General features: G+C 44.5%; 2 protein-coding genes and 1 long non-coding RNA gene across 6 annotated transcripts; 1 reads left to right on the forward strand and 2 right to left on the reverse strand.

Annotated features, from left to right (window-relative positions):
* The first annotated feature begins 71,621 nt into the window (after positions 1 to 71,621).
* Positions 71,622 to 220,682, forward strand: GNG12 (G protein subunit gamma 12). Of its 4 annotated transcripts, XR_005583726.1 has the most exons (7): positions 71,622 to 71,941; positions 98,436 to 98,494; positions 100,849 to 100,966; positions 136,743 to 136,860; positions 138,043 to 138,175; positions 158,740 to 158,886; positions 219,948 to 220,665. XR_005583726.1 is itself a non-coding variant. In XM_039485008.1 (6 exons), the coding sequence occupies exons 4-5, from the start codon at positions 136,765 to 136,767 to the stop codon at positions 138,166 to 138,168; spliced, it is 222 nt and encodes a 73-aa protein (XP_039340942.1). In that variant the 5' UTR covers positions 71,624 to 71,941; positions 98,436 to 98,494; positions 100,849 to 100,966; positions 136,743 to 136,764; the 3' UTR covers positions 138,169 to 138,175; positions 139,345 to 141,104. The 4 variants fall into 4 exon arrangements, 3 of the variants coding, with proteins under 3 accessions (XP_039340942.1, XP_039340943.1, XP_039340941.1); XM_039485008.1 differs by lacking the exons at positions 158,740 to 158,886; positions 219,948 to 220,665 and adding an exon at positions 139,345 to 141,104 and having other exon boundaries at positions 71,624 to 71,941; XM_039485009.1 differs by lacking the exons at positions 158,740 to 158,886; positions 219,948 to 220,665 and having other exon boundaries at positions 71,625 to 71,941; positions 138,043 to 138,176.
* On the reverse strand, positions 90,710 to 127,927 carry LOC120370398. The gene is made up of 4 exons (XR_005583727.1): positions 127,874 to 127,927; positions 114,992 to 115,166; positions 93,842 to 93,993; positions 90,710 to 90,846 (listed from the first exon to the last, which is right to left on the reverse strand). It is a non-coding gene; the product is annotated as an uncharacterized LOC120370398 (long non-coding RNA).
* GADD45A (growth arrest and DNA damage inducible alpha) lies at positions 153,683 to 157,204 on the reverse strand. The gene is made up of 4 exons (XM_039485006.1): positions 157,042 to 157,204; positions 156,774 to 156,875; positions 155,879 to 156,098; positions 153,683 to 154,441 (listed from the first exon to the last, which is right to left on the reverse strand). Exons 1-4 carry the CDS (start codon positions 157,083 to 157,085, stop codon positions 154,328 to 154,330), a joined length of 480 nt encoding a protein of 159 aa, XP_039340940.1. The 5' UTR covers positions 157,086 to 157,204; the 3' UTR covers positions 153,683 to 154,327.
* Positions 220,683 to 221,441: the final 759 nt, after the last annotated feature.

Consider the following 221,441-nt stretch of genomic DNA (forward strand, 5'->3'; position numbering starts at 1 on the left):
TTACTAGCATATAATACAGATACAACCAAAAAGTGACATGTTGATATTAGTTTAAGGTCCCAAATTCATGAATGGACAGCCTAATATGAATTGAAGTGTCTTCATGAGTTTGGGGGAAAATAGCAATTAACAGCTGTAATCTTGTGGTCCCATGACAAAGCCCACTATTTTTTTCTTTGTGCATTTGTGGAGCATCTGGGCTGAGATACTCTATTGTTGATAATTGGCAAGTTATTTCATTCTGGTTTGTAAGGGCTCTATTACTGAAAAAAAAAATGGAATTCAACATAGCTTATAATATATTTCCCCTCTTTAAAGCAAAGTCTCGCATTTGAACAACTTGTAGTTAGACGCTAACACAAGAGGCAGTATATTAAATGTAAGGATAGATATCATGATATTAATGTGTGTGTGGCTATAATGCTGTGTTAATTCTCTGCGCAGCCTCAATGCAAAGTACAGGTCAGGTTTGTGCTGCACCTAGCCAAAGGCACAGTATAGAATTCACAGTCCAGGCTACGTCCTCTTTTGCAAAATTCTGATCCTTGCCTGCTCTGACACAGCGTCCAGCATAATTTAGACAGGCCCATAGGCTGCTTGGAATCTGGTAAGCACTGTCTGTTATGTCTCTCCTGGCCCTGACACACCCCCTACATAGGGCTTATAAGGGTTCCTTGGAAGGCTGCATTTCATTTGTCTTTGCCTTCATTCCCAGCCAGAATTGGAACTATTAGGTTGCCTTTATGCCCTTTTACGCAGCATAAAGTGGCTGGAGCAGATATGAGGATGTCTCCCAGAAATCTGAGCAGACTTAGTCGGCACTGAGCACTCATGCAGTTAATAAACGTGCTGAATCTTCTCTCGCCATCTTGTCTGTCTCCAGAGAGCTTACTAAACCCTGAAAGCTACCCGCCAAATTCGTTATTTGTTAAATCTGTACCGGTCCGGTATGGGACAATAGGGAGTGCGTGCTGAAAAACTACGACCGTAAATGGTCAGACTTACATTTGATCTTGGAAGAACTAGTACTGGTTGTGTTTGTAAATAACCTTCCTTTACATCCAGAACTTTGATCTCTTTCTTCAGCATTTCTGAACAGTTACACGGTGCTTACACGATGGAGCGTTTGCCGGTAATGTTGCCAGGGACCACATTTAAATTCCATCTGAACCTGCTGTATTCCAGTCTGCGAAATCCTGATATGACATTTTACATGTAAACCTTGAGGAAAAATAGTCATACAGCCTAAAAATGTCTCCATAAACACAATGCCCTCTGACTTGTGGAGACGTCAGTGCATATCCAAGAGTGGAGTTATCTATTCACATTTACAATTCTGGAACGTGTTATCACTGCACTATTTTTCCTGCTTCTGAAATAGCAATGATACCTAAACCAGGGGTTGGCAGTGTACAAGGAACAAGTACTATTTATGGTGAAAGGGCTCAATCCATCCTGCACCCTCTGAAGTCAAGGGCAAAACTCCTATTGATTTCAATAGAGGCAGGATCACATGTGACAGATGCATGGCCAGAAGGTGCTTCAATCTTGCAGCGATGAGGATGGTATAAGAACCTATACAGAACAGCAGTAATACCAGCATCCAAAGCTTCCCTGTTTAAACGTATATGTGCTGTTTCAATCATAACAGCAGGGACATTCTCCTGCATCAGGAGAGTCTTGAATCTATAACATTTTAACAGTCCTATTACAAGCTGATTTTTCAGTACTGAGAATATGTACCAGAGACGTAGTCTACTGCCAAACTATCTGCCTCAGGGTAGCTGGTCTCTGTGACTAGCTTAGGCCCAGCTAGCCTATATCAGAGCAGGTGAGTCCAATCCAGCCAATTCAAGGGAGCTGGGCCTATAAAGAGCTTCTGGTAGGTAGGAAGAAATGGGGTTTGACTGAGACAGGTTGACCCAACCTGACACTGTTGTGGGCCCCCTAGAGCAAGGAGGCTAGGTGCTCAGGTAAACAGCCCTGAGGCTACTGCCCCAGAGAGGGAGCAGACCTGCGAAGCTGGCAAGGCCCTGAAGAGGGGTGGAACTGAAACCTGAAAGTAAGGACTGAATTAAAATACAGTTTTGCTGTTTGTTTACTTGCTTCCATTAAGAAAATAAGCCTCCTTGAAAGAGACTGACTGGTAGTGTATATTTTGGAGCTGGAGAGAAGCCTTGCTTGGTGACGTCTCATAAAAACCATTGGGGATGTACAAACCCAATTATAAAGCTTACTAGACCTGAAGAAGAGCTTTGTGTGGCTTGAAAGCGGGGCGGCTCCAGGCCCTAGCACACCAAGCGCGTGCTTGGGGCGGCATGCCTCGGGGGGGTGCTCTGCCGGTCGCCGGGAGGGCGGCAGGCGGCTCTAGTGGAGGGTCCACCAGTCCTGTGGCTTCGGTGGAGCCGCAGAACCAGCAGACCCTACACAGGCACGTCTGCAGGAGGTCCACCGGAGCCGCGGGACCGGCGACTGGCAGAGCACCCCCCGCGGCGTGCCGCTGTGCTTGGGGCGGCGAAATGGCTAGAGCCGCCCCTGCTTGAAAGCTTCTCTTTTGCCAACAAAAGTTGGTACAACACAAGATATTAGCTCCCCCACTTTGTGTCTATAATATCCTGGGACCAACAAGGCTATAACAACACTGCAAATAATTATAAAGCTTGATATTTGACCCAGTCTGGATATAGACAGCCAGTCTCTCTCTCTCTCTCTCTCTCTCTCTCACACACACACACGTGTGCACACACACACACAATTCTTATGAAAGGTCACTTTTATGGAACTGTTTTTTGTTAAGGTTGTGACTATTAAAATGTCATTACAAATATAAACTACACGATAACTCCTTAGCCTTCTACTATGAATTATTACAGCTACTACTATCTAAAGAATTGTTATTGTAGTTGCTGTATTGCTTTGTGAGAAGTGGTAATACCATTATTAAAAGGCTTCTGAGAACCTTCAGCCCCCTTTTTAATTCTGCCCTTCTCAGGATCACACTGAAGGTCTTGTCTACACAGGGAAATTTACTGGCATAATTCTGGAATAAGTTATACAAGTACACAGGACCCTTGCTAGAACGCGTGTCTATATAGTGCGAATTCTCTATAATGGGGTCATGGGCATGGATCCAAAATTTAAGTACTTTAATTGCAATTTATTTTAACGTGGTACCATACATGGATCACAAATCCCGCCTTTTAGCGAGGGTCTGGTGTATAACTATAGATGTATAACTATGCCAGTAAATTTCCCCATGCAGACAAACTTTGGCTGCCTTTCAGAAGACACTTTAAGGTAGACGTTGTTGGACTGATTGTCAAATGCTTTGTTAAGACCATAGTTTGAATAATACTACTTGTTTTGGACGCACCCACTCAGGAAAGTGCTTAGACACATAATGTGAGTCTATCCCTATTCAGGACAATAGTTAAGCAAGAAACTTAAGCATATGCTTAAGTGCTGTCCGAAATAGCTATGCTTTCTAAAATCAGCAAAGTATCTTACAATGTACTGGGGCCTCAGTTCACATGCTTGAAGTCAATACTTAAGTATTTTGCTGAATTGGGATATAAATTATGATTACAGGGCAACAGAGTTGGGAAAAGAATTGTTGTAAAGAATCTTTGCTTTTTACCAAATTTTGAGACAATTCCGCAAGCTTTGCATCTCCTTGCATGCTAGATTCGTGTGTGCCTGGATCCTAGAATGTCAATGGTGCATTAGGGCTGTCAGAAGCAGATGGTCTTTGTGAGGTAACAGTGACACATTCTCTGTGGAGATATTTATATGTTCCATTAATTCCCACACTTTTCTAAAACGTGCACTCTCTGCCTATACCATGTCACTTCTCTTCATTCTTATGAGCTGACAACAATGGCATTTGTTGTTTCTCAAGTTGATGCACTTTCTCAAGTATTTGCCTAGCCTGTCCCAAAACTCATACTCTGGGGAGATGGGGTTCGGGAAGAAGATATGACAGGTTGGGGAATTGCTATTTACTTGTCCAGCACACTTCTTTCCAGGACCAAGAGGTGAGCACATTCAACTATATTTTCCAGGTGTAGCTAAATATACTGGCTGAAGTAACATTTGTGGCAAGGGCTGGATGAAGGCAGCCTCATTGCGGCATTCCTGTCAATAAAATCATAGCTTGCACTTACCCAGCCTCTTCTATGTTTCTCAAAGAACTTCATGAAGGTTTGCTTCTCAACACCCTTGTGAGCAAGATAAATATTATTACCTCCCCCTCCCACCCCCCCACCCCCCCAGAATCCTAGGAAGATTAGGAAGAGACCTCAGGAGGTCATCTAGTCCAACCCCCTCGGTAAACCCCATCAGTAAAGTGGCATGCCCGAGCTCACTCAGCTCTTAGCAGAGCCGGAGCTACAACCCCGATCCCATGTCTGCTAGTTTCTGCAGTGTCATCAGGGAAAGGAACTTGGTGCTGGTTGGTGTCATCCATTATGCTGTTCATCTATTTCCATCCAAACTGGCTGCAACATCCAGAATGAGGATAGGAGCAGCAGCAGCAGCTCTGGTCAAAGCACCATTCCTGTCATGGAAGCGAATTATAATTTTTAAAAAGTTACTCCAGTATGTGGTGTAACTGTAGTGGAACTTGGAGCCTCCTCCCAAAATCTGGTTAGCAGCAAACTAAAAAGCATAAGAGAAGCTAGCACTGATGCAGTGTAGCTGTCTCTACGTGGGATGCGGGCGACCGCCCTGCAGAACCTTCCAGAGGCCGGTCATGCTCTGACAGAGGAAACTAGAACTGGGGGAGGCCAGATCGGCTGTTGGAGTAGATCCCCCCCCACCCCCATCAAGGAGAACTCAGTGTGGGGACCTTCAATTGCTTTGCTGCCACTTACACTGGTAGCACTGGCATCAAGTCGCTGCAGCATGGGCGTGTGTATTGTCTCCCTCATATATGATATGGTGAAAGAAAGCAGCAAGAGTGCATGGCAGATTTCTGAGGAGGAGAGAAAGCAAAGGAGAGTTTCAGACTTTGTTAAAACGCACCACAAATGTTACTCTTAATAACCTAAAATAACTTTCTACTGCTTCAGCACCCTTACAACTATTTAAAAAATGTATAGAAAACACTTGGCAGCTTAACCATATAAAACAGGTTGAAAAATAATCATACTAAACTAGAGACTGTCAGATCAAAAGTGTTTTCAGGGGCAAAGATAATTGCACTAGAGGTTTTTTGTTTGTTTGGGGGGAAAAGTGGGTGCTTTAAAAAGCTCTCATTTTAAAGCATTTCCCACAATCCAGATATTCAAACATTTATCAATTAACAATATTTATTTTCTTGCTACACTTAGAGACTGGCTTAATGCAGCTTCCTTCCTGCATCTGGCCAATAAAATTACCCTCAGAAATGACAATAATGGTAATCATAAAACAGCTGAGTGGCAATCTGTAATAGAAAATGTAAGCAGCAAACTCAGAGTCCACCCACACAAGTGCTTAAAGAACAAGTAGCCAGGGAGATTTGCTGCTATAGTCTAATTCCCTTTATCAGAGTAGGGCATGCCCATGATTAGTATAATTAGCACTTTTAAATAGGTGACGTGGGTTTTCATGTCTAATGTTTCACAGCTAAAGGGTACTCAGAGGAGGAAATGGAAAGGGGGCTAGTGGAGTAGGCATATGTCTGATTTAATCATAGTCTGTCATTTTCTGCAGTTTGTTTTGTGACATAGGTAAATTGAGTACTCAGAAAGCATCTACAAGCTAAGGAAACCTATAAAGACCATGTAAAACCTACTCCAGCATGATGACCTGTTAGATAATTGATCTTAGTTGATACCAGGATAGCATGCTAAGTTGAATTATGTTCCTACGATTTCTGCTTTCACCTGGATAGAATGGTAGAAAAGAACAATTTGAACAACCAGAGAACAAGAATATTAGCTCTGATTTCTTTGTCACTTATCCATTCTGTGTCATGTCAAAGTGCACCACATTGACCAGGTCAAGCCAGCACTGGTTTTAGCCTAAATAGCACAGCTGGTCTCTTTTGGTACAGTATAAGGAGGCATGCTACATATTTGGTCAGATCTTATTCACAATAGCTGTTGCAGAAAGATTGTTACATTTTTCTAGCACTTGTCAGCTCGAAGGCTCTCAAGTATCCCCGGGGATCATTTTTCCATCACTTTTGAGTCACCAGTTCCATCCCCACTGTTCTTCAGATATTAGAGGCTAATTCTCTACTGATGTAAATGGACCCAGCCTCCATTTACAGCCGCAGAGAATTTCTGCATTCCTGTTTTCATCTGAGAGAGAGAGTGTTTTATGCCTGGGTCTGGCTTCCAGATTGATGTATAGCATGGAAAGAAGTTAGGTTGGAATATTTCCCTTTTGTAAACTCTCTTCTTGTTGATATTTAGAAGGGATACATGGACAAATTAGAAAAAAAAGAGGGGAAAGGATCTTAGCTTTGGCAGACTAGAACTATTCACCATGAAAGCACAGCAATTATTTATTCACAACTTTCTCTGCTTACATTCGATTGCAGCAATTCTCAGCCTTTTCATACTGAAACACCCTTCCTTTGCATGGCTCCTCTCAATCTAACAGAAATGTCCCTTGCATTTAGCAATCAGGGAAAAACAGGGTGGTGGTCATGACTGCAACGCACCCTTCTGCGCCCGCTCCCCCCCCCCGGTTGAGAACCCATGTTCTTTTCCAAGAGCAAAAGATAAAGGCTCAGTTAGGTAATGCAAACATAGGCATCGTGGTCAATTTTCATGTCCAGTAGTAGTAGTTCCTTCAGGTCTGGATTTGAGCACATTGGCAAGGCAGTGTGGGGAAGTTTGCACAACTGCTTCTTATGTTATACCTGCTCTGCCCATGGACAACGTCACTTTAGAGCAGAGGTCCCCAAACTGTGGGGCATGCCCCTCCGAGCGGGGCATGGAGGAATGTTCTGAGGGGCATTGTGAGGCCTGGGCCAGCCCTCATGGTGGGCAGGGAGTGAGCGCGAGTGAGCTCTGCCCCGCTCCCAGCTCCGCTCTAGCCCAGCACTGGCCCTGGCCTCAGCTCCTGGCTGCAGCAATGTTCATAGCCCTGGCCCCACTCCAGGTTCAAGACCCAGCCTCAGCCCTCTTACCCCTGTCTGTGGTACTCCCCCAGCTCCACAAGGGGTAAGGGGGGTGACTCTGAAAAGTTTGGGGACTTTAAGGTAAGTTCTACTATGTGTTTGAATTTAACATTGGTTGAATATTAACACTTAGAAGAAAAATTATGGTAGAAATATATAACGTATGTTAAAAGCATTCTGTAAGCTTTTTAATGCATTTACCAGCAGGTTATGAATTAGCTAGCAGGGCCAGCCTGCCTCTTGGCTATTGTGTAAATATGTGTGTAAATATTTTAGTAAATATTCTTAAGCAAACTTGGGTATAGATTAGCATGAATCACAGCTCCTCACTCCTGGAAAAATTCAGGATGACCTTTCAGCACTCTTGTGTTCCAAAGGAAAAGGGAACAGTTTGAAAAATTAAATATGGCAACCAAGAGATCCCAAAAGTCACTGAGTGACATCCTGGCCCCATTACAGTCAGTGAGAATTTTGCCACTGATTTCAACAGTAGCAGGTTTCATCGCACTTGTGTGGGCTATTGGCAAATTGCCTCCCTTTCACCCCTCCTCCTCCTTAGTGAAGTACAGTGGTGGATGTTTCAGAGTGAAGCCTGTCATCATACCTGGCACTGGTGGATCATTATTATAAAAAATTTGGTTCCAAGTGTAGGTGGTTTGTTTGCTACTTTTATTAAACAGGGCTGATTTTATCACTAATTTCCTTTAGAAACAGCCCCTTTCTGGTTTTACAGCAGCTATATCCTAGTCTAAACACTGGGGAAAACCTGGGTATCTCAGATTCCACTGTGGGGACTGTCAGCAAACTCTGACTTTGTACTGGCAACCACAGGGACAGGGGTTTCTGCACAGTACCAAATTGCAGTGGCTCTGGCTTCAGTACATCACCAATGAAAGTCTCATTTCAGCAAAACACTGAAGCACATACTTAAGTCTCATTGTCACCAATGGAAATTGAGCACATGCTTAAGTGCTTAGCTTAATAGAGATGGTTTGCAGCATCTGAGCCTAAGGGTGCTCCCGTGCTCTCACTGAAGTTGATGGGAGTTTTGCTCTAATGGGCTCCCATTTCATATTGTGAGCAAAATGTTCAAAATTGCCTGAATGACTTAGGCTCCTAAATCTCTTTGGCTATTTTAGGGCCCAGTGTACAATACGTAGCAGCAGCATGCACATTTGGCCTTCCAGGGAAGAGCTCATTCTATCTTTCTTAGTAAACAGGCTGACTACAGAGTAGGTGGATATCCAGGATCCTAGCACCCTGAAAGTGACTATATCCTTCTAAATTGCAGAAGCATGACAATTTAGCTAGAATACCTATATAAAAAGGAATCACAATTGTGCAGCTTTGCTCATGTAAACTATAAACCCTTTTAGACAGTAATAGTAGCTGATTTCCCCTGTTCAATCTTTATATGCTTTTACAAGTAGACAAAAGTGGGCAAATTCACTGCCAATGTAAGCAGGTGCAATTCTAACTCTATAGTAAAGTGCTTGCTTACTTCAATGGAGAATTTGGCCCCATCAACGAAATATTGTGTGTGTTTTTAGCAGCTGTATTTTTTTTATTTTATTGATAAAATATACTATTACAAATCAGAGATAAAACCCTTACAATTCATCATCTGAGGCCAACATACTTCCTTCAACAAGAGAAGTGTTTTATATGCCTGTAAATTTTTCCCAGGGCCCTAAAACAATTGACAAACACAGCTGACAGCAAGGTTTATTTGTAGAGGACAATCTAAAAGAAAATGAGTCAACATCAGAACAATGGTCAAGGTTAAACAACTGGAGTTTACAGTGGTATTGAGCATTATCTAGGATAGATGAGAGGTTGCCTTTTATAGTTCATCAACCTGTTCTAAGTGAGCAGAATTTAACAAGCAAATATTAGCTGTCCAGAAACTGCTTTGGATTAGTTTTATCCAGTTTGCACAATACAGGCTTGATTCTGCAACAGAGTAAATGGTACAGGATTAGGCTAAAGACATCTAAAAATATCTCACTGCAGCAGTGCAGTAAGTTTAGGGACTTGAGAATTTGATCAAATCAGGTTTGAACTAAAGGTGTGTCAGACAACTGTACATTGATCTGTCATGCTGCCTGTGTTGGCATCAAGAGGCAATGTGGGACAATGGATAAGGCATCAGATTGGGTGTTAGGAGATCTGCATTTTCTTTTCTCCCTGGGTAACATAGGGCTTTGTGCATCAGTTTTTCCATGTGTAAATGGGAATAATATGGATGAAAATGCTAAATATGTATTACTTATTAAATGAGCAGAGAAGCGCCTCTTTAAAAAATGTGTCCTGTATTTCGACCAGTTCTACTGTAGGGTCAGGTTCTCCTGAATTACTCCACTGGGACAACGCCACTGACTTCCGTGGAGCTGCTCTTGATTCTTGCTATGTAAATGAGAAGAGAACCATGGCCATTTGTGTTTGGCCAAGGGTTTCCTAGGATAAGTCCACATGGACTCCTCCTGAGGGTCGAAATGACAGTCTGGACCTATACATTGAATGCTTCCACCGACGTGCACAGGCAGAAATTGTGGAAAAACAACATCGCTTGCCTCACAACCTAAGTCGTGCAGAACACAATGCCATCCACAGCCTCAGAAACCATCCTGACATTATAATCAAAGAGGCTGATAAAGGAGGTGCTGTTGTCATCATGAACAGGTCTGACTACCAAAAGGAGGCCGCCAGACAACTCTCCAATACCAAATTTTACAGGCTACTTCCCTCAGATCCCACTGAGGAATACACTAAGAAACTGCACCATCTACTCAGGACACTCCCTACACTAACACCAGAACTAATCAACATACCCTTAGAACCCCGACCAGGGTTATTCTATCTACTACCCAAGATCCACAAACCCGGAAATCCTGGACGCCCCATCATCTCTGGCATTGGAACTCTCACTGAAGGACTGTCTGGATATGTGGACTCTCTACTCAGACCCTATGTTACCAGCACTCCCAGCTATCTCCGTGACACCACTGATTTCCTGAGGAAACTACAATGCATTGGTGACCTTCCAGAAAACACCATCCTAGCCACCATGGATGTAGAGGCTCTCTACTGTGGCAAAGTCCCGTCTCAGTCTCCCCAGCCTCTGCTGTTCTTAGCGCTGGTGAGACCGGCTTGGGTAATGCAGTCCCCCTTAGAACTCAGGGGAAGTCTGTCCCCTGTCTTCCCATCAGTCTTAGTTAAAGTATTTTTACCCTGCCTTGTAGGAGAGCGTCCTGCCGCTCCTCCTGGGGAGGCTTGCTGCTTCACCACTCCTGGCAGCCGGGCTCCTTCTCTCTCTGCTTTTCCCCCCTTCCTTCCTCCCAGGAAGGGGTTTAAAAAGGTCTCAGGCAGCTCCAAGTTAGAATCAGCTGGTCCTAATTACCCTCAGGTAGCTCACCTCAGCTGATTCTAATTTGCTACCTTGGTAACCCTTTCTCAGCTGAACCTGGTTGACCTGTGGTTGCCTCTCAGTTGATAAGGAGGAGGGCCTTTTAACACTCTGGGACTGACTCCTCCCCCCCCTCTTGCAACTGTCTGTCCTGAGTTTATCACACATCCCCTGCAACACTACAGGGTTGGGCTACTTGGTCGGCAAACAGTGTACCCTCGAAAGGCCATCCGCGTTGCCATGCTTGATTCCAGACCTATGTTGTACTCTGAAGTGGAAGGGTTGTAGCGACAGGAACCACCTGGTCACTCTCGCATTTTTCTCTTTGTTTTGGTGCATCCACTTCAGAGGAGCATGGTCCGTGACAAGGGTAAACTTCCGTCCGAGTAGGTAATAGCGAAGACTTTCAATGGCCCACTTTACGGCCAGGCATTCCTTCTCTACTACGGCATATTTACGTTCCCTGGGCAGGAGTTTCCTACTGAGGAACAGGACGGGGTGTTCTTCCGCTCCAACCAGTTGTGAAAGCACCGCTCCCAACCCAACCTCCGAGGCATCCGTTTGCAAGATAAACTCCTTCTCCCAGTCTGGAGCTACCAACACTGGGTCGGTGCAGAGCGCGGTTCGCAAATCTGCAAACGCCTCCTCAGCCGCACTAGACCATCTCACTATATCCGGGCCACGGGCTTTCGTTAGGTCAGTTAGCGGGCATGCCCTGGTGGCGAAGTGGGGGATGAACCACCTGTAGTACCCCACCAGCCCCAGGAAGGCTCTGACCTGTTTCTTCCGGACAGGTCGGGGCCAATTCTGTATTGCCTCTAACTTGTTGAGTTGGGGCTTCACCACTCCTCTCCCCACTATATATCCAAGGTATTTGGCTTCTGCTAGCCCAATGGCGCATTTGGAGGGATTTGCAGTCAGCCCTGCCTTCCTCAAGGTGTCCAGGACTGCTTCCACCTTCCCCAAGTGCGTCTCCCAATCCGGACTATGTATAATGACGTCATCAAGATAGGCGGCCGCATACCTGCCATGTGGGCGCAACAGTTTGTCCATGAGCCGTTGGAAGGTTGCAGGAGCCCCATGTAAACCGAAAGGGAGGACAGTGTATTGATATAGTCCCTCTGGAGTTGAAAAGGCCGTCTTCTCTTTGTCAGCCCTGGCCAAGGGAATTTGCCAATAACCCTTAGTCAGGTCAAGGGTGGACAAGAATCGTGCTTTCCCCAGTCGGTCAATTAGCTCATCTACCCGGGGTATAGGATACGCATCAAATTGGGACACCTCATTCAGTTTCCGGAAGTCATTGCAAAATCTCATACTGCCATCCGGTTTAGGTACTAGGACCACGGGGCTTGACCATTGGCTATGAGACTCTTCAATGACCCCTAACTTCAACATTTTCCTGACTTCTGACTTGATCTCTTCCCTTTTTGCCTCCGGGATCCGGTATGGCTTTACATTCACCTTCACTCCAGGCTCTGTGAGAATGTGATGGTGAACCTCAGTAGTCCGGCCTGGCTTTTCTGAGAACACGTCCTGGTTGCGTTCGATCATGTTGATCACCTCCGCTCGTTGGTCAGAGGTCAATTCTGGGGATATTCCCACTTGGCCAGGCAGGTTGCTCTCGGGAGGAGGTGACCCTATAGTGACCACATGAGCTTCTCTGTCTTGCCAAGGTTTCAACAGGTTCACATGATAAATTTGTTCCAGCTTCCGGCGTCCGGGCTGTCGGACTTTGTAATCGACCTCTCCAACGGCTTCTATTATCTCGTACGGCCCCTGCCATCTGGCCAGGAGCTTGCTCTCTGCTGTGGGTACGAGTACCATCACCCGATCTCCCACCTGGAATTTTCGGATCGTCGCCTGGCGATTGTAATATGTTTGTTGGGCCCCTTGTGCCCTCTCCATGTGTTCCCGCACTATGGGAGTGACTTGGGCTATCCTGTCTTTCATCTGCAACACATGCTCGATGACGTTTCTCCCTGGGTTTGGCTGTTCCTCCCAACTTTCTTTGGCAATGTCCAGTATGCCACGGGGGTGGCGACCATATAACAGTTTGAACGGGGAAAACCCAGTCGAAGTCTGAGGCACCTCCCTGATCGCAAACATTAGGTACGGTAGCAGGGTGTCCCAGTTCCTCCCATCCCGGCTCACCACCTTTCGTATCATGTTCTTCAACGTCCTATTAAAACGCTCGACGAGGCCATCGGTCTGCGGATGATAGACTGATGTCCTTAGGGTCTGTATGTGGAGCATTGCACATAGATCCTTCATTAATTTAGACACAAAGGGAGTTCCTTGATCTGTCAGGATCTCTTTGGGTATTCCCACTCTAGCGAAAATTTGGAATAATTCTTTAGCTATGGTCTTGGACGTAGTGTTCCGTAGGGGAATGGCCTCGGGGTATCGGGTGGCATAATCTAGCACCACCAGTATGTGCTGATGGCCTTGGGCTGATCTTTCTAACGGCCCTACTAGGTCCATAGCTATCCGCTCAAAGGGGACTTCAATAATCGGAAGAGGTACCAAAGGTGCCCTTAAGCGTGGTCGGGGCCCGTGTAACTGGCATTCTGGACAGGAGGCACAATATCGTCGGACCGCCGCATATATTCCAGGCCAAAAAAACCTCTGCAGAATTCGGTCCAGGGTTTTATCTACCCCTAGATGTCCCCCGAACAGATGGCTGTGGGCTAGCTCCATCACGCCCCTCTGATGTTTCTGTGGTACTAGGAGCTGTTCCACGACTTGCTCTTGGATACGGACGACTCGGTACAGCAGATCCTTCTTGATCATATAATATGGCCCTGGGCCCTTGGCTCTCCCTTCCACAGGGACCCCATTCACCTCCACTACTTCTTTGCGAATGTTCTGGTATACTGGATCATTGGCCTGATCCTGTCCAAAATTTTCTAGTGAAGGTCCAATTTGCCCAAACTCAGGGGGTTCTATTTCCCCCCGCCCTTCAAGGGAGGTCCCTGGGGAACTGGGCCCGGCTATTGGCTCCCCAACCTCCTGCCTAGTCCCCTTGTCAGTTGGGCCAACCCTCTCCCCTACGAGTATAGGCTTCTGGTTCCGGGCCAAGATGCTCGTTCCTCTCCTCTTATCTGCCCTCCTTTCTCACCGAGTCTTCCTGGTTTTCCCAGGGGGCGAGAATAAATCCTGAGCAAATTCTTGGAAGGCTGGGGGGTTGCTAACTATTGAGGCCACCCCATTGCTTTCTGGGGTGTTATCTTCGTCTGGCTCCTCCCCAGGAAGTAGACTGCCAAACCCTGGGAAATCTCGTCCTATGAGGACTGGGTAGGGGAGTTTCGGGACCACCCCCGCCATCACCTTAGTGGGGTTTCCTTGGACCTCTATTTTCACTCGGATGGTCGGGTAGTAATTGACATCCCCGTGGACACAGGATATTCCTGTGCGCTTGGCCCGGGATAGTTGATCATACCCGACCAGCTTTCCCGAGACCAGCGTGACCGCACTTCCTGAGTCTACTAACGCGGTGGTCCTTATACCATTCATTTTAACTTGCCTAGTATATCTATGAGGGACCATCGCTACTCCTACTAGACTTATCAGGTCACATGGCTCTTCTAGGTTTCCCAGGTCGCATTGCATGGGCTCCTCTAGGTTTGGGCATTGGGCAGCTATATGCCCTATCTCTCCACATGCATAGCATCGGTACCCTCCTCGGGGCAGCCCCTTAATTTTTGGGCTGTGAGGCTTTACCCCCCGAGTCTCTCTCTCCCAGTCCCCAGGTCCCTCTGAGTACTTTGGCCGCTCTTCGTCCTCCTTCTTCCCTGCCATAGTTCGGCCTGGAGCTATGGCAACTCGGGCTCTTGGTAGATAGACTTGTCTCCTATCCGGGCGCTTCCCTTCCCCAGTGGTCCGAGAGAGTTCCTGTGCTGCTAGGCGTCTCTCTACGAGGGCAACTAGCTCATCATAGGAGGAGGGATCGTTCTGACTGACCCATCCTCGTATGTCGGGCGGTAGCCCTCTCATGTACCTGTCCACAACTATGGTCTCCACGACTTCCTCCGGCCGGCGGGTCTCGGGGCATAGCCACTTCCGGGCCAGATGGATTAGGTCGAACAGCTGGGACCTTGGGGCTTTGTTGGCTCGGTATTTCCACTCATGGAACCTCTGCGCCCTTATAGCTGTCGTCACGCCAGACCTCGCCAGGATCTCCGCCTTTAGCTGGGAGTAATCTGAAGCTGCTTCTGTTGTCATATCAAAATATGCTTTCTGTGCCTCCCCACACAGAAAAGGTGCCAGGATACTGGCCCACTGGTCTTGGGGCCAGGCCTCCCGCCGGGCCGTCCTCTCAAACGCGAGGAGATATGCCTCCACGTCATCATCCCTCGTCATCTTCTGTAAGTAGCGGCTTGCGTGCAGGGGCCGAGTCCCATGGGGGCCGTGCGTTAGGGTGGTCAGGGCCTTTAGCTGGTTCACAACCTCATGCAAGGTGGCTCGATCCTGAGCTGCCTGGCTCATCAGGAGTTGATTTGTCTCCTGCTGCATTCGCACCGCCTCCTGCTGGGCAGCCATCTGCACCCTGGTAGCTTCTTGTTGGGCCGCAGTAGCCTGCACCAATGCCTTCACTAGATCTTCCTTTTTTTTTTTTTTGGGGGGGGGGGGGTGTTCTACCCTGCCCCGAGACGGTTTGCCGCAAAGTCTCACTCACATCCCACTCCTGACACCACGTGTGGCAAAGTCCCGTCTCAGTCTCCCCAGCCTCTGCTGTTCTTAGCGCTGGTGAGACCGGCTTGGGTAATGCAGTCCCCCTTAGAACTCAGGGGAAGTCTGTCCCCTGTCTTCCCATCAGTCTTAGTTAAAGTATTTTTACCTTGCCTTGTAGGAGAGCGTCCTGCCGCTCCTCCTGGGGAGGCTTGCTGCTTCACCACTCCTGGCAGCCGGGCTCCTTCTCTCTCTGCTTTTCCCCCCTTCCTTCCTCCCAGGAAGGGGTTTAAAAAGGTCTCAGGCAGCTCCAAGTTAGAATCAGCTGGTCCTAATTACCCTCAGGTAGCTCACCTCAGCTGATTCTAATTTGCTACCTTGGTAACCCTTTCTCAGCTGAACCTGGTTGACCTGTAGTTGCCTCTCAGTTGATAAGGAGGAGGGCCTTTTAACACTCTGGGACTGACTCCTCCCCCCCTCTTGCAACTGTCTGTCCTGAGTTTATCACACTACACAAACATCCCACACACTGATGGAATACAAGCTGTCAGGAACAGTATCCCTGATGATGCCACAGCACAACTGGTTGCTGAGCTCTGTGCCTTTATCCTCACACACAACTATTTCAAATTTAATGACAATATATATCTCCAGATCAGTGGCACTGCTATGGGCACCCGCATGGCCCCACAATATGCCAATATTTTTATGGCCGACCTGGAACAATGCTTCCTCAGCTCCCATCCACTCACGCCCCTTCTCTACCTACGCTACATTGATGACATCTTCATCATCTGGACCCATGGGAAGGAGACTCTGGAAAAATTCCACCATGATTTCAACAGCTTCCACCCCTCCATCAACCTCAGCCTGGACCTATCTACACGGGAGGTCCACTTCCTAGACACCACGGTGCAAATAAGTGGTGGTCACATTAACACCACCCTATACCGAAAACCTACCGACTGCTATGCCTACCTTCATGCCTCCAGCTTCCATCCCAGGCACACCACAAGATCCATTGTCTACAGCCAAGCACTGAGGTACAACCGTATCTGCTCTAACCCCGCAGACAGAGACCAACACCTAGAAAATCTCCACCAAGCATTCTCAAGACTACAGTACCCACACGAGGAAATAAGGAAACAGATCAACAGAGCCAAATGTGTACCCAGAAGCCTCCTACTGCAAGACAAACCCAAGAAAGAAACCAACAGGACTCCACTGGCCATCACATACAGTCCCCAGCTCAAACCCCTCCAACGCATCATCAGGGATCTACAACCCATCCTGGACAATGATCCCACACTTTCACAGGCCTTGGGTGGCAGGCCAGTCCTCGCCCACAGACAACCTGCCAACCTGAAGCATATTCTCACCAGCAACTGCACACCGCACCATAGTAACTCTAGCTCAGGAACCAACCCATGCAACAAACCTCGATGCCAACTCTGCTCACATATCTACACCAGCAACACCATCACAGGACCTAACCAGATCAGCCACACCATCGCCGGTTCATTCACCTGCACGTCCACCAATGTAATATATGCCATCATATGCCAGCAATGCCCCTCTGCTATGTACATCAGCCAAACTGGACAGTCTCTAAGGAAAAGGATAAATGGACACAAATCAGACATTAGGAATGGCAATATACAAAAACCTGTAGGAGAACACTTCAACCTCCCTGGCCACACAATAGCAGATTTTAAGGTGGCCATCCTACAGCAAAAAAACTTTAGGACCAGACTTCAAAGAGAAACTGCTGAGCTCCAGTTCATCTGCAAATTTAACACCATCAGCTCAGGACTAAACAAAGACTGTGAATGGCTTGCCAATTACAGAACCAGTTTCTCCTCCCTTGGTTTTCACACCTCAGCTGCTGGAACAGGGCCTCATCCTCCCTGATTGATCTAACCTCGTTATCTCTAGCTTGCTTCTTGCTTGCTTATATATACACCTGCCCCTGGAAATTTCCACTGCTTGCATCCAAAGAAGTGGGTATTCACCCACGAAAGCTCATGCTGCAAAACGTCTGTTAGTCTATAAGGTGCCACAGGATTCTTTGTTGCTTCTAGGATAAGTGAATACATTCATGTACTTATTAAATTCCCCACTATGTTCTCATTTTTCACAGGCAGGGCTTTGATCTCATGAGGTGCCTGAGCAAACAGCGGGAGGTGAATAGTTCACTATAGCAAACTAAGGGTATGTCTTCACTACCGGCCGGATAGAAGGGCAGTGATCGATCCAGTGGGGATCGATTTATCGTGTCTAGTCTAGACGCAATAAATCAATCCCGAGCACTCTCCCGTTGACTCCTGTACTCCAGCTTGGTGAGAGGCACAGGCAGAGTCAACGGGGGAGCAGCAGCAGTGAAGACACCATGGTAAATAGATCTAAGTACGTTGACTTTAGCTACGTTATTCACGTAGCTGAAGTTGCATAACTTAGATCAATCCCCCCCTCCCCCAGTGTAGACCAGGACTAAGGCCATTTTACTTCTGAGTGAAGGAGTCCACACAGGGGTTTAAAGAGCTTTAAAACTTCACACCTTGAGTTAATTTTCCTGGGCATCCCCATGTAGACAAGCCCTAACGGTTTTTCCCCAGACAAAGAAGAGTAAACTTTCAGTTGTCACTGTTCTTCAGTTCTTTTTTCCCAGAGCCTTATGCGTAAACTTGGTATTGTGCCCATGTTTAAACACATGGCTTATACTGCCTGAGAGAGAGGGATTATTAAATATGCTGTTGTCTACACTAGCAGGCAGTGGGTGGGAAAGACTCCCACTGCAATTTTTCTCCAGAATGATGTCAGACATTTCTTGTAAGTGGAGGTCGCCGAGGGTGTTTCCATGTGTGCAGAGAGGCAGCCTGCTCTTTTCCTAAATTGGTTCCATTTCACCCCACCAGAGTCCCCCACTCCTACTTTGCAGAGCAGGAAAGTGAAAAGGAGGCTGATAGTGAAGTGAGATGTGGGCAAAGCCTTTATAACAGAATTCTACAAAAGTCCCCAAACGAGAGGGGGAAGGAGGCCTTTTTTAGTGATGCATTTATGCTTTTCAGAATAAAAATACACCTTTCTCCATGTAATATTGCACTGACAGAACTCAGAGGGCGCCCAGCAAATGCAAACTGTTCCATTTGTTCCCAGACATCAGCACCACTATAACATTGCTGTGCATTGTAAGAACATGCTGCTTATTGATTCACAAATGATCATGCTAAGCTGCTAATGTATCCACCTTTGAAATTAAAAAAAACACTCAGCACCTCCCCACATGGCAAGCCCAGCGCAACCTCAACCCCCAACCACAAGACAACTCCGCAACCCCCATCTTCAACAGCCACTTATAGTGTCTGGAAAGATAATACATATAGACAAGATTGATAACATTGATAACTCTCATGTGACTCAAACCCTCTCTCACACTCATGAGGTACACTTGCATGTTTGTGGGCAGACAGCTGCTGCATTTTCAACAGTTTTGATCTGTTATCACTTACACTGCAGAAGTGGGAATGCTGCAGCATCTTTAGCTGGACACAGAAACTTTTAACATTAGATATCCCAGTGTATTGTGACAATAATGCAAATTTTAGACCCACATAAAAAAAACCAAACATGGCAGATTAAATTTTTTTTCTGGCAACTGACAAACCCATAAAAAAAAAAAAAAAAAAAAAAGGCCAGGCCAGGCCAGTCAAACACCTCCCAGGTGGTAACCCTATAAGCAGCCTATTCTCCCCAAGAATTCCTGTATTCATTACTACCTGTGGAGAGGTGTGGCCCCCCCACAGACCCTGAAAGGGTTAATGAGGGCCTGAGAGGCCAATTAGGTTACCTGGTAGCACCTGGGGTGTAGGGCATTAATTAGAGATTAAGCCCAACTGGGTAGTGATTATAAAGAAAGAAGTTAAAAACATGGGGCTGTAGGTCGAGTTTGAGGAATGTTGTAGTTAGCTTTTGGGACCTCAGATGTTGTGAGGAGACAGTCTAGGGGACAGAGTTGGCCTTGCAATCTATTCTTGAGGGGAGAAGTCTAGCAAGAAGCCGGGACAGCAAGACAACAGCTACTGGGAGTGAAGCATGTCTTACTGGTGAGCCCTGATAGAAGGGCAGGATTTGGACCACCAGGGAGACACCACTGAGGTTCCTTGGGGAGGTGCTCAATGGAGGAACAGAGCAACACAGAGGTATGTGAGGTCAAGCTCAAGCCTGAGGAAGGCAGTAATGGGATTGTTTGTATGCTTTTCATTTTGTAATTCCTGTTGTGTGGGGGAGCCCTGGCCCCTGAGAAGGGGATAAGGACAGTGGAAAGCTCTAAGAGAAGGATGTGAAGATCATAGGGCTCAGAGGTGGGGCTGAAGACTCTTTTGTGAGGATATTAGACTGATTTATGTTTGACTTCCTGTTATCCTGAAAGGGGTAAACTAAAGTGTGCTCTGACTGGAGGACTGAGTCCCAGGAAGAGAGACTGTTAGCAAGGGATGCCAGGTAGGGAGACAGCCCCATGAAATGCCTGACCAGAAGGAGGGACTTTAGTGGTGAGTCAACCCTTGCAAGCTGTCACAGATAACTCTGGCTCTGTGCCTGCAGTGGCTTATCACTGCATGTGAGCACAGCAACTCTGAAATGAAGTGGGGTGTAAATTTCTTAGTATATCAGTACCCAGAAGATTCTTCTAGGCTGCATCCATTTCATATCCATGCTGGTCTCCGGGCTCTGAACACACTGAGGGATTTAGGGCTTGTCCACATGGCCCTGTAGAGACTACACTAATGCCAACTAGGTACCTTTTAGTTAGCCCTAGCAAAGTATACACAGAGCGATTATTGTATGACACTTCTGTGCACTGTAACTTACACCACTAGACCCTAGTCTGGGCTTGGGATTTCACTGAGTACTCAGCAAACTAAACCAATGGGTGGTTTTTCTAGTACTTAGTCTTCGTAACTTTCCACTTCCAAAGTGAGAAACATTTCACTCTAATATTTGGGAGTGGGAGGCTAGGGGTGGAAGATAAGATGTATTGTCTTTTATCAAACCTGATTAGATCTTATTCACTCTGTTAGAGGTTTCAAGCTTTGAATTTGTGTATGGGTCACTAAACAAGTAGCTGGTATCAGATTATTTGTATGAAAGGTACATTTAGAGGCCCCAGTCTGCTCTCTAGTGACACCATGAGGGAAAACCTGAAAAACCTGTGTAAGCTTAAAAGGTTGTTTCTCGCACTAACAGAAGTTGGTCCAATAAAAGTTATAACCTCACCCTTTTTGTCCCTCTAATGGAAATAACTAATCCAGTTTCATCTAACTTCAACCACAAACACAACTGTGATGAATGCCTTGTGGTATGAGTATTGTGACTCTTGGATAGAAATAAAGTTTTCAAGTTGATGTCCCTTAAAAAACGTTGAGTTCCATTTTTACCATGACCATGAAGAATTTTCTGTGCAACACAAGCATGAAAGGGATAAACTTCAGTATGACTTAATCCACTCCTCTATCCTCAACTGAAATATTACACTGTCTAAATAGCATGGAGAAAAGCATAATAAGGTGCAGAGTTTCGGATTACTAGTTTTTTTTTGACATTTGAGGGCCTCAGTTGAACATTTGCTGAGATGCAGCGCAGCGCTTACAACAGAGCTAATGAAATGCCAGAAATGTCTAATCTTATAACCTTGGAGGACATCCAGTTCCTCCTGCGAGATGGTTGAGCTCAAGGTGATAGAAAAAGCAGCTGTATCACAAACGATGCTGTGTAAAATCTGATCTGCATCACCCAATCTTTTCCAGGAAAGGAGCCTGACCTCATGCTTGGTTAGGATAACTGAGGGTAGAACTGAACCTGGTAAAAGATTCAAATCTGTTACCTTTCTCCATAATGGATGGAATCTGAACTCTTTTTGCTTGAAGTCTAAAGCAGGGCCACCCAGAGGGGGTGGGGGGGGTAAGTGGGGCAATTTGCCCCAGGCCCCTCCCCACGAGAGTTTTTCAGGCCCCCAGAGCGGGGTCCTTCACTTGCTCCGGGGGCCCCGGAAAACTCTCACGGGGCTGGGCCCCTGGAGCTTCTTCCGCCCCGGGGCAGAAGGACCCCCCACTGCCGAATTACTGTCGAAGCGGGGGCCCCCAGCCACCGAAGACCCTAGGCCCCCTGAATCCTCTGGGTGGCCCTGGTCTAAAGCACATGAAGTCTTTATACACTACTGCCAGACTTCTGCACATAAGGACTTGTGTGATGAAATTTTCAAGGCCTATAAATTGCTTTCCATTTACCCAAATTCCTGATTCAGAGTAAATTTCATTTCTCTCATTATATTTGGATAATTGAGCTTCAGCTGTACCAGTATGTGTAGTAAAGTGCTTTCAGCAGTCCTATCCAAACAGAATACAATATTAGTCGGCTTATCCAAAGCCAGGGGTGACTGGGCATGTGACACCAAGAACAGGGTCCTGTGAATAGTCCAGTCACACGTTACTTCTGAAGAGGGCCCCGCCCCTGTGCCTAAGGGAGCCCCGCTCTGGGGGTCTTCGGTGACATTTCGGTGGTGGGGGTCCACTCTGGGGGTCTTCGGTGGCATTTTGGCAGCAGGGGGTCCTTCGGTGCCACAGAAAACCCAGAGTGGACCTCCCGCTGCCAAAGCCCTGGACCGCCACTGAATATTCCAATCAGGCCCCACGGGTCATAAAGCCGGCCCTGTATTCCCCTGTACTGAGTTGTGGGGGATGGAAGCTGGCAGGCACCAGCGTGGCATGTTCAGGAGAGCCAGCTTGCTTGACTGAATGAAAGCCAACATTCCATGGTGGTAGGAAGGGGAATAACTTGTCCTTCACATGGCGCTTCTGGGCCTGGGTGAAGGCCTCAGGTGAGCAGTGGCTCTCAAATGGGGTTCTTCATGGTTGTCTTGCTGCTTTGTGGCCTGCAGTCCCACTGTTGAACAGAGGTGGCTCTCTGCTGTATTGCTTCTGTCGCTGCTCATGACAGCTCCAGATTGTCCCACTCTAGGAGGTAACGTGAAGGATTTGGGAGCTAGGCTGTTGCCGGGTTTGAAAAACTCTAGATTTAGGAATTCCACTTCTGGTTCTTTACAAAATCCCCTGTCCTTGAGTTCACTGTTACCAATGTTTTCATTAGATCATTTATTTATCACTTTTAATAATCCTGGAGGGTTTGGAAGGACGTGCTCCAGCGAGGAGGCAGTGGCTAGTCCACATATTAGCTGAACCCAGCAGAGTGTGTGTCACACACATACTTCCTGGGTGTGGTGCTCTGTCCCTTCTAGACCACATAGAGAGAAATTAATGAGTCAGCTCTACAGCCTTAGCTAAGGGCAATGTGGCTTTTAGCTCATGTAGTAGAGACTCATGCATTCAGCTCTAGAGGTCCCAGGTTCAATCCCACCCACCGATAACCGGGGTCTGTCGGTGTTACATATGCACAACATTTTACACCTCTGCTATACCAATGTCCTCCAAATAAAATGTACTGGGTGGGTGAGACACATGCCCTGCAATGGGCCACTACAATGATCAGAGAATGGAAAGGGTTAGTCAGTGACTCACCAGCCAATGCCAGATGCAGCTATTCAGAGTGATCCAGCAATGAAGCCCAGAAATAAAAAAAAATAAAATGGTATTTAACAGTATAAGTCAGACATGGTTCTATGGTGTCTTTTTGCAGGGAATCACTTTGCCATGCTGCAGCCCAGAACTAGTTCTCTCCTAGAAATGTCACTGTGAGGATAAGTGAGAAGGGAAGACAAATAGCAGACAGGATGCTATAGATTCAATATTTAGGATTTAAATGGAAGCCAGGGAAGCAGAGAGTTGAATTATCCTTTCTCTCCAACTGACTATTACAATATAGTTATGAGTCATTAGCCTGTGCTTATACATTCATAACATTTCATTACTAGGAAGGACAGCCAGCAAAAGGGGAGGAGGAAAACCAGAAGGAGAATGCGTTTATTCTCAGGCCACTTCAGCCATTTCTGCTGTGAGATGCTTTTTCAACGATTTTAAGGCCAGAACGGACTTTGTGATCATCTAGTCTAACCTCTTGTAGAGCGTAGGCTTAAGAACTTCCCCAAAATAATTCCTAGAGCATATTTTTTAGAAAACATGCAATCTTGATTTTTATTTTTTATTTTTTGTAATTGTCAGTGATGGAGAACCCCCACTACCCTTGGTAAACTGATTGACTGCCAGCTGTGCTGAACAAGTATTAACTAGGCTGATTTATTAATTAACTGGAAGTTATCCAGAACATGAAACACAAATGGAAAACATTTAGTATAGATTATAAAATACGCTTTTTACAAACATAATTCTTGCCATGGATTCACCAGAGATTTTTTTTATCAATTGCTCTTCAGAATCAAAAAGTGTTTCAATTGTATCCTCATAAAAATGAGTAGTGCTTAGAGAAGGATAGCTTATGTGGCCATTAACATAGCAAAGGATACTCATTACCCTAGCAACAGCATTTCTGGGCTGGCCCTCTCTGTAGAGGGAAAGAATGGTCTTGTGGTTAAGGCACTAAATGGGGATTCAGGAGATATATTCCAGTCCCAGATCTGCCATGGACTTCCTGGGTGGTCTTGGGTAAGACACTGAATCGCTGTGCCTCCCTTCCCTCATCTGCAAAATGGGGGCAGTACTTCCTCTGTCTCCTTAGATTGCAAAGCCTCAGGGGCATGAACTGTCTCCTATGGTGTTTGTACATTGCCTATCAAATGGTGCTTGAACTTGCTTGCTAATGTAATATAATGCACCCAGGGACCATCCCTCCTGTCTATTCACAGTAGATATGGATTTAATTTGTCTGCTTTTGAAGCTACTAACATGCCCAGTTTAGAAGCAAAACAGAGGAAGGGAAATTTCACATGCAGTATGTAAATCAGAATAGTCAAATACTGCACTGGCCATCTCATGCAAGCATATGTATATAAAATTAAATATAATTTATTTGATTTTTTTTTTTAGTGGACGGGAATCCATTTAGGTCAGTTTTTCTATTTATATGCACTATTTGACGTAACATTTCAGTTTGGTTGCATGTTTTGAGTTAAATGATACATATGAAAGGTGGAGTTTGAGAGTCACTTTTAGCTTGTGCATATTATGCTATTGCACAGTGCATAGATGCCTTTCTAATGTACACTACATAAGATAAGGCTTTTTTATGGGACACCTTGTGACATATTACACGTGTCCTTTTTCTGTACAGTATTTTCCAATAAAGGCTGATCCCACCAGCCCAGCACTATGGGCTTATCTTGGACACTGCTCTGCAAGAGAAAGAGACTGTGAAAGCAAATAGGGATGTAACCAATCCTCTGGACCTAATTCACCAGAGACCTGGGGCTGATATTTCCCCAGAGACCTGGGTGAGCAAGGAGGTATCAAAGCCAGAAGAGAACACGTCTGTGGCTTATTTTCCTCCTAACCTCCCATCCCTACATTGTAACTGGGCAGGAGGCTGCACCTCCCTGGCATGCTCTTCCCCTCCCCTAGAGCTTGTGGAAGCTCCCCTGTCCCATTCCATGAGGTCAGGCAGGGCCATAGCTGTGGTGGGATGGGTCAGGGCTGGGAGAGCATAGTGCCATCAGAACTATATAGCTATCCGCATGGGAGTTAATACTGCTCCTGTCACCCTTAACGTGTCCTCCATGACTGCTCTGTCACTGAAGATACTTGAATAAAGACTGGGAGTGGATGGGTCATTACACAAAGTAAAACTATTTCCCCATGTTTATTTCCCCCCATACTGTTCCTCACACCTTCTTGTCAACTGCTGCAAATGAACCATTTTGATTACCACTACAAAATTTTTTTCTCTCCTGCTGATAATAGCTCACCTTAACTGATAACTCTCATTAGAGTGTGTATGGTAACACCCATTGTTTCATGGTGTGTGTGTGTGTGTGTATATGTGTGTATATATATATATAATATATACACACACCTTCCTACTGTATTTTCCACTGCATGCATCCAATCAAGTGGGCTGTAGCCCACGAAAGCGCATGCTCAAATAAATTTGTTAGTCTCTAAGGTGCCACAAGTACTCCTGTTCTTTTTGCAAATACAGACTAACAGGGCTGCTACTCTGAAACCTGAAGATACTGTGAAGACCAGGTGCCAGCTCATGTCAAGGTCCCTGTGTCTCATAATACTGACAAATACATGGCTGAAATCTTTCTGGCTCACTTGTTGGTCTTCTTAAAATAAGTACTAGAATTATAAGAATGTGTAAGGGGGTTAGATTTATTGAATGTTTGTGAGTAGCTGTCTGCATTAATCTCACTTACAACATGGGATACAGATGTTGCAATACAATCACTCAGATATTACCTTATAAGTTGCTGACTGTGTCAATCACCAGACAGGAGGGAGCCATTAACTAGTGGGAATTGCTATTCTCCAACAGAACATGTTATGTCCTGCCCAACAGGAAAGCTCTGTGGACACTAGTCTCTCTATTGCGGAACACTAAAGAGGACAGAATACATTTCCCACCCCCATCCTCCCCATGGAGAGGCAAGGTTTTCTAGGCATAAGTAGAGCACTGTGAGGATACAAATGTATACCCACAGATGCAGATATCCGCAGCTATAAATCAGTATCCGTGGAGCTGCAGGGTTCTCCTGGGAACCGCATTGGCAAAAGGAGCAGAATGTGGGGCCGCTGCTCCCAGGAGCCAATGCCCCATGCTGGCAGCTCTTCTGACTGCTGCTAGCCCCACCCACTGGGGAGGGTACCAGGCTCACCAGCAGCTGTCCCTGGTTGCACTAGTGTGTGCAAGCGGCGTACACCTGCCCCAGACGGGAGACGGACAGCTGTGTGGAGGGGCTGGGGACAGGGCTGGAGGCAGTGCATCCATGCTGGAGGAGCTGCAACGCAGGGTGCTGACTCCTGGGAGTGGAGGTCCCACATTCTGTTCCTTTCACTGCTGTGGTTCCCAGGAAAGCCCTGCGGTTCTGGAGATACCAATTTATATCCACTGATATCTGCATCTGCAGATATACATTTGTATCCATGCAGGGCTCTAGGCATAAGCAAGAGGTCCCCAGCTGCTTAGCCTGGGTTAACCCTACAGCACATGTACAGCTTGCTTATTGTAGAAGCTTCTATTACTTTTTGAAACTTAATGTAAGGGGACTGTTATCACCTTACTAACATTCAGTGGAGTGTTTGGTTGGCTAGCTCCCAGTACCAAAAGGGGAAGGGTTGATGGGGAAATCAGGACCATGAGACTGACAGTCCCCAGGGGCAATGGGGAAGAGGCCAATGCTCCTGATCAGCCTGATTGACAGGGCAGGCAGGCTAATCAAGGAGTCAGGAGGCCAGGGGAGTCCCATCCTCCTCCATGTGAGCTGGAATTGCCTGGGTCAGACAGAGTGGGGCCGAGCTAAGGAGAGAGCAGGGGCCCAAGCTAAGCTTCTGGGAGCAGAGCACAGCCCAGAGAGAGCAGACCTGCAGCAACCAGAGCCTTTCCCATTTTTCCTTATTCCTTTTTAAACTAATTGTTAATTAAATAAACTGTATTGCTTTAAATCATATGTAATAATCAGTGGGTCAGGAAAGCATCCAGTGCAGAGAGAGTACCCTGGAGTGGGGACACCCTAGTCCCTGACCTAGGTGACCACAGCAGGATTGGGGGTCGAACCCCCCAGGAATCCTGGGTCCAGTCTTGTTGGGGTTACGAGGACTCTGCCAGACAGGAGGGTGCAAGGGGAGTCGTCAAGGGCAGGGAGGCCTCTGGGTAAGGGAAATGGGAGCGAGGACTCAAATCCTTCCACTAGACTATTTCACCAGGGTAGTGCAGAAGTTAGGAAAGTTCCCCACAATAGCGGGACCATTCCCACATTAACAAAATGTTTGTAACTCATTTGTGTGTGTATATTTACCTGCTTTAACCTTGTAAATCTCAGTTTGTTATAGGACTGGCTGCAAGCTTTGTCTTTGGTGTGAGAGCTAAAGTGCGATTTGACCTGGGGAAAGTGAGCAGTTCTTTGACAGGGAATAACCTGAATATTGCTGTGATCCTTGGTGTGAGCCAGCATGGATCACAAAGATGATCTTACCTGGGTGGCAACATAGATCAGAGTACCCAAGTCTGTGACTCCTTCATTAAGCTGTTAATGCCTAACACTTGATGATTGATTGGTGAAATCCAAGTATAGAACTTACCCCATTTTGAAGTTTGTGCCCTGGTTCCTAACAGTGTGCTTTGAATTTGGTACTTATGCTCTTAAGTCACTGCAGGTACCTTGACAGGTACTATTACCGATCACAGCCCCTGCCGTTTGCTGTGCTTGGATTGGAGAGGTGATCTACTGGAGAAGAAATGAACAGATTTAAGAAGCACCACTTCCCTCATCCTCTCCATTTCTATGTTGGCATCCTTTCCTTTAGCAGAGTCTATTCAGCATCCAACAGAATGGGTAAGATGCTCATTTTGGGGTCATTAATTCATGTTCTGAACAACCCCCTGTTGTCTTTGGGTAACAGGCAGGCCAAGATACCCTCTGACCCAAGAGGGAAGCTGTTGAGAGCGGCCATTTCAAATTCTATCTTTCACTTCACTCTTGAAAAATCCACAGAATTCTTTTCTGACTTAAACAGAGACAAGGTGGGTGAGGGAATATCTTTTATTGCACCAACATTTGTTGGTTCAAATGAATGTTTTCAAGCTTCACTGAGCTCTAGGTACAATACAATATATTACCTCACCCACTTTCTCTCTCATCTCCTGGGACCAACATGGCTGCCACACTACAAATGTCAAATGAACAGTTCCTTTTAGAGGTCAGATTCAATAAGTTGTTAATTCTAACAGCTGCTAATGGGGAAGCACTTAGAAATAGGGGGCTAATAGCAAAGGTGAGGGAAATTGCTGCCAGGCAGGGAGAATCACACAGTCAGAGTGACCCAGAGTTGGGGATGGTGTGGGAGAGCAGTAGCTCTGTTTTAGGCACCTACTGAGAAGGATTCGTGCTAGTGGCCTTAGTAAAATAACTGTGGGGTTCCTCTGTTAGCTGTCTAGAAAATGCAAAAGTTAAATGCTTGTGTGTCCACTACAGGCTGCTGTATGTAATGTCACTGCTGACCCATTGGCAGTATGTGCCCCATGTATATGAGGGTCGCAGCACAAGAAAGAATGGGCCAAAGCCTCTGCTGGGGTAAAGCAGTGTAGCACCATTTTCTTCAAAAGAGTTGCTGGCTTACATCAGATGAGGCTCTGGATGACCAAATGTACCACATTTCTCTCTCCCTCCTCCCCCATCCTTTTATCTCCTTCTCATTTTTGCATTTTCTGCTACAGCATGGAGAAGAAGTGGTGCTGCATGCTGATGAGATGATAGCTAATAACACCATTTAGTCATTCCCAAGCATTAGGGCACAGTTCTCCTCTCAGAGTCACATAGTAGATCTTGACTATGATAGTTTGTTCTCTATATATGCACACATCTTCCGACGCAGACAAGGCAATCTAAGTAGACTTTGCTAGGAGATAATCCTATAGCAGCCAGCATCAGAAGAACTGTAATGGATCTAAGCCATGTGAAATAGTTGAAAAGTCATGTATCATAGATGCATAGTGAAGGTGTGTTAATGGTATTTGTGCTCCTAAATCCTTTAGGTGCTTTAGAAAATCTGACCCTAAATACCCACACTTGTGACTTAGCCCATCAGTCCCACAAGAAACTGACTTTGCAATTTGTTGTAACAGTGACCCCAATCTGGATTAGGAACCATTTTGCTAGGCACTGTATAAACTCACATGAGCCCCAGTTTTGTGCTCCACTGCATCCCCTTTACAGCAATTGAGTGTAGGGGTACGTCTACACTACGGGATTATTCCGAATTTACATAAACCGGTTTAGCAAAACAGATTGTATAAAATCGAGTGCGCGCAGCCACACTAAACACATTAAATCGGTGGTGTGCGTCCACGGTCCGAGGCTAGCATCGATTTCTGGAGCGTTGCACTGTGGATAGCTATTCCGTAGCTATCCCATAGTTCCCGCAGCCTCCCCCGCTCCTTGGAATTTCCAGGTTGAGATCCCAGTGCCTGATGGGGCAAAAATCATTGTCGTGGGTGGTTCTGGGTAATGTCGTCAGTCACGCCTTCCTCTGGGAAAGCAACAGCAGACAAACGTTTCGCGGCTTTTTTCCCTGGATTGCCCTGGCAGATGCCATAGCATGGCAATCATGGAGCCTGTTTTGTCTTTTGTGACTGTCACAGTATGTGTACTAGATGCCGCTGACAGAGGCGATTCAGCAGCGCTACACAGCAGCATGCATTTGCTTTTGCATGACAGCAGAGATGGTTATCAGCCATACTGTACCATCTACCATGCCATAAATTGGCAATAAGATGATCATGGTTACCAGTCCTTTTGCACTGCACCTTCTGCTGCTGTCATAAGTGCCCCTGGCTGAGATCAGCCGGGGGCGCAAAAGCCAAAATTGGGAATGACTCCCTGAGTCAATCCCTCCTTTTTGGTATCTAAAAATAGAATCAGTCCTGCCAAGAATATGGGGAAAGTGTACTAGAGAACCAGTGTATCATAGAACCAGAGAGCACAGCCGCTCCGTGTCAGATCCCGCAGAAATTATGAGCTGTATGCTATTCACAGGGGGTGCTCCTGCAACAACCCCACCAGTTGATTCCGTTCTTCCCCCAGCCTTCCTGGGCTACTGTAGCAGTGTCCCCCCACTTGTGTGATGAAGTAATAAAGAATGCAGGAATAAGACACAGTGACTTGTTAGTGAGAAATGAGTGGAAGGCAGCCTCCAGCTGCTATGATAGTCCAGACAGGACATTAAGCAGTGTGGGGAAGAGGAGCCCAGCATCCCGCTGCTAGTCCAGGGACAACTGAATCTTTTCTTAACACATGAAGGGCGGGGGCTGATGGAGCTCAGCCCCCTGTTGCTATGATGAAGACGGTTACCAGCCGTTCTGTACCATCTACCAGGAATAATCAGGAGTTTTTTACACATGCGCCCATGGTCGACCTCACTGGATGCTAGTCAGCATGGTTACCAGTCCTTTTGCACTGCACCATGTGCCAAAAGGCTGATGATGACGGTGGATATCAGCCATATTGCACCATCAGCCACCCATGGCGGGGGGGGGAACGAGGATGTTGGTGTTGACTACTGCAGCATCGCGTCTATCTGCAGCATTCAGTAAAGATAGGGTGACATGTAAAAGAGTCAAGAGAGGATTGTTTTCCCTTTCACTTCTGGGGGGGCGGGTAAATTGCCAAGCTATGCCCTGAACCACTGTGGACACTGTGTTTGACCCTAGAAGCATTTGGAGCTCAGCCAAGAATGCAAATGCTTTTCGGAGACTGCAGGAACTGTGGGATTGCTTGAGTCCTCAGTCCCCGCTCCCTCCCTCCATGAGCGTCCATTTGATTCTTTGGCTTTCCGTTACGCTTGTCACACAGCAGTGCGCTGAGTCCCTGCTATGGCATCTGTCCGGGGATTTTTTTAAAAATGATTTTGAATTTCGTCTTCTGTAACGGAGCACTGATAGAACAGATTTGCCTGCCCTTACAGCGATCACATCTGCATGGTCCATGCTGGAGCTCTTTTTTTATTTTTATTATTAACTGCATCGCCACACATGCTGATCGGAGCTCCACGCTGGGCAAACAGGAAATATTCAAAAGTTCGCGGGGCTTTTCCTGTCTACCTGGCCACTGCATCCGAGTTCAGATCGCTGTCCAGAGCGGTCAGTGGTGCACTGTGGGATACCACCCAGAGGCCAATACCATCGATCTGCGGCCACACTAACCCTAATCGGATATGGTAATTCCGATACTAGCGCTACTCCTCTCGTTAGGGAGGAGTACAGAAATCGATTTAAAGAGCCCTTTATATCGATATAAAGGGCCTCTTAGTGTGGATGGGTGTGGCATTAAATTGGTTTTACGCTCCTAAAACCGGTTTAAACGTGTAGTGTAGACCAGGCCTAGGACTGGCTTAATAGTCATATGCCATCCATTATGTGGCCCTGTGATGGGCTGTTTATCCTACAGGAGGCTTCTGTAAGTAAAAAGGGCCAATTAACCTTGTGACAGGCTGCACCCGGAAGAGAATCCGGGCTGAAAAGGTCTAATTGATGAAGCCCAGCTGTGCAGGGGTAAGCTTAGCTGGCACAACACCAGGAAGTGGAGCACAAGAAGGGGGCTGTAGAAAGAAGCTCTGCAGTCACTGCCCTGAGAGGAGGGGTGTTGGCAAGAGAGGAGGAGATCTAGGGAGACACTAGGCCCTGGGATCCTGTCATGCACTACAGACTCTTGCAAGAGCTCAAGAAGGGTGAAATAACCAGAGAGCGCTCCAGTGGTAAGCAGGGGGTGGGGCTGAAGTAGAGAAGAAAGGTAGGCAGCAGTCCAGAGAAACAGCAATGGAGTCTGGGGTGGTGCACAGTGTTTGTCATAGGGCCCCTGCACTTGGTTCTGCTACCAGCCACTGGGGAGATGGCACAGTCTGGGTGGTGAATTGGAAGACTGCCTGAGATACTTAATCCAGCAAGACTTTGCTCCCTCTTTGTGGCATAGCCTTCTGACAACATCACTGTAGTTTTCCCCTTCAAGGGACTCAATCTAGTGGAGAGAGATGAGGAGAGCACCACTTGCCTGGCCCCCGCAGTCAAGGACGTGAGGGATGAGGTGTAGCCAGGGCACAATGCATTCTAGCTATTCTGGGCCAGTGTAGCAAACCATAGTTAAGTGTGGGAAGCTGCTGAGTGGGCACCCCACTCTGGTCCATGATTTGGGAGGTGCCAAAGAAGCATTAAGCCACCTTTGCCTCCTCCCACCATTCTGAGTGACTTCAATTAGATGTCTAAGTACTTAGCAACTCTCAACATCTGACTATAGTTGGGCACCCAAAATGAGAGGCCAGTTCTGTAAATCTAGGCTTAAATGACATGCCCAAGGTCAGAGCAAGTACTGCAAGGCTGGAAACAGAACCAGAACTCTTGCCTCCTGCTACCCTGGTTAAGCCCTACAACACCACTGTGTAGCTAGAGCCCACTGAGCCAGTTTATAGCGAATAGCTTGGTGCCATGAAATCTGTGACTGTACAGCACTATGGTTCTCCATTGTACAATACGCCTTGTCCTGACTTAGAATGCAATCACCCACCCCAACCTGAAGCTTCATGGGGTTTCACAGATCTAAGAAATATAAATATGAGGGTTCAGTTTGTGGTGATCTAAAATTGTGCCTTCAGCACATTTTCAACAGCACCAGGCTGTTGCTTTCGCCATGTTTTACAGGTACACTATGCAGTTTGTTCTCCCTTTCTAGCTGTCTGTTTTCCCACATTGAAAGCTATTCTATTTTCTGAGATGTGGACTATGGCTCTCCCCAAAGCTCACTGCTGTAACTCTTCATTTACTTTCAATTACCACTGTAATTGCCTGCCTTGTGCTTGATTGTCTCTTCCTGCTATTCGATGGTGGTTATACAGATGTCACATTTCCCTTTCATCTACCTCTGAAATCCATTCAGCCATTTATTACCTATTTGTCAAGAATAATCAGTCACTAAATTCATACTGGGCCACAAGATTTCAGCTGCTTTGAAATAATATGGGAAGCAGGATTATGTATATGAAACATCATTTGTTTTTCTTTAAATGTCAATTATATGACCATGCTGTTTTTTTTACATGACAAAATGCAAGGGGAAGAAAGATCGCCTACAAACAGTGGATCATGTTGCAATACAGGCTATCAGTAGCAGAAATTACTGGGTATGTCTGGGCAGTCAAGCCCCTGTGACAAAGCAATTTTCTATTGCAAAACATCAGCATTGTGTGAATGCTACATTCAGAGCCATTTTTTACACAGTATGGAGTAGCAGCATTGCAGAAGAGCTACAGGAAATGAGTCTCAAGAACAGAGCTTTAAACATGGTGACCTTTTAATTACACAGCTGAGTCCTCTTTAATCAAGACACCAGTAAAGTCCCTTCCCTTTTCTGCTCACAGAAATCTTTCTAGATATATTAGCTGAATACAATCAAAAGGATTCACTGAAGATGTACATAGCTGTAGCAGGAGGGAAATAAATATGATGCCTCTGTTTACCTTAACCTGGACTAGACAGTACTACTTGGAAGGGTCAATAATAAAGGTAGTGGCAAGTGTTATCCCTTCATTTAGAACAATGGCTGTAGTCGGGTCTGTAATGCTGCTGAGGCCTTATGTTGGTGAAAGCCTCTGAGCCTAATAACCAAATTAGTTATGTTAAATGGCCACAGAGCCTTACATTTTCATTGAAAATTAACTTATTTTCTAATCAGCAGCCTTCTCTGAATGACTTGTATTACATTACACTCAAGGAGTAGGACTCCACTGTGCTAGGACCTGTACACAAACAGACCAGGAAGTCAGTCACTGCGCAAAAGAGCTTAGTATCTATAGCCACATACATGAAGAAAATGAAACAAACACCCAATATGACTCAGTCCGTGACTGGCAACATTCCCGTAAGTCCATTGGCCTTTTTCCAGGATGGGAAGGGCAGAATGACACTGCGTATATATATTTTAATTATTTCAAGTATACATGCTCCATGGGGATTCTACCTGCACAGGTATGCATGAGGCAGACTGGAAAAGAAGTAGGTCTAAGTCACTAGCTCCTCACTAAGAAAACAAGCCCTGTGAGCCAAAAGTACATTAACTGATTGAACACTCCACTCAATTCTATGATACAACAGTTATGGCATGTGTCATTAGTGGCTGTGTTTTGAGACTCTAATTTTTCACCATCTCATCTTGGTCTGCATCATATACAAAGTCGTGGGGTCAGGATCTTATTCAAGACATTTACATATGTGCTAAGCTTTATTACTATGAATAGGCCCATTGATTTCAATGCCAGTGCATGACTTTGCAGGATCAGGGTATAAATCCTGTAAGAAAGATTTGACGTCAGCTGAAAAGACTTCACGAAGCCTTACTTGTCAATTCTATTTCATTGTTTCTTCTACCTCTGGTTCACCTTCTAGATGCTATGAGCAGAATTTATTATTGTCTTCAAGCTCAGAGAAGAAAATGTCCTTGCTTAGCTGCTGGCTATGGACACCTATTTATTTTATTTACAAAGCATCTGTCTCTAACTAGCAGCCTGGACCCTGTGCAATAAATAAAAATTAAAGGAGACTGGGCTCAATCCCTGGGTGGGGGGGAAGCCATAAAAATACCTGGGCAAAAAAGAAATCCTCTAAACAAAGGGAAGGAAAGGGAGGGGGAAATGGTCATTTTGTACAGACCTGCCTGGAACAGTTGTGAAGGAAGCCCCGTAGGGACTCCAGGGATATCTGCAGGTTGGGAGCTTTGTGAACTGAGTAGGCTGAGCTCCCCTGAAGCAGTTCTGATAGAAACTTAGGGTACATCTATACTAGCCACCGGCTCGGCAGGTAGTGTTCGATGTATCAGGGATTGATTTATCGCATCTCGTCTGGATGCAATAAATCGATCCCCGAATCAACGCCCATACTCCACCTCAGCAGGAGGAATAAGTGGAGTCGATGGGGGAGCTGCGGCAGTCAAGGTAAGCCAGGTAAGTCGCACTAAGATACTTCAGCTACGTGAATAGCATAGCTGAAATTGCATATTTTACTTCGAACCCCCCTGCTAGTGTAGCCCAGCCCTAGCAGGGTTAGCCCAGACAATCTCAATTAACTATAAGGACATGAAGGAAGAATGGTTGCCAAAGTACCTCATGCCTAGCTTACCATGGGTGCAACCCTGAGAGGTGCTGAGTACCCTAAACTCCCAGCATAGCCAATAGAAGGGGAGAGCAGTAGGCAGCTTGCAGAGCTGAACCTAAGTTGTTTATATGCAACTGGCAAATTCTTGAACTGAATCCCTTGCTTTAATTCAGTGCAGATTATGGTAAATGAGATTTGCCAGTTCTCTTGTCCCTATAGTACAATATGTCTAACATTATGGGTGAGAAAATATGTTGCATATGTGTCAGCCAAGTGAAGGATTTAGATCTTGCATCTCAAATCAGTTGATGTGGAAAGCAGACTTTGACAAGTTTCACCACTGTTTTACGTCTATTACAAGGACTGAGAATAATGAGGAACATGTCAGGAACATAATGTGTATTTCAAAAGTAACTTTTGTAAAGTTTTTGGCCCAGCAAAGTGAGTTCAGCAATTGCCTATCAGCATGGAATGGCAGGACTTGTGTTAGAATGAGCTCTGACAGGGAGGATCAGCTGGCATGATGCTGGCCTTGACTTGGTGGTTAGTGTAGATTAGAGCACATTGGATTCACCATCATGTCAGCGGCCTGTGACTAAACTCTGTTACCCACCCCCGATACTTCAGGAGGTTGGGCGGGGGGGAAGGGAGGAAGCCCATCTGAAACTACAAGGCTGTTGTGTCTCTAAGGGTAGCATGGGGTCTTGTCCTACTCTGATGATGTGATGAGTATCTCAGGGACAACGTTTCCATGAAGTCTTCTCCATCAGTATTACACAGGATCTGATTCATATGTCAGCCGCTGATGGAAATCCAGTTTAACTCCACTCAGGTCAACTGGCCTGATTTTTTCCCCTTGCTTTGTTCCTTGTGTAATCACTTATAAGTTTGCAAAATGGATGTGAAATGCTTCCCAAATAAGAGTGGCAGCATTTTGCACAAGTGTGAAATGCTGGAACAAAGTATTTGAGAATCAGACCCAGTAGAGTCTTTACACATTGGTGTAAAACTGCCATGGGGTCAGAATCAGGACCTCAGCCACTGTCCTTCAGACATAAATGCAACTCTTACTTCAGATTTCAAATTACCTTGATCTTGGTCATGTCACAAAATAATAAATTCCAGTCAGCAGGCATTTGATTCAGCAATATAGATCCCCTGGCCACATCTATGGTCTTAACTGAATTTAGGCAATCCACTTTTGTGCTCTCCTCCTTGAGGGTTTTATTTGTGCTTCAAAACAAATAACAAAGAGTGGGAACTTATCATTTGCACAGTGTGTAGCCTGTTATTTACACACTTAAACTGAATGGCAATGATAGGCTGAGAGCATGTTTTCCCTAGGTGTTCTCCCATTTTATTCACATCCCACCTCCTCTAGGCTTCTACACTTTAGAAAAGGTCAATAAGAGAATGTTATGGAGGCTCTCAAAATATCACTAAAACCCCATTCCCTTTCCTGTGAAAACCACTCTTCGCTGAACAGGTCTGAAGGGTGGACAGATTCCATCCAGTGGTGGGCAAGAAGACTATTACTACTCTTTGTGAGTGTAGAATACCACCGTTGTTTGCTGTCGGTGCCTGGCTTGGCTTAGGCCAATAGAAACTTTACCTAGAAGCCAAAGGGCCTTATCTGGTATATTGGACTTGGGCAATACTTTTTTGTTACTGAGAGAAACCTGGACTGAAGGAAGTCCTCCCCGTGTTGTTCTGAGTTTAGTCTGTGGTGTCCTGAATCTCTCTGATGAATTTAATTAGAACATGGCTGTGAAAAATCTTTTCTTGATACTTTGGATTGACTGAGAGCAGAAGCCTGCATCCAATAGACATTAGGCCTGAGTGTCCATTGCTCTGTGTCCATTCCCACCAATGGAGAGTAGTGTAAAAACACTACAAGATCAGAATGTTGGCCTTTAACCCACCTTTCATTGGTATAACTGGCTGCAAAAGGCAGAGGGCAATGGAGCATCAGCCATATTATATTCTTCAAATGTTGTGGGGCTGATCCCTTGTCTCACCCTTCTTACGCCCACTCACTGCAACTGGCTGCTACTCACCTGACATGTCACTGAAGGCCAGATATAAACAGTCACAAAGATTTTTTTGAAGGAGACTGTCAAGGCTGAATCCCCACTCTGTCAATTTAAGTACAGAAGGTGGGGGCCTGCAAAGATTTTAAAATTAATACTTGCCACTCCAGGCTTGTATTAAACAGCTTTTCTCTGACCTTGACTTGGTAAATACTGTCACCAGCCAAATGCAAAAACAAAACAGAAAAAAAAAAACCCACAACCCTTGGACCCAGGAAGGAGCACTTGGGAATTCCTCCCTGTGGGGTGTACACACACACACACACACACAAAATCAGCTATTGCTACCAGATAATCAAACATGCGTAAATCACTTAGGACACCAAAACTCCAATCCTGTTCTTAAAAAAGATAAATTTTATTTAAAAACAAAAAGGAGGAAAATACATCTGGAACATAGGTTTTTGCTAGATTTTAAAAGAGCAATTCCAAAAATTAAGCACCCAAAATAGCTTTCTTGGGGGTTTAGCTTAAAGGTTACAAGCAAACAGAAGCATCTGGAGTTAGCACAGAGGAGTCCACAAGCCTTAAAAAGTAAACAGAAATAAACCTAATCACATCTTTTTAGACATTCCCTAATTTTACTTACATATCTGAGGCTTCAGATAAGTAGGTTTGAGGTATGAATTGATAATCTATAATCATACCTGGCTTAAAGCTGCTTAGAACATTGCTGCTCCATGTCCCTCCAGCCCAGAGAGAGCAACAGACAAAGGGAAAGTTTCTTTCCCAATTTTAAAAAGTGCTACCTTCCAATTGGCTCTTTTGGTCAGGTGCCCACTTCCTTTTCTTTACTTAGGGGACTTTTAACCCTTTACAGGTAAAGCAAGCAGAGAACAGCTACCAAGGGGGATTTTACAGCTAACTGGCTGGCTGGGTGTCCTTCAAAGGGAGCTACTTCCCCCCACCCCACACACACACACTTCATTTATTACAGAGACTGTGTTGGATACAAGGCAATTGGTATTGTTGTCTGGTGTGTTTGGGTACACCATGCCTCACACTCTGATAAATTAAAGGTAATGTTTCCATAGAAATCCATGGTAGACCAAGAAAGCAATTGCATTTGTCTTGTGACAAATAAATGTAAACAGAAAAAGCTGGTTTGCAAGATTAAGATCTAGTGGCAAAATGATTCCCATGTCTGGTAGCTGCGACCTTTACATTATATCTATATGTGCTTGTAGTGAGTCGGTCTGGCTCCCCTCCTGCCCAGCGGAGGGAGCACCTAGCCAGAAGCCTGAGGGGGCAGGGCCAAGGAGCATTGAGCCCGCCCCTTCAAGGGTCAGGTGGCGACCCGGAAGGATAAAAGCTGGCCGTCAGAGCTCAGTCAGGGGCCAGCCGCTGCAGGGAGCAGATGTGCCGCAGGGAGCTCGAGACTGGGAAACCTCCAGGACCCAGGGCAGCCGCCCAGATTGGCTGGAGCTTCCCCGCACCCGTTACCTGGAGGAGCCCCCGGAGCTTCCCTGTGCCGTCTACCCAGAGACGCTGGAGCCTTCCCATCCCTGCTGCTACCCGGAGGAGCCGCCGGAGTACACCTGGCCGGACTTCCCTGAGGAACTGCTGGACCTGCCACCCAGCCCTGGCCACAAGGAGCCCATGCTGGTGGACTGGCTGGGGGCCGATGCCACAGACCAAGTAAGCCCTGAGGGGGAGACTGGAAGTAGCTCGGGGGCAGCTGACCCCAGTCAGGCTGTGGACATAACCAAACCTATGTCAGTGTTTCGGTCAGGATCCCCACTGACCGCTCAGCAGTGATAGCCGCTGCTAGGGCCCTGGGTTGTGACACAGTGGAGAGGGTGGGCCTGCGTCCCCCCTTGCCACCCACTCGCCGGTGGCAGTCTCCCCTTCACCCCAACGCTCAGGCGTAGGAGCCGGGCATATGTACTGAACTGATTGTTTGTTTGCTCAGCTCTGAACCAAAAGGGTCTGAGCCTTGTGACTCTGCATTTGGTGCCCCGCCCAAACCTAGAGCTGGGCCCCTTTCGACTGTGCTGCGGCTCAGCCCTGAACCAGAGGGCCTGAGCCCCTTTAACTCTGTAGTGTTGCGCAGCCCCGAGCCAGAGGGCCCGTGCCTTGGGATTTTGTGTTTGTTGCCCCAGGACCACCAGGGACCTGCCCAGACCAGATGCTGTGTAGTGAGTCGGTGTGGCTCCCCTCCGCCCCTCGGAGAGGGTCGAGCCCCGGTCGCACACGATTACAGTGCTAAACCTTATTTTTGCCAATGTGGCCCCAGAGAGCGACTGGAAAAAGTACATTCAGGACTGTCTTATCCAGTGGTGATTATTACAATGTGTACTTGAATTTTCAATACACTTTTATCTGAATCAAACTATGGTTTGCTCTACATGTGTCTCCTTAGTTCCCTGAGCCAGCACTCTCACTATGCAATTAAACTCTTTCGGGCAGGGACTGTCTTCTTGTTCTGTCTTTCTACAATGACCTGGTCCATGAGTGGGACTCTTGATGTGGCCGCAATACAAATAATCATTTCAATTTGTGAGTTTAAAAATTTTCCATGCACTGAAAAAAGTATAATTTATCCTTAGAATTATCACAGGATCTTTTAATTTGGTTGCTGATGTGAAGCCTGTCAAATGTAAGTTTATATAGCATTGAAAAATCAGGGCAAATAGTAGCCAGTCTTTTCCTCTCATATCTAATTTTTCCTAAAGTTGGGCCTGCGCCACAGAAAGAGCTGCCTTTGACCTCTCTCAAAACTTTGGGAGGGTGTCCAGCTGTGGGATTTTGTTTTGAGTCCTTGAGTCCAGAATGTTTTTGGGAGGGATGATCAGGTTCAGATTTAAGATCTTACAAAATAAAATGGCTTATAGCTAAAACAAATAGAAGAACCAGGTCACACTGACATCGCACTCCATGTTTTATGGAAATATGCTTATGAATATGACTGTGATGTAACTGGAATATGCTTTATACAAAAGGTCTCTTGTAAGGTATAACAAAGGTTATAAACTACTGAATATATTCCTCCTATTTGTATGCATGTATCATTCTTGTATCTGAAGTTAGAGATATGAAATATAACTCTGAGCTCCTATTATAATTACGCAAAGTGTCGGCATTAATGGTGACTTTAAAATCTTGATGGCTCCCATTGACTAGGACAATTGGTTGTAAATGGTTTATTTACCTGCAAGCCTTCCTGTATATGTGTGGGCCAACCCAGGAAGAATGGAGACGAGGGGTCTTACTGTGACATGTGACCATGTCACATGCTACTGGAATCCATCTTAATCCTTGTACTTTTCCATTGATGAGGCAGGGGTGGGGACCAGCACAGACAAAAGATTCCTGCCTTGTGCCAAAGCTATAAAAGGGGGTGGAGCAGGACTAAAGAGACGGACAGTCACGAGAACCCCTGCTTACCACCGCTGGATCCAACAAAGACTGTACCAGAGGAAAGGATTGGGCCCAGACTAGGAAGGCGTCTAGTCTATGAAAGAAGCTTATTGGAACATCTTTGAGGGTGAGATATTACCTGTAATCAGTTTTTTAATGTATTAAGCTTAGACTTGTGTGGTTTTTGCTTTATTTTTGCTTGGTAACTTACTTTGTTCTGTCTGTTATTACTTGAAACCACTTAAATACTACTTTTTATACTTAATAAAATCACTTTTGTTTGTTTGTTAAGCCCAGAGTAAGTCATTAATACTGGGGGAGGGGTGGGCAAACAACTGTGCTTATCTTTCTATCAGTGTTATAGAGGATGGACAATTTATGAATTTGCCCTGTATAAGCTTTATACAGAGTAAAATGGATTTATTTGGGGTTTGGATCCCATTGGGGAACCGGGTGTCTGGGTGCTGGAGACAGGTACCCTGCTGAGCTGTTTTCAGTTAAGTCTGCAGCTTTGGAGGCGTGAACCAGACCCTGGGTCTGTGTTGCAGCATGCTAGCATATCTGGCCCAACAAGACAGGGTTCTGGAAGTCCCAAGCTGGCAGGTAAAATGGGCTCAGAGGTAATTTCAGCACATCAGGTGACAGTGCCAAGGGGGTCTCTGTGACCGAACCCATCAATCACACGTCACAAGGTAGTGAAATTATGTACATTGTGTACAAGAAACAGTGGCTTTGAATGACTTGTGATGGAGACAACATACATGTGATTATATAGACAGTAGCTTTGCAGAATTTTCCTCAGCCACCGACCTGTGATGAGTAACTTATTTGACAGGTAAGTTAAAATATCTCTTGGGTTTTTTTTCACCAGAGAAAGATGGTTAATAGACTTTGGCCTGCAGTAGGAACCCCCTGAGCTGGATAATATTTGATGCACATTGAGAACAGAGCTGACACCTTTCACTTTACTCCCAGTAAATATAAAGTGCAACCAGTTAAAAAAAAATACAGATCTCCATATTTAGCCCTGATTCAGGGAAGCACCTAAGCACATGCTTATATCCATTCATGTGTAGAATAGCTCTTAAGAACATGCTTAGTCTATGTGCTTAAATCTCATTGACTTCAATGGGACTTTAACACGTGCTTGGAATTAAGCACCTGTTCAGGTGCTGTCCTGAACAGGGATGTTTTTCTAAATCAGGGCCTCCAAAGTGTACTGCACATGCTAGAGACACCCAGCAGAGGTCACAATGAAAATATACTGCATGAATTCACCACTTGTAAGATGGCAGCATTGTTTCTATGATAACATGATGCTGAAATAGATATTAAATAATCACTATTGCAGATGGGCCCCAGCTGCAAATGTTGAATCTGGATCCAAACTCCAATAAAGACTGTTTTTGGTTCAGGTCCATCTCTAATAATTGTTCTGGAGTAACAATTTAGGAAAGTGCAAACTATGCGTTGCTGGAATTGAAGTCAAGGTTTCAGCCTGTGGCTCTCATAAGTATCCTAGTTGTCTCTGGGGAGATAACATCTGTACTGCTTTGTTGTCCTTATGAGGTAGCTGGAGAACAAGAACTGGAAGAGCATTTCTAACCCTAGGGCTAAGGTGCCAAAATAGTTGCTTCACTTCTCACCTCCTCTCAGAGGGCAATTTTCAGGGATGAGTAATAAATCAAAGCCCCCTGAAAATGAATGCGACTCCTTGGGAAAATTAGTGCTTAGATATGTTAATCTGTCAGCAAGACTTAGGGTGACCAGATGTCCCGATTTTATAGGGACAGTCACGATATTCGGAGCTTGGTCTTATATAGGTGCCTATTACCCCACCCGCCCCCATCCTGATTTTTCACACTTGCTAGCTGGTAACCTTAGCAAGACTCGAACTCTTTCTTAATGTACCTTCCTGAAAGTATGACACAGGGGCATGGGATAAGGGGATTGGTGAGAGCCAGGCATAGGTCCGGTGAGTACTATGTAAGCTTCTGCACACCGCTCTACTTGAATTCTGACCTGCAGCAGCCTTGTGTGGCTCAAGTAGAGACTAAACTGTCCTCAGCTGCATGGTAGCTTTCAAAATGCCACAAGGGGCTCTGTAGAGGGACTAGGTGAGAGTGACAAATTGTTATTGGCTGTCCAGATAGCAGAGCCCTGCTGGTGGTAGCTTTCGAGTTTAAGGCTGTGTCCTTGTCTGAGAGACAGTGGAAGGTCACTTAAGTTCCCTCTGTGCAATCCTTTCCTCTAGGACAGCACATTCAAGCAGTGACCTTCTTTCATGGCTCATTGAGAACCAAGATGATGATGCTAATGTTAATTTAGTCATGTTAATGTTATTGTGGTTGTGATTTTTCCCACCTGATTGCAGCAACGCTGGAAGCGCTTTCCAGTGCTATAGAACTGATTAGCTAGAGCTACCGCACTCCACTTTTCATTTCAAGGTCTATTGCTTCTGTATTGTATAAAGTGCTGTCTCATTCTCTGATGGAGAAAAAGCAATATGCTCATCCAAGAAATGTAATTATTTGAAAGTCACGCACTCATTGGCCGCCTCAGATTTTGGCTGCTCCTCATCTAACAGTTCTCTTAACAGAGTTAATGGGAGATTTAAGCAATCATTCATATTTCTCTCATTTAGATAGTTGCAGATGGCTTGCTCTAAATGCATTTTTTTTTCTTAAAGACTTAGGCCTGCATGGTAGTGGTAGCTACTTAGCACCTCTTAATATTGGGGTCCTGTGACGGAGAAGGTAGTTGGCAAATATTACTTCTCCTTAGCATAGGTACTCTGAACAGTGCAATGAACCTCATTCTGGGAAGAACCTTCTGAACAGAATGGTTGATGCTTTGATGGCCTTCCCAGAAGCCACACAAACCTATCTTTGTTTCCAGTACTTTCCTGGAAATTCCTCTTCCTTGGAAGGAGAGGAAGGGAGGCTGGACAGGAAGCTGAAAGGATATGACCTTGGTGCTCAATACTCTTACGTTTTCTCATGTACCCAGAGTGGTGAATTTCATTTCTCTAGCCATTTCAGAAAGTAAACAATTGGCCTTGTTATACAGATGCCCCAGTTAGCTTACAAAGCCAGATCTTAATTAGTTTTCAGTCCAAAAGCATAATCTCTTGAAGAAATTTGTCTCTAATATCTGAGATCTCAGTAAGAAAGATTTAAAAGGCTCTTACTGCAGCTCCTTTAATGAAATTTATTTAATCTCCTTATTAGGGCACTGCAGAGATGTCTAACTGTTTATGAATTAGATCGTCTACACTTTACAACAGATTTACTCTTCTGATGCATTGTATCTGATTCAGTCAAAACAAAACAAAACCCCCATAGCATTAGCATGACCAAACTGCATTGCTGAGACTAGAGCTTTTTATTTTCATGGTTTGTTACTGCAGCATGTCCCTTGGCTGAACTCTAAACTTTGTTACATGTGAAGTAATAAGGACTCAGCAAATGTGACTGAACACACTAAAGAGGAAAAGATCAAATTATGGATGAGCACTGAATCCTAGAGGCGCTGCGGGTGCTAATGATTCACATTCAAAACAGATTTCATGCATTTCACTATGGGCTAAAGAGGGCAAAGTTGGAGAAAAATCAAATAGTAATAAAAGGGCTTCACAATTACCTAAGTTAAAACACAGCCACTTGTTAGAGGCAAGTTGGGAGAATAAAGGATTTTTTGCTTTGTTTGCTTTTCCTTAAACAGGTTTTAAGTCATAGCAAGTATTTAGAAATTTCACTTAAGAAAGGCAGAAGACTGAAGTTAGGATTTTTTCTATATTAAGGAAATGTCAAGTAATAAGTAATGGACCGTGGTTCTGTGGTAATGAATCTCTAGTTGCTTGTTTGTTTTTCACCTAAATCAGTCCCTGCTGGAGAAATTTACTTAGTATTAAACTATCCGGAGACCATGTAGGCTAGTGGATAAGGCACTGTGATAAGAATCAGGTGTCCTGGGTTCTCTATATAGCTCTGCTACTGACCTGTTGTATGACCTTTGAGCAGGAAGTCACTTCACCTCTGTTTCTCCTCCCATCCTTTATCTATTTAGACTGCAGGATCTTTGGGACAGGGTCTCTCTCTGTGTGTGTTTGTGTCTGTGTGTATTGCTTAGCACAATGAACTTGAGTGGTGCTATTGTATATACACATAAATAATGAACGTTAGCATTTGTTTTTAGAGGTAAAAGGGAAGTTGCAGTCACATAACTCTAGGGAGAGTTGGGCCGTGTGTCTCTCTCTAGGATAGCTGGCAAAGTTGCAATGTACTATGTTTAAGTAATAAGATTGTGATACCAAAAACCTATCAAAATCCAAGAAATACAAAATTAAGACTGATGCCTCACATTGAATCTTGACTGGGATCCTTGTGAAAGAAAACTCCAACAGTGGGAGTATAAAATGGAGCATCAGCCTTATAGTTAACTTTTCTCACTTCTGTTGCCTGGAGTCAGAACTATAAAGTTATTGACTATGAATTGTAGTTTTATGCGGTTTTCTTGTTCTTTGTTTTCAAAAGATATTTAAATTTATATAAGAATCCTTTTGAGACATTATGGTCTTATATAAACATATAAGTCTCATTGCATTTATTTACTACCCCAGAGGAATTTAATCTTCTGGACCCACTGTTGACTGTCCTATAACTAAGATCTATAAAACAAACAAATCTAGATTTAGCGTTTTCCATCATTGGAGAAGCGTATCCTCGATTTCTCTATAGAAAAGGTAAGGCAGTAGGACAAGCTTTCCCATACTTCCCTGACTTTGTGCTTTAGTCCTGATGTGAAGGGACCCATCCTGTTTTGTGAGAAGGGAACTCCTTAGATGGCTGAATCTCTGGCCTCTTCTGAGAGTGCAAAATAGTGTTAATGGTTATTATGATTGTCATAGTCAACAGAACGTATGCTTCTAAGGCCTGAGCTATGCAGTTTTGTACAGATTTAACTATTTAGTTTAGATGTATGATTTTTTTTTAAAGAAATTTTTTTCTGACAGACCTGTACACTCCATACCACAAATGCATTTGTACTGGTATAAAAATGCCTCATACCAGTATATCTTATTCTCCTTCCCTGAAGGGAATAAGCTACATTTGATATAAGAACCGTTCTACTGGTATGAACTGTCAACACTAGGAGAGTTGTATCACTTTAGCTAGACTGGTCTAATTAAAAGCAGTACAACTTTTATGTGTAGATAAGACTTAAATCACTTAGGCACTTTCAAAAACTTTAATGGTGGGCACCTGTCCAGTAGGGATTGCACTAAGGCCACCAGCCAAGCTTGCAGTCAATTGTCTGCTTCCACTTTGTGGAGAAGTGGGACCGAGGGATGCATAACTGTACGTCTCACTGCAGAGGCCACAAACGGTCTTAGGAATAAGGATTCCATTTTTATTTTTATTTTTTAAATCCTGAATACTAGTGATCACCCTGCCTGTTTGCTACCCTCCTTCCTGAAGTTCCAGCCAGCCTCCAAAGGAAACCTATGTGGGTTTTGTGTCTGAGGCTAACACCTGAGTAAGAGTTTGGGTTGCCCCAACCCAGGTTCCAGCCACACACGCAAACCTCTGACCAGAGTTGAGTGGTGCTTTCAACCTGGGCAAGCTGGCTGGCCTGGGGCTATAGACTAGAGCTGGGTTCCACTTTAATTCAGGCAGGTAACCCACCCGCTTTGCAGTGAGGATGCAGGTTAAACCACTCAAGTGCTGATAGCCCTCCCAGGCCTTCCCACAAATCCCCCTGTGTGCCCAGAAAAAGAGACAGGTTCTCCCACCACTTACTGTGAGAGAATCATGGAGCGGCTCAGCTTACTGCAGCACAAAGAGCATATAGGCTATGCCCCCACAGGTTTTAGTGACACATACATGGGAATGCAGTGCTGCTCACACTGTGGCTAGGCTAATGTGGGTGCTGTAACCCAGGAATCTCTAGGAACCAGCTAGAAGAGGGAATGGGGTGCATAAAGTTTACCAGGGATCCCGTGGGTCAATATATGCATAATAATTCACTATAGGGTGGCAGGTGAGGTCTTTACCAAGAGCCCACTGTGAATGTATGTCTGGATAATATGTAAGGAGTTATTTCTATATTATAAATTATGTTCTTAAATGCAGGTAACCAGGAGGGGACATGTCTCATACAGGTTCCTTTCACTCAGGAGGTAACAGATGCTTCTCTCTGTGTCTGGTCATGTGCATATTGGGCATTGTGTATGTCTCACAACGGATGCCTGTTTACATACTGAGTTGAATGCTAATCAAGAGATTGTGAAATCTTTTTAAGAGGAAATTTACAGGAAGAAACAAACACAGGAAGGGATCCGCTTTATGAATAAAGATAATGGCTGGGGTATATCGGGGGCGTTCAGAGGTATACCCTGGATCCTTCATTGAGGAGGCATGCTAACAGTGTGTTTTTTGTCTTATGGATGGAGAGTCACAGCCATACCTGGCTGTAAAACACTAGAATAAGGCTGGGTTAGCATAGCTCTATAAGACATGAAAGTATCTAGTTAAGTAAGTCTAGGTTCTAGAATGCATGTTATAATTTTATTTTATGTGTAGCCATTTGTTTCCAATACTTCTACATGAGGTCATTTGAATCGCTATACTTTGTTTAAAAACTTTTTTTTTAACTACTTTTCACTATAAACCGATCTACATGCTATGTGTAAAGCAGAGTGGTTGATCTGAGGTGGAACTGGTAAACTTGGGTGTACTGCTTCTTTGGAAGCAGTGAATCTGTGAATTCTGTGAGTGTCCAGTGGAACAGGGGTTGGATGCTTAGGTGAGATGCTTAGGAGTTGGCACGTGCCTATAGCTAACCTTCAGAGAGAGAGTGTGACTAGGGCCTGTGTAGGCCTAGAAGGGAGAGCTTGTGTTGCCCATGGCAGGTGGAGTCAGGGAGCTGACCCCTGACAAGACAAGGCTTCTTCACACTAAGGGCAGATGGTAGCAAGGTGTCTCACAACCCTGGGTACCCCTGGAAGTGTCATAGGTGCCAATCACCCACATTAACTTTGCAGTGAAGATCTACCTTGAATATGGGACTAGGGGGCCAGGAATCCCTGCACTCACTCACTTTGGTCTTGAGCAAATTGCTTATTCGCTTCATTTCCCCATCTGTATAATAGAGGTGATAAATACCACTCTCCCAGGCATGTTGTAAGGATGACTAATTGTTAATGTAGGCAAAGCCCAGGTGCTGTTAAGCATTTCTAACTATTCTTTAATAGCAAATCTGTGGGAAAACTCCACATTCAGAAATCCCCTGTTTTGCACTTGTTTCTTGTACTCATTGTCCCCAGAAATCTTCTGTAGGGGAATCTGTGAGCCCTGCTTATTTTATAAGTGATTTTTTTCCCCCTGCCCCTGTCTCCTCTCTCCCATGGCCTCCTGCACTGTCTGCCTGGGATACTTCAGCAGGGCTGCGCAAACAGTTCAGCAATCAAACCCCAACCCCACTGAGGAGGTGGAGCAGGAGTGGTCATTTGTCCTCAACTTGTCTGAAACCTTTATATAGACCAGATTCAGATTAATTTGCTGAGCACTGCTCTATTTCACTGACTGAACTACTGTAAATTATAGGTGTAACTGTGGTAATGAATAACACAAGCAAAGCTGTTACTGTCAGGCCAAACTGAATGGAAGACCAGACATGGATTTCCAATGCAGTAGCAGCAGCAAACCCATAATTAAATAAAGCAACAGGTGGTGTATTTTTTAATTTTTACTTTTTCATGGCTATTGGTTATGTCAGAAGGAAACCTCCCTTGTTCTCTTTCCAGACTTGTCTGAATTCTTTGTGCCAGAGCAGTTTCATTTCCCCAGACACTCCACCTACGCCAGTTTTATTTCATTTCTGACTTGCAGAGAATGTTAAAGACTACATCCTGCAGTAAAACAAAGTATCTGATTAACATGCCAAGATGTACAATCCAGGAAAGAACTTTCACAAGTCTCCAGTAAGAGGCAGTGATGCTTGGGGAGAGGACACAAGGACTTCCATTCAGTGTGGGCATCCCCAATTTGCCCAACTGATGGCAGCACTGGTAACTTGGCAGGAGCTCAAGGGCTCTTCATAACTTAAAATTGAGTAGATTGTGGCTGTTCTCACCTTTCTAATAAGGAGCAGGCTGCTTGGATTAAAATGGACCTCACTGTAGGCTGAGGGTCTATTGTCTCTGCAGCCAGGCTATCCATTTTAAAAAATGAGTGATTGCTCTTGACCAAACATTTCTACACTTGAGCCATCTCACTGAGGGATGTCATGACTAGAAATGGGTGTAGCTGGATCTGAAACTCTCACACAATCTGAATCCTATTTAGGGTTCAAAAGTTTGATTAGCTTTAAAATAATTGTACAGCTGAGAGGTCTTTTTCTTGTGTTAGTTCTGAACCTGTTAAAACCGTGACCTTCTGGGACTCTCCTCAATGGGGCTGATTTTTACATTGGTAACTAAGAGCCTGATGCAGCCTTCTCAACTCCTCTTGAATTCAGTGGGAGACTAAGGGCACTTAACATCCTATGGAATTGGATCCTAATGCAGTTCAGATATGTTCAAATAAGGATCTTAACCTGGGAATGTCCTAACTAAACTGAACCAGCAAATCTTTTCAGGCTCATTGACTGAATGCACTGTTGCACTGGAATTCATTATAATGACTATGAAAGGTGACTTAATAGGAAGGGAAGGGGTGAGAATATTGTTTTTTCTGGTGCCCCTCCAACCTGTAAGGCTGGCTTCAAAATAACATTTTGAAAAACTATTTGTATTACGGTAGCTCCTGGTCCCAATCCTAGCTGAGATTCTTGTTCCATTATGCTAAGTACTGTAACAAAATGTAGGAGACAGTGCCTGTCCCAAAGTGCTTACCGTCTAAATAGACAAGACCAACGACAGGTGGGGAAAAAGGTATAGTAGTGTCCCCATCACTCAGCTAATCCAATCAATCTGTGCTGCTAATCAAAGGACATAGTGTTTTGCAGTGTGGTCATTCTCATGCAAGCTAGTCGAGTTCTAGTAGAGTATTTCCAGTGTAGTGGAAGAGACTAACTCTGCCCCAGAAAAGTCACTAGGGTGGTGGCTAGGTATTCATTGTGGGGACCTAGGTTCAAATCCCCACTCTGGAGCATGGACTTTACTCCCCTTCCAGGTGAGTGCCCTAACCACTGGCTGTTGGGCAGGGCACCACCACTCCTTTATGAATCTAGCCTTTATTTTTCAAGTTAAAAATGCCTAACGCTGAAACAGACTCTTATATTGAGTAGAATGAAACACCTTGTTTAACCTGATACTTTGTCTGAAAAAGTTATTTTGTAACTTTTTTCAGTTGCTGGAATATTCCCCCCCTTCCCCAAATTATTTTCAGGTTGACCCAAAATGATTTTTTTTTTATTTTTTGGAATTGCCAGAGAAGTAAAAAAAAAAAAACAATCAACTATTAGCATTATATTAGAATTGTATGATCTTTGTATTTCTATTTTCAGGGTGAGAATACACTTAAAATTAATTCTGCTGTTTATTTTTAAAACTTTGAATCACCTTATTTGTTTAGTTTTCTGCCCAAGGCTGACAGTGAAATCAAATGAAACTATTACCTCCTTCATTAAATAAGAACATAAGAATGGCCATACTGGATCAGACCAAAGCTCCATCTAGCCCAGTATCCTTTCTTCTGCCAGTGGCCAATGCCAGGTGCCCCAGAGGGAATGAACAGAACAAGTAATCATGAAGTGATCCATTCCCTGTCACTCATTCCCAGCTTCTGGCAAACAGAGGCTAAGGACACCATCCCTGCCCATCCTGGCTAATAGCCATTGATGGACCTATCCTCCATGAATGTATCTAGTTCTTTTCTGAACCCTGTTATAATCTTGGCCTTCACAACATCCTCTGGTAAAGACTTCCACACATTTACACTGTGTTGTGTGAAGAAATGCATCCTTTTGTTTGGTTTTTTTTAAACCTGCTGCCTATTAATTTCATTTGGTGACCCCTAGTTCTTGTGTTATGATGAGTAAATAATGCTTCCTTATTTACTTTCTCCACACCAGTCATGATTTTATAGACCTCAATCATATCCCCCCTTAGCTGTCTCTTTCCCAAGCTGAAAAGTCCCAGTCTTATTAATCTCTCCTCATACAGAAGCAGTTCTGTACCTCTAATAATTTTTGTTGCCCTTTTCTGAACCTTTTCCAATTCTAATATCTTTTTTGAAACGGGACAACCATATCTGCATGCAATATTCAAGATGTTATATATATATTCAATATATATATTTATATAGAGGCAATATAATATTTTCTGTCTTATCTATCCCTTTCTTAATGATGTGCTGAGAAAGGCAGGCTGGAGGACAACATATTGGGTGGGATAGAGGTAGCCGATTAAACTGACTTCAGTAGTAAGGTAGCTTGGTGCTGCAATATTTGGAGAAGACGGTCTAGAAGTGGCTGCACATCTTCCCAAGCCACAGTCCCACTTATGGTAATGTTGCCGGCACAGAGGGCCGAGGACAGCAACAGTGAGGGTTCGTTGCCCGGTGTGCGCCGCACTAATTAACACACCAGGGTGGAGAAGCAAACCAGGTTTATTTGAGCCCAAAAAGGTGCCAGGGAGAAAAAGCATTCTCAAATCCTGCACACCGATACAAGCGGTTTTTCTCTCTTTATACATAACTTCAGCTAAGCATTCCCTATTACCCCCCCACACTCCTCCCCCTTACCCCCCCTGCTTCCCCCTCCCGTCTATTCCCATGTAGCAAATACACTTTGCAATAGCAATTACATTAAGCAGGTTAAATCATACTTGGCAAAAACCACTTTAGCTCGTTAGTAACTCTTCTGTGAACAGTTATCTTGTTTTACTCCCTCTTTGCTGGTACAGGTGTTGTAACTGATAACCATTCTTTGTTGCCGGCCTGTTAGGTCAATTAAAGTTCAAACATAAACATGGAAGCGCTTTGGTCAGACATGGAGTGACTTTAGTTCATTCAGGCCTACTACAAAAAGGCTTCATTGACACTGTGGTTTTCCACCCTCCTGAGTTACCTAGAGTCATGCCTAATGACACCAACAGTAAGATCTGTGGAGTACTTTTTTCACTGGCTATGGACAATACTGCAATACTCCCTCCTCTGCTGGAGTGAGTGTCACTGTGACTAAGAGGCTGACTTTACTTGATACACAAAGAATACAGTATCAGTTGCATGTCTCAAGAATAGTAATCTTGGAACACATTTGTGTTCTCCTTACTACTAAAGGGGACTATTGCTTATGAGTCCCAGCCAACTACACAGAAAGCCAGCCATGTTTTTCTGTAGTACCTCAAAGTTTTTAGGTGCATATCTTCTTCAAAAAAAAAGTAACAGAGACAAATGTGTCAGCAAAAAATCCTATGAACCTGTTCCAAAAAGAGAGATACAGATTCTCAGATGGTGTCAATGGAGCTAAGCTGATCTACATTAATAGGGTTCAGTTTGGGATGATTGTAATTTATGGACTCCCAAATTTAATATTGGGTTTTCTCTAATTTTGTATCTGCGGGTGTGGTGAAGAAGTCAAACTTGAACCTTAAATATATACATACAGCTTATTACATTTTAACATTAAGGAGTAAATCTTGTCTTCTGCAAACAACTTAAGTAACAGAGGAGGGAGGAATCTTTCCCTCATGTTACTGAGCAGTACTAGCAGAGCTGCTTCAAAGCCACTAATCCAGCCTAATGGATGCAATCACTTCAGTAGATGGTCTGCCTCTGCAGGATGTAATAGCTAGTATGTCCACACCGTCAATGTAAGCAATCTGTAGCAGGGGTTGTATGTTTGTGGAGTGCCTACCTGCCTAGTAGAATGGGACACCAACCTGGCTGACACCTCTAGGAGCTTATAACAATTTGAATGTTTTTAATAATGATTGATCCTCAGCCTTCCACCCACCTCCCGAAGCCAGGAGAGCATTGGGACCAAATGCCTGTGATTCACAAGGTAGAGCACAGACCTGGAAATCTACTCTCCCCTACTTTCTCATGGACAGTGGAACTGTACAATATCTTCTGGATCCAAAGTCCTCTAGATTTGAGGATTTGGCCCTAAATTGCATCTGGAATGTTTAGGATGTAATTATATTTTCAGTCTCAGAATAATAATGCATTATTATTTAAATAGCACTATTTAGTTTTGATTAAAAAATTCAGGAATGACATTTTCTGGAAATTGTATTTATTAGCTTTGAAAAACATTCAAGGCAGACAAAAAGACATTGACGGTCTGCCTACAAAAACTATCAACCACAGTCTAAACCAGACATAAGTAAAACAATTGATCAGTTTCATTATTTTTACATGAACCTGAAGAGCTGATGAAACTACATTTTACCATTCACATTTCCCACAAAACTTTCATGGCAACATTTATAATGCAAGGATATGAAATGGAGCATTTTATGCAGAATGTAAAATAGGAGTGAAATCTGGTTTGCATATAACCACAAATGTAGAGATATTGATATCCCTGAAGGAGAGAAACAAACTATACAGTACAGAATCACACTGTAAGCATTGTCTGCTTGTGGACAGAATAACAGATTTCATGTAAGATCTTGTACTGAGGCTTCCTCATATTTGGGCTTATGTATTTGTATTACATAATAAAGCCATAATCAGCCCCCAATGTGCTAGGTTCTGTAAAGACACACAGGAGGAATTTACAGTCTAAAAAGGTGAGTATGGCTGGGTGACAGGAAATATTAATATTCCCATTTTGCAGCTAGAGAGCTGAGGTACAGAGAGATGAAGTGACCACCCTCCCCTCTCAACCTTGTGTAATGGGATTGCTAACACATGTAATTACCAATGTTCATGTTTGCAGGATTAGGGCCTGTGTGCTGATCCTGAACTGACTGAGTAGGTGAAATCCTGGCCTACTCAAGCCAACAGCAAAATTCCCATTGGCTTCACCGTCACTTTATTTTCAGACATTCTCTTCAAAATTATATTATGTTGAGAGATTTAGTGACACAGAATGCATGTCATAATAAATCAGTCACCCAAGTATCTATTTATATTTATTATCTGTTTTGTCCACTAGAGAGCAATGCTCCTTTCAACCCAAATGACTAGTTGCTTGAGCTGGTTGGAAAAATGTCAGTTTTTGCGGGAAATTTCAAGGGTGGCGGGGGAGGGGAAGGGAATTCTTCAGAAGGTTAAGATTTTTGATTAAACAGCTAAGCTAAAAATAAGTGTCACCGACTGAAAACCATTTTTTGGCTTAAAAAAAAAATTCAGTTTGTGTAAAACCAAACCCTGAAAAATTTTACTGAAAATATTTCACTTTCTGTTTTTCGTTAAAATCTGAGAAATCTGACCCAAATGAAAGTTTTGTGTGTAAACTTTAATGGAGGTTGAAAGCTATGTTTTTGTTGTTTTCTGATGGAAAAAATTTCAACCAGCTCCACTAGTTACCCAGTTAGGCTCTAACGTCACAATACTTGAGCATTTGCTTAATTTTAAGCATGGGGAATAATCCCATGGAAGGCAGGATTAATGTTATGGCCATTTAAGTGTAGCTCAAGCTATTGTGACAAAGAGATAATCAAATCTTTACATTTTTCAATTATTTCCACACACACATCTCTCTCTCTCTCCTCCACCTCCCCCCCCACCCCAAATCTTGATACTTTCCATCTGATAAGTATTGCCTCCTGTATTTTAAAGGCGTAAAAAGTAATGTGGCTGGCTTTTAGCAATAACTGCTTTTAACTGTTCAAAAGATCCTTGTTTGTACATTCGCTAAACTAACCTCCCTTAGGAACAAGCCCTTAGAGATATGGGGACTAAAATGTACTGAAGTTGGTCAAGCTGTGGGTGCTCACAACCTGTGAAAGTTAGGCCAACAGTGTCTGGCATTAACCTTCCAAGGGGTATACAGGTCCTGTCTAGACTAGGAAAAGAGGTTGGGGGTAGAGAGCCCAGCAGCTAAAATCTGAGAGGGGCCTGAAAGGGATTGTCTGGAGCACACAATAGCAGCCCTCAAAACGTCTTAAGGGGGCAACTAGAGTTGCCAATTTTGGTTGGATGTATTCCTGGAGATTTCATCACATGACATCTTTAATTAAAGGTGAATCTTTAATTCCTGAAGACTCCAGGCCAGGGCCGGCGCTTCCATTTAGGCGACCCTAGGCGGTCGCCTAGGACGCCAGGATTCGGAGGGCGGCGTTTTGTGCGCTCCCCACGGGGCGGACAGGAGCTTCCGGTTCCGCTTCCCTTGCGCCGCCGAAGAAGGACCTTCTGCCAACGTGCCGCAGAAAACAGCAGCAGGCAATTGAGCAGCTCAGTGACTGCCACTGTCGCCTGCGGCATTTCGGCAGAGGGTCCTTCTTCGGCGGCGCGATGGGAGTGGAACCGGAAGCTCCCGCGCACCCTGTGGGGGAGCGTACAAAATGCTGCCCCCCGAATTCTGCCTAGTGTGCCAGAAACCCTGGCACCGCTCCTGCTCCAGGCCAATCGTGGAGGGTTGGCAACCCTAACCTAGACTTAATTGCTATCAGAAGGATGAACTAGAAGAGGCATCACAGTACTAGGCCTAAGAACCCCATAAGGTAAATTTGCCCTTGTACCCCTCTATGGGACTGCTCAGTAGGGGGCTGAGTTAGAAATTACAGGGTTTGTCTTTACTTGTTGTTGGCTGAGACTGTACCAAGCATGTTGGTATCCTGTCTTTTCTGCTACCCCTAGCAAATCCTTTCATCTGAGAGGTGTGTAAGAGTGCTCCATTGGGAATCCACCAGCTTCCAGAGCCCTATGGTCTATAGTTGAAATGTCAAAAGAGAGACTTTGCAGATACTTGGTTACATGCCAAGGTCTGTTCTAGGGATCTACCCAAGGGCTGGCTGGAGTGTCCATCACAGAATAAATTGAATGCCACCTGTATAAAATGGCAATGTCACCTTGGGGCTAGAGAAAGGGACTGGTAGGCAAGAGATCTGGTTTCTACTCACAACTGTCACAGATCTCCAGTGTGGCCTTGGGCAAGAAACTTCATTGCTCTGGGCCTCAATGTACCCTTCTACAAAATGAGGATAATATCCACCTTTCTAAAGTGCTTTGATTTTCTTGGATAAAAATCTCTATGTGCCTAGCATTAGTTTAATAAAATATGATTGCTTACCTAGACTTTCTCAATGATTTATAACATTTTTATGTGAGCTTGGTGCTTGTGAAAGTGCTAGGTTGGCAGCCCTACAGAATGAAGTTCTCTATCCCTGGAAAAATCTCAGCATGGGCCATATGAACTATGTAGTGTGCTTCAACTTGGACTTGATAGAATCATCCTAAGTGTAATAAAAGGTCAATCTTCATGTCCAGCCAATTTTTGGCCTCTCTAAAGAGACTGTTAACAAGCTTCCAACTGTAGTGACACCTATTACTAGAAAATGGACTGGACTGAAACAAGCAACATCCACTCCCTACCCCAAGCTCAATCCTGCTTGCCTTACTTATGTGAGTAGTCCCATAGGCCTCAAGGCAAGCAGAATCTGTGCCTTGTTTTGTTTAAACAATGAACTAGTGAACATGATATTCCCAATGCAATATTGTGTGGGCCAGCAGTTTTCAAACTGTGGATCAGGATCCCAAAGTGGGTCATGACTCCATTTTAATGGGGTTGCCAGGGCTGGCATTAGACTTGCTGGGGCTCAGGGGCTGAAGCCAAGGTCCAAGCCCCACCAGCCAGGGATGAAGCCTTCAAGCTTTGGTGCCCAGCAGGGCATCAGGTGTTGGGCTTTGGCTTTGGCCACCCTGCCCTGGGTGGTTGGGGTCAGGCTTCGGGCCTCCTTTCCAGGCTTGTGTAGTAATTTTTGCCCTCAGAAGAGGGTCGTGGTGCAATGAAGTTTGAGAAACCCTGCTATGGGCAATCTTATGAATGGCCAGTAAAACACTTTCTTTTATAGAACTGAAGTGTTCTGGCGTATAAATTAGTAAACTATAACTGTCATAGTTTTCACCTCCACTCTGAACTTTAGGGTATAGATGTGGGGACCTGCATGAACACCTCTAAGCTTAACTACCAGCTTAGATCTGGTCTCGCTGCCACCACTCTCAAATACTAGCTCCCTTTTCTGGATAGTCTTGAGAGACTTCTTCACCAAGTCCCTGGTGAACACCGATCCAACCGTTTGGATCTTAATACAAGGAGAATTTAACCATCCTACCTCTTTCCCCCCACCAGTTCCTGGTAAGTCCAGATCCAATCCCCTTGGAACTTAAAACAAGGAAAAATCAATCAGCTTCTTAAAGAAAAGAAAGGTAAAAGAAAAAAACCTCTGGAAGACAGCATACAAGCTGATCTCACAGACAACAGATTTAAAACACAAGATGTTTGTGGGAACTTGGCAGATAAGTATGTGAGAGCTGAAGTGTTTAGACTTCAAGGTCGAGGCTAGTTTTTATCTGCTGGTAGGCAGTAAATAGGATGATAAGTCAAACAGGTGTTAGGATGATAATTACCCTATGGGGTTACAGCTGCGGCTGTGTAAATTTTGTTAACCAATTAGCAACTGCTTGCTTGCCTGCTTCAAGAGTATAAAGATGTATGCTGGAGAGAAATAAATGACTTTGCTGCCAATCAAACTGACTGAAGAGCTTTGTTCACATACGCCGATGCAACAAATGGTGACCCGACGTGATTGAATGAGGATAGTGTTGGTGGCCTGAACTGAAAGGAGGAAAAGGAGGCGCACCTGAGTCTCAGTGTCGAGCAGCTAGGAGCCGAGGCGCACCTGAGCTCAGTGTCGGCTGCAGGGCGTCCGAGAAGGCGCACCTGAGTTCAGTGTCGCGCACCTGAGCTCAGTGTCGAGTGGCAAGCGCAGGGCGTCTGAAAAGGAGGCACACCCCAGCCCAGAGGTGAGCAGCTAACATGGGAACCGCTGCATCAGCGGAAGAAAGGACGGTGCATGAATATCTGATGCGCAAGCTCCTCTGATACGTTATCCCGTCTGCTGCGGTGGGGACGGAGAAGGGGACTTTCTGTTCAACCAAGTACAATTTTTGATAAAACTGTTTGGGAGCGGCTAGGCTCTGAGCTTTGGAAGTCGGTGGCTCAGGGCGATAAGGAGGCCTTCTCCCTGAGTCCAGTATGGAATAAGGCGAAGGAGATAATAGAAACTCTCGTGGCCGAGGCAGGAGTGCAGGTGGCCCTTTCTGAGCTCTGCAATGCCTTCTGTGTTGCCGGTTGGAGCCAGAGAGTTTTTCGAGGACACGGTGATACCTTTGGCTTCCAACTCCTACCCTATGGATGATGTTGCCCCTGCTACGGCCCCACTACCCTCCAATGTGGCTATCGGCCCCGACATGATTGATCCTGCTATGGTCCGCCCGAGCCTATGGAGACAGCCTTGCCGTATGCACCTCCAAAGCCATGCGTGTCCACGGGGCCTGGGGGGGACAGAGGAGGCTCGGGTGGAACATGTGCCATCGAACCCATATCCCGATTTGACTACGTTTACTCAGTTTACTCAGTCTGATGCCTTCTATAAGGAGATGGAGCGCCAGGGTCGACAGCTGCAGCATATATGTGACAAGTTGGACCAATTGGAAGGTCTTCCACCTGGATCATCGCGATCGCATCTTCACAAGTGCTTGGGACCCTCCATCTGGGGACCCTCCGGATCCGGTACAGCGCTGGCATGGAGTTTTAAGAGAAGCCATCCTTGAAGGTCTAACACCTGAGGCCTTTCCGGTGATTACGCCAGACCCTCAACACCCTAATCATAGACGGTGGGCCCCTTTGGACTGGAAGTTGATCCGTGAGGCACAGAAATCGATCATGGCTTATGGACTAGATAATCCGTATGTACAGTCTATCATTGAACAGGTATTTGCTGGCCAAGCAATGTGTCCGTATGATGCGATTAAGCTAGCTGACATGCTTCTTACACCTACACAGAAATTGTTGTGGAAAGATGATTGGGCTAAGAGAGTTGACTTGGCTCTTGTCCGCAATTTGGATTTACCGGATGATGATCGGCCACTGCTGATATGTTTTTGGGAGCCGGTCGCTTTGTTGACCCGCATTTGCAAGCCCGCCTCGATCCCGGATCCTGCAGCAGTCGCAGGAACTGGCTTTGGCTGCCTTTAAAGCGGTGCCCCAGATGGGAAAGCCGAGCCCTCCCTACGCTAAAATTATGCAAGGCCCATCGGAACCGTATTCCACCTTTTTGGATCGCCGAGAGGCTATTGATAGATCTCTAATCTGACGCCAGAGGCCAGAACTGCAGTTGGACTTGATCTTGCAACCCAGAATGCAAATCCCACTTGCCGCGTATATTAGCCACCTTGCCCAAGACTGCGACCCTGATGGAAATGATTGAGGCATGTGGTAGATGCTTGAGGAGACGGATAAGGCAGCAATTCATGCTAAGGCACAGGCCTCTGCACTGGCGCGGAAAACCCGGGCATTTCGGCGGGACTGCCCTATGCAAAATGGGCAGCGGGCCTCTGATGTGTTACCTGAAGCTGCAACTGGCGCTTGCACGATGTGATAAGTTTGGACATCGCGCCACCGACTGTTGGGCGTTACAAGAAGGATGGAACACCGCTGCCGGAAGCGGATCACGGAGCGCCCCTCGGAGGCGCGACGACACAAGTGCCTCCACCCGCCAACCCGGCTGCCTGGAACACCTCACCGGAGCAACCCGTGGCAGTGCTGGAGTGGATTTGGCCACAGCGACAGATGTAGTTTTAGAGACTGACGAGGTTCAAGTTCTTCCTTCCAACACCGATGGCCCATTAGGATTTGGCCTGAGTGCCCTTTTGATTGGCGTCAACATCAAAACAAGGTATTTTTGTTTTGCCTGGCCTTATTGATGCCGACTATACGGGAATATTGGGATAATTTTGTCCCCTGTGACTATAACTGCTGGTACACGTCTTGCTCAGTTAATACCTTTCAAGGGATGTGTGCCCGATCGACCCGATTGACCGCGGGTCTCGAGGGTTTGGATCCACTGGCCCTCCCCACACTGCCTTTGCTATGGACATCACTAAGCCCACCCGAACTGCTCGGCTTCAGGGATCCGATGAGCGGCAGATCACTCAGGGAGCTTTTATTGGGGATGCAATGCAGAGTGGGGTAACTGAGGCACCTGTGACGACAGAGGTAGAAGATCCTGTGTTTACCTTGGAATCAGAGCCCACTGAAGCGATTGCAGCTGAGGCCCCCATGCAGAATGATGTAGGAGATGCGCCATCTAACCTAGTATCAGAATGCCCAGGGGCAGTTGTAAATGGGGCCCCTCTACAGAGCGACATGTGTCCTCAAGAACTGCCTGTGTGTAGAAAGGGAGACGAAGAGGAGCAAGAGAATTTAGCTGTGCAGCTGGCAGATACTGGCTCACCCATTTTTAGTACTGAAAGCTCTGGGGCTCAAAAAACATTTGTGCCTGTTACAGCTGCAGCAATTGAAGAACAAATCATTGCAGAAACTGTAACATCTATGGAAACCTCAGCTGAAACTTTAAAGCCTTTAGAAGCAGTGCCTGGAAAACTATTTCCTGAACTAGTCCAAGATATTACCACTGCTCATTCGGGATTTGAGGCTGCAAACAGTAGGACTGAAGAAACTGCAACAGTGTCAGTATCGGAGATGACTGCTGCAATGGTGGATGGAATGACTGAGAAAGCAACAAGATTTACACAACCTGAGCCCCTGGAGAACAACTGCTTGTTAGCTGTGCCAGGATCCCGTTTGTTTGATCCTCCCTGAATGATTTAATTGATTGAAATAATTTTTGCTTTGCCTGAATGTATAGGATGATATCCTGATAATTTTCCCCGTAAAACTTGAACCACGATGGTGGTGGAACAGAAGAAAAAACACTCACATCATTGATATTGCCAATGTCTAGAAATTCCTGACTAAAAGGGCATTGAGAACTGACCCTGGTAAAGAAGCAAAGAATTGCACACTGGCAGGAAAAAATTTGGGCTCCTGCTAAAAAATGTGGTATTGATTGGATTTTGGGGTTTATTTTACAGGCTGCGCCCTGTGTTGTGGAATTTTTTTTTTTAGCATGTATTGCCCTCCCTAATTGGATTGTAAATGATATTACCCGCCCCCCCCATTACTAGCCCTGTTTTTTAGAGCCTAATTGTTTTTTGTTTTTAAAGTTTGAGAAAACTCAGCCAAAAGGTTTGTTGAGTATTCTCAAAGGGGGGGGAGTTTATGGTGTTATTTAGGCATAAATTTAGGTAATTTGGGAGAATGGCTTTGAATTTATGTGACCCAAAATACCTTTACATAAAGTGCTTTGGATCGGGCCTAGGCAGGTAGGCAATAGACAGAGGCTTGGAAAGGAAAAAAGGATCGGGCCCAAGCGGGCAGGCAACAGACAACAAGCTTGGAAAACTGGTTGATAACCTTGAGGGTGTAGTTGATAGAAAAGGTAATTAACTACAAGCGAGTAATGTTAGGCAGAGTACAAAGTTAACTCTGTGGTTGCTGGAGGGAATAGCAGTTGAATTTTGTAAGGATGCTAAAGAGAAAAGTTTTTGGTGTTTTTGAAATGTTTGTAAACAAATTTAGGCAAATAAATTAGTTTGCAATTGTTTGGCCATAAATAATTTTGTTGCATTAATTGAAGATTGTATATTGTGCTATGTAATTGTATTAGGCTACGGGCATATAAGTGGTGATTTTTTTTTTGTGTTTAAAAGTAGAAGTTAATAGTAAGAATCCTTAAGCTGTGAATAGCTTTGAATTTACAAGTAAGCCAGGATGCAATTGTATTACTGTAAATGATTTAATTGATGATGTAATTTTCCTTTTTTGCCTGATGGTACTAAGGGTATTTGTATATTGTATGTAATGATTGCTTGCCCAGTAGGGGTAGTTTTGTTTTGTTTTTTAGATATTAAGAAAATTGGTGTTAGCTGCATAGCATTTTATGTACCATGCATTTATTTATGGAGTTCAATTTATGTTATGTGTTTTATGTTTTGTTTTGTGGTGTTTGTTTGTTTTTCTGGCCAGAATTGTCTTTTGCGTTTTATGTGGTTTATGTTGTGTTTTTTCTAGGACCCCCCCTCCCTCAGTGTCAGTTTGATCGCCTGACATCTGAGGGATGATTTGGTAATAGAAGTTTGCCACAAGTTGGTGTGCTATAGAGAAGGGGGGAATCCTGTAGAATTTACACCATTTATTTGTTGTGCTTTGTTTTTGTTTGGTGTTGTTGGGGTTATGTTAAGAATTGCATGATTATATAGGTTGGTTTTATAAAGTTTTAATTTTGGTTTGTGATAGATTGTAGTGTTATGATGTTATGAGTTGGGAATGTTTTGCTTATGCCTTTTTTCTTTTTTTTTTTCTTTTTTTATTTTGAGAAAAGGCGGGAGATGTGGGAACTTGGCAGATAAGTATGTGAGAGCTGAAGTGTTTAGACTTCAAGGTCGAGGCTAGTTTTTATCTGCTGGTAGGCAGTAAATAGGATGATAAGTCAAACAGGTGTTAGGATGATAATTACCCTATGGGGTTACAGCTGCGGCTGTGTAAATTTTGTTAACCAATTAGCAACTGCTTGCTTGCCTGCTTCAAGAGTATAAAGATGTATGCTGGAGAGAAATAAATGACTTTGCTGCCAATCAAACTGACTGAAGAGCTTTGTTCATATACGCCTGCGATGCAACAGATGTTCCCCTGGGCAAAACCTTAATACACATAAGAATACCCAATTTGATAATTCCCCTAATTGCACAAAGACATTTTACAAAAGAAAATAAACATAAACCTATTTATTCCTTTCTAAAACTTACTACTCTGATAAGAGGCTGGTTCCTTGATCTTTTCCACTCCGCTGAAACTGAAACTGACTCTAAACAAAGGAAACTTCCCTCCTTTCTTTTGAAACATCTTATCCCCCCTATTGGTTCCTCTGGTCAGGTGTCAGCTAGGCTAGGTGAACTTCTTAACCCTTTACAGGTAAAAGAGGCATTAACCCTTAACTATCTGTTTATGACAATAACATATAATAGAAATGGCAACAAATAAAATGTAGAAGCCTAGCCAGCAAACCTACTATAAATATTCCCTGATTGATGAATCAACATCAATTATTAAGAGCTGATTATGCTGAGAAGAGTTATAATTCAGCTGAATTAGTGTCATGGAGATGTCAAATGTAATTGGGGCGGAGGGAGGGGAAAGACAGGAGGGTGGTGGTGGGGGTTAATTTTTTTTTTTTTTAATTTTAATTATTTAAAGAATGTGCCCTGGACACTGAATTAGAAATGAATGTGATGGCAGAGTAACCAAAACAAAACAGCAGTAACTAAAACTAGTAACTTGGTCTGATATTTTTTTTTATCAATTAAGTCTACATTGTATTTATACAGTACATTTTGTCTTATTATAGAATGCAACTGCTGACTAAATTGCTTCAATATTTGCTGTCAATGTATCTAAAAGCACAAGTGAAGACCAAACTTGACAAATATTTGGCACAGACAATAGAGCCTCATTTACTCTAGGGTTTTGGTTTTGATCTTTGTTTTTAAATCTCCCAGTGGCACAGTTTTCAGGGGGGTGGTAACAGTAGGAGTGGTAGTGTTGAAAGGCACAGGCAATTTTAAACCATCATGACATACAGATCTGCTCTGAGCAGGGTTAGATGGCATGATAGTAATAATGCTTGTGCCCTCTCTATGCTGGCAATATTATCCATGGAGCTGCACTGATGGTAGTGCAATGGTGAGAGATTTCCTGAGAAATGCTTATATAGACATAGGATTAAGGGCTTGATCCTGCAAATCCTTCATGCATAGAACGCCCTTCATCTTTAACTGGACTTCTGAACAAGAGTCCACAGGACAGGGCTCTAAGCAGGAAATTGCCAAAATTACCTGGTGACAGCTATTAAATGGTTAATACTGTTGATCTTGGTCAAAAGGTTCAGAAGAAAAGATCACCTCAGGCCTAGATTCAGCATTCAGGTTTGAGGTAATCCTCTAATCTAAGGGCTTGTCTACACTGGAAATTTACAGCACTGCTACTTTCTCGCTCATGGGTGTGAAAAACACCCCTCTGAGCGCAGCAAGCTTCAGCGCTGTAAATTGCCAGTGTAGACAGGGCACCAGTGCTGGGTGCCTCGTGGAAGTGGTGCCACAACCACACAAGCCACATTAAAGTGCTGCCACGGCAGCGCTTTAGTGTTGCCAGTGTAGACCAGCCCTAACTCTCTAAAATCTAAATAATCAATTTTCAGTGTCTACTGAGCCATTCCCTTAAAGCTCATCACTGCACTCTGACACTTGATCCTATGTTGTTTCACAACTGTCAAACAAATGTTCCCAAGGGTGATTTTTCATGAAGACAGTGCCTTCTGGTGGCCAGATGTGTTTATTCCTGATAGCTCTAATCCAGAGAGAAATCTGGGGCCTCTGGGATTCTATTCTTTTCAGAACAGAATAATATCAGAGTGCCTTCCAGTAGTGCAACATGTCTAGCATCTGTCACATATGGTTCATTCTCTCCCTCTCAAATTCTCCCCAGAAGGAGAATTATGGGTTTTGTAGGGTTTTCTTTAGTTTTGTTTTTTTAATATACACATTGCTGTGGCCTGGTCTACACTACGCATTTAAACCGATTTTAGCAGTGTTAAACCGATTTAACGCCGCACCCGTCCACACTACGAGGCCCTTTATATCGATATAAAGGCCTCTTTAAACCGGTTTCTGTACTCCTCCCCGACGAGAGGAGTAGCACTAATATCGGTATTACCATATCGGATTAGGGTTAGTGTGGCCGCAAATCGACAGTATTGGCCTCCGGACGGTATCCCACAGTGCACCACTGACCACTCTGGACAGCAATCTGAACTCGGATGCAGTGGCCAGGTACACAGGAAAAGCCCCGCGAAGTTTTGAATTTCATTTCCTGCTTGCCCAGCGTGGAGAGCTCATCAGCACAGGTGACCACGCAGAGCAGTTCATCAGCACAGGTAACAATGCAGTCTCCTGAGAATCGAAAAAGAGCCCCAGCATGGACCGCTCGGGAGGTAATGGATCTGATCGCTATATGGGGAGAGGATTCAGTGCTAACAGAACTGCATTCCAAAAGACGAAATGAAAAAGTATTTGAAAGGATTTCCAAGGCTATGATGGAAAAAGGCCACAGCAGGGACTCAGTGCAGTGCAGAGTGAAAGTTAAGGAGCTCAGACAAGCCTACCAGAAAACCAAAGAAGCAAATGGAAGGTCCGGTGCAGGGCCAAAAACATGCCGCTTCTACGTTGAGCTGCATGCAATTTTAGGGGGCTGTGCCACAACTACCCCACCCCTATCCGTGGATTCCAAGGTGGGGGTTGTAATCTCAGCCATGGCTGAGGATTATGCGGATGGGGAAGATGACGATGAAGAAGGTGAGGAGGACGACCTTGCAGAGAGCACACAGCACTCCGTTAGCCCCAACAGCCAGGAGCTTTTTCTGACCCAGACGGAATTATCCTCCCAGCCCTCCCAAGCCACTATCCCAGACAATGAAGCCATGGAAGGGACCTCTGGTGAGTGTACCTTTGTAAATATACAACATGGTTTAAAAGCAAGCGTTTTTTAATGATTGATTTGCCCTGAGGACTTGGGATGCATTCGCGGCCAGTAAAGTTACTTAGAAAAGTTTAACATGTCTGGGGATTGAGCGAAAATCCTCCAGGGACATCTCCATGAAGCGCTCCTGGAGGTACTCCAGAAGCCTTTGCAGAAGGTTTCTGGGCAAGGCAACCTTGTTCCATCCACCATGGTAGGACACTTTACCATGCCATGCATGTAGCAAGTAATCGGGTATCACTGCATGACAAAGCATAGCTGCGTATGGTCCCGGTGATTGCTGGCATTCAAGAAACATCTGTTCTTTATCTCGCTGTGTTATCCTCAGCAGAGTGATATCATTCAGGGTAACCTGGTTGAAAATCATGAATTTAATTAAGGGGACAGAGATGCCCATTTTCCTACTGGGTTCGTGGCCTGTTGCTTAAAAAAAATCCTTCCTTGCACGTAGCCAAGCAGGGGGAGGGGAGGAGTGAAATAGCGATGAGCTTTTTCGCGTTTGGCTAGCAGGGATCCAGCTACTAGCCACGCGGTGGGGAGGGGCGAAGGGGGGCGATTAGCAGTGAGCTTTCATGATACCAGCCATGCAGTGGGGGGAGGGGTAAAGCACTGTATATATGAAGGCTGCAGAAGCCGAAAGACAGTGGCTTACCATGGCTGCATGCAAGCTGAATTCTGATGCCCGGACCTGCGTCTGTGAGATCTGTAACACCAGAGCCGCAGGCACTCAATATTAAGATGCAAAATGCGACCTTGTAGTGAAATCACATGTGCTATGTAAGGTGAATAGTGCTGTTCACTGTGAAAGAGTATGACCATTGTTCTGTAAAATGTTTCTTTTTAAATACTTCACTCCCTTTTTTCCCTCCCTCATGCAGCTGCAAATTTTTCAAGCATCCCTACTCCGTCCCGAAGGCTAGCTCAGATAAGGTGGCGGGAAAAAAAGATGCGAGAAGAAATGTTTTCGGAAATCATGGAAGTGACCCGCAATGAAAGAGCGCATCTGAATGAGTGGAAGGACATAGTAGCAAAGCACAGGAAAGATGCCAGTGAACGTGAGGACAGGAGGGACGCTCAAGATGAGAGGTGTAGGCAGGAAGATCAGCGGTGGCGGGATGCAACTCTGGGGCTGCTGCATGATCAAACTGACATGCTCCGGCGTCTGGTGGAGCTTCATGAACGGCAGCAGGATCACAGAGTGCCGCTGCAGCCCCTGTATAACCACCCTCCCCCCTCACCATGTTCCTTAGCCTCCTCACCAAGATGTGTAAGAAAGCGTGGTGCAAAGAAGCAAATGGAAGGTCTCCATGCACCCGCCCACTCCACCCCCGTGGACAGCCCAACCAAAAGGCTGTCATTAATGTGAAATTTTTTAAGTGGCCTTTTCCTTCCCTCCTATCCTCCTCCCAAACCACACCTGGGCTACCTTCTCAGTTCTCTCCCTCTTTCTATAATGAATTAATAAAGAATACATGATTTTTAAACGATTGTGACTTTATTTCCTTAAGCAAGCTGTAATCGAAGGGGGAGGGTGGATTGCTTACAGGGAATGAGTCAATCAAGGAGGGTGGTGGTTCATCAAGGGGAAACAAACACAGCAGTCACACCCTACCCTGGCCAGTGATGAAGCTCATTTTCAAAGCTTCTCTGATGTGCACTGCTTCCTGGTGTGCTCTTCTAATCTCCCTGGTGTCTGGCTTCATGTAATCAGTGGCCGGGTGATTTGCCTCAGCCTCCCACCCCGCCATAAAGGTCTCCCCCTTACTCTCACAGAGATTGTGGAGAACACAGCAAGCAGCAATAACAAAGGGGACATTGGTTTGGCTGAGGTCTGAGTGAGTCAGTAATGTGCGCCACCGTGCCTTTAAACGGCCAAAGGCACATTCTACCACCCTTCTGCACTTGCTCAGCCTGTAGTTGAACAGCTCCTGACCACTGTCCAGGCTGCCTGTGTATGGCTTCATGAGCCATGGCATCAAGGGGTAGGCTGGGTCCCCCAGGATAACGACAGGCATTTCAACATCCCCAACTGTTGTTTTATGGTCTGGGAAGTAATTCCCTTGCTGCAGCCGTTTAAACAGAGTAGTGCTTCTGAAGGCACGAGCGTCATGAACCCTTCCCGGCCATCCTACGTGGATGTTGGTGAAATGTTCCTTGTGATTCACCAGTGCTTGCAGCACCATTGAAAAGTACCCCTTGCGGTTTACTGGGTGCCCTGGTGCTCCGGTGCCAAGATAGGGATATGGGTTCCATCTACCGCCCCCCCACAGTTAGGGAATCCCATTGTAGCAAAGCCATCCACTATGGCCTGCACGTTTCCCAGAGTCACAACCTTTCGTAGCAGCAACTTAATGATTGCTTTGGCTACTTGCATCACAGCAGCCCCCACAGTTGATTTGTCCACTCCAAATTGATTCCTGACTGACTGGTAGCTGTCTGGCGTTGCAAGCTTCCAGAGGGCTATTGCCACTCGCTTCTCCACTGTGAGGGCTGCTCTCATCTTGGTATTATGGCATTTCAGGGCAGGGAAAAGCAAGTCACAAAGTTCCACGAAAGTGCCCTTACGCATGCGAAAGTTTCGCAGCCACTGCAAATCGTCCCACACCTGCAAAAACTATGTGGTCCCACCAGTCTGTGCTTGTTTCCCGGGCCCAAAATCAGCGTTCAATGGCTAGAACCTGCCCCATTACCATCAGGATCTCCAAAGCACAGGGATTCTGTGTCCATGTCCTCATCACTGTCATCAATGATTTTTGCCCCATCAGGCACTGGTACCTCAACCCAGCATTCCAAGGGGTGGGGGAGACTACAGGAACTATGGGATAGCTACGGGATAGCTACCCACAGTGCAACGCTCTGGAAATCGACGCTAGCCTCGGACCATGGACGCACACCACCGAATTAATGTGCGTTGTGTGGCCGCGTGCACTCGACTTTATACAATCTGTTTTACAAAACCGGTTTCTGTAAAATCGGAATAATTCCATAGTGTAGATGTACCTGTGTGTTTGTTAGACAAGGCAGATCAATTAAGTTTGCCTTGCACTTGAAGTTGAAGGTGGTGAAGTTTATGATGGTCCTTACTTCATGTGGGAGTTCACTCCACAGTCGTGGACCAGTCCCCAAGAAAACTGTCTCTCGCACAATTGAGCTTTATCCTTATGGTAGAATTTTCCATTGTGTCTGAAAAGTGGAGTTGTAGCATTCATCCCGGAGCTTTAGGCAATCTTTTAGTTATATTGGGCATTCGGCACCTTGAAGATAAGGCCCAAGATCTTGAATTTGATTCACTGTTCTACGGGAAGTGTGGAGAGCAGAGCATGGGTTTGATGTAGTGACTGAGGAAAATTCTAGCTGGAGTTTCCTAAGAGCTGATGACTTCATGTCCAAATGCACTGCACTGTTTGTGACACGCAGGCCCACCTGTGGTTCACTACTCCATGTTAGCAACTCTTGTCAAGCCTGACATACTCATTACACCTCACGCACTGGTGTCATGATATTTAGTTAAAAGGTGACATGTAATATAATATGTCTGGCTAATGAAATCTAATAGCGCACTGACCATTAATGTCACTGTAAAATGTTTGTAACACCTCGGTAGGTGAAATCATGGACACTCTCTGATGATATGTCCAGGAGACTATAAACAGACAAAGGTGACAAACAGGTTTTTTTCTATATAAAGGGGAAAGAAACTATTGTGGCAGATGCCCTGTCTAGGAAAGAGGCTCTGACCTACTGCCTCAAAGTCAGCGGATGGCTCCTAGATTGGGAGCTACAATGGCAAAGCATTGTGGGATACTCAGGGTTACAGGGTAAGAAGTAACACAACCCCTCACTGGTCTGGATTGCACCCCGAACTCTCTGACACTGCTGTAGTCCAGACTGGACATGACAAAAGTATGAATAACCAAGATCAGGATGTGATGGTGTCTCCTAGCCAGCTGAAAATGATAGCATCTATGAGTAATACTTTCTATTACATGAGATCTTAGCATCAGTGAGGAATCCAAGAACACTCCTAAACTACAAACTGAATTGACAAATTGTAGGGTGTTTACCTTCAAGCTAAGTGTACTGCACCATAGCTGCAAACTCAAAGTGCTTTCTTCTGCCCACCACAACTGAGGAGTCTATTGATGGATTCATTCTCAGGCAGGTTAGGGATACATTCTGCATTAATTTCATATTCGCCTTTTGGCTAAAATATCTGTTTCACAACTGATATGTTCTCTAGTGGCAGAGTCTGTCCTGCACATGATGTTGTTTGGTAACTACAGGAGCCATTTGTAGTAAAACAAGCTTTTTCTCCTTCACAAGTTGTCTGTTCTTTCATCTTACCAATAGTGCCAAATTCCTCCCAGTGAAGCTGCATGGGTGCAAATCAGGGCAGAATTTGGCCTATGATACTGAATTTGTGACATCACAATACATTTTGTATGTGGCAATTTCAACTTTAACGTTAGGGACTGTGACTTCCCTGCAGGACCTAACAAAAGGCTTAGTTAGGCCATGAGAGAGAAGCCCTCTTTCAAAACATAAATATCTTTACTAATAGCAAAGTGTAAAAATCAAACTATACATCTTTGGGTGTTCTTTTCAAACTTTTTTTTTTTTTTCAATTTTGATAGTATTAAGGAAGGTCCACCTTTAAATACAAAGTTGAATGTGATGTGTTATAACGTGCCTGCTTCTGGCTTGCATGTGATAACTTTTTAGAAAACTTTAATCAGATGCTCTTTGCTTCTGGAAACAAATGTATTTTTGAGTAACTCATAGCGTCGAAGTAGCTAATCACAAGTAAAGGCAAGTTTTACCAGTTTGGGCATAGACAAGTCCTTGCATATTTCAGGCCTAATCTTTAAGGTGCTGAGCACTTCCTGTAGGGTGCTGAATTCCATCATCTTTCCTTTAAATTAGTGGGAGTCGGGAGTGCTCAGCATCTCCTCAGAATTAGGTCCTTCCAGAGCAGAGACAAAGACTTATTTGGGCTGTGGTTAGTGATTTGGTCGAAAGCTAAATTAAAAGCAGCAACTGGATATTTTCCCTTCTGTATTGCTCAACCCTAAATTTGTTTGAACATATGGGGGGAAATAATCCTTGTTCTAACTGCATTGAAAACAACTGAGTTACAGCTCCAATTAATTTGGCTTCATTGAGTGACAGGATTTAGGAAAAGTGTGCGTGCTCTCTCTCTCTCTCACACACACACACACACACACACACACACACACACACACACACTCTGGTGGGCAGTGTGACACCCTGGCACCAGGGTGGTATGAGTGCATGGAGGGGGGTAGAGTGACACCCTGGCATAGGGGTGGTGTGTGTGGGGTGGAGTGACACCCTGGCACTATTATTATTTGGTGTATGTAATCTGGTCAAGCCAAGCCACAGCATTCTTATGAACTATGTTCAAGGCACAAAGACCTCCAGTAAGTTGAGTCATTTTGTAGTCCTCAACAATGTGTGTCATGGTTTGGGGCTGCCCACATTGACATAGTTGTCTGTCTCTGAAACACCGCTGAAATTCTGCTGCAGCACAAATTCCATGTCCAGTATGAAACTGGCTCAGAAGGCTCCATTGCCTTAGTGGTAAATCAACCCTGGGTTGACGTTGAGTGGGGTCTCAGAAAAGATAATTGTCGTTTTCTCTGTGGACCAGGAAGCTCACCACTCATCCTCTATTATAAATCCCTCGCCCGGTAAACTTATCCACAATGGGCAACGTGAGGGCAGACGCCCAGTTGGTGGATTAAACAAGTCTTTATTTAACAGTAGATGTGGCATATCCTGCAATTTCATCACAAGCTTTGCTATGCTTTCCTCTCTGCGAACACTGAGCAGAGCAATATTGCAGAGAACCAGTAACCATGGAAGAGGAGTAATGCCCCTGGCACTGGAGCAGTGTGAGGGTATAGGGGAGTGGGATGCATACTGGCACCGGGGTGGTATGATGGCGTTGGGTGGGACACGCCATCATGCCTTGGCATTGGGGCAGTGTGAGGGCATGGTGGTGGGGGTGGTATGACCCCCCTGACACTGGGGCAGGGCGTGGGGTGTTGTGGGAGCGGTGGGATGCCCTGGCACAAGAGTGGTCTAAGGGTGTGGAGGAGTGGTATGAATCCTAGCACTGAGGCAGTGTGATGGTGCAGTGGGGTTGGTGTGAGGGCATGGTGGAGGGTGGTGGGATGCCCTAGCATTGGGGTGGCATGAGAGCACTGCTGGGGGCAGTGTGACCCACTGGCGCAGTGTATGGGCGTAATGTGCTGCCCTGACACTGGGGTTGTGAGACCATGTCGGGGGTGTGCGTGGAGTGATGCTCTAGCACTGGGGCAGTATGAGGGTGTGATGTGGGGCAGTGTGTAGGGGTGGTGGGGGTCAGAGCGATGCTGTGGCACTGCGGCTGTGTGGGGGCGTGGGAGGGTATGCCCTGGCAGGGGCGTACGAGACTTTGGGGCGGGGGCGCAATATGAGGGCGGGGAAGGGGATGACGCCATGGGGGGGAAAGGGCCGCGTGATGCTGGGGGTTATGACGCCGAGGTAGGTGGGTGGGGATTCCCTGGCACGGGGGCAGTGCGAGGCTGTGGTGGGGAGCGGAGGGATCCCTGGTACTGGGGCGGTGTGAGGGCGGGGGGCAGCGCCCCGTCACTCGGTGAAGCTCCCCCCCCCCGAGGGGGCAGCAGGCAGCGCCCCGCCCCCTGGGGCGCGGGGCACAGAGAGGGCGTCTCCCTGCCTAGCAAACCCTGGGTCCTGTGGCGGGCGGGACCGCTCCGGGCCCGGCCAGCGCCACCGCCGCCGCCTCCCCCGCCCGGGGCCAGGCGGAGCCAGCAGCCGGAGGAGGAGCGGGTGAGAGGTCGGCCAGCTCCGGTCGCCCACAGAGGCTGAGTCCCGGGCAGAGAGGGCGGCGGCGGCTCGCGGCGCCCGGCGGTGAGTGCGGCGGCCCACCGAGGGGCAGGGAAAGGGCTCGGGGCAGCCCCCCCCCCCACCGGCCCGCACGCGCTGCGGGGGGGAATCGCGGCTGACGGCGCCCAGCAGAGCAGTGGCCCGCGCTGTGCCCGTGCAGCCGCTCTCCGCTGTGGCCCTCCCCGGGCGTGTCCGGCTCGGCGGGTGTGGTGGGTGACTGAGACCCCCAACGCTCCTCTGCTGAGGCTGGCCCTGGGAGAAGGTGACTCCTGAGACACCCAGCGTGGCCGGCTTTGGGGGAGAGCCGAGGTGATGACTCCTGAGCACCCCTCCCACACCCACGCGAGAGCGAGGGGTGATATTCACATGCTCCTCCAGTGTGGTTAGTACAGGGCAAATGGTTACTGAACTCCTTTCCCTGTATGGAGTCTGCGCCTGCTTATAGGAGTGCTAGAGTTGGAAGTGCTGGCAGGGTACTGGGAGTGACTTATTACAGGACCTTCCCAGCAGGTGTGGAAATAGTACCTACCCTGGCTGGCTAGTCTAGTTTTCCACTTGCTGTTGACTCTTCAGCCACTTCCTTAGATTTGAATCAACCCTGCTCAAACACTTTCTGCCCCATCTTTGTGATTTATCTACATTTATCAGGTAATGGTCCTTGTATCAAAGGGGGGTATCTGTGTTAGTCTGTATCCACAAAAACAACTAGGAGTCCGGTGGCACCTTATGTTGCCTCCGAGCTCCTCGTTGTTTTTGTAATAGTCCTTGATGCTGTTACAGGTAGGAAAAGGAAATAATTGTTCCCATTGACGACCAAGATATTACAGGACTTAAAACTATGGTAGAACACATTGTCTAGGGATTGTCTGGTGATAGTTGCCACTTTATTACTGAATATTTACTATATTTTTTCCCCAGGTGAATAGACTGGCAAAACTAGTCTTAAGAGAAATGTGATAACAGAAAGAAGGGAGTTAATTAACGTGTCCTGTCATGTTTAGTGTTTGCCTGTTTGCCGTGTTTGGCTTGTTTGCTGCTGGGAAGGAAACATGTAACTTGTTGAAAATTCCATCTGGCTCTAAACTCTATTATCTTACTTCTCATCCTTATTACCTCTTTATCCCCTATGCCCTGTGCTGCTTTTGAGGACAGAATGTTTACAGTCACTAGTGTAATGACAGTTGTTTCAGAGGCTGGTATACTGCCTATAGAGAATCTTCTAGCTGATGTCAAAAAGTGTATTTGTTTTAAGAAAAAGTTTGGCTCTGCCTTTAAAGTGTATTAAACCTTTGAAATATTGCACATGTCTTATGCTTGTGGGTAGCAGTCTCTGGTGTTTCAGCTGCAGAAGTGAATGGATAAATCGGATAATGACAGATCTAAATCAGCAAACATTTCAGTTAGCAAGTTTGTGGGTTTTTTTAACTTCGCCCACAAATTCATTAAAACAATTTTGCATTAAAGCCAACATATATTTAGACTGATTTTATTTAATTTCGGTTAGTTACATATCCCTACTAAAACCCCCACTCATTTATTAAAAAAATACACTGAGTATGTAGCTATAAAAATTCTTATTAAACAAAAACATATTTGGAATAAGTATCCTTGTCCATCCATTGTGATTAATTTTTATTCAGTATGTCTTTATAGTGATTGTTAGTGATCTGAGCATGAGGCTGGGGTCAGAAACTGCTGCAATCTAATCCTGGCATTGACACTGATTTGCTGTATGGCCATGAACAAATCACTTAAAGCTGTGTCTCATTTTCCACATCTGTAAAGTGGGAATCACAAAATTCCACAAAGGAAAGTTGTGTTGATTAAGGCCACAGTCCTGCAGCTATTTGTGTGGGCAGACAAGGACTTAATTGGGGCTCTATGCTGGCCCAGTAGTCAGTCTTCATGCAACAAGTTGCAGATTGGGTCTAATTAGTTCATTGAAGTAGAAACATGTTATATTAACATTATTAATCAAAATGTGCCTCACCAAAACTTGTGACTTGTGTTATGACTAAAATGAATTTATATATATTCTTAAACTGCAATATCATATGCCAGGCTAATATTTGTGATGTTTTTAATGAGATAAATTCTTTAACATCCATCTAGATGATGTTTGAATTGTATTTTTAGCATTATGTATAGAATAATATTTAAAGTGATTTATCACATTTCCCCCGATATTGCAATTAATTTAGAGCTAATCATAATAGGCTTTTAGTTTGTATTTACGCTAATTGCAGATCAGCTTGAAAATAAAACTCCATGAGTAAGTGATCAGTACAGTATAGTAGTAGTATTTTGTGCTGGTCCATCACAAACTAAATGAGATTAAAGGATTAGTATACAGTTAATGACTTCTAAATCCCCTATTTCGTCTCTTTCTCCCCCCTCTCCCTCCCATTGTATATATTAGAACAATTTGGGAGCTCTTTAATCAAGTGCTAAAGTGTCAGAATACATTTCATGAATTTCTTTCCCTTAGAAATTAAGTAGTGCAATAAAGCAATCTTATCTGGACAATTATAAAGCTAATCAAGGTACGTGCATTTAGTAATGAAGCACTTCAAAATTGTTTTGAGACTTCTAACTTCAACTCTTTTTAGGATACATTTCTGTCTCAAAGTATACATACTTTAATTCTATTTTAATCTTTTAGCACAGATACTGAGTTATACAAACATACATTTTCAGCTATTTGTTTCATTTTAAATAATATATATAATTCAGATCTGTAATTATGTAGTAACTAATTCTGTGGGTACTAAAGGTCTGAATTCTTGGGCCCTGATCCTGCAAAAGCTCAGGACCTTGGAGCCTAACTCATAACAATGTGTCTGTGGCTCTAAGAGTACATACAACCTGTGGAATATCTTGGGTGCTGGCTCCACAGCAGGTTTATGTGTTCTTGGGATATTGGGTCTGTCTTGGAAGATATTAAACAACATAGGTTTTATAGAAGGCGGTAGCTCAGTTGCTGTACAGGCAAAGCTCCCCAACTCCTGATGCTTGGTCTGTTGGTTAGGCCCTTCAGTGGAAGCAAACCAATAGGAATTATTCCAGCAGCCTGGTTCTAATGAACTGACCTACCCTATCTCATAATACAAGAACAAACAGAGACTAAATGAAATTGACAAATTTTAAAATGAATAAAAAGTACTTTTTATGCAATATAAAATTAACTTGTGAAACTTGCTGCCACAGAAATAAGTAAGTAACTTAGCAAGGTTCATAAAAGGATTAGAGCCATCTAGAAAGGAAATTAGCATCTGCATTTATAAAATAAAGGATAAAAATGACAATCAGCCCTCTTGCTTTAGTGTATAAAGGACCAATGGCCTGAACCTGCTTAAATTGAAATCAATAATAAAATGTATTAACTTCCATGAGAGCAAGGAGCAGGGTCTTTCCTCAAATCCTGAGTTGGGCTGAGGACTTGCAATTCCCAGTGAAACCAAACCGGCAGGTGGTTTGGTGTCTCTCTGGATTTGGTCCAGTTTTATTACTGCTGGACTCGGGCAGCTTTTTTCCCTCAGTGTGGTGATATTGCATGGACTAAACCTAATCTCTCTAAGGACTTGTCTACACATGAAAATTAATCCAGAATAATTTAGGAATTTAAAGTGGATTATCTATCCATGTGGGGACTTTATTCTAGAATAAATCAGAAATAGCTATACTGGAATAACTCCCAGAGAAGTCGTAGCCCGAGTTCATAATGGTATTTCAGATGGACCATAGGATAATTCTGTAACTGATGTGGCAATTCCTCTGTTCCTAACTATAAACCAATATGTACAAGTGACTGGATGTGTAAATGAGTGTGGGGGGGGGGGAAGGTTTGCTTGATAAGTGAACATTTTTCAGTGTCTGGCTTCCAAGGATTAATAAGAACGATCAGTGAGTTTAAAAGAGGATTAATGAAAATTACCGTGAGTGACTTTCAATAGTAGTAGTGTTTTGTGTGTGTATCTATATAACGAATGAGGGTTTCAGGATTTATTTTTTCCCCACAGAAGAGCAACTAAGTTAGTTGGAGGGGACAGTGTAGTTTCTTTCCTAAGTGTGAACAAATTGCTTTGTTTCATGATGACAGTTGGCAACAAAATGGCAAATTTAGGAGCCCATTTACAAACTTTGGGATATAAAATTCTCACTGGAAAAACAATATAGAGGATATCAAGAAAGTGGTGAAGGGAGGCAATGCTTATAGACTGCTGTTATGGTCTGTCTTTCCATGTCTGCCTCTGCTTTCCTCTATAATAGGCAGATTTCCCCCCTACATTCTGGATGTGCAGAAGATCCAGAATGCAGTGGAACCCTGTGCAGTCTGCAGCGCCTACCTGTTGCACTTACAGCTCTTTGGGGCTCTATGCTTTCTTGTGCAGGGGTAGGTTTTGAAGATGGGAGAGACAGGTGGACTCATAACGGTTTGGATCCACGTGTAAAACCTGCTAGTAGGGATGCTTCATCTTTGAGGCTGCTAAGTCTTGGCTGTGGAGCATTTTGACCCTGTGGAGGGACTACTGTTCCTGATCAGTGTGGACATGCCCAGTTTGGCGTGCACACCCATTGGCTGAGCAGTGCCGTATGTACTGACTAAAAATGGCAAACTGTGAGAGAGGAAATGTTGCAGGTTCCTGTGCCTCTTCACTCCATTGTTTACCAAAGAGCTCACCTTTCACATATATTGTACTAAATCCAGTGTGCAACTAATATAATTATGTAAATCACTGAATTTTCTTTGTGGATTAGCAGATTTCTCCATCTTGTTTTGTCTTCCAAATGTATAGTCACCACCAACCTGTACCTGTTGAATGTCTTGCTGAACCAGTGGTGCTGGAACAGTGGGGGTGCTGAAAGCCAGTGGTCCCCAAACTTTTTACTTTGCACCTCCCTTACCCCGTCCGTGCCCCCTCTCCCCAGAGCTGGGGCCAGGACTGGGCTGTGGCTCCAGGAGGGTGGGGGGATGTGGATGGGGTAAGGGGCCTGAGGCTGGGACCACAGCTGGGGCTGGGGCCCTGCACAAAACCTTGGGGTGCTGCAGCATCCCCCGCCTTAGTTCCCTGAAGTGGCCTCTTGCTGGGTTTGGTAATCTGTGAATGGTTTCATTATCCACATAAAAAGGGAGTATGGTAGGATCATCCACAATCACAGTGGGAAAGGAAACACAGTGACAGTTATTGTTTGGTGGGAATAGAGTCTCTCTAGATCTGCTATTGAAAAGTCCAGTCTCCAGAGTTCTTAAAAATGTAAAGTGACCTAACATTTCAGTGTACATGTGCACAGCTGCTAATTTCACATGATATGCACATATGACCTAATTAATTACTTTTTCACCATCATGATAATTATTTGTATTATAGTAGTGTCTAGGGGCCCCAATTGAAATCAGTGCTCCATGGTGCTAGGTGCTGTACGTACACCTAATAAGAGATTGCATTTAGGGCTGGGTGAACATTTTTGGCAAATGGTAAATTTGCTAAAAACTGCAGTTTCAGCGAATAAAAAATTGAGGATTTTTTTTTTAAAGTCAAATTGATAGGTTTGTTTGTTTGTTTTACGTTGAGTTAAATTGACCTGAATGATTTCTCCCTTCCCTTCCCCCACTCATTTTGGTGAGGGGAAAAAATGAAAACAAATCAGCTTAGTTTGGAAACTAACAGCATTATTTTAGATTTTTCAGTTCAGCCATTGAACCAAAAATTGATTATTTAGTCTGCTCTAATCATGTTCTAATGTAATGGATATTTGCTTAGGCTATGTCTACACTACACAGCTTTTAGTGACATGTCTGTGTCGCTACAGCTGTGCTGCTAAAAGTCGTGCAGTGTAGCCACTGTTCATTGGCAGGAGAGAGCTCTCCTGCTGATTTAAAAAAACTTCCACCCCCAACAAGTGGCGTTTGTGTTTTTGGCAGGAGAGTGCTCCTGCTGACAATGCACTGTTCCCACTGGCACTTGTTGCAGCAAAACTTCTGTCTCTTTTTGGGATGAGGGGATGGTGTTTTAACCCTCTGAAAGACACAAGTTTTGTTGTTCAATTGCCAGTGTAGACATAGCCTTAGTAACATTACACTAATAGGTGATGATATTGTGTCCCTTGGACACACCACCACATATTGCTGCATGTTCCTGGCAGGAATAATAAGTTTAGAAAGGGGGCTGTGGAGGGCTGCTGGTAGTCAAAACACAATTGTGCTACTTTGGTACTGTATACTAGTATGAGGCGTATGTGTAGGTCAATAATTTTGTCCCTGCTATTTAGATGTCAGCTGGGCTGCTGTGCAATAGAAAGCAAATTTGTTCTGTTTACACCATCTTTCTGTCCATCCCTTTTCCATATTTTTTAAAACTTGCAGTACAAACATTTCACTTTGACATGATTTACTTTCAGTTTTAGTCATAAACTTGTTCTTGTACATTAAGCAGAGTGAAAAAATAATGCTAACTGTTCTGTCATACAACATCTGGTAACAGTTGACAGTTAGAGTGAAGGGTGAGATCCTTGGATGTTTGGAGAATGTAAAACTGAATTTTATCTTGGTGGGTAATGTATATAGAAAACCCGTTCTTTCATATGGGCTGGTATTTAAACATTGACTTTACAGATGCAGAGACTGGTATTTTCAGTTCCTTGCTGAATCGGCCTCTTGCTGTTTGTGACCCACCCTTGTTAAACAGGGAGTTGTAACATGTTAAATGAAGTCCTGCTGGATCTTGCATTCTTAATAGATAGTTATCTGCGAATGCTCATGCAGGTAGGCGTTCTTAGGAAAACAATGTCTGGAACAACTTTTCTCACATGGGTGGAGATTGGGCAGTTTGTATTGAGGCTCAAAGGCAACTGTACATTTCATTTAACTATTGGAGATTAAATACTCAATGTAATGCAAAATAGCAAAGGTGAGTTATACTATTCCTAGTGTTGATATAGGATTAACTACAAACAATAAACCTTAATTAGCCTTTCACTGCTAGAAACTCGGGGGGGGGGGCAATTATTATGGTTCTAGAGGAATTGATTTCCTCCGAGCCAGATTCTGATACCTTCACTCCCGCTGAGTAGCACCTTGCTCTGCAAGTAGTGGGGTTGAATTGGACTGCTTGCAGAGTAAATTACTACTCAACATAAATGAGAGTGTCAGAATCAGGCGTGAATGAGGAAATACTAAAAAGGCAAGTATTTGAAGGATGTCAATACCAAGGAGGGAAAAGAATTGTTTATCATTCAAGGGGCTATAATTGGAGTAATTGGGTATCATTTGGAAAATGCAGGCTGAATATCAGGTGGAATTTTATGACCAGGAGACTTGTTGCTATGTAGAATAGTCATCCCAGTGGAAGTGGTAGAAAGCCCGCTTTACAATTTAAACAAAACCAGAAGAAAATGTACTGTGCAATGCATAAGTGTTCTTGTGTGGAAGTATCAAAGTTATATCATCTAGTCTTACTCAATTACTCTTTCTAATTTGATCCAGGTTGGCATTCATCTTTGTGCTTTAATAAAATGGTGGGAGCTAATTGCTTATAAATGAACACTAGTCCACTTCCACCATCCTGCATCAATTACATATTCATCTGAGAAGCCAAAACTGCTTTTCTGGTAGGGTGTGTCATTTTAGGAGTATTTTTGTGTGTGGTTAAGGCACAGAACTGTGCACCTCTTTGCATCTCAGTTTCCTCTCCTGGAAATGAGACCTCCCTAACTCAAAGGAGTGTAGTGCAGCTTGGTTCACTGATACTCATAGTGCGTTGTGTTTCTGGGTGGAAGTCTCTCTAAAAGTGTAAAGAGTATCCTCTCTATTTCTTCTGGAGGTAAGTTTTTTTTTTTCTTTTTTTAAAGGAACATTGTCAATATCTATAGATATTTCATAAATATCTAGCAATTTAAAAACATTCACTCCCATCAGAACCTCCTGATGTCTTACATATAATTACATTTCTTTTGAAAGGTATAAAAATTATTTGGGTCCACAGCAGCCAGTACAGCCCCCATGTTTTGCTGTGCCCAGTGTTCCCTGCATGAAATAATATAAGACTTGTATGTTATCCTTCATCAAAAGATCTCAACATGCGCTAAATTTGTGAGGTGTATAAGTTTTATTTTGTCTGATTTAAAGGTGGAGAAGCTGAGAGATGGAGAAGTTTTGATTTGGCTACCAGGTCACCCAGTGAGTTGCAGAGCCAAGGTTAGAATCCAAAATTACTCTGTCCTCTGCCAAAACAGGCAATGCTCCCTTCCTACACAGCACACCACTGCTACATATTTAGATTTAAAGGGTTGGATCATCTTAAAGTGTTGGTTGGCCTGCAACATCTAGATAAATAGTAGGTGGGTGGGAGGCGAGCAATGGTGCAGGGATTGGTTTCCGAAGTACTGTGTACTGTAGCTAATAGCTGAGTCTGGGGAGAGAAGGTGACTTGGCGGATAGTTGGTAGGCATTGGTTGAAGAAAAAACACTGCAAGCCATATCCTGTGAGCAAGTTAAATGGAGGTACTATTACTTGGCAGTTAATATTTACAGGATCTTATCCTAATGTGGAACAAACTCATATATTTATTTCACGTTCATGACATCTTGCCTTGCAATCCTAGGCTGGAGACCGTCAATTGAATTAGATGTTAGAAATTTTCTTTTTTCTTTTTTGTCAAATGCCTATTTGTTTTTAAATTGTTTGTACATAGCAGACAGGAATCCAGTCATTTAAATCAATTGTAACATTTTTATTTAAAAATTAAATGCACTGTAGGAAGTCTCCAGAAATGTTTTCCGTAAACTGCCTATCCCTAATAGGATATGTTTAGATTTCAGTTCTGTGTAGTTACATTTTCATGCTTAAATTTTCTTAACAGTTGGTTGAATAGACAGTTACACGCTATTTGAACTGTCTGTGTTTATGAATTTAAATCCTTAAAACTGGCTCGTTGCTTTAAGTCATTAATCATTTCAATAAGTAATGAAGCTTTTCAGGAAGAAAATTTCCATTCTATATTTTTTTAAGTCAAGTTTACATAAACAGGAATTCACAATTTATTAGACTTCAGTGTCTCAGTGGAATAAATGAAATTCTATTGCAGAGCAGTCCATATCAGCTTAAATTGAAAGAATAAGCATTTGTGGAAGATAATCTTTTGCAATGATACTGTGTATGTTTTTAGGATGTTTGCAAAGAAACTTTAGCTGTAGTTAAGTGTGGCAGGTATTTTACCCTGATATATGCTATCAGTTTGTATGTCTCTTAACTTCTAAAACATAACTTTAAGGGAGCAGGAGTTTAGTTAGAGAATTTTGCATAACGCAAAATGGAAGTTTTACACTTGTCAAATATTTATTTGCTCTATTGTTTTCACATTTGATTAATATGAATCTATGTAAAAGTAGATGGAAATGTTGACCATATTATTTCATCTGGAATGTATAGTAAGTCTAGAAAACATATGGAGATTCATCTGTGGCTGTCATAATTCATTTCTGCTTTGAGTTATTAATACACAACAGAAATAATGGTGCAATCTTTACTCAGGTTAATAAGCCTTTCATGAGCAGTCCCGTTGGCCACACTTGGCCTACTCTCTTATGTAAATGGTGCAGAAGAGTAAATATTTTGTGTTGCATTGCAGCTGCTTTGTTTTCCTTTTTCTCTCAAGAAAAGGGAAGACTACAGAGGGATCTGCCCAAAGCGGCATATGCCGTGTTAATAGCATAAGCCTGCTGAGCTGGATTTACATAGTTAAAAGAAAAAAAATGACTAATAATGGACTATTGAGTTTACACAGGCATAGTTAAAATAGACTAATGTGGCAGTAGTTTAGCATAACTTGGAAAACTCTGGATGCACAGTTTTTAAAGAATCTTTGACATGTCTTTCACAAAATAACTCTGCTTTCATATTTAAAAGTATTGCACTTGTATAAACTTGCAAAAATAATTGAATGGGTTTTAGTAAGTATATAACTTAAAAATGTAAATATTAGGGCTGTCAAGCAATTAAAAAGATTAATCGCGATAAAGTGTGCAATGAAAAAGATTAAGTGTGCAATGTTAAACAATAATGGAATGCCATTTATTTAAATATTTTGGGTGTTTTCTACATTTTCAAGTATATTGATTTCAATTACAACACAGAATACAAAGTATATAGTGCTAATTTTATATTTTTTTATTACAAATATTTGCACTGTAAAAAATAAGGTAGTATTTTTCAATTCACCTCATATTTTTGTTTATCATTTTTACAGTGCAAATATCTGTAATAAAAATAATATGAAGTGAGCACTGTATACTTTGTATTCTGTTGTAATAGAAATCAATATATTTGAAAATGTAGAAAAACAACCAAAAACATTTAATAAATTGGTATTCTATTGTTTAACAGTGCAATTAATCATGATTAATTTTTTAATCATGATTTTTTGAGTTAATCACATGAGTTAACTGCGATTGACAGCCCTAATAAATATATAGACATGAGTTCGTATGTGTAAACTTACCTCATGTGTATGTATATGAACTCTTGTTATAAAATTTCACACATAGGACAACAGTTCAATAATTTGCATTAATGATTGGGGAGACCATTGAAAATCCCTGAATTTTATGAATCAGGAAAGGAACAAATGATATAAAGGAAGGCTAATGCTAAAGACACAATGTGCTTTATTCATTTATTTTGACAATTATAGTTATTTATAATACTTTAAGGTACATCTACAAAGAAAAATAAATAAAACACTGCAGCAAGTCTCAGAGCCCTAGCATGAATATCTACACGGCTATTTTTAGCCCTGTGACCCTGAGTCAGTTGACTCGAACTCTGAGGATAGTTCTGACCACAGCTAGACACCTGTGGCTGGCCTGTGCCAGCTGGTTCACACTCGTGAGGCTTGGGCTCAGGGGCTGTTTAATTGTGGTGTAGATGTTCAGGCTTGGGCTTCCAAGCTTTGCAAGGTCCTAGAGCTCAGCCTGAGCCAGAATGTCTACACCACAATTAAACAGCTTTTTAGCCTGAGCCCCATGCACCTAAGTCAGCTGGCATAGGCCAGCCATGGGTTTTTAATTGCAGTGTAGACATATCCTGAGACTTGACACCACAGATATTTTGCAGCATAGACATACCTCTAACGTACCATTTTAAAATGGTAGTGCAGTATAGTTCTTAAAGATAATAAAGATTTAGCAAAATAAGAATTCACTTAACCTCTTTATTATAGAGCTTGAAAATTTAACCTTTAAGCTAGTAGATATTAGGTAAGTCTAGCTAGGGTGAAAAATACTTATGCTGCTATACACCCTGCAACTAATATATCAGTCAACTCTCTATTTAAAACATTAAAAAAAAAACCCAACTTGCTCTCTCCCTCTTGCTTTTGTTACACCTGCTTTCCTTTCCTGTCTTGATGGCACATTTTCTTTCTTTAAGTTGGTCTCTTCCTTAAAACTTCCAACAAGGTTGATATGAGCTTGTCTTCACTGGAATATTTGGTTGTACCGGGATACAACCTTTAGGTGCCTAGGCACGATTTTGCTGTCAGTGTAGATGAGGACAAGTAGTGTTTAACACTTGACTCACAATCAAGTGACAATTTAAGCATTGTTTGCCCCCATTGTTAATGAATGCAAAGTAAAGTTTACCATTGCAGTGTTGCCTGCTCTATTGACTTTATCCGAGTCTTGTGATATTTGGTGTTTTTCTTAAAGCTACAGCTGTTTCAACTAAGAGTATGTCTACTCTGGCAGAGTTACATCGCTGGCCGTTACAGTGCTGCTCAGAGAGCACTAAATGGGAAACTGCTGTTGTGTGTTCACACTGTCAGCTGCCTGCGCAATAGCATGTTCACACTTGCGGCACTTGCAGTGGTATTCAGAGCAGTGCACTCCGGGCAGCTGTCCTGCATAGCATCTCTTCCTCTTCTGCCGCTAAGAGTTGTGGGAAGGTGGAAGGAGTCGCGGGGCATCCTCGGTCCTGTCCCAGGACCCCGTGATGCATTGCTTCACATTCCAGCAATCTCTGTGCTTTTGTCCGCATGTGGCGCCATCTTTCAATGGTTTGTGTACTGTGCGCTCTGCCTCTTTGGTCTGCAAGAATGGATCCGACTGTGATGTTACGGTCTATATGGTTTTATAAAAATATGCTAATGAGTGAATACAATGTAACTGGAATATGCTTCATGCGAAAGCTTTCTTGTAAGGTATCATTACAAAGCTTATAATCTACTGAGTGTGATCATCCTATTTGTATAAATGTACCACTCTTGTATCTGAAACTAGAAATATGAAATGTAACTGTGTGGGCCTATTGTAATTATGCAAAGTGTGGGCCATTAATGGTGGTTTGAAATCTTGATGACTCCCATCAACCAGGACAGTTGTCTGCAGATGGGTGTGTTTTACCTGTAAGTCTTCCTGTATACATGTGTGCTGGCAAGTGGGCAATGAAGTCTTGCAGTGACATGTGATCATCTTTAACTTGGTGTCTTTCCATTGAGAAAGAGGGGGTGGGAACCCAGAGAGGGACAAAGGATTCCCGCCTTATGCAAAAGATATATAAAGGGGTGGAACAGAACAAAGGAGGGAGGAGCCATCATGAAGAATCCCCTAGCTACCACCTGAGCTGGAACAAGAGCTGTACCAGGGGAAAGAATTGTGCCCAGGCCTGGAAGGTGTTCCAGTCTGAGGAAAAAACTTACTGAAGCATCTCTGAGGGTGAGTTGATCTGTATTCAGTTTGATTAGACATAGATTTGCACATTTTATTTTGCTTGATGAGTTACTTTGTTCTGTCTGTTACTACTTGGAACCACTTAAATCCTACTTTCTGTATTTAATAAAACCACTTTTTATGTATTAATTCAGTGTATGTATTAATACCTGGGGGAGCAAACAACTGTGCATATCTCTCTATCAGTGTTATAGAAGGTGAACAATTTAATTTATGAGTTTACCCTGTATACGCTTTATACAGGGTAAAAGGGATTTATTTGGGTTTAGACCCTATTGGGGAATTGGGCATCTGAGTGTTAAAGACAGGAACACTTCTGTTAGCTGCTTTCAGGTAAACCTGCAGCCCTGGGTCTGGCTCAGCAAGACAGGGTGCTGGAGTCCCAAGCTGGCAGGGAAGGCAAGGGTAGAAGTAGTCTTGACACATCAGGTGGCAGCTCCCAAGAGAGTTTCTGTGATCCAACCCATCACACCCACACTCTTGACCAATATGCTGTTCGCTTTCATTAACGCGTCATGAGTGGCAGTGGAGTTATTCCTTAAACTACAAAGGCAAGAGGAGTTCGACATTGATCTCGCCACATGTAGTAGCTATGACACGAGATTGCTGGTGGTATTCACAAAGGAGCTGACTGCAGTGGAACACCGCTTTTGAGCTCGGGAAACAAGCACTGAGTGGTGGGATCACATCGTTATGCACATCTGGGATGATGAGCAGTGGCTGCAGAACTTTCGGATGAGGAAAGCCACATTCATGGGACTGTGTGATGAGCTTGCTACAGTCCTGTGGCACAAGGACACGAGAATGAGCTGCTCTGCCATTGGAGAAGCATGTGAAGATTTCAGTGTAGAAGCTGGCTACTCCAGACTGCTTTCAATTGGTCGCTAACCAGTTCAGAGTGGGAAAGTCGACCGATGGACTCGTGTTGACGGAAGTGTGCAGGGCCATTAATCACATCCTGCTCTGAAAGACCGTGACTCTGGGCAACATGTGTGACATTGTGGATGCCTTTGCACAAATGGTCTTCCCTAACTGCAGAGGGGTGATAGATAGCGCACACATTCCAATTCTGGCACCAGACCACCTAGCCACAGAGTACATTAATCGGAAGGGGTATTTCTCTATGGTTCTCCAGGCGCTTGTGGATCACCGTGAGCGTTTCATGGACATTAATGCAGGGTGATCCGGAGAGGTGCATAACGCACACATCTTTTGGAACACTGACCTGTTCAGGAAGCTTCAAGCAGGGCCTTTCTTCCTGGATCAAAAGATCACCATAGGGGAAGTCAAAATGCCCATTGTGATCCTGGGAGACCCCGCCTGCCACTTAATGCCATGGCTTATGAGGCCGGGCACGGGGAACCTTGACAGCGGCAAGGAGAGGTTCAACAACAGGCTGAGCAAGTGCAGAATGAATGAGTGTGCTTTTGGACGTTTAAAGGCCCGCTGGCGCTGTCTATGATGATACTCCTATGCTTATAGCTGTGTGCTATATGCTCCATAATATTTGTGAATGGAAGGGTAAAAGCTTCACTCAGGGCTGGACCGTGGAGGCTCAGTGCCTGGAGCCTGAATTTGAACAGCCAGAGACCAGGGCTACTGGAGGGATTCCTTGAGGCAGCAATTTTAAGCTGAAAGCCACTAATATTTGTTGCTGTGCTTGGGATGCTAGGAGGTGATTATGATTGGTGCAGACAATGAACTATGAAGGTTTAAGAAAATTGCCTGTTTCTTTGCAGGGCTCTTTTTGCTTTCAGTTAATGGAATAAAGATTGTTTTCCAACCAAAATAATTATTTTATTTTAAAAACAACCTGAGGAGAGAGAGAGAGAGAGACAAACACATCAGCACTGTGGATGATATTGAGGGGGAGGGAGGGTCCCAGGAGGAGGTGAGGTCCTGGGACGGTTAAAGATTTGTGTATGTCTAGGGATCATATGCAGCCTTGTCCTTTGGAGTTCAGTGTGGCAGGTACTGTACTTCATCAGGGCCAAACTGTAGAAGGACGGGTGTTCAGTGTAGTGGATAGTGGGAGTGAGGCAGTACTTTGACTCAAAGGCCACCCCAACCACATCTCGGGGGCTAGACTGGATTGCTTTTATGCTGTAAAGTCCAGTATGATTGTTTCAGTTCTGCTTGTCTCCCACTCACTTGGCTGACCATCACTATGTCTCTGTCAGTGTTTCTCTCCCCTATCCTGCCTGTGCTTCCCACTGGTGTTTTTATCACCAAATTATTTCAGGACCTGAATTTCACCCAGGCGTTAGCTGTGTTTTGGGAGCATTGGCGGCAGCAGCAGAAGTCCTTATAGGAGTCCTTGAGACAGTGGCAGAACATGAGAGGTCCAAATCCAATTGTTTTGCCAATACTACACCCAGGCTGCTGTAAGGGCCTTGTGTCATGCTGCGGGCCCTGGAATGGGACATCGTGGATCTTCATGGCAGCCTTGATGTTGGGAACCTGATATTCAAAATACGAGCCTCCAGAGCGCTTGCTGGAGAACATTGCAGGGAGCTCTGGTTTGGGCCCATTTCCCTCAGCTGCATGACATGAGAAATTTCTTTGGTTTGGAGAGGAATATTGCGGACTGTCAGCAGATTCACTGTCTCCAGCTGCACAGGGCATGTCTGACATCTGATTCTGTGGAAATCCAGAAAGCATCTGTATCCTTCTGTGGTGCTTTGTACTCACTTGAGTCTTGTGACCATGCTGGCAGTGGTGGAGCTGCACCACGGGTTGCCCTGTCTTGCTAGTGAGGAACAACATCTGGAGCCCTTCTGTCCTTGCAGGAGCTCTGTGGTCCAGCAGCTCTCTACAGGCAAAGCCTCAGGAATAGATGGGCTGTTGTCTACATTTTATAAATATTTCTAGGATCTTATTGGTCCTGATATTTTCCTGAGTGGTTTCTGGAGTGCTTCCAGGGGAAGGAGCTGTCCCTCAGTTGTCATGGGGTAGTAATTACCCTGCTGCCCAAGAAATGGGACCTTCATGATGTGCGGAACTGGAGACCTATTTCCCTTCTCTTTTCCAATTACAAGATCCTGTTCTATCCTATTTGGATGCAGTTTCATTTTTTCCTCAATTGTTCCCATTTGATTAATCTCTTTTTGTTTTTTTTGCGGTAGCTTTTCAATGGCTGGGAACTGTTTTTCTCCAAACTTGAGTTTATTCTGGGAGTGCAATACACAGCCTGTTTTTGGTTTTTGTTTGTTTGTTTGGGGTTTTTTGTTTTTTTTTAATTATAATTATTATTATTATTATTTTATTATTATTATTTTGGTGTGTGCTGGTGTTACTGTATCAGGCCAAACTGGTCATTCTGAACTTTCCCAAGGACAAAGTGATGGGGGTAAAGGGGTGTGATGTGCTGGAGTTGTTCTGCATGCTGATCGTTGCCTGGGCTGTGGGTTTGCTACCTTTTATAAGCTCACTTTGAAGTCTGGATATGTTTTGATTGACCTGGCATATTAATAATGTCTTGAGCAAACTTGATTCTGGTGACACCATAGTGATCCATGTGTAATGTTTGTTTGGGGTGCGTTTATTGCTATTTATTCCTTTCTTTATGTATATTTAACATATTTAATGACATTTTGAATATATTTAAATGTGATTTATTTTACAGTGAATAAAGGTGTTGTTCACATCTCTCCTCCCCCTCTCCCCTACCCTTCTCCTGCCCCAGACCTAAAGACCTTCCGGAATCCTGACAAACATTTCTTGGAAACGGATTGATTTATTTCAGAGTAGCAGCCATGTTAGTCTGTATCTGCAAAAAGAACAGGAGTACTTGTGGCACCTTAGAGACTAACAAATTTATTTCAGCGTGAGCTTTCATGAGCTACAGCTCACTTCTTCAGATGCATAGAATGGAACACACAGACAGGAGATATTTATACATACAGAGAACATGAAAAGGTGGAAGTATGCATACCAACAGGAAGAGTCTAATCAATTGAGATGAGCTATCATCAGCAGGAGAAAGAAAACTTTTGAAGTGATAATTAAGATGACCCATAGAAGGTGTGAGGAGAACTTAACATAGGGAAATAGATTCAATTAGTGTAATGACCCAACCATTCCCAGTCTCTGTTTATTCCTATGTTTAGTTCTCCGCACACCTTCTATCACTTCAAAAGTTTTTTTTTCTCCTGCTGATGATAGCTCATCTCAATTGATTAGACTCTTCCTGTTGGTATGCATACTTCCACCTTTTCATGTTCTCCGTATGTATAAATATCTTCTGTCTGTGTGTTCCATTCTGTGCATCCGAAGAAGTGAGCTGTAGCTCACGAAAGCTCACGCTGAAATAAATTTTAGTCTCTAAGGTGCCACAAGCACTCCTGTTCTTTTTGATTGGTTTATGGAGATTAAACTGATACATCTGCACAAAACATTCTGGTTTAAATGAAAACCTATTTTGCTGAAATGACAATGTTCTGACTGGCTCTAAGTTCTGAATAGGCACAGAACCTGCCCAGAGGTCTTTCTCAGTGGTGCAGTTTATATGCAGATTTGGCAAAAAAAACAATGCATTGGTTCACACTCACTCCACATTTGGAAGGTTTTGTTCTTTGCCATAAGTGCTAGAAATTTAATTAAAAAACAATATAATTTTTCATTTTTTATTAATTGACACTAGGAGTTCATGGGAGAGGTCCTAAACTAGCCATTGTTTCTCTTGGAAGTACAGCAAGTCTTCTTGGCAGAGTGAAAAGGACCAGTCGTCACCTACATAACTGAGTGGCACAGAGCACATTTTCTTCCTTTTGGCCATTTCTTAAAACATATTAAAGACGACTAGGGGGAAAACCTCTAACCAATCAAAAGGACATAAATATAGTGGTTTGAATGTGTCCTTCAACCCATGTAAATTTGTTGTATCAACTATTTGATGCCACATCACAGTGAAAATTAGGGTGGCTGCATGAGCTAGAAACGCAGAGCAGAAATGCCAAAAATCTTCTCATACAGATTTCTAATGTTATGTACCATGTTATCTATGCACCATTCACTTTTGTTGGTCACGCCTATCAGTTAATAGTGCTAAGAAACAAATCCATTAGTATCAGGTTGATGTTGCCCAAGGGTGCAGAAATAATGGCAAAGGAGAACAACAAGTGGTTACTTGGAGATCATAGCAAATGGGCTCCATTCATGAGATATAAATACTGTGCTTTTGTACTCTGTGCACATGGACTAACAAAATAAAAAAGCAAATTATATGGAATAGCTCAGAGAGAGACTTCAGTGTGTAAAGTCTCTTATTACTTCAGCCTTTGCTACACAGTTTCTCAGTGTTCTCTAGTATTTTCTGTAACAACAGCTGAACTGTGTGATGACTTCTAAGTTATGGCACAATGAGAATTAAAGATGGCTCCAAACTCCAGATCTGAACATCTTTGAATTTTGCGAAATTTCAGATCCAAGTCAAAACTTTGAAGCTTAGATTCCTCTTTAACTGGAACTTTTAAGAATCACAGGCACATTCAGGTAAAATTTACCTGAATGTGCCTGTGGTTCTTAAAAGGAATCTAAGCTTCAAAGTTTTGACATGGATCTGAAATTTCCCAAAATTCACTTGCTTAGTAGCATACTGTACTTCCCAGGTGAGTGCCATCTACTTCTGCACAAAAATTGATATTATTTATTACATAGGTATTTAAATACGTGTCCGAAATGTATGAGAGACTCTGCGGGAGGAAAGAGTGATGTTTCAGATTTTTGTGGAGGGCAGTGGAAAGTATGAGACAAGCATTCTATTGGTTCCTAGTCTAATGGAAATACTTGATACCTAAATTGCTTTTTGAATGTTCACAGCAGTGTTCAGACTTTCCTATCTCACTGGGATATTGTAAAGACTGGTGAAAGTATATATCATTTTATAGATGCGGAAACTGGGAAATAGAAGTATTACGTGAATTGGTTATAGTACACCAATGGCAGGCCATGATTTGTTTGAGTTCCTGGGTCCCAACCCTGTGCTCATTCCTGTAGATTATATTCTCACCTAATAAAGAAGAGTCAGGGTTTTTTTTTGTTTTTTTTTTAAGTTTTTAGGTTTAAGTCTCCAGTATTATTCAAATATTAAAGAAGCAAGCTGCTTTTTTGACAGTGTGACAGAGAGCCAAAGTTCAAAATTTCCTCCATCATTTTCAAGCACTGGAATCAGCCTTTCATAAATGTTGTTAGGTAAATTCTGTTCCTTTAAAAAAAAAAATAAAGGCTTTGGTTAATTTCACAGTTAAATGAACAACTAGGAAATTAATCAAAATATTTTTTAAAACTAGAAGCTCTACTTCACAATTGTTTTGAAAGGCTTAGATTTTCAGTGCTTGCAAATGGTTAAGTAGATTCTCTGACTATATGCTGCATCAACAGATTTGAGCCACCTTTTGGGATTGGTACTGAAATGGCAGCCCCCAGTGAGTAGAAAAGCAGCGCCCATACTGAAGTAGCATTGGGTATTTATAAAAGCTTTTGGAACATGTTTTTAAAAATACCTTCATGACTTACTAAATATTTATTTAAGTATCTGTTGTGTTATGACTAAATCGTTCAAGATTTCCTGTTAGTTGTCACTGTTTTGGAAGTGGTTTAAACTAAACTGGAAAAAGGCACTCTAATTGTGAAATAAGAGAATCCGCCCATGGAGTTATTCTGGAATAGTTATCTTGTGTTAAATTCACACCCTCCTTTACTCCAGATTTAGCTTTCATGTGTAGACATGCCCTTACTACCTATATTGATGTATATCTGTAATTTTGCCTCAAGTAGTTTTTATGCAGCTGTACTGTAACTTGCATATTTGCTTTTTAAAGTTACTCTGGACTACAATCATTCCCTTTGTTTCTGTAAGTGAAGGGAACCTCAGTCAGATGGATCTGTCATGAAGGGCAGAAAAGGGGAGAGAAACTTCAGGATTCTTCTTGAAATAGTTCTGTTGACAGTGGGGCTACATATGGATCTTCATAGATACACTAAGCCCCTCAGTTTATGCACAGCTGCTCCGCTGGCTCATCCTCCTATAACCATGTTGCCATGTGCCATCAGGTAACTTCCCCCACCAGCTGCTCAGTAGCAGCCACAGAGAGGCCTGGAAAGAGTTAACGTGGTTTCAAGCAACATGTACTCCTATTCATACAGTCACAGGGTCAGCAGAAGTGGAGGATGTGGAAAGTAGGTGCTTCCTTTCTCTGTCCTCCCCCTAAAACCTAAAAACTTTTAAAAAAAAAATCTGGAGTACCAAGTCTCAGAACTGTAGGGGAGAGCTTCTACTATGCCAGTGGAAGAGATGGAGTAGTGGTGTCAATCTTACAGCACCATTGCCTCATTTCCTGCCCCCCATGTGTGGGTTTACTCTGAAAGCTTCACAAGAAAATCTTTTGGGGAGGGGAGCTTTATTAGGGGAGTTCTGCCCTGCTTTCTATATCACAGTTATACTAGTAGTGGTTTTTAATCACTGGTTGATTTGATAAGAACTTTGAATTATTACATTTTTGGAGTGGAAAATGGCCATTAATTTATGGCAGTATTTATTTGTATATTTATTTAAACTGAAAATTCCCTAGCATGCTCATTATTCAAAATATATATGGCAACTTGTGTAGCTAAACTCTCTGTACATACTACCGGTTATGTGATTTGGTAATGCCAGATTAATTCCTGAAGTATCTGTTTCTTTGTCATTACATTAGTGATTTCCTTTGTTTTTCCTCAGCTGTCAGAAAGCAGATAAAGATTGCTTGCTAAAGATTTGAAGCCGAAGCCCAGGAGAGAGAAAGTACAAGTGACTTGTTGCAATTCAGCAATCTTTGGGTTTTTTGTTTTTTGTTTTTGGTTTTTATTTATTTATTTATTTTACTGCAAACAATAATTTTGAGTTTTGCTAGTCAACGTTTTTTGCCTTCGATACTGAATTAATGGCATTTTTATTGTTCTTTGTTAATTATATTGGGCTATATTGTACCCGGTCACCCCGGGAGATGGAACCCCTAGGGTGGGAACACCAAGAGCCCAGGAAACTCAGCAAGGTTTTGTGTACACATAGCTTTGGGTGATTATTCCCTCTTCAGTAAGGTGGTTTTGGGGGCTATGAGGCGGGAGTATTCCAAACATCACGTCTCTGCCCAGAGGTTCAGCCTCTCTGCATTTTTCCAGGCTCCCTTTTAGGGGATTTTCTGACTCATTTTACACTTCTTAGCTCTTCTGCTCACTTCTTCAGAGAGAATGAGTAGCAGGGCCATTCGTTTTTACAGTTGAGTATGTAAGGCTGTGTCTGCATTACAGACCTTACAACGGGGACAGCTGTACCACTGTAAGGTCTGTAATGTAGCCGCTCTATGACAGCGGGAGAGAGCTCACCCATAGGCATAATTAAGCCACCACCACCGAGTAGTAGTAGCTATATCGGTGGCAGATGCTGTCCATAGCCAGCACTTTTTATCGACAAAAGTTTTATCAGTCAGGTGTGTGTTTTTGTTTTTAGTTTTTGTTTTTTCCTCCACACCCTGGCCGACAAAAGTTTTGCTGACAAAAGTGCTGGTGTAGACAAAGCCTAAGTCTTTAAAAGTTTGCTTTAAAATGTATCATGCTCTCAAAGTATACACAATTAAGTGTCAGTTTATTGAGTAAAAAGGATTCAAGCAAGAGAAACAGTTGGTCTACTACATTCTAAACCTTTTCATCCTTAACATGTTAGCATTATATTTAACATTTTTTTTAAATGCTAGCTGGAGGAGAGAGTTATGTATCTGTTTTTAGTTTAATAGTCAGTACTTATGCATCATTCTACTTCTGATGTGCTGGAAACTTGTTTTACATTTCATGCACAGCAATAAGTGTAAATCTTTAGCTAATTATATTAAGCTGTCAGTCACCAGACTGAGCCATGGCTCTGCTCCAGCTCTCCAATGGCACTGGCACAGGCTTCTTGTTTTAATTGCAAAAAATTCAGACAGTTCCCCAGATCCTATGGCTTCTTTCAGTTCTGGTAATGAATAATCTGTTGCTCATCTACATTTTCAATGTAATAGTCACCAAGTGTGTGTAGTATACATCCTGTGTTTTTTGATTGAGGGCATCTACACTGGGCTATAAAGGGTTATATATGAAAAAGCTCTTTTTTTACACTTTGTACACGCTTAAGTGAAGACGTTTCTATGCCGACAGGAGATCTTCTATCGGCATATTTAATTCACCTCGCTATGTCAATGGGAGGAGCTCTCCTGATGACATAACACCGTCTGCACTGGGGGTTAGGTCGGCATAACTGCGTCACTCAGGGTTCTGGATTTTTCACACTTCTGAACGACGTAGTTATAGTGATCCAAGTCTGTAGTGCAGACCTGGCCTAAGAAGAGAATAACATATCAGTACTGATAATAAATACATACATAAAATTACATACATAACTTGCAGTATATGACTGGTACTGAAAGATATCTTGAAGCAGATTATAATTAACTCTGGAAAAAATAACATTCTCATTCTTTTACAGAACTATTTCAATATATGTTACTGAAAAAGTACTAATTATGCCTGGCTCTACATGCATAACTTCTGAGATCAAATCAATATGAGCGTAAAGAATTAATGAAAATGTTATTTGTAACCTTTTGTAATATAGTCCTCGTGAGTAAAAGTTTCATTACTTTTTGTATTTGACCACGCTCTGTTATCCAAAGCATTATCGACAAGGTATGAAAGTGCCACATTAGTCTTCAGTTAATTTGACACCCAGGTTTGTTTACCCAAATAAAGAAAAGATCTAGTCATTCATGTGGTGGCGCACAACTTTTTCTTTTATTTTCGATTGAGGCCTCAGCTAAATTATACTTCTGAATCATACCTGCTCCCATTACCTTTCTTTCAAGAACAATGACTTTATTAAATCACGATCTCCTAGCAGCTGTGATTAAGTCTTAGTTTTAAGTTTAAATTAATCTTCAATGAAGCAAACATTTGAGATTGATGTTAAATACAATATCAGGTAATCATACCCAAAATTCACCGTTCTTGCAGTAGTGAACATTGGTTGCAATGAAATCCAATGGATCTTAGATCTCCAAGACTCTCTGAGAGCTCTTTTCTGGGATCATGGGACTTTAGAGGAAACTGGGACTGCAAGGGCATGTCTATGCTGCAATAAAACACCCGTGGCTGGCCTATGTCAGCAGGCTCACAGGGCCTCTGGCTGCGAGGCTATATAATTGCAGTACACATTAACTCATTTAAATTCGTCCCAGTTAACATTGTTTCATTGTTACTTGCTGATCAGTTAGAGGACATATTTGTTTAAAGTTGCGCAATGCTCCCTTATAATGTCGTTTGGCAGCTGCCTGCTTTGTCCACAGCTTGCAGAAACAGCAGCCCATTGGAGCTAGCTGGTGGGGGCTTGGAACCAGGGTGGACAGGCAGCCCCCCTGTCAGCTCCCTGCTCCCCTAAGTTCCCTGTGTGGCAGCCGCCCAGCAGGCTATCAATTGATGGCAGTTCAGCTGTCCCTCCCCCCACTGGCCTGTGCTGCTCCTGCCCTCTGCTGCTCCCCGGAGCCTCCTGCTTGCTGTGCGGGGGGGGGGGGGGCGGAGGCGGGAAGAGGGGGGCTAATATCAGAGTGTCCCCCTCCCCCTGCTCTTGCACCCTGCTTACCCCTTCTCCATAGAGCAGGGTGGGGACATGACAGGGCTCAGAATGGAGGGAGCTTGCTGGCAGCAGCTGCTGTCTCAACTTCCTGATCTACTTAAAAAGACAATGTACTTAGAGTGGTGTCAGGGTACCTAAAGGGGCAATGTGCATTTCTCTCTCACAGGGTGTGTGTCTCTGTCTGCCGTGCTGTCTCCCCTCCCTCCATTCGTACTGCCTTGTAGAGTGTGGGGCTACATTAAGAACGTGTTAACTCTTGAAGACTCAGCCGAATGCTAGTTCATCATTTAGCAGTGAGGCATTCCCTGGGAAATATCCCACCCTCTGACTTCACCACCTCAACCAAGCTTCACAATCATCATTGTTGTGCACAGTTTAAAACTTTGTGTGTCTGTGTGTGTGTGTGTGTGGGGGGGGGTTATATATATATATAAAAAAACCGAAACACGCCCCCCCCCTTACATTAATTCTTAGGGGGAAATTGGATTCGCTTAACATAGTTTTGTTTAAAGTTGCATTTTTCAGGAACATAACTACAATGTTAAGCAAGGAGTTACTGTGTAAATTTCTGGACTTGGACTGGAGCTTGAGCTCTGGGATTCTCCCACCTCACAGGGTCCCACTACCTGAGCGTGGCTGGAGCCCAGATTTCTACACTGCAATTTTATAGCCCCTCAGCCTTGTGAGCTTGCTGATACAGGCCAGCTGCAGGTGTTTTATTGCAGTATAGTCATACCCTAAGGCTTTGTCTACAGTCTAGCATTTCTCAAATATGACTGCATGTGGCCACGACGGGCTTTTTGTGCGGCCACAGATTCCTAGGCAATGATGGGGAGGGAGGCAAAGCAGTGTTAACAAGCATACAGATATCACTTTTCACAGAAACAGACTTGCTAGCTAGCAAGTCTTAAAAAAAAAAAAAAAGTGTAAGCAACAACAACAAAAAACCAAGGATGTCCAAATCACATTTGTTTCTATTCTGTTTAGGTCCAGTAAAGAGTCGAGACGACTGTACATTATTATTGAGTCTGCAATAAAAATCTACATAAATTAATTATGATTTGGACTTGTATATGTGCATTTTTTTCTTTAAAGTTAATTATTTTAGGAAAAATTGTCAGAATGGCACCACCAAAAAATTTCTTGTGAGACCTCCTGGTCTAGACGAGGATTTAAGGGAATGTTAGATGTTAGCCAGTACCTTTTAATTAATGTATTTGAAAATCTCTAGCGTAGACAAAACATTGCGTACTCCTAATATGGGTTAAAATGGCATTAAAACTTAGGTTCCCCACTTCAACCTGACCAGTTTAGTGTGTGTTACAGGCAGTGTGCCTTGTTTACACTAGGCAGCTAGAATGGGTTCGCTAACACCGGCTAGCAATGTACTTTTAAATCTTAGGTTAGACAAAGCCAGTAAACCTTCCACCTCCTCTAGGAACTCAGCTTTGGGAGCAGTGAGCTTCAGAAAGCGCAAATTTTTATGCATCTAAAAATTTTGATTTCCTTAAAACGTTGATAGAGGGTTATTACAACTACTACTACTCCTTTAAAAAACAAACAAACAAACAAAAAAACACGATAGTGAGTGCAGCAACTTGCCAAGAACATTACACCAAAAGCAAAGGGGGAAGAATTATACCCATGATCCTTAGTTATGATGTGAGAAAACAAAAAATATGTAAAACACTCTAAAAAGGTTTCTCTCCCAATTATTTAAATCATGATTTTTCTCACTGATGATGCCTGAAACCAACCTTTCTCTCTTCTCCAGGATGCCTGAAACTGACCTTTCACTCTTCCATTGCTTGTGCACTGAGGTTTATTGGCTCTGCTCTGACAGTGCAGAAAAATTATTTCTAGGTTTCTAGCTAGAAGTGTTTCTACTTTGTTCTAGCATACACTTTTATTGTGCACTTACGCATTTTTCTTTGATTTAAAAATAATCTCTCCCAAAATGAAAAATTAATATAATTTTTTTGTTCTACACATTAAACCATATGAAAATCTTGTAGCCAAAAGCTTAATTTTTTTGCTCATTTTTATCATATTTAAAGTGAGACTGAATATGTAATAAAAAGAATATGTGGTAGGGGAGTGAGTAGCTTGATTGTTGCTAAAGGCCTGATGCTGGGAGGGGCTGAGATTCTCTTTACAATTATGTTCAATAGTCAATAAACAGGAGCAGGAAAAGGGATGAAATCCTGACCCTGTTGTAGTGAATGGGAGTTCAGCTATTGACTTCAATGGGTGCCAGAGTTTCAGACACTGAGGCTACGTGTACAACGCAGAGCCTATGCTTGCATAGCTGTGTTGGCTAATATCCTAATATAGATTCAGTGAACACCCAAAGAAGGACTATTTCTACTAGTGCAGGAACACCACTGCCTCAAACAATGTTAGCTACCTTGACAGAAGCACTCTTCTGTCAACAGAGCTGTCTCTACACTGGGTGTTTTCTGAGCATAGCTGTCAAACAGCGGCGTGACTTTTTTCACAACCTTGACTGATGTAGCTATGCCAAAAAGTAGACCAAGCTCCAGTTGACTTTTCAAAGAGGTCTGGGTTCAGATCATTTTTCAGAATTATAGAAGTACTATTATTTTTTATGATTGCTTTAGTGTCACCTATATGCTAGGCACTTCCCAAACACAAGATGCCGTTCCTGCCCCATAGGGCGCTCAGTTGGAAAAGACAAGAAAAGTCTGAAGAGTTGGGAGATAAATAATCCTTCCTATGTTTTATCTGTTAAGTAGATACCATGTATGCTTACTGGCCTTCTTCTAGCCATTATCTGTTGGCTAGATAAATCTGTTTTGGTTTCTTGTAGACATAACAGTAGAAGTTGGTCTGGAGCAGAGATGTAAAACTGTTCTTCTTGGCGGCTTCTTTGGGACTTCCTGATTTTTTTCACTCATCTTTGGGAAAACTTCCTGTGCTGTGGCCATAGCCGCTACTGGGTTTATGCTTTGGGAGGTGAATACAGCGTGTGTGGGGTGTTTTTTTTTTTAATTTGTTTTTTATTTTGCCTGTTTATAAGGAAACTTTCAAAATATTGTAGTCTTTGTAATAAGAAATGTTGGTGTTCGATTCTAATCTTTGGCTTTCTTATACTATGGGTTTATCTATATTTTAATTTTACTGTGTTACAGATTTACTACTCTGATTAAACCTGAACAAGCTGGGACAAGTGGAAAGACTGCTCGTCTAGGTAAGTTTTCAACACACACCCTTTTCTGTCTTTGATTGCAAAATATACAAAGGCATGATATTCAATTTCTCAAACCAAGTTGCCTTAATTTTACTCTGGAGTAAAATAAATAAAATCAGCATTTATATTTGGCTCTGAATTTGAACGTTCTTGTTGCTCTGGAATAAATTGCGTATCCTACTTGGTTGGGAGGCAATAGTAGCGACTGAATCTCTTTTTATTATGAAGAACCTACTAAACAAATTAAATGTATTGGATGTTCATTCTTTCCTCATATTTTTCCATGCTTTTATCTTCTCTAATTTCTCCATTTTCTTCTGTTCCTTTCTCATCTGTCTTTTCCCTTGCTTCAGCCTTTTTCATCTTCCTTCCTTAGTTATTCCCTCATGTCTTTCCTCTGCAAAATATCCTCTCACACATCCACTCTCAATCCTTTTTCTCCCTTTTGCTCTGCCACAATCATCCCTAATGCCCAGCAACAGTCCAGTGCTTACAATGTGTAGGGGAGGTGAACAGAAGCATGGATGGCACTTCCAAGTCTAGGTCAGTAACTGCCTGCATGACAGCCAAGCTTCCTGTAGACTTGCCATTTGCAGCAGTGCTCAGAGTCTCAGACTCTGCTCACATCTGATTGTACAGCCTTGTTTGTGCTATGCAAACTTTCTAAAAACTTTCCACGATAATTAACACTTGTTTAGCTTCACTGGCGTTAGCATATTAGGAAACTTGGTATAGGTGGGCTGCTGGCATCTTTAACATGGTGTCATAACTCTTCTCAGAGCAGCTCTAATCATCACTTGTTTGTTAATAATAATTAATCATAAAAGAATCAGCAGCAGCTGGTATCCCATCCATACTAAGACTTCCAGTGATGCTAACACTAGTGGAGCTGAACAGATGTCAGCAATGATGGGAAACTTTAGGAAGATTTCCATAGAATAGGCAAGGGCCTATGTCTGAGGAAGAGCTGGCTCATAGGGTTGCTGATTGTGAGACTTAATTGAGTAATATGATCACGCAATAAATCTGTGGATGGTCCCTGAAGTGCGCACATGTTTCCCAGCTCACTGTCAGTTCCAAAAATTCAGTTATCTATCCAGTCTACTGGGGTTTACAAAAATCAAGACTAAACAATATCTTCTCTAAAACCGACAGGGACTTTGTCAGTTTTCAGGGATACTTGGTTGCCCATTTATTTATAAAACCCTGAAACTGTGTGTTGTTAATTCACATAAGTACAGGGTAGGTGTGATCATGGAGGACGAGAGTCAGTTTGTCTGATTTTCCTAAGGGGAAGTGGGTAGGCAGAAGTTGGCAAATGATTTTTATTAGGGTACTATCTCGTGTGAAATGAAGCACTCAGATAATACAGTGATGGAGACCATATAAAAACCTAGATACATTATGCACCGTACCTCCAAAACCAGCAGTGATGGCTGTTCGGGGGAGGCGGATGAGAGAGAGTGAGAGAGCATGCGCAGAAGCAGGCATGTCAGACATCTGATCAATACCAGTCCAGCCTGAATAAAAATGTAGTGACCTGGATTGTACTTCATTTTTCTGTGTGCTGCTCTGATGCCTGAATTTCAGGAGATAACGTCCCTGCTCCAGTATTTTTAATGGTAATTTCTGAGTGTCATCTGCTACTTTGGATGGGGTTCTTCTCCCAAGCTGAGAAATGATGCTCCTTCTGGTCATAGGTGCCAACTTCTCCTGGTGCTGGTGGGTGCTTGTGTCCCGACTCCACACCTGCCCGGCCCTCTTCTGCCTGTGCCCCGCCCCCATTCCAACCCCTTCCCCAAAGTCCCCAACCCAACTCCGCCCCTTCCCCAAATCCCTGCCTCCTCCCCTGAGTGTGCCATGTTCCCGCTCCTCCCCCATCCCTCCCACAGCTTGTTACAGGTGGCAAGCCTGGGAGGAGAAGCGGGGCCACGGCACGCTCAGGGGAGGAGTCGGAGGTGAACTAGGGAGGAGGGGAAGGGTGGGGAGCATGACTGCTGGTCCACCAATTTTTCCCGTGGGTGCTCCAGCCACAGAGCACCCACGGAGTCGGCGCCTATGCTTCTGGTTTGCTCATTCAGTTTACTGGCAGTCCGTCAGTTGCAGATGACTTCCTGATTTGTGTCTGCTAAAATAAATTAATTTTGTTTGACAGTCTTGAAATATAACACTTCTTTCTATATGGGTTTCTCTTCCTTGTCACAGAACCAATAAAATGGTCAAAAATAAAAGCTTTGATAAATTCATAACACCTCGACTTTGCAGTTATATAGTGCCTTCCAAACAAGGACCTTGAATACTCGACAAATAGCCCCCATCAGCCCTTTCAAGTGGATGTTATCCCTGTTTTACAGGTTAAAGAATTTGCCCAACACACCCACTGTGTGGCGGAGCTAGAAACCGAACACAGATCTCCTGACTCCTACTCCGGTGTTTTGACCACGGGATCATCTCTGCCCTACATGCTGTAAGGTAAGCTATTTTTGATGGAGAGAGAGACTTCTTTTTAGATGATCGGAAAACTTTCCAATTGTAGATTAGGCTGACAGCACCATCTGGAGGATAATTGGTAAGTTCCTTAGAGAAAGATTTAAAGAAATCTCACTATAATTTGAGGAGTACGAATTGTTCTTATAAATGACATTTTGTTGATATTACCTGAATGAGATAATTTACAGTGGTTTCAGAGTAACTAGGTATAGGGGTCAATTTTCATTCTTATACTTTTATTTACTGTAATGGTCTGAGTTTTCGGAATGTGATCAGTAAAAATGGAGGGGGGGGAAGACCTATTTTCTCCACTATTTGCATCTCCACCAAACAGTTGTGCTTGACAGAATTGCACATGCCATTCATCCCCCAGACATGCTAAAGGAGAGCTTGACCTTAAAAAGCCTAAATCACAGAAGTAGCTCCATTAGTCAGTGGGACTACTTGCATAAGAGCTACTCTTGGGAGTAGGGCTTTGAAGAATCAGTCCTTAACTGAGTATCCAGTATGCTGAATCCTGTTGAGAAAATTGGAAGTAAATGCCTTATGCTTTCCTTCACTTCCTTACACCTTAGTAGGGTTTTTTATGCTGTTCAGGAATATAGCCAAACTAAAAGATAAGTGAAAATGGTGCTTAATTTTTTTTTAAATGTACTCACTCTGAATAAAAACAGGAGTACTTGTGGCACCTTAAAGACTAACAAATTTAGGTGCCACAAGTACTCCTGTTTTTTTTGCGGATACAGACTAACACGGCTGCTACTCTGAAACCTGTCACTCTGAATAATCTCTTGAAAGCAAGAATCTGAAAACTGTTTCCTTCTAAAAAGGGATCTCTCTCACTGTGCACATGCACTGAACTGATTGACTTTGGAAAAGGTACTGTACCTCTGTGTGCCTCAGATTTTTCAATCTGTAATATGGGGACCATGATACTTTTCCTTCATAAGTGTTTTGACATCCACAAATGAAAAATGCGATACAAGAGTTAAATGTTGTTGTACTATTTATTATGGAAGTGGTTGTGAAATGTATTAATATACATCAGAATCTAAGCAAGATGTAAACGGGTATTCCAGTCCTATGCTTAAACCACTGACTTCAACTCTCTCTTGTATAAAACCATATCTCAGTTCATTTATTTCTGTTTCACTTTGCATACTGAAATTTACAGTCTTTTATACTGTACCGTACATATTATATTAGAGTGGAAATCCTTTTGGGATAATAGGACATATGAAAAATAATTTGTGCATGTAAAATTTTTCTATTAAACAGAAAATGGAAAAATCTTTAAAAGGTGCAAAACAACAGGGATTTTCTAGAGCTTTTTTATTTAGCTATAAAAGCTTTATGTTGAAAAGCGTGCATTCAAAAAACATCGGTCTACTCAATCCCCACTAGTAACCATTGGCATTATTGTTAATAATCCATTGTATTGGTGTAGCACCAAGAGTCCAGAAGGAGGGGTGAGGTCCTCAGCCCTGCTCTCACCCCATTATATGGGGTAAAACAGCTGGAGTGACATAAAGGGGCTGTAGAAGTCCTGGCACAGGCAATGCAGAAGACAGCCAGAAGGCTACCTTCTGAAGACTCCACTGCAAGCCCTAGCGTAGTCGGTGTGTCAGGGTGGGATCACAGCATGCAGCATGGTAGATTCTAGGCAGCACTGTGGCCCTTAAGACAACCAGAGAGGCTTCTGAAAAATAGGCCTCAAGGGCTGTCTTAAATTACTCTCTAGGACCTCTGTCCCCCAAAACAATGCAGGATCAGGAGGGCAGAAAGGTGACTCAAGGCCATGTTAACTATTCCCTTCCCCAGGGCTGCGTGTTCTGACACAGCACAGAATCTCACCCTTAAGCTCTATTGTGCTAGGAGCTGTACTTTCATATAACAGACAATCCCATCTCAAATAGCTCATAATCCAAGTGATTGTAAGGCATCTTGTTTCTTAATCCATGTTTTATTTTAGCATCATGTCCTGTATTTCTCGACGAGGACAAAACTTTAAGGTTTCTTCTCAACACACAGTTTTTCTATTACACTAATCTCTTTAATGTAACTCAAAATAAAAATATAAAATAAAGGACTACGAATTCCAGGTATCAACTTTGTTGATAGTCTGATACATCTGACTTATTTGCTGTCCACTAGGTGTCACTCTTGTTCTAATATTAGGAAGGCAGTGAAAACCCTTGAGTTTACAAGGAAGTGAAAGAAGTAGAAGCCTATGTAAGAGAGAAACTAACTATGTTTTAAGATTTTCTGTTTGCATTTATAATTAGAAATGAGGCTAGCTATGTGACAGCTCAGCAAGCCTGAATCTGATGTCCAGCTTTGAAATAACAGAGGTTTCTTTGAGAGGATGCAAGAGGTCTGTTAGCTTGGGCGGGGGAGTCATTATCAAACGTCCATAGCCTACTAAAGACTGTTACACTAATGACAGCGACTATGGTGGATGATACCATATCAGGTGTGTGGTGAAGTTGCCAGATAGGAGTCAATCCTGTGAATCCATGAATCTCTGGGGAGGCCCCATGGGTGGCACCAGGAAGTGTCAGGGCATGCACCACTTCACGTGTTGATGGAGAGTGTGAAAGCATGATATGCTGGGGTATTTTTGTCCAACCTGGCAATGTGGCTGAAGAGCAAGTAACGCTGATTTTGGATATAACGAGGGCTTGAAGGAAGGCCAGATATTTGCAAAACTATGACATTTCACACTAAGTCAAACTACTTTATGCTCAGGATTTGGTGCTGACAGCACATATGGAATGCCTCTAGCCGCTCCAAGTGTGCTTGTAGGAAGTATGACATTCCCTGGCCAGATCCAGAGACATGAGGTGGTCATGTGTGGTGCACAGTGGTTTTCATGATTTCAGGTGTTTTGCGGGCATGTTATCCATAACCAGTTGGATCGGAAGTTCTGGGATGTCTTTGGCACGTTTAAGTTCTCATGCTGTGGCTATATCTCGGCTGATAGCTGGATGTTCAGTGTTTGCTAATACAGAAAGTCACAGTAGAGGTGTTGATTTTCAAGTTCCCATGATGATTTGCATGGTCTGATTCAGCTGCTCATCCACAAGTTGGGTATGGCAACTTCTTGTCTACACTTGTGCACAGTACTCTGCGACTCTGCCGAGACCAGTGTTCATAGCACTGAGGCAGTTGTTTCCCAGCTTGTTCCCACTAACTTCTGAATAATATTGATGCACATCTTACCTTTAGAGGCTACTTTCTTGAGGTGGTCATGAAAAGTCAGTGAGCAGTCAAGAATGACACGGAGATATGTTAGTTTTGGGTCATAACAGTTTCATGACAAAACTCAACAGTTAATGTTTTGTGTGATTGTATTGTCAAGTGGGGAAATAGAAACTATTGATTTGCTTGGATTTGATCTCATCTTCCACCTTTGGAAGTACTCCATGATCTTATGGTCAGATGTTAAGGTCATTTCAAGCTCTTTAAAGCTATGGGCCTAAGTTGCAAGTGCCAAATCATCAGCATACTCAAACTTCTGAGCTATCGTTTCAGGTATATCGCTCATGTATACATTAAAGAGTGTCGGAGCATGAACAGAGCCTTTTGGTAAATGCATATGCTAGTTGGTGTATCTTCAATAAATGCAGCATACTGCCTTTTTCCCTTTAAAAAAAATAATAAATCCGGTGTGCTTCTTATAAGCATAGCGCAGGACTTGGTTGCAGCTATTTCTGTGCAGTCAAAAATCAGCTTACTTCTTGGGTAGGCTGGCATCCACAGTGGGCCCAATTCATTTCAGAATTATACACTCCATCAGCTTGTAGGTGGTGGTGGTCAAGAAGGAGATTGGCCTATTAACTAGAAGAGTGATCTGCAGGTTTTCCAGGCTTTAGGATTGCAATGACCTTTACTTCTCTCCACATGTGAGGAATTTCACTGGTCTCCAAGATGTTGGTGAAAAGCTGCATCATCCATTTCCATGTGTGTGGACCTAAGTTATATAGGAACTCAGGTTAGATACCATCTTTTCCCACTGCTTTTCCCAATTCTATGGCTGCAATGGCTGTGTCAATTTTCTTACTTGTGGATGATCCAGACCATTGGGACGACAGAGCACATGTGGACATCACCTGCTGAAATTGACGCTGGACTTGTATAGGGCATTGGACTGTCTTTAATAAGGCTGGATAATAAGATGGATAATTTTGACATTTTTGACTAAACTGGGTATGACCAGTAGGGAGACCTGACCAGATACAGTAACTCCTCACTTAACATTGTAGTTATGTTCCTGAAAAATGCTACTTTAAGTGAAATGATGTTAAGCGAATCCAATTTCCCCGTAAGAATTAATGTAAAAGGCAGGGTTAGGTTCCAGGGAAAAAATTTTCCACCAGATAAAAAACTATATTATATAATGTACAGTAAGTTTTTGAACAGTTTAATACTGTACACAGCAATGATGATTGTGAAGCTTGGTTGAGGTGGTAGAGTCAGAGGGTGGGATACTGCTAAATGATGAACTAGAACTCGGCTGAGCCTTCAAGAGTTAACACGTTGTTGTTAATGGTAGCCTCACACTCTACAAGGCAGCACAAATGGAGGGAGGGGAGACAGCATGGCAGAGAGAGACAGAGAAACATACTGTGTGTCAGACAGACGTGCATTGCCCCTTTAAGTACGCTGACACCACTCTAAATACATTGCCTTTTCAGCAAGTTGAGACAGCAGTGCAGCCAGCAAGCTCCTTCCATCCTGAACCCTGTCGTGTCCCCCCCGTTCTGTGGAGATAGGGTTGTGACGGGTTAGATCACAGAACCCACCTTGGGAGCTGCCACCTGATGTGCCAAGACTACTTCTGCCCCTGATTTCCTGCCCCATCAGCTTAGGACTTCAGTGCCCTGCCTGGTTTAAGCCAGACCCAGGTCTGAATCATGTCCCCTAACAGCTGTAGGCTTACCTGAAAGGAGCGTACAGAAGTGTTCCTGCCTTTAACACTCAGATGCCCAACTCCCAATGGGGTCCAAACCCTAAATAACTTAGTTTTACTCTGTATAAAGCTTATACAGAGTAAACTCAGAAATTGTTCGCCCTCTATAACACTGATAGAGAGATATGCACGGCTGTTTGCTCACCCAGGTATTAACACATACTCTGAGTTAATTAATAAGTAAAAAGTGATTTTATTAAATACAGAAAGTATGATATAAGTAGTTCCAAGTAGTAACAGACAGAACAAAGTAAGTCACCAAGCAAAATAAAATAAAATGCGCAAATCTATGTCTAATCAAACTGAATACATATAATCTCACCATTAGAGATGCTTCAGTAAGTTTCCCCCCGCCCTTCAGACTGGACACCTTCCAGGCCTGGGCACAATTCTTTCCCCTCATACAGCTCTCGTTCCAGCTCAGGTGGTAGCTAGGGAATTCCTAATGATGGCTTCCCCTTTGTTCTGACCTACCCATTTATATATCTTTTGCATAAGGCGGGAATTCTTTGTCCCTCTCTGGGTTCCCACCCCCTCCTTCTCAATGGAAAGACACCAAGTTAAAGATGGATTCCAGTTCAGGTGACATGATCACATGTCACTGCAAGGCTTCAAGCCTTCATTCCTCCCAGCCTGACTCACAGGAAGGCGTGTCTGCAAACAGAGCCATCCACAGTCAATTGTCCTGGTTGACGGGAGTCATCAAGATTCCAAACCACCATTAATGGCCCACGCTTTGCATAATTACAATAGGCCCTCAGAGTTTTATTTCATATTTCTAGTTTCAGATACAAGAGTGATACATTTATACAAATAGGATGACCACACCCAGTAGATTATAAACTTTGTAATACCTTACAAGAGACCTTTTGCATGAAGCATATTCCAGTTACATTATATTCACTCATTAGCATATATTTATAAAACCATATAGAGTGCAACGTCACAGGGGTAAAGTAGTGGGGGGCAGCAGCGGGGAGGAGGGGGACACTCTGACATTAGCACCTCTCTTCCCCCTCCCCCCCGCACAGCAAGCAAGAGGCTCCCGGGAGCAGCTCCAAGGCAGAGGGCAGGAGCAGCACACGGCAGTAGGGGGAGGGACAGCTGAACTGCCGGGCAATGGATAAGCCTTCTGGGCGGCTGTTGCACAGGGAACTTATGGGAGCGGGGAACTGATGTGGGGGCTGCCACTCCACCCTGGTGTAGAGCTGGGGGTGAGCAGTGGGGGTTTGATAGCATAGGCAGATGCCATCCCCTTAGCTCTGCTGTCTTTGTTGGGTCCTGGTGCTGCTTCAGCTGTGGCAATTACTTTTCTCCCCCTCATTTGTGCCGCTAGGTGTCGTTGTGACTATTCTGGGCCTAATTACCCCACCTCTCTTTGTTCCTATACATTAGATTATGAAACATCTCATATTGCAGTGCCTGGGTAGCTAGACTATTTTGTTAAGGAAGCAGACAGCGGTGAGGAGCCTGCCCTCCAGAACCCCAGCCATCCAAAGCAGTGAAGATGAGACTGGCTTAGCGAGCTAGCAGTGAGTTGCTTGCACTGTGGATCTCCAGTCCTGGAGCACAGCAAATGGGAGAGCTAATCATCTGACTGGCATTACAGAGCATGCATCCCTATCCTAGGGACGGCTGGCATCTTGGCTGACACACCAGGGAGCAAACTGGAGACCTCCAGAACTAAAACCATGAACTGCTATAGTTTGAGCCAAAAAGCTAAGGCTCTCTAACTGCATCTGTAAATTGACTTGTGTCCTCTGCAGATTGCACTCAGTACAGCAGTGGTTTACACTTGTCAGCAGTGTTCCTCTTCTCCTTAAGGTAGCTGATGTTAAACAAACAAAAAAATCAAAGCAATACCATGGAAAAGGTGGGAGTGATTATATCAGATCAGGAAAAATCACATTTTCCATAACCTTCATGACTGCCTCAGACTTTACACAGAGCAAAATAACTTGAACTCTTGTAGTATTTTAATTATTTAATAGCTTTGCAATATGCATCATATTTAGTGACATTTTACTTTTGCAGAAATTCTTTAAATAAGTCCTTTTCAATTAGGTCATCAACTTGACCCCACACTGTTGTGTTTAACTCCTCAGTGACTTTGAAATTTTAAATAGATCGTAAACAAATAAAACCCTTTTTATTCCCATCATTGGAGTTCCTGGTGCATGTTTTTATTTAGTGGGTCTCTTTTAGGGCATGATCCTGCAAACCTGAACGTGCATATTAGTAGCACCACCGACTTCCCTGGGAGTACTTGTGCATAAAGTTAGGTACATGCATATGGTTTTTTCAGTCTTGGGGCCTGCAAACTCATTTGGCATGACCTCATTTGGCAAGGATTAACTGTGTTTTTGTGTATTGCACAGCATTGAGTCCAGTGTTGGTGTTAAACTCTGAATGAGTTTATTTGTTTAGGACCCTTAAGGGAGGATGTGCAGAAGGACTGTCACTTCAGGAAGAGCCTCACTGGATCACCACAGGCTGCCTGTATGGAAGCTTATCCATAAAGATGTGCTTGGCTTCAAAAGTTCAAGGAGTCTAAACATAGTCCTTTAGGCAAATTCCAATGCAGGGAACCAGGCAATTCAGTAGGGTGGCAATGTCAGGTATTCTTATAAGGTCCTTCAATGGGTAATTCCCTCAGGGACCTGAAAATAGTCAAACTGGATTGTGAAATTTCAGTTACAGAGACATTTAAATACCTGTACACAACACAGGTTTTATAGGCTGACCAGTTTTGTTGGGTGCTCAATCGCTTTGAAAATCAGGCCATGTATTTTAGGTTCCTAACTGTGGACTTTGGTGCCTAACTTTAGCCTCTCAAGTTTGAAAATTTTGGCTGAGGCCAATTTTTTTAAATTACACAACTCATTTTAAAATAGCAAACCTGGTCTAGAACAACCAGAACCCCCATAGCTAAATTAACTAACCAGCACTCAGGTAACACTTCTCCCTCCCTCCCAACAAACCGCATACCTTTTAAGACCCCAAATGCCTGAAAAAATAGTTGTCTAGAAGCATGCCTTCCAGGGAATAAACTTGAGCTGTTTCAGACCCAGAGGCTTAGGTGAATTCCAAAGTCCAGGTCCTTTCATAAAAAACACATTGTCAGAAGCCCTTCCCATTTTAATCAAGATCCCACCTCAAGTGCCTCCAACAATTGTAGCTGTGGCAGACTCTCAAGAGAAGCAGGTGGCTTTATAGCTCAAAACCAACACCTGAAAGGAGCAGATGTATTGTGAAACATAGCTTACTCAACAGATCTGCTTTATCTCAGTATTCAGAAGAAAAACGGATGATTTAAGTGACAGTAAGTTCACTGCTTTTTACTCCTGTTAGCTCTGAAGAGTCAAAGCAGCGGAGGAGAGACTGAGCTGGATTCTGTTCCTCCTTGTGTATCATCTACCAGTTTGTCTACAAATTTCCATGTAAGGGCAGTGCGGTTCACAAGTGTCACTGAGAACATAATTAGAAGATAAGGTCATTGCACAGGTATCCCTGAGGGCACAACTTAGAAATGAAGGGGTGGTACATGTGTAATTTGTCCTGCAGAACCTTTGTTGCTGGTGGCGATAACCATCTGAACCCATACTGGGGAGTTTGCAGAGCTGGCAGTTTGAAAAAATGTTCACTTGTAAAGTGAGCACATTTAATATGAAATCAGAGACCATAAACATGGAACTCTACAATGTCATTTTTATAGTCCGTTTTCAGATCAGAAATAGAATGTAATTACCACCATAAAAACTAATAAAGAACTGCTGCAGAATTCAGAGTATTGGTGTAATATGCTGCTGACACACTAGGCGGCAGGCAGGTCTAACTGATCTAAGGGTATGGCTACACTTACAAATCTGCAGCGCTGGTAGTTGCAGTGCTGGTCGTCCAGCTGTGCAGGGCCAGCGCTGGTGTGTGGCCACACTCACAGCTACCAGCGCTGCAGCGTGGCCACATTTGCAGCATTTGCAGCGCTGTTGGGAGTGATGAATTATGGGCAGCTATCCCAGCATTCAAGTGGCAGCAACGTGCTTTTCAAAAGAGGGGGGTGTGGGGCAGTGTGACAGGGACTGGGGGGGGGGGAAGAGAGAGTGGATTTTTGGAACTGACACTGCAAAATCAGAAAATTTTCCCACCCTCTTACTGTTAACTGCAAACAGCCTGCATCCAACATACTCTCTTCCCCCCTCTGCCTCCTCCCCCCGTTTCTCTCAAGCAAAGCAAACACTCAACCTCTGTGAATGACTCCTTTTCTCACTGCTGGTCAAGCAAAATGCAAACACTCAACCCCTGTGAATCACGCAGGGAGGAGGATCTCATTTGATTGTTCACAGATTGATCACAGCAAACAGGAGCTGATGAGCAGCTCCGGTAGCAACGGAGCTCCGGAGGTTCACAGCAAAACAAAGAGAGGCTGCATAACAAAACAAAGGGAGTAATTTAGTTAAAAGCATTCTGGGATACACCCTTATACCCTGGAGGCCAATAACAGCGCTGGTGTGTGGGCACACTTGATGACCAGTGCTGCAGCACCTGCGCTGCAATCCTTATTCCCCATGCTGAGTGAGGTGTATGGCCAGCGCTGCAGCCAGGGAGTTGCAGCTCTGGAAATGCCCTGCAGGTGTGGCCACTTACTAATTGCAGCGCTGGAAAGCCTCCACCAGTGCTGCAACTCGCAAGTGTAGCCATACCCTAACTTTGGTTTCTGAATAGTTGTTAGGTACAGCACTATGTAAAGCATAACAGTAGTCTAATCTTGAGGTGACAACGGTAGAGTAGGTGGTAGTGAAATCCACATTCAACAGAAAAGGTGTCTGATTGGATGTGGAGTTCCAAAGTTGTCGTGTTACAGACAGAGAAATGCCATCAAAGAAACAAGATACTTTTGAACATAACATCCAATCAATTCCAAAGTTGTTATGTTACAGACAAACAGAGAAATGCCATTGAGTGTAATGCCAGTCATCTTCATAAGGGTATTGTGAGAGTTAATTTAATCATGTTTGCAAAGCACTATGAAATTCTCAGAAGATATTAGTTAAATGCAAAAATTATTATAATTTAGTAGTAGTAGTATAATAAATGTATGGCAGTTGTAGGAACCACTAAATATGTCCAAAATATTAGAGGCCATGTTGAGGCCTATTTAAAAATTGGGTTCTTAAATTCTAACAAAGGTTTATTTTCATTTGTTTTAATCTTAGTTGTATGGATGTTGAAAATGTGCTGTGAGAGGTCACTAAATACATTGAAGAACTGTGGGAAACATCACCTGCTTTGTTGACTTTATTTTCAGGTGAATCACCTTGATGCAGGTGAATCATTTATGGAAAATCCTATGTAAGTGTGGGGAAAGTGCTGTGGCAAAGTGATATTTACATTTAGCTGCCTTGATGGTATGATTAGTAGTTGATAATGCAAAAATGTCAACATTCTGCAAAGCATGTAGCCATATTCAGGCTTAATATTTTTCTATGGAATGGTTAAGAATAATTTCTCTTCTGTTTATGCTTTCATTAGCTCAGAGTGGCTACAGCAGTGAGTACATGCCAGATGATCACATCATGCTGAGTAATTTAAGACCTAAAATGGCATATGGATTACCTTATATGGCATGGCTCAGAGCAGTGTTTCCCAAACTTGGCCAAGGGACATACTGGCCACCGCTTCCAGCAGCTCCCATTGGCCTGGAGCAGCGAACCACGGCCAATGTGAGCCGCGATCGGCCAGACCTGCAGACGGCGCAGGTAAACAAACTGGCCTGGCCTGCCAGGGGCTTTCCCTACACAAGTGGCATCCCAAGTTTGGGAAACACTGGCTCAGAGGATGATGTTAGGTGGGTTTTTGGTTTAAGTTAAAGGTGATCTTCTAGACCAGGGGTCGGCAACCTTTCAGAAGTGAGGTGCCGAGTCTTCATTTATTCACTCTAATTTAAGGTTTCGTGTGCCAGTCATACATTTGAACGTTTTTAGAAGGTCTCTTTCTACAAGTCTATAATATATAACTAAACTATTGTTGTATGTAAAGTAAATAATGTTTTTAAAATGTTTAAGAAGCTTCATTTAAAATTAAACTAAAATGCAGAGCCCTCTGGATTGGTAGCCAGGACCCGGGCAGTGTGAGTGCCACTGAAAATCAGCTTGTGTGCTGCCTTCGGCCAGGGCCGGCTCTGGCTTTTTTGCTGCCCCAAGCGCAAAAAAAAAAAAAGTGCGGGGGCGGAGCGCGAAGGGGCGGAGGGCGCAGGAACAAACCTGCCAGCCAGCGGAAACAGCAAAGGGGGCGGGGGGACGGGAAACCAACCGGCCGGCCGGAGCAGCAAAGGATGGGGGGAAACCTGCCGGCCGGTTGGAGCAACGAAGGGGGTGGGGGCGTGAAATAAACCTGCCGGCCAGAGCAGCGAAAGGGGGGGGACAAAATCTGCCGGCCGGTCGGAGCAACGAGGGGGTGGAACAAACCTGCCAGCCGAAACAGCAAAGCAGGGGGAGGGATGCGAAACAAACCGCCCGACTGGCGCAGTGAAGGGAAGAAAAAACAATAAACCAAAAATACCTGCGGGAAAGTGGGAGCGTGGGTGCAGGGGGACTCCGAGCCCTGCAGACTCCGGGCAGCGGAGTGCACACCCCAGCTAGTGTGGGGGAGGGAGAGAGAGAGAAGGGGGGCGGCCAGGGCTTCCTGAAGCGGGGCGCTCGCCATGTGGCCCCTCCCGCCCCGCCGTCGTCTGCTGGGAGGGCTCCGTGCCGCTCCGGTGGGCGGGCTACCATGCGGGGCTTGCTGCAGACTGGCGCCACTCCCAGCAGCTCCCCTCCTCCACGCCACCGCCCCCTACAGGGCGGCAGGAGCAGCAAACCAAAAAGAAGAGAACCTGCAGGGGTGGCGGAAGTGGCAAAGCGCAAAAAAAAATGGTTTGGACGGAATGCCGCCCCTTGGAATCTGCCGCCCCAAGCACCAGCTTGCTCGGCTGGTGCCTGGAGCCGGCCCTGCCTTCGGCACATGTGCCATAGGTTGCCTACCCCTGTTCTAGACTGTAGTTTCTCTCTGGAAAGTTAGATAAGGTACATTAAATATCCATCAGTGTATTAGTAAATTCATCCTGTTTGAGATATTCTAAAGGTTCACATCCTCATCTCAGTAGCAGGAAAAAATTCTCTACACATTTTATAAGATGAAGAATTAATAGACATATGTACTCTGAGAAAGTATGAACAAAGGGAATATATGTCCATGTCTATGTCCTCATCACTCTCGTCACTGTGCTGCCGTTGCCTCCTCGCCTGGTTTTGCTTTGGCAGGTTCTGGTTCTGCATATACTCTAGGATAATGTGTGTGGTGTTTACAGTGCTCATAATTGCCGCGGTGATCTGAGCGGGCTCCATGATCAGAGTGCTATGGCATCTGGGCTGAAAAAAGGCGCAAAACGATTGTCTGCTCTGACAGAGGGAGGGGCGACTGACTATATGGCTTACAGGGAATTAAAGTCCACAAAGGGGGTGGCTTTGCATCAAGGAGAAACGCAAACAACTGTCACACAGAATGGCTCCCTCAAGGATCAAACTCAAAACCCTGGGTTTAGCAGGCCGTTGATTTCACAGAGGGAGGGAGGAGCAAATTAATACAAAACAAATCGGGTCTGTTTCTTGTTTTGATCCACTCCATCTATCTTCTACATTTTTAGGGTGGCAGCAAATGGTGCAGTTCGACTGCTAGCCATTGTCATCTCCTGGGTGCTCGGCAGAAGATGGGAATGACCTGGCTGAGTCACTCCCATGTCTGCCCAGGCACCCCTGACTGACCTCACCTGGGTGCACGGTTAAAAGAGCACCCAGGAATATGACGACGATGGCTACCAGTTGTAACGCTCCGTCTGCTGCCAAAAGGCAATGAGCTGCTGCTGTGTAGCAATGCAGTCCCACATCTGCCAACACCCAGGCAACTTACGGTGACGGTCAGCTGTGCAGGCTCCATGCTTGCCGTGGTATGGCGTCTGCACAGGTAACCCAGGAAAAAAGGTGCAAAATGATTGCCATTGCTTTCGTGGACGGGGGGGCTGACGACATATACCCAGAATCACCCATGACACTGTTTTTTGCCCCATCAGGCATTGGGATCTCAACCCAGCATTCCAATGGTCAGCAGAGACTGGGGGAACTGTGGGTTAGCTACCCACACCTACCCACAGTGCAACACTCCGGAAGTTGACGCTAGCCTCGGTACTATGGACACAGTCCACCAACTTAATGCACTTAGAGCATTTTTTGTGGGGACACACACAATCGACTGTATAAAAACTATTTCTGAAAAACCAACTTCTATAAATTCGACCTAATTTCGTAGTGTAGACATACCCTCAGTCAGGGGCAGCTCTAGACATTTCACCGCCCCAAGCACGGCGGCATGCCGCGGGGGGCACTCTGCCGGTTGCCGGTCCCACGGCTCCAGTGGACCTCCCGTAGGCGTGCCTGCAGAGGGTCCACTGGTCCCGCGGCTTCGGTGGACCTCCCGCAGGCATGCCTGTGGACGGTCCACCAGAGCCGCGAGACCAGTGGACCCTCCGCAGGCATGCCGCCGAAGGCAGCCTGCCTGCTGCCCTCCCGGCGACCGGCAGAGCGCCCCCCGCGGCATGCCGCCCCAAGCACGCGCTTGGCGTGCTGGGGCCTGGAGCCGCCCTTGCCCTCAGTGAAGAGCCAACAGCAGCATGGCCAAGGTTGTGCACTGTCATGGGGAGCCCTGCAGTACCACTGAGGGTTCAGCATATCATGTGGGCATCTTTTTCCCAAGGTTCCTGGGATTTACACAATTTGAAGGCAGTATCCCCTTCCACCGTGCAGCCTCCCCAGTCTCAGTGTATTCAGGGGTGTATTCAAAGGACACCTTCATCCCAGAGCTTCCTGGCAATTCTGCTGCCCCTGTGGTATTTCTATAGCAGTGTAGGGTATGGCCTTTAGTTTTACTTCAGGCTGATATTACTTTTTGTATAAAAACATTACTTAGAAACTTGCGACCCACACATAGACTGTGACTTTGGATACCTGTTACAGTTGGCCTCATGCTGTGGATTTTCACAGTGCATGGTGATAAAATCACCATTAATTGGTGTATTAAGATTACACGTGTTAAGTTCTGTAATGCTCACTGTGGTTCTATGTTCAGTCTGGTTTATTGCTGGATCTGCGTTGTTAAGTTAGTCAATTTAAACGCAGTTCTCTGTCAAAAGAAATAGTGGCAAATTACTCAATATTTTATTCTTAATCTTTATTTAGGTCTTTGTTAGACTAGAATGTTTGATGTATTCTTTTAAAACTAGAGCATCAGCTGAATTTATGCAACTGTAGAGAATATCAAATTATGTACAAAGGAATGCTGAGATGGAATTCCCTTGTGTACTTTTACAGGAGTGAGTTAATTACACTTCACTCAGCAGGTTGTTCATAAATCCTAGATCTAAGAGTCAGTTTAAAAAAAAGATAGATTGGCCTTTAACTATCCCAGCTGGAACTCGGCTTTAAGGCTGAGCCATATTCCTGCTCAGACTGTTGTTTTAAACGCTTATAGCACTGTATCTTCGGCATTTAACAAAGTCTGCAAAAAGAAGCAGGATGATGTATTGAAAATAGTGTATACATTCTAGTTGGGGAGAAAAGTTTTAACTTTGTGTATGTGTTTTTCTATTATCGCTTGTAAAAGGGTGAATATGCATAACACACTAAATGCACATTAAAAGACACATTTTTCCCCTGTTTGTTAAACCTTTTCTTACCAGTGTAATTCTCTCCTGGTAGAGGTCATTGTAGAAACAAACTAAAACCTCTTCATTTTTCTATGGAAAAAACAGACATTTTCCCCAGAGGCTGAGTTAAGCCTGCACATCGGCAGATCTGGTGTGCTCTAGGTGTTTGTTTATTCTCTTGCTAAATGAAGAGCTTTAGCACAGTGGATACTTCTATAGTTTTGAAATACGTAGAAAAGGGCAGGCGATTTTGCTAGTTTCTAGTGCTGATTAATTTTCCTTCACAAACTTTGTTTCTTTTCTGGTTTAGGTGATTTATTTTATTTTTCATAAGTTCTTATTTTTTTAAGGGAAGAACTTCTTTAGGACGGATTGATGCAGATAACAACTGCAGTGCAAATATGTGACTGAACTCCTCCATTGATTTGGTTTGTACTCAATCGCTGAGTATGGCTCCATACAAAATCAGTGTGACCAGTACCTCTGTACAAATGTTTCCTGGTGTCCAGGTTTGACCTTAAATATCCAACTGTATGCTCAAAAGGGCTTAATATTTCTGTAAAACATGAGCCCTAGGGCAGGTTCTTTTGGAGCAGGGCACTTTTTTAAAAAAGGCATCTTCCCAGTGGGTAGTTGATTCCATCATTCAGCCATAAAGCTGGAGTGTGGAGGCAATAAGAGAAAACAACTGAGCCAGGGGAAGACAGAGCAGGGTAAAAAAGGACAAAACATGATAGAGAGCATACAACAAAATAGAAGATGCTGCTCTGGGGGAGTAGCTGGAGAATTAAGGTTGTTCAGGATCCATGGCTCAGAAGTAATGGGAGCATCAATTCAACAGAGTGGTGTGAGGGTTCAGATTGTGAGTATAGGGTAGTCACAGTTTAAAGAGGCCAAGTTGAACGATTTCATTGCTGATTGGTTTGATGTCGATTTGCCCCCTCCCCCCAAAAGAAATGATCATCATCAAATTGGAAGATGAATTGTCTCCAGAGCCCTTTCAGATATCTGAAAGGGCTCTGTCTTTAACACATTTGACAGAAAAGGTTACAGATAAACCTGATTATCTTATTCCTATTTGTAGTTTGTAAGTAAGGCCTGGTCAACGCTAAAAAGTTAGGTTGACCCAGCTACATTTCTCAGGGGTGTGAAAAATCCACACCCCTGAGCGACATAGGTTAGCTGATCCAACCCCTGGTGGTGACCGCACCAGGTCAGTAGAAGAATTCTTCAATCAGCTTAGCTACCGCCTCTGAGAGAGGTGGATTACAGTCCTTCGCTGATGGGAGAACCCCTCCCATTGCAGTAGTGTGTGTCTACACTGAAGTACTGCAGTGGCACAGACAAACCCTAAGACAGTTGAGTGTCATGGTAGTGTTTAGCCAGGTTTTTTGGGGGGAGTAGGAACGGGAGGGATGCTTGCATTCCACATCACCTTCTCCTTGAATCCTTTCTTTTGCTTCCTGTCTCATCACATATGTTCAAGCTCCTCTTCCACAAGGCTCTACGTAATCTTGTCCCTACCTACATCTCTGCTCTCTTCCTCTTATCCCCATCTCACTCCCTATGCTCTTCCCAAACCTCTCCCTACTCCTCCCTCTGTTCCTGTCTCCCAATCCCAGCTTCATGCCTTCTCTCTTGCAGCCCCAGGAGTGCAATAGTCTCTTTGTTCCCTGCCACCAAGAGTCCTCACTCTCTTTCAAATTCCTCTTTAAATTCCACTTCTTCAGAAAATCCTTCATCTCATCATTAGTAAATACCAGGCCCTCCCTCTCTTCAATTGTTGTCCTTAACCTATGGCTAAATAGGTGGCGACTTGGTTTACTGCTCCTGACTGGCTAAATCTTGCATGCATTGTATCATTTTTGTTAACTCCACTCACTTTTTTATCTCATCTGCTGCTTATGCCTAATATTTTAGGCTATGTCTACACTACAGCCTATGTCAGCAAAACGTATGTTGCTCGGGGTGTGAATATTCCACCCCACTGTGTGACATTAGCTTGTGTGCACTGTGTTACGTCGGCAGAAGAGCTCCCGCTGGCATAGCTTATGCCGCTCGTGGAAGTGGGTTTTTTAATGCTGACGGGAGAGCTCTCTCCCATTGGTATAAAACATCTTCACCAGATGTGCTGCAGCAGTGATGTATGTATAGACATGGCCTTAAATTGCAAGTTGTTTGGGGCAGGGGCTGTCATTTGCTATATGTTTGCGCAGCATCTAGCAGAATGGAACTTTACGTGGCTGACATCAAGGTGTGAACACAATGTTATATTAAATAACAACTGTCTTGCATTGATTGTATACCGTGAGGTCTTTGGGGTAGGAAATGTGCCTTACTTATGTTCTGTAAAGTTCTCTCTAATTTTACAGTTGCATGTAGATGTTTTATAATACAGTGATGCCAAAGTTTTCTTGATGAGTAGAAAACAATATGTCCATTTCAACAATGCCAGGGTTCAAGCAAGCTTTTGAGAATACACCTCTATCCCGCTATAACATGACCCGATATAACACCGGTTCGCATGTAGCAGCGGGGCTCTGGCAGCGCTTTAAAGGGCCCGGGGCTCCGGCTGCTGTGGGGAGCCCCAGGCCCTTTAAATCACCGCTGGAGCCCTGTCGCCGCTACCCCGGGGCTGCAGCAGCGGGGCTCGGGTGGCGCTTTAAAGGGCCCAGGGCTCCGGCTGCTCTGGGGAGCCCTGGACCCTTTAAATCACCGCTGGAGCTCTGCTGCCCCTACCCCAGGGCTATGGCAGCCGGGCTCCACTGATGATTTAAAGGGCCTGGGGCTCCTTACAGTGGCTGGAGCCCGGAGCTCTTTAAATCACTGCCAGAGTCCTGCCACCCCTACCCCAATATAGCGGTATTTCAGCTATAACATGGTAGGGATTTTTGGCTCCCCACGACCGCGTTATAGCGGGGTAGAAGTGTATATTTAACACACCCATTCTTTCCAATTACACCACATGCAACCCAAACCACTACCAAGTGCAGTACTTAAAATGGGGATCAACTCCCTCCACCCGGTGTAAGGCAAATCTAAATGTAGCAGGAAATGACAGATCAATGGGTATCCTACTGAGAAAATTACTAGGAAAACTTGGAATCTCCTGATGTTTTTGTCCTTGTACTGTAATGCTCTACCTGCTGATGGGAGTCTTGGGAGTCCATCGATCCGATGATGACAAATCTGAGCAAATCATCTATTGCTGGTCTCATGGTGTGCCCTCTGATGGCTATACAAGCCAATTCTAGAGATGCACATTTGGCTGCAGATGGTGGATGGGAAGTTCGCAGTCAGTGGGTTGTGCGCTGCTGGTGCTCTGTGATGTCGTTCGCGTGCCTCTTGTAGGAGACCGGCAGTGGTCTTCCTCGAAGGCGATGCAGGTATTTCTGACTGTTGCACGCCACTGTGTTCTGTCGCTGGCGGTGTCCTCAAGGTCCCTGTGTTTGATACTGTTATACTGCAGATTGGCTTTGATGGTGTCCTTGTAATGTTTTCGTGGATGACCTATATGCCGGATGCCCTGGGAGAGCTCACCATAGAGAAGCTGGCGGGGGATTCTGTTGGCATCCATGCGGCTGACAAGACCGGTCCAACGTAGCTGTGACTTCATGATCATCATTTCGATGTTTGTCATCTGGGATCTCTCGAGGACCTCAAGATTGGGCACTTTGTCTTGCCTGCGGATCTTCATGATGTTGCGGAGGCAACGCATGTGGAATGCTTCGAGCTCCTTGATGTGATGCCTATATAGTGTCCATGTTTCACACCCGTACAAAATTGATGAAAGAACAGCAGCTCTGTACACAAGCAGTTTTGTTGACATCCGGATGTTGTGGTGGTTTAAAACTTTGACCCGCAGATTATCCAAAGCAAGCCAGGCACTTGGCTGTCGTGTGTTGATCTCATTATCCAGTGATCTATCACTGGATATGACACTACCCAGGTATTTAAAGTTCTCCACTACTTTAAGCTGAGTGCCATCAATGGAGATACTTGGGACAGAAGCATTTGATCCAGGTACAGGTTGATGGAGAACTTCTGTCTTTCCGAGGCTGATAGTTAGTCCGAAGAGTTGCGAGGCCTCGGCAAACTTGTTGACAATGTGCTGAAGATCATTTTCAGTGTGAGCCATGAGGGCACAGTCATCAGCAAAGAGTGCCTCAAGAAGGAGTTTCTGCACTGTCTTAGTCTGCATATTTACTGGTAATTGGAAGCATGACCTATTTCTACCTCTTTGAGGAGCTTTTTAAAGAATAATTTGCTCAATAGCCCATTAAGAAAATACTTCTCCTAAACTTTGAGCACAAATAAATATATAAATTCTTCAGAGTTGTGTTCAAAATGTATATAAAGTTGCAAACTGTTCATCACCATAGTCTGAAGTAGAGTGCAAATACTACCATTGAGAATTTTTGTGGCTGTTTGTGTAGTGTAGATACTCCTAAATTCTGAAGGAAAAGATTATTGTGTAGTATTTTGGTTGTTTGTTTAAAACTCCTCTTAAAATTAGGAATTTATGTAGGCAGCCAGCCCACCTTTAAAATCACGTAGCTAGTCTGTATTCTGTTCAAAAAATCTGCAGAAGAGATCTACTCAGTTTTGGGAGGACTATGTAAAGTAGTGCTGCTGCTTATGTTTATTTGAAGATGAGGGAAGAAATAGCATAGGTTCAGTACCAAATTGGGCAATTTATTTTCCAAAGGGCATCAATGTCTTGTATGTCTGAATTACCAAAAAGCCTAACTATTTAAGAAAATGGACAGTGGAACTTATTAATAAGGTCATTATTAGAATTTTCTTTTGTCCAGTACTTTTTAAGGTCAAATTTTACAATGTAAATCCAGCGTAACTCCATTTTTTTAAATGGGAGAAACTGTTTTTCAATGAAGCTAATCTGGATTTACATCAGTGAAGCTGAGAGAAAAATTTAGCTCTTAAACTTTTTAGTAGCTACTCTTTGACCTATTTTTGTTTTGGCCAAGGAAGATTTAATGGAAAAGGTAGAGAAATCATCAAGTGTGTGTTCCATTTTAAGAAGAAAAGATTTTCCTTTTTCCCCCCTTGCAACTTTTTTTTGTATTGTTGTAGCACCTCTGAGCATTAGTCATGAATCAGGATACCATGCTATGCACTGTACAAACACAGGACAAAATTTTATAGTATATTAAGTAAAAATTGAGATGCATTGAACCAAAGTTCGGATTGTATTTGTTGGAGTGGATCCAGGCTCTCTGGGAAAGGACTTCACACCACTTAGCAAATACCTCTTCTTTACTCCAAACATTTTTTTAAAAATATACAATCAATTTGCTCTGTTGATAACCAATAAATCTTTGAATATGGATAATAATGTACTTAATATCAAATTCAGTGGCTGTATTGCTTGTCCTATCTAACAGCATGTGTTGCAGGCTAGCAGCTGGAAGTTTTGTCTTAAACAAAAAACAGTATGTTCAAACAAGCACATTTTATTCTTGCAACAAGGAACCATGTTTTTGCTAGGCATTTGCATGGGGCCTAAGACAATAGAGCTGTCGCCCGTGACTGGGACTCCTAGGTGCTATTGTAATACAATTAATTAATAACTTACCTAGAGAATACAACTCTCAATCTGGCTAGATTCTTTTAAATTGTTTTTTAAAAAAATCTGCGAGAAGTCCAGTTTAGGACCTGAGTTCTCAAACTCAGGCAATCTCAGGCAATGTAGTTGGACCACACTCCCCTGCCCCTTTACAATCACATAATATCCTTGTGGCAACAACAGCCATTGTTTGTGTAAAAGTATTACATTTAACTTGTACCCTTTCAGTACAGTCCTTACCTTAGGCCTTAGTTCCTCCTGTGCCTCTGACACATTGTCATCAGTGAAGGAACTGGACTACTCAGTCACTTGCTAGTTGTGGTACTTCCCAAGTGATGCCAGCACACTCAATATCCTATCTCATTGTCTTCTGCCAGTTCTTCCTTGGCCTTCCTTGCTTTCTCTTTCCTCCCTCGGTACCCAGTTGAATGCTTGTTTAGCGTGTATGCCGTATGGAAGATAGAAGACATGTCCCAACTACCTGAGTCTTCTTTCTGTGATGCTTTTTTTGAACATCCTGCTCTGTTAGCCCCCTTACTCTCCCATTTGTTATGTTGTCTTTCAATGAAATGTGTATTCTCTTCCTCAGCCATCTGTGATGGGCAGCCTCCAATCTCTTTTTGTTAGTGATTGTCGTTGGCCAAGTCCCTGCTCCGTACAGTAGCATGCTCAGTAGAATGTATTGACCTTTAGTTTGGTGTGGAGACCTCTGTGTGACCAGATATTGTTTATCCTCCAAAAGTGGTGCTTGCTTCTCCTGCTCTCATGTGCCTATTCTTTCACAGCCACTTTTGAATGTCATCACGCTGTCCAGATAGCAGAACTCTTCTACCTGTTCAATTTCTGTTCCATCCACATACACCTTTGCATCCGTTGTCCTACCTTTGTAAATCGGTTTCCTTTACATTTTTTTTCAATCCAATTTTTGCTGCTTCCTGTTCTACCTCTGATGCAAGGACAGTCATTCTGTTCCATTTTAGACTTAGTAAAGTAACGTCATCAGCAAAGTCAAGGTTATCTAGCTCATCTCCGTTAACCCCGGTTACAGCATCCATGATACCTTTTGTTTCCTGCTTCATCACCCAGTCTACTGCTAATCCAAAGAGGATTGGTGATAACTCATGGCCTTGTCTAACTCTAATCATAATATCAAACTACTCTCCCAAGCCTGTGTCCAATCTTACAGCACAGTTGCTGATTTTATGTGTGCACGCATATTTTTACAAACCACTCAGCCATCACATTCTTCACTTCCTTCAGAACTTTTGGATGTACAGCAGCTGATTCTGGTGACTTGTTGCTCTTAAATTTATCTGTTTGCTCCAGAGATTTATCTTTAACACCTCAATCTCCATTCAGTTCAAAACATCCACATATGATGTGTATCTTGGGTTTTTTGATTTGCAGACATAGTAGCACATAAAAAAATGCATTCTCTGCAATAATTACACAGGTATTGGCCTGTATGACGAGTAATATCAATTGATCTTTTTCAAATGCATTGAGATTGCCTGAAGTATAAAATACATTTATCCAAATAAATATGTTCTTTGTTAATGTTAACTTTTCCTACTTTTTCTTACTGTATGACTTTTACATTTTCTGATTAAAAACTAAAACCTGGAGAAAATGGCCTTTAATATTCCTTATCATATTTTTTTGCTGAGTTAATTTTCAATGTTGGTCCATTTTTATGTTTACTATCTTCTCTGGGTATAATTTCTCTTATTAATAGTATTAACATAGAGAATCTCTTGAATGGGAGTTGGTGGCTTTAAAATTGTCTTACTTTAACTGCAGGGAAATCAATTAGTATTATTTTGAAATTGCACATGACTACTTCTTGCAGAAAACAGCCTTACTTTCCAGCACAGGAGCTGAGTCGTACCTCTCTAGTGCTTCTTTTCTTCCTCTGATTGTCTCACAGTATGATGAAATAATCTATTTAATGAAGGGGAACACGGCCCCATAGCAAAAATTTCTATCAGAAATTAATAATGTAAACTCTCCACCCATATAAAAGGAAAACTGATATAATAGCTGTGCCTTTTTGTTCTGCTATGGTTAGGGTTCTGTCAGTATTTCCATGATAAAGTCCTAGTTTTAGGCTTCGTCTAAATATAAAAATTCACTGTCAAATTTTACTTGTAACATTTCTAGTGAAGGAAGAATGATTTGTGTAAATTGAAATAAAAGCTTGTTAAGCTCTTTATAACTGCAGCACCAGTAGAAGTGAACAGTTTAAGATTCTTTTTATATTTATAGAAGAAAAATTGCTTTAACTTATAAATAAAAGTCTGATCCTGTGGTCCTTAGGCAAAACTCCTCTTTGAACTCTTTGGGAACTTTGACTCAGTAGAGAATGTAGGTTTAGGCCCTGAATGTATTAGTGGATTTGTGTAATATAAGTTCTAATTGCTTTTTGTATGGGGGGAAAGAGATATGTATGGGTTTTTGAGTAAGACCTTAACAGAAGTCTTTTCTCTGTTTCTTTTAAATTGCATTTTATTTTTAAATGATGTTTTTAATCTTAAACATGCTGCTGTAAAACCAAGGCAGTTTGTTGTTGTACACGAGTTCTGGCTTTCTAACTCCTTAAGCCAACTCCTCTTTTTTTTTTTTTTTTTTTTAATAGTTGCGAGTCACTGTCCAGTAATGTTCCAGTCTCCTGGCTCAGTTCACTGGACAGTGGTGTAGCTATGTCATGTGAGTAGTTTTACTGGCAGAGCTGTAAACATGTCAGCTCAGGTGCTGTCTGGGAGATAGTGTCATAAGAACTTTGGTTTGGGCATTGTTGTAAGTTTCTGGTAAGCAATCTCTTAAAGAGCATATTGCTCACACATGTCTGGTACAAAACAGCCAGTGCTCTCATGGGACTGGCTTCGCTTTTGTAGTTGCACAACAGGAAATCTGAACTATTATGAGTTCTTTAGATTGCTAACTACAGCTTATTTTGTGATTGTGTGGAACTAAAACGTTTTCGCTTAGGCATCAGTAAGTGTAAGATTTTAAACTAGACTAAGCTGTTTTCAGTGTTAAATTATTTCTTCCCATTTTAAAAACTCTTCTTCCATATTTGTGATAGACTATATAATATATTCCTGGATGACCAATGTCACTTAAAATATCCTTTTATTGAGCTGGCTATGACTATCTTGTATGTAAAAAATAGTTTGTTTGCTGTGTAAGCCTTTAAATATGATGAGTCAACAGATGGTTAATTCACCGCATAATAAACCAAAACAGAAAGTCTCTTGACTTCTTAATTCTCAGCAGTTTTCAGGTAGGATGAATTTTCCAAAAATAAAAAGTGCACCTGAAAACACTTCACCACCACCAAAACCAGACATCCTGCTCAAATAATAGCATGCTGTTTCCCAGCCAAAAAGAAAAAAATATTGAATTGATCTCTCAGTAAAATCTTCTCCTCAAGTCCTTTGCACATGAAATTGCCAACCCTGCCATACTGACAGCATTTTAATAGCTCGGTAACACAGTTTCCCTCAGTGTGCACACACTGTACACTACTACTAGGAATGTCTCCCAAATAGTGCTGATATTATTAAATTAATATGGTATAGATGGTAGGCCAGACTGGAAGGTGATTTAGTATCTATGTTAGATTTTTTTTTTTTGTGTCAAAATGTTGATGCACATAATATGTCAGCCATCTGTGAACCCTTGACAGTCTTCTGCACAGCCAAATTACATAAAGACTTCTCACCTCTCAAAAACAGACACTGTTCCCAGAGCACATTAAACACTGCTTATACCAGATTAAGCAGTTAACAATGCTAGGGCTTATTTTCCCTTTAAATTTAAGAAGATAAACTTTTGTTCCTGCAAATGTGGGATTTGGGCAGACTGAGTGAGTTCTACCTTACAGGTGCTGTATGAGCTGCTCCACTCGTTTCGGCCAGTATACTACAGCCCTGAGCTGTAGCACCTCAGCGACTCCCGTCCTGCACCTCTTTTGAGCATTGTCTGCCAATTGTGACCAAAGACTTTTTTTCATGTGTGACTTAAATCAGGAATTTAATATAGGTCCACAGAGCTTGAAAGGCTAGGGAATTAGGGCTTTGCACCACCTACCTTTCCTTTAGCCCATCCCATCTCATCCCTCCCCTCCCCACCCTGGTCCAGAAATCACGCTGATTTTTCAGCTGTTTTGCAAATGAGGAAAGAATCAATATTTACCAAATGAAAAGACAAAATCAGTTTGGGCGTTGGAGTTGGGCCACATTCACAATTTTACAGGAGCCTGATAGGCACTGCTGATTTGCAAAAAATAGAACCGATTGTAGTCACACTCATCATAAGTGGGAAAGTTTCACCTGGGGAGATAGCATGTCTCAGCATGCATTTCTCCATCCCAAATGGAGCACTGTATGCTGTAGTTTCTGTGGATCACACCTCTGTATTCAGGATAAAAATGGTCACAATGCATTGTTACTTGACCAGATTTTCATCTGCAGATTAATGATACTTCTTCAGAATTTCAGGACAGAGACTGTCTGTTACTATGTGTATGGGCAGTGCACAATATGAGCATAATAGAACTAGATCTCAGTTGGGGATTCTAGATGCTATTGTATTACAAAAAATAACACATTTAAACCCTTGAAAACAAACTGTTTCAAAGGAAGCACTATCACCATTTGGGTTTTTGTCTTGGAAAGATTTTATGTTGAGAACAGTCAAAGCTGAATAAGTTTCTGTAAAATGGAGTGTTTGTAAATTTGAAAAAAGTCTAGGGTCAGGTCAGTGATACAGTAAACTTTGGAGATGAGGGAGCAACCTGTACTGCAACTATCAGTTAATAAGTTTTTTTCCTATCACGGAATTTGGATGATTTCCTTCTGGTAGTGATCTGTGTTTGAAAGGACTGGCAGTGTGTGCTGTCTGCTCTGCCTTCCCAACATACAACCGTGAGAGATGCATTTTCTTTCCAGATTGCACCATCTTTGCTCCAGCTCTGCCAAGGAAAGCTGAAATACAGAAACCCTTGATGGAAATACTTTGTGAATTGGATAGTACGTAACCCACAGCCAGTTCAGTTCTGAAAATACTGCATGCAGTGTCTGCACTAGAGACTATCCTAATCTTTGAACTGGCATGATGGTTTATAGAACTCCTTCAGTCATATTTGCTGAAAGTCAGCCATTTAGAGTGGTAGCATCATTTAAATTTATTCTGTTTCATTCTTCTCTAGTCTCCTTTTCCCTGATGGAAATAAGGGAGTTACTAGAAAAGTAGGTCAGTGTTGTGAAAGTGATTATTTAAATGGCCAGATTCATCTAGATCTGTGAGATTTATGAGTGTGTTTATTTTTTAACATGCATGATCCAGGAAATAAGTTTGAAATGATACTTGGAAATCTGTTATTTAATGTCCCTTCTGCCTGCTTTTCAATAGGAGGCACTGTCTGTCATTTTCTAATTAAGCTAACCACCAGCATGCTAAGTAGAGTCCTTCCACATTGTGCATTTGGCTTTCTTCCAGCTGGAAAAGCTTTTGTATTGTGTGTAGCTTGCTGAAGGCTGACAGCATTCATTCTAAAGCTCTATACTCTGCTGTTTCACTTTTTTATGTTCTGCTTATGTGCAGCATACTCCTGCTCCCACTGAAGTTGATGAGAGTTCTGCTCCTGACTTCAGTGGGAATGGCAGCAGGCTTTTGATGATCTTTGAATTGTCTCCTGATTCATCGTTGTGATTATACAGTAAATGCTGTGTTATCCGGCACTTTACCAGCCGGAAAGCTCTATAAACTGGCATTTCTGATCTTCAATAGGGTTGCCAGGTGTTCAGTTTTCGCCTGGTTGAAAAAAAAAAAGAACCCTGGCAGCTCCGGTCAGCACCACTGACCGGGCCATTAAAAGTCCGGTTGGCACAGGGTCGGCAGGCTCCCTACCTGACTCCACATGGCTCCCTGAAAGTGGTGACATCCCTACTGCTCCTAGGCAGAAGAATGGCTACGGGGCTCCGTACACTGCCCCCGCCCTGAGAGCTGGCAGCCGCAGCCAATGGGAGACTTATGTGAGTCACTGTATGTAATCCTTCTCTCAGGTAAGCAAGAGGAGATAGTGAGACCAAGTTTTGAAAAGTCAGTTGACATAGTGATCCCAAGGGGAAAAGGAATCATGCAAACTCCAAGCCCTTATGTATGGTAATGAACCTGATCTTCTGAAATGTCAAGTATCCTTAGCCTCCTTTGAATCAATGGAAGTTGAGGGTATTCCTTGCTCAGCAGAATCCATCCCAATGTGAGTAACTGTGGGGAGTAGGAATCTATCCTCCATATTTATTAGAGCATTCCTCATTTTAGTGTCTAATTCTACACTCATTTTCTCCGAACCAGCAGCATAAGAAGCAACCCCTGTTATCCCACATATACACACAACTCCCCAAGGGTGCAAAAAAGAAATTCTAAATAACCAAGCCAAATACAAAATTGGGAGAGTGGTCTGCCAGGTAGATGTTGTTGAGATAAGTTCCTGTCTGCATCCTGTAAAACTTGCCCATACCGGTGTTGCCCTGGCCTCTTCGTTTGTCATTCAGTGTTGAACGCATTCTAAGGCAATATGCATTTCCTCACCTTTTGGGGGCGAAGCCAGACTTTAAGGCACCTGCTCCCCTACATGGTGTTAACTTCGCTTGTGCCAATCAGAAACAAACACAAACAGGTTTTGGGCCCCATCCCCTATGACACTTCTATGATGTCATAGTGGGTACTTTATGGCCTGCCTGCCATGTGCAGGCAGGAAGAGGAGAAAGAAAACCGAATCCTGTGTATACCCGTGTGTCCTGTGTATACCTGTAACCGAGCCTGATCACCTCGAAGCCTCTCTCTCAGCTCACGTGTTTCAAACAGAGCTTCTACGTTTGCCGGTCGTTATGCGTTGGTTTGTATTTGTAAGTATCAGTTATTACTAAATGCTGCATCTTTGTTTATAAATATTGTTAGTAGATATTTTAGTCATTGTGTGTTTTAAGTTTCATTAACTCTATTAGCTAATCATACGCTGCTCCCTTACCCCTTGTAATTATCCCCCATAAAACTTTTAAATTGATTAAGTTTAGTGTGTGTGTGTGTGTGTGTGCAGTTTGTATCGTGACCCACACTCTCCTTGCATCCCGTACCAATATAGTCTGTTGCCACGTGCAGCCTGGTAAATAACAGGCCTGCATTTTCTTTCGCCCCTGCGAGTCCGTGGCAATCTACAGATGTGTGTGACACAGATAATGTAAGATTCCATTTTGTTCAGTCCCCTGAAGTGCACTGCTCCTGAGTCATGTGTATTTGGCAGAGTGCCAACCATAAGTGCTGACCAAGCAGACCCATCAGTGTGATAGCAAGGGCAATGCCGTTACACTGCAGGTGGGAATCCAATGAAATAGCCATTTCACATGGCCCAGAAAAACAGAGGGACTGGACAAGTTATAAAAAAGTGCCCTGGTCAGAAACCAGACTGCTTAACCTTGTACCTGATTCAAGCAGCATTCGTGGCATTACTGAGTCAAACTGGTAATGGACAGTAGCTTGATTATAAAGACAGCTGTTACCAACAGATATCTTAGTGCTTATCAGTGATACAGCAGTTCAGATGGGTCGTAGTAAAATATACTTTTCTGAAGTATATTTAAATATGATGCATCCTAATGCTGTTAAATGTCTGTTCTCCCCAGCACACACCCAGAACCCCCTTGTCACAGGTTAGCTAGCCCTCTGTTGGGAGTCAGGCCTCCAGTTACCTGTGACAGGCTCCACTAAGGAGAATGAGCCAATCCAGATCCACCTTTGAATAGTTAATTGCCAAGGTGGTGGCAGCAGTTAATAAGCTAAGGAACACCTTGGCTTAATAAAGGGTTGTGAGGGCTCAGTTCAGCGGTCCCAGAACACAAGAAGCTCTTGAGGAGAGGGATACTTGGGGAAGCTGGTTAGGGAGCTGTCATAAACAGATAGTTAAGGGTTAACCTTAAGACAGCTTGGGTGGCGGCATGGAGCAACCCACCGCCTCTCAGCTCTTCTACCCGATCCCAGTTTGTTGTAAAACAAGAACTTTTATATAACAAGATTCTTTCTGGTGGACACCAGAAAGGCCAGAATCCTCAAAAACAGTTGGTAGTTCCAACTAAGTACCGGTACAAGCTCTTAAGCTTGGGCCATGACATCCCAGTGGTCATTCTGGGGTAAACATAACCAAGGACAGGTTGGGAAAGTCCTTCCATTGGGAGGGGATGAGCAAAAACATTGCCAAGTATGTCCGGTCAAATGCATACAAGGTGTTCTTCAATGTCAAATTTCTTGTTGTTTACTTAGTAGTATATGTAATAGTGCATGTGTTTTGTTAATCTGTTTATTTTACAGTTCTAGGAGGAAATCACCACCAGTAGTTCCCACTGTTGGCGATTTGGGGGGCGTGTCATAAACAGATAGTTAAGGGTTAAGGTCTCTTATACCTGTAAAGGGTTAACATGCAGTACCTGATGACCACCTGACCAGAGGACCAATCAGAGACAGATTATTTTCAAATCTCTGTGGAGGGAAGCCTTTGTCTGTGTTCCCTGTTTTGCTCAGAGAGTTCTTTTTGGATCTAAGAAAGAACAGTCATGTCTCCAAGTTCTCCTGGAGTAGTTTCTACTATTTAATAGTGAGTATTAAATTAGAAAGGCGGATTAGTCTTTTGAGTTGCTTTCTATATTTGCAATTGTGTATTTTGCTAAAGGAAATTCTTTATTCCTATTTGCTGATATTGCTTTTACTGAGAAAGAAGGGAGGGGGGATTCTCTCCAGAGATTGATAAGTTTAGACCCTGTATTGTTCTATCTTAAATTACAGAGACAAGTTACTTTCTTTTTATTCTTTAATAAATTCTTTTCTATTAAGGACTTGTTTGGTCTTTCCTTGGGTGGATTCTCAGGGAAAGAGAAGGGAGGGGGGAGGAAGCAGGGGGAATGGTTTATTTCTCCTGGGTATAAGAACTCCATGGATTTGGGGCTCTTGGAATCCCCTAGAATTTGGGGAAGGACTGTGTCTCAATCCACATTTCCTGATTGAGTGGTGGCAGCTTACTAGATCTAAACTAGGATTTTAGTTTAGAGGGAAACCAAGTCAGGTCCCCACATTGGAGCCCAACAGTTCCAAGTGGGGGTGAGACCTTGACATGGTGGCATGCGGGTCCTCACCTTGAAACCCCCCAGTTTCAAGTGAGGGTAGACTCTGACGGGAGCTCACCATGAAAGGGAACCTAGGAAAGGTACTCCTAGAGGGAAGAGGTTCTGAAGGGGAGAATTGAGTGCCATGCCCTAGAGAGAACTGGTCCCAGTACAAGGAACTTACCACATGTTGGCAGGTGGTCCAGATGGCAGCAGAACTACACACCACTCCAGAGAAGAGCAGCAGTGGTTTGATCTCTGGGGAGGCTGAGAGTCTAGAGTGGGAACCCTTCCCCAAGTGATAACAGTTAGACTGCTGGTGTGCAGAGGCCACTGCCTGTCATGCTGACCAACGTTGTCTCTGTGTTTCCTTGTAATCCCCGCCTGTCTGTATTCATCTGTTGTCTCGTGTCTTATTATACTTAGAGTATGTCTAACATCTCAAGCAGGACAGCACGTGCATAGGCTCCAACTTCTCCCGGCGCCTGTGGGTGCTTGACCCACCCTCACCCCGACTCCACCCCTGTCCTGCCTCCTTCCACCCCCATTCCAACCCCTTCCCCAAAGTCCCCGCCCCAACTTTGCCCCCTCCCTGCCCCTATTGGACGATTCCTCCAAATCCCTGCCCCGGCCTCTTCCCCACCTCCTCCCTTGAGCGTGCCGCGTTCCTGCTCCTCCCCCCTCCCACCCTCAGCTTGTTATGCCGCGAAACAACTGTTTCGTGGCAGCAAGCGCTGGGAGGAGAAGCGGGGACGCGGCACACTCAGGGGAGGAGGCAGAAGTGGGCGGGGCCATCTCTGCCTTAATTCCCTCTCCCCCAACCCTTCTCTGCCCTCATTCCCTCTCTGCCTCTTGCCTCAGCTCCTCCCTCAGCCACAGTTCTGTCCCCAGCTCTGCCTGCTCAGTGGTTTGAGCATTGGCCTACTAAACCCAGGGTTGTGAGTTCAATCCTTGAGGGGCCCATTTGGGAATTTAGTTGGGGATTGGTCCTGCCTTGAGCAGGGGGTTGGACTAGATGATTTCCTGAGGTCCCTTCCAACCCTGATATTCTATGATTCAGTCTTAGCTCCTCTGTTGAGCCAGTTGTGCAGTAATGGAGGGGAGGCATGGACAGATTCCATTACTGGTAAGGAGTGGGTGGTGCAACAGGAAAAGTTTGGGCATCACTGCCTTAGATTGTAAGTGACTTGGGGGAAGTGACTGTCTTTTTGTTCTGTGTTTGAGCAGTGCCTTGCAGAGTCAGGTCCTGATCCATGCCTGGAGCTCCCAGGTGCCATGGTAATACAAATAATTACTAAGGGAAATTAAGGCTAGATATGATTATTATAGGCCTTTCTATGGCATTCACTGTATCTATACACCTGAAAAAATAGATTTACATTCATAACACCCCTGTGAGGTCGGAAGTATTATTACTTAAACTGGGTGCAGCAAGATGAAGTTACTTGCCCAAAGTCACTCAGGAAATCCATGGCAGAATAGAATAGAGATCTTTATGGTTTCCAGTTCAGTGCCTAAGCCACAAGACCTTCTTTACACTTGTAAAGAGTGTTTTTTCTTTACTAATGATTGTATTTTACAAAACAAGAAGCTATCAAAATATGTGTAAATGAAGATTAGTTACTTTTGATATTTTCTTTGTACTCATGGCATGAACATAACACACTCTTTGCTCCTTTTTTGTCACTGGGAGCCCTCAGTGTAATTACGTCTTTATTATATATGTTCAGCTCATTATTTATAGTAGAATCTGCTAAATTAGAATGCCACTATAGATGGCCTTTAATCCTGATTACGTGGAATTCACAGTTAATGGAAAATACTGGATAATTATTCATGTCACTGTCTGGGGAGAGCAGTGACATTAATGAAGAGGCCAAGGGAGTTGGGAGGAGACTGTGTTTGCGCTGGGACAGGATCTGAGCCTGTTGCTTGCCCAGCTTTCACTGTAAGCAGGGCTGGCTCCAGGCACCAGCCCAGCAAGCAGCTGTTTGGGGCGGCCAACGGTGAGGAGTGGCACGTCCGGGTCTTCGGCGGCAATTTGGCGGCGGGTCCCTCACTCCCTCTCAGAGTGAAGGACCAGCCGCAGCTGCAGATTGCAATTGCAGCTTTTTTTTTTTTGCTACTTGGGGCAGCAAAAACCCTGGAGCCGGCCCTGACTGTAAGGAGTCCTGAGTACATATTTGGCAAGAAGCTAGCAGGGAGAGTTTTGAAATACTGTAACTTCATATACTTTCTGCACATATCACAGCTATTGTTAATGTATCTAAGTCTTGATATGTCGTAGCTGTTTGCAATGTAGAACTGTTTGATCAGATCTAGAAAAGTACTGGATACGATTTAAAGTCAGAGAGGGAGAGAATGCTCTATACTATTCTGTGCAAAGAGGGCTTTTTAAAAAGCAAGGTGCTGCTGAACAGGCTGAAAACTACAGTATGTGCAAAAAAAAAAAGGGCGGGGATAATGCTTTTTGTTAGACTAAAATAACGCCATGCTTGTTTGGCTAGACAAGTGCAAGAATCAAGAGGGGGGGAAATGGGGTTGTCTGGATATTCTCACCTTTGTGCAGCTATGAAACTTCCTCTGAAATACTATATTTAGGGTCTTTGAGAGATGTTCTTTTAATATGTTTCAGTTGTCGTATAAGTGAATTTAAACACAGCACAGCAGTAGTTGATTATTCACCAACATCTGTGGAGAATAAGACGGTCACTGCTGAGTTTGTATACAAATCCTATTAGAGACATGCCAGTATTTTCAGAGAAGATTGACATAGTCTAAATTACAGCCTGGCACAGTGGCTTTGTCCTAACCACCTCTTTTTTGCTTATCTAGATATAGAAGCACCATAAAGCCATATTCAAAATATTGCCATAGCACTGCTGAAACAAATACCTTTTTGTTTTGATTTTGTTCTATTAGCTGTGCTCCTCTACCTTAATATTTCCCTGTCCAACCCCCTCTAAACTGCCATCTGCAATGACCCGCAGGCTAAGATCTTCACTACGCAGAAGAAATACCATTTGGCTATAAAAAACAGAGCTAAACCTGTGCCTCTCTAAATTCTGGCTTTTTTACTTGTCATCCCTGCCATATGAGGGGGCTAAACGAAGGAACGAGTGACTACGTGCAGAGGCCACGGAACGCCACCGCTCTCTCGTGTACAAACCTCTGGAGAGAGACCACTCTTACAAGCAACCACATTTGCTTACTCCCATGAGGGGTCGCTCTTGGCAGGTTTTACTGTACTTGTTTTTCTGTTTTCTAGAAGTATTTGTGGAGGGTAAAATTTACTAGTTTAATCTCCTTGCTGCTGCATAAGGAATTAGTGGAATGACCATATTATTTCAAATTTGATGCTGCAAACTGCTCAAGTTGCCTCTTCTCTCCTCATGCTGGTCTCTGATCAGTGCTTGTTTCAGCAGAAATAATGCCTGTTTCTGAAGTGTAGGTTGTACTTTCTACAGAGATGAGAAACAACTTAGATTGCATAGGACAAATGGCACGAATGTTGCTGCCCTAAAATAAATAATAATTATACTTCGCTCTTATGTAGGACACTTGCTAGGTGGAGAGTTACATGGGTGGCATGGGTCTAGTGGTTAGAGCAGAGAACTAGATGCCAGGACTCATTCAGTCTTACTTTTTGGGAGTGCTGCGCAAGCTAGCTCCAACCGAAGTGCACAGGAACTGTGTTCAGCACCTGGAGAACTAGGCCAAGGGGATCTTTCCCCAGCTCTTCCAATAATTCCCTTTGAGGCTTCAGGCAAGTCACTTTAGGCCAGCATTTTCAATGGGAGCTACAGTTGCTCATCAAGGATAATTTTTTGAACATAAGGGCCAGGATTGTCTGTCTTTGTTATGAGTTCCAGTATAGCCCATTCTACCTTTAGCAAAGCCTCAAAATTTTCTGCTCAAAAAATGAGACTTCAACCTCAGTAGTGATTAAATCCATCATGAAATAGGCAAATTCCTTGGACCCATCTATATTGATCTTTTTAAGAGTACCCTTATGCATCCTAGATGTCTCTATTCATGTGTTGTTTAATTTGCCGCATTGTTTTGTGGTTGGTCTTGACTGATGATATGCTTCATTTGCATTTGCCTTTATTTAAAAAAAAAAAAAAGTGTAACTGCAGCTAGCTGAGAGTGGATACTGACCCCAGCCATGTAACAGAGGTATTACCTTTTGTGGCCATGACCCTAGGCTATGATGAGGGTCAGGAAACAAAGATCCATCTCTTGCCAGCACTCCAGTGTTTTACACCTTTATTACAGTATTATTGTAATAAGGAAGTGATGGTAAATCAAAGTACAGAAGTCTTTTAGAAAGAAGACTTTGCAAAGATTATGCTTCAGCAGGACTTATGGGGGCAGGGGCGGCTTTAGGGATTTTGCCGCCCCGAGCACGGCAGGCAAGCTGCCTCCGACGGTTTGCCTGCGGAGGGTCCGCTGGTCCTGCGGGAGGTCCACCGAAGCTGCAGGACCAGCGGACCCTCCGCAGGCAAACCGCCGGAGGCAGCCTGCCTGCCGCCCTCACAGCGCCAGCAGAGTGCCCCCCGCGGCTTGGCGTGCTGGGGCCTGGAGCCACCCCTGTATGGGGGCAGGGGGAACAATAGTTGAACAGTGAAGTCCTCCGCAATCCTGTAGTCCTCCCTGCATGTGTAACAAACTGAAAGTGACTTGATTACATGATGTCTTTAGAACTTGCTTATTACACAACTCAGAGGCCACCCTGTGATTTGATAGCTATTGAAGTGTGAATGGTGTCAAGTTGGCAGAGTAATTTATCATGAGCAGACAGACATTATGAAATACACGTCTGTGGCCATGATAGTGCAATCTTTTAAGAGTCTTTGTAAAGAGACCACCATTATGCCTGCCAGATGAAAACACCAATCTGAGCAAACAGTTTTATGCTTAATTATTTACTTTTGGAGCAATTTTGATTTAGACAGCAGTTTTCTTTCTTTTTTTCTCCTTCATTATCATTGAGTTGGATCTGGCACAGTGACAGTTTTGCTCTCATGCTTGTCGCAGTGTGGCCTTACACAGGGTTCTCATTAACTACTACTTAGGATTTGGTTGTCTGTGATGCTGAGAGCAAATCTGGTGTTTCTGTGCATGACTCTGATTTAGTGGCACTGGTTTAGTCACAGTGATCAAAACCTGCACTCTAATCACTCACATGCCTTCACAGAGGCTAACTTTACACACTGTAGAGTCAATGTCTAAAAGCTTTGATCAAATTGCAGTCATGTGCTGCTGCTGAGATCAACTGAACACAATGGGTAGTGTCCAAGTGCAGCACTGTTAAAACTGTGTGGCATGAGTGCTGCTTCAAATTCTCATCCTGAGAAGAAAAGTATGATCAGTCTCAAAGCTGCTCACTCTTTTTACCAAAAACACATTTGAGCCAGCCATGTGGGTAGGGGGGGGTGGTTGTTGGGAGGGATATTGGGGTGTGGAGTGGGAGTATTTCTCTAGACTTTGGCAGCTGTTATGTCTGATTTCTGTGAGAAGCTGGAAAATTGATCTTAAGTCACTACGAAATCCAAACATAACCTTATGTGGGTGTGTGGTAAAGGGCGGAGGGTGGGGGAGAGCTGGAGGTGCACACATGACATTCTCTCTCCTAATGAGCAAGTGGGACATTTCTCTGCCTCTTTCCTTCTCTACTGACCTGTAGATCTGCCTGGGGAAAGGATGCTGTGCCATGTAAGGACGGTTGTAAAATACTCCTCCTACAAGAGAACCATAGGCCAGCAGGAGAGAAATGGCATCTATCTCTGACCTAGTGCCTCCTGGCACAGTCTAGATTCCACAACCTCCCCTTGCTCAGGACTGTGCCTAGGGGCAAAGTTCATCCCATGATAATCAGTAATAATACTCTAGCTTTGGAGAGTTATGTGTGGCTCTAAAGCTAGTATCTGGCCCAGTATACAACTTTCCATAATCTTCTTGCAGATGTCTGTTTTAAAAATGAGCATAGGAATACTTTTTATGAATGTCTTCAACTTCAAGGGAATAAATAGATTAATAAAAAGCTGTTTGGGGGAGGGGAGTACAAGTGGAGAAACTATTAGTGGAGGTTGTATTCATATTAATGGGCTTGGAATTAGGGAGAAAAAAAGATACATAAACGCTTCAACAGTGTTCACTTTTTTTCTTGCTGGTATTTTCTATGTACAATATCTGATCTGTCAACATTTCACATAAAAGAACTAAAATTCCTTTTTCAGCATATGGCATTGCCTCTATACAGGGATGCAGTTTTTAGAAAAATAACCAATTGTTTTTTTTAACAGAGTTTGAGAGATTTCATTGAAAATGACTAGCAAAACAACTAGCACAACAAACAATATAGCTCAGGCACGAAGAACTGTGCAGCAGTTAAGAATAGAAGCTTCTATCGAAAGAATAAAGGTGAGAAATGTTCTTACTGATCTTTCTCTTTTTTTTTATATGAACCATGTGAATTACGGCAGGTATATTTTACTAAACTCCCAATATATATGTACATATTTTTTTATTATGCAGTATACGTCACAGGGGTTATCTCTGAATGTGGTAGTTTCACTCATACCTGTGGTACTGAACTTTACAGATTTCTTTATTGTTGCTATAGAAAAAATTGTACCAACAGTATAATAGGTACTTTATGGACGTGTGAGTAGACCAAATCTTTGCTACTGGGAATTTATAATCTAAATCTATAATACATAGTGGGTGGAAGATGAGATGTGATGTAAAGCAGTTTTTTTTTTCCAATTGAGCATGTTAGTTTTGAATGTTTAAATTTTACTATATAAATCTTTGCAGGTAAAGCAAGGGTTTGTAGCCCTCTTGAAAGAGGAAGAGAGTTGAGACAGGATGCACCTAAATTATGGTGGACAAGGAGTCCAAACTTCTCCCTGCTCCCCCCCTCCCAGTGGTTAAGGAATTTGATTAAGCTAAAATATCACCTATTAAGATCTGGCTTTTTGTTGTTGTTCTAACCATACCTTTCCTTGCCTTCAATCTCCATTTTATCAATACTCTCTGTAGACTACCAACTGTCCAAAGATCAGCAGACTGGTTAATACACCTGACGTAGGTACTTTTCTTACAGTCAGCTAGAGATTAGGAACATGCAATATCTTGCAAGGAAATGACTGAATCAATTTCCTAGGAACTGTAAGTCAATTGATGACATTTCAGTGATTATTAACCATGTCTAAAGATACAAAATCTTTTTACTAGAAGCCTGCTCGATTGTTCTGAACCTGCTGTTCAAATCTCAGCAAAATGTAAAGTTACTCATTCCTATCTTCCCAAACTAACCCCAAAGTACCTTTAAAGACACAGCATCCTGGCTTATCCTTGTTTTTGCTTACTTTTTTTCCCATTCTACCAACCTCACCAAGGCCAGTCCAAGCAGCAAAGCACAGAAACCTTTGCATTATGCTCGGTGACCTTAGCTCTGGACCTGAAGATTTTATGGATTCCTCAAACTCTGTTCTTCCATATGCCAAACTAATTCATTGTAGCTATGGATGCATCCCACAGCCCATTCCATCCTATTGCAAATGATCTGGGAATATTTACCATTTTGTGTCTTTTTGCCAGGTATCAAAAGCATCAGCAGATCTCATGTGCTATTGTGAAGAACATGCCAGGAAAGATCCTTTACTAATGGGCATACCTGCTTCTGAAAACCCTTTCAAGGATAAAAAAACATGCATTATATTATAGCAGAGCAGTAAGTACCTCCATAGCTTTCCCAAGCAAAACAGACTACAAGCAAATTATTAGAGAAAATAACCTTATGGTCACCTGATATCAGCGGTGTAAAACAGCAGTGTATTTACTATGTGTGTAAACGAATTTTTACGATTTTTTTCTTTATAGTATCTTTACTGGGAAGGAAGATTGTAAACTAAATTATCCTATTTCTTGTAAAATGGAATGGGGTCTGTGGCATGCAGCTGGTAATTCCCTTGTGTTGGCTTTTATGTCGATATAACTATGTTGCTCAGGGTGTGAGAAATCCATGCCTTCCGAGTGACGTAGTTATACCAGCCTAACCCCCTGTGTAGACAACTCTGTCGGCGGGAGAACTTCTCCTGTCAACATTGTTCCTGCCTCTCTGGGAGGTGGATTAACTACACTAAAGCGATCTGCTGCAGCGCTGTATATGAAGACTAGCCCTAAGAAGAGAGGGCTGGATGAGGTGAAAGTCTTTTTAAAAATGTGTAATATCTGCATTTCAGTTTAAGGTATTAGGCTACACAATCAAGACCAAAGTTGCCTGATCTTCGCCTATAAATCAGCAAGATAGACAAGTAATATGACTCTTATTCAAGATTAATTTACTGTAGTTTTTTTAAATGAGTGTATTTGTATTCAATTAGTGTATTTATGTATTGGTTTTGTGTGTGTGTGTGTGTGTGTATATATATATATGTGTTTGTGTATATACATATTCCGAAGTGCATTCTCTGACAAGACTCCTTGCAAACAGCTGCTGCAATTATTGATAAACTCCATAGGTTCATGCCTTTACCTTCAGTTATATCTTAACTCTTTTTAAAAAGTGAAAAATCAGTTTTTGTGTCAAGAATCAATAGATTTCTGATGATTTATGTAATTTTTCATTTTTTAGAGGGTCCAATAAAGGAGAATTTTAACCTTTTTATTCTGCCCCTCTAAATTTTCTCCTCAAGTTATGATCAATGTAGCTCCTTTAATAGGGCTACAGTAAGACTCCAACACTTTGGAACTAGTGTTTCTCTTGCCCCGTGGCTAAGGTGAGGGGGAGGATTCTATCACTCCAAGCCACATGGGTTACCTGTACAAGTCTCATTTAGGTTTTGTGCAGTGATCCAGGATTTGGTTCTTTTAATAATTGAGTTCCCCTTTCTTTTTAAGGAAAAAGAAGCCAAATCCTATCCAGATTATGATCAAGCAATTGTAATTGGATGGCCTTTCCATAACATCACTGATGTACAAATAGCCTAATAAAGTTTATATACAAGTCTTGTGTATTGATGGAATAAGTGAATGGAAAGAAAACAATACTGACTTCTAGTAGGTTACCAATGTTTTTTTGTGTGGGGGGGGGTGTTTCCCTATAGCCAGCTATACAATGCCTGAAATTGTGATCTTCTGTAATGATATTTACAGAAATTATTAACCACTTTTAATTTACTGTTTTATGTTGCATGTGTCTAATTTTGTATTAAATTATATAGACACTGTTAATAATGTTATGTTTTTAACACACCTCCTTTCAAAAATCTAAATTTGAGACATCCTGTAAGAAAAAATAAATGCACGGATTGTTCTGTGCTGACATTCAAATTATTTTTATAATTAGAATATTTTTCTAATAAGTTCAAAACAATCTAGATTTTCACTGTTTTTATTCACCATATTTCAGTCATTTTATAATGCGTCTTGTTAAAAATAATAATTAACTTAGCTATATGCGTTCATAACTGAGCTACTAGCAGCAGTCATGCTGTATTTCTTCAGTTCTGTAATATCTTGGTTTTTTCAAAGTAACTTTTTACAACCAAAATATTGCCCTTCTGTTGATCTGTTATGGCCCGTGTTGTCAGCAATTTGTGGCTAAATGTTTGAACCGTTTAGAACCCGAATGAATATATGAAAATGTAATGTATGCAAATATGGTGATACAAAGGTCATTTTGATACCTGGCTCCTTCTCTTTGGCCATTTCTAAGCAATTGGTTTATGCTCCTTCTTACTCATAGAATTTCATGTCAGAAGTATTCAGCTAAATTAGAACTTTACAAACTCGTCTTATAACTACTTACGTTGCATTAATTTGAGCAATGAGTTTAACTGCAGACTTTTTTAAACTGCAGATTTTCTTTTGACCTGAATCCATTTTGTTCAGTTACGACTTCCATATCCAAATGTATTCAGCATTTTTACAACTGGAGTCATAAGTGCCATGATTGTGTTTTTTAAGTTACTGAATCAAAACATGTAAATGATACATTTTAAAGTATTATCACAAACGTTGCCATAAAACATACGCTACTGGAAATATTTTCATAAACTCGGGCCTGACTCAGTGCCCATTGAAGTCAATGAGAATTTTGCCATTGATTTCAGTGGGAGTATGATGAGACTTGGGGTGACTAGCATACTGTACTTGTAACCTGTTGAAAGTATCTTCATAAATATTAGGATTCTAAATGTTCATAGTGCCACAATGTATGCCTGTTTTTAAAGGATGAGTTAATAGTGATCTATTTACCCCTGTTTAATCTGAAGTGTATTTTTCTACTTTTTTCATACACTTTTGACATCTTTGCAATGCAAGGACAAATAGCAACTGTTTAATTCCTTCTTAAACTTATGCATTTAAATAGCAAAAGATTTTTATTAGAACATAGTTGCCCTTTTACCCACATATATATGATTAGAAATAGGGTGCCAGCTTCTTTCAGATGCCTTCTAACTTTTAGCCTAAAACACATGGAAACTATAATAAAACAGTAAAATACCATTGACTGCTTCTGATTACTTTTGTGTAGGTTTTTAAATAAACTCTCTGTGTGTATTGTATTTTAAACACAATATGTAGTGTCATCTGAAGGTTCAAACAGCTACTTATGTTTTTATATTACTCTTTAAGTATACAAAATGCAGTATAAAGTAGACCTTTTCGTTTGATGAACTTGTGAAGAGAATGAGTCATGCAGATTGGGAAGAATTGTGAAGATATATGGACTTTCTAGTTAGTGAGATGAAATAATGAAAACCAAACCACCCCAAATTCATAGCTGTTGGGATATTGGAGATTGCAGGAATGATTTTCAGCCAGGCTAGCTAAGTGGAACCACAGTACTGCAACTTACTTGGTGCTCTGAGTGCAGATACCTCAAATGTAAAATCTTTGTGATGTAAAATGAACCTGATATTATTCCAGAAAATTTTAGGGTTCTTTTTCTTAAACTAAAAGGCCCATTTGCTTGGTTCCCCGCCCCCTCTGGGTTTACTAATTTGATTGTTTTAATACTGTGTTGTTTTGTATTGTAATTGTAACTTCAGATTCACATGAATGTTGTCACAATGATTTGCCTTTGACTTACAAATGGCTTTATGAAATCCTTTTGTTTTCTCTAACATGATTTTGCCATTCACCAGTAAGCCTCTTAAAGTAGTTCATTGTGGTCTTTGTATGGAACAGGGCTTCTTATGAGAGAAAAAACTATTAACCAAGAGAATTTGATGGATGGCTAATGTTCAATATCATGGATATGAAATATTTTATTAAAAATATCACTACTTTGTATATTGTTTCAGCTTGTCATTGTAGTTCAGTTCACTTTCCAATGCACAGAGCCTGTTGAGGAATTAGACAAATGTCAACCATCCAGAGGGTCCGAAGGCTTTCAGCACAATGGTGTCAAACACTGACAAAGACTATGTTCTTGGAAGAAAGACAGACTAGATGTAAATTTGGAGTGGGGGTGGAGGGAAAGGAGTGACTCACTCTGTAGGTCAACTTTGCTAAGCGCCAGGGTTTAAATTGGGAGGGTGGCTGTGTATGTGCAGTGTTACTACCAACTGTAATCTTATGCGCCAAGTCTTAGCTTTCTCTTTTTAAAAAAGTCTCTCTCACCTTGTGGTTACAAAACAACAACAACAAAAGTGAAAATGTAGCAGATAGAGAGCTCTGCCTGTTCATGCAGAGAACCTGAATTAAAAGCTCTGAGAGAAACTCAAACGGTGACTGCTCATCTCAAAGGAGTGTTAACTTGGTTGCCGAATGAGAATAAATTTAAATGTGAATGTTGTCTTTCACTGTTGATCAAAACTTGTAGGGAAGGAGAGGGAAGATCATGTTATGAAGATCTGCATGGTGAACAAGTGACATAATATGTGGCGCCATTAATTGGTAACATTTGGAAGAGTTGGTGTCTCTCTCCTCCCCTAACTCCACAATCGAGGAGGAGCGAAGCCCATTAAGCTAGCAGAGCCTAACAGATACCTGATCTGCACAGAGGGGAAACCAAGTCATAGCCCAGCAGAGCATGAAGGATCATATTTGGAACATCTGCACGCTTTTCTAGTGAGTGGTATCTCAAGTGGGCAGAGCTTGGAAGAGTAGGACTGTTTTGTTTTTTCCTGTTCTATTCTTGCGGAGCTTCACTGGGGTCAGTAGAGTTGTGCCAGCCCAGATTCAGCCCTGCATGAGGATCTCTGATTCAAGTGCTCCCCTGGCTCAAAGGTATTTCTAACTTCCTCAGTATTATCCCTTTGGAGTTATAGGAACCCCTGCTTAAATTCTGGTGGGAGACATGTAGTTCAGTGCATGTCTTTCTACAAAACCCAAACATGACTATAAGACAGGCCTATTGATATCCTTGAAATTTACCCATTGGGCTTCTTTAAATCTTGTTTCTATTTCCCTAGTTCCCTTTTATTAAGTCTTTCATACAGGAGAACCTGAGAATTACAAAGCCCAGAGTTACAAACTGACCAATCAACCACACACCTCATTTGGAACTGGAAGTATGCAATCAGGCAGCAGCAGAGACCAAAAAACATATAAACCAAATACAGTACAGTGCTGTTTTAAACATAATTTTTTTTAAAAAACAAAGGGGGGGCATTTTTCTTCTGCATAGTAAAGTTTCGAGCTGTATTAAGTCAATGTTCAGTTGTAAACTTTTGAAAGAACTATTATAATTTTGTTCAGAGTTACGAACATTTCAGAGTTACGCACAACCTCCATTCCTGAGATGTTCGTAACTCTGAGGTTCTACTATCGTGAAATAGAATTTGAGGCTATAATTTGTATTCCTGATTATCCTGTGTGAGTGTGATCTGTCTCTTTAACACACTCTCAATGAGCAGGTTTGTATAAATGTTTTGTTTGGCCCAAGCATTGAGAGCACCAGTGGGCTATGCAAATCATCCCAAACTGACTGCCAGTAGTAAAAACTTCATGCCAAACCATCAGGCATTTTGTTAATGCCACATATTTTACTGGAAAATTGGTTGAGATGCTTATTTGTTGTTAAAAACCCATAGTAAGAGTACATACCAATTTTTAATATTATTTTTCATGTCCTTCCAGTTACAAAATTGGTCTGTCTTAGTCCATTTGCACAGCCCTCAGAGGCAGAGAGAAATTATAACTAGTAAACTTTTAAAATCCATAAAAATTATTAACTTTTAAGGGGTGATATCTCAAAGTCTGGCCAGGCTAGAAATAAACTCCATACTCCCACTGGAATAGGGGACTCGGGGAGAATCATTCTCACCTCCCCAAAGGTATGAAGCACTTCTGTCTCCTGAATGCTTACAACCCAGATCTCCCGCGTCCTACCTTGCTGCTAGAACACCATCCTTCCTTCATCCCAAATCCATGTGTCATTCATATATGTTAATAGAAAAAGCTCCTCTAAATTAATGTTCCATCTGGGGCTGCTGTGCTGGTGCCACAGATTGTGCCCATTCCAGAAGGAGGCAACGGCTGCTGAAATTCATTGAACAACTTGGCAGCCACAACACGGCTACTGCTATACAGATAATGATAAACACAGCACTGAGGGGAACTTTCAAGCATGCCCTTCATCAATGAGCACATGCAGAGCACTAAGGCAAGTTACAGGGCCCCATCTAAACTAGTACCTAAGGGCTATTAATGTTCCTTTACACAGATCCTGCAAAAGCCCCCGTGTGATGCAGCATGCAGAAATGAGACAGCAGAAATTCAAATGGAAAGGAATTCTATTGAGTTAAAATATGATTTTAAAACAAATACTTAGTTCTCTATAGAATTACTGCCCAATGTTATTAAAACTGATTTTTTTTTAAAAGAAGATTCAACTTCACAGTACACCTCTACCCCGATATAACGCTGTCCTTGGGAGCCAAAAAATCTTACCGTGTTATAGGTGAAACAGCATTATATCGAACTTGCTTTGATCCACCGGAGTGCGCAGCCCCGCCCACCCCGGAGTGCTGCTTTACCACGTTATATCCGAATTCATGTTATATCGGGTTGCGTTATATCAGGGTAGAGGTGTATTTCTGCTGTTTGCTCCTTGTATTTCACTCAATTTGTACAGTACAGAAGAGTAGTCCCATTTTACTTTAGTTTATAATCATTTTATAGTCTGGTTCTGGTTCTCAGGCACTGGTTCCGTGTTTGAGTTCCAAACAGAGAAGGGGGAGGTTTAAATCTAAACGAAAAGCTGTTCGACTGGATTTTTTTTTTTAACATCAAGAACATGTTTCAGTATGGTAGTTCAGGCTCAGAGAGTCAAAACAATCTGTCAGTGTCCCTGAGCATAAGAGATCTGATCTAATGGCCAATCCTGTTTGGTAGGAGTCAATGGTACAACTACTGTTGACTTCAGTGAGAGCAGGATCAGGCCGTTATCACAGTGCACTCCTTTTAAACTACTGGTGGCGTGGCACTTGCAAATACGACACATTCCACATCATGGCTCATGTGAGCAGATCCCTGCATCTGCAGGGAGTCCCACTAACTTCAGTGGGACTTGTCATGGGCCTGATTGTAGGACTGGGGCATATAATGCAATGGAAAGTATTTCTACCTTAAGGGGGGGTCTACTTATATTACTATTTTCACAAACTCACTTAGTAATTAATCTGCAGCATTACAAAATGCCCATTTGTTGATGCTTACTCTCTTCAATTAAAATGATTGGAAATCATAGGTGGGGACATGAAAAGGGTGAAAACCTGGTTCCATTGATGTCAACGGGGTCAGGGTGTGTTTATTTTGGCTTTAACTGTGCTGCTCTCCAGTCATTTTGCATATGGGCACATCTAATGCCTTTGTGAGTCATGGGAAAGTGAGAAATCGTGGCTGCCAAAGGGTTTCATCCAAGTCATAAAGCAATTCCAAGACACTTTCTGAAGTAAGAGCCCTGAGCCTGCCATGAAAGAGTTTAGAATTTCTACTGCTCTCAGCCAAAAGTTTTGGTTTTAGAATTTTGATAAGTGCAAAGTGCTTCGCACACACTAAATCCAATAGCACTCAAGTAGGGGAAATGCATTCATTTCATGCATGGAGGCGGAGTGTGGTTAAGTTCATCATTATAAATAAAAGAAGACTTTAGGATTCTGCAGGAATGATCCAAAATGTCTTACATTAGCTCTTCCTGCCTGCATGCTTACAGTTAGTAATAAAAAGTGCCCTGCCCATTGTCACATAGTAAGTCGAGGTTGGAGCCAGCAAATTGTATCCGTGAATACTGACTCCCAGACCTGTGCTCTAGTCATTAGATGTCATATAGAAACTAATAGGCCCCCCTGAATGCTTAAGTCTTTTTCCATGACATTATTTCACAATAATTGGGATGATGTGGAATCTGTAATAATTAGTCTGAAACTTCCATCTGGTAATGAATTAGCCTCTGTGTACCACTAGCCTGTATGGGGTGGGTTCCAAACTATTCAGTTGTGTCATAGGCCATGTACTGCAAACGGATAAGAGATTCTCTTTTAGATCATGTACTAGACATCTGTGTTTCTGGAGTGGAAGGATGTGTATTTTAGCCCTACTCTTGCCACAAAGTTCAGAGTAGCTATATTGTGCTGCAAAGCGATAGCAGTGATGTTGCAGGTAGCCACAGCTGTTTTACAATACCTTTCCAGAAAACAGCTTATATTTGTATACATGCTAAAATGCCTTTCAGTGAGAAGAGCCACAAAGAACTTCCTGTTCTCCGAGGGATTACACACATTCATTCTGCTCTTGATGTACACCCGACCTGCACACGTCAAAAATGTTTTCCCTCACTGGGGTGGCTGAAGCACTGCCTGCTGCGGCACACCCCTGCACACTGGCCTAAAGGGCCAAGCTGCCCCAGAGCGCCCTCAGCTCCTTCTTACCACCCATGACAGTTGTTGGAATTGCTGTGCTTGCCTTAGCAAGTGTTCTGTGTGTTCATTATAAATTAATTGTAGATGGTTTATAGTGATAGCTTTTAGTTAAACTTATACCATCTACACTATTTTCTTTTTTGGTCCCCATTGGAGTGTTTTTCTGGTACTCAGTAGTGAGGGATGCCTCAGTCACTGGGCTTCAAGCCCTGCATCTCTTGCCAGGTGGCACCAGAACGGGGGGGATAATGTCCCCCCCCATTTTTTACCAGCTGTAAGGGCAAGTGATGGGAGGAGGGGGCAGATAGGAGCAAGTGGGAGGTAGGGTCTTGGAGCGGGGGGGAAGAGATGGCACAGGAGCAGGGCCTCAGGAAGGGGTGGTGCAGGGGCAGGGTCTCAGAGGAAAGGCCAGTGTGTGGGTGGGGCCTCAGGGAGAAGGGGTGGTGTGAGGTTGGGACCTGGGGGAGAAGGGGTGGGGGCAGGGGCTTGGGGTGGCATGGAGGGTGGGACCATGGTTTGGGCACCTGTGGCACCCCCACTTTTAGGGTGCTTCCACTGCTCCTGTATCTTCCACTAGGCCAATGCCCATAAGCAATCCACACTCAAACTGCTTGAAGTGTTTAGATGAAGCTCTCATTCAGGATCATTGCCAGATCTGTGAAGACTTTAAGCCTCAGACAAGGAAAGACAGAGAAGCCAGGCTAAAGTTTTTGCTCATGAAGGCAGCCATGAGACCTCTGTCAGAGTCTGATCGATCAGGCTCAGCAGCAAATGCCTCAGCATTGTTTAGACGTGTGCCTACTATCTGGCCTGAGTCCCGGCACTGCTCACCCTCCTTAGTGCTTAAGAAGAGGTACAAGACCTGTAAGCAGACCACCAAGAGGGGATGGTCACTGGTACCGAAGTCATCTAGGAATGGGCATAAGAGTTAAGTGTAGCTGACACCTAAGCACTCCTTTTCAAGCTGGCACGGCTAACTCTGGCAGTGAGGCTGGCACAGTCCTGTTCGGAGCATGAGACCAGCATCGGCCTAGTGGAAGATACAGGAGCGGCGGAAGCACCCTAAAAGTGGGGATGCCACAGGTGCCCAAACCGTGGTCCCACCCACCAGGCCAAACCCCAACCTCACACTGGCCATTCCCCTGGGGCCCTGCCCCTGCACCACTTCTTCCCCAGGCCCTGCTCCTGTGCCATCTCTTGCCCCCAAGATCCCACCCCCCGCTTGCTCCTCTCTGCCCTCCTCCCATCGCTTGCCCTTATGGCCAGTAAAAAATGGGCTGCATTTGCTGCAGCGAGAGAGCTGCTTAGCCTTTCAGGGCCAGTATGCCCAGCAGTGTAGGAGCCTGCGCACTAAATACGAGCAGATGCAGGAGGGCAGCATCAGCATCAGTGCAGCGCTTGGTACCATGTCAACCTCTGTTGCCTCAAACTGCACGTCCACCAGTACTGTTGAAAGGGAAGCCTGCAATGTTGGTGGTGCTACTTCCAACTCTGCACTGGACTCCAACATCACAGGGAGCAGCCCCTCCTCAGTCAGGGGAGGGAGAGTCGTCCTCCTCTGAATTGGAGATTGGCTCTTATGTTTCCCAGCCCTGGAGCTGCTCTCCCTACTCTCCACTAAGGCACTACTCCCCTGCTAGGGAACCTTCAGCAGGAGTAGTACCATCAAGTGAATGGCTAGGAAGTCACTGGACCCACTACCAGTCCAGCCTTATTGGAACCTGTGGTTTTCCCTCCTGGTTTCTAGGCCATACATGAGACGTTCCTGTTTTTTGTCCTCAGAGAGGCATGGGGCACCTACTCACCAGGCACTACCTCTTCTATAGCCTGATACCAAGCAGCTAGAGGTAGTTCAGGAGGACCCTGCTGGACAGCTAGCGGAGGAAGGGCCGCTTCAGCCTGTGTGGGCCAATTCCATCAATCTCAAAGCCTCTTACCTTCCAGGGGTGCAGAAGAAGCTGGCGGACTGCCTAAGCAGATCATTTATGAGCCACCATGAGATGTCTCTGCTCCTGAATGTAGCCAGATAAGTTTTTCAACAGTGGGGACTCCTAGCTAGACAAAGCCAACAGGAGCTGCCAAAAATTTTGCACCCTCCAAGGCAACAGTCCCAGTTCCATTGCAGAGGCTTTCCTGGATGAACAAGCTCTCTACTATGCTTTTCCTTTAGTCCCACTTCTACAGAGAGCGGTGCTAAAGATCAAGTGGGACCAGGCCCGAGTTACATGAATAGCCCCAGCTTCGCCATGACAGCACTGGTACTCACTCTATTGGATCTGTCAGTGGCACCTCCAGTTTCACTCCTGTTGCTCCCAGACTTGATCTCCCAAGATCATGGTTGGCTGTTCCACCAAACCTGTGGGCCCTTCATTTAATGGCCTGGAGGCTTTATGGCTAAATCCTAGGGAGGAGTTTTGCTTGGAGCAAGTTCACCATGTCTTGTTAAATAGTAGAAAGCCCTCCACCAGGCCTGCTTCCATATCAAAACGAAGGTGTTTTTCTATCTGGTCTCCTCAATCCAGGGTCTTGTCAATGCAGTTCTCTACCATGCATATCCTGGACTATCTGTTGCACCTTCAACAGCAGTGATTAGTGATTTCTGCTATCAAGGTCAACCTGGCAGCTATAACAGCTTTCCATCCCCATGTAGATACCCATTCTGTGTTTACTAGTGTTATGAGAATCAGATTAGTGAAGGGCTTTAACCTAATTTTGTTGAAGCTCATGGGGCCACCATTTGAGCCTGTATGAATGTGCTCCTTACTACACCTATCTCTGAAGAAGGCATTTCTGGTAGTTATCGCTTTGTCTAGGAGAGTGGCCAAACTGCATGTTCTGACATCCAAAATGCTTTCTATGATCTTTTTTAAGGATAAGATGTACTTGCACCTTCATCTGAGATGTCTCTCTAAAGTGGTATTTAATTTTCATATTAACCAGTCAATTTACTTATGTGCATTTTATCTCAAACCACATGTGAATAGAGAGAAGCAACATCTGCACACCTTTGACATTAGAAGAGTGTTGGCGTTCTACAGAGACAGGCCAGTACAGTTTTGTTTGTCAGACCCAGCTATTTGTGGCATTAGGAGACAGAATGAAGGATCTCCTGGTCTCTTCGCAAAGAATTTCATCTTGGATGAGTTCCTGCATTCATGTTTGCTGCTGGGCACGCTGATGGCACATTCCACAAGATTGCAAGCAGCCTCGAGGGAAGTCCTTGCACAAGTCCCTATCCAGGACATTTGTAGCACGGCAACCTGGTCTTCAGTTCACATCTTCGCATCCCATGATGCTGCTACTCAGTACTCCAGAGACAATGCTAAATTTGGCCAAGTTGTACTACAGTCTTTGTGGATGTGAATTCCAATCCCTCCTCTACATTACGGCTTGTGAGTCACCAGGAGTGGAATGCACATGTGCAATGACTCAGAACAAAAAGCAGTTACTAATCTCTCATAGCTGTTGTTCTTTGAGATGTGTTGGACATGCCCATTCCATGACCCACTCCTCTGCATCACAGTTGCCTGGCAAGAAGGAACTGAGGGAGCTCAGGGGCAACTGGGCCCTTTTTTGCTGGCGCGTAGCAACAGAGGGTGCGTGAGCCGCCCCCGATGGATACCACTGAGGGGAAATTTTCCAATGGCTGTGCACGGGGCACGCACACACCGTGGGTGGAATGGACATGTGCAGCACATCTTGAAGAATAATAATTATGGAGGTTAGTAACCATTTTCTCCATCTCCTCTGCTGAAACACAGCCTTGAGAAGAGTTGGAACAAGGCAACTATTCAGCATCAGTAACATGCACAAGCTTCAGATGGTGAAATGAATAACTGCTACAATTGACATTACGTGGGAAATTGAGATTTTTTGTATGTGATTACAAAACAACTAACTTGGATAGTCAACCCATGGAACTCATTGTCAGGGGCTGTTGTGGAGGCCAAAAGTATAACTGGATTCAAAAAAGAACTTTAAAAGTTCATGGAAGATAGATCCATCTATGACTATTAGTCAAAATGGTCAGGGCTGCCACCCCATGCATTGAGTTTCCCTAACCCTCTGACTGCCAGAAGCTGAGGCTGGATGACAGGGAATGGATCAGTTGCTAAATTGAGCTGTTCTGTTAATTCCCTCTGAGGCATCTGGCACCAGCCACTGTCGGAAGCCAAGGTACTGGGCTAGATGGAGCATTGGTCTAACCCAGTATGTCCATTCTTATGTTCTAACTCTGGAGAAAAGTGACTGGACATGGAAGCTCTACTCCCATGCCCTTCAGATTTGTGATTGGGGCAGATCTCACACAGCAGTAAGTTTTAAGATCTATGCCATTTTATTCTACCTAGGCTTTTATACTGTGCCAATTGCCATGTTGTCTGGGCACTGTTAATGTAAGACTCCAAATATGCTACAAGTCTATCCATGCCCACTCATAGTGGTTTGGCACAGTTAGGAGTGTCTGTATTCTAGCACACTGTCAGTCTGTGCTGTGCTTCCCTAATAATATTTTATAACACTACCAACAAAAAAGACAGTGTTAGACCAGGTGGATGCTCCTAAGAGTGCTAGACAAATTTCTGCTCACACCATTAGATTGGTTGTGTAGATGGGGCTTTAATGCCTGATCAGGATAAAATGAAGCTCCTGGCTCGGGACAGATAGGGATCGTAGCTAATCCTCCAGATACTGTAAAAAGCAACAAAGAGTCCCGTGGCACCTTAAAGACTAACAGACGTTTTGGAGCATGAGCTTTTGTGGGTGAATACCCACTTCGTCGGATGCATGTAGTGGAAATGTCCAGGGGCAGGTATATATAAGCAAGCAAGAAGCAGGCTAGAGATAACGAGGTTAGTTAGTTTCAAGCCCAGGAAAGCTCATGCTCCAATACATCTGTTAGTCTTCAAAGTGCCACAGGACTCTTTGTTTCTTTTTACAGATCCAGACTAACATGGCTACCCCTCTGATACATAACACCCTCCAGATACTGATTCCAACATTCGTTACACCATTTACCTTATTGACTCAGGAACTAGGAACAAAGCCTGGCACATGGAGTTGAAGAAAGGTTAAAGATCCAGCAACCTCCAATTACATGTTTATAGTCACATATATTTAAGGGATGACTAAACTGTTTCCTTAATATCTATAATTCTGCTTCTAAATTACCTCCAGCACAACAGAGAGAGAGGGGATTTTTGAGATGGGCATGAGTGGGGGGGAATCTCGAACACATTTCAGTCTTCAGTGTGTATTTACGTTTGAAATGCTGATAGTAAATTTAAATGCCATGGTAAAGCAGCAAATCAGAATTTAAAGAGACATTGTCAAGTTAAAAAAATGTTTTCCAAAAATTCCTTTCCTTTGTCACTAATGCTATCTTAGAATTATTTACTCTTCACCCTTTCTGGTGTAAATTTGTCAGTGTCACTTGTGGTTAGAATCACTGTCACATTCTAGTGATCCTGGACTTACGTAATATGTGGGATGCAAACACTGCAGGGGAATGTTTAAACCTGAACTAAAAAACTGTTACTGGCTTTGTTTCAAATAACAAAATGTTTCTATTAAGTCTGGAAAAAAATTAGTAAATGGGGGCCATAAACATTTCCTTTTAACTTTATTATTTGTATCACTGTAGCCATTAGGACTAGTCGTGGCCCACAACCCTGTTTTGCTAGGTGCTGGAAGGACATGGAACAAAAAGATAGTCCCTGCTCCACAGAACTTACAGTAAAAGTAGAAGGCAAGACAACAGATGGGAAGTGCAAGGAAACAATGAGACAGTATTTGTTAGCATGACAGGTAGTAGTCTCAGAACACCCGTGGTCTCAATATTGTCAATTTTTGTGTAGGCATTGGGACAAAGAGTTTTGAGGTGAGATTTGAAAGTGGATTATGAGGTAGCTTTGCAGATGTTTATAGGGAACTTCTCTGAGGCATGGAGGAAGTATATCCTTTGCAGCAGTAATCAGAAGGGATATTAAGTGGGGCAAGTTAACCCACTGAGGCTTTAATCCTTCAAAAATTTACACATGTAAATAACTTTAATCCTGGGAGGAGTCCCATTTCTGGGAGTAAAGTAAAGAATGTGTGTAGGGACATTTGCTGGATCAGGACTCAAGTTTGCAATTAGCCAAAAGCAGCTGTCTTATAGTGCAAGATTCTCACACGCTGATAGCAAGTGCATCAAAAAGGTTCTAAAGTTAGGTGTCAGATGTTGTCTCCCACCAAAAACTGACCCTAATGGAATATGAACCAGCACATGAAACTTTTGTATTGCATACAGTATGGCCCTACAATTAGTCTGTGTTTCCCAGAACCATACTAAAATTGGCCATATTCTACCCTGCCTTACCCAGAGTGCAAACTCAGTCTGGTCATTGGGGGAACCCACAGATGTAAATGAGGGCAGAATTTGGTTGGGCTCTCTGGGTTGCCTGTCAGTCTTCTTTTACATGCAGTTAATCTGGACACAAGGCTTGCTGCAGAAAGAATGCCATTTGCAAGGTTATATTGGCTGCCTATGTAACCCCCAGGCCACGTATCTGAAGTAGATGCCCTGCTGTCCAAAGGTCAAGTGTAACTAGGCCTGAAACCAGGTAGAAGCAGCATATAGAGAGAGCACGAGGAGAGTCTTCCCAGGTAGGAATGCTAAAAGACAGTCCTGCCAGGGTTTCTGGGCAATGACCCTGGCCAAAGATGGATTAGCCTCTAAATTCCTTCTTGGCCTGTAAGGCCTTCTTCACCAGGTCCTGTACAGCTGGGCTGTAAGGAATATGGGTGCATGTTGCTGATGGAGATATTCTAATGGCTAACCCACCCACCCCCCCTCTTTTGTCTTTCTTTGATTTTGGTGGCTGCTCCATACCATCTAAGCATAGATTCCTTGTAACAGAACTGGAGCAGTGTTTGTCCTAATCTCCCCATCCTGCTAACAGGTGTTGATCCAGCAGGGAAAGTCTTAAGTGGGTTTTGCTGACTCAGTGTTACCCTTCTCAAATACAAAAGGAGGTAGGAGTTGCTAAGTGGTTCATGGACCAAGACATTAACTGCTTTTCAGCGTAGGAACCTTAGTATAAAGTTCTCAAAAGCACCTAACTCATTGACTTTCAATAGGACCTGGGCTCCTAAGTTACTTAGGTGCTTTTAAAGTGCTTGAATAATACATAACAGGCCTCACTCTCAATGTATTTATTTTTAAACCATGATTGGGTTTAGGAATTAAACCCACATTCAGGCTTGGTCCTGTAACTTCTGTGTATATAAAATACCTGTCTTCTAAAATGAACTATAGCTGCAGAATCAGCCCCTAGCATTGCAGAGTATTGAATCTGGCAAGAAAGTAAAAGTTAACACTAGGATTTGAGGTTTTTAAATTTTTATTTCAGTAAAATAAACACCATCCAGTTTCAAACAAATTATATTAATGTAGCTGTTTTAACATTTTATTTTATTAAAAAATGTGGTGTAGTTGTATACCAGTTGCTTAAGGGTATTCTGGTTCTGAAGTTCATAGCATAAATAAAATCTTCGTCAATATCATAAAATAACTTAGTATACCTTAGAATAAAACCTTGAGCATCAACGTCCCAAAATACAATACATTTGTTAAAAAATTTTGATTAACCTTTTTGCTCTTTCCTGTTAAAGGTGTTTTAAACCAGAAACTACTAGTTGCACTTTTAAAACTTCAACGTGTTTGGTGCATTTTGAAAGTAACTCAACCATGCAGCTTCTTAAATCTTCCTGTCTGGTTTTTAATTCCTTTAGTGACACACTTGCTTATAACTTTCAGCACAGGTTCTTTTTTCATTCCCATAACTTTCTGGCTGCAAAGTCAACTTCCTTCAGTCCCACACACCATGTTGTTCAATCTCAGTCTACCCACTTGACATCAGTTGTTTGTAATCCATTTGTCAGGTATAGGGATTTACTTCCTGACCAACTGCTAAAGTATTTCAAAATTTCAGTGCAATTTTGTTCAATTAGTTTTCATCCAAATGCCATCATCGCTCAGGGAGATTAACCACTGGGACCCACTGATCCTTGTAGCGACTTTCCTGGCAAAAGCAAATGAGCTGACTCAGTGCTGGATCCTTCCATTGAGATGCATGGGGATTCTGGGGAGAAAAAAAAGAAGTTGTTCAAAACAAAATCGAATGGTCTTAAATCACTAGTGCAAAAAGACGATGCTACTAACTAACATACAACTAACATCCAAATGCAAAGCTAAGCTGGATCCTTGAACTCAGATTGTTGTTTGATACAAATAGTCTCCTTAAATCCTTTAGCATAGGATTTCACAAAACCTCTATATACATGATTGCATTGCAACAGGGATTCAACATTTAAAAGCTGAGTAAGGGCTTCAGAATTTGGCTGTGGTGGAGGTGTGATCTAGTGGTCAGAGCATTTTAAATACATTCCTATTTTATGTACTGGCATTTTCTTGATGTCTTGAAATTGCTTCATTCTAGTGTTAATCTTGCTGAAAACCACACACAAACAATAATCTGGCTTCTTATTTGAAAATACAGGATTATATATGATGGGCTATAACTCCCACTGATTTCAGTGAGAGTGTCAGGATATTGTAGAGAAGTGGTAAAAAATAGCTTTAACATTAGACTGCACCTATACTATTGCATCTAAACCTATAACCCACAACAGCAAAGCAAACACTTAAGATTCCTTTCATGTTTCTTCTGCAGTATGGGCATAATGGAAATACTGAACAAGTGTTTTGAAGATTATTTTTAGTATAGGGAAAAATATTAAAATAGGAGCTGCATGCATATAAACTTCCTCTACTTTTTAAACAGAAAATTATTGATCCAGTTCCTGCTCTGTCTCTCTAAAGAGCCGATGAATTTCAACTGAGTTGAATTATTTCCCTATTTTTCTCCACAGAAATGTACACAGTAACTTTTGACCATGGGCTAGAGTTAAGAAATTATTAAAGTGTTCAGGCTTGCTAAAACCATCAATGAAAATTTCTTCCCCCTCTAAAAGCAACTAACCTGTTCTATCTAATCTCTACTCTGAGCCAATTTGTAATAAGGAATAACAAATAGAGGAGGCTGCTGTAGCAAGGTGACTCATGAGGATCTCTCTGCTGCTGGCAGGATCTTGAACATGTTTGAACATGCCCATATGGGGAAAACCTTTATGATCAAATCAGGAACAGCTCTGATGCAATGTCCTTAGTACAGGAAATAACTAAGTAGGGAAAAGGGCATGTCATTCCCCATAGCAAGTTAAAGATAGGCCTGATCCAAGTCCCAGATCTGAGCACTCCCAGATCTGGGGTCGGAGGGTGTAAACCCAAATTTGAATTTATAATGGGCAGAACCCCAGATCCCAAACTCCATAAAGCTGTGGGTGTGTTCAATATCTTACCCAAATGCATATCTTAGCTTATCTCTAAAGCAAACCCAACTGTAATCAGGTGAGAAACAGGCCTCGGAGACCCAGCTTAAGCAGCAGAAAGGGAGCTCTGTGCCAGTAAGTCTTTTGTGCTCCTGCTACTAGGGAGGAAGGAGGGGATGGTCACTTACTGTGACAAGCACACAGTGCAGGTCTGCAGGCTGCTCAGCTCCCCCACTTGCCCCCAGAAGCAGCAGCTCAGCCAGTCGGCCTGGGTTGCTCACTCGCAGAATGTTAATGTCATTCTCACAGCAGAAAGCCTGGATCAGGGTGAAGTGGATTTGCAAAGCAACATCCCGATCATCCTCATCATCTGCCGCTAGCAAACAAAGCACCACATTATCCGGATCCCTGAAGGATGAAACAATACAACCTGATTAGTCACAGCTTACACACAGATGAAACAGACAATGTCACAGCTTATACACATGCAAAAGCTATTATGCAGGCTGATGGTATGTGTCTGAGCCACAAGCAACCAAATGCGCACACATGTTCACAAGGTGAGACCTGTGTACACACAGTACATACATGTAGTCAATACAGATGCATCCCTATTTACTGGCTTTACATGCACACAGGTGTACTTCTGGCCCCGCTCCACACACACACGTACTTCTTCCCTCGGCCCCAGCTCCGCTGCACACGCTCCCCTCCCCCACGGCTGCACACGCACACAGGTGTGCTCCCCCTGCCCCGGCTGCACACGCACACACACACACACAGGTGTGCTCCCCCTGCCCCGGCTGCACACGCACACACACACACACACACAGGTGTGCTCCCCCCCGGCCCGGCCCCGCTGCACACGCACACACACACACAGGTGTGCTCCCCGGCCCGGCCCGGCCCCGCCCCGCTGCACACGCACACACACAGGTGTGCTCCCCGCACACCAGGCGTGTGAGGCGGTTAGCCGCCCCCCTAGCACGGCGCACGGACTGGCAGCCGGCTGTGCCGGGGGGGGGGCGAGGATTACCAGACAACAGCAGAAGGCAGGCGGGGGCCTCTGGCCCCCTCACTTACACGTTGAGCAGCTTGGCAGCCTCGTAGACCCCGACGGTGACGCTCCTCTGAGTCAGGGCTTTGCTGAGAACTTCCTCCAGCGCGCTCCCCGGCGTCTCCATCCTGAGAGCAGCAAGAACAAGCCGCGGCTCCCGTCAGCCACCCCCGGGCAGAGTCCGCGCGGCGCCCGCCCGCCCGCTCGCTCCGGCATCCCCGCGTCCCCCCGGCGCTGCGATCGTGACAGGCAGCGCGGCCGCCCCGCCGCGAGCAGCCCCCCGCCCCGCGGTACCTGCCCATCGCCTGCTGCTCTCCAGCCAGCTCCTCCAGAGTCATCGTGCAGCCGCGGGGGGCGCCGGAGCGTGCCCCGCCCCTCACACGAACTCGCGCCCCTCCAGCTGCAGCCCCTGCCCCTGCCCCCGCCGCGCCGGCTACACCCGCCAGCAGCGCCGCAGCCTCTGAGGGACAAAGGCGGCCTCGGCCGGGGTTATCCTGCCCACATCCAGCCAACCGTCTCCTTCCTCATTTGCATGCGGCCGCCCCATTGGGCCATGCAAATGTGGTTTCGCGGCCCGCTCGCCCCTTTTGCCCGGGCCCCGCCGGTGGAAGGCTGAGGCTGGGAAGCCGGGCGCGGGACGACAGCGGGCTCCGCGGCTGCCGATTGGCGGGGCAAATGGGTTGGGAGGCGGGGTCTGCGGTGGCAGGGCGCTGTCGATCATCGCTGCAGCCTCTGCGGGCTGCTTCAGCTGTTTTTCTGGTCGGTGCACATTTCCCCCCCCCCCTTTGTGTGGGGGAGGGGGCTGTCGGGCAAAGCTGTTGCCAGGGCTTAGTGCTCGCAAAGCACCAGGACAATAGTAGTTGTTAGTAAGCAGGTTAGAAAAGCCAAGTGTAGCTGCTCGCGTGCAGCACGTTGTCCCTTCCAGCTGCTGTTCAGTGAGCTCCTGCATTGTGCTGCGAGGTGCTGCCCGGCTGTACAAGGGAGAAGCATTTCAGTAGTGGGGTGTCTGACCTGCCACCCAGATGTCACAGGGTATGGGCAGGGGAGGGACCTGGTTTCTGTATCCATCTTGGCTGCTGCATGACTTTGGCATGCATATGGCTCCATTTGGAGAGGTGCTAAGTACCCCCAGCTCCCCTTGACTTCCCTGTAGCTGTTGACTTGCAATGGGAGCTGGGGGTTCCCAGTGCACCTTTAAAAAAAAAATCTGGTTTCTGTGCCTCAGTTTCCCCATCCGAACACCTCCAAGGGATGTTGTGAGACTTGGTTCATTAATGCTGGTGAAAGCTGTATGAGAACATCAGATGAAAGTTGCTTAGAAAACACAAAACACTATTACTGGGAGCGTGATTATAATGTAAGGTGACCAGACAGCAAATGTGAAAAATTGGGACAGGGGGTGGGGAGTAATAGGAGCCTATACAAGAAAAAGACCCAAAAATCAGGACTGTTCCTATAAAATTGGGACAGCTGGTCACCCTATTATTAAGGCATACCCATTTTTAACATATGTTTGAAGAATACCATTCTAAGTGTTACTAGTAGTGTTCATTAACATCAGAAGAGAGGTCACCAGTCACTTGCATTATGGTTACAGTCAGGGGGAGCTGGGTTACTGGGAATTTTCCAGTTTATGAGACCTGTCTTCCCCTGCTGGTTGGGTTAGTCTCAGTTTCTCTGAGTGAGTGCTGGAAGACATGGCTGCCTCATTAGCCTTGTGTGCTGCTCTGGAGCTCCTGAGGGCCATTTCTCAGCTGTGCACTCTGACATCATTTCCTGCCTGCTACACAGCAGCTCCATTTCTGTCTCCACTGTAGGTCACTTCCCTGCACCCCTCATGCCCAGCCCATCTATTGTTGGACTCCAGGCATACTAGATTCCCTCTCTCTACCCTAGGGCCTCCATTTCTGGCCTCCAACATTCTCCAGCTACTTCTCTTCTGATTTCTGCCCCTCCCCCTCTCCCTTCCAACAGCTCCTTTTTTACTTTCAGATACCCCATTCCCCTGTCAAGATGTCTCCCCTCTCTTTTCGCCACCCTCTGATAGAAGTGGGAAGAGAACGAGCAAGGAAAGAGACCTTGGAGGAGGATAAGTGGGAAACTGAGAAGAAGCTTGGTACAAGAGAAGAGGAAAGCAGTGTAAGTAATGGGTGTTGAAGGAAGAGGGAAAGCACAGGGAGCAGAGAACAGAGAGAGAAGATAAAGCACCAAGAACTTAGGGTGACAGAAACTCAGAACAGCAATAAGGAAATAAGGTTGGACTAAATTAAAAAGGGAGCAAAGCCTGCAAGAGGTGGGGCTGAGACTGTGGAAGCCCTGACTAAAGGGAGCACTGGGATGTAAGGACTGTTTTCTCCCACTTCATCCTTTAGGTAACAGTCCTGGTTTCTCTTCTGGAGGTGGGGCACATGGCTAGCTCTGGAGGGGAGGTGCCTCTTAATGTCCAGGCAGAGCACTGGTCTCTCCACCCACAACCTACCATGGCAACTGCCCTGGTTTTCCACTTCAAAAATCTGATCTCCCTAGTTAAGGGATGGTAACTGGAGGAAAAACAATAGACTGGAAATAAGTAAGTGCGTATTAGACCAAATCACTCTAAGTATTCCCACTCATGCACTGAAATGCATTTCACAACTCTTCCTCAGTTTAGAGACCAATTCACTTCTGTACCACCCAAATCTGTTATCTCACATTTATTACAGTAAGTTAATGACATAAGATTATGCTGACTCATGCAGTAGAAATGACAGAAAGCTTTGTCTCTAGGCCAGTGGTTCTCAACCCATTGGGCTGCATGCAGTCCAATTATTGCACAGCTGTGGTCCAGCTGTGTGCTACAGGCCACCAGGCCGCATAGCGTGGTCTGGGGCTACCAGCAGGCCCCGCTAGGGTGACTAAACAGCAAGTGTGAAAAAATCAGGATGGGGGTGGAGGGTAATAGGAGTCTATATAAGAAAAAGACCCAAAAATTGGGACTGTCCCTATACAATTGGAACATTTGGTCACCCTAGGCCCCTCACAGTGGGAGTCTGGGGTCCAGGGCTGCTGCCCAGCCCCAAACAGCAGAGGTCCGGGGTCACCACACAGCCCCAGAGGGTCCAGGTCTGAAGCTGTTAGCCAGCCCTGCGGGGTTGGAGTCTGGAGTCGGCATCGGGGATGCTGGCCGACCCTGTGGGGTCGGGGTTTGGGCTGCTGCCTGGCTGCCCTGCCACCCAGCCCCATGCGGCGGGGTCCAGCAGGTCAGGGCTGCTGCACAGCTCTGCACGGCAGGGTCTGGGGTCCCTGCTGCCTGGACCCCTGCCCAGGACTCCGCTCCTGTCCCCACTCAGTGGAGGGGTCTCTTGGCAGGTGGTGCTGGGCATAGGGGTCAGTGGGGAGAGGTTCGGGGGTGTGGGGGGGGCGGTTGCTGTTATTGGCTAAAGCAAGAAGGTGCCCAAAGGTAAAGTCAGTGACATCTGTGTTGGCAATCATCTGGGGTCAGGGCTGGATCTGTTTTAAAAAAACCTTGAAAAATGTGAAGTCATATCACCATTAGAAGTGTGAAAGGCCTGAACTTGTACTTTCCTTGAGAGGGGAGCAGTGAGAGCTTGTTGACTGAAATCACACTTTAGGCTTCGTGCCACACAGTGAGCAGCCCCTGAAAAAAGAAATGACTCTCGTATCATTTTAAGGCCCACATTCAATCGTCTACTGGGGATAAATGTACATGCAAGCCAGGTCTAGCCCCTTGGCACTTGGCCAATTGCCAGTACAGCTCTCAGTGACGTTACATTCAGGTGCCTCTGATTTAGCATAGGTACAAAGTTTTCTATCATATCCGTTTCATGAATCAGCATTATGTCAATAATTCACTGTGATAAAAGTGAGATAGAAACTATGGGTGGCACGGAGGTTGAGTTGGTGCTTAAAATGAGGGCATTGGGCGCTGCATTTCGCTGCATAACTGGGAATGTTTTAGGCTGAGTTAGTTTGGTATGTGCTTAGTACCAGGATTGAGGATGTCACTCTGGTTTCTACTCAGATAACTGAGAGAAGCATTTGGCCCAATGATATCATTTTTCCTTCTGTATCAGACTTTCTTAAGTGCAATAGGGCCAACCCAGAGCACTCAAAAATCACAAGTCAGCCCCCCCCAAACCATAACACTAGCTTAAAAATAATGAATTTAAAAAAATAAAATAAAATTGCACTTCTCTTTAATTTGCCATCTTGTTTCTAGGCCTTTAGGGTACACTCAAGTCACATATTTCAAGTTATTCTTCACAACCGGGGGGCGGGGGAGACTTATTTTGCTTTTTTTAATGAAAGTTGAGATACTCAGCTCATAATCTGACTCCAACAGCTGGGGCTTTAAGAACAAAGCACAAAATATTGCAGGACTTCCAATACAATACAGAGAGCTGGCAACTCCGAAGCGAAAGATTCAGCCACAACTTAATAGGTTTATGTCTGTTTTTCTCCAAGAAGCTGGTAAAGAAATATCCCCTCTGCTTATTTTATCATTTTAATTGTGCAGCAATTCAAATTACTTATACTAATAAAGTACCAAGAGTGAGTAGAAGAAGGTGCAAGGGGCGTGTGTGCAGCCAGTACTGTATATCCTGATTACACAATGCAGCCTATCCCACAGCCTTGATGGCTTTCTGAACATCTGGCCTTATTAGGCATTTAAACGCTGGGGTTAATGTCCTCTCCATACATCGTCCGCCAAAGAATATAGGAGCTTTTGTCCGTGACTTTGTGGAACATTTGGGTTTATTTTTAGGCACCTACATGTTTCTCATGTCTATAACTTTTATTATAGCATGTATCAGAGGGATAGCCATGTTAGTCTGTAGCCACAAAAACGAGTCCAGTGGCACCGTAAAGACTAACAGAGTTATTTGGGCATAAGCTTTCATGGGTAAAAAACCCCATCTGAAGAAGTGGGGTTTTTTTTTACCCAGGAAAGTTTATGCCTAAATAAATCTGTTAGTCTTTAAGGTGCCACTGGACTCCTCGTTGTTATAACATGGTTTTTAATGATACATGTATTAATTGTGTCATCTTCTGCCATCGCTAAACTCTGCCCTGCATGTTCTGTAAGTCGTGCATGTGCCTGGTGTGATCTTTTCACCAAAGATTTTAACTGGAGGAAGCTTCCTGTACTAAACTGTGTGGTAAATCAGATGGTTAGACAGAGAGTCTTGGGGCTGGTGGTCACCTGAGATGTTTCTCCTAGAGAACATGCTCTCTGTCTTAGACAGTTGTTGGATTCAGAATACTTTACTCCCTGATGCACATAAATTTGGATCTGTTGGGCTCTGAAGAGCACAGGATCACTACATATGGCACAGAGTCTTAAAATAACAACACTATCTCTACAAAGGACACCCTGGCTACACTTTATATCTGCCCCTTGCTGATAAGGTACCACTGATAACTGTGAAGTGCTGAGAGCCACACCTCAGCTCCCATTGGCTTCAGGGTAGGGTAACCATATTTCCCTATGCTGAATATGGGACACCTTGTAAAATTGCTCGTATTCAACAGCAATCAATCCGAACTATGCAGTAGCCCCCGCAACATGCTATAAAAACTCCAGAGTCCCAAGGTGCCGCCCCAAGCACGTGCTGGTGTCTGGAGCCGTCCTGGCACCTCAGGAGGCCACCCAGCCTTTCTTGGTTGTGACGGGAGGGAGGGACAACCAAAAATTATAACTCAAAGGAGGGCAGGGGGTGGGGAGCTCAGCTCAAAAAGTTTGAAAACAGCTCAGGGTGCAGGGAAGGGGGTAACTGGGGGCTGTGCGCGGAAGGGGTAGCTCAGGGTGCAGGGAAGGGGGTATCTGGGGGCTGTGTGTGTGGAAGGGGTAGCTCAGGGTGCAGGGAGGGGGTAGCTGGGTGCTGTGTGTGTGGAAGGGGTAGCTCAGGAGCAGGGAGGGGTAGCTGGGGGCTGTGTAGCTGGGGCTGTGTGTGTGGAAGGGGTAGCTCAGGGAGCAGGGAGGGGTAGGTGGGGGCTGTGTGTGTGGAAGGGGTAGCTCAGGCAGCAGGGAAGGGAGTAGCTGGGGGCTGTGTGTGCGGAAGGGGTAGCTCAGGGTGCAGGGAGGGGGTAGCTGGGGGCTGTGTGTGTGGAAGGGGTAGATCAGGGAGCAGGAGGGGTAGCTGGGGGCTGTGTGTGTGGAAGGGGTAGCTCAGGCAGCAGGGAAGGGAGTAGCTGGGGGCTGTGTGCGCGGAAGGGGTAGCTCAGGGTGCAGGGAAGGGGGTATCTGGGGGCTGTGTGTGTGGAAGGGGTAGATCAGGGAGCAGGGAGGGGTAGCTCAGGAGCAGGAGGGGGTAGCTGGGGGCTGTGTGTGGGGAAGGGGTAGCTCAGGGTGCAGGAGGGGGTAGCTGGGGGCTGTGTGTGTGGAAGGGGTAGCTCAGGAGCAGGAGGGGGTAGCTGGGGGCTGTGTGCGGAAGGGTAGCTCAGGGTGCAGGGAGGGGGTAGCTGGGGCTGTGTGCGGAAGGGGTAGCTCAGGCTGCAGGGAGGGGGGTAGGTGGGGGCTGTGTGCGGAAGGGGTAGCTCAGGGTGCAGGGAGGGGGGTAGGTGGGGGCTGTGTGCGGAAGGGGTAGCTCAGGGAGCAGGGAGGGGGGTAGCTCAGGGTGCAGGGAGGGGGGGTATCTGGAGGCTGTGTGTGTGGAAGGGGTAGCTCAGGGTGCAGGGAGGGGGGTAGCTGGGGGCTGTGTGCGCATGGAAGGGGTAGCTCAGGGTGCAGGGAGGGGGTAGCTGGGGGCTGCATGCGCAGAGGGGGTAGCTCAGGGTGAAGTGAGGGGGTAGCTAGGGGCTGTGTGCGGGCAGGGGGTAGCTCAGGGAGCAGTCCCTGTTCCCTGAGGGTTCTGCCAGCCCCACCCCTACGGCACTTACCCGCTGCATGAGAAAAGGGGGCTGGGAACTGAGGAGCAGCCAGCAGGAGAGGCGGGAACACCAGCCAGAGGAGCAGTTGCCCTGCACTGCCCAGCTCCAGTTTCCCACCTCTGAACTGGCCAGAGGGAAGAGAGAGAAGGAGGTGTGGGGGGTGTGGAGCTGCCATTTGGGGTGGGAACATTCCCGATGCCCCCCAACTCTGCCCATGGACCCAGGGGGCTTCAGCCCCATGGAGAACACCAGGGATCCAAGATTCAGCCCCACGGCTCCTGCCTTCAGCCTCATGGCGGGCACTAGGAAGCAGGGCTTCGGTTCCCCCCCCCGCTTCCGCCCCCTCCCGGCTCTGGCTTCAGCCCTGCAGCAGGCACTGGGAATCAGGGTTTTAACCCCCCACCCCCCATGGCTTCGGCTTCAGCCCCACGGTGGGCGCTGGGGATCAGGGTTGCAGCCCCATGGGAGGCGCTGGGGCTCAGGCTCTGGGTTTCAGCATCGGTGCCCAGTGACCCCCCTAAAAGCGCTTTCAGACCCCAATTGAGAACCCTTGCTTAAGGTTTCACATGATGAGGGGTGACACCCACCCCCACCCCCTCACACACGGGGCTGCCTCTCATCCTATCTGATGTGTCATCTTCCCACCTCTCCACCCGGCCTGAGGCCACCACGTGCTCTCACTGACAAGCCACTGCCTTCCCGCACTCGCTCGCCAGCCACAAACAAGACACGGCTGGGGCTGCGCCGACTGACCACTGACTGACCAGCACGGGGAGCAGAAAATACGTGAGAATTTGCTCATTTTTTAAAAAAAGGCGGGACACCTGCAACAGGGTTTAAATACGGGACTGTCCCATCACTGTCCCCCGGTGACCATCCGGGGACTGACCCCCGGATGGTCACCTACCTCAGTGGGATTTGAGGCTGCTCAGCACATTCCAGAAGTTTTTAGGGTTGGGCCCTCCTCCTAGCACCGGGGCACTTTTTAAATGTATGGCTTAAATAAGCCCAAATAAATAGTAATTCTCACAGGTGGATACACACTGTCAGACCTGACCTGAATGACCCCGCACAACAAGCTGCATGGAACCAAACTGATCTATGTTAGAACTGATGGGAGGTGAACATTTCATTCTAGGGAATCTAGTTACTTCAAACTTGAGGCTTGGCCCTTCTCTCCAAAAGCCAGGTAGTTATTTGCAATTGCTGCAATATTAACAAAATAACTTTTCTAAAAAATACTGTGGGAAGCTTTCCATTTTGTTCAGTGTCTTGTCTCTTTAAGCCCTGGGTGGCATCTTTAGTTGCCACACACACATTTTCTAGCACTGCCCCCAAATCCAGCCACTTTGATCAGACTTTATAAAACCTTTGACAAGCCAGAGAGATTAATAAAAAAAATCACAGCCCAGTCGTCAGCTGGTGTAAATCAGTGCAGCTCCACTGACCTTACACTGCTACATTCCCGGAGATACACCCCAAACCTACAAAAAAGCAACAAAAGTTATTAACTGAAGCAGCAAAGACTGTGACTCATAGGAAAATTACAACAAAGCTAACCGAAATATGAAAAGAGGAAAGGGAATAGATCTCTTCTTAAATCAGACAGTCTGTAACTTGTCTGAAGAGCTAACACATAGGAAACAAGTGGCAGTGCCTCAGGGCTAAAGTTCCACTGTACTATCTCTCAAAAAATATCAATCACTGAATAAATTCAGCCTGAACACAATGCTGCACAAACCAGCCATGTATCTGGGTATAACAATCTCAGACCTACCCTACCTGTGTATAACCCTGCTGCACTGAATACCTCTGAATATACAATAGTTAAACTCAATAGCTATACACATAGCTATGTGTAACAATACCACACCAAAACCCACTGTCCCTTTCTGTTCTGCAATATTACACCAAATATTTACATGTATACTTTACCTTTGGACTTACTAAGAAGTACTCCTATAAAATACAAATGAACAGCTAAACAAAAGGCTGCATACAATCTCAGACTTCCCCATTCATAAGTGGCTTAAAACCAGCTATGTCTCTTTCCCCTCTTGTTCTGCATGGAATATTGCTCAGCTTGGACAGAGAACTGGGGCTCAAGTTTGCATTTCACTCTCTACCGTAGCTAACCTGTTGGGGTTTTGTTTTTTCCCCCATGGCTTTGAGGAAGGTGCTGGATTTACCTTTGAATTATACTTGTATCTTTAATAGGTTGCCACCGCCTTTGCCACTTATTTCCCTACAGGAAGGGTTGGGATTCATTTTGCTGGTGATTACTGAGATGTAGAAGAATCATGTGATTATTTTCCATTGAAATTCTTGCTCTGATGGAAAGGAGATGGTGGTCTGGGCAGTTGGAGGTGAGGAGACTTCCCACCACCCTCTATGCTAGAGCAACCCTTTTATCTATTTTAACTAGTCCATGTTTGGAAGCTTAGTTTATATATCACCTTTTTATCTGATACTTGCCTATCATAGAGGTGTAGAACTGGAAGGGACCTCGATAGGGTTTTTTTCACCGCACTGAGGCGGGACTAAATATTATCTAGTTGTTTGTCTAACCTTTTCTTAAAAACTTCCATTGATGGAGATTCTACAACCACCCTAGGAAATTTGTTCCAGTGATTAACTATCCTTAGAGTTAGGAAGTTTTTCCTAATGTTTAACCTAAATCTCCCTTGCTGCAGTTTAAGCCCATTGCTTCATGTCCTGTCATCAGTTGTTAAGGAGAACAATTTATCCCCCCTGTCTTTATTAATAACCTTTCACATACTTGAAGAGTGTTATCAGGTCCCCCCTCTGCCTTCTCTTCTCCAGACTAACAAACTCAGTTTTTTCAATCTTTCTTTGTAGGTTATGTTTTTTAGAGCTTTAATCTGTTTTGCTGCTCTCCTCTGGACTTTCTCCAATTTGTTCACATCTTTCCTGAAGTGTGGTGCCCGGAACTGGACACAATACTTCTACTGAGGTCTTATCAGTGCTGTGTAGGGCAGTAAAATTACTTCTTGTGTCTTGCTTATAACAGATGTACTAATACATCCTAGAATGATGTTTGGGTTTTTTTGCAACAGTATTACCTTGTTGACTCATATTTAGTTTGTGAGCCAATATAGCCCCCAGATACTTTTCTGCAGTTCTCCTTTCTAGGCAGTCATTTCCCATTTTGTATTTGTGGACTTGATTTTTCCTTCCTAAGTGGAGTACTTTGCATTTGTCCATATTGTATTTCATCCTATTTATTTCAAACCATTTCTTCAGGTTGTAAAGATCATTTTGTCCTCTGAAGTGCTTGCAACCCCTCCCAGCTTGGTATCTGAAAACTTTATATGTGTACACTCTATTCCATTATCCAAATGATTTATAAAGATATTGAATAGAATCAGACCCAGGACAGATCCTTGCAGGACCCCCCTTGTTATGCCCTTCCGGCTCGACTGTGAACCATTTATAACTATCCTTCAGTTTTCTAACCAGTTGTGCACCCACCTTATAGTAGGTTTGTCTAGACTTTATTTTCCTAATTTGCTGAGGAGAACATCATGTGAGACAGTATCAAAACCCTTACTAAAGTCAAGATATATCACATTTACTGCTTCTTCCCCTATGCACAAGTCTTGTTACGCTGTCAAAGAAGGATATTTGGTTGGTTTGATATGATTTGTTCTTGACAAATCATGTTGATTGTTACTTATTACCTTATTATCTTCTAGTTGCTTACCTTCTATGAAAACTTTATAACTTAGACTCCTGGAGAAGATAATCCACCACCTTTAGCTAACACAGACTACTTCTATCAGGCTAGTCTATGGCTAGCTATTAGGCTTTACTCCTGCATTTGGTAAACTGTACTGGCTTTCTGTAACGTGGTAGATTGTGCTTTCAGATTCTACAGTTGACCTGTAAGGACAGTAGTCAGCCCATTGCTTCTCTTTGAACTTTTGCTGCCATATGTTCCCATTCACCCTGTAAGACCTACAGGGGAGGGTTTATTATAATCAGAACTATGTCAGAGATCATGCTTTCTCAGCTGCTGCCCCAAGAAGCAAGCCTCCCTTTTCCAGAAGACCTGCATTCATTGTACATTATCTACAGAAACACAGAGCTGGAGGGTCAGATCCTCCACTGGTGTAAAACAGCTTCAACAGACGTCAGCTAAGGATCTGGCCCTAAACAATCTATTAGAGACTTCTTGGCAATGTGGTTTAATATGGTTTGTTGTTTGTTTTCAGATTTGCTTTTTGCTTGCTATAAATGGCAACTTGGATTTCAGAACATTAAGTCAATCTAGTGTAATGCATGTCTGAAACCCTCTAAAATCATAGCTTGAAGCATGCAGCGAAATGAGGTAAAGGTTTATGCTGTATGCTGTACAGAGAACCATTTATTTGAGCATCTGTTAGTTTCATACTCAGCTCTTACTATCTGCCATAGCACAATATAAAAGGGTAATTAAATACAACATTTGTGGATCTTTAATTGCTTCTGACATGGGCAAGTTGTGGGCACATTTCACTAGTTTAGCTCAGCCTGCATATTGTATTGTCCTTTTCTCACTTCTAAGGTGGCACTTAGTGTATCAGATGTGACATGACGTGACTGAACAATATGTATCACATATGGGGAAAGGGAAAAGCTTCTTTTGCAGCAGGTAGAGGGATGGCAGATGGTAAGACAACAGCAAAACAGGTGGAACCATTGTTTGATGATGATCTGAATTAAGTTCGGTTAATTTACTATATCTTTACATAGCCCTAGCAACTAAAATCTCAGACTTCGTTGCACGAGATTGAGATCAGGTTTAAACTTTGCAGACAAACTGTCAGTGCAAGTCCATCTGTGACTGCTTGTAGAGCCAAATCTGTCTTAAAGTCAACTGCAAAACAAAACGCCGGTTTCTCTCTTCTGGGTGTCAGTAACCCCCTGAAGCCAGGACATTAGAAACCCTGTGCAGTGCTGTAAAAACGTGTCTTTTCTCAGGATTTTCATGCACAGGGCAATTCCCCTCCATTCTCCTTTTACTGATAAGCTCAAAAAAGCTCTGACAATGACACAGATTCATCCTTCTCCACTATAGCCCTACCCTGGCATTTTCAGAATCAGGGTCCCCTCTCATGCTGAGGTTGCTGGCTAGAACTTGGGGTAACTTTCGAGTTGATTTCCAAAACAGATTTACTTAAAGTGGTAAACCAGATGCACCCTTGCCCTCTGTCAAATGGACCATGATCAGCCTCGTTGCTTACTCAATTATTTTTAATCCTGGGTCAAATATTGGCCAGGATAATTCATTTCCCCTTGAAGAGAGTGGCATCTCTTTGTGTACTTAGATGCACTATTTGTTTTGCTGAAAAGACCTCTCTCCCTTCTCCTCTCTTGTATCGACTAAGATCCTTTCAGACCTGCTGATTTATGAGCAAGGTTTTAGGGAAAGGCGTAGCAATGCATCCCATCTACCTTTGCTCGTATGAAAATTCCCACTTAGTTTTAGAAGTAGACACAGCATAAAGACAGACTGATACGGGGCTGTTAATACTGCCACAGCAAATAAGTGATTTCATCTTTTGTCATTCTTTATATTCTTTGTATTATTAGGGATGACTAGAGCTGGTTGAAAATTTTCCAGTGGAACATTTCAGAAAATGCTGATTCCACAAAATCAAAACATTTTACAGGAACATATTGAGTTAACGGAAACTTTTGATGAAAAATTATCAGAATGTTTTGCTTTGATAATGGCAAACCATTTTATTTTGATAAGATCAAAGAGTTTTGTTTTTACTTTATTCTTTCGATTTTTCTATTCTAGGCTATTCTAACTCAAAGTGAAGTGCTTTCACCCCATCAAAAGGAAATGTTTAGATAAGGTCATTTTGATATTTCAGAAACAAAATTTGTCTGAAATGTCATTGTGCAGGAAATTTGAAATTTTAGTTGTTTTATTCTGATTTGGACCAATCTTGAAATGTCAGGATTTCCCACAGAACAGAAAATGATGCACTTGGTGCACTAGATCGTTGGGTTCTTTCACCCCTGTGAATGCATGGAGGGCCTATGAAGTACTGTCATTACCTGATTTAATCAATTTCCCTTTAAATGTCTTTCAGCTGGCTCAGTTATTCTGGGATTCCTCTGCTTTGTGACCTGCCTATAGATTTATCTTGTAAAAGTGGCTAAGGGAATGGGGGAAGGGTAGGCTCAGTGCTGTCTTAACATCAGCTGGTCAGGATGGAGTATTTCAAAATTGGTTCTTGCTAAAGTCAGATAAAGCTGGTGTGATCCTGACTGTCCTGAAGCGCTGTCTGAGTCAGGCTCCCCCATTACTCCCACCACGATACATTAGACGATTCAGAGCTTGCCAACAAGCTAGAGATCCATATGGACTCAGTTGGCCCTTGATTCTCATCTGGCAGCTGTCACTAAATCTGCCTTTCATCACCTGCCAAAAAGTGCTGAAGGCGTTTCTCTCTCACACAAACTCTGAGCTTTAATCCCTACTTTCATAATTTGCCAGGTTGATGCTTGTAATTCCCTCTTTATGGGTCTCCCTGATAGCTCTGTCAAGAAACTGCAATTAGCCTGAGATGCATCTGCTCGAGTATTTCTCCACACATGCCCCTTGTAGAGGAGCTCCTCTGTGCACCCTGGCGCACAGGCCAAGTCTTCAGGTGATGATTTGCTGAAGTCTGCCAGGATGAGGGCGGGTTTGCAGTGTTTCATGGCTCTGCATTCGACTCACTGCTGATGTTAATGCTCCTTTAGTAGCCAAGTGAGGGCTCTTCTGTTTTCAGTTAATTTAATTCCCAGGAAAGGACTACACTGGAGTCACGAGTCTTATGTGTACCCAGAGGTGCACGTACTGCACGGCGAGCAGGAATGCAAACTTTCTCACTCTGCCCCACCAGTGTGACTCAGAACTGACCTGGAAGGACCACTCCGTTGAAAATCTAATAGCAATAATTAGCCCTTTGCCAAGCATGAATAAATTAATCCTCATAACGCCCATGTCAGGTGGGTAAGTCAGTATTAACATCCCTGTTGTATGGATGAGAAACTGAGACACAGAGAGACAGATTGAGAGGCAGCTCTGAGCTGGGGTAACTTTTTGCCTTTTTCTAGCCCCTTCATGCTTGTAAATGAGACCTACTAATTCTCCCTTAGATTCACACTCATTTGCTATCACGTAACTAACACATCACCTGTGAATTTGGCCCTCTCAGCCTAACAGAATCTAGGACCTTGGCTACACTGCAGAGTTTTGTCGACAAAAGTTATGGTGCTTTAATTAAAGCGTTTAAATTAAACCACTATTGCATGTCCACATTATCCTCAGAGCGGATCCACACTAGCAGCTCTTGCATCGACACAGAAAGCAGTACACTGCGGTAGCTATCCCACTGTGCAACTGGTCGCAGGGTGCTTAGGGAAGGGTTTGCAATGCCTCATGGAGCAGGTACAGAGTCACATGATGCAGGTTGCTCAATCCCATCTGTCCATAGGCATCCTACTAGATTGCCAGCTGCTTTTCAACTGAAGTGTAAGTGGGGGAGGAGAAGAGGGAGTGTGTGTGAAAGGTTGTTTGTGTATGTGTTGGGGGGAGAGACAGAAACGGTGGGGGTGTTGGGGAAGAGTGAGTGTGCTGGTGTGCTGTCTCTTTTTCAGATAGCAACCTGAACAACCAATCTTTGGGGGGCGGGGAGCAGCATGGGCAAATTAGCAGGTGCTTAGCACCCACCTGCAACCAAGTTCCCCTCACTCCCACCCGCTGGTGGCCCCTGCCCATCAACTCCTCCCCCTCCCTCCCAGTGCCTCCTTCACACCGCAGAACAGCTGTTCCCCGGCGTGCAGGAGGCACTGGGAGGGAGGGGGAGGAGCGGGGATGGGGTGTGCTTGGGGAAGGGGGCAGGAAGAGATGGGGCCAAGTGGGGGTGGGAAGAGGCAGGGTTGTGGTGGGGCCTTGGGGGAAGGGTTGGAGTGGGAGCCGGGTAAATTTAGAAGCTGGCGCCTATGGAGAGAAGGACACCCCCTACATCAGCCCCCGGCTCTGCACAGCAGTCTCTTCTTCCCTCCACTCTGCATCAGCAGCAGCCTGCTCTACCTGCCTGCCTGCAGTTCTGTGATTGTCTCCAGTTCGCCCACAACCTTCTCAGCTACCGGGAGCGGCATCCTGAGCAGCTCTGTGAGCTCTCTGTGCTGAGGAATGTCAAAGCTTCCTGGAGCATTGAAAGAGGAGGGTGCATGCCTGCAGAGCAGCTGAGTTCAAAAAAGTGAGCACAGCGGGCATTGTGGGATATGGGGGAGACCAGTTATGTTGACTACAGCGTCTACACTGGCACTTTGTTCACAAAACTTTTGTGCAAAAGCCCTATGTATCTCGTCGAGGCAGTTTTATTTTGTTGCCAAAACTGAAGAGTTTTGTCACCACAAATGATATTGCAGTGTGTACTGCACTCCACTGGTTTCCTGCCAGAAGCTGCCTTCTGCCAACAAAACTCTGCAGTGTAGACAAGGCCTAAGCTGGTATAACTCACATGATACGGCGGGTCCAGAAGAAGATGTAAATTACATCAGCTTAGGTCTTATCTCTAGGTGAAAGTTGCTAACTAGGGCAATGTTTACACTACAAGCTAGAGGTGTGATTCCCCTGCTCCTGTACACAGACCCCTGCTAGCTCAGCAGTGTAGGGTGGTTGCACAGGCATTGGCAGCGGAGGCACAGCTCAGCCGTGCTGAGCACAAACCCACCGATTTCAGGCAGGTTTATACTGGGCACAGATCTGCCATGCCTCTGCTGCCGTTACCAACGCTACCCCAGCTAACCTGCTATTGATACTTGCATTAGCTCAGTGAGAGCTAGGAACACCCCTAGCTCATAGTGTTAATGAAGCCTAAATCCAGATTCGTTATGTCATTGCAAAAGGCTGCTTGGACACTCTTGTTTCAGTTTAACTGAAATAAACCTGGTTTAAACCAAAATTAGAGTATTTGCACAGCTTTTTGATTAAATCGGTTTAAAACCACACCTTTGGTTAAATTGTTATAACTCTGTATGAAGTCTAGCCTTTTGACTCACCTCTGAATTTGGCCCAGAGAATTTGAAGGGACATCGTCATCAGCTTGAAATCTAGTGAGTTTAAAGAGGAGATTCAGAGCAGTTTCAGGAATTACTCCAGTCCCTAAGTCCCTCTGCCAAAGTTTCTGGTTTCACAATCTCACTTTCTTATCTTTGTTTATGTTTTTTCTCCTTTATTGCTGTGTGAAAGACCCATACAAAGAACAGGGGAAAACGGGAATGGAACGGGGAAACTCCTATACACAATGTACTGTCAAATGCATAATGTAAACAAACTGAAAATACAGAGACATTTCCCCCTTTAATCTCTCTGTTATTGGAAACTATAGAGCAGGGGTGGCCAAACTGCGGCTCCTGAGCCACATGCGGCTCTTTTACTGTTAAAGTGCAGCTCACCGAGCCTCTTCCCCATTCTCCACCTACCAGACTGGTGCGGGGGGAGGGAGCTTGGGACCTCTGCCTTGCTGCGGGGTGATGGGGTAGGGGCTTCTGCCCAGCGGGGAGAGGGGTCTAAGGCTTCAGCACCGCAGGGTGTGCCTGCCAGGGATAGGGGCTTCAGCAGGAGCGAGGCTGAAGCCCTGAGCCCAGGGGCGGCTCTACGTTTTTGGCCGCCCCAAGCAGTCATGCGCGGGAGGCGCCCCGGAGCCGCGGGAGCAGCGGACCTCCCGCGGGCATGACTGCAGAGGGACCGCTGGTCCCGTGTGGCTCGGCTGGACCTCCCGCGGCTGCGGACGGTTCGCGGGTCCGGCGGCTCCGCTTGAGCTGCCGCAGTCATGCCTGCGGGAGGTCCCGCCGAGCCCCGGGCCGAGCGCCCCCTCCGCAGTCATGCCTGCGGCAGGTCCAGTCGTCTCGGGGCTCCGGTGGACCTCCCGCAGGCATGACTGCGGCAGGTCCGCCAGCCCAGCCTGCCGCCCCCCACCGGCCGCAGGGGACACCCCCTAGATTTTGCCGCCCTAGGCACCAGCTTGTTTTGCTGGTGCCTAGAGCCGCCCCTGCCTGAGCCCCATCAGATGCCTCCCACGGGGCTCAAGCACTGAGCTCCGGCAGGTGCACCTTTTCGAACTGAAGACTATCATATGCGGCTTGCAGGGTCAGTAAGTTTGGCCACCCCTCCTATAGATGTTACCAGTAATACTAGTACATGAAAAGTTTTCAGCCAGCCAAGTGGTTTTAAGCTGACTATGTCCATATAGTGACAAGGGTTAGTCATGCATGCCCAGACGCATGGAGGTTTTCTCTTTCTGATCACCTGTGTCATGGAGATCCCCAGCCCATCCCCATGCCACCCTCCACTTTTACACCATATCTTAAGATAACAGAGTTTTAGCATCACAGTCTGACTTCCTGCATAACACAGACCATACAGCCCACCCAGTAGTTTATGTATCAAGCCCATCATTTCAGTTTGAGCTATTGCACATCTTTTGGAAAGATATCCAGTCTTGATTTAAAGACTTCAAGTGACGGAGAATCCACCATGTACCTAGATAATTTATTCCACTGGTTAATTACCCCCACCAGGGCTGGCCCTAGATCAAATGGCACCCCAGGTGAGGTGCATCTTTGGCACCCCTCCCATTTGTTAAACTTTTGAATACCTTTTTTTTTGTATTTGTAGCCCATTTAATGACTTTGATGCACGATTTGCACACATGATTTATCCCTGTCATATAAGACTGACTGGTGACGCTCTTCCCTTTATATACCTGTGAGGGCATGACAGACAACAGTCTAAGAAGTTTGAGGAAAATGCAGTTCTCAGAAAGTCTGGAAGGTTCCATGAGATTCTACAAAGGTCCAGAACATTCTAGGAGGTTAGTGAAAAATAAATCCACATACAGAATACCTGAAACATTTTATTTCAAATATTCTATTTTGCCTTTTGTCACTAACAACAAAAAACATCACCCCAAGCTGGTTCACCCCCCCCCCCCTCAGCCCAGGATGTCAGTTGGTCACCTTCCCCTAAATCTGGGCCTGACCCCCACCATTACAAATGTATACCTTATTTGTAGTCTGAATTTGTCTAGCTTCAGCTTCCAGTTTTTGTTTTATTTAACCAGGGTTCAGTCTTCAGATCAGCAAGTTTTGACTATATTGATGCATAGAAAAGTTTCAGTAAATGAGTAAATTCTGTGAATGTTGACCTTGTATGTGACACAGGGCACATGTGAGAGCTAGTATTAGAACTGCTGAATTCCTGGCCCTATCACAATGCTCAGATGCTGGGGCCTAGGCCCGTGGTTCTCAACCAGGGGTCTGGGGCCCTCTGGGGAAGCCGCTAAGCAGGGCCGGTGTTAGACTCACTGGGGCCCAGAGTAGAAAGCCGAAGCCCCACTGCATGAGTCTAAAGCCTGAGGCCCTGAGCCCTGCCACCTGGGGTTGAAGTCAAAGCCTGACCAATGTAGCTTCATGGGGGCCCCCTGTTGTGTGGGGCCCCAGGCAGTTGCCCTGTTTGCTACCCCCTAATGCCGGCTCTGACTTTTATATACAGAAAAAACAGTTGTGGCACATGTGGGCCATGGAGTTTTTATAATATGTTTGGGGGGCATTCAGAAGGAAAACGTTTGAGAACCCCCGGCCTAGGCCATGCTGTCTCTATGGTGATTCATTCTACTTGCCCTTTCAATCTCTGGCTTCAAAACCTGCATGCTATTACAGCCACTAGGAACCAGACTGAAACCACCAACTCATTTCACGTAGCTCACCATAGCTGGCAGCTAAGGCTTTCAATCTCTGCTGACCATAACCAGATTCAGCTTTTGACTCAGCGAGGAGAGATTTTCAATCCTCATCAGCTAAGCCTTGTCAGGCCCATTTAAGACAGAGAAGGGTCCAGTGCATCTGTGACAGATTGCACACTGTCCAGCTGGGCAGGCACCTGGGCCTTATAAGGGGGAGATACTAGCAAAGAGAAGATGTCTATATGCTGGTCTCTCTCAAGGGAGGGTGCTGCAAAGGAAGCTGTGGCAGAGCTGCAGGGCAGCAAGGAGATCCTGAGTGGTAACCACAAGAGCAGTAGAGGGGGTTTGCCTGCTGACCTCTCTCAGACACTGAGAAAGAGATGAAGAAGGCTGAGGCCCAGTGAGGAGGGGCAGGAGATGGTTGCTTAGTGAGGAGCAGACTTGGAAAGAAGAGCTCTAGGACTGGCTGGAAATGCTAGAGGTAGGTATGAACTCTTGTGTTGTGGTCATGGACTTTATTTTAGGACTTCAGGATTGTTTTTAACTTATGCTATTAAACCAGCCCCAGGCCTGGGGTGTGGTAGCTATGAGAGGGCCTGTATGGAATTTATTAAGGAGCCCTGAGAGAAGGGGAAACTGAAGTTGGTCTCCTCAGAGCCAGTAGGGGGTGCTAGAGGGTAGATATGCCCTTTAACAAGCCTGAACAAAAATCCCCCATTCAAACACCTAACTTTAGGATTTTTTTTTTTAAAAGATGGATCTGGGTTTAATTGTAATTATTTGCTTAAGAGTCCCCTCAGTTGCAGAGTGTAGTGTTTAAATACAGTGGTCACAGGCACTATTGTGACATCTGAGATAGTGACCCTATACATGCATAACTCCTATAGTCAGTAATATGAGACTGGGTCAGTCTGACAGCAAAGTTACTGACCTTTAATTAGAATTTATTCCAGTAAAATACCAAATAACACATTTTGCAAAATGTGTATTGTATATTTTGCCCTCTTGTTTATACTTGCAAAATGATGCTCTTCACCCAGAGATACAGCTATATAACTGTCATATTTTTCAGAAACCCTTCGATTGTGGACAAAAGCACACAGACTATGGTGGGGGTGCATTAGCAATACTAACAGAGAAATGGACACAAATTATAATTAAGAAATGTAACAGACTTTTAAAAAAAAAAAGAGAGAGAGAGAGAAATCCCTCCTGATTTAGGAGCAGATAATTCTCCACCGGTCAAGCTAAAATATTACCACACACCCTGCATGTAAGAACACAATTCATCTCTCTTGGGCTTTTTGGGAATGAGGCCAAAAATCAAATCCTGTAAGTGGGAATTTGAGCTGTGCTTGTGTCAAATAAACAAGAATAAATCAAGCAGAGTCAACTTGCTTCCTCATAGTTAACAAATTAGGGTTTGGTGGAACAACTAAGCAAGCCTGCCCAGCTGTTTTTGAAATTGTTTGAATCTATTATGCAGGAGGAGTCTAACTTTATTTTCAGTGATTCAGACAGCTCCACCACATACAAATTATGTGGCCCATGCACTAAATGTGTTAACTAGTGCAGTTAACTGGCTGGAGCCCACATTACAGGTACAGTGTCAGACTTTGCTCCCAGGATCTACTTGTTCCTGAATTTTCTAATTGGAAATGAGCTGAAGCAAAGAATAAGAACAATGTTAAGAATTTATGCATTGCTATATGCTAACTGTGTTTTGAATCCCGTATCATTCTATTTTTCTGGAAGTACCCAAGAGAAGCTCTTATTCAGCAAAGCACTTACACACGTGCTTAGGTGCTTTCCTGAATTGAGGTCACAATGGCTTGTTGTTTAGTTTTAGAACCAGAAAAATACAATGCTAAATGAAGTAGGTGCATCACAGCATAAATATCAGTGAGGGAGAAGGGCTGAATCCTGCTGGGTTAAATGTATCCTGTGCCCTGCATATATTAGAGCAGGGAAAATACTGCAAAAGTTTGAGGGATTATTTGTTTGCCTTTTTAAACACAGTCGCTTTGATTGTGCCTCTTCTGAAATCACTTTCTCTGATTACTCTAGCAATGGTAGTTACTGGTAAGAGGCAACAGATCTTAAGTGATTTCCAGAATAGTCACAGGAAGCATATTTTGAACTTGTAATTGGGAGTATTCACTCTGATTCTAAGGGCTAGATTGCAAGCTGGACTACACACCTGTGCAGGAGAGTAAGAACCCTCCTTACAGCTGTGTGCTGGCTATATGGGGGTTGGCTGCAGGCATGCAGTGGTAAACAGGGAGTATGTGCTCACTGACTTCTCTCAGACCAGGTGGGCTTGGCCAGTGTAGCTGAGCCAGCACATGAGGTGTTGTAACTTGCTGTTATAGGCCAGCAGCAAATGTCTACCCCACCTGTCCCTACCCCAATACACACACATGCACAAGGGAGATGCAGAGCAGGATGGACTTGAGCAACAATTCCCCTCTATGCTGCCCCCATGAGTAGCTCCATACACCACATCCCTTGCTCAGTACTGTGCCTAACATCACAATCCAGCCCTTAAAGTGAAGCTCTTCCAGTCAGGGGGTAGGAGGGATGCACTGGGACCTATGTGCTCAATCAGATGCTTAAACATTGAGCACTCACAGCAAGCTCTCTATGAAGGAAAAATTGTTTGAGAGCATTCAGTAAATCTCAAACAGCAAATAAATTTGAGGAAAGTCATGACAATTTGCTCACAGAAAAAAGAGGAAACTCTTCATTATCCACCCATCTGGAGGGTAGAGAGAGACACATCCAGTTATTGAGAGAAGTTTTTAACACTAGAAAAGTCCTTTTATTTTTTGTATATGAATGTCTGATCTGAAACTGGGGGCTGAGGGGAAAGGTAACTTTTAGTTCTTTACTCAGTGAAAAGTAACTATACATTTATTCCAGAGTTGAATGTCCTTTATTTATTTAATTTTTTTTAAAAGCAGCATTTCTTTTCTTCTTACACAAGAGGACACAGATGCTGCCTGCATTCCGGCTGCTCCACATTTATTCAATCCCTTGCTGACGTGCTCATTTGGCCCAGTTTCCATCTTAGGGTCCGATCTCTGCTCTGCCCTACTGTCATTTGCATTACCTCCTTCCTGCTGTGGAAATCTGTCACCAGCTGCCTGCTGTTGTTGACTTTATTAGAATCTTTAGTCTGCTTCACTGAGCTTTCCCCTCTGTCATGTTGTTGCTATGTAAAGGCCCTGGATTTGGTTCCTTGGTCAACAATGTACAGAAGTATGTTGTCTGCACCAGTTAGCAGGCTCTCTGGCAGGCAAACATAGCAAAACTTTCGGGGGTTTGTCTCAGACTCTGGATTGTAATTTTAATTTCCCATTAAATCTGCGAGAGAACCACTCTGGTGATTCACATTGAAAAGTGAACACTAGCCAGCAGATTGCACAGACCCCTTACAATCCTCTCAGTTATTTCATTTTCCAAGTAGTGCGAGTTCCTGTGAGCTTCCTGAATTAACACACCAAGGGCTGGTCTACACTGGGGGGGAATTGATCTAAGCTATGCAACTTCAGCTACGCTGTTCGCATAGCTGAAGTCAAAGTATCTTAGTTTGACTTACCTGGCTGTCCTCGCGGCGGCAAGTCGACTGCTGCAGCTCCCCCTTCAACTCTGCTTAGTCCTCCTGCCGAGGTGGAGAATGGGCATCAATTTATCGCATCTAGACAAGATGCGATAAATCGATCCCCGATAGATCGATTACTACCCGCCGATCTGGCAGGTAGTGTAGACGAGGCCTAAGAATCAGTAGTGAAGTAAATAGCAGTGTTGCTGATATAACAACACTGCATGGGCATCTACACAAAACTCATAAAAACCACCCAAAATCCTGCTACAGATGCTGCTTGAGCTGAAGGAGCAACTCCATTAGCTAGTAATGGTAAGCTGTTGTCCTCTAGCGGACCAGCCAGTAAAGGGTGGGTGACACACACTTTGCCAATGTGCTACTCTTGACTCTGCCTTTGTTGTATGAGTTTGGAGAAGACTTTCCTCTCCAGGGATATCCGTCCAGCACCTTTCACAAGTGCTACATTCACTAGAAGGCCTTGTCTACACTGGCACTTTACAGTGCTGCAACTTTCTCACTCAGGGGTGTGAAAAAACACCTCTCTGAGCGCAGCAAGTTTCAGCGCTGTAAAGTGGCAGTGTGAGAGAGGCCTGGTAACTGGAGCACCCATGCTGTGTGAGAGCTGGGGCTCAGGATCTGCCCTTCTCAAGAGAATATTTACAGTGTTAGTCACTGAACTGCCCTCTGACACTATATCCCCAAGTTCAGAAATAATTCGACAGCCTTCCCTTCTGTTCTCTGGTGCAATCTGCATATAATAGCATTGCGGAGTGTCTGTCACTGCCATGAAAGCAGCTAGAGTCCAACAGGCTTTCAACGTGGGTGTCTCATTTTGATGAGAGAGCACATTCCACAGAAAAACAGGTGCAGAGGCAGCTGTTGTGATGCTCCCCAGGGGTATCCAGGGTTGGGAAGCACCTTGCTATTACTTGCCCTTAGCATGAAGGAGTCTTGTCTGTGCCTACTGTGACTCAGCTTCCTAAAACAACCAGCCTATGGCAGCACAAGCCCTGCCTCACAGGCCTTGCTCCCTCTTTCTAGGTCAATGAATGTCACACACCAGCCCCGTGTCTCCCTAAGCATTCCCTGTAGTGTCCAGCCCCTTATTCCCTGAGCATTCCCAGAAATACGGAGCTGCTGTTCCCAAAGGAACTGTGTGCACACCAGCTTGTAGGATTCAGCTCAGCAACAGCACTTAGATAATACATTTATTATTAAAGACTAGACATTCAGGAGGTAGAGAGTAAGCACAGTGGAAACAAGTGGCTACATATAAAACAAAATCACAATACACTTTCTACCTAAAGAAGTTTATCTCGCCCACAGTCTTCTTCAGTGTTTTCAACCGAGGTTGGCTGAGATGCTGTTTCATGAATATAAATACTCTGTCCATTTACTTCCTATCAAGGTGTATTCTGTGCCTTCTAGAAATATCCTAGACAGGATAACTCCCTTGGGAATTGTGTTTTGGTTTTGTGCGCTCCTTCTCTGTTGACTTCACATCTCTTTGTTATGATGGAACCAGGCATCCATTGTTAGCTTACAGTGCTTAATTTACAACAAACAGAGGTATAAATTTCTTCCGTCCAGTCTGGAGGAAAACCTGGTTTTCACCTTTGCTGGTGAGTAATACCTTGATACAGACTTTAAGAACATCTTTTCAGTGTGTATATATATGTAATTCCTTACACCCTCTACATACATTTCACAATGCTATTAATGACCAGTGGGACACTGGCTGTCATTTGAGACTCACATGACATTCTGTGGTGAACTAGAATGTACACACCAGACTTGTGAGATTTCTGCCACCCCTTGCCAGTTGGCAGTATGAGATTCTTGTCTCCCAGCTGTCCTCCACTCTCACTTGCAAAGGGCACTGGGGACAGAACTCTGCACAAAGAAGCAGGTCTGAATCTCTTCCTTTCATTTCAGAACTCAGACACGAGCAATGCTGCAAAATAACCAGGGCAAATATAGGTTTTTGTACAGCAACTCAAAGAGTAAAAGAGCTTTTAATGTTAAAGGCCAGATTTTCCGCCAGTGGAAATCAGGGAGCAAGGTACCTAGTGGTGGAAAATCTGCACCCAAGAGGGGTTGCATAAAGTGCCCACTCAACCAGGGGCCCAAAGTGGGCAGCAACTGCCATAGAGAGAGTCGCCATCAGGCTCAGCAGAGATGCTGGCTTCAGTTATTATTTATCCGGATTGTGGTAGTGCCCACGGTATGCTGTGTGTTCCAAACCCAGAGGCAGATGCAGCCCCTGCTCTGAAGAGCTTTCAGACAAAGAAGGATGTTGGCGTTGTAACACCCAATCACAATGATCAGGGCCGTGACTGGCACATGTCTTGCTAAATTATAGCTGTGGTGGAAGTTATTCATCTGTGGGGGTTTTGAAGATAACACACAAACAACCCTCCCTTCAGGATCCTGCCTACTTCTCTTTCTCCCACGCTGATTCTTTTGTTGTTTCCGTTCCAGTGGCCTTACCCTTCTCTCCATGTCTCTGAGCAGATCACTCCAGAGAGAGACACAGGAAATGGATAAGCTGATGAACTTGTCTCTTGCTAGAAGTCAGCCCTCAGGTGGAATCTAGATGAGGTGAGGATAATGGCTTTGTGGGTGGCAAAACACAACCCCGTGGTAGCCTCTGTCAGTGATCCCCACTTTGGGGGAACTGAGGCACAGAGAGTTAAGTGACTTGCCCAAGGTTACAGGGACTCAATGACACAACCATGGATTAGAGCTCAGCAGTTCCTGGCTCCCAGTTCCGTGCTCAGGTCGTTAGATCATTTTGCCTCTCTGAAGTTAAAGACTGAGCCTATTCTCATTTATATTGAAGCCCCTTCACATCCCATGGCACGAGAATTTCACCCTTTATCTCTGAATTGCAGATTCCAGTTGTGCTATACCACATGGGTGACAAATACACATAGCTAGAAGGCTCACACATGGCCCTCCATGCCATGATACCCTTATGGTACCCTACACACAGAGGAAACAACTTCACATTGGCTCCCACGATACTGGCATAGAGGGAAGCATTGGGGACAGATGAGGGAGAGACCACTGGATTTATTCACATATGAATCCAGTATCTAGGGACCCTACCAATGGGTTACAGCTCATTGGTGCGGTGGAAGGGCTGCCCATGGCCTGGCATACAAAGCCATTGGCATACAAAGCCAATTTATTTGGGCTTTTGTATCCAGAGGGTATATTTCAGCCAACTGCACACCATTCCTGTCACTAAGCATGGGAGTTAGGTGTGTTCATCTGGGAGAGAATATGCTCCTAACCCTTGGAAATTTGTTTCCTACACTTTTACTTAGAGGTGTTTCTTGATTCTTAATGAAAATAAAAAACAAAGTTCAGCTGAAGCAACTCCCTTTCCTCTGCTGGCTTGCCTGGGTCATTTTTATTGTTTTGGCCAGACATTCAGTGAGTTCATAATGCAGCTGGGAAAATGCAACTCTCTCAATTTGTTTGGCTTCTGAGCCATGTGGGTGCACATGAGCCTAGGCATCTGGCCAACCGCTTTCCTAAAAGTCAGGGTCAAGGCAGTGCACAAGATGATGTTGTTGGCTGCATAATGCTTTTTACGGCAAGCGAATTACAAATACCTACATGTCTTGCCAATTATTAGCTTTACTTCCTGTAGATGCAGGAGAGATGTGCAGTAAAGGAAACTCACTAATATTGTTCTATACTTAACCTATGTGCTGAGCAATGATAATTGTTCTTCACTGATGCTTAGTAGTCTAGCACAGATGCATAAGAGCCTCCAACTGAACGCAGCTTGAAAAGGCTACAGAATCCAGGCTTCTGTTTATGAATATCAGTCCTATGCTGAATCTGCAATGATTATTCCAATGAACTGGCTGACCAAACAGTTTACCAGAAGGGTATTTTAAAATGCTGCAGGTTTGAGAAAAATATGATTTCTCAAACTGCACAGCAGTTAAAAACATGTTTTAGAAGTTAATGAAGCAAGAACAGGACTTGCTTGGCAGAAGTCAAGCCTTTTTTTCCTGGAAGGTGCTGGCTAAGCTGGCCGCATAAAATCTAAACAAAATCCACAATTTCTGAAACGCTGTCCATAGCTGCTGGGGTTTTGTTTGTGTAACTGTAGGTGGCAAGAAGTTAAACTGTAACTGCCAGTTAGTTATTGGCAGTTTTTTAACCCTGTGACACTGGGAGCAAGATTTCACAGCCCTAACCATCAGTAAGAAGAGAATGACTGGGCTAGATTGAAAGCCCGATGCCAGGAAAGCAAGTGTTGGCTCAGAAAGAAATAGATGTTGATGACTGATAAGCTGTGCAAATCAGTCCTTAAATCGCTATGTTTAACGTAGCTCTGGAACTTATTTCTGTACACACAAGCCACTTAAAGCTGAAGTTTTTGCTATTTATTTTAGAATAAGGAAAATGAAAGAGAACAAATGTAAAACTTCCATGTGTTTATCACCTCTGTACCAGGCTTCAGAAACTCTGGGTATGTCTAGACTGCAATTAAAAAACCCACTGCTGGCCCAGGCCAGCAGACTCTGGCAATGGGGCTGTTTAATTGTGGCGCAGATGTTCGGGCTTAGTCTGGAGCCCAGGCTCTAGTACCCTGTGACGTGGGAGAGTCTCAGAGCTTGGGCTGCAGTCTAAGCCAGAATGTCTACACCACAATTAAACAGCCCAGCGAACTGAAGCCAGCTGGCACAGGCCAGCCGTGAGCCTCTGTTTTCAGAGGGTGTGCCTACACTGCAATTAAAGTGACTCCTGGAGTCAGAAAGGTAGAGGTGCTGTAAATAAAGAGCAAGGACGTTACAGTTCTGTTGCCGTCTACAGCATAGACCCAAACTGCAAACTTTGGATCTGGAGCTGAACTTCCCCAAAGTTTGGGTGTGTTTGGGTGCAAAGAGTTTAGCCTATTTAATTTTAACCCATGTATCATACTGTCAAAGAGAAGTTCCCAGGTGCAGATGAGGTGATAAATTGCCACCTATTGCTGTTCTGCTATCTTCATAGAATCAAAGTCTCATGGTAGGTTATCTAGTTGATCTCCTGCCAGTGCAGAGTGTATTCAGTTTTGGGGCTGGGTACTGTGCTCCTGTATAGTGTGGGTTAAAGAAAAGCAGCTTTACATGAAACTGGGAAAGAATCCACATCCTATAAGTGGTCAGAAACGAATAGTTCTGCTGATTCGCAGTCCACCTCCTACAACATGCATCTGAAAAACCTCTTTAGTGACAATGTCCTATTTTCAGACGAAAACACACATCCTGTTGGATGATTAAATCTCAAGGAGAAAACAAACGTTGCTAAAGTCCATGCTGGGAACTGAAAACAAAGCTAGAGCAATGTTTTGTCTGGACTTCTTTGAATTGTGCAAAAAGGAGCACACAGCTGGGCCAAGGATGGTTGTAAGTCTGGCTTGGTGCCTCACTTTGAAAGATAAGCAAATAACCTGCACACGAGTTAAAACCAGAGTTAAATGGAGAATACTGTATTTGCCACTGGTTCTATCCAGCAGCAGGAGGATCAGAGTTAAAGATCCTAGTGTTCCATTCACTGCTATTTGTTTTACTGTGGCTCGGTTTTATCCACCTATGTATGTGGTGTTTTTTTTTTATTGCACTGCCCAGAGTGTTTATGTAACAATGACAGCACTGAAAACAGGAAACATAAACTGGAATTGTTTTATTGTTTCAAGATGGCCCTAGCTTATTAGATTGTTGTGGTCAGTTTTCTTCTCATCTAAATGGAAAAAATACCAGTCTATATCTACATAGCCTCAGCAAGGGGAAGGTGATTTGTTCCTTTTCATGGTAACTAATTTTTGTTCCAATCAGGGAGTAAGGAGTGAAGGATCAGGTGAGGATATTAGCACCTGTTAGCTTGAGGCAGCAGAAATTGGTGCCACCTAGTGAAGGCTGAAACCTGCTAGAACAGTGGTTTTCAAACTTTTTTTTCAGGCGACCCAGTTGAAGAAAATTGATGCCCGTGACCCAGCGGAGCTGGGGATGAGGGGTTTGGGGTGTGGGAGGGGCTCAGGGCTGGGGCAGAGGGTTGGGGTGAGGGCTGCGGGGTGGGGCTGGGAATGAGGGGTTCAGGGCATGAAGGAGGCTCTGGGATCGGGCAGGGGGGTTGGGTGCAGGGGGGTCAGGGCTCTGGGCTGGGAGTTCAGGCTCTGGCGTGGGGCCAGGGATGAGGGGTTTGGGATGCAGAGGGGGCTGTGGGTTTGGGGGGGCACTCAGGGCTGGGGCAGGGGATTGGGGCATGGGCTTGCCTCAAGCGACTCCTGGTTAGTGGCGCAGCGGGGGTGCTAAGGCAGGCTTCCTGCCTGTCTTTACACCACGGATTGCGCTGTGCCCCGGAAGCAGCCAGCAGTAGGTCCGGCTCCTAGGCAGAGGCGTGCAAGTGGTTCCACATGGCTCTCGCCCATAAGCACGCCCCCCCGCTCCCATTGGCCCCAATGGGCGCCCCCCCCACACACACACCTAGGAGCTGAACTTGCTGCTGGCCACTTCCGGGGCACAGCAGGATGTCGGAACAGGTAGGGACTAGCCTGCCTTAGCCAGGCAGCACCGGCGATGGGACTTTTAACGGCCCGGTCAGCGGTGCTGACCAGAGTCGCAGCGACCCAGTGCCTTCCATTCTGCAACCCAGTACTGGTTATTGGCAGTTTTTTTTTAACCTAGTACTGGGTTGCAATCTGCAGTTTGAGAACCACTGTGCTAGAAGACTGTTCTTTATGCTTGTGGCAGCAGGTGCCAGGAATGGAGACCGTGTAAGGCTGCAGGAATGGTCACAGCAATGGAAAGACAAAAGGAGGCTGAACAACAGAAGGAAACTAGATGAACGATGTCACTGGTAGTTTGATAACCCGGCCCTAAGAAGGCCATCTCCTCTCAAGGAGAATGCTGACACATGGAGCAGTAAATGACACTTCTGTCTGCCCTCCTGGCCTCAGACATCCTAGGACAGATTCATCCTAATGGAGGGCAGGAGATTATACCCAGTGTCCCTGCCTCAGAGTTTTCCACTTGCAGAAAGGAGAGCTTTAAGTCTGGCCTCTGCCTAAGACACGCCCCGCCCCCCCCGGTCAGGGGCTGGCAAATAGATGTACTGAACCAGTGCATCCCCAGCGGCCCTACCTATGTCAACTCCCTGGCTAGCTCTGCCCATTATCTTGGCCACCCCAAGTGAGGAGAGAGGCTTTTTATCACCACAGCCTTCTCCCCTAGTGGATTTACAGCTGCTGTGGCATTATGCTGATGCAAACCCAGGCTGAATTTAATTATGAGTGTAGGAGACTGAGCTAACTCAGCCCATGCACAGATTAATCCCCTAGCCCTCATGTTCCAACTTTATTTGAGTGGTAAAGGCTGAGGAAGGAAAGGAAATTTGTCTCTCCTGCTGTCCTGTTAAATAATTGTATCCAATATGCAACTGTCTGTGCTTTTGAGGCTTGGTTCAGGCAGCCTTACTGGTTTAGTGTTTGGATGGCCTGGGGATAATTCTATAACAAACAGAAATGCCACCAGCAATAAGTGCAGTATTATTTATTATATAGTGCTAAGTGCTTTGCAGGAGATAGGAGACAGGGCCTTGTCCTGAAGACTGGGACCATCCTATTCACATTAGTGAGCAGTTATTCACATGAGTCCCACTGAAGTCAACGGGAGTCACAGTGTCTCTTTTGCCATTCTTGTTCTTTGGGGCAGAAACAAGGCTGGCTTTGATATCTGGGGAGCTGTTACTGAAGTTACTTATGGTGTAGGGGAACCCATTCCTTTGATTTCTTCTTCTCACTGAAAATTCCCCTTCACAGATCACCCCCTCCCCCACTTACGCCTCACACTGTCTTCTCTCCCCTCCCCCAAACTAAATGTGGGATTTATTTACAAATCAGAACATAATGGTTTTCCTATAGCATTCCTTTGGACTTATTGGGGGGGGAGGTAGGATTGCTACCCATCCGGTTTTCACCCAGATAGTCTGGGTTTCAGCTTGTGTGTCCGGGTGCCATTTGACAAGCCCTGATGTCTGGCTTTCTTTATCTGGGAGGAAGAGGCGGAGCAGGAGGCAGGACCATGGGGAAGAGCAGGGGGTGGGGCTTTGGGGGCCCGGTCACCAGCCATTAGAAAGATGACACCCCTAGGGGTGAGTGGGCGATGTGCATGTTTGGGTAGCCATGCAGTAGTGAAGGTGGGATATAATGGGGGGACTTAGCTATGGAGATGGAAAGCAAAGAAGAGATCTTGGAGATCTTGGAAAAAGCATCATCAAAATTTGCAAATGGCCTGGATGTATGAAGCAAGGAAGAGGAAGAAATTAAAACTCACCCCCACATTATGGGTGGTGAGTAACAAGGAGCAAAGTGGTGTTGTCAACAGTGTCGGAGAAGGTGGAAAGTAAGGAGTGTAGTTTCAGCCATGTTCCGGTTAAGCTGATGACAAGACATCACGGAGCTGTCAGAAGGTCACTGTTGGACTGGATGGGAGGTGCCAGGACAGGGTTGGAGAGGTGGATTTGTGAATCATCAGCATATTGGTGACAGCTGAAGCCATAGGAATAGATGAAATTGCCCAGAGAGAGGGTGTAAGGAGAGAAGAGCAGGAAGCCAAGCAGAGCCCAGGGGTACCTCCCACCAACAGTAGCAAAGGAGGCCCCGTAAAGAGAGAGTCTGAAACAACAGTCAGAGATAGGAGAGGATGGTAGCATGAAAACCCATTGGGAATAAGAGAAGAGGACAGTTGACAGTATCAAAAGCACTAGAGGGGTCAAGGAGCAGAAAAATGGAGTAGAGACCCTGAGAGCTGGCCAAAAAGAAGTAATTAGACTTTTGCTTTGTTAAACGCATACAAGATAATAAGCTATGGCCAAGAAAAAGTGGGCAGGAAGCAGCAGGTGATGTTAGTTCTGATTCTGACAAAGACATTGAGAAATAAGGGTGCAAGAATCATTTTTATTTTGAGAACAAAAATGTTCGTCACGTTTCATTCCGGTCTAGTCAGATGGCTGGTTTGATCAGCTTCATTAAAGTGCTGTACACCTGGTTAGAATTCACTCAAGTGTGCAAAGGCCAAGATGTGAGAGCAGTTGGATTATTTTTTGCACAATGAAGCAAACAAGTTCTACTGTGCTTGTTTTTGACGTCTAGGGAAAGGGCAGGTCTATTTTTGTCCCCACTGGATTTTGGTTAAGGGAGGGCACTGAGGTCTTGTTTGTTATCCTTTTTTACACAATGCAGAGGGAACTGCTGTGCATTGACAGTGGCATTTCTGTGTTGGAGATTAATATGGAAAAGGGGATTAGTCATTAGTTAACAGGTAGGCAGGAGGGCATGCAGCTAGTCTATGCTAAAACAGCCTATTATTTTTGTTACCTGCTCTCCCACTCTGGCCACCCATTTGTTTGTTTAACCCATCCTTTATGCCTCATCTGTTTAGGCCCGATGCAGCAAAGACATGCACGTGTGTAACTTTGGGTGCTGGAAGCAGTTCCATTGACTTCCGTAGGACTGTTGATAAGTTGTATAGTCAATTGTTTGACCACACTGGGTTATGAAATCTGTTCAGGAGACTAAATAACCAAACAGACGTTTTGCAGCATGAGCTTTCATGGGTGAATACCCACTTCTTCGGATGCTTCCACGAAAGCTCATGCTGCAAAACGTCTGTTAGTCTATAAGGTGCCACAGGATTCTTTGCTGCTTCTACAGAACCAGACTAACACAGCTACCCCTCTGATAAATAACCAATATCAGTCAGGTTTATTGCTCTAAGCCAATAATAGCATAGAACAGGAAAAAGGTTCAATATGATACCAGCCTCTGGGAAGCTGTCTTGTGTGATATTACATTCACAGCAGGTGTGCTCCCAAAGTTACATATTTCAGCTGGCAGTATTTATAGAATGATTTTACAAGTTACACATCTCTTTACGTGTCACTAGAATCCAACCCATCAGTTGTCCCAGTTCCTTAACTTGTTGTTCTGTTCCTTTCCTTGGCTTTGTTTTGGATACTTGCATTCCAAGTACTGACCTGTGCAGGTACCGCCTAGGTTTGTACCAGGGTAGAACAATCATATATCTTGTCCTTTTCCTAGGATGTTCCAGTACTGGCCTGTGAGAATAACTCCCTGCCTGTTGCTATGGTAAAATACTTGTGTGTCCTCATCCTGACAGTTTTCCTATCTACTTAACTGAAGTAAGCTTTTGCTGAATGCAAGGGGTTATGGGATACTTAGCATAAATGAGCAAGGTTTTATAAAAAGCATAGGCCAATTTAGGCTGGATAACTACTACATGCTTAATATATACCGATTTTTATACGTGTGTGTGATTTACACCAATATATAGATCTATAATATGCAAGCCCAGCATATAGTAGTCGACACAGTGTGTGTAAAGTTCAGCACATGCAGAAGTCTTGGCAGAATTGGAGCCGAGACTGTAATTTACTATGTGTTTGTACAGTGCCCAGCACGATGAGACCTCAGCTTGGTTAAGACCTCTAGGTGCTTCCACAATAAAAAATAATTGATCCTTATTAGAAGCTGGATTCTGCTTTCTTTGAAGTCAAGGGAAAAACACTCATTAAGTTAAATTCTGTGTCATTCAGCAGCCTCTCTGAGTGGCTCCAGCAATGCCAACCAACCAGTTAAGATGGGTTTGCAGCTGCTTGGCATTGCCAGAGTGGTGCAAAGCAGCAAAAGCAGACCAGCGAATCTACCATTCTCTCATATAGGGGAAAGTGGTGCTTTGAAACTGAGGGTATGTCCACCATGCAAAAAAACAACCCGCGGAAGCAAGTCTCGGAGCCCAGGTCTACTGACTCAGGCTTGTGGGCCTCACACTGCAGGACCTTCCCAGTGGGGCTGGAGCCTGGGCTCTGAGACCTGCCTCCCTCGCTGGGTTTCAGAGCCTGAGCTCCAGCCCCACTAGGAATGTCTGCACTGCTATTTTTAGCCTTGCAGCATGAGCCCCACAAGCCCGAGTCAGTTGACCTGGGCTCTGAGACTCGCTACCATGGGTATTTTTGCAGGGTAGATGTACCCTAAGCATTGCAATATCAGCACCTTTCCAGTTGCAGCTCAGTGCTATTTCCCTCCGAGCACATATAAAAATAGGTGTGGTGACAGGATTTGGAACAGAAAATGTTTGAATCAGGGTGTAAAATACTCTGCCAATGCTTTTAGGGCTGATTCTTGGCCTACATTTTTAAAATGTATTCTAATTTGATTGTGGGGGGAGAATTACTCAGACGCCCCCTCCCCCAGCAGCATCCCGTGGATGCTGCTTAACTTTACAGTCAGGATCTTTGATTAAAGCCTCTGGACTTATTATATAATGGGATGTTTATTACCTTTAACTACATAATTAACCACCCTCTGTAAGGTGCTTCCTTTGGCAGAACTGCTGTAAGTCAGCTTTAGAATGTTTGCCATTCTTTATGTCCATTTAGGGCTCAGTTCTGCCTCATACCCCACTCAAGGGTGCTTGTTACCTTGTAGCAGTGCTTAGCACCTTGCAGGACTGAACACGTAGAATTTTAGTATTCTCTTCTCCAAAAATGCTTCTCAAGTGACTGATAATAAATTTGCATGCTAAGTGGGCCATTTTCATGTTTCCATCTCAGCTGTTGGATACCATTAGGGTTGCCAACTTTCTAACTGCACAAAACTGAACACCCCTGCCCCACCCCTTTTCCAAGGTCCCGTCCCTCACTCATTCCACCCCCACCATCGCTCGCACACCCCCACCCTCACTCAGTTTCACCAGGCTGGGGCAAGAGGTTGGGGAGTGGGAGGGGGTGAGGGTTCTGGCTGGGGGTGCAGGCTCTGGGGTGAGGCCAGGGACAAGGGGTTTGGGATATGAGAGAGGGCTCTGGGCTGGGGCAGGGGTTTGGGATGTGTGTGGGGGGGTTATGGGCTCTGGACTGGGGATGCGGGTTCCAGGTGGGACCAGAAATGAGGGTTCAGAGTGTGGGAGAGGGTTCCAGGCTGGGGCACAGGGTCGGGGTGCAGGGGGGCTGAGGGCTCCAGCTGGGAGTGTGGGTTCTGGGGTGGGGATGGGGATGAGGGGTTTGGGTTGCAGGAGGCACTCTGGGCTGGGGCAGGGAGTTGGGGTATGAGTGGGGTTGCAAGGTTCGGGATCTGGGAGTGAGTTTGGGTGTGGGAGGGGACTCTGGGCTGGAGCAGGGGGTTGGGGTGCAGTAGGGAGGTCCTTACCGCAGCTCCCAGGAGGTGGCCACCAGGTCCCTTCAGCCCTTAGGCGCATGGTGGGCCAGGGAGGTCCCGCATGCTGCTCTCACACCCACAGGTGCCACCCCAGCAGCTCCCATTGGTTGCGGTCCCCCTCAGTGGGGGGGTGGGGAATCCATTTTCAGAGCCAAAATCTAGTGTCACATAAATACTTCTTTCCAGGCACTCTGGGTATATCTACAATGAAATAGAAGCTGTGACTGCAGCCTACGTAAATCATCCAGCACCCAGAGAGGAGAACGTTATGTTTAGGTCACTTCACAAGCCCAGGGTGAGTTTTCCCCATGTAAACAATTTCCTCATAACAACTTCAGTAACTGATAATTGGTCCTGGGCCTGTCTGACTTAACTGATTGCAAAGCCAGAGTGCACTGTACATATTTAATATATATCCACCTAATTTAGCAACTTCTTCTGGCTGTGACCCATCCTGAACTAACCTCCACTCTGTAAAAGGGAAGGTCACTGAACAGCATGGATGGGACTAAGAAGTGGTAGTGGAAGAGAGGATCTTGAGGGGGAAAAAACGGGGGCATTTCCCTTCCTTCTGTAAATAGAATGGACCCATTTGAAATGAAACAATATAGGTCTCCAAACCAATAAGCTTCTGCAACACAGAGTGGAAACCTGTTCAATATATAACTGAGGTGCTCAGAAAGTCTGTTTTTGTACATGCAGGAAGTATTAATTTAAAAGGGCCCCATTGTGTCAGAATATATGTTTGGCTAGGAGCACAGAAACTGTATTCTTCCATTGTCTTATTAGGTTCATTCCTTCAAAGGTTAACTTGGGAATGTTATTTACCTTTTGTGCAGGAAGGTAAAAAAAAATATTATTTTTTTGCACTTTTCTAAGAAATAGCTCGTTGCTTAGCAAAATTGTGCTGTAATTCCTTCCCTGTGTTTTTCTGTCTGATTGCTAGTCATAATTAGCCAACATATTTATTTAACCATGGAGGCTAAAGGAACAAGGAGAGAAATGGCCTGCCATGAACAGCCTTTTCTTTTCAAAGTACAGTTCTAAAGAGTGAATCTGTCAAAATGGCATGGTGAGTTCCATGTTAATTGACATGGGCACGGCGACAAAATGAGGACAGAAACTTGCATGGAATTAAGTAGCAGGCCGCAACTTTTTTCACAAGGAAGGGGCACTACCCGCTGATCACCCACACTCTCCTATACCAAGCATTTAATGTGTTCCAGTGTGAGGGTTACAGGGCTCCTTGCCATATAACCCACCCATAGCATGTGGTAGGCCCTCCACAGCCTCCCCCTCAGTTCTCTTTGAATCCTAGCACCCTCCCTGCTGTGAGGGATAGAGGGCGCAGCGTGGTGAGGACCTCGGCCCACAAGGGCCACAAGATCTGACCTCGGCCTGCAAAGGCCACAAGGTCTCACCCTATCACGTGAGCCCAAGGGCCATCACCAAATTCCCTGTTGATGCAGGTGGGTGGCATTGGTGCTTCTGTGATTCCTGATCAAATCACCACAGCCTGGAAAACTCAGCCTGGGATCTGGAAGTCATGCTGGATTCTTTCCGGCTAATGCATTGTTACCAATAGAAGAAGATTATGCTGTTGATGATGCACAAACCAAATACAATCCAGTTCTCTCTCCCAGAGCTGAATCGGTGCTGCAGCATGAACTCAAGTAATAGAACCAGTAGTAACTTACATTAGGGCTAGATTTTGCTCTGTGAAATTTGTGTGCAATTTGAAGTGAATTATGATTCACACTAAGCCATAAAGGTAGTGAAGTGATTACAGCAGAGTCAAAGTGAATGATTGTTACTTACAACTAGAGTGGAATGTGGACCTTAGTCAAAGAAGGGAGCAGAGTTGAATGTGACTCTATTGAGCAAGAATGCACCATTGCTACTTGCTTGTTTTCCAGAGCAGAACCAGCCATTTAAGTGGGAGGGTCAGATCATAATGTGCAGTACACTTTGCACCACACTGCTGTCACATGCTGGACTGAAAGTAGGTGTAGCTGGTCACAGGAGGACCATTGCAGTGAAGGGAGACTCTCCAGTGCCATCAATACAGGGGGCACAGTCTATGCCCTGCCGATCCTTGGCTGCTATAATATTGGGGTTATTGGCAGCCACTGTAGCTTAGAGCAGCCCTTAGATCACATTTACCTCCTCCCGAGCTGTATTGTGTACTCCTCAGCAATCCTGATGGTCTGGGCTGGAATATTTTTATGGTAAAAGAAAAAGAAGGCTAGAGCGTGACAAAGTAGAAATATCACCATCAGCTGGGATCTTGATAGCTATCAAGATAACTGGTCAGTGCTTGGCTCAGAGACCCTACTGATCCTACAAAGATAAATCAAAGGTGCTTCAGGGAGTGGAATAATTGATTCAGTGGGTGGCATTCTTCTGCGGAATGAGTACTGAACAAAAGCCCATGCATAGTTGTAAGGTAACCACTTCTGGAGGTGCATCCTTCAAGTGAGCTGTAAACCCAGCATCCTGACCATTCAGCATTTCAGACTCCTTGGCACTTCTGATAAGATCCTTTACTGGTGTCCTGGCCAAACTACTATATAGGTCATTACATTCTGCCTACCTACAATTATTTTGTGTTGTTTAACTTAGGTATGGTAGTTGCAGCAGTTCAGAAGTGAAGGAGGAGTGTTGCTGTCAGCTGTTAAACAGTCACCATGTAAACCCCAAATAAATCCGTTTTACGCTGTATAAAGCTTATACAGGGTAAACTCATCAATTGTTCGCCCTCTATGACACTGATAGAGAGATATGCACAACTGTTTGCGGGCTCCCCCCGGTATTAATGCATACGTTGGGTTAATTAATAAGTAAAAAGTGATTTTTATTAAATACAGAAAGTAGGATTTAAGTGGTTCTAAGTAGTAACAGACAGAACAAAGTGAATTACCAAGCAAAATAAAATAAAACACACAAATCTAAGCCTAAGACAGTAATAAAACTGAATACAGATAAAATCTCACCCTCAGAGATGTGGAAGCAGGGATAAAGCTGTCTCCGATTTTGTTGCTTCCAACCTGAGAGTGGAGTTTTTCTTCCACAGAGATGTTTTAATAAGTTTCTTTCACAGACTGGACGCCTTCCTAGTCTGGGCACAATTCTTTCCCCTGGTACAGCCCTTGTTCTAGCTCAGGTGGTAGCTAGGGGATTTCTCATGATGGCTCTCCTCTTTGCTCTCCTTCACCCACTTATATATCTTTTTCATAAGGTGGGAATTCTTTGTCCCTCTGGGTTCCCACTCCTCCCTTCTCAATGGAAAAACACCAGGTTAAAGATGGATTCCAGTTCAAGTGATGTGATCACATGTCACTGTAAGACCTCATTACCCACTTGCCAGCACACACACATACAGGAAGACTTACAAGTAAAACCAAGCCATCTGCAGTCAATTGTCCTGGTTGATGGGAGCCATCAAGATTCCAAACCACCATTAATAGCCCACACTTTGCATAATTACAATAGACCCTCAGAGTTATACTTCATATTTCTAGTTTTAGATACAAGAGTGCTATATTTATACAAATGGATTGACCACACTCAGTAGATTATAAGCTTTGTAATGATACCTTACAAGAGACATTTTGCATGAAGCATATTTCAGTTACATTATATTCAAACTCATTAGCATATTTTCATAAAATCATATAGAGTGCAACATCACATATGTTTTAAGATCCTTTTGGACAAAAGACAGCATATAAGCATTATCACAGTGTGTAAGAGCCCTAGTCATGTGTGTGTAAGCCTCCGTTGTGATAGGCACTGTACAAACACAACAAAATGAGAGTATCTGGCCCAAAGAACTTATCATCTAAGTAACATTGTTCTCAAAGGGGCCTCATCATGGCATATACATTTGCCCAATTCTGCATCTAAAGCCATGCTACACTGCCACTTATGTCAGCAAAATTATGTCACTTGGGTGTGAAAAATACACACTGCTGAGCAACGTAAGTTTCGCCAGCATAAGTGGCAGTGTGCATAGCACTACATCGGTGAGAGAGTTTTTCCCACCCACATAGCTGCTGCCGCTCTTTGTGGGTGGTTTAATTATGTCGCCAGGAGAGCTTTTTGCCATTGGCACAGAACAGCTACACACGAAATCTTACAGCAGCGTAGCTGCATCGGTACAGCTGTGCCACTGTAAGGTCTCTAGTGTAGACATAGCCTTTGTCTAGGATTAAAATTGCCATTTGCACACAAACTCACCGTGTTTGTATGAGCTAAAATTTGAAGGCAGAGAACCTGATTCTCTGTTGCTTTGCCCCTTCTATAGATACTTATGCCAAGCAGTGTGTGTGCAAAGTGGGTGTAACCATGGGTGGCAGGGGAAGCTTCTCCTTGGGGATACTAGCCTCCTGCCCTGCCTCTTCCAGCTGAGTCCCTGCCCCAGCTCGCTGCTCCCAGCACACACCCCTGTGGCCCCGGCTGAGGAGGGGGCTGAGCGCTCAGCTGGGACTGCAGTGAAGCTCTCTGCCCTGGCTGGAGCTCCAAGCCCAGAGTCCCTCCCCCGTTCCACCTGTGACCCCATTCGTGGTTCCACCTCTTCCCCCCGCCCCTGTTCCATCCACAGCCCCGTCCCTGTTCTGCCCTCACTCCGCCTCTTCCTCCCCCACTGCAGCCCCAAGACCGGAAAAGCTCTGTGCCCCCGCCGCAGCCACAGTGGGGGAGATTTTTCAAGTGGCCCCCAAATCTGCCACTGACTCCCACCTCGGTGGCGTGAGGTTTGGGGAGCCTTAGCCTCCCCTAGCCTCCATTAGGGCTGTGGTTTTCTGATTTGATAGTGCATTACACTCAAGTTGCATTGGTGTAAATGGCTATACAAGGTGCATGGAAATGGAGAATAATGATCAGAGTTTTTTGCCTGGAATTTTAACCGCTACTTTTGAATATCCGTCTCATAAAGCATGAGTATGAGGGGAGATCAGGGGCTCAATAGATTAATGGATTAAGAAACTAATGGCCTGATTTCCCCAGGACCATGCACCTTGTTTAATCATTTACACCACTGTCACGGTGCATGAAGAGCTGTAACTGGTAATGTTTTACATCTACTTGCATAGCTATAAAAGACAAGGTTTAAGGCAATGGAAAAATGAGGATTTGAATCTAACAAAACCATTTTGAAGTGAGCTGTTTTCATATGGAACAGTGCCATCTTGTGGCTGCTCCTTTTATTCAGTCTCATACTCCACGTGACTCTAGTTTGTCTTTTTGGCTGAAGAATTTATGTTCAATGTTGCACCTGTATTTTAAAGCCCATGAGAACTCTACCTTTAGTACCTTTATGATGTTATCCAGTCTGTGTTTGTTTTTAATTGCTTTTTATAGATACTTCCCCACATCTTCTTTTTGTCTGTTTTTTTAAACCTATTTGATTATATGCACATTTGCGTGCTTCTGGCATGGTCTTTCCTTAAGTAAGGAAGTGTATTTTGTTTTTGCCAGGCTGGTAGTGCATCCAGAAGAAAGTGGCCATTAGAGCTGGGTAGGAAACAGGTTTCTCATTTTGTAAACATTTCTAGATTAAAAAAAAAATCCCATCCTGAACTGGGTCAAAAATCTCAAAAGCTTATAAACAAACAAAAAAATGGTTTGGGTCAATTGAGACATTTCATTTTTGATAACTTTGAAACATTTCATTAGATTTTGACCATTTAACAAAAATTACTAAATTTCTAAATGAAAAGTAATTTTGAAAATGTCAACATGAAACATTTGGACAACTTCCAAAGTTTTTGTAAAAAAATTTGTTGAGAAATTTGTTGAAACCAGTAATTTCCTGTGACATTTCAGCTTTGCTGAATCATTTTCTGATTGAAAAAAAGTTTTATAAAAAATCTCACCCCACTCTAGTGGCCATCTTACAATGTTGCTGAAAAGTGACTATGTGTGGCGTTGTGAGGTTCCATGTACTACATCACCTCTCCAGCATTTGGGGAGGGATAGCTCAGTGGTTTGAACATTGGCCTGCTAAACCCAGGGTTGTGAGTTCAATCCTTGAGGGGGCCATTTAGGGATTTGGGGCAAAAATCTGCCTGGGGATTGGTTCTGCTTTGACCAGGAGGTTGGACTAGATGATCTCCTGAGGTCCCTTCCAACCCTGATATTCTATGATTTCAGGACAAATGTGCTCAGGTTTCAAGTAAAAAGATGATGGGTGGGGAGCTGAGGGGAGTGGTTTATCGTCTCACTCTGGAGATAGCCTAGAATCTGAGTCAAACTGAGTTCTTTCCACATCACCCCCAGTAGAAAAGACAATGGCTTTACAGGACAAACAAGAATAAAAAGTAGCAAGCTAAAGTACTCACTGACTACACACAAAGCAGTGATCTGGGGAAATTTCCCACAGAATTCTAACTGATTTAAAAACTGGTGTCTGGATTGTTTTGATTGAACCAGTTTCAAATGTAAATTGGTACACATTAAGGTGTAAATTTTGACTTATATGCTTGGGATCATAGCAATGTAAGGCTGGAAGGGAGCGCGAGAGCTCATTTAGTCCTCCCCTCTCCTCCATGCTGAGGCAGGATTACGTATACCTAGACTATCCTGGACAGGTGCTTGTTTAACCTGTTCTTAAAAACCTCCAAGGTCGGGGACTTCACAACCTTCCTAGGTAACTCGTTCCAGTGCTCAACTATCCTTATAGGTAGAAAGTATCTCCTCTCTAAGAGCGTCTACACTGGAGCTGGAAGGTGTAAATACCAGCTTGAGGAGACATACCTGCACTAGCCTTGATCGAGCTAGCCTGCTAAAAAGAAGCGGTGTAGCTCCAGCGGTGCTAGCCACCCCAAGTAACTACTTATGGTCTCAGACAGGACTGTACTCGGGATGGCGAGCCTTTCCCATCCCTCATGCTGCTTCAGCTACACTGCTGTGTTTAGCAGGCTGGCTCAATCAGAGCTAGTGCAGGTATGGCTCCTTGAGCTGGAATTGATACCTCCCAGCTCTAATGTAGACATACAGACTGTCTCGCCCTTTACCATCCTATCAGAATTGTAGTGAATGGATCTACTCAAGCTGGAACTTCCCCAGTATAGGGGAAACTGGATGGGGGATGCTAGCAAAGCATTCGTTGTGAGAGCCCTGCCAAATAGCCCATCTAGTCTCTCTGGCTTTTCAAGAAGGGAGAAACGTATGAAGGTTTTGAGCGGTGAGAAGCAAGGGAGGGGGACATCGTTCAGTGTCTATTATTTGCTGGCTGTTGTTGGTTAGGGGGTTAGGTGAAACCAAGGGAATTGTGAACTATAAGAATAGTGGCCAAGAGTGGCTAGTGATTTTTGGGTGCCTCTATTTTTCAGTGCCCAACACCAGAGACACCAAGTCGGTGCCTGACTTTCAGAGGGTGGCTGCTCAGCGTTTTCTGAAAATCAGCTAGTACCAAGGGCAGCAAGTGCCTTGGGTAAGCGTTCTGTCTTTTATCTCTTTTTTACATATGGAAATAAAACAGTATTGTTCGGCTCAATAACAATACTGTTCTGACTTGTAGGTGAAAGTGTATGTGGGGAAAGCAAGGAACCCCCATCTTAAGAGACCAACCCCAGGGTCTGGTATTGACTCAGAGGGCAGCCTCCTTCTGATACACTTATGGAGCTTCAATTACCTCTAATAGGAGGAGTTGTATCAAGGAGGGGATATGTTTGTATCCCCGGAGTAAACCATTTATGGACTTACATGCCGAACAAAGGGCGTGAAGAGCTTTATAAATTAACAATGCTGATGTAGAAAGAACTCTAAATTACTCTCTAATGAAAACTCTGAGTTAAGAATAAACCTTAAGCTCTTAACAAGAGAGGAGGCAATTAGGAAGATACTGTCAAAGCCAACAGAGGCTCATCATTATGTCTGAGAGGATCAGGTCCGACCAGTAATGATTCCGCATTGTCAGGATTTAAGTTTGAGGAACTGGCACGTATTTGTCTGCATTCATCAGCCAAACAATCTGGCAAGACTAGAAACATGGCTAGAGTCAGAGCACATTAAAGCTGTGCATTATCTGCTTATCAGCAGGAACTTGACCTATAAACACACACACACACACACACCCCACCACCACCACCACCACCACCACCACCCCCTACCCCCCGAGGAAGAGGGGCTTTGAAAGCACATGGAATGGAAGTTTGGCCATTTGGTTATTCAGCGCCAAGTCCTTGTCGAATTGTCCATTGTTGGCTTATGAAGGTCAAAATCTTGCATTTCTTCGACCTGTGCATTAGAACAATGATTAATAATAAAGTTTGTTTAAAAGCAGGAGAAATGAATCAAGATGCAGCATGTGTAGGGATAGAAAACCATAGCCATGAAAATATGTCCTCCTTGCCATCCCTACTGGCCATTCCCACCCTACCACTAGGATGCTTACTGATCTCTAATCCTTTCTGAGTAATGCAGTTCATTGAGGTCATGATTCATCAGAGCATTCAAGTTCTGTTGAAATCAGTGTGATACACGGACATGTTTAAATGAACGTGCTTAAACGCTTTGCTTAATTGGGGCTGGATTTTCTTTTCTCTTTGGACGGGTTATTCCCTTATAGTGTATTTTCTTTCTGAGAAGTTGCTATGGCCTCAAGGGCTCTCTTCTTTTATAATCGTTCAGTATTTATGAGTGTTGTAGGATACAGAGGAAAAAAACCAAAAGGTCTAAAAGGTTTTGCAAATGGTTTTGCAGGCTGTGCTCCTCAGCCAAGCCAATGTCTGAGATTCTCAGTGTTCAAGTGGACAAGCTTTTCATTATGACTGATCAGTAGTGGGTCATCTGACTCTATTTGTGCAACATACTTGCCAATTCCGTTCTTGCTTGTTATGTGTGGCTAATGTGATATATATGAAAGAAGATCAGCACAGGTTATAATTTAGCTAATAAATCCCATTTACAAAATATCCAGACAGTGATGTAGCAAAAATGTCAGAGTCATTATTAATTATTTATTATGGTAGCATCTCCACTGCAGCTGGGAACATGCCTCCCAGCCTGGGTAGACAAACTTGCACTAGCTCCTCTCGAGCTAATGCGCTAAAAATAGCAACAGGGATGTTGCAGCAGAGGCAGCAACTCAGGCTTGCCGCCCAAGCCTGCCCAACACCCTGGGTCCGAGATCAGGTGGCTAGCCCGAGCCACTGCCCATGCCGCAACATCCACGCTGCTATTGGTGTGCTAGCTTGAGCAGAGCTATTATGTAAGACCAGACTGTGCCACTAGGCCACAAGAGCAGCACTGCCCCAAGGGAAGTTCCAGGCACTGTAGTGCCTTCCTAAACTGCCTGGCGTATAGAGGTAGCATGCTTGTTACATCAGCCCTTTCTCCTTCCCCTGTAGTCTGTCAGCATTGATGGCCATTGTGGAAGGTGACAGGCCCATGATGGCCCTGCTTTCTCCAGACCCTTCCCTGCACTGATCAGTCTCTGCATCCAGGAGAAAACAGGGAAGGCAAGAGAAGGAAAATAGCTTTTGCATTGACTATTATACAAATATTGGCTTTCTTTGTCCAATACAAGATATTACCTCACCCACCTTATCTCTCAAATATTGACTTGAAAGACTGATAGAAGTCTTACCTTACTGAGCACACATAGAGTTTTGGAAGGGGCAAAATGGAGTGTGATGCTTTGACAAAGCTCACATGAAAAAAATTGGCTAGAAGACACAGGAGGCAAGTTTTCTAAGGGCTTCTTACCAGACATCCAAGCTTATACTTGTGCACCTGCAAAATTGTCCCTGCACATATTCATGCCCAAACCATGCAGGGATTTGTACCTCCAACATACTTTAAATAGTCTAGCAGCTGCACAAGTGTGTTAGAATTTGCACTTGCAGGATCCATTAGTGGCAGTAGATTGCATAGGTGCAACATTTTAAAACACAGAGGGGTTAGTTTATTGAAAGTGAGTGCACAGGTGTTGACATCTGTGAAGTGCAGGTGCAAAATCAGAGGCTGGCCTCTGAAATTGTCACCTTTTGTATCACCCTGGCAAAGTTTGTTAGACTCTACTAGCGGATGATTCACATTTAGCAGCTAAGGCGGTGAGAAAAGTTTTGTTGCCAGCCCCAAGTGTTCAAAAATCACGAGTGAAGGCTCCAAAAATCTTTGTTTTTTGTTTTGTTTTGTTTCATAAAAATCAAAAAGTTAAAAAAAACAAACAAACATGTTATGGATCTTTTATCTGCCTTCTGGCAGTTGAGCCCATAGAGTTCACATTTTCATGCTTCTTTTCACAATAACGAGGATTAGAAATGTACAGCTGAGATTCTCACATCATCACTTAAGTCCAGGAGCTGGGACTTTAAGACAAACACAAAATATCACAAGACTCGTAATCAAATCCTAATAGTTGGCAACATTGAAAATGGCTTTACTGGTGCCTTCTTTGTAGTATGTATATGGTTCAGCTTTGCAATCCTACAACGCAATCTCAACAGTTCAAAAGATAGCGACATCCTATAATAGGCTGATGATATGCCAGGGCAGTATATACATGTTTATTGTATAGCTTTTGTTAGAAGTAATGCTTGAAATTCTGTACTCTATGGCCTACTCAGTTGCCTTCATCTTTTAAGTGGGAGCATTCTTTATTTAAAGCGTGTTTAATCGTCTCATGTTTAATATGCTGTTTTGGCCAGCAGGTGGCCACTAGCATGTCTTGGTTTGTGTGTTTAGCTATTAACTGTAAAAGCAACAAAGTATCCTGTGGCACCTTATAGACTAACAGACGTTTTGCAGCATGAGCTTTCATGGGTGAATACCCACTTCTTCGGATGCCCACTTCTTCGGATGCAAGAAGAAGTTCTTGCATCTGAAGAAGTGCTCATGCTACAGATCCAGACTAACACGGCTACCCCTCTGATACTAGCTATTAACTGTTTCTGGAACAGTATGCAGCCATGTCATGCCACCTTGCGTTGTGATCCTGTCAGCTCCCACAGGCTAAATAGTAGGGCCTTCTCAGACCTTGCACACATCCTGCTCTTACATGGCTGTCAGTCCCTATCACAGTATGATATTTTAAAAAAATATGAACTATGTAAACACATGGCACCAAATTCTGCCTCAATAACAATGGGGTTCCATGGATGTTTCTGAGGTAATATATGGCCCAGGAAGTGAAAACTGTTGTTTGTAACTTGAGTGATCTCCATGAATGGCCACAAATCCAGCAGCCTTTCCTTCCATTTGGGGAGATCTAGGCAAAGTGTAATAATAAATTATTATTATTTATTATTATTACTAATATTATAAAGTGGTCCTGACTGTTTGCTGACCCAAATCAGACTCATTTGTGGATGAACGAAAAGGTGGCTTGGGCTCAAACCTGACTCAGAATCTGGTTTTAGGATATGTCTATACTGCAATGTTATCCTAGGGTTTGAACTCAGGCTCAACCCTAACCTCCCTTCTGTCTACACGCAAATCACACTAACCCATGGCTCAGACCCAGAGTCCCAGAACCCCATGGGGGTGAAGGGCCCTAACCAGAGTCAAGCTGAGACCCCAGGGTTCTAGCCCTGTTGCTTTGTAGTGTAGACACAGCTCCACTGGCCTCATTGCTCTGCGACTCTGCCAAAATTATCCCATGGGCCAACTTTCTTTGTCCTCTGGACAGTTAGTTTGTCAGATATTCAAGTTTTTCCACTTTGCACCATGAACAAAGGCCTAGAGTGGCCACGTTTAGGAGGACTCTAGGAAGTCTGGGATATAAGTGGCTGAGAAGTGGTGCTGATCACGTTATGCTTCCATCTCTGCCTCTGCTCACCAGCACTGCTGAGTGTGCTCTCCACTCTGCCTTTGCTGTGTTCTGAGGTTCTAGCACCTAACCCCACTCTTAGTGATTTCACTGGGTCATGGGGAACCTCACTACTGCTGCTGCTTCCTCTGCCTTGTCTTTCACTGCCACGTATGTCCTCACACCAGGTCAAATGCTCAGCACCCTATACCAGCCTGTCAGTGATTTCAGCTCTCGTGATCACAGAGAAGAAACAAAGACTCTCAATTGAGTCTGATCAGCTCTGTCTTTAAACACTGGAGGAGAAGGATCAAGTGTCATCTAGGATCCTGGGTTAGTCTACACCACCAGATTGGAACCCCTGTCCCCACCGCTCTGCCTCCCCTCACCTCAGCGCTGTCTTTCAGCTGGTGTTGGCATACTACCCCGTGCTTGGTGACTGGGAGCGCAGTTGGGGTGAACCCCTCATCAGGGCATGTTAAGCACAGTTCTGTGCCCTTTAGTCATACAATTAGGATAACAACATTTCATTACTTCTGCATCCAAGACTTAAGATAATTTTAAACCATAACAGCCAAAAGTGATCACTTTGGCAAAGCAGGTCTGTCTGCTGGTCATCTAGGTCAGGGGTCTGAAATTCCCGGCCTGCAGGGCTCCAGCAGTTTTGGGGCGAGGTCTCTCCCTTGGCTCCACCTGCCGCTCCCAGGCGCTCCTCCCCCCAGGAGCCCCAGCAGCACTTCTGCCTGCTTGCTCCAATGGCTGCTGGCCCCTCCTTGCGACCCAGGGGCAGGGCTGTGCCTCCGTGCACTGCCCCCGCCCCGAGCACCCCTGCAGCCAATGGGACGTTGCGGGGACAGTGCCCCCAGGTAAGCGCTGCAACCCCGACCCCCTCCCAGACCCTGCACCCCTCCCCCTTCCCACACACCCCAGCTCCCAAACTCCATCCCAGAGCCCAACCTCTCACCCCTTCTGCACCCAAACTCCCTTCCAGAGCCTGCACCCCAATCCCTTACCCCAGACCTCCTCCCCCACCCAAACTCCCTCCCAGAGCCTTAGGCAGGTGCAGGGGGAGTTTTGAGGGGCAGGTTCTGGGCGGCATGAGTGACATTGGCCCGCTGGGAGGATTTGAGGACTGTCACTGGCCCTAAGGTAAATTGAGTTTGAGACCCCTGATCTAGGAGAAGTAGGTATGTCTATCCAAATACTGTCTGCTTCTTTTGAGGTCTTCTCCCACAGTTTATCAATAGATGGCAGGAGAGAGCTCATGCAGACCACTAGCTTACATTTTTTTAAACCATTCAGTGGAAATGTATAGCAGGGATATAATTTTCTATTAAGTTTTATAGAATAGTTAGAAAATAGAACGTTATAGCTTTTTTTAAATTAAATTCTATATAAGACTTTTCTATAAATATATTTTCTGACACAGATAAAATAGCTAATAAACAATCAATTTGCAAACACTTAGAATATAATGTGATAAGTAAGAGCATGGTTTTGTCGAGAACAAATCATGTGAAACCAATCTAATGTTCTTTGACAGGATAACAAATCTTGTGAGTAGGGGGGAAGCAATAGATGTGATATTTCTTGACTTTAGTAAGGCTTTTGATACTGTCTCACATGATCTTCTCCTAAACAAACTAGAGAAATACAACCTATATGGAACTACTATAGGGTAGGTGAATAACTAGTTGGAAAACCGTTCCCAGAGAGTAATCATAGTTGTTATCAGTGGTGCACAGTCAAGATGGAAGGGCATATTGAATGTGGTACCGCAGGGATCAGTTCTGGTTTTGGTTCTAGTCAATATCTTCAGAAATGATTTTGATAACGGTAGAGAGTGCATTTATAAAGTTTGCGGACAATACTAAGCTGGGAGGGGTTGCAAGTGATTTGAGGACTTCAATAACTCAGACATAGGTTAGGGGTTTGTTACAGGAGTGGGTGGGTGAGATTCTGTGGCCTGCGTTGTGCAGGAGGTCAGACTAGATTATCATAATGGTCCCTTCTGACCTTAAAGTCTATGAGTAAGTGCTGTGGAGGATAGGTTTAAAATTCAAAATAATCTGGAGAAATGGTCTGAAGAAAATAGGATGAAAATCAATAAGGGCAAATGAAAAGTACTCCATTTAGGAAGGAACAATCAGTTGCACACATACAAAATGGGAAATGACTGCCTAGAAGGAGTTCTGCAGAAAGGGATCTGGAGGTTATAGTGGATCACAAACTAAATATGAGTCTACAGTGTAACACTGTTGCAAAAAAAAGCAAACATTATTCTGGGATGTAGGATGCAGGAGTATTGTAAGCAAGACACAGGAATTAATTCTTCCGCTCTACTCTGCTCTGATTAGGCCTCAGCTGGAGTATTGTGTCCAGTTCTGGGCACCACATTTCAGGACAGGTGTGGACAAATTGGAGAAAGTCCAGAGAAGAGTAATAAAAATGATTAACGGTCTAGAAAACATGACCTATGAGGAGAGATTGAAAAAAACTGGGTTTGTTTAGTCTGGAGAAAAGAAGACACAGAGAGGACATAACAGTTTTCAAGTACATAAGAGGATGTTACAAGGAGGAGGGAGAAAAATTGTTCTCCTTGGCCTCTGAGAATAGGACAAGAAGCAATGGGCTTAAATTGTAGCAAGGTGTTGGACATCAGGAAAAACTTCCTAACTGTCAGAGTGGTGAAGCACTGGAATAAATTGCTCAGGGAGGTTGTGCCCATTGGAGATTTTTTAAGAACAGGTCAGACAAACACCTGGTAGGAATGGTCTAGATAATACTTTGTCCTGCCAGGAGTGCAGGGGACTGGAACAGATGACCTCTCAAGCAGGCACACCCCAGCGCCAAGCAGGCGCGCGGGGGCGCGGCGGGCGCAGGGGGCATTTGGGCGGGTTGGGCTCCCGCTCGGCGGGCGGGCATGCCTGCACGGGCGGCCGGGAGGGGCGGGCTGCCGGCGGCACTGACGCGGCGCCTCTGGCGTGGTCCGCGGCTCAGTTGCTCTCCCCGACGGCGCGGCGCGGCAGCGCGTCCGCTCGTCCCCGGGGTGGTGGACCCTGGCATGGCATGCGGGCGAGCTCAACCGAGCGAGAGAGAAGAGGGACCCGCGGCGGGGAAGAGGCGGCGCGCAGGCGCGGCGCTGCTTGGGGCAGCCTACTGTCTAGAGCCGCCCCTGCTCTGAAGGTCCCTCCCAGTCCTATGATTCTATGAAAATATACCTGATCTAACAATATAGAAATATGTCTATCTTTCTACTGTAACCATGATCACATCCCTTTCAGACCAAACCTATTTTTCCCTCGTTAAGAAAAATATAGTGTTTTTAAAAGTGAGAGACTAATGGAGTAGCAGGGGCACATGCTAGTTTTATTTTCACTTAAAATTAGAGTTGCCAACAATTTATAACAACTAATTAATTTGAAGTTCATGTCTTCTGTTCATGAGCTGTCTGCCAGCAGGTTGCAGTTTTGTCTTTTTTTATTTTAACTTCTGTAATAATTATCAATATTACGAGAGTAAGTTCCAATTAATCAGAAAAAAATATATAGTTTGTTTGCCTGTCAATAGCATGCAGAGTCTCCACCTGGACACATTGTGCTTGACATTCTACAAATATATAGTTTCAAGTCTCTGATTTTTGGTCTGTAACTTGTTCATGAGCATTTAGTTGTGAGTGTTTGTCTGTCTGATATTCAAACTCTTTTGAATGGACACACAGGTCACAAGGAATGTTTCTCTTACCTGACTGGATGAACACAATTCTTACAATCAGGTTTCCAGATCAAATACTAGCATTTGCAAATTCAGCATTCTCTTCCTGCAAATACTCTCCAATATTAAACTCATTTTTTCCACAATCATTCTTGCCACTAAACATGTTTGCTAGAATACTTGCCAAAAGCAAACTTAAAATGGGGCAAATACAGTTGCAGCATATATTGTTTAAAAACTTAAGCAAATATTCAGATAAAATGTTTTCATTATTGGCCCAGCTCATCTTATTACAGTAATTACACACATGTGTCTGCACACACAAAATTGACAGAGGAAAGAAGGTAGAAGGTTAGAAACTATGACCCCAATTCAGCACAAGACTCAAGCATATACTCAGGTGCGGCTCTAGGAATTTCGCCGCCCCAAGCACAGCGGCACGCCGCGGGGGGCGCTCTGGCGGTCGCCGGTCCCGCGGCTCCGGTGGACCTCCTGCAGACGTGCCTGTGGAGGGTCCACTGGTCCCGCGGCTCCACTGGACCTCCCGCAGGCATGCCTGCGGATGCTCCACTGAAGCCGCGGGACCAGCAGACCCTCTGCAGGCACGCCTGCGGGAGGTCCACCAGAGCCGCCTGCTGCCCTCCTGGCGACAGGCAGAGCACCCCACATGGCATGCCGCCCCAAGCACACGCTTGGCGCGTGGGGGTCTGGAGCCGGCCCTGCATATACTTAACTTTAAATAAATCTATAAGGGCTAACTGACTTCAGTGAGACTAAGTATTTTGATGAATTAGGGTCTACAGCAGAAATTATTGCCCTGATGGTGAAAAAATAGCGGATAATGAGAACAACTGCTTGAAGCCATAGACTGAGGGCTTTATCAGCAGCCGCAGATTCCTTTCTAAACTCGAGAAATAAAAAGTTTGGGTGATAACCTAGAACAATGATTCTAATATCTTTTCCTACCACTATGCAGTTAATATGGGCCGGATATTTAAAGGTATTAGGCACCTATGTATCTACACCAAAACCCATCACCAGAGAATTCCCTCCAGTATTTTTTGCCTCCTTTATGTCAGCCCTTGTACAGAAATGTCACTTCTCATCATTTAGTAGTTTGATTTAAGGATAATAATATAACAGTCATTATACTTAGTTCCTTTCATCTGAGGAACTCAAAACATTTACAAGCAGTAATTAGTTCTTACAACACTTCTCTGATGAAGGCAAGTATTATTCTTCCTAATTTACAGATATGTAAGCTCAGGCAGGGTGAAGTTGTGATGTGCCCAAGGCCACTTTGCAGGTTAGAAGCAGAACTAGGCATAAATCCCAGCAGTCCTAGCTCCTGTTGTGTTCTAAGCTGTGGATCACAGGTCTGACAAGGAGATATATTAGCTGGTGCCTCCCAACCCAAGTGGCAGCAGGAGGGTGCTTAGGGTTTTGAGAATTATTTTTAAATGAGATTTGTTGGATCTCTGTCTATTTCTCATATATTTCTGGTACTGTAATATGCACTGGAATCCTGGCTCAGATGAAGTCAATGGCAAAGCTTCCATTGATTTAAATGGGGCCAGGATTTCACCTATTTTCTTTATGGAATTTCAACCAGAAAACCATGTCTAAGCCTGATTCTTCCCACAGTCCTCAGAAGTCTCTTGTTTAATGTCTCCATGCACTAACGTGGTTAATTGGGACATGTCTTAGCTAGTTTGTTTAAAACTATATTACCCTATGTGAAGCAATGGACAGTCCCACTGTTACATTCGTCCCCTTATCAAAGCAAGCAGGTCTGGATGCCTTACATTATTTGTTCTCATCAGAAATAAGACGCTTTAGGGATCTGCTGCACTAATTTTTCTTGTATCATCTTATCTAAGCCAGCAGCCTCTGCAATTTTCCACTTATTTGTCTCTTTATCTAAACTAACGGCAATCATGACCTTAAAACACACACAGACTGCTGTGTTACAGTAATAGTAAGGTTATGATGGAAAATAAAATAAGAGAGTTTGTTTGCAAAGCTAAAAATTCATAGCTAAGTGCAAAATGTATTGGATGTCGTCCTGGTATTTATGTACAGCAGGGCAGTGATGGGGAAATTAGGCCTAAATTCCCCAATTTAAGATAAAACTTTCTGTATTTGTCTTATTTGGTCAATACTTTTTAAACCTAATTCAGGCCAGATTTGGGATAAACTTGCACAGCAAATGGGGTGCCTATGCAGGTTGTAAAGTGGGCCAGATTGTCCTCCTTCCATGGTAAAAACCTGCAGGAAAAGGTGAAAAACTCCTTGGTCTCACTTTGAGGATAGGTCCATACACTCAGTAGTGTGGGGTTCTTCAGTCCCCCATGCTGTGGGAGACAGTTTGATCTTTTGGATAACTCCTCCCACTGAAAGGCCCCTCTCTGCCTCCAAAGTGAAGCAGACTAAGAGTCAGGTCCTCCGTAGATTGTCCATAACCAAATGATTTTTTTCTTCTTTTTCCCTCCTCCTCCCCGCCCCCATGACCTGTTCCCTCAGTTCACCATTCTTTTAGTTCGGGACTACTGACATTTTTAATAGGCTGGCCGTTTGTCTGGTTTTAAACAGGACAGTCCTCCTTTTTTTTTTTTTTTTGGGTGGTTTGTCTCCCATCTGGTATGGGGGATGGTATTCTGAGAGCTCGCTGCTCCATCCCCACTGGCATGACCTTGCAAACGCAGTGCGTTTGAAGTTATGCTGGCAGGGGTAGAGTGGCACAGTCTGCAAAATGGCTGCTCAGTGAAGCGTGACCTTGTATGCACCATCCATATGAGGTTATGCCGGTGATGGTGGGGTCATGCCAGTGGGGGAAGCCCACCCCATTCCTGGAAGTACTGGAATGTCCAGTATTCTGGGAATGCATGAGGGTCCATCCTATTTGTTAAGGGCCATTTACATGTGCTCTGCTGAACTCTGGGCAATTGTAGGGACTTCACCAAGTTCTCTCTTCACATTAGTCACTGGTAATGGCTGAAAAAGCAAAAAAGGGAAAGGGCAAGGCCTGTACACTGGGCCAAGTGTCCTCTTGTTCCCCAACCTTGGTGCCACTGCGGTGAGAAAGCAGGCCCCGACCCATCCCAATGGGGCAGAATTGTAATGGCTATAGAGAAACAAGGATCCCAGAAAAACAAAGCTCTGAAAAAAGGGCCCAGGACACTGGGGCTCAGTCGGTGGTCACTGATGCAAACCAGGACCCATCACCAAGTGTCCCACCCCAAGAAGTTAGACTATGGAGGCCCCAGGAGCTCCAGCCAACAGAATTGGTGCAGGGTAGTTCCCTGGGGCTTCAGTCACCTTCTCTACTCCTCTCCACCAGTCAAAGCACTGCAATAGGGGGCTGCACGTGTTGCCAGGGACTGACCCCCCCTTCCTGCCAGCAGGTGTGCACCCCCTCTGCTCCTCAAAGGACCTGAGAATCATTGAGCCAGTGATTCTGCCATAGCACCGCCTCTACAGGTTCATTGTGGCCCTTTTGGCTTTGGAGCTGCAGGTGGTGGCCACTTTAGAACAGGCTGCTGGCACAGTCTCCTTGGTAGCCATCTTCGAGTGCTCATCCCGTGGAAAAAATGGGGCATAGGAGGAGACGGACAGAGGCCATTCCTCATCCTCTTCCACCTTCTCTCTGGAGCCCTGATGAAGGGGAAAAGAGACCTAAAAGCAGAAACAAAGCAAAGAAATCTTCTAAGTCTAGACACCCCTCCTCTCTTTTCATCCAGCTCCAATGCCAAGATGAAACTTCTATGCCAGGAGGAGACATCGTGGGGCCTGGGGAATGGACACCTTCTACCAAGTGTGGCCAAGGACTCTGCTATATGCATTCCCTCCTTTTTTCTTGATAATGCGCATCATCAAACAGCTATTCAGACAACAGGTGACAGTTATACTGATTTCACTGTGCTGGCCCAGACATCCCTGGTTTTCAGACCTTGTGGAGATATTTGTGGCCCCTCCACCACCACTATGATCCACACCAGATCTGCTATTCACTCTTAGCCCATCCAACAATTGACAATGATGGGTGTGTGTGTGTGGGGGAGGGATCTGCTACAAAAAAATCCCCTCTCAACTGAATTTATGGACCCATCCCCAGTAATGAGAATAAGAATTTGTCTCACTAGGAAATTTTCATTCTGAGCAGGGGGTTGGTCCATAAATCCATCCACCCTGTACACTTCATCTTCTTCTATCAGGAAGTAAACTTTCAATGGTGCTGCCCTGTTTTTCTCGTTTTAGGGAGCGCTGGGGGAAAATGTGGTTTTTACATTGAGTTGGGATTATCTCTGCCAGGTTGGAAGGTGCTATTTATTGCTGGGCAGATTTATCTGCTATTGCAAATGTGTTTTGAAAGAGTGTTTTATTCAGATGCAACAATTACCTGCTTTGGAAATGATGCTCTGGAGGGACTCTTCAGGGGGAGGAGTTATCTGGAGAGTCAGTTCAGCCAATCAAAAAGATCTGATTCTGCCCCCTACCGTACGGGGAACTGAAGAACCCACCATGACTGAATGAATGGGATACTCAACCTGAACCATCTTGTGCTTGATTTTTCATGGGTGCTCAGCACCTCTGTGTTCCATTGGCTTCCGGTGGAATTGTTGGTGCTCAGCATCTCTGAAAAGCAGGTTCTGAGTGGCTGAAGCTAGGAACCCAAAATCATTGTCTCCTTCGACAATGTTGGCCAATATTTTTACAAGCTGCTCATTGATCAGAAAAATACTTAGAACAGTGGTCCCCAACCTTTTTCGTCCGGCGGGCGCCAGACGACAAGCCACAGAGGACCATGGCGGCGGACAAGCATCCGCCGAAATGCCGCCGACAAACGCAACGTCAATAGGCGTTGCAGCCGAAATACCGCCGACAAGCAGCGTCATCCAGAGGTGTCACCGCTGAAATGCCACTGAAAATCAGCAGCATTTCGGCTGCGACGCCTTTGGATGACGCAGCTTGTCAGCGGCATTTCAGCGGATGCTCATCTGCCGGCCAGTACGCGGGTGCACTTAGAAGCCCCGGCGGGTGCCAGGGTGCCCGCAGGCACCACGTTGGGGACCCCGACTTAGAAAATCAGTAAGAAGTTGGCTTTGTTTAGTTTGTTTTGAGAGTATGGCACTTTTTTGGTAAATCAGTACATTGCTGATGATTGAAGTGCCATTCTTCTGTGCTCAACTAATACCCCATGATGGTGTTGTGGGCACTCTGCTATTAGAAGTGCCCCTTTTGAGATGAGACTTTAGAAGGTAAAATGTTGACCACCACAGGCATTAAAAATATCACTGTGCAGTATTCATAAGAGAGAAGTACTCCCGAAGTTCTGGCCAAACTTCCAGCTGGGTAATTTGTTTCTCCCTCTTTAAATTCCCTGCAGTTTCAACTGAAAATTGTATTCTACACTTCCTGTTACAGACTGTGGTACAGTGTTGCTGTGCATTGTTATTTGTCAGCTGTGTTCCATCCAGGAAGCGGCTGCATTTCTGTGTGTGGGTGTGTGGGTGTGAAGTGACTCCTATGTGTATGCTTGTAAAGTGCTCTGGGATTTTTTGAGACAAAAAGGTGCTTTATAATGCATGTTTTTTTAATATTATTATATTAGATACTGAAAGTTACTGTAGTAATTCTTGCATCCTGTGCTCATTTTTATCCTAAATTTTACTCATCAATGTACTCCCTTAAATCTGATCCACATACCAGTGAATGAACAACCCACATAAAGCAAAATGTTTTGTATCCCAAATTCAGTCCCCTGTGTCATCCATTGCCCCACGTCATCATATTTTGTTTGATAGCTGTGGACTTTGAAGAATCATTTAGGTTGAATGCATCAGGGAAGAATTAATTTAATTATCCTTACAGTAATAATCTTTGATGAATAATTGTATATGTCCAGCAGATGCAATTACAATCTCCCTGTGAGATGTTCGAATCCGTCTTGGTTTTCCAGTACTGTATTTCCTTACCCACGTTATGGCTAGAATGGCTAATATTTTGCATTTCAGACCTATCACGTACACCACAGATATTTGTGGAATTTACATACCTATTAAGAGACCTTCTTTCAGCAAGCAGCTCCAAAATGTCAGAACTTTTTTGTGTGAGTCATAAGAACGGCCATACTGGGTCAGACCAAATGTCCTTTTAGCCCAGTATCCTGTCTTCTGACAGTGGCCAATGCCAGGTGCCCCAGAGGGAATGAACAGAACAGGTAATCATCAAGTGATCCATCCCCTGTTGTCCATTCCCAGCTTCTGGCAAAGAGAGGCTAGGGACACTGTCCCTGCCCATCCTGGCTAATAGCCATTGATGGACCTATCCTCCATGAACTTATCTAATTCTCTTTTGAACCTTGTTATAGTCTTGGTCCTCCTCATCTTCAGGGAATTAGGCACTAATCGATACCACTAATCGAGGCATGTATCCGCCTAATTGCCGTAGCAAGACATCTTGCTCAAGTAAGAGGTAATACATTCAAAGCACTTAATAATGTATTAGAATCATCTGCATCTTTCTGATACTTCTGTGCATCTTTCACCCAGATTATTTTGTAATGCACACTGGGAATGTCTTTCTCTACATCTTTTCCCTAAACTATACTGAGTGCTTTGTAGATTTCTTCTTTTTATTTCTTGGTGTCTCTTTTATCTATCTGTTCAACATTACATTGCATTGATTTGCAAAATGAACAAAAGTGCTTTGTAGCAAGTAGTCAATAATATTTAGAAGTCTGCCATATGTGTGAATCACACCTGTTTTAATCCTTATGCTGTGATATGCTTCAAACACCAGTACCCCAAGCCCTGCTCTGTGGAGCTGATTTCCTTCAGAATAACATTAGGGCCTTTCATGAAATCTTTGTTTATGTTGGTGATTCCGGAGTATTCCCATCTCACAAAAAGGAATCTCTGGCAAAAAACCTTTGGTGTTTTGCACTTTCTTCCCCAGGTATTTCTGCAGGAGGGAATGCTCTGGGCCCTATAACTTAGAGTGACTCCAGAAGAGTAATTAGTTGTTTTGGTTATAATACCAAAACAGGATTTTCAGTTGCAAGACATTTTGATAATTCAGAATTGGAGTGGGGGTGGATTTCTGGTTTGTGAGAAATTTTCAGTCTGATTCAGTCTTAATTTTGAGAGCCCCCACTAGAGCTAGGTTTGCCAGACTCCTGGCTCCTGGAAGTCCTGCCATGGCAGAGCTGCCCCACAGCCATGGACCCTGGAACTCCGGGGTCCCTAGAAGCCTGCCAGATGAGTAGGCAGGGAACCAGGCAGGTTTTTTGATGAAAACCTACCTTGCAGGCGGGGTTCCTGTCATTCAACAGAAGTGTGTCAAACTGGATTTGCTTTCATGAGACATTTGGGGTTCAACTAATCAGCATTCTCAGAGGAAACTTTGTTTCATCAGAAAATTTCCAACCAACTTTACTCTTCCCCAGTAACTGGGCAAATAATTGGGTGAAGTTGAACGTCATTTGTCTGAATTCTGAAACTTATTTAATCCATGCGAGTCTGGTCCCCACAGACATAGAAAAGTCCCCCCACTTACCCAAAAGCGACTCTAGTACTTGTCATGTAACTATTATATCAATGCAGTGACTGGTGCAGAATATTAATGGTGCTGCTGACCTTACTAAGAGGGCCAGGAGAAAGGCAAGAGAGAAGAAAAACTCTGAGGCAAAAGGAAATCTGAGAAAAGAATCCTTGGTTTCAACATAATCCTCAACCAAAGAAAAAGCCATGTGAGCAGGGAATAGGACTTCAGTGGAACTCCTCACGTGAACAATAACATGTAACAATAACAGCTTGTTTAATCCATCCCAAAGGCATTAATTTGTCTCTTGATCTGATTTTTGTTAAATAAATCATGCCAATTATCTTTTTATCACCATAATAACCGGATGGCATTTTGATATGGTTCAACCTACTTGCACACAAATCACAATGTCTACAGATGTAATTGGACCTTTCTTGGTTTCAAAAAGAGCTCGTTCGATGCAGTGTTATTGTGCTGTCTCTTTCCTCTTCGTGCTGGAGCAAATCCTGTTCCCTCTCTGAGGCTGCAGAAGGTCCCAAACCCACCAGGAGGCCGGATGCTGGGAGGCCATGTAGGGGGTCTGAACTGCTGCCCTGGTGTGCTGTGGAGCTGTGCTCTCTGGAGGCTCCCTGTGACCTATCCTGCAGGGTGTTTTTATTGGTGGGATTCATGGCCTACGACTGCACGCAGGTCCACCAGCCAAACCTCCTGCAGGGTGAGGGTGGGGCTGGAGACACACAGCAGAAGCTACTGCCCTGAGGAACAGCTGAGCAGCAGGAGGGTGTGAGGAAGAGTCTGTCACCTCTGATCCCTTGGACTTTCTCTGTGCCCTGTGTTGACCCAGGCTGTGTGCTGGGGAGAAGGCGCTGGCCATTTGTGGTAGTGTACACTCAGGAGGAGTGCCACACACTTAGAGGCATAGAGGATTTATGTGCATGGGCCTACAAGTAACACACTGGAAGCTGCAGCTCTTGAGGCAAACAAGCAGATTTTATTTGGCTAACATAACCGTTCTCTTCAAGTGAGTCTATTTATTTATTTTTGGCCTATTAGCAACACACACAAGGTTTGTTCTAATCAAACATATCAAAGCAAACAAGAATCTCAGCTGACTGCAGTGCTCCAGGGAGACTGCAATACATTTACCCTGTGTGTCATACACATCAGAAGCCTTTCACAAACCCTACAGGGGAGTCTGCTCGTCCCTCCTTGGGGTTCTCCCAATTGGCAGCGAGCCCTGAACTGAAAATAATCTGCAGGAAATGCTGCCTTTTATCCAGGCATTACTTGACCCCCTTAAAGCTACAGAGCTGTGAGATGTCTGCAGTTATACTACAGAAAGCACTCTTCTATTCATCAGCTTGTCTGTGCAGAGTCACACTATACAAAGAGGCCATTTTCACCTCAAACACCCAAGCCTGGTACAACTACTAATCCAAATAATTTTCTTTTTAAATTACCTCTTGGTAGAACTCCATCAAGGTCAAATTAAGAGGTGGAGGTAAGGAGGTTCAGAGGTTACTTGGGGCATCAGTGTTTAAACCACAAGGATTAAGGTAGCAGACTGATGACGGGAATAGTGAGAGCCATTGGGGCCAAATCGGCAGAGCTTGTTGTGTGACCAATGCTGGGAGGAATCTTTCTTCACCCCATTTTGACTCAAGGCAGATGCCAGGAAAAGGAAAGGAGACAGGAATCATAGACTATCAGGGTTGGAAGGGACCTCAGGAGGTCATCTAGTCCAACCCCCTGCTTAAAGCAGGACCAATCCCCAGACAGATCTTTGCCACGGATCCCTAAGTGGCCCCCCCTCAAGGACTGACCTCACAACCCTGGGTTTAGCAGGCTAATACTCAAACCACTGAGCTATCCCTCCCCACAGAGTCAGTGATGTTAAAAGGGAGAGATCATATGAGAGGGGAAAGTGGGAGGCGCTGGAAATGGCAGGAGAGGAGAAGCCCAGTGTGACAGGTTCGGTCACAGAGACCCCCTTGAGACTGTCACCTGTCAGCTTGGCACTCCAGAACCCTGCTTGCTGAGCCAGACATGCTAGCCTGCTGCAACACAGACCCAGGTCTGGTCCACGCCCCCAAAGCTGCAGACTTTAACCAAAAACTGCTCAGCAACTCACCTATCTCCAGCACACAGACACCCAGTTCCCAATGGGATCCAAACTCCAAATAAATTCATTTTACTCCTGTATAAAGCTTATACAGGAAAACTCATAAATTGTCCACCCTATATAACATTGATAGAGAGATGCACAGCTGTTTGTTCCCCCAGGTATTAATCACTTAGTCTGGGTTAATTAATAAACAAAAATGATTTTATTAAGTATAAAAAGTTGGATTTAAGTGGTTTCAAGTAATAACAGATAGAACAAAGTACATTACCAAGCAAAATAAAACAAAACATGCAAGTCTCAGCCTAATACATTAAGAAACTGATTAAAGATAAAATCTCACCCTCAGAGATGTTCTAATAAGCTTCTTTCACAGACTAGACTTCTTCCTAGTCTGGGTCCAATCCTTTCCCCTGGTACAATTCTTGTTAGTTCCAGCTTAGATGGTAACTGGGGGTTTTCTCATGACTGCAGCCCCCTTTGTTCTGTTCCACCCCTTTTTATAGCTTTGGCACAAGGCAGGAATCTTTTGTCTCTCTGGGTCCCCACCCCTCCTTCTAAATGGAAAAGCACCAGGTTTAAGATGGATTCCAGTACCAGGTGACATGGTCCCATGTCCTGTGAGACCCCAAGCCTCCAATCTTTCTGGCCTGACTTACAGGAACACAGAACGGCTTACAAGTAAACACAGTCATTGACAACCAATTGTTCTAGTTAATGGGAGCTATCAAGATCCTAAGCCACCATTAATGGCCCACACTTTGCATAATTACAATAGGACCTCAGATTAATACTTCATATTTCTAGTTTTAGATACAAGAGTGATACATTTATAGGATGACCACACTTAGTAGATTATAAGCTTTGTAATGATACCTTACAAGAGACCTTTTGCATAAAGCATATTCCAGTTACATTATATTCATACTCATTAGCATATTTCCATAAAACATATGGAGTGCTGCATCACACCCAGCATCCCCGCCCCTTCCCTTTGAGGATAATTTGGGGTAAGGAGCGTGAGAGGAAGAGAAGTTGCTGTGAGAGTGGCTGCTGAGGTGGATCCAGGTTTCAGTGTGTGTAGGGAGATGAGGGAGTGAGAGATGACAGCAGCTGAACAGCTGGGATAATTTCTGAGACAGGTTGGGCATTCCCAGGGAGCTGCTGGAGGGAAGAGAAGAGGATGGGATGGGGGTGGGTGAGAAGGGGCAGGAGATAGGACATGAAAGGTAGGCCAGATTTGGATCCAATGGCACCATAGGGGGGTTGAGTGGGGAGAGGAGGGAAGATGAGTAGGTGAGATGTGGGTTTCTGGCCCAAGAAGAGGCGAGAGAGGACAAGGTTGAGCTGGTGGAACCAGTAGAGGGGGAGAAGTAAGAGGGAGAGGGAGATGGACTAGGTGGGAGAGTAGGGAAGGGGTGAGAAAGAGAAGTGTGATGGGATAGAAGGGGAGAAGTGGAAGGCCAAAATGTAAAAAACTGATCAATGAATTTTTGGGGAAGGAATCAATGGGCTGTAAATCAGGCAATCAGCCAGTAAGGAGAGCTCAATTAGGCCAGATGATTAAATAATAAACAACTGCTAATCAATTGAGTAAGGAAACAGAACAATTAGGCAGGTGGAGAATCAATTAAGCTGTGAATAAATTGGTTGGGAAGGGTGAAAGCCAATTAGCAGTTAATAAATGTTAGGCTCTGTCTCCGCTACCAGCAACACAGCTGCGGTGCTGCAGCCACACTGCTGTAGTGTAGACACTTGTAGTAACGGAAGGGTTTTTTCCATTGCTGTAGTAAAGCCACCCCCTCAAGAGTTGGTAGCTAGGTTGACAGAAGAATTCTTCCATTGACCTAGTGGTATCTATAGCGAGGCTTCTTAGATTGGCTTAATTACTTCTCCGGTACGGGTGTGAATTTTTCACGCTCCCTGCGTGACGTAGCTATGTCGACCTACATTTTAGATAGATGTACACCAGCCCAGGCAGTCAACTGGGGTTTGTCTTCAGTAGAGATTTTTTTACCTCTGATCTCTATGGTAAAGCACAAATACTTGTAGCCTGGGACAAAAATTTGGGGAGTGTCCACAGTAGCCTTTGCCAATGAACACAAGTTAGTTAATTTGTAATCAATTAACTTGAGGTAAAAACTCTCACCGTAGACGTTCCCTTGGAGGGGACTGACAGACCATTCCATGTGTGGAGGGTCACGTCGCATGAGTTCGCCTGCAGAACTGCAAACGTTCTGCTGGGTTCCTCTGGCCCAGGGATCGGCAACCTGTGGCATGCGGTCTGTCAGGGAAAGCCGCTGGTGGGCCGGGATGGTTTGTTTACCTGCGGTTTGCCGTTCCCAGCCAATGGAAGGCTGCAGGAAGCGGCGGCCAGCACATCCCTCGACCCACGCTGCTTCCCGCAGCCCCCAAACCATCCCAGCCCGCCAGTGGCTTTCCCTGACAGGCTGCATGCCAAAGGTTGCCGATCCCTGCTCTGGCCAATGACAGCAGGAAGAGATGACTCTAAAGAAAGGGTCTGTAACTGCTATACAGGACGTGTCCTGTCCCAGGGACCGTCTTTGCTGTCAGGCATACTTTGCTGGATTAATTTAAATTTAACATTTTCACTCCAATTGTCACCATTTGCAGTTCAGTATCCACCTTAGATATTGACCCATTGTCGGTCTTTCCCTTTTCTCCCATTTCACACTCTCTAGCTGATCAAACTCCCCATTTTCTATCATTGATCGTTCCCTTCCAGTGAGATCACTGGAAAAGAGCACTCCATCCCACTACCCCATTCTTACACGCTTGTTTACAGCTTCCCTTCAAACTTCCCGTAGCAATACCTGTCTCAGGCCATGTCTACACGACAAACTTTGGGCTACACAAGCTACATCAGTGTATAGTCGCTGGTTTATATATCGTTTGGTACACGCATACCTGGCTGCTTGTCTTACGCTAGGCATTGTGGTATATTGGGGGTGTGTGTGTAGGGAGTAGTGACCATGGAGTTCTCCAAGGAGTGGAGTCCAGGATTTTTGAACCTGTAGGTCAACCAGCGTCTGCAGCCTTTCGCTTTGCTGCCTGAGCAGACCCATTATGTTCTAGTGCATATCGCATTCCTTGTCCTGTGGGGACTCTTGGGCCTTTTTCCTGCCATCTCTGTCTTTCTCCATGCTGTTGGTCACACTGGCCCTCCAAGCCCTTTGTTCACGGTCCAATGCAGCACTGGCTTGCAGGATATTGCTGAACACCTTCTCCCTCGTCCTCTTCCATCGCCTCCTCCCCAGGGTCAGAAGCTGCTGGTAAAAACAGACAGATGTATCATTGGATTTAGTCACCAGGGAAATGGAAATATAAGTTTCAAAACTCCCTTCCCTTATTCCCACAAACACGTTTAATAAGAAATGCTGATTCACACCTCAGTTTTGGAGTGGCTTGGCACAGCATCACTCTCCAGTCCCAGCCACGGTGAGTATAGCCCACCAGCGACAAGGCGGGGTGGGGGGGAATTTTCTGTTGCGTGAATCTATAACATTTTGGTCCTTATTTCATGAATACAAAGAAAGGGCAATGGCACTGACTATTGGCACTATTTTCCACAGGTGGCAGTGATTTTAGCCTATCTCACTCCTGAGAGTCACAAAGGCACAGAGAGAACACAGCTGCTTCTGGTGCCCCAAGGCCACCACCACTAGCCCGTTGACTGCAGTGGTGCCAGCTGAACTCATCACAGAGTGGCACGGAAAAGTGTCATACCCTAGAGGAAGAAACAAGGCAGCCAACCCTAGATACCTTTGGCAGAGGCTTGAAGAGGAAGATCTCTGCAGAGAATAAAAGGGACACCCCTATGCACATAAAAAAAGTGCTCTGCAGGGCCCTGCCGCCCACTTAATCCAACAGAGGAATGAAAAACAGAGGCCAAGTCTGCTTCTTGAATGAGGAAAACAATTAATTGTTAGCTTTGGGCTGGGCCAGGCACCAGTTAAATGTAAATATGGTAAGGAAAAATGTATACACACGCTTCCCCTTCATCAGGCTCCTCTGTGCTTGCCTGGCGGGCCTGGCTAGATTGTGGTAAAATCTCAACTAGGTAGTTGCTTGCGCCACGGCTGGAGTCCTCCACCAAGTCTCCCCACCTTCTCTTCCTCCTCACTGTTCATGGCAGGCATCTCTGTCTCAGGCTCCTCTGCAGTATCCACAGTGCTCTGTGGGTGCTGGCAGGGTCTCCACCAGGTATGGCATGTGGGTCATTGTAAAAGCAGCAGGTTTGCAGCATAGCACCAGATCTATTGTTGCACTCCCTGGCCTTGTGGTCTGCCTGCCACAGTTCTAGGGTTGCCAACCCTCCCGGTTTTGCCGGGAGTATCCCAGAATCGGGCTCTATCTCCCGGAGGCTACTGAAGCCAAACTGGGAGATTTTAGGCCACTAAAAGTCTGGCAGCGGAGTGGGGCTAAGGGAGTCTCCCTGTCTGCCCTGGCTCCATGCTGCTGCCGGAAGCGGTCGGCACATCCCTGCAGCCCTTGAGGGTGGGGGAGCAACGGGTTTCTGTCCACTGCCCCTTCCCTGAGCACCAACTCCGCAGCTCCTATTGGCCAATGGGAGCTGCGGGGACAGTGCTTGCAGGCAGGGGCAGCGTGCAGAGCCCCGTGCTGCCCCCCAAGGGCCGCAGGGACATGCTGGTCACTTCCAGGAGTGGAGCGGGGCCAGGGCAGGCAGGGATCCTGCCTTGGCCCCGCTGTGCCACCAACTGGGAGCCACCCGAGGTAAGTGCCGCCCAGCCGGAGGCTGCACCTCTCACCCCCTCATGCACCCTAACCTGCTACCCCAGCCCTGAGCCTGCATCCCACACCCAAACTCCCTCCCAGAGTCTGCACCCTGAACCCCCTCCTGCACCCCAACCTCCTGCCCCAGTCAGGAGCCCTCTCCTGCATCCAAACCCCCTCCAGCACCCTGCACCCCCTCCCAGACCCCAACCCCTTGCTCCAACCCTGAGCCCCCTCCAACAGCCAAACTCCCTCCAAGAGCATGCACCCTGGACCCCTTCCTGCACCCCAAACCCCTGCCCCAGGCTTAGCCTAGAGCCCCTTCCTCCCTC

Source organism: Mauremys reevesii, linkage group 8 (genome assembly GCF_016161935.1).
Source record: "Mauremys reevesii isolate NIE-2019 linkage group 8, ASM1616193v1, whole genome shotgun sequence".
In the NCBI taxonomy this organism is placed as follows: Eukaryota; Metazoa; Chordata; order Testudines; family Geoemydidae; genus Mauremys; species Mauremys reevesii.

What these genes read in the sequence shown, in the direction of transcription:
- GADD45A (XM_039485006.1), bottom strand. Translation starts at nt 157,085, where the DNA reads ATGACTCTGGAGGAGCTGGCTGGAGAGCAGCAGGCGATGGGCAG. An exon ending in GAGCAGCAGGCGATGGGCAG is followed by an intron (nt 156,876 to 157,041) that starts GTACCGCGGGGC and finishes TGCTGCTCTCAG; the next exon opens with GATGGAGACGCCGGGGAGCG. An exon ending in GCTGCCAAGCTGCTCAACGT is followed by an intron (nt 156,099 to 156,773) that starts GTAAGTGAGGGG and finishes TTCATCCTTCAG; the next exon opens with GGATCCGGATAATGTGGTGC.
- GNG12 (XM_039485007.1), top strand. Translation starts at nt 165,962, where the DNA reads ATGGTGGTCTGGGCAGTTGGAG. An exon ending in GGTCCAGAACATTCTAGGAG is followed by an intron (nt 174,504 to 191,404) that starts GTTAGTGAAAAA and finishes ACTTCTTTCCAG; the next exon opens with GCACTCTGGGTATATCTACA. An exon ending in GGTCACTTCACAAGCCCAGG is followed by an intron (nt 191,514 to 219,947) that starts GTGAGTTTTCCC and finishes TATTTTCCACAG; the next exon opens with GTGGCAGTGATTTTAGCCTA.